Source organism: Zootoca vivipara, chromosome Z1, assembly GCF_965207765.1.
Source record: "Zootoca vivipara chromosome Z1, rZooViv2.hap1.1, whole genome shotgun sequence".
Taxonomy (NCBI): domain Eukaryota; kingdom Metazoa; phylum Chordata; class Lepidosauria; order Squamata; family Lacertidae; genus Zootoca; species Zootoca vivipara.
Genome location: NC_142583.1, coordinates 62,422,745 through 62,711,102, shown reverse-complemented (window position 1 = coordinate 62,711,102; position 288,358 = coordinate 62,422,745). Strand labels below are relative to the sequence as shown.

The window sequence follows — 288,358 nt, the reverse complement described above, 5'->3', positions numbered from 1 at the left end:
TTTAGGTGGAATCTTCTTTCTTGAAGTTTGAAGAAAGCCATAACCCATTTTAGAAACGGTTGCTTATTTTCACACACAGCATGGTTATGCTGCAGCCCTGATACTTAGCAGCAGCGAGGCGAGCAGCCAGCAAGGAGCACTGTAGGCAAGGCACACCCACCGCTGCAGAGAAACAAGGCCGTGCAAAGTGTGGCAGGTTTGCGACGGAAAGAGCTCCTTCAGCTCCACCAGACCTGCCTGCCTATGTCTCATGTCAGATCAGCTGTCAAGAGAATCAGGCCAAGGCAACAGCCAGCTATTACGCCGGGATTACTACGGATTAGCGTCGATGGCAGAGCTCACTTGGCAGCCCCAAGCCACAGATCAAGCTTTCAGCTTAATTGTAAATATTCCAAAATATTCCGTTTGACAAACAAGCCCACACGGGTAGTATTAACCACTGAAGTGCTCTGAAGCAACAGTAGTCGTGCAGAGGGCTGGGCAATTTGCAGGCCATTGGCTGGATGAATGTGGGCCACAATGGCGCATCTGGGGTATGTCCGGGCTCTGGGTGCTTTGCTCTTGAAAGTGAGGAGCAGATCCTAGAACAGGTTTATTCTGCTCTGATGAAACTCTGGAGCAGATTGCAGAAGGCAGAAATGGTTCCCAAATCCTCTTGAAGAGCTCAGGTGTGGGCATATCTCTAGACCAGTGTTTCTCAACCAGTGTGCCTCCAGATGTTTTGGGACTACAACTCCCATCATCCCTAGCTAGCAAGACCAGTGGTCAGGAATGATGGGAGTTGTAGTCCCAAAACATCTGGAGGCACACTGGTTGAGAAACACTACTCTAGACTGCACTAAGTTCTTCAACGGGGTAGCTGGTGCCCATTGAGTATGGTAGGGCAGAAGGCAGGGAGCCCACCAGTAGATGGCGCCAGAGATAATAACAGGCAAAGCCAACTAATTCTAGTTTTGTCCCCATCCTCCTCCCTGTTCTGCAAGAGCAAACTGAATCCAAGGGGGGAAATGGATGCTGTGCCGTGCCACACCCTGAACCACTCTGAAAGGAAAGCAGATGAAGGGGGCAGGCTGAGAGCAAAGTGAGGTTGGTGGGGCAGTGCCCCATTTCTCCTAATGGGCCCACTGCAGTGGGTATACTTGCACTGCAGAGGGATGGATTAGATCAGGGGTTCAGCAAACTTTTTCAGCAGGGGGCCGGTCCACTGTCCCTCAGACCTTGTGGGGGGCCGGACTATATTTTGAAAAAAAAATATGAATGAATTCTTATGCCCCACAAATAACCCAGATATGCATTTTTAATAAAAGAACACATTCTATTCGTGTAAAAACACCAGGCAAGCCCCACAAATAACCCAGAGATGCATTTTAAATAAAAGGACACAATCTACTAATGTAAAAACATGCTGATTTCCGGACCTTCCACGGGCCGGATTTAGAAGGTGATTGGGCCGCATCCGGCCCCTGGGCCTTAGTTTGGGGACCCCTGGATTAGATGCCACTCGGGGTCCTTTCCAACTCTACAATTCTGTGTGATTCTGTGCCTCAAACCCCTTCTCTGATTGGGACAGACTGGACTTACACAGAGATTACTCTACCCAGCCAAGAACCTGGCTTCCAGACTCAATTCAAGCTGGGCTGGATTTCACCTCCATCCCCTGCCCACTGCGTCCTAAGGGCTACCAGTGCATACTAGGCAGAAATGGAAAGTATACTGTACTTCCAAGTTAGGAAAAGGCACGTCTATCAGTCCTATGTCTCTCAGCTGATCCTAGGTGTGAACCCAATTAGGCAGTTGACACAAGAGAGGTCCCGCCCCATTGACACAAGAGAGGTCCCAGCCTCAGCTTCTGTATCTCGCCCACCTGAGCTGCACACAAGCAGGCGAAGACTCCCCCTGCATGTAACCAATTTCTGCTTCTCCCTCTTACCTGGTCCTGGGAGACAGTGGAGCAGGAGGTGGGGGCAGAAGGAGGAAGAGGTTTGGGAGCCCTTCACTCTGCACCAACCTGACCCCTCTCTCTCCTCCTGCACCTCTAATTCACTCTCCGACAGCTTCTCCTGCCTCTGAATCTCGTCTCCTGGCTGTAACAGGCTCCCCCAGATCACCAGTCCCTAAGTCAGACTCCAACCCCCCTTCTTCCCGGTGCCCACTCTTCCGTCTCGCTCAGTGTCCAAGCCAATACCTGACAAGGAGTCTTGCATGACCAAAGTCAGCCTCTTGACCACGTAACCATGACAATAGACTACTCTTTTGCAGCCTGCAATTTAAAGGACCTGGGGTCTATGGCTGGGTGCTCTTTTTATCAGGCAAAACGCAGAAGTTCAAAGAAGTGCAGCGCTTACGCAACCTCATGGCCTCTCTAACCTTTCCTTTGAAGAATTTATCCATTATCGTATAAAGCTTTGAAAGGGAAATGCTGGCTCAAATTTCCCTGGAAATTTAAACTTCTCATCTAGAAGCGCTTTGCCCGAATCCCTGATGTGTCTGTTACTCATTGGTGTAGGGAAATGCATTCTGCGCCTGCTCAGGAGCACTTTTACTTCTTCTTTCATACATTCTAGGAAAGAACCCTGGCCCCGAAAGCAGATTAAATAGTAGTGTCACAGAAATTGTCCTCAATAAGTAAGTGTTTTAATTACAGGTAGGTAGCCGTGTTGGTCTGAGTCGAAGCAAAATAAAAAAATTCCTTCAGTAGCACCTTAAAGACCAACTAAGTTTATATTTTGGTATGAGCTTTCGTGTGCATGCACACTTCTTCAGATGTATCTGAAGAAGGAATTTTTTTATTTTGCTAAGTGTTTTAATGTTAGATTCTGCGGGGAAGTGATATTTCACTGCCTCTGCACTTGAACCATCTGAATAGCTGTGCTTTGCACATCTACAAACTGACTCAAGATTGGGGTGTCTGGTTCCACCAGGTAAGTTTGGAGATTCTTAGAGTCATAGAGTGGTTTAACTCCCTGTTAATCACCCATTGTCAGGAGTCCAGATTCCCTTCTTGATAACACAGTAGGCATAGGTAATTAAAAAAGAGGATTTATTGCAAAAACAAACAGATAGCTCCGGACGGCTCTGACAAAGCCTCCAGCATCATTACTCAAGATGACCCTTCTGAAGACTCCTTCTGGCCACGACAGAAGATATTGAACTTATGGCTCTTACATTTCTTGTTTTACTTCCTATCTAGCAGCCCTCCCATTTGCTGGCTCTTCAGACTTAGTGGATCGGCTCCAACCTCTTACTGGTCTGAGAGGCTGAGTCTATTCGTGCCTATTTGTGCTTCCTGTGAGCTTTGGCTGTGTTCTAGCCTGCTCTCAGCTACTGCCTTATCAGCCGGCCCATCAAGGTCAGGAAGAGCCAAAGTCTGCAGCTGCCAGCTCTCCCCTGCCTGACTAACATCAAAGCCTCTCTATTCCTGGCTGCTCTCTGCAGTTGGCTGTAAACCTTCACTTGGAGCTGGCTCATTCCTGACTCCCATTTACACAGAGACAATCTGTAAGGGAGCCTTATTTTATTTTATTTTATTTTATTTTGCTTTGCTGTTACTTGGGCTGGATCTAGACACATCAAAGAAGTGTTTCAGTGAAACGTGTTGTAAACTTTGTATGAGAAATAGGGTTGGCAAAAATGGAACTCCACAGCGCCATCTGGTGCCACAGTGCTATAATGCATTTACAACGCATGTAAAGCACTTTTTCTTTGCTAATGTAGCTGAGTCCTTGGAGAACCAACATGGCACAGAATCCCATTCCTGCATGGACATCACCAAGAATAGCAACTGGAATCTGAGCATCACTTACTCAGATCAATGGTAATGATAAACCACTGATGGTCAATAATAAAAATTATAATAAATTATTATTTATACCCTGCCCATCTGGCTGCAAAAGTTTTTGATCCTGACACATTTTCATATTCATCCAACCAAATATGAATGGATAATCCAGTCTAGAAGCTGGTGCCATGACACTTATTTCTGCCCCCCAACCAGCCCCAAAAGGTGGGCAGAAGATGTTGCGGATGTCAACTCTGTTCATAGCTACAGCCAGGAGGTCTTCATCTCTCCATCAAAAGGGCCCAAACACTTTGCTGATAAAAACCACATTTTGAATTCTGCAAATCTGGCAGACCATCAACTTGTCCGGCATTAGTATGCTTTATTCCGACTGTAAAACATGCCTGTTTCAGAATCCATTGCAGTGTGGTAAAGCTTAAAAAACCATACATAGTACAATGAAAGAAACAGGCCTTCGGACCCAGCTCGTTTAAAGTGAGTCATTGCCAAGCCCCATTGAAAGCAGTGGGACTAAAAAGAGAATCGCAACAAGCATGTTGCATAGGTTTAAACGTGTTTTGTTCAGGGTTAACTTTAGTTGGATTGGTGCCTATAGAGCCTGCAGATAGCAGGGCAGGGCAGTAAACATTTGGTCCTGTAGCAACTCAAAACCAAAGATCCATTCCATCAATCACATACATCGGGGAAAGGGGACCTGCAACCCTCTGCCTATTTTATTGATTGATTGATGAAAGTTTTCAAACCACTTAATATAAAGATATATATTTACTGGATCACATAAAAGCAATAAAGAAAATACACCCCATAAGGAACCCGTATTTGGAGGATAGGAATGGGAAGAAAGTAATGTTGGTTTGGGGGATTGTTAATTTCATTTTATTTTGAAAAATCGATAAATTATATTTTTTTAAAAAAGAAAGAAAGAAAAGAAAAGCAGTGACATTCAGAAAGCAGTAAAGACTATTTTTAAAAACACAACATTCAATAAAGATTCCTAAAAGCAAGATAAAAACAAAACACTAGAATATTGTAATAGTTTAAGCACATGGGCCACCAACTTAGTCTATTTTTTAAATTATATTTTATTAAGTTTCAACATTTTTAACACATGCAATCAAAACACAGTTTCCTCTTTTCTCTTATTTTTGTCAACTTCCCACCCCATTTTCCATGGAGTTGTTGTTTCTCCCTTTCTGCTGTACCCTATCTGTTAAATCATAACCACATTATAATCTAATTACTTCTGTTGCTCATTGCTCAAATCCTGCTCGCGAGTTCATCATATTATAATATTTCTTTAAGTAGTATGAAAAAGACATCCATTCTTCCATAAAACACTCATCATTAGATTCTCTTAAGGTCACCAGCTTTGTCTAAAAGCTCTGCCTGCTTCACAAAATTCACCTACTGATTATGACAACTTTGGGCTCTAATCCTGCCCAATTTGGTTCCGGACCCTGAGAGATTAACCCTGAGAAAATGGAGCCCTCAAGAGGAAAGAAGTTTCCCTGTGGTATATCCAAGGGCGTAGCCAGGATCAAAACTAGGGGGGGGGGGGCAAGCCATGATCATTCAGGGGCGGGGCCACAAAGTGGGAACGTGGGCGGGGCTACAGGGCCAGCTGGCCTGACGACATCGTGGTGGCGGCAGCGGCGGCAGCGGCCACCTTGTGCTTCTGGGGCTGGCAACGGCAGCGGCTACCCTGCTTGGCTGGAGAGGACGGGAGGGTCGGGCAGGCAAGAGGGGGTGACAGGGTGGGCGAGGGCAAGGCAAGGCACGGCCGCAGTCACGACGGCTCCGAGTCGTTGCTGCATATCAGCATAATATTTCAACCATGTTGTGGGTTCAAGCCCCACCTTAGGAAAAAATTCCTGCATTGCAGGGGGTTGGACTAGATGACCCTTGTGGTCCCTTCCGACTACAATTCTATGATTCTATTGATATATTGCCATAGCATATGCATCATTCTGCTTTCTTGAATTGTCCTACTCCTAGGCATAGCAGCCAACTCCTAGAGGCCTAGGTGCCTCCCCCCCCCAATTACTAGTAAATACCATATTTGAAAGAGTCATTCCCCCCATGTTGATGGGCTTTCTATGTGGGGCTTATCTGCCCCCCCCCCCAGTATTTTATTAAGGATGGAAGAGGGAGGGAAGGAAGGAATAATAGAGAGAGGGATACCTCATATTTGTGGGTGCCTCTGGGTGATGCTGTGAAGCTGGAACTCTGCAGCAAGATGATGGGAGGGTTGGGCAGGGGAGAGGGGGTGGCAGGGCGGGCGAGGGCGAGGGAAGGCACGGCCGCAGTCACGACAGCTCCGAGGCGTTGCTGCATATCAGCATAATATTTCAACCATGTTGTGGGTTCAAGCCCCACCTTGGGGGAAAAATCCTGCATTGCAGGGGGTTGGACTAGATGACCCTTGTGGTCCCTTCCGACTACAATTCTATGATTCCATTGATATATTACCATAGCATATGCATCATTCTGCTTTCTTGAATTGTCCTACTCCTAGGCATAGCAGCCAAATCCTAGAGGCCTAGGTGCCTCCCCCCCCCCAAATTACTGGTAAATACCGTATTTGAAAGAGTCACCCCCCCATTTTGATGGGCTTTCTATGTGGGGCTTATCTGCCCCCCCCCCAGTATTTTATTAAGGATGGAAGAAGGAGGGAAGGAAGGAATAATAGAGAGAGGGATACCTCATATTTGTGGGTGCCTCTGGGTGATGCTGTGAAGCTGGAACTCTGCAGCAAGATGATGGGAGGGTTGGGCAGGGGAGAGGGGGTGGCAGGGCGGGCGAGGGCGAGGCAAGACAAGGCCGCAGTCTCGATGGCTCCGAGGCGTTGCTGCATATCAGCATTATATTTCAACCATGTTGTGGGTTCAAGCCCCACATTGGGGAAAAATTCCTGCATTGCAGGGGGTTGGACTAGATGACCCTTGTGGTCCCTTCCGACTACAATTCCATGATTCTATTGATATATTACCATAGCATATGCATGATTCTGCTTTCTTGAATTGTCCTAGGCATAGCAGCCAACTCCTAGAGGCCTAGGTGCCTCCCCCCCCAAAAGAAATTACTGGTAAATACTGTATTTTAAAGAGTCATTCCCCCCCCCATGTTGATGGGCTTTCTATGTGGGGCTTATCTGCCCCCCCCGTATTTTATTGAGGATGGAAGAGGGAGGAAAGGAAGGAATAGAGAGAGGGATAACTCACATTTATGGGTGCCTCTGGGTGACGCTGTTATGCTAGAACTCTGCAGCAAGAGGAAGATACCGGTACACCTGTACAGGAGCCTTGTAAGCAGCTTTCTCTCTGCTTGATTTACAGCATGCACGTCCAACAGGTAGATTGTGATCTACCAGTAGATCACTGGATGTCTGTGGTAGATCACTGCTAGATCACTGGCACCCCTAAAAAAGCTCACCCAAAATTTTCCTCCTCCCTAAAAAAAGCTGAACTATGACCTGAAGCCCTAAACAAAAATGGGCCTCCCTCCCTCCTAAAAGAAGCTCAACAAGTTTGACCTAAACCCCCCAAAACAGGGCTTCCCTTCCTTAAAAAAACTCAACAGCTTTGACCTGAACCCCCCAAAAGGGGGTAGATCACTCCCAGTTTTTAACTCTGTGAGTAGATCAGAGTCTCTTGGGAGGTGGCCACCCCTGATTTACAGTATACAGATGCAGGAGGAGGGGCAGACTGGAACACCACTGCTTTTTATAAACATCACTGTGTCTATCAAAGCTACAGCCCCCCCTTCTTATTCACTTCCTTTTAGCCTTGCAGGGCCACCTTAGTCAAATTGAATCCTCTGCAACCTCATTAAATCGCCAATAGAACTGTTAATGCGATCCCTGAATGCCCATTAACAACTCCCACTGAATAACAATAGGGTGAATAGGGTGGACCTTGCCTGAAGGGATATTCTGCTCCATTGTCTTAACTGCTTAAGTACCGGTAGCCACTTTGCTTTATTTATTTGATGTGTTTTTGTTACAGCTGTGTTCCCGCCCCCAGCAAGTGGAGAGCTGCTCTTGCTAAAGCAAAGCCCTTTCCACTTCAGTTTTTGGAGGGGCAAAGTATTGGTTATGGTCTGTAAAATACAATAATTTTTTGCTTCTGGGGGGGGGCAGCTGCCCCCTCCTGCCCCCCCTGTCTACACCCATGGGTATATCAATGGGTAAGTCTAGTGTATGCATTTGGACTGTAGCCATTCACACACAGGGTTGGAGAACCTGTAGTCTTTCAAACATTGTTGGACACCAACTCCCATAATCCTTCGCCAGCGTGGACAATTGACAGGGAGGATGGGAGTTGTAGTCCAAACGCCTGAAGGGCAACAGGTTCTCCACCCTTCTATCAACAAGTTCTAAGAAGTTCAACATTTAAGAACTAAACTTACCTTGAAGCATCCAAGTGCTGAAGCATATATGGTGTTCGACGGAGGGTCACACTTTAGTCCCCACCTGCTTAAAAGAGGACAACATATATTGGATATAATACCTTAGCATCATCATCATCACATTTGCTTTACGAAATACTAAAATTCAGTATTTAAAACAGTTACAACAAACTGCCGTCGCAGGATTCATGTGGGTCCTGAAAACACACATCTCAGGTATTGAAAGACCAGGCTAAAGAATCATAGAATCATAGAGTTGGAAGAGACCACAAGGGCCATCCAGTCCAACCCCCCTGCCAAGCAGGAAACACCATCAAAGCATTCTTGACAGATGGCTGTCAAGCCTCTGCTTAAAGACCTCCAAAGAAGGAGACTCCACCACACTCCTTGGCAGCAAATTCCACTGCCGAACAGCTCTTACTGTCAGGAAGTTCTTCCTAATGTTCAGGTGGAATCTTCTTTCTTGTAAAGAAGTATGTCTTCAACATTGCTGAAAATTGTATACAGTACTCAAGATGTCAGGTGCACTCCTGTGGGATGTACATAGCTTAGGGGCTATGTGCCAAAGGATGGCAGATCCAGAAGCATCAGTGTGCAGAAAATGCTGATGCATTGATGATCGTTTTCCAAAGCAACTACTCTATTCTGAACTTTAAAATGGAAAGCGTAATGCTAGTGGTCAACAAAAGAGGTTCAAAGACTCTCTCGAGGCAAATCTTTAAAAATGTAGTATAAACACTGACAATTGGGAAACACTGGCCTGCGGGCGTTCCAGTTGGAGAACAGCCTTTACCAAAGGCGTCATGGGCTTTGAAGACGCTCGAACTCAGGACGAAAGGGAGAAACGCGCTGAGAGGAAGGCACACTTGGCAAACCCTCACCGTCATCAACTCCTGCCCAGAAACCTGTGGAAGGACGTGTGGATCCACAATGCGGGTTCACCATCATGGTGAGCACAATTTGCAGTGGGGGCTTAACAAACCACTCCTGAGTCTAAAGGTGGGGGCATGAGTGGTCACTCCTCTGTTGCTGGGCAAATTCTGATGTTGCGATTTTGTGGGTCAGCCCCCTGGGTTTAAAAGCAAAGGAAAGAGGTTTCTCTTTCTCTTTGGCTGCGTTTCGGATCCCCCCCCTCCGCTGTTTTTTAGGCCTCTGTGTTGACATTGCTGTGCCTCTCAAGGGGTCGCCTGTATTCAGGGGCCTGGTAGGAATTTTCCCATTTGGCTGATTGGCTGGTGCCATCTGGTTTTTGCCTACTGCATAGCAAATAAGTCACAACTTGTAAGGTTGGCGGTTAGGCATTGGTTATTGGTTGTATTTGGGGTCTGTTGACTTCGTTGGCCCCTTGTGTTAAAGCCTGAGTTAGGGGAAATTCCGGTCAGGAATACAGGGGCTCTATGCAGTGTCCATATCCCCGGTAGGGGACCAGCAACACGCATGAGCCCCTGGGAGCCTGAGGGGAGAGGGGAGAGCCTATTGGACCCAACTCCCTGTCTCTCCCTGTAGGGTTTCCCCTTGTTGACAAGGCGAGTTTATTTCTGTCCTTAGGTGAAGACAGTAGGAGAACCAATGCCTACGCAACCACTCACTGGTTTGATTTGTATTCAATAAAACTTGTGGCCAAAATTCATGCCAAAAACCATTAAACAAAAATTCTGTCTATGGTGTGAGTTATTTGAGGGGTGGTTTTGGGGACCTCCACATGCAATTGGCCTCCACAGTCACTGACGGGCTCACTGTTAAAACCTGTGATCTGACTCAGCAAAAAGCAACTTCCAATATTCCTATGGAGGTAGTTCTGGACCTGGATGGGACCCTGGAAATCTACTACCAGTAGGCAAATGGTCTTTTTATAAGGCTCAGTTCCTCATAGTGCCTTGTTGTTCCCCATGATCAGCAAAGCAAGTTATGCTGAATTTGCAGGGAAAGGGCCATAGCTCATTGGCAGAGCATCTGTTTCGCATGCCAAAGGTCCTGCGTTAAATCCCCGGCATCTCCAGATAGAGCTGGGGGTGTCCTCTGCCCAAACCCCTGGAGAGCCACTGCCAGTCAGACAATGCTGAGCTACATGGGGCAATGGCCTGACACAGTATAAAGCTGCTGTCTATGCCAGGCACAGATGTTTGCCAATGTTTTTTTCTTTTCTTCTAAAAATGTGGCACCAAGAAGCAGGCCCAATGTATTCCCAATGTGGCCAAACTCTGCATTCTTAGATCTGGAAACATCTTCCCAGGGAAAAACAGCAATGGGAAAATTCTAGTCCCCCGGCACCAACTGCCACATCCAGGACTTCCATGTGCAAATTGGCTGTCATATATATATATATAACATCAGAGATGCAAATTTCATCTCAGCCCACACATCACATTTTTTTAATGGCGTTCACACATTCTGTTGCTAGTCCCCAACTGCACAAAGATTGACTATGTACAGGCATGAACCAGTCCCTGGAGACTGGAAGCCACATGCATGATGAACTTACTCCAGTTGAAAATCATTGCGTTTGAGGGGCTAATTAAAGTTTCCTGTGGGCTGTTGTGACTGAGAGGTCTCGTTCACACACGGAAAGTCGACACTGGAAATCGCAGCCATAAGCCGATTAACTTGCATGTGTGAAGCCTCAGTAAAAGCTGTTCCGTCCGTGACCTTGAGGGACAAGGAAGCTTTCTCATATTGTTTCAGAATACAACCCAGCCTGATCCATTTGGATAGGATGGGATATACTAAAACGGCAACTAATTCATAGGATTCCATTTGGGAAGCTAAGCCATTTCTTTAATAACAAGCATTTCCAAACCTACCATTTGTAAGCAGGTGATGAAGTCCTAAATATATGTAGTTGGCTGGGGGGCAATTTTTTTGGGGGGGGGAATGGCCTTGATGTGGAGTGGGGTTAGGGTTGGGATGGGACACCTGTGGCGTTGGATTCTAGCTCCCATCGTACCTAAACATTAATCCTGCTGGCTGGGGCATATGGGAGTTTGGGAGTTGGAGCTGGACAATATTTAGAGGGCTACAGGTTCATGAAACCCTGGGCTAGGATGTTCAACTGCACAACATTATCATCACCATCATCATCATCAACAACAACAAACCTCTTTATATCTTTAAGGGAAAATAATATCGAAGCAATTTACATCACATAGTAAAACATCAAATAAAACAACCCACAACAAAAACATTAGTGAAGAAAGTCAAACAAAGTGTGCATTCAAAGTAACATAACTGAACAGGAAACTCTTATCTTACTGATTTCAAAAGAAAACATTTCAACGGAGAATAAGAGGGCAGCCAATACATGGCACAACATTTATTCCATGTGTTCCGATTGAAAAGAAACATAGTCATATTCAGGTAAGAAATAGGTGTGGAAGGGGGGGGGATCCTTGCCTGCATCAAATGTCTCGCAATTCGTTCATGACACAAGTGGACTGTAAGCCACATGACAAAAGGAAAGAACTGCTCCCTCCACTTTAATGTAAAGCTTTCAGCACAACACCCACCCTGTTCCCATATCCTATTGTAAGGAGGCCCAAGCATATGTTAACTACAGTAATCACATTTTCTCCCAGTTTTCACCTGCGCCCACTCCTTCTCCGTTGTCTCCCTTCTGCTGCTTTTCTACATTGTAAGCCCCCTGGGGCAAGGACCAGCTCTCCTATTCTTAAAGTGCCAATATATATATATGGGGTACATGGGCTGTTAGGGGAGGGGTAGTACCTCTGGTGGGGACACGCCATGCTCCTTCTAGGGTAGTTGGTCCACCTTTGGTCCCTACCCTGCACTCAGTTCTCACCCCAGGAAACAGCTTCAACTGGCCAGCTAAACCAGGTGAGGGTAGCCAATGCGTCTCAAAGCCTTGGTGAGTTAGGAACTTTCCCTGCATGCAAAGACAGGCACCAGTGGATCGGGTGGACAATAATGGATCCCATGATCAAGAAGGCGGTTTCTGCACATGCTGTAGAGGCAAGTGAGGGGCAGGTGGGGCTCATCAACCTGGGAAGGTAGCCCATTTAGGAGAAGAAAACTCTGATCCTAAACCTCTGCTTCCTTGTAGGACATCTTTGGAAGAAGAAAGAGCTAAGGCGTAAACCCCACACAAATCTGGAGTGGAGTTTCTAAGACAGTTGGATGGCATCTTGCACGCCGCCTCCTGGCAACTCCTGCAGCCAAGCTGGTGCCGAACGTGTTGCTTTGCGTTCCTTTGGACCGCATTGGTGAAGCCAAGAGGAGGGTCTTGTCATCTGGGCAGCCCAGGACCTCCATACACACTGGCCAGGCTTGCGCTCCGAGGAGGTCACTTCAGCGCTGCTAATGCAACAAAAACAACACGGAAGGCAGCAGCACTCACGAGTTAACGGTTTCTGCAGCCACAGCAGCTGCTGTGAACTCTCCAGCGGTTTGACTTCACCCCCAGAGGTGCTGCACTCTGTGGTCTCTCGAGACAGACAGATGCCAAGAACAACAAATATCAATATAGTTCCCAACATTCAATCACACAGATTAACCAGCGGGCAGTGTTCCAAGAGAATTTGTTGGGGTGGTGTCAATCTGGGACCCCTAAAAAATGTGCGAACCTGCCAGCTTCTGGAGTCGGCTCTATTCTTTGCAGATAGTAAGGCGCAGGGAAGGGCTCAGCAGTATGGCATCTGCTTTGCATGCAGGGTCAATCCCCAGCATCTCCTGCTATGGCTGGGAAACAGACCCTGGCTGAAACCCTAGAGAGCTGCTACCAAGCCGTGTTGACAATACTGAGTTAGATGGACCAAGAATCTGTCTTAAAAAGGTAAGGTACCCTTGACCCTAGTACAAGGCAAAATCCTATATTCCTAAGCTGAGGTCACAAGGGACATGCAGTAAATTTAGCTTATGCTCCAGTGGCAACCCCCCCAAAAAAAGATGCATACCCTATGCTTTCTATGTTATAGGACAAATGGCTGCTATTCACTCCCATGTGCAAAAGTCACAAGCCTGAACTTGGGGACAGTCTCCTGCAAGGGAAGGCAAAAATTGCCATTCTATTGGAGAAGAGCCTGACAACGCAAGGCCTCCCTCCGCAACACCCAAACCATCAGCTGTCATGGGGAATAGGCATTGCTAGCGGAAACAATAGGACTACATGGCTTTGTCTGCATCACCAGCCTGCCCACCCAGCCCCTTACAAAAACACAGCAGAAACCACATTATTTATTGTTATTATGGATCCCCTGTCGTGATCACCACCTAGGGCTGCTAGATGCAAAATAAATAAAAATTAAAAAAACAGGCGCCGCAGACTCTTCTGGTGCTTTGGGGAGTAAAAGGGACACAGACAGCCGACCTATGCACTATGAGGGCTGATACAGAGGAGCACGTCTGAAAAACAAGGAGAGCATCCCTTAAGAGGCATTCAGCAGCCCAGTTATCAAGCAAAGGGGATGGGAGCAGGTAACGGGAAATAGTGAATATGGCTGAATGGTGCTTTGTAAGCAGCATTGGTGCAGCCTGATAGAAAGATGTGGGAGTACAGAGGGAGAGGCTTGGAAGGCAGGGAAGAAGGCTTGGGAAGAGGCTACAGCGAGCCCCCTCCATACACATGCCAGCTTGCAAATTGCAGAGATGGAAACTGGACGAGCAATCGCTTGATTCAGGTGGCAGCAGGAAGGAGGAAGAATTAAAGGGAGTTTCCAAGAGCAGAAGCAGGGAGAGATAAGGCCGCCTCTCTCTCAGGTGGGCAGCCAGCAAAAAGCAACGATCCTCCCAATGAAAGCAATTAAGAAAGCATCAAACGGAGAGGCGCCCTTTCGATTGAGCATGGGGCAGCAATTCAGCAAGGCGGGAGGCGGGTGCGGGTCGCGAGCAGGAAATCCCCGGGACTTTCTCCAGCAATTGCAATTTGCAATACACACACGCACACCCATTATCACGGTTGCTGCAAAAGCGCGATGGTGATTATCAGGACCATTGATAAGGCTTATCTGGGCGGATTATGGAGGTGAGGAAGACGGGCGGAGATGGATGGAGATGGAGAGGGGAGGTAGGTGGGCTGTGCTGGAACGGGTGGGGGAGGAGATGCAGGGCTTTAAGGTGGGGGAGGCAGGCGCCGCAGGGAGGAAGAAATCCAAACCGAAAGAGACCCCAGATATACCCTCCTACCGAAAAGCTGGGAAGGAAGAGGAGCGCGGAGGCGTCTCGGCGGCGTCGGTCCCACCCGCGGGTCCCTGGTGCTGTCACACCTGCAAGAGGAGGCAGGCAGGCGGCGGGAGCGCGATCGGCGGCGGCAGGAGGACTGGGCAGGCCGGGAGGAGGGCTTCCCCTCGAGGAAGAGGTGGAGTCTGCGGCTGCCGTCCGCCTCTCGCAGCCGCCGGAGCTTCCCCGGCGCCAGAGACAAAGGGCTAGGGCGCGCCTGGCTGCCTGCTTCTCCCTCGCAGGGGGGATATGAGGAAGGGAGGGGGAGACACACACCCAAAAGGGGGCGTGGCGGGGGCGACATCCTCGCCATCCTCGGAGGCGGCGGCACCTTCCTTTGTGCCACTAGCCACCCCAGTTTTGCGCCCACACCCACCCACCCGGCCCACTTGTCATCTGGGCACGAGAGGCGCTGGGCCCCCTCGAACGGGGCATTCATTGCCCGGGGGGGGGGGGGAGACTTGGAGAGTGCCCGCTCGTGTGCGCGCGCCTGCCACACTTTCCCGATTGCGCTCTTGCGCTGACCTGCGGGCAGCCCTCTCTTTTGGTGATGACCTGAAAGCAACGAAGAGTCGTAAAGTAGTAAAGGGTTCCCCCGGGGTCATCTAGTCTGACCCCCCGCGATGCAGGAACCTAGGCTCGCAGCATGCGGAGCCTTGCGGCTGCAGAGCCTGAGCCTGAGTTACAGGTCATTGAATTGTACAGTTGGAAGGGACCACGAGGGTCATCTATTCTAGCCCAACTGTTTGCAATGCAAGAATCTTTTGCCCAACATAGAGCTCGAACCCGCCACCCTGAAATCAGCGGGGGTGATCTCAATGGTGGGTCGGATCGCCCAAGTCTGTTTTCCTGGGTCCCTGCCCCCTTAAAAACATTTGTGCTTTTTTGCCAAATGTGTAAATTTGAATGTGCACAAATTAAATGCACGGAAGTTGCAAGTTACCTGTATTATACAGAGTCACCATATACCTCATTGGTGCAAAAGTAGCCAGGCCTTTCAGCACTGCCCATGGACTTATGGGAGAAGTGGGAAGAGTGCCACACCGTTTTGAAAGTCAAAAGCAGATAAGGAAAGTGTTTCTTAAAACAAAACAGAAACAGAAAGAGGTTCCATTGGATAACCCAGTTCCTTTTTCTCCCTTTCACGAATCGCTCTCTTCTTGCATCACTTCTGTTACACTTTCAGCTTTGATAAGAATTATAGAAAGTTCAACACCATGGGCGTAGGCAGGGGGGGCAGGAGGGGGCAGCTGCCCCCCCCCAGAAGCAAAAAAATTAATGTATTTTACAGACCATAACCAGCACTTTTCCCCTCCAAAAACTGAAGTGGAAAAGGCTTTGCTTTAGCAAGAGCAGCTAAGTCTCCGCTTGCTGGGGGGGGGGGACACAGCAGTAACAAAAACACATCAAATAAATAAAGCAAAGTGGCTACCAGTAGTTAAGCAGTTAAGACAATGGAGCATATATCCCCAGGCAAGATTTGATAGCTGACCATTTCACCCTATTGTTCTTAAGTGGGACTTGTTAATGAGCATTCAGGAGCATTAAGAGTTCTATTGGCGATTTAATGAGGGTGCAGACTCAGAGGATTAAATTTGACTAAGGTGGCTCTGCAAGGCTAAAAGGAAGTGAATAAGAAAGGGGGGGCTGTAGCTTTGACAGACACAGTGATGTTTATAAAAAGCATTGGTGTTCCAGTCTGCCCCTCCTCCTGCATCTGTATACTGCAAATCAGGGGTGGCCACCTCCCAAGAGACTCTGATCTACTCAGAGTTTAAAACTGGGGGTGATCTACCCCCTTTTGGAGGGTTCAGGTCAAAGCTGTTGAGTTTTTTTTTAAAGGAAGGGAAGCCCTGTTTTTTGGGGTTTAGGTCAAACTTGTTGAGCTTCTTTTAGGAGGGAGGGAGGCCCATTTTTGTTTAGGGCTTCAGGTCATAGTTCAACTTTTTTTAGGGAGGAGGAAAATTTTGGGTGAGCTTTTTTTAGGGGTGCCAGTGACCTACCAGTGATCTACCACAGACATCCAGTGATCTACTGGTAGATCACAATCTACCTGTTGGACGTGCCTGCTGTAAATCAAGCAGAGAGAAAGCTGCTTACAAGGCTCCTGTACATGCAGAGTTCCAGAATCACAGCGTCACCCAGAGGCACCCACAAATATGAGTTATCCCTCTCTCTATTTCTTCCTTCCTTCCCTCCCTCTTCCATCCTTAATAAAATACGGGGGGGGGGGCAGATAAGCCCCACATAGAAAGCCCATCAACATGGGGGGATGACTCTTTCAAATACGGTATTTACCAGTAATTGGGGGAGGGGGGCACCTAGGCCTCTAGGAGTTGGATGCTATGCCTAGGAGTAGGACAATTCAAGAAAGCAGAATGATGCATATGCTATGGTAATATATCAATAGAATCATAGAATTGTAGTCGGAAGGGACCACAAGGGTCATCTAGTCCAACCCCCTGCAATGCAGGATTTTTTTCCTAAGGTGGGGCTTGAACCATGGTTGAAATATTATGCTGATATGCAGCAACGCCTCGGAGCCGTCGTGGCTGCGGCCGTGTCTTGCCTCGCCCTCGCCCGCCCTGCCACCCCCTCTCACCTGCCCGACCCTCCCGTCCTCTCCAGCCAAGCAGGGTAGCCGCCAACGGTACCAGCCCCAGAAGCACAAGGTGGCCGCTGCTGCCACCGCCACGATGTCATCAGGCCCGTTGGCCCTTTAGCCCCGCCCACTTTGTGGCTCCTCCCCTTCTGTGCCTTGGCCCCGCCCCTGAACGACCATGGCTTGCCCCCCCCTAGTTTTGATCCTGGCTACGCCCCTGTTCAACACAGGTCACTCTGCTTCTTTTTCTCTTTCGTATTACAAGAACTGACTTGCAGGCTTGGACCAGAGTACCCTGGATCAGCCATACCTGAGATAGCTATCCCCTGTCATTTGCCTCTTGCATAAGATAATTGTAATATTGTTATGTGTTTGTGGGTGCCTTGACTCCCCTAAATTCCTAGGTCAAGGAAGTTTAATCAATGCTTGGAGTTTAATCAATGCTTGGAGCATTGAAATAGGCTGCCAGATGCTGGATTTAACAAAGTGCTAAAATTCAGGCCGGACCAGTTTTTCCATGCTCAGGAAATTGCCTGGGAGAAGAACCACAACGCAGAACAAAGGAAGATGATGGGCGATTAGAAATGGGTGGAGCCCTGCCTTGAGCTCTGAGTAGTTAGCAGAAGACAAATGCCAGAGTTTTTTGTTAGGAGGAAGTTTAAGGATTTCAGTTGGCTGTGGCGTGATCGAGGAAAAGAAGTGTCAGTTTGTTAAATGCGGCTAGCTGGGGAGGGGCGCCAGAGCACAATGTGGGCTGCCTGTTTCGAATTGGAAGCTTCAGCAATGGGAGAAACAGGACCCACTTGGAGTATAACGCTTTGAAACCCTCCATCACAGGCTCAGGTTGTATATGTGTGTAAATAAACCATATACTGTTTCATAAAGGCACAGTCTCCACTGTGTCTCATTTCCAAAGGAAACACGAACATTGCTTAGAGACTGGGGTGGTACATAACAATATACTGCTTCTAGGTGATGAGGGCTCAATTTTTAGCCGTCGGGTCTAATATCCACACAGTTCACTATGAAGTCATCTAGTTCTCATTTATAAAACCATCTAATCTGACTGGTTGCACCACTTTTGACCACAAATCCCACGAACGGGTGAAGTGTTCAATGGAACTCCCTGCCTATTGAGATCAAGCAGGTACCTTTACTTTATTCTTTTCTGCACCTGCTAAAAACATTCTTGTTCAGGCAAGGCTACTTACTGTAGATGCTTAGAAAGTTGAAGTGATTTTAATCCGCTTTAGTATTTTAACTCTTGTCTGTTTTAAAGTAGGGTTGTGAATTTTTCTTGATTCTGTTGTCTTTCCCCTTTTTTTGTAAACCGCTTTGAGGTTCTTTACAATCTGGCTTGTATAAACTTGTATTTAAAGGTAAAGGGACCCCTGACCATTAGGTCCAGTCGTGACCGACTCTGGGGTTGCACGCTCATCTCGCATTATTGGCCGAGGGAGCCGGCGTATAGCTTCCAGTTCATGTGGCCAGCATGACAAAGCCGTTTCTGGCAAACCAGAGCAGCACATGGAAACGCCGTTTACCTTCCCACTGTAGCGGTTCCTATTTATCTACTTGCATTTTGACGTGCTTTCGAACTGCTAGGTTGGCAGGAGCTAGGACCAAGCAACGGGAGCTCACCCCGTCACAGGGATTCGAACCGCTGACCTTCTGATCAGCAAGCCCTAGGCTCAGTGGTTTAACCACAGCGCCACCTGGGTCCCTTGTATTTATGAAATACATAAATAGAGCTCGGAGCTCAGCCTACCCTACTTTCCGGGGTTCTTGTGAGGATGTAAAGTGGGGTGCTTTCATGTACAAGGATGTGAGCAGCTCGAGATGAGAGAGGCCCATAAGTATGACACACAAATAAATCTCCCCATAGAAAGCCAGCAAGCAAAAGTAAATATTTAGCAAACATCGCAAGAACTATTTCTCTGGCCTTATTTTTGATGGCAGGGTAAATGTAATCTAGTCCTTGAACTTTATCCTTTTGAAACATTCCATTTTAACGGAAAGGAGAAAAGCTCTTGGCTACAAGCCTTCAGGACGAGATGGGTTGTACACAGATAAACAAATGCTATGCTGTTCTGGATTTGTTTTCCCATCCAGTTCTGTCCTTTATTTCCCTTCTACAGCTTGCTACATGCCACCACCCATGCTATGTTGCTCTGTGGACCTCCTGTATCCCATGATGCATCGGTGCATTTGATGCCCCCAGGGACAGAGCAGTGTGCTTGGACTGACTGAGTTATTTTTGTGGGTAATGGGCTCCTTCAGATTGGTTCTCCCTGAGGCAGTACTGGCAGAATAGCAAAGGTTGGTCACAGACAAGGCACTTGGGAAGCTATTTAAGAGCGTTTCATGAGCTTTTATGCCTCAGGGAACCATTCATAGGACAGGAACCACAAGATTGAGGCTCGGTAGGTCAACTGAATCCATCTGTTGTCTCATTAAATATCTCTCTGAGATTTCTCCTTCCTTTTTAAGCAAGGGGGAAATATAACGGCTTTAAGTTCTATTATCACCATTTCCAACTGTACTTGCTGAAAGCGAGGGGGCAGGGAGAGTCTGAAGGGGAAGCGTGAAAACATGTTTGTAGCATTGCACGTTGACAAGTAGCTGTCAGTCCAAAATATTTCTAATCGCATGCATTTTTCGCATTGCAGCAAACTGAAGTGAGGACATTCGTTCCTCATCAGACTACCACAGTTTTCACCAGTGACAAAACCACAGCAGAGAAATGCATTGTATCCCACCCTGTCTCCCAGGAAGCTCATGTCCACATGCAGAGTGAGGAATTGACTCCTTGCTATCAAAAGTACACTTGCAAGTTAGGAAAAAGCATGTCCATCCATCCTATATCCATCCACCCTATGTCCTAGGTATGTACCTGATGAGACAGTTGCAGCAACAGAGAGGCCCCAACCCTGACCTCAGCTTATCTGTCTTCCCCACCTGAACTGCAGGCAAGCAGGCAAAGACCACGCCTGTGTGTAACTTGCTTCTGCTCCTCCCACTTCAGTCCTCTTCTGGTCCCGAGATACAGTGCAGCAGGAGAGGTGTGGGAAGGAGGTGTGGAAGCCCTTGATTGTACACCAGCCGGACTCATCTCTCCCTCCTCCTGCACCCGTCTTTCATTCTCCAATCCTGCAGCTTCTCCTGCCTCTGACTCTCATCTCCCAGCTTTTATAGACTCCCGTAGATCACTGATCCCTTCTTCCACGTCAGTCTCCAACCCCACTTCTCCCAGTGCCGTCTTTACCCAGGGGTGCAAAGGGTGCGGGGAACCCCAGGACTGAATTCTGGAGGGATGCCAGGCGAGTGTCAGGCAGGCGTCGCTGAAGCTGCCCATGGCGAGCATCCTGAGGTGCCGGCGTGAGGGGTGGCTGCTGGCTTGATTTTGGGGGAGCCCCCACCACCAGGAGGAGGAGGGGAAGGCTCAGCCACCTTTATTTCCCGCTGGAATCTTGGAAGGAAAGGCGGCGGCGGCAAGGGCGCCAGAGCAAGAGGTGCTGAGGGCCACTTCCCTGCCTGGACGTGCGCTGAGGCTCGGTTTGTGCACTTCCCCACCAAAGAGCATCACTTTGGCTGGGGATGGGCTTGGCAGAGGGTACTGGCGGCGGCGGCGGCGGCAGCAGCAGCGGGAGCTCCCTGGAGCCCCGGCCTGCCTGCTGTTAGCCATGGCAAATGGCGGTGGCAGCAGTGGCTCCAATAGCTACTACTTGGGAGGAGGAGGCAGCAGCAAGATGAACAGCACTAGCAGACTCCTCCTTGGCGCCCACCCAGGCGATCAACGCGGTTAATTTGGGGGCTAAACTAAATTTGGAGGCGCTGGGCAGATCTTTGCACCCCGGCGCCGCATATGCTCACTCATCAGTATCCTCAGTTGTGGGATGGAATACTGGGGCAGACAAGTCACAACAGTTCCCAGAGTGTCCACATGGAGGACCACATGGAGGACCACCTGACCAGGTCAGTTTCCTGTTCCTCCACACATGCAAATGAGATGGGAATGGTGGCAGATAAATTCACTGGCCAGTAGCCATTTCCCTCTCTTGGACTACTTACTTCAGAGAAGCAACATCTTAGCGTTAGAGTCTCTCTCGGCTTCCTGCCAAGAGAGAGACCAAATGGAGCCTTACTTTACTAAGTAGTCTCCACATGTATATAAATGTAACTTTTCTAAGCAAGCCTGCCTTTCTGAGATTATGCTGTTAACTCAGGATGTCATGTGAGTAAACTCTATCTTATTTTAAGACTATTGGGAATGCCATTCATACATGCATCACTGGGGGAGCTCGAGAAGGAGAAGTGCTGTAGCTTAATGGAAGAGCATCTAATTTGCATTCAGAAAGTCCCAAGTTCAATCTCTGGCTTCCGTACCTCCAATAAAGTTTAGAAAAGTGCCCTTGAGAAGCCACCCCGTACCCCTCCTTTGTAAGTCACTGCAGCCTTAATCCAACACTATAACCACTGCACCATGCTGTCCTTTTTAATAACATGAAAACTGGTTGAGAAGGAGTCCTGTTTCCCATAATATATGCATACATAACTTCTGCGCACTGTCAGTTCCACTTCCAAACAGCCTTCAACGGGGAATAAGTCTGGATAAGACAACCATCTCCTCCTCTGGGGTAGCAGCTTATGAGGTCAGGCTGCAAGCAGAAACAAACAAGTTTTTTTTTTTAAAAAAAAGGGGGGGACTGCTTAAAAGACTTTATTTTTAATGTTCTCTTTTTTCTGAGAAGAAGCCATGAGGTCAGCGTCTTGCTCTTATTTTCAATGTTCATGTCATGCGCTATTTATGTTAGACAATGAGCTTTTATCCATGCTGTTGTCTGGGGTCCAGAAATCAGCTGGCTTTCGCGCCAACCCATCTTCCCTTCCCCCTCACCCCCCAAAAAGGACCCATCATCAGGACACCAACAAAAGTGTTGGCTAACTCTCAAAATAAGCCTGTAAAAGCAGGGGACAGAAGCAAGCATCTGCTGATCGGGGAATCTATCAGTGGACTTTTGGCATCTTCAAAAGCAGTAACACAACACTGCTGGCTAACACAGAAGCTAATCTTAGTGGCAAAAGAAAACACTTCTTCCTCCTATTTGACACCGTTCTACAGATTACTAGCAAAATCATCACCTGCCATATGCCCTTCTTTTTCAGGTTTTAAAATATTTTGAGATAGAGATGGAAAACTACCACCAACAGACACTTTATTCAGCCTCAGCTTCCAGGTTCTTTGTAGATCTGTAGGCAGATGTCATTATGTGTTGGACTGGTCATGTTGTGCGGATGCCTGATGCTCGTCTTCCAAAGCAACTACTCTATTCTGAACTTGATAATGGAAAGCGGAATGCTGGTTGTCAACAAAAGAGGTTCAAAGACTCTCTCAAGGCAAATCTAAAAAAATGTAGCATGAACGCCGACAACTGGGAAACACTGGCCTGCGAGTGCTCCAGTTGGTTGCCAAAGGTGTCATGGGTTTTGAAGATGCTCGAACTCAGGACGAATGGGAGAAATGTGCTAAGAGGAGGGCATGCTAAGAGGGGGTTCCGGTTTCCGCCTGCAGGAATGGCGGACCTGTTTTCCATCTCTCTGACCTTCGTAAGGAATTTGGCGGTTGCTAGGGGAGTAAATGGCAACCCCCTACCCTCTCCGGGGGTTACGGAGAGGGGCCGCTGGCCCGCGATGCCCCCAGACCCACTCCGACTGTTTTTGGAGTGGGGGGAGCTTGGGCTGAGCACTTACGAGGGCCAGGACTCCCGGACGCTAATCTGCATGGCGGGGATTTCCATGGTTAAAGAAGATAATTAGGCTTAAATCTATGGACATACTTCAGAAGGAGGGGAAGAAGCGCTGTTTACTGCTGAGAAATTTATGCTGCTGAGGGAGAGGAGTCAAAGATTGTACAGCATCTGGAAGAAGGATTGATGGGGACGGAGCGATAAGGGAAGTGAGTTTTTATTTTTTTTCTTCATATTGTTGCCTCGTACCTTCCCGGACGCGATGTCCTGGCTTGTTTGGAGTGAAAGAGAAGCAAAAGACTGGGTGAGTTGAACTTTATAACTGTTGTTACTGAGCATATTTTTTAAAGATGTGGAGTTGCCGATGAGAAAAGCCCCCCCCCTAGTCGGACGGAAGGAGTTCTGGACGCGTTCGGAGGATTTATGAGCTGTGACGCACTTTAAATTGGAGCAGCGACCTGAAGCTAAGTTCAGCTATAGGGCAAGGAGATCCATTAATTTACCAAGAGTTTATGGTTTGATGTTTTGGTCTCCTGCCTGGAAAAGCTGTAAATTCTATAATGATCGTAAATCTTCATGGTTATGAGAGAAAACGAAAGTGATTTGAGCTTTTTAAGATGGCGCTGCTTCGTGCTGCTTCGACGCAACAGGGAGCTCCATTAAGAAGATTTATGGGGAGGCTGGACTGATTAACTCACACAGGAGAAAGAACATCTGTGAAACTTTGTTTGATATTTATCTCAGCAGCTGGGAAACAATCGGATGAAAGTGGAAAACATCTATGTGACTGTAAGGGGAAGATCTGGATTATTATGAACTTGGAGGACGATTTGAACTTTAGAAAAAAGACGGCAGTGGACAGTTGCGAGGAATTCCCAATTTCTTGAAGCATGGGAACCCAAATAAAAAATTCTTTAGATGATTTGGCATAACATTCGGTTTGATTGATATATATATGTGTATAATTTGAAATATTGAATGTGATATAATTGGTTTTAATTGGAAAATTAATAAAAATATTTTTTTTAAAAAAAAAAAAAGAGGAGGGCATGCTTGGCAAACCCTCACCATGATCAACTCCAGCCCAGAAACCAATGTCCCCACTGTAGAAGGACGTGTGGATCCAGAATTGGCCTCCACAGTCACTTATGGACTCATTGTTTATGGAAGACAATCTTACTTGACTACAAGTGATTGCTGAAGAAGAGGAGGAGGAGAATCATCTGTGCTGCATGCAGAAGATCCCAGGTTCAACCCCTGGCATCTCCAGGTAAGCCTGTGTGAAATCCAGAAAATCTGCTGTCAGTCAGTGTAGACAATACTGAGGTGATACACATTTGTGGTGAGTAAGTCTACGAGCCACGATGCTTGTACAGTGGTACCTCTGGTTAAGAACTCAATTCGTTCTGGAGGTCCGTTCTTAACCTGAAACTGTTCCTGTTGGGGCTAATGGGGCTTCCTGCTGCCGCCAAGCTGCCACTGCGCGATTTCTGTTCTCATCCTGAAGCAAAGTTCTTAACCCGAGGTACTATTTCTGGGTTAGCGGAGTCTGTAACCTGAAGCGTCTGTAACCTGAAGTGTCTGTAAACCGAGGTACCACTGTATTCAGTCTCCACTGTGAGATGCTGCATGCCAGTTCCATAGCCTGGCTTAGGGAGGGAGACACAATGCTCACGCTTGCAGTGTCATGATGTTGTGAAGTCATGTGCACAACAGCAGTCCCCCCCCACCCCCACCACCAATTGCCCTCGCAAGCTGTCGCCTCTGGCCCTAACTGTTCATCTACGAGAAATTTCACCGCCTGCCGCTGATTCCAGTTTCCCTACAGCAGCATGGAAGGTTCACATCAGGTTGGGCAGAAAGTAAATATCTTTAGGAGGGAGAGATTTGTTTGTCCGACCTCACAGGACGCTGCTCACACAGTCTTCTTCTGTATGCTTTCAGGGCTGGTCAACATTGCCAGTATGTGTTCAATAGCATGCAGAAGTAACCGCCACCTTGCTGCTGCATGCAAAAGGACATAGAATCATAGAATCATAGAGTTGGAAGAGACCACAAGGGCCATCCAGTCCAACCCCCTGCCAAGCAGGAAACACCATCAAAACATTCTTGACATATGCCTGTCAAGCCTCTGCTTAAAGACCTCCAAAGAAGGAGACTCCACCACACTCCTTGGTAGCAAATTCCACTGCCGAACAGCTCTTACTGTCAGGAAGTTCTTCCTAATGTTTAGGTGGAATCTTCTTTCTTGAAGTTTGAATCCATTGCTCCGTGTCCGCTTCTCTGGAGCAGCAGAAAACAATCTTTCTCCCTCCTCCATATGACATCTTTCTATTCCTTTTCTACAAACTCAAAAAAAAAAAGGACATAAGAGAATTCATCTGCTTATCCAAAGAGGAAAGGTCATTTCCTGCTTTGTGGATGAGTGTTTCTACATCAAAACTCAAAGCTTTCATCCCATGCTTGAGGGAACTGTGAATTATATGGCATTTACAATCCACTTGAGCTACTTTGATTTCTGATCCACTGCCCTGTGTTTCCCAGAGGCATTGCCAGTCGCATAAGGATGAACACTGCGAATGTTGGAGGCGAATGTTGCCTCACGTCTCATAACTCTCGTTGCAAAAATCAAGCAAGTAATAATGCTTAATTCCCTGTGGCACAAAAGTGACACATAATTACTTGGGAAATTTTTCCTGTGTCCCTTGTGGGAGGTGTCAGAGCCAACTGGTGCCAAAAATGTTTTCTGATTTGCTGGTTGCTTTTGGCAAACCACAAGGTATATTTTGTTGCAATCCCAGAATAACGCAATATTCCAGGAAAGCATTTTATTTCTGCAGTCTCGATTTGTATAACTTCCGTAGTGGGGAATACTGTGGTAAGCCTGCCATGAGTCACATTACAGGTTTGTGGGGCGGGGCCAGCCTGGGTGATACTCATGGATCCCTTCCAAATCTGTGATCATGTGTATGTAAAGTTAGAATCTTTTTAGAGGAAACCTGCAGAGCCAGTCAGATGAGTTTCTTCGTAAGATAATAGCCTGAGCTGGCCAGTTGTTGTTGTTTGGTCATTTAGTCGTGTCCGACTCTTCGTGACCCTATGGACCAGAGCACGCCAGGCACTCCTGTCTTCCACTTCCCCCCGCAGCTTGGTCAGACTCATGTTGGTAGCTTCAAGAACACTGTCCAACCATCTCATCCTCTGTCGTCCCCTTCTCCTTGTGCCCTCAATCTTTCCCAACATTAGGGTCTTTTCCAGGGAGTCTTCTCTTCTCATGAGGTGGCCAAAGTATTGGAGCCTCAACTTCACGATCTGTCCTTCCAGTGAGCACTCAGGGCTGATTTCCTTCAGAATGGATAGGTTTGATCTTCTTGCAGTCCATGGGACTCTCAAGAGTCTCCTCCAGCACCATAATTCAAAAGCATCAATTCTTCGGTACTGCTATTTGCATGTCCAAAGAGGTTGTCCTGTTGCCATAGAGACAACTCACCTCACCTGGATGGCCTTAGGAGATTCCTGGAAATTAAGGTCAATTTCTAGAGACTCATGGCCAAACATGGGGGGGGGGGTTTGGCAACCTTAAAGCTGCATGCACATTATACCAGGGGTCAGCAAACTTTTCCAGCAGGGGGCCAGTCCACTGTCCATCAGACCTTGTGGGTGGCCAGACTATATTTTGGAAGAAAAAAGAAGAATGAATTCCTATGCCCCACAAATAACCCAGAGATGCATTTTAAATAAAATGACACATTCTACTCATGTAAAAAAATAATAATGCTGATTCCCGGACCATCCGTGGGCTGGATTTAGAAGACGATTGGGCCAGATCCGGCCCCCGGGCCTTAGTTTGCCTACTCATGCATTATACCTTTAAATCACATTTGAATCACATTCTCTCAAACATTTCTGGGCACTGTAGTTTACCTCTCACAGAGTTGCAGTTCCCAGAAACATTTAACAAACTACAGTGCCCAGAATCCCTAGTGTGCTTCAGATGTGGTTTAAAGCAGGGGTCAGTAAACTTTTTCAGTAGGGGGCCGGTCCACTGTCCCTCAGACCTTGTGGGGGGGGCAGACTATATTTTGGGGGAAAATGTGAATGAATTCCTATGCCCCACAAATAACCCAGAGATGCATTTGAAATAAAAGCACACATTCTACTCATGTAAAAACATGCTGATTCCTGGACCGTCCACGGGCCGGATTTAGAAGGCGATTGGGCCACATCTGGCCCCCGGGCCTTAGTTTGGGGACCCCTGGTTTAAAGGTATAGTGTACAGCCTAACACATGCACACACACACACACACACACACACAGATCAACGGGTCACTATTCCTCTGCAATCGCTCAGTTAGCAGTTCACTTTGTGAGTTTTGCAACAAGTGTGGGAATGTGGTGGGTGGGTACTACAGGGTCAGAGCTGATTGGGGAAGAAAGCCCTAGAGATTTGACTTGCAAAACTCTGTACAAATGTTCATTTTGAGCAGACTGCAGGACCACAGCCAGCTCCTTGGCAATATGAGCTCTTTGTATTCTTCTGCATTGCTTTCTTTCTCTCTCTCTCTCTTCTCCTCCTCCTCCTCCTCCTCCTTCTGGACAAATAAGATCTGGCTCACTGGAAATCCGAGACGGTCCAACCGGCTTGGCTTCGGCAGCAGAAATGATCCACCCTCAGCCTGCGAGTTCAGGAGTTTAGCACAAAACTCTGCGAACAGCTCAGCAAACTATATGAGGCAAATATTTGCTTTGTAGTTACAGGTAGGTAGCCGTGTTGGTCTGCCGTAGTTGAAAGAAAATAAAAAGAAATCCTTCCAGTAGCACCTTAGAGACCAACTAAGTTTGTCATTGGTATGAGCTTTCGTGTGAAGTGTGCATGCACATGAAAGCTCATACCAAGGACAAACTTACCATAGTTGGTCTCTAAAGTGCTACTGGAAGGAATTTTAAAAAATTTGCTTTGTAGGTGAGTGTGACTTTTCAAAGTGGTTTTAACCGGAGTCTGTGATAAGAGAATTTAAATAACTGCTGTGGTGCATATGCATAACTCTCCTGAACAACAAACAAATGAACAAAAACCAAAAAGCTGCAGGTTTGGCATAATATTGTCGTTTGTGCCCTACAAACATTGCGGTAAAGGTAAAGGGACCCCTGACCATTAGGTCCAGTCGTGACCGACTCTGGGGTTGCGCGCTCATCTCGCATTATTGGCCGAGGGAGCCGGCGTATAGCTTCCAGGTCATGTGGCCAGCATGACAAAGCCGCTTCTGGCAAACCAGAGCAGCACATGGAAACGCCGTTTACCTTCCCACTGTAGCGGTACCTATTTATCTACTTGCACTTTGACGTGCTTTGGAACTGCTAGGTGGGCAGGAGCTGGGACCGAGCAATGGGAGCTCGCCCCGTCGCAGGGATTCGAACCGCCGACCTTCTGATCAGCAAGCCCTAGGCTCAGTGGTTTAACCCACAGCGCCACCTAAACATTGCATGGTTAGTGCCAATACAACTAGCCTCCAGAATGCCAGTATTTTGTGGGAGAATGTCAAGTGCACATCAGAAATTTGAGTTTGTGCAGTTTAAATTGAATAAGCTCCCTGTCCCTCTGGCACACAAAAGATATATTTTGTGCCTTTTAAAAAAAGATATTTTGTGATTAGGAAAATGACAGGGACATTATTGGAAGACTGAGAGCCCAATTACCAGTCAGAGCTCTTTGACAGAGAGAGAGAGAGATGCTTGTAGAGTAAGAAAATAAAGTACTGTATTTCTAGGAAATACATAACTTGGCTATAAAAAGTTTCTAGTTCTAACCTAACTAATCTAGAAACGCCAAAGGCAACTGTGTTTGCTCCCTCGTTCTCAGGGGAAAGATCCAAGGTGACCATTGTTGAAGATTGAGAGAGAAGTGTGAGGAGGAGGAGGAAGTTGCAAGCAGGATACAACCTAAGATGTATCAGTAAAAACATCAGTGAGATAGGGAAGTCAGCGAAGAAGTCAAAGGTACAGGGGCAGTCCAGGAATCTGGAGGTCCCTTGCTTTATCTGCTTTAACCCCATGCAAACTCCTCTTCTTCAAGCCGATTTGCACCCAAATGTCCAACAGAAATGCCCTGAAAAGTCTGGGATAAACAAATAGCGAATGGGAAGACCTACCAACACAGAACAACCGAACGAGGACGAATGTTCCTTCTTTAATAGCTTACGGTAAGCAAATCAGAAAGGATGGTCAAGGAAGTCTGGGCATTATTATCTCACTTGCACCTAAGCTTCATGCAAGCAAATCAGGATGAACATTCAATAAATAGGGTGTCTGGAGGAGCCCATAGATGTAAAGTACGCCGAAGCAGGGCAAGCTTTGCGAAGGAAAGGAGCAAGTGAGCATCCTAATCACCAATCCACTGTAATTTGAACTGGAATGTTTCATTGGCAATGAGACATTTGAGTCGTAAGAATTTTTTGTTGTCCTCAAATTTCCTTTGGCTTCTCACAAACAGATACAACATTATCCGTTTTAAAATGTGCGTGATCTGTGGTGATGGCCGGGTCTGTCCATTTCTCCCTGCTTCTTGGTTTTCCAAGCTTCATTCAGTTCTCCACATTTCTGCGGGAATTAGCTTTTTGTTGTTGTTTTCAAATCCTCATGAAAATTCATCAGCCGAGTTTCTTCTAATACACAGACACACACAGACACACACACACACAAAGTTACATGCCGTTTTATTATACGGCATGGCATTTTTTGCAAACAATTTCCCTAATATAATGCATTTTGTATGCCGTCTTTGCTAACATATGCATTATATTTACGAATTTTTGTATGCACAGGTTGAAGCACTGCTTCACAAAATTCAGAGATGTGAGAACTTTGAAGGGTAATTGCGCTTCATTTTGCATATTGGCTTGAGAAGTGGGAATCAGGGAGCTTCTCATAAAAATGCAAAGTCAACATTTCCCCCTGTCTCTAATGAGCTGTGATTAAACTGTTTACAGCTTGATGCAGTGCTTACATATCCCATAAACCTCCATCCCTACTGGGTACCACCATGAATGTTGTATGAGGTGTTAACGTCTTAGATTACAATTTACGGGAAGATTCAATACATGCTTGAAAAATATTCCCAGACACCTTGCCTTTTGAAAATGAGTGTATTGTTTAGAGTTTTAAAAAACCCACCTCAAAACCATAACTCTGTATAAAAAAAAACCCAACAATCTTCCTGCCCAGAATGTTAAGAAAGGAAACAGGCTGTAATCTAAGCACACTTACTTGGGAGTAAATCCCTTTAAGTCCATTACACCCAACAAACCAGAAATAGAACTGGTAGAATTAGAATCATTTGGGTATTTATAATCAATCTTGCCAACCTATTTTGTGCTGCTGTCTTTTTAAGGTCAAGTTCTATGGGAACAGTTGTCAAGGAAACCTGTGATACCTGACTTTTCTAACAAGCAGCTCATTCTCTCAGTTTCCCCCATATGGGCAGCTTAGCTTTTCATAGATTCTCATCCCCTCCCTCTCTATTTATTAAATCAGGGACCTCTTGCAAAAGAGGAACGCACATTTTCTGAAGTGACAACTGCATCCTCACAGGCATTTCATTCCCCAAGGAAATATTTGCAAAGTAGTATGCTGCACTGTAGGGACGCGGGTGGCGCTGTGGGTTAAACCACTGAGCCTCTAGGGCTTGCCGATCAGAAGGTCGGTGGTTCGAATCCCCATGACGGGGTGAGCTCCCGTTGCTCGGTGCCTGCTCCTGCCAATTTCCGTGCACTGCTCTGATTTTGCCAGAAGCGGCTTTGTCATGCTGGCCACATGACCTGGAAGCTGTACGCCGGCTTCCTCGGCCAATAACGCGAGATGAGCGCCGCAATCCAAGAGTCGGTCAGGACTGGATCTAATGGTCAGGGGTCCCTTTACCTTTACCTTATGTTGCATTGTTGGTTTTCTTCCAGAGCCTCCACCTATGGTTCCTCACACACACACACCCCCACCCCTGGTAATACTTCTAGTTTAATGCCAAAATGTTGGATTCGGAGCCTGGGAAGTGGATGTGCAGATTATCCCAAATCCATATTCAATGCTCTCCGATCACAGGTACCATGAAACAACCGACTGGGAATATAGGAATGTGGTTAAGAGAACTTTGGTTAAAAATTTGGGCTTAAGAGGCTACATATTTGTATTTCTTTGTGTTCAATGGGCCTTATGCTCTGTTAAATGTGTTTAGGTTTGCAGCCTTAGCTTGCAAAATCCAAGACTTGAGGTGGAGGGAGAGGGCCTTCAGAAATACATGGAAGCTGGAATGAGCCTGGTCAGAAAAGAACTAACTACTGAAATTATGATACAGAGCTAGTAAATGTACCCCAAGGAATGGACATGCCTGTTTTGTGAATTTTGTGACTACAGTGGTACCTCAGGTTACGAACCTAATTTGTTCTGGAGATCCGTTCTTAACCCAAAACCGTTCTTAACCTGAGGTGCGCTTTCGCTAATAGGGCCTCCCGCTGCCACCCTGCCGCCAATGTGTGATTTCTGTTCTCATCCTGGGGCAAAGTTTGTAACCTGAGGTACTATTTCCAGGTTAGTGGAGTTTGTAACCCGAAGTGTTTGTAACCTGAGGTGTTTGTAACCCGAGGTACCACTATAACTGCAAATAAGCCCGGATCAGAGTAATTAGGTAGCTGGAACAAATAAATTATAGGTGCTGTGGCTGTCTCTGTGGCTATTTTTATATATTTTTTTAAAAAAACTGAAACAAAAATGATTCTTTGGGCTTATATTAGTCATCACGGATTCTCTTTTCCCCAGGGAAAATCAGTCCTGGGAAGGAAGCTGGCTACTTGTTACAGAAAATTCCCACCGCTGTTCCCCAAACTCCAACTTCTACAGCATCCGTGACATCAGAAGCACCACGGAGATTGTAAGGGTGACTCGCTACAGGGAGCCAGCCCCCGTCATCCTAACGTCCACCTCGCCAAGCACAGGGACCAGCAGTGGCTCTGAAGCAGCCAGGGGAGAGGAGAGAGACTCGGAGGGAGAGAGAAGCCAGCGTGCAAAATGATGGGAAAGCTCAGGGGAGGAGAGATGTAGGCAAGGGCTCAAGGATGCTGGAGAGCCCTTCCACTGCCCTGACAGGGAGGAGACTGAGAGGGCATCGCTCCTTCCGGCGCAAGAGTTAAGGAGAGCTCCGCGACGCAGGTCAAGGGGGAGGCGTTTTGGGGTGCCCTGACTACTTTGCTGGCATAAGAACAGACGTACGCCATTGCCGGATTCTGATTCGGAATGAGAGGTCATGTTTTAAGCTGTCTCTGCAGTGTAAATTGCACAATAAAAGTCTTTAAAGACAAACTGGACTCAAGCGGAGTTACTCTATAGTAGCCACGACGACCCTCTGACAGAGATGAAGAATTTACTTCAGATATGGGTTAATCGCCACTTTGTTTTTTTAATGAGCAAAACCATGGTCTCCTGATGGGTTTTGCCTTTACAAGATAAGAGCAGGTATTCAAGATCTAGTCACACTTAAGGCAACGGACCACAGTGGCGTAGGGTGAGGAGGGGCTATGGGTGCTGTTGCCCCGGGCACACAACGGGGTGGGGCACAAAGCAGGCGCCTTGCCTCCTCTACCCACACCTCAGAGTCCTACCTGTTCCCAAGACAAGTAGTGGCTGAATATTTCCTAACCACTCTGCCTCTTCTGCCATGCCCCTTCCAACTGATGCTGTTGTAGGCCAGAAAAATGCAAAAAAACCACCCCAAAACCCAGTGGTCCAGGTGGTGGTATTTATAATATTTCAAACAAAGCATTTCAATTTCCACAAATCATATACATCATTACCTCATTTCATGTTTAATACACATATGCAATAAGCAATAGCAATTTCTGCTGATTAGGTTCTGATTTCCACGGTGTTCTGTTACATAGTGGGAACCTGTGTTATGTGTAGCCATTTGCACCATGTGGCACCTTGTGTTCTAGCTTTCAGCTGTATCTTTGTGATTCACATATTATTTCTGCCCCAAATTTTTTTTGGGGGAGGGGCAACTTGCAAAATCACCAGTTTCGTAAAGTAACATAACTTCTCTGTTAGAAGCACACTCAAGGATTTACAGGGCACATTATCACATTTATTGTCGCCCTTTGGGCCACTGCCACATTGCGACACACTCGGCCTCCCCCTTTTCCTGCTCCTAGCTCCTCATCTTCCTTTAATTTGATATGCAGCCACACGACTTGGTATCGCCCGCAGATTATTACTCCAGTGGCATGGAAATGGAGAACACTATGCAAATTGCTCTGGGGGGGGGGAGCGTTTAAGATAAGTATTTAACAATGCATGTTAGAAGCCGCCTAAGAGCTCCTAAGATTGGTGTGCCAAAGCTGAAAACTGAACCCACAGGCGCCTAACCAGCTTCCCGATTATTTATGCAATGTAAGGTTGCCAAGACCACATTTACAGTGTGGCAATAACCATCCCATGGTGCCAAATTGTTCTTTTTCTCATATTTTTAATACTTAAAACACACACACCAAAACCCTGTAATTCTGTACCCTGGGAATAAGTGTCGCTGAATGCCTTGGGGCTCGTTTCTGAGCAGACATAGGTAAGGTTGCTCTGCTAATCTTTTTTTCGTTAAGGCTGCTGTCGTATACACCTGTGGTTCACCAATGTGGCACCCACGGGTGCCCACCTGACCACAGAGGTTCCCTCTCCCTGCTGAAACTAGGCTTGAAGTCAGCATTCGTTTGTAGCCAGCAGAATAGGTTCCAGGGTGTGTGATGCCCACAACATTTTCTCTGGTTTACAGATGTGCCCACTTAGCCCCAAAGACATGGCAGGTCACTTACCCGATAAATGCAGAAGAAATACTTTCTCTGCTCACTCCCTCCTCAGCTCTCAGTGAATTAGGCACATGAGCATGAGGTAAGGAAGATAGAAATGGGAGAGAGGGGGGTGGGCAAGAGGAGTGGAAAAGAACATTTTTTCACATGCACCTAACAAAGAACAAAGAAAATCTCCAGAAAAGGAAATGTGGGGAGGGCGAGACAGAGAGAGAGAGAGAGAAGGGGAACTCAAATCCCAGCCAAGTCCAGTCTTGACAATGAAAGGAAAAGGAGTAAAGGGATTTTGACGACTTTTCAAGAAGCTTCCCTGCAGGAGTGGAGAGAAGATCCTGTGTTGTTTTAGGCTGAATTCCGAGGCGTTTGTTGCTCCTTCCATCCTTTCATTGTCGGCGTTTTTGAAATGGGAGCAAGCTATTCAGTTGGCCACGTCTAGAGGAGAGGTATGCGGAGATGCTGGTGCTCTTGAAACAGAAGCGTATGGTATTTAACACCAGTAAAATTGGCTAAGATGTTTAGGATGAGTAGTAAAAAATGCTGGAAATGTAAAGAGAAGGATGGTGAATTTTATCATATGTGGTGGACGTGCGAAAAAATTAAAAGATTTTGGGAAATGATATATAACGAATTGAAAAAGATTCTTAAATATACCTTTCCCCAAAAACCTGAAGCTTTTCTATTAGGACTTATAGGACAGGAGATTGTGAAAGAAGATCAAGTATTATTTATGTATGCGACAACCGCGGCTAGGACTTTATTAGCCTAAAAATGGAAAACTCAGGAGTTACAGACGATTGAAGAGTGGCAGAAAAAAATGATGGACTATGCGGAACTAGCAAGACTGACTAGCAGGGTCCGAAACCAGGAAGAGTCAAAGTTCCAAAAGGACTGGAGTAAATTTGTGGATTATATGGAGAAGAACTGAATAAGTTTAAAGACACTTGCAGGACTGAAATAAATCCTACGAATTGACTCTAGATAGAAGGAATAAAGAAACTGCAAGACAGGAATAAAAAAAAACCGACTGCAAAGAAAATTGTAATAATTGATAAGATGTTTAGAAGAAAAACTCTGTGTTTATTATGTTTATGTGATGTTGTGTTGTGTTGTTTGTTTTGTTATTGTTTAAATATGTTTAATTGGAAAATTTAATAAAATGTCTTTTTTTAAAAAAGAAACAGAAGCGTAGTCGCTGCCTGGCAAGTTACCCAGTATCTGGGCCGGCTCACCCACGAGGCAAGGTGAGGCGACCGCTTCGGCCAGCAGGATCTGCAGGGGCGGCAGATCCAGCTTCCAAGGGATACATCACCACCTTGGAGGCCAGATCTGACACCACCTCAGCAGCAGACCTGCCCGCCCCCCAAAGCTGCCTGTGCAGCAGCTTCTCAATGAATAGGAGGAGGGGTCCCCTTCCCCCCACAATGGCCTTTGATTCCCATTTCATCCATGTCACGGTCCGGTCGGCGGGCGGTTGAAGCCCTGGCTGAGGACATCAGGACCAGAGGCAAGATGGTGGTGTAGAAGGAGGAACGGGTGCAGGGCTGAGGGTCCAGCAGCAGGCAGTCGCAGGGTCAAGGAGCAAGGCAGAGGCGAAGGTCTGGGAGTCAAGGAGCAAGGCGTCGGCAAGGCAAAGGTCCAAGGGTCGAGGATCAAGGCATCGGCAAGGCAAGGCTCCAAGGAGCAAGAGGCCAGACGCAACCAGGCAGGGATAGCGCTGCTGTGGCAAAGAACTGAAGGGAAATGCTGAGCTTTTATCCCTTTCAGCTCCTGCCACCAGGTGCAGTGAGATATCAAGTGGTCTCACCTGAGTGGTCACTCCTTGCCTCTCCAGCACAAGCTGAGGCAGGCCCCAGTCCTGCAAAGCACTACAGGCCCCAGAGCCTGACTCCTGCCCATACCCCTGACAATCCATCAGCTAAGGTTGATTTGATTCCCCCTCTTATTCCTGATGTAGATCTTTATTCTCCCCTTGAAGCTGGTGTAGATATTCAGTGCCACCTTCTTCCCTGGCTGGGAGAGAGGGGCACCATTTTTGTGGTTTGCCTCAGGTGCCAAAATGTCTTGGGCCAGTCCTGCCCAGTACACATTGCATGTTGGGTAATTTTATGCCAGGCAACCCCTTTCCCTTGGAGCCAAGCCGCTCCTATTCAAGAGCGGCAACCGCAGTAGCACCGCTGCATGCTTTGCCGTGCAAATTTGCGGCCCAGGAGGAAGGCGACTAGTGAGTAGTAGCAACACTGTGGCTCAGCAGGGATGGGGGCCCTGTGAGCTCCTGAACCCAACCTGGTGCACCTCTGTCATCAGTCCTGTGAAGAATTTTCCATGCGGAAATGTGCTATTATAAATGCCAGCCACTGCTATCTGTGTCCATCTCACAAAGCCAAGACCTTGGTTTCGACCCAGCCTAATTTTTTTTAGTGTGGTATAGCTCTGTCTAAAGCGTCCTCTTAAATTCTGCCACACAGACTGAACATTGACTCAGAATGATGAATGCCACCTAGTGATTCTTTTGGGGAAAAGTGGTCCAAGATCATCATACAAGTGTTAATCGCTACACAAAGAGGCTGAATTGAAATACAGTGCTACCTCGCAAGATGAATGCCCTGCAAGACAATTTTTTCAGAAGACGAATGCGTCTTGCGATCTGATGGTGACTTGCAAGACAAATTCATTTTGTGAAAAATTCATCTTGCGAATCGTGGTTTCCCATAGGAATGCATTGAAATTTAATTAATGCGTTCCTATGGGCAAAAAAAAAGAAATTTCAATGCATTCCTATGGGAAACTGTGATTTGTAAGACGATTTTTTCGCAAAACAAATTGACTCGTGGAACGAATTAAATTCGTCTTGCGAGGCACCACTGTAGCTGAATTATACTGCTTAGTTGCCAAAATGGCTTCTAAGCGGTTTACTAGGGCACATCTAATTGCAATCTAGTGATATAGCCACATGCAATTAAAATACACAACACAACAAATTCCCGACACCCAAAATTAAAGTGTAGAATGTAAATTGAGAAATAACCCAGAAAGAGTAGATTGAGAAACTTAGAAGTTGAAAAGAAATGGCTGCTATGAACAATGACCAACACAAACTCCACAGTCTAGTAGTGACCTCAGAGCAGGCAGCTCTGCTTCAGATAGGCAAATCCTGCTCTGCTTCTATAGATATTTATGTATCTCCAGACCTACCTTTGTTGACCGTTTTGATTTTCAGGAAATCCTGTGCACTGCTGGCCAACCAAAACATACCGTAAGATCCCAGGAGGCTGTTCCTCCCACAATGAGTTCAACACTGGCTTGGTTTTCCTGTTACTTTGCAGCCTAATAAGTGTCAAAAGCAATGGCCCAAATTATTATAAGAAGTAGTCTGTTTGTGTTACGATTGGATAAAACATTGCCCCACTTAGAGGGGTTTAATTACTCAGGGAAGTTTAATGTGGTGTAGGGCAAAAGAACAACCAACCCAGGCAGGTTTTGAAGATCAACTTGTCGGGACAGAGAGTTTTATTCAATAGCCTCTAGTGGCAGGAATGAAAGTTCCAGGGTAAAATTCAGTGGTGTCTCTGTGTGACCATTATAGATGGTCACATGACTGGATTTCATCTTCTGCCCACTGCATCCCCCACCTCCCCCTGCCCCACATGCACCTAGAAGTTTTGGGGGGAGCTCCTCCAGAGCAGATTTTGAGAACCATGGGAGGAGAGAAAAGAGAAGTCCTGTTGTGTGCTCCTGTGACGCTGGATTTTGCCCTGGGGCAATGGCCTGAATCATGCAGTAGAGGGAATGGTCCCAGATCTCTAATAATCTAATAGACAGGTTGCCACCCAAAACATGTCTTTTTTTAAAAAAAAGTTTGTCTCCTCCTTGGCTGAAATGCTATATCCAATTACCTGGGTGTAAGCTCTTTCGGACTCAGAGGCTTTTACTTCTGAGTGGATTTCACTATTAGGATCTTTCCAAAACTTATGGAATATGCAGAAATGGTGAAACTTCCCAGAAGAAGAAGAAATGAAGATAACAAACTTTTTTTAAATAAAAGAATGGAAAGGGTTCGTGGAATATTTACAGATAAATTTCAAACAGACAAAAAAAATTAGCAGGGTTATTGTAATAACCTGCAGTCTTATAAGAGTATATATTTACAGTAGATAACTAAATGAGCAAGTTAAATGAATTTGCATATGCCGATTATATTAAAAAATGAATTTAAGGAACCACAGAAAGAGGGGGAAGGAAGAGGGGGAAGGGATGATGACAATTGGAAGTCGGTTTATAGGAGAGTTCTTGTGAAGTCAAAAGAATTTATTTTACAGTATTTGATAAATACATATATATGATTTATTCAATTTAGGTTATGATTTAGACATTTATTACGGTAGTAGGTTTTTTAATTTGTATATCTTGGATATTAAGTATGTTTTGTTTCGTTTATATTATTTTTGTTTTATTTGTATAATTTTGATTTGAATTTCAATAAAGGTATTTTAAAAAAAATAAGGAATCACAGAAAGAGAGGGAAAGAAGTTAAATTTTGAAATGTGAACTTGATTGTAAAATTAACAAAATGTATAAATTTGAAAAGTATAAAAAAAACCTTTTAAAAAAACCTTTTAGGATCTTTCCAGGGGGCGGGGCTTAATCTGCAAAGAAGTCATTGAGATGACGCAAACAGGACATTGGCAGCCGGTGAGTTTTGAAATACTTATCAGGGGTATGACCATCGAGGAAGCAGATCAGCAGGACAGCATGAGTCACATGGTATTCCTTGGTCCTGATAATGACTTTCAGTTTAGGTTGGCCTGAGCATTTCGGAGACTGTCTTTCTTGGCTGCAAATCACCTTTTCCTTGTCATGCTGTCAACTGGAGCTTAGTCCAGCATGCCCTTAGTTGCATCTGGTCTTTCTATTTCATGCTCCAAAGAATTAAAATAAAGCACATATAGCTTTGACTGAGGGCAAGGAAGGGAGAAGTGGCACTGGGGGGTTCAGGAAATTGGAAAGAACAGCAGCCTTCAGCAGGAGAGGTTTCCAGAGCAGTTGTCTAAGTCCATATGCCCAAGTACTGGAAACGCTCAGTAAGTTTTTATCTATTCATGAGCTTTTGGCAGGCAATTCGCAGCCATCAACCCAACCACTGCTTTATGCTGATGAGGACTAGGCACTTATTTGGAACAAAGTCTGGAATTCTCCTAAGACGCATTTCAGATTCATGGTTTATTTAGCGCATCAAACATCCCCCCCCGGGGGGGGGACATCTTCCTGGAATAAATGATTGCTTAGGATGCATGAGACCAAGTACTTATTTGCAAAACATAATTGCTCTTAGGTTGTATAGTACTTTTATCTTGCAATGTGATTTACGAACTTTATTGTGTCTAAGCCCAGAAGACATCCTTATAGCATACTAGTGCCATTCAGCCCGTTTAATAAACGGGCGCTAGAACATTCGGCCTTTTTCGGTGGCAGCAGTGCGTGGGGGGCTTTTATTCCTTGTCTAATTGATTGTTCCTCCCCCCTCCCTTTGATCCTTAATTTATCCCTAATTTTCTCCCCCCCGTTCCCAAACCCCAGGCCAAAGTCCCCCCCTTTTACCTTTACAGCCCGGGCTCGGCTGGAGTGTGTGGGGGGTATTTCTTCCTTTACCTCCTCCGAAGATTGTGTTTGGAGTGCGGATCCCTCCCCACCCTGTTTTCGCGCGCTTTTTGCCGTTTGTTTTTTTTTTGAATAATTTTTATTAATTTTTAGAAAAAGAAAACACATACAAAGTATACAACATAAACTCTGTCCCTTCATTTTCCCTCCACCCACAAGCCCACCTCTGCCACCAGTGAGCCCCATGGGTATTGGGGAACAAAGGGGTCCATTTTAAGCTGGGTTTGACCTCCCCCCTCCTTCCTCCCCCCTCATCCCCCCCCCTGCCACTGAGAGGACAAAGGCGGAGGATCTCTGGGGATTGGCTAACCCCCCAGCTATTTCTTCACTGTACTGGAAAAAAGAAAAACAAAGAAAAAAGGAGATTAAAAAAAAAGCAAAAATATGAAAAGGGGAAAAAAAGGGAAGGAAAAAAAAAGGAAAAAGGAAAAATATTAATGGCTTCCACGACTCTCCTCCTCCTGGATTTCCCAACCTCTTTACATAGTTATGGCGGGTTTTCTAATCCAATTCAGAATCTTATTCTTATAATATTAACACAATCCTCCTCCTTCTTCATGCTGTCCCCCTCTGGGCCCCCCCCCCCTGCCACTGGGGTAGCCCGAGGAGTCCAGCAGTCAAAAGGTTCCATTTTTGTGTCTGGGTTTCCCTCCACCCTTCCCTCTCCCCTCAAGGCACCCCCTGCCACTGGGTACCAAGAGTAAGAAGGGGGAGACAGGCAGTTTTCCACCCAAACACCTGATCACCAAAATTATTCAAAAACAAACTCTAAGCCTATTTCCTCAGCCATTCTTTTTACTCCCTCCAGAAAGCTCTTAACCTTAAACTATAAAAATCTCTCCTCCCCCCCCCCAATGTCCCTCCTCCCAATTGGATCAGCATATCCTTTAACAGGCCAAGATTCCGACACCGTTGTTCATAGACCAAAAACAGTACCTTAAACTAAAAATTTTACCCCACACCAATTCTTTCCCACATCCACTTCCAGACCTCTGCTCCTCCCTCTTTCTGCCTTTCCCTCTCTTCACTAACACCATTCAACATTTCAGTCTCTCCAGGATTTTCACTTCCATCAATCTTCTCTTCACTTTGCTTCTCCTTGTCGGCCTCATCTCTTTGTTCTGATCTTTGTTTTTCATCATCCAACACATATTTTTTATAGTCTGAATCAGTCTCCAAATTGTCCTCAAATTGTTGCTCCTCACACACAATCTCATAATCAAAATTGTCCTCTAAATCTTGCTCTTGCACCTCATTCTCCTTTTCTGTTGGATTGAAGCATTGCCTTTCCTTGTTTTGTAGATAGCCCAGCACAGCCTCCTGGAAAGCTCGAGAGAATTTTGTTTTCATAGTTCACTTGACCACAGGCAGACCAGAGATAAGGGCAGAAGGGTACTGGAAAATTCCTCTCTACCACGTTGTCGGCTCCATCTTGGCTGTTCTTATCCTTTGTCTTTAACCTCATCAGATTTCAAATTTACAGTCCGCTTAAATCCTTTTAAAACCTTTTGAATCAATTTTTCCAATTCACAGGAATAAAATCGTCTTTCTTAGCCCTTTAACAATTTGACAGCTTTTGGCAGCTGTCAAAACGTCCTCCCCCTTGTTGCTGCTGAACCTCAAGGGGCAACGACACCGGGGGGCTGGGGAGGTTTGGAAAAGTCTTTCTTTCTCTCGGGTCCGCAATCTTGAAAGAAGTTTTCCCTTTTCGGCTTGGGAATATTTAATGCGCCTCCCGATTGTCCATTTGGAAGAGATCGGCTTCCGTTACTTTAGAATCTCTTCCTATCTTCAAATTTAAAATTTTTAAGATCCGAATAGAGATTTGACTTACTTTGAAGAAGTCTTTTATTGCCTTCTTTTATTGCCTTTTATTGCCTTGGAAGAATCCGCCGCTTGCAGGCTGAGGACTCGGAGCTTCACTTCAAGGAGGTAAGATGAAACCCAAAAATGGCTCCCGCGACTCCACTCCGCTGGCTCTCGATTGCTCTACTGAGCTCTCGGGCAGCAGAGGATTCACGTTCGGAGCAAACAGCTGGGCACTATGTCACCAGGACTCTCTACCCGGTGTTTTTTCGGGGAGTCCGCTCGCTCTGCGGACTTCCCCCCCCCTCCACGAAGCCAGGGACTTCAGAGCACGAAGTCCCTGCGTCCAACTTCACCAGCGCGACGAATCGGAAGCCTGCCGTTTGGTCCCTAATTTTTCCCCGTCAATAGCGCTGCTGCTGCCAGGGCCCAGTGGCCGAATTCTGGCTCCTGGACGGCCCGGGCAGCTGCTCCGGGGTGTACGCCCAGTTTTTCGGGGGGTGTGGGTGGCTCCCGCTACTTTTGTTGGCCTCCGCGGCTGTTTTTCAGTTGCCTGCTGCGTCCGGGAGGGAGCTTTGCCGTCCAGGGGGCTTGCGCCAGCCCCGGCACTTTCTGAGGGTCCCACGGTTGGCGCTGAGCATTCAGTGGCCTCCCCGCGCCTTTACTGGCTGTTCCGGCCCAGCGGGGGTCTCCTGGTTGCTTGCGCTGTTTGGGCCTCAATTTCGGGCCTGTTAGTGAGGAGAAGCCGGGGCCTCGATTTTTTGGTCGTCCCGGCTTCCTCCTCAGGCCCTTGGGCACATTGAGAGAGGGCCTGCCCTGCTTAGGGGCCTTGCTGCCTGCTCCTGCCTTCCACCTGGTGGCCTCTGTTTTAACTGCTTAGTGAGCCAGTGCAGGGCAGAGGGGTGGGGGTGGGTGAGGAGAGTGTGTGTGTGTGTGTGTGTGTGTGTGTGTGCAGTCTCTGCGTCCAATCCCTGTGTCCCTGGGGCACATGCTCAGTAGCGCGGAAAACGGGACACAGGGAATCTGGATGCAGAGACACTTGCATATTATTATATAGGATAATTCCCCCCACTTTACAGATGTCAGAGAGTCCTGCCCAAGGCTACAAAACGAGTCAATTTCAGAAATAGCAACCCGGCTGAAACTTGACTAGGTTCCTTGAGGGCTGTTGGTCAACCACTCTCAGGCTAGCCTACCTCCCGGTGGTGTTGTGAGGATAAAATGGGAAGGAAGAGTCGTGTACACAGCTCTGACCTTCTTTGGGAAAGGCGGGTGTTTTTTTTTAAAAAATAACACAATTAAATATACACACATTTCAGCAAGACTTAATCCATGCAGCCCACTTTCAAACAAACAAACCCTTCCAAGTCAGATTTCAAATGTGTTCCCTTCCACAAATTCAAGGAAGACAAGAGTTTGAATCAGGGCCGGCTCTAAGGCAAGGCTGTGTGGCGCAAGGCGCCAGGGCGCCTGGCTGCCAGGGGGCGCCGCGCTGCACATGGTGCCCACCAGACAGCCACACTGGGAAACAGGGTGGGGTGGGGCGTCGGAGGGATCTTCGCGCCACGGCGCCATGGCGCCAGATATGCTTAAGACGGCCCTGGTTTGAATCCTCACTCAGCCATCAAGCTGAGTTCCTGACTTTCAGCCTATAATTTACCTAATGTGACTTTACAGAAGCTGGTAGAAAGTGAGATTACATCCCCACCCCCAATTTTATGTGTTTTTCTGAACCACCCTTGCTCAAATAAGAAACAGGAGGGAGGCAGGGCAAACATGTTAATAACTGTTTATTATAAATCACTCAAGCATTTACATGTCTTTCATAACATATTAACACTGATAAATGCCTGCTGGGTGAAAAACAGGAGGAAATGTTTTTGTTCGTTTTGTTTATAGTCATCGTTTAACAAAGCATTAGAAATACATTAACAAACCAGACTGGATTTTTTTTCCCCCCAAATCAAAATCAGTCATGAGAAATCTGGCTTTCATTCTCATTTACATTACAACTAAGTCTCCACACAATCCCAGACAAGGGAGACTTTAAAGTCGTGATTCAAGAGAAAGCACGTTCCACTGACACTAGACGTGTTGATGCAAACTCGTTTTTTGTTACTTAGAAAAGGCAGGCACTGGCCCCAATCCATCCACATGCACGAAACAGGGATTGCTCCTGCTGTCTGTCAAAGGAGATGCAATATGTGGGTGGAGGGCTCATTACATTCAGCAGTAAAACATACCACACTCTCTAATACAAAGAACATAGGAATGAAGGAAGGTGCCTTAGAAACTGAATCAGGCCACCCATCACTCTATGGTTCAGTATTGTCTACACTGACTGGAAGCAGCCCTCTGGGGTTTCAAGCAGGGGACATATTCATTCCTACCCCAAAATGCTGGCGATTGAAGGAAGGACCTTCTGTATGATCTACCCCTGAGATACAGAGAGTTGGGAACGTAGCGTTTTGCTCCTATTGCCTTCTGTTGCTCTGTGGACCCCTCCTCCTCATCTTCCCACTTCTGAGGTGGAGTGCCCAGTGCAGAAACATTTCCACGCCACGCTACCCCGCTGCTGCTGCTGCTGATGATGATGATTAGATACATTCGTGAAGGGATGCAGAAGATCCACATTAACTACTCATAAGTCTGAATATGTTAGCAGCCATATGCATAAAATTCAAGTCCCATTTGATGCCATGGGATTTGGAGGGCTTCAGAGTCTCCACAATGACCTTCCCCACCAATCCCCAGCTTGCCCCGTTGATTCTGAGGGGGGGCTGTTGGCAAGTTTTGTGATGCACGGCTCACCACCTCAAATTCTGCACACCAATGAATTTGGTGTCGGATAACCAGCAGAAGCGGCTTTGTCATGCTGGCCACATGACCTGGAAGCTGTACGCCGGCTCCCTTGGCCAATAACGCGAGATGAGCGCCGCAAACCCAGAGTCGGTCACGACTGGACCTAATGGTCAGGGGTCCCTTTACCTTTACCTTTTAACCAGCAAGGCCAATGGGAACCCATCGAAGAATCCAAGATGGCCATGTTCTGCATCTACTTGCTTCTTCCTTGAATTCTTCAGTATGAGCAAAAGTCACCTTACTACACCAGGAAACCGGGCATCCCTGCCAAAATCACTGTCAGAAGCGTTACAGCATCTTTTGACTTGTTCCTATATATCAGAAGCCCAAAGGCTGCATCCTGTTAGGATTTTGAGTACCTGATGCTGGGTAGTGTGATTGGTATAAATCACATGAGATGTCTGAGAAGAGTATGGGAACGGAAGACTGTTTTATCTCTTCCGTCTGAGCGTGTTATTGTTATATTACTTTCAGTTTTGCAGTATGCAACAGTCTTGTTCTGTCTGAGCTGGAGAACACAGGCGTGATTATGGATCCTCTGTATATAGTGTGAATAAAACGTAGTTTAGACCTACGGATGTCTTCTTCTTCTTCTTGCTACATGCCTTCCCAGATACACTCAGAGGTCCTGGCATAGCTGTCAAGTTCTCCCTTTTTTAAAGGGAAATTCCCTTATGCTGAATAGGCTTCCTTGCGAGAAAAGGGAAAGCTTGACAGCTATGGGTACTGGGCGTCTGCCGTCCCTCCCAGGAGCGCATTCCGACACATCATGCCTGCCCCCAATTTTTTGTGTCTCCTTAACCTCCTCCCCCCAAAATTTGTAGTATACGGTGTATATAAATAGAGTACACTCTAAATGAAATGTAAGTTATGCTTACAGCCATCACAAGATCCTTCCTGTGCTGCGTTTATTGGAAGCCTCTAGCCAAAATGGACACCATCTTTCTGTAAACAAAACACCACCACCCTAGTATAACAGAATTATGAATGGAAGGAGTTTTGAGGTTTTCACAGCCTCTGACACAGTAGAAGGCTTCAGAAGGCCTAAACAGCTCCTGAGAGAAAGAGAGATAGCAAGGTCTTTAATCTAGAACTGACATGGCTTTTCAAATGGGGAGAAAAACCATTGTCAAGCATCATTTTTTTTTATAGCAATTGTGTAATTGTGTGTATGTGTGTCTTTATTCCGAATCAGGCTGCAATGCTATACCCAGGAAAAAGATTTACTGAAATCTATGGGACTTTTGAGTAGACCGTGCTGTAAGTGTCAAGATGTGTGGGTACACAGCTTCAAATTTTTGTGACCAATTCCGCTCCCGCCCCGATGCAAAACATGGTTTTTGAAATGCAGTTGCTTTTAAAACTCATGCATTGTTTCCTTAAAGACCAAGTAAGGGAAAATAGGAGACCTCTTAACAACTTTCAGGCCCCCTTCATTCCCCAGGATTGCAGCCTTATATTCTTATCTGGGTTCTTCTTATCACTGATAATAAATCATGTGTAGTTTTCTTTTCTTTTTTGCCATAATTTTGTTCCATACTCTAATATCGCAATTATGGTTGAAATGAATATGGGAAGAGTGAGGGGGATTCTTGCCGGGATCTACAAATGTTCATTTAAAACATAGTTATCTCTGTCTTTTACAAACTATAAAACTTTGTGTTTAGAAATCAGAACGTATTTTTTGTTATAAGGATAATTACTCTAAGATTTATTTCTAATGTTCAGTTTTTCAACATTCCAGCTGATGAGGAATTGTCGAAACAGGGCCTTGTCCTGGGATTTTTTCCACTGGAATTTATTTTTATTTGCCTCACCATCATACTGGAATGGATTCCTATTTGAATTCATCTTACATATATAAAACCTTTTGAAGACTTACTTGAAATTCATATTCCTCCTGGCCTGAGTTCTTGCAATTTACTGTTTATTTCGGGATCTACAAATGGCCACATTACACAATCTGTGTTTCCAAATTCCAGAAATCTGACAGGGTTGTCAATTCCATTTCAATTCATTTATCCGTCAGCAGCTGTCACTGGCCACAAAGGCTACTGTAGGCCTTTTTACCCTAACATGCGCTGTATACAAGGAGTATTAGTCAATCCCCAAAGCTACATAAACTGCCTTTTAAAACATATTTTGCTTGGAAATCCATATGTACATCACATGCAGCAGAAGAATTGGCATAACTTACAATCAGCTCTTATGTTTCAATGGTCAAAAAGCTGTGTGTTGTGCGTTTGTGAGTTGTTCTTTCTTAAGGGGCGGATTAAAATATCTACTAAATACAGATTTTTTAAATAAAAAAAATTATTCACGTCTCATTAGCCTTGATGAGTTAGAATAGAAATGAAGTATCCAAACATTTAAAATGAAGCTTTATTTGGTTTTAAGACATCATTTAGCTGTACACATTTACAAATGACAATGCAGGTGTGACAACAGAATTAATCATTTAAACATACCGATTTTATTTTTTTGGCTCACAAAGCATATCGATGTTAATACAAGTAACCTGCTCTTCAATAAATTAACTGCATATTCAACAACGAAACAAAGCCAAAAAAGAAGAAGTAAAAAATAAAAGCAGAGGAGCATTTGTCTTGCAACAAAGGGCAATTTCCTTGTTTCTTTGAATAATGACAATTTTTCACTCCTCGGCTTCAGAACTGTTTAGAAATCCTTTTGTGTGTGCCAAGTGCTTGTCATTACAGATCACACTGCACCTGTGAACCCCTATATATTAGACAAAAAGCAGGGAAGGGAAGGAGGAAGTTTAAGTGTGGTCAAGAGGAAATGATGAGACCCCACAGCAACCAGGGAGATGAGAAGGTCATCCATCTTCTCCTTCCCAGCTTGCCCAACCCAATATCCCGAGGCAGAACCAACATGGCAACCTCCGGATGTCATTAGACTACAGCTCCCACTATTCCCGAAAGTTGCCCATTCTGGTTAGGACTCATGGGAGCTGTAGTTCAAGAACATCTGGAGGACGCTACATTGGCTTCCCAGTTGAGGAAAACTCTCTCCATACCAGAACATTGGCAGTCACATCTTCAGCGGTATAGAACTTTGAGCAAATCAGAGACTGCTCTGTTCTTCATGCCAGAGGCCAAGTGGGGCTCACATCCCTAGCAAATATCTCCAGATGCTCAGAGAACTTGGGGTCAAAATACCCTGCGAGGCATGCTTCTGTGTGTGTAGCCTCTTCTCTCCACACCTTGAATGTGGGCACACATACCACAATTTTATATAAATTGGTTGCAACCTCCCCACACACCCCAGTTCTCCTTTATATGGAGAAACAAGCATGAACCACCATTGTGTATTCCCGGATACAGTGGTACCTGCTAAATGAATTGTTCGCTAGACGAATGGGTTTTGCGATCGGAGGTTGCCTCGCAAGACGAATTCGTTTTGTGAAAAATTCATCTAGTGAATCGCGGTTTCCCATAGGAATGCATTGAAATTCAATTTTGCCTATGGGCAAAAAATAAAAAAATAAAAAAAATTCAATGCATTCCTTTGGGATTCGCTAGACGATTTTTTCGCAAAACGAATTGACTCACAGAACGAATTAAATTCGTCTTGCGAGGCACCACTGTACTAGGAATACAAATGGTGACAACTAGTCCGCTGGTATGTCTCTGAGGAATTTTGAATTTTCCACAAAGGAGAGAGGAAATGTTGATATCATGGTTAATTCCCTTTCTTTATATGATTGAGTTGACTGTGCATTCAATCCTTCTCCTTTCTTATCTGATACAGTACACAAGACTTCAGTGTAGGACCCCCTTCCAGAAATCTGCATTATCAATGTGAACAGGTTTGCCCACTCATGTTAGACCTCCTTTCCTTCAACTGTTACATGGGGTAACCATTCCATCAGACTTCCTCAGTAGGAGAGCTAGGAAGTGGGGTTCGTTCCACCAGCTCTGCCAAAACACTAGCTCTCCCAGGCACCTCCTAACCCCGAGCTATGCCAGCTGGTCATTATAACTGTTTAAGAATTGGTGCCTGAATTAGATTTTTTCCTCTTCCCTCCCGGTTCGCATTCCCTTATGTGTCATGTGTTTTTTAGATTGTAAATCTGTGGGGCAGGGTCTGCCTTGTTTTGATTTGATTGTATGCAATCCACTCTGAGAGCCTTTGTGCCCAAAATATGTGGCACAAATGCTCTAAAGAAATAAATGCATTAGGGACTGGCCAATCTTCAGCCCACACCAATTTTGCATGTGTATTTTAATGAGTCTGTCCCATTCAGTTTCCTCATTTAGCTGTGATTTTTTTAATGTGGAAATTCATATTTAAATACATACTTAAATGCCCTTTTATCACAAAATATGTATTTTATTTTAATATAGATATATATTTTAAAATGTGTTTAATTGAGCCAAATTCCATTTGATTGAGTCAATTGGTCTAGATCTCCTAGACTGTTTCTGGATTTCTAAAATGGATTTTTTAAAAATACTCTTATATTAAAAGGCACTGTTTGTGTGTTTCGTTGTTGTGTTTTGCTATAGTAGTCTTGATAAACCTATACTGTATTTGATGCTTATGGTTTGTAGACCAATAAACTGAACTTGAAGAAAATGCGTTTTAAAAGTGCATTTTGGTATTGTTTTTTTAGCTGAGAATTGTACAGCAATATTCAGAGAAGTGTGGAATCTGAAGGCTAATTATGCTCTGATGCTATATTGTTCTGAATACAGGCCACACTTTTCAGCTATATCTGGCTTGTATAAAACCTGAGTGTGAACCAGAAGCAGACTCTATAACCCATAATTTAAGAAATCTCATTTTAGGGGTTTGGCCTATATATGGGCGACAGCTTATATTTGAACCAATACGGTTTACGTTTGGCGGGGGTGCAAATTGAGTCAGTTTGCTTTAAACATGTGAATCAAGGGAAATATCCCTCCATTTTTATTTCACATCCACATTTCTTTGCACACACGGAGCTATCTATCCCTTTTCAGAATTGAGGGGGAAAGCTCTCCTCAGTGGGCTATTACCACATGTGCCTTTAAGCCCCTGTGCCAACAAGAAATGCTAGAAAAGGAAAAAAAAGCGTTGACAGAATTACTTCAAATAGAACAATTCACTTGCGCAAACTATGCTTTTAAAGAGCAACCAGTTCCTTCATTCCACTAGAGATTACAATCTGCAGCCATATTTATTGGGCATAGTCATGAGGACTCAGTCAAGTCAAAAGATCTACTACATTTAACTAGAATATTAAATAATATGTAAATTTTCGAAACACCGTACTTAAGACAGCTAAGAGTTTAGGCTATATCCATCCATGATTTAATTCCACTAAAGCAGTAGTTTTCAAACTGTGCTCTGCTGGGAAACCTTGAAGCCCCTCTAGGAGCTACCAAGGGTTGTTCAATGTGAAGGCCAACGTTGGTGGACAAGCTACCTTCAGAGGCCCTTTCTTCACTCTACATTTAAAACCGTATCATAATGCTTTAAACAGGTGTGGCTTCCCTTGAAAGAACCTTGGGGAATGTTGTTTAATGAGGGTGCTGAGTGTTGCTAAAGGTAAAGGGACCCCTGACCGTTAAGTCCAGTCGCAGACTGTGGCGATCACACAAGGTCCCCGGATGTTTCACCGTCTATTGATCCCTGTGCCACCAATGAATTATCCTGCGCCACCAACCAGTCTCTAACTGGTACAATACTGAGTCCAGTCAGGGTTAAAATTGGAAAACAAAATGTTGTTTATTAGTTTGCAGTTTAACAAGCTTGTGGTTGCAATAAAGGTCTTCGGTTTCAAATACAATTGTTTCCTATACCGGCCTATACCTTCCTACTTCTATACCGGCCTATACCTTCCTAGCAATTAGCTGTTCCAAACTCCCCTTATTTCTCCTCACTAACTCAGCCTACCCACAGACTCTCTAACTCCCTCACTCTCCTCTCTCAACAACAACCCCCTCAACTCAACTCAACTCTTACTACCCCTCAGGGCTGGTTTTTGTAGTCCCTCTGACTCCACCCCCTTGGGTTCTGATTGGACCACCCAGTTAACTCTTTCCCCACCGGCACTATACATAGGTAACCGTCACACAGACAACTCTGGGGCTGCAGCGCTCATCTCGCTATACTGGCCGAAGGAGCCAGCGTTTGTCCGCAGACAGCTTCCGGGTCATGTGGCCAGCATGACTAAGCCGCTTCTGGTGAAACCAGAGCAGTGCACGGAAACGCAGTTTACCTTCCCGCCGAAGTGGTACCTATTTATCTACTTGAACTTTGACACGCTTTCGAACTGCTAGTTGGGCAGGAGTTGGGACTGAACAACGGGCGCTCACCCTATCACAGGGACTCGAACCGCCGACATTCTGATCGGCAACCCCTGGTTTAGACCACAACACCACCTACATCCCACCATTGTTAGGGGACCCTTATTCTGCTCTCAGAGCTACAATTGCCAGAGCTCCCTTGGATGTGGGACTGATTGCTGGAGCTCTGGGAAGGGAACAGGAGTTGCCCAGGATTCTTTGGGGGAAGCCACAGCTGTTAAAAGTAGAACAATACTTTGAATGGAAAGTGAAGATGAGGACAAAGAAAGCCTACTTACCAGTACTGATCTTCTGCTGCAATGCACAGCTATAGGGGAGTGTTAGCAGCCAACCTCCTGTCAACTGCTGTTGCCACAGCTTATAAGGCTGGGGAGGAGTGGGGTGGTTGCGAGTTTGAGGCTGCACGGATGCATCACCCTTAATCTCACTTCACCCCACCCTTGTCCAGATAAGCTATAGCATCATCCGTGACTTACCTGAGGGCAGCTGTGCAGCTCTGACCCACTGGACAAGCCGCGAACGGATGTGTCCATATTTGGGCATCTTTTCAATCCACAAAGAGCTACGTGGAAGCTCAGAAGGCCAGAGACCTGTTTCAGCTGAAAGCATACTTAAATGAAGATCTACTGGTTAGATCTCTGGGTGATACGCAATAACATATCCAAGGATTTCTGACTCCCAGTCATTCGACAAATAGCGACAACTAAAACAATTACGTGCAAAGATCCATCAGCAAGTTGTGCGTCTTGGAGCTTTGGTGTTGCCCAACCAAAGAGACTTTATGCTTAAGAGTGCAAGCACAACTTCTGGTTTCTTCAGGCTGCAAGTAAAGGCAGGGGTTCACTGTGACTGGCCTTGCGCTAATAGCTTACCTCTTCCTTGCCTGTAAAATATGAGTATGCATTGGTTGCCTTTAATCATGTCCACTGGCCAGTTTTAGAGTTTATGTAAGAAACTGATCTGTTCAGTAAATCAGTAAATCAGATGCACTTGTGGGCTTGTGGAACCTGGACTATAACGCTGCAGTGTGGATTCCAGCCACTCCACTCCATTTCTCACCCCAATTCATATGCTCCGTCACTCAAAGGGCATTCCAAGGCCACTGAGCATGCTCAGTCGCCAGCGGGCTGCATGGGGAAGCTTCTCCCTTAAATAAAATGCTGCAGACCTCAGGATTCCTTCAAATCTACCTCCTTCTTTTGCAAGGGAGGTGCTGTTTTGGGTACATAAACAGCAGCATTCACAGCCGGGGCATTTGAAATGCAGGAAACAAGCTAAATTTGCAAATCAAGATCTGAAAGTCTGCTTGCCCTAGAATCCTCTGCAGCATTCAAGATTTTCATGGAAGATGATGTGTTAATGTGTAAAGTGTTACCTTACAATAGAAAGTTTAAAAACCACTGCATTGAAGTAAAATGGAATTAACCCAGGATTTTAATTTGGCCTATGATCAATGAAAAATACTACTTCCATCCTAAGGGGAAGATTGGGGGTAAGCAGACCCTCCACTCCAATGAAGAAACATACAAACAACACATACAGCAGCATCAATGTTCAGAGACATGTTTTGTTTCTCAAAAACTGCCATCTCCAGCCCTCTCTTTGCAAGCTTGAATCATCTCCCTCGGAGCCTGCTTCCTGTCGGTGACCAAGCCCAACCAAAACATGAAGTCAATGAACCACGTGGTTGGGTTGAAGTTCAAGCCAAGCTCGCTAGCTGAATAATCAAACGGAAAGGTGTGGTGGTAGTTGTGGAAGCCTTCGCCTGGAAAACAGAACCCAGAAGGAACAGAGAGTGGGGTCAAAAGGTAGAGAAGAAAAAGAAGTGGATGGTCACCCCAATGATCAGAAGCAAAAGAAACGAGGACCTTCAATGTGTGCTAGAAAACAGTTCATTGCAGAAACATCCATGGTTTTCAACATTTCAAAAATAGTTAGTAGACATTGCTGGTTTCATAATAATTAGAAAGGAACTACTCCATCTTAAAATGCAGTATCTACTACATCCTGGACCCACCTAGTAGGTCCCCCATCCCCAGGTAGCTCTTACAAGCCACAATGGTTAAGGGCCAAGCCTACACACAGTAGGATGAATATCTTCATCTTGTTCACATTGTTGGGTTTGTTGGCATCCGTCTGTCTCGAGAGACAATGGAGTCTGCCTCCGAGGGTGAATTCAAACTGCTGTGTTAGCAGCACGGAAGTGACCCCCTGAGGCACAAGCCTGGGCAGTGTGTATTGAGGTCCTGGGCTGCCCAGACAACAAGACACTCTCAGCCTCATGTTTGGCAACAACTTGGCTACAACAACTGACATTGATCCCAAACCAACCGACTCAAAAGTGCTTTGGACGCCTACTCCAGAACAATATTAGCACGGTATTAAGTTCAGCAGGAAAACCTTCAAAATGCCCTACAACGTGTCACAGCAGAAGGGTTCCGAAATCTCGCTTTTAACAGCCCATTCACCACAACCCATTGGAAAAGCACTGCTAGATAGCTACTTGGCAGAGGTGGTGGAGAAGTAAGCTTTATTTGCTGTCTTCAGTGTCCTCTCACCTGTGACTGGTTGTCTTCTTCATGAAATTTGCATCTTTTTCACTTTAGCTGTTGTCTCATCTGCATCATTCCCCAGAGGTCCCCTGAGAACTAGGGGACCATCTGGGATCTGCAGCACCAGAGAGGGAAATCAGGAGTGATCATGCTGATGTCCTTTTCCATCTCACCATTTCACAGTGAGACCAGGGAGTCCATATGCCAACTGAAAAGTCCTTGGGACATTCAAGAATCCCTTGAATTCCATAAGCTTCGTATGGGTCCTCCATCCCTGCAAGGGATGTCAAACTGAACTCCACTAGGAAATGTTTGGTCCATGACAGCAAGCCGACAGAAACCTCTCCCAACACCAACTCATCTAACACCCTGTTGTAAAAACCAGACTGAGGTTACGTCTTGTCACAGCTCAGTGATGTGCTACGTCAGACCCAGCTCCACCTGGTATGCCTTCTGAGACCCTACCTGCCTGCACACTGTCTCTCCAGAGTGGTACATGCTCTGGTTATCTCTCGCTTGGACTACTGCAATGTGCTCTATGTGGGGCTACCTTTGAAGGTGACTTGGAAACTACAACTAATCCAGAATCTGGCAGCTAGACTGGTGACTGGGAGCAGCCACCAGGACTGAATAACACTGGTTCTGAAGGATCTACCGTGTTTCTCATATTATAAGACACATTTTATATTTATTTTTTCCTGAAAAAAACACACCATGGCTTATTTTCAAGGGATGTCTTATTTTTTAATTAAGTACCGGTATCTGTACAGACCACAGACCTGCTCCCACCGGGTCTTCGCGCGCGGCAGGCAAAGGCTGCAGCCGGGTCCCGGGGCTGCGCGCGCGGCAAGCAAAGGCTGCAGCCGGGTCCCGGGGCTGCGCGCGCGGCAAGCAAAGGCTGCAGCCGGGTCCTGGGGCTGCGCGTGCGGCAGGCAAAGGCTGCAGCCGGGTCCTGGGGCTGCGCGCGCGGCAAGCAAAGGCTGCAGCCGGGTCCTGGGGCTGCGCGCGCGGCAAGCAAAGGCTGCAGCCGGGTCCTGGGGCTGCACGCGCGGCAAGCAAAGGCTGCAGCCAGGTCCCAGGGGTTAACGCGGCAGCAGCAACCCTTCTTTGCCACAGACCTGCTCCCACCACCCGGCACGGCTTATTTTCGAGGTATGCCTTATATTTTTCCACCTCAGGAAAATCCTGCCATGCCTTATTTTGTAGGGATGCCTTAAAATATGAGAAACACGGTACACTGGCTCCCAGTACGTTTCTGAGCACAGCCTCTGTTGTAAATCTATACCATTTTCCGCTTCCTCCATGGAAGGGTCAGGATGGGGAGGCAGTCTCCACCATTCCTCTTCCTCTGCCAGGTCCCTGACAGTCTCCCTATATCTCGCTTGCCCCATGACAGCTCCAGCCTGTGTTGATGCCATACCTGAGGGACAAAACTAGGTCAGACCACATGACCCACCCAGCTCATCCACCCAATTCTCGGTGATAAATGCCAGGCCGGCCCCCTCAGCCACCATCACATTGTAAGCGAGTGATTCCTTATTCTGGACTGACCTTATAAGAGCGGTGTCTTTTTATGGACCGAGGATAGCAGGGAAAGGAAGATAATAGCACCGTATGTGGCTTAAATGAATGCACAGCTAATTGCTGTTTTTAATCAGCGTCTTGCCAAGGGGGCCGAATGAACTCAGACAAAGGGGAGGAAGTATGAGACGTGATCAGTAATTGAGAGCAAGGGTAGATCTATTATGAGAAGCGGTACCTGACATTTCAAAACAATTTGAGCTGTGTCAGGGGCAGTAGCAAAAATGGGTGCTGCCAGAAAGGCGGTCAGCCCAGTGAGGCAAAACTCGGATGAGTGGAGACCCAGATCACCTGTAAAGCAGGAAGAGGGTGGGATGGACAAAGGGCACCTTTATTTGAAGAAAATAAGTGCTGGGCAAGAAAAGAGTGCTTAGCTCTTCTCCTGGCCATTCCTTGCCCCCTGCAAGCTACCTCCAACCTTCCTGCCTACTCTTCCCCAGATCCAAATTGTACCCGCCTCACTTTTACTTTTCAGCTCTTCGGTTGAGACCCAGCCTGTCAGCAGGTCAGGATCCTCACCCCAAAACTAGCTCCGTCCTTAATCACTCTTGGGTCATGCAGCGGAGGAGCTTCATTGATCCATTCTCCTTATAAATCATTCCCAAGACGGGAAGATCAACAGCAGCAGTCACATTCGCTTCCCTCCACTGCCTCCTTCCTTTGCTTTTTATTATATTGTGGGGTGGAGAGAGACCATTACAACCGCCGTGAGTCTTTATTTTAGTCCAAGTGAAATGAAAGCTTACGCCGCAATCGTCTTTTAAGGCGCCGCGGATCTTTGTTGCTGTTCATGGTCGCAAGCCGTCAATTCCAGTCACCTTCCCGTTGCATCTGTGACCTCGAGATCCGAGACAGAGTATGCACGAAGACAGTGTTGCATTCCCAGTGGCTTCTGGATGCTGCCATTTTGCATTTCTGATTTATATCCCTTCATTCTCTTAATGTAGGGCCTGGCCTACACAAATGCCAGCAAGGGTATTCGTTGGCTGGTGGTGGCATATTTGGCCCAATAGAATGTGCAGCTAAATGAACCACTGGGAGGACTGCTGGTACTATTGAGTCTAGTAGCACTGCAAGAATAAATTAAGGGGCGTAACGGGCACCAGGGTGCATTTGCATTTGTTGGCATCCATCATAGCTGCCAAGTCTCCCGTATTCCCCGGGAAACCCCCGTTTTTCCAGCCATTCCCAGCTGGAAAAACGGATTTTTTTATTTTTCCCCGGTTTACTTACCGGCCAGGGGAGGCTCCTTCTGTGCATGTCTGGAGTCTCTGGACATGCACAGAAGCGATTTCTGGCGTGGCGACCATTTTGGAACTGGGCGGAGCATGCTCAGAAGCGACTTTCGATACTGCTCTGCCCAGTTCCAAAATGGCGGCAGCGCTACTTCCGGTCTGCTGATCCCTTATTTTTCCGGCAGGAACTTGGCAGGTATGGCATCCATCTGTATCGAAGGACAATGGAGATGGTGAAGCCAAACTGCTGGAGAATCACAATAACTCGTAGCTGCTGCCTCATATGTTGTTTTTGCTGCGTTAGTGGTGCCAAAGTGACCTCTCTGGGGTGCAAGCCTGGGCAGTGTGTCTGGAAGACCTGGGATGCCCAGATGACAAGACTCACAGATGTGACCCAAAGGAAAGCAGATCAATATGTTTGGCTGCAGGAGTTGCCAGAAGGAGGCGGGCAAGGCGCCATCCAACTGTCTCTAAGCATGGAGGCTGCAGAATGCCAGTTTGGTTAAGATGGGGCTCTACGGGCTGGCTGGATTACTGCAGTGCTAAACCATTGCACGATACCACTATCTAATGCTAGATTAATTGCTGAGTCTCTAAATCTAGCATTAGACAGTGGTGCCGTGCAATGGTTTAGCACTGCAGTAATCCAGCCAGCCCGTAGAGCCCCGCCTTAAGCAAACGGGCATTCTGCATTCTCCATGCTCCAGCCATTAGGGTAATATTTGAAGGCAGTTGTATTTCATCCACCTCCTGAAATTGTTGTGGAGCCAGTACTAACAGGGACAGAGCTCCCCATTGCCTTTGCAATTCCCAGTAAGCCATGAAACACTGCAAAAACAGTCAGGTCTGGAACCTGAATCTCTGAAGGCCCTCAAACAAAACCACCCGAAAAACTGTCTTGGGATAAGGAAACAAGTTCATCATGAAGTAAGGTGTTCATTGTTGTTGTTGTTTAGTCATTTAGTCGTGTCCGACTCTTTGTGACCCCATGGACCATAGCACGCCAGGCACTCCTGTCTTCCACTGCCTCCCGCAGTTTGGTCAAACTCATGTTCGTAGCTTCGAGAACACTGTCCAACCATCTTGTCCTCTGTCGTCCCCTTCTCCTAGTGCCCTCCATCTTTCCCAAAATCAGGGTCTTTTCCAAGGATTCTTCTCTTCTCATGAGGTGGCCAAAGTATTGGAGCTTCAGCTTCAGGATCTGTCCTTCCAGTGAGCACTCAGGGCTGATTTCCTTCAGAATGGATAGGTTTGATCTTCTAGCAGTCCATGGGACTCTCAAGAGTCTCCTCCAGCACCATAATTCAAAAGCATCCATTCTTCGGCGATCAGCCTTCTTTATGGTGCAGCTCTCACTTCCATACATCACTACTGGGAAAACCATAGGTGTTCATATAGTTGCTTAATCAACTTAACAGTAACTTCTAGAGAAGTTTGGAAGAAAACAAACCAAATGCCATCATTACAAATAAGGGATGAGGCTTTCCAGATGTTGTTGGAGGACAATTGTCACCATCCCTGACCACTAGGAATCCTTGCTGGGGCTGATGGAGTCCCGCAACATCTGGAGGGCTACAGGTTCCCCATCCCTGTTCCAGATGTCTCTGGAGAATGTTTTTGGTACTCACCAATAGCTCCTATAGTGACAAAGGAGTTCTGCCGAGGATTGATGTTCTTGTTGTACGGCCGATTGCCATACATGTGAGCAGCGCTATTGACCAGCCAAGAAACATTGAGAGAGATGGTGTAACGCAGAACTGAAGCAAGGAAGTACGAATTCCACAAGCTCTCCCCCCAGAAGTACCAAGGCACAATGGTAGGAACGACGAAACACATCAGCACGACCGAAGCCTTATAGTGCCTGCGGAGAAAGGAAAGCAGTGACGGGTCTATGGCTGCATCACACGAGGGGGAAAGGTCTACACTGCTGAAGGCCAAGTCAAACAAATGAGAACAGAAAGTAACAGAAGCCAAATTAGTAAACCATAGACCAGGGGTTCCCAACAAAATTTTCTCGAGGACCCCTCATCGAGCCGCTATTGTGACAAGGACCCCCATTAATTCCTAATCCTAAAATTAAAAAGTGAGAGCCAAATTAAGAGTCTTTTTATATTTTATATTTATACGTTTTTTTACAGTTACAACAGAGTACTCCATCAGTATACAGTTAGTTTTAATTTTCAGTTCTTAATGATATGAACCACTTTTTAACCAACGGTCCATTTTTAAGTACGCGAACTGTAGCTTCCGCGAAAAACAACGCTTTGTTTACAAACACTACTGTTTTGCAAAGAGGCAGCACGCGCCAGGGAGGAGGGAGGGGAATGGAGAAGACAGGGTACCTGCGCAGTAGCGCACAAATGAAGCCGACGCGCGCAAAGCATCTTGGGGAGGTGAGCGTTAGTAGAATGCGCGCGCTGCCTCTTTGCAAAACAGTAGTGTTTGTAAAGCGCCACCTAACGGCATACAGCAAAACTACTGCCTCTATCTAATTCTAGTTTTGCGCTAGACTCCGCTCATGTAGGAAGCGGCCAAAACAAAAAATCTGTTATCATACAAAATATATTTAATATATTTTTTATTCTAATAGCATCTTGCGGACCCCTCTGGCATAGCTCGCGGACCCCTGGGGGTCCGCGGGCCACCTGTTGGGAACCACTGCCATAGACTGCAGTACAGAGGTACCTCGGGTTACAGACACTTCAGGTTACAAACTCCACTAACCCAGAAGTAGTACCTTGGGTTGAGAACTTTACCTCAGGATGAGAACGGAAATCATGTGCCAGCGGCCCGGTGGCAGCAGGAGGCCCCGTTGGCTAAAGTGGTACCTCAGGTTAAGAACAGTTTCAGGTTAAGAACGGAGCTCCAGAACAAATTAAGTTCTTAACCCAAGGTACCACTGTATATATTTAGTGTAAAGCCAAAGAATGGGAGACAAACTTACTTTTCGTCTTAAGAGAAGCCTGCACAAAAATCCTGGGAAATGCTGTCAAATATTATTTTATTCTTTATTATTCCTGCATTGCAGGGGGTTGGCCCAGCTGTTCCTTGGGAATCCCGTCCAACTGTACAATTCTATGATTCTATATGGCAACAAATTTTCAGCTTCTGGAAATTCTGATTCCAATTGCCCTTCAGATTCCTACCCTCCTGCATAAAAACCACAGGAGTTTATAAATTCCAGTGGTGAAGTGGGCAGGAAAATGTTTATATTCTACCCTTGCTCTCTGGAGAGTTTACAGTGGTTTGCCCAGTTGGATTCGAGATGTTCTCACTTTTAATACCCAGTTCACATCCATTCATTTGCTTCATATTGCTTCATACGGTATTTGCTTCATATTATGACCGCTATTATTTATTGAATCTGTATCACCCTTCATCCAAAGATCACAGGGTGTTTCACAACATAAAAATACAAACTGAGACCACAAAATACATCGTAAAAACAAGAACAAAAACAGACTCCGGGATTGGAGTGAAGTAGCAGTGGAAGAAGATTGGAAGAAATTTAAAATTTATTTAAAGAATAAACGTATAATAGATTAGAATTAGTGGAAGTGAGGGAGATAAAATAGAGGTTGTAGATAATACAATGGTGTGAAATAAGTATTGATAGAAGTTAAGGACAATTTAATTAAGAAGTAAGATCTAGATAGAATATAAAAGGATAAGATATAAAAGATTAAAGAAGGTATAGTTAAAGTAACAATTAGTATTTATATAAGATTTAGAGTTTACTACGGAGGATATGTAAAGAACCGCAGAAGGAGGTGGAATGAGGAAGTCAATAGATTGGAAATAAGGGTTATAGTTAGAATTTTTGTTTTTGCATTTTTGTATTTTTTTGTATTTTTTGTATTCTTGTTTTTTCTTTTTTATGTTTTGTAATTTTTTGTGTGTGTTTTGTATTTTTGTATGTTTTGTTGTTTGAGAAAATCTTTAATAAATACATTAAAACAAAAACAAACCTAGAACCCCCACAAACACAATTAAAATGACATAGAATGTTAACCAGCCAAAGGACTAGTTAAAGAGAAACGTTTTCGTATGGTGCCTAATCCTGTTGAATCCCTTGGTGGTTCTGCCATCTTGTTCCTCCCACCATTACCTCTGTGTCCAACCAGTCCATGACAGCTAAAGACTGGCTCAGCCCATATAAAACCTTTGCCAGAAGGGATTTGGACTACAAATCCCATCAGTGCCAGCCAGCAGGTTGGTCGGCAAAGGCTGTATTAGGAGATGTCCAACATCAAACTTCACTTCCCATGCATGTTCCCCCCCACCAACCCCACTCCCTGCAACCCAAACAACTGGAGAACCTTTGCTTCTCTCCAAAATGCTGCTTGCTGCACACAACCATTTGGAATGGGATTCGTCGCAGTCCCAGAAATTCTGCTGATTTGTGCCGAGCAACATCACTCGGAGCAATTGTCGTTTGCCAGAATTAGTGTCAATGAGGGCAGATTCCTTCCTCATTAATGCAAATGCTTAGAGTGCATTGCCAGAAAAAGAAAAGGAAAGGGAATTCTGCAGTGGAAAGTCTTACAAGCACCCAACTCCCCAGTGATTATTATTTTTAAGCTGTTCCAGAGCAGATATTAGGGCAATCTCCTCCAGCCTGCTCATAGTGCTTTTCATAGGAACACAGGAAGATGCCTTATACTGAGTCAGACTCTTGTGCTGAGCGTGGTGGTTCCCAAAGTGGGTGGTGCTGCCTCCTGGGGGCTGGTGGGACTACTTACAGGAGGAGCTAAAAGAAAAGGGGGGCTGGAGGGGTAAATGCCTATCAGACTTCGAAAAGCTGGTATCAATGGATCAAGTTCATCAGTTTTGCTGAATTAATTATATAGTTTTAATTGAATTTTGAATAAATGTGCAATGAATTTTCATTTCTCAATTAAATTTATGTACCACCCTTCACCTGCGGATCACAGGGTGGTTTGCAGTATAAAATTGTTACTGTTTTGAATTTTATTGTGTTATTGTCTTCCTTACTGGAAACTGCTGTTCTGAAGAATGTTTTTTTTTGTCTGAGCGTCCCCAAATTTGGGAAGTACTGTTTACAGAGACTGGCAGTGGCTCTCAGGGGTTTCAGACAAGGGAGATTTCCAGACCCACCTGGAGATGTTGGGAATTGAACCCTGGGACCTTCTGTATGCAAAGCAGATACTCTGCTGGTGAGCTCCAACCCCTTCTCCTGAAAGATTTGTGCATCCTGGTTTGACATGCAACATCTCTTGAAGTTAGGGTTGGGCTGTCAGCTCTCCAGCCAAATGCTCCATGTAAAACCCACAGCAGTACAAGCCCTTAGCGAAGCACAGGTGGTTGTATTGGTTTTGTCAAGGCTATTAAATGCTAAGGGTTGTAGCCAATGCTATTGGCCTACACGACGCAGACCCACTGAAATCAACAGACATTATTTCAGTGAGTTAATCTGAGTAAAACTTAACCGGAAACAACATTGAACAGTTTCAGTGTCTGGGTTGTAGCTAACTAAGTTTCACTCATAGATAGGGTTGCCATATTTCAAAAAGTGAAATTCCGTTGAGCCTTTTTGGGACACTATTTTCGGGAAATTCTGGACATATGGCAGCCCTTCTCATAGACCGCCTAAAATTAATGAACTGATCTACTGGTCTACTACCCCTAGTATTGCAAGATTTGTCATGAGAGCACTTGGGTATGTTTAGCCTGGAGAAGAGAAGGTTAAGGGGTGATATGATAGCCATGTTCAAATATATAAAAGGATGCCATATAGAGGAGGGTGAAAGGTTGTTTTCTGCTGCTCCAGAGAAGCGGACACGGAGCAATGGATTCAAACTACAAGAAAGAAGATTCCACCTAAACATTAGGAAGAACTTCCTGACAGTAAGAGCTGTTTGACAGTGGAATTTGCTGCCAAGAAGTGTGGTGGAGTCTCCTTCTTTGGAGGTCTTTAAGCAGAGGCTTGACAGACATATGTCAAGAATGCTTTGATGGTGTTTCCTGCTTGGCAGGGGGTTGGACTGGATGGCCCTTGTGGTCTCTTCCAACTCTATGATTCTATGAACTGAAATTGTCAACCAAAATCTTTACTTTTCTGGTTTATCACCACCACAGTTATTAACACTGGGCTTCAGTAAAACAAATAAATTAATTAGACAGCGCCTATATGATATCGAGCGACAGAATGACTTGGCCACCATAAGGAAATTTTGTCTGTGGTATGATTCTTTTCCACCTGGTCATTTTGACACTTTGGCACCCTATTTTCAAAATTTAACAATTCCAAAATACAGATGCGCTTTCACTTTTGCAAGATTGAATATACTGTCCTTGGCTGTGCTTGATGGTCAATTTCAATAAATTCCACTGGAAAAAATGGTTATGTCCCTGTGAAGATGGCAGTATTGTGTCAGTGGGCCATGTGCTTACACTCTTTATGAAGATTTGAGGTTGTTACCCCTCTTTTATTGTCCCTGCCGGGTCGCTCAACCATTGCTACTGTGGCCTTCCTTTTAGCAGATCAAGATGATCAGGTGACAGCAAAAACTGCAAGGTTTTTAGCCGGGGCAATTAGAATAAGATCTATTATTTGATTATTGATGTAAACCCCCAACTGTATTTTGTATAGTTAAGTTTTTACCTCTATCTTCAGTACATTTTATTTTATTTTGCTGCTGTGGCTAGTGGCTAATGCAAATAAAGATTCTTGTAAAGAACTTCTGGGAAAAGATTTATAATGAAATGAAAAAGGTGTTGAAAAACACCTTTGTTAAGAAACCAGAAGCATTTTTACTTGGAATAGTCAGAGAGGAATTACAAAAAAAAGATATTACGTTTTTTCTGTATGCCACAACAGCAGCGAGGATTTTATTGGCTAAGAATTGGAAGAGTGAAAACCTACTTACAGTGGACGAATGGCAGATGAAGATGATTGAATTTATGGAACTGGCTGAATTGACCGGGAGACTTCCTGACCAGAGAAAATAATCGGTGGAAGAAGATTGGAAGAAATTCAAAGTTTATTTAAGAAATAATTGCAATATTGGAAATTTTTAATAAAAGATGTGGAAGTACAGGGAGGTTGTGGAGGACGATTTGTAGAGGTATTGTAGTATATTAAGATTTAGATATAAGTGTTAAATAAGAATTGAAATGTTGTTAAGGAATTAATAAGAGGTGAAATTTGTTAGTTAAGGTAAAATAAGATGATTGAAGTATGATATAGAAATTACTAAGGATGATATGCAATGATACGCAGCAAGGAGGGACATGAGGAAGTCAGGACACATGAATGATAAATATGACTGTTTTCTTTTTTCTCTCTTTTCTTTTTGTAATTTGTATTTTTGTGTTTTATGTGATTTTTTGTATTGTTGTATTTTTGTGTTTTATATGGGTTTTTTCCAGTTTTATAAAACCAATAAACATATTTTGGGGGGAAAGAGAAAGAGAACTAAATTTTGCAGTGTCTGTTAACTTCAGTGTGTGTACAGTCGTACCTTGGAAGCTGAACAGAATCCATTCCGGAAGTCCGTTCGACTTCTAAAACGTTCGGAAAACCAAGGCGCAGCTTCCGATTGGCTGCAGGAAGCTCCTGCAGCCAATCGGAAGCCGTGGAAGCCCCGCCGGACATTTGGGTTCCAAAGAATGTTTGCAAACAGGAACACTCACTTCTGGGTTTGCGGCGGTCGGGAGCCAAAATGTCCGAGTACCGAGGCGTCTGGGATCCAAGGTATGACTGTATTCTGAGTAGGATTAGCCGGGGATACAACCCTCTGCCTTCTCCTCTTGCTAAGGTCTTTCCCCCTGTCCTTCTGTTTCACTCACTTTCTTTGAAACATGACAACAGGGTCGTCCAACAGGTCACTGAAGTCCAGCTTCCTTCCTTTCTCTATGACATCTCGATGCTTCCGGACAAAGAGCCAGCCAACGTGGGCGAAGAAAAAGCCGCGCTTGGCATTGTGGGGGTCGGCATCCGTCTCCGAGTACTTGTGGTGGACTCGGTGGTCTCGGGCCCATTCGAAAATGTCGTTCTGCATGGAGGGTGGCAGGAGGGTTTAAGCGATTAGAGTTTGACATCACAGGGACATAGTTCCAAACACAAGCACAGTTCACCATAGCATGGAAAAAACAACAACTGTTTGCGTCAAATGATTTTTTTTCTTGCATTGTTGTATTTTCTGTTTTTTGTATTCTCTTTTTGTGTTTTGAATTTTTGTATGTTTTGCTGTTTGAGAAAAATCTTAATAAATACAGTGGAACCTCGGTTTATGAATACCTCGGTTTACGAATTTTCGGTTTACAAACGCCGCGGACCCATCTGGAACAGATTAATCCACTTTCCATTACTTTCAATGGGAAAGTTCGCTTCAGTTTATGAACGCTTCAGTTTATGAACAGACTTCCGGAACCAATTACACCCATGCTTCGGGTTAAGTACGCTTCAGGTTGAGTACTCCGCGGACCCGGCTGGAACGGATTAATCCACTTTCCATTACTTTCAATGGGAAAGTTTGCTTCAGTTTATGAACGCTTCAGTTTATGAACAGACTTCCGGAACCAATTGTGTTCATAAACCGAGGTACCACTGTATATATAAAAAATAAATAAATAGAAATTATGTACAGTGGTACCTTGGTTTAAGTACACAATTGGTTCCGGAAGTCTGTTCATAAACTGAAGCGTTCATAAACTGAAGCGAACTTTCCCATTGAAAGTAATGGAAAGTGGATTAATCCGTTCCAGACGGGTCCGCGGAGAACTTAAACTGAAAGTACTCAAACCGAGGCATACTTAAACCGAGGTGTGACTGTATTGTAATTATTTAAGAGTGAACTTCTGTTTAATTATTATTTGCTGGCATTTTATTTTATTGTGTATAGTCGTACCTCAGAAGTCAAATGGTATTCGTTCCGGAAGTCCATTTGACTTCCAAAATGTTCGGAAACCAAGGTGCGTCTTCCTATTGGCTGCAGGAAGCTCCTACAGCCAATCAGAAGTCGCAGAACCTGTACCAGACATTCAGGTCCCCAAGAACGTTTGCAAACCGGAACACTCACTTCCGGGTTTGCAGCGTTCGGGAGCCAAAACGTTCGACTCGCAAGGTGTCCGGCATCCAAGGTACAACTGTACTATTGTAATGGATTGTTGAACATTGCTTTATCTGATACAAGTTGCTTATTTTAAAGCTATGTTTATTATTACATTTTTGTATTGGATCAAATTGCTATAAGGTGTGCAATCTTTATTGTTCCTTCAGTTTGTAAACTGCCTTGTGTATAACAATTCGGAAAGGCAGTATACCAACTAAAAGTGAAATTAAAAAATGTAATGAAATTGGTGGGGAAGAGAGATTTTCAGGAGAAATGTGGTAAGTGTAGGGCCCCCTCCATCATCGCTCCATTTCAAACAACCCCTTCCCTTTGGCATACCTTCCAAGTGCCCCAATTTAACTGAGACAGCCACACTTTTCTTAAAAGGTGTCCCAGGCTCTGCCTTTGTCCTGGGATGCCCTGATTTCATGCCGCCTGCGGACAGGGGCCATGGAAGCAGTTCCTGCAGCAGCAGCAGCAGCATTATGTCAGGGACTGAACTGAGGAGGAATGGTGGGAGCCCCCCTTTTTTCTGAACCTTCCCTAGGGCAGTTGGACAGTATTGATGTAGAACAGTGGTTTGCAGAGGGGCATAGTCCAGAGGGAGGAAAGCTGGGTGAGGAGCAGCTGGAAGAGGAAACACGAAGAGAGATTCAGCGTCCTTGGACAGCATTCCTGACACTCCCCCTTCGCCCAAGACTAGAAGGGCTTGGAAAGTGTTAGAACAGAAAGCGCAACGGCAACAAGCTCAGATTACCCAACATAGGAGTGACACAGTTTAATGGGGACCGAGGGGGTAAACCTTTTACTGGGAGCAACACCATTTTTTTTTTAGAGAGAGATGCATTCCTTTGTCTCTTACTGTGATCATTAAAGAACTTATCCTGGTAAGAATGCTCCTTTCATTTGATCTGCTTATTTATTGCCACCAGGGGAGGGATCCGATTCCTCGAAGTCTGACACATTGTGAAGGAGAGCATCCCAACCTTTGGGAAGGAGGCGCAGGGCTCTGGCAAGATCCTGGAGCCCTCCTGCCTCCTTCCCAAACCTGGCAAACACTTGCCCAGCTTTCCCTCCCTGTCAGAGCATTGTGCCTCTTTCCCTAAGCTGGACAGAAGCTTCCCAGGCTTTGGAAAGGAGCCCATGTCCTGATTTTTATCAGAAGAATGCTGGAACGTATGTTATGGGGAAGGGCTGTGGCTCAGGGACAGAGCATCTGTCCTGCATGAAGAAGGTTCAATCCCCACCATCTCCAGGTAGGGCAGGAAGAGATCCCTGTCTGAAAACCTGGAGAGTGGAGTGCCAGTCAGTGGAGACAATGTTGAACTAGATGGATCACTGGCCTGGTGTGATAAAATCCCCTCTGCTTTGCACCAACTGTTTTGCTTCCATCACACAAGCGTCTGCATGCAGAGCTTCGTTCATCCCGAGGAGCGGAAATGCTCCTCTTGCAAAGGGAGCTTCACCCATTGAGCAGCCTGTCATCAGTGGAGAAATGAAAATGCAGGCATGGATGGGCAGCAGTTAGAGCCCAGTTGCTCACCTGAAAGGCCATTGAATTTGCTACAGCCAGGAATATCCGCAAAGGTAGCTTGGCTTTGTAAGATCTGTGACTCCACAGGCGATGGGCCCCTGCTGTCACTCCCAGGGCGGTCACAAAGAAACACAGGTATGCTGTGCAAAAGATAAAGGAGAAATGGGGGGGGGGGAGAAATAAATAAAGTGTAAATACCAAGCAATTGCATCCGTTATTGTTCCTTGTTAAAATATAGCTCAGACTCTCATAGGTGTTGCTGTTGGTGAACTATTTTCTAATTGCATACCTTCCAAGTATCCTGATTTTTCAGGGACAGTCCCAGAATTACAAAAGGCACCCCAGCTTCTGATTTTATCCTGGAATTCCCTATTTCCCCACCAGTGCTACTGCCGAGCTCGGGGAGGATGAGCCAGCATTTGTCCTGAGCAACGACGATGGTGGTGGCATCATCCTGTTGCCTCTCCATGGCCACTGCTCCTTGGGCCCCTCTTAGCAGCTGTTGGAGAAGAAGCAAGGAGGAAAGGCTAGGAAAGTGGTACACATGTACAGCGGCCAGGGTGCTACTGGCGCAAAGATGGAAAAGAACAGAGGTTCCAACTGTGGAGGAGTGGAGGGTCAAAATGGTAGAATATGTGGAATTGGCTAGACTGACTGGAAAAGTAAGAGAACAAAAAGATCAGAAAGCCCAAAAAGAATGGAGAAAATTTACAGAATATCTAAAAAAAATATGATAAACCAACAATAACACTAATTGGCATGAGTTAACATCTACAACTGTAATAATGGAATATAACCGAGATTTTGATAAAAGAGAAAACATATAGAAATGAAGGATGAAGAGCAGGTAATAGATAAAAGAGGATAGAAAACCAAATGTGAAAGAAGGTGGAAGTCTGGTTCGGCGGAACTAAAGGAGAAAGACAATAGGAAAAGATGTTAAGATAATAAAGGGGAGGGGGAAAGGTTTTTTTTTTAAATTATTATTGTATTTTGTGAAATAACTGTTATTGGCACTGTAATTGATTCTAGTCTTGAATATACATTGATATTATTTTGGTATGGATATTTACTTTGAACAAGAATATATAAGCCTGTATTAGGAATTATGTACGAAAATTAATAAAAAGTATTTTTAAAAAAGAAAAGAAAGTGGTACACTTTGGAATTCGCTGGAAAGGCACATGTGAAAGGTTTGACAACCTATAAATTGATGCTTTTCTTTGCTGCATGGTTTGCCATGTTAAACCTCCACTGGGATTCCCTCACCAAAGAGTCCTAAATTTTGGGCTTTCAAGATTCCAACACGATATACCTGCTGTACCTTGACCTCCCACTCTGACTGTGTACTGTATTGATTAGAACACTAAAGGTTTCGGGCAAAAACCATAATCCAGGTTTGTGTCCTTTATCACTCTAATGCACGGGTGTCAAACACAAGGCCTGGGGGCCAAATCCGGCCCGCCAGACCTCGTCATGTGGCCCGCCGAGCGCCCCAGCCAGTAGGACCCAGCAGCGGGACCTTGCTGCTGAAGCGCCACGCCGACAAAGCGCTGACAAACAGCTGGGGCCGGGGGGGGATAGAAAGGCGGTCGGAGCAGCGCTGCGTGGAGCGCCCCGAGACACAGCAGGAGAAGGAGGAGGCAGCTTGCCGGGTCAGCGCCCGGCAACGCCGCACGGAGAGTCCCGAGCCTCTGCAACGCAGCAGTGCTCTGTAGCACTTTGAATCCTCCTCCTCCTGCCACGGCTCGGCGCCTGGAAACGGCTGCTGCTGCTGAAGCACAGACAAAGCACCCAGCAGCGCTGCGTGGAGGAGGAGGAGGATTCAAAGTGCTACAGAGCACTGCTGCGTCCCAGAGGCTCGGGACTCTCCGCACGGCGCTGCCAGGCACTGACCCGGGTAGCCTCCTCCTCCTCTTGCCTCACCTCCTTCTCCTCCTGCCGCGGCTCAGCCTCATGAACGTGAGCTCAGCAGCGGCTCAGCCTCACGAACGCGCAACTCTGAGGCTTTACGCACTTCTCCTAAAACGGACACCCACTGCCTCACGCTGCACGGGAAATGCTTTTTGCCCCTGAGTCCCTTTGCGCTCTTTTCTGGCGCTGAATCAAGGCGGCCACCCCCCCTTCCCTTTCTTTCTTCCTCTCTCTCGTTCTTATTCTTTCTTTCCCTCTCTTTCCTTCCTTCTTTGTCTTCTCTCCCTCTTTCTTTTTCTTTCATTCTTTATTCCTTCTTTCCTACTCTTCTTTCTCTCACCTCTTTCCTTCCTCTCTCCCTCCTGCTCCCTCTTTTCTTTCTTCCTTCCTTCCATCCTTCCCATCTTTCTTCCTCTCCCTCATTCTTATTCTTTCTTTCCCTCTACTTCCTTCCTTCTTTCTCCCTTTCCGTCTTCCCTCCCTCTTTCTTTTTCTTTCCTTCTTTATTCCCTTCCTTATTTCCTACTCTTCTTTCTCTCCCCTCTTTCTTTCCTTCCTCTCTCCCTCTCTTTTTTCTTCCTTCCTTCCTTCCTCCCTCCCCTCCCCCTCCCCCTCCTCAGAAACATAGGATGCTGTTTTATACTTCTGGCCCTTAAACCCTGGAACCAGGAGAGCAGCTCCAGTGAGTCAACCTCAGCTAGTCCCTTTGGTGAAGGGTGGTGGCTCACTGGCAGAACATCTGTCCTGCATGTAGAAGGACCCCAGCATCTCCAGGTACTAGTAGCTCTGCAAAGGTCCTGCATGAAACCCTAGCGAGCCTCCACCACCCAGTGCAGTTACCAAAAATCATTTTTCAATAAATTGTACAATAATTGTACATTTAAATATCTACTTGCCATTATTCTGACTATGTTTCTGCTTTCAGAGCTAGTTATTACTTACATTATTACAAAAAACAGTAATAATTGAATGTAGTGACAATAATTTATGATAATAAAGAGTGGACACAGTCCTACAGATACAACCGGCCCTTTGAGGGTGACCAAACTGCTGATGCGGCCCCCGATGAATTTGAGTTTGACACCCCTGCTCTAATGTAACCCTCCAAATGCAATATGTGTGCATGGAAGCACAATTCTGGCCCGTTTCCCCATCATCCCATTCCCAAGTGACTGGCAGGCGACAGTACTAAAGTCCGCCTGTTCCCAAAGACCCTCTCTGCCTTTGATGGACCATAATCTCTTCTCTCTATGTCTCATCTGACTGAAACGTACAAGGAACACTTTCTGTTCTGCCCTGGATCGTCCAGAACTCCAAAAGACTCATTTGAAGATACCGGAATCTTTTGAAGATGAAGCTGTCTCCAGCTTCTTATTCCCCATGTCTCTTCAGGGGGCCTTATCTTCTCCCCCCACTAAGATAACCACATCCCTCCTGTTGCTTTTATATCACTTTGAGCATAGCAGCACTAATACTGCCAAGAGGAAGCCAGCTGTTCCTCCACAACATCCTGGGTGGCAACAGAAAGGCTTTCATCCGTGCTCCGTTTTGAAAAATGTCAATTTTGCTCATCATGTGTGGAAGCGGGAACAAGGCAGCATCATCCAAACAGATTGCGGTCCCTGAAGGAGTCTCTGCCTTGAAGATTGCACCAAACGCTTCTCTGATGAGGTGCATCGTTCTCAAAGGCTGTAAACATAAACAGCGACAGTCGAAGGAATCCTTTGCCAACCTGGTGCCTGCGAGATGTTTTGGACCACAACTCCCATTCGGCACCAGCCAGGACAACTTGATGGGAGCACCAGGTTGGCAACAACAGCTGGTTTTAAACTGTGCCTCCAACCCCTTGTGTAATTGCCAGTAGAATTTCTTGTGAAGGATTGCTAGCACAGATGAAGACACAACTGAAATCAAAACATAATTTTGGGTTTTGGAACTTGGGTACCAAAATCTAAGTTTAAAAGGGGAGAGAGGGAGAGAGAGAGAGAGAGGAAGGGAGAGGGAGGGAGAGGGGGGAGAGAGAGAGAGGGAGGGAGGGAGGGAGAGGGAGGGAGAGGGGGGAGAGAGAGAGAGGGAGGGAGGGAGGGAGAGGGAGAGAGGGGGGGAGGGAGAGGGAGAGAGAGAGAATGAGAGGGAGAGGGAGAGAAAGCTGTCAATTGTGAATGGCAAGTATTTAAATGGAATTTAAAACGATATAGATATAGATACTGTATAGATATAGATATAGATAGATATACAGTGGTACCTCTACTTACGAATTTAATGCGTTCTGAACGCACATTCTTAAGTTGAAAAAAATTGTAAGTCGAATCCCATAGGAATGCATTGGGAGAAAAAATCCGTAAGTCGAAGCAACCCTATCTAAAAATTCGTAAGTAGAAAAAATCCTATCTAAACCGCATCCAAGATGGCAGATGGAGCTCCATTCGTAAGTAGAAACATTCGTAAGTAGAGTTATTCGTAAGTAGAGGTACCACTGTATATAGATATATATTTCTGGCTGCTTTTTCCCTAATTTACCCCCTTGTTTTATGGAGCTTAATTTGGAGAGCTGTTTTGGAATGCAGCTACTTTTCTAAACTGGTCCATGTTTTAACATGTTTTCTGTAGGGCTGCCATATAAATATTCTCATTTTAAAAACTGTTTGGAATTGTTTTACATAAGCTGCCTTACATACAAAAGAGAGAGAGAGAGAGCAATTTACAAGTAAGTTTATCAGAAGGGGCCACCTTTCAACGGTAGACACAGGTTTTCTCCCTAGTGTCTCCAGCTAAAAAGATCAGGTAGCACATGAAATAAAAGGCCTTGTATCGTATGACTGGAGAGTCACAGCCATATCATATTACTGGAAGGGTCATAGCTCAAAGGTAGATCACATTCTGTGTTGAGTCTCCAACACCTCCAGCTGGGCTTGGAAGAGGATCCTGTCTGAATTCCTGAAGAACTACTGAACAATACTGCGCTAGATGGATCCATCTTCTGATTCAGTGTAAGACAGCTTCCTATTTTCTTTCTTTTCTTTTTTTTAAAATCAATTTTTATTAAATTTTCACTTACAAATCAATCATATCAAACCAATTATTCCAAATTATACAAATATATATCTATTAAACCAAATATTATGCCAAATTATAAAAAAATTGCTTCCCCATGCTTCAAATTCTGAGGGTTCTGAATATCGATAATTGCTGCCATTCTAATCAAAGTTCCAAGTTCTTTCCAATCATTTTGATCCAACATAGTCCAGATCTTTTCCAACAGTTCTAATAATATTATTCTCTTCAGCAGCTTCCTATTTTCACTGCCAGTCAGAGCAGGCAATACTGAGCTAGATCAGCGGTGGAGAACTTGTCATCTTCCAGATGTCACTGGTTGGTATTCCCATCGGCTTTGACCCTTGGCCATACTGGATGGGGCTGGTGGTGTTGAACAGCATCTGGGAGGTGGCCAGTTCTGGATGGGGTTGCCATGTTTTTGCTAAGAAAGAGCTAACTCCAACTTCAAACTGTGTGATTTACTGACCAACTCACTCTGTGACACCTTACCAGTTACAAATCAAGACTGTTGCTATTTGCATAGCTCCACCTTGTTTTCAGGGTCACACTAGAATACAATGACAGCTCAGAGAATAGTGTGAAGGCACAATCTAGCAAGCTTACTGAAGCTAAGTTGATCCAGTCTGGTCATTGCCTAGATGGGTATGTGTATGCTGAAGAGTTTGCCAACACAGATGTTTTGATTACACTGTTGTAAGTAGCTCACCACAGGTCTGAAAACCCGGAGTCCAGAGAAGGGTACAGAGTTTGTCCTCAAGAGACAGTGAACCATGCCCAAAGGCTGTATGGGTAAAGACCATTTTTTCCTTGGAGAAGGAAGCTGGACCACGTCCAAATGGCCGTGTGTACCAACAAAGCCAACTGTGCAATTTCCTGATAGTCAAAGAGCTATGACGCCATGACTTATCAGAAGTGCAACATGGTATGGCCAATGCCAATACGCGCGCGCTGCATCTGTATGGAGTGTGCATGTGCAGCATCCCGTACGGACTGCGCACGCGTGGCAGCACATACAGACGCCCGTATGGACGGCGCATGAGAGCAGCAGCCTGTACAGCCGCCGTGCGAGTGGGGCCATACTGACTGCGCGGACCCTCGGCCACTCTACAGCTGAGGGAGGCAGGGGCCATCTTGTCACCCCCCCGCCAGAATGGCACCCAGGGTGACCCTCCTCCACCCCCCCACCCCTGCCGCCAGATGACCAGTTTATTGAGAATTCATCTTGACTTGCTCACACAAAGCCTATGCAGAGGTTAGACTATGTCTGGTCTTAAAACACTTGTTCTGCTTTGTTTGTGGGGAGGTTATGTGACATCCTGCATCCTGATTTGCTTACGCAGTGTTTATATACCCTGCTGTTAATCATTCATTTGCCCCAAACATTCCAGTACATTTCCTCCATAACGTTACTAACCACATAACATCTGTGTGCTTCATTTTTTAAAAAAAGCGGGTTGGTTGTGCTAGTGTGACAGAGCCCTTTCATCAATTTTAATTGCACAAACCAAAATTTCCAGTAAGCGCTTGATTTCCTCCCACAAAATAGTGACAGCTGGGTGTGTGTGTGTGTGTGCCCTTAAATAAACTGCATTTCTTGGGTTGCCAACTGACCGCCCAAATGGTCTGGTCAGCTCCAGCGGTTGCTGAATCTGCAGGCAAAACCTTCCCCCAGCAGGCAAATAAGCATCACCAGCGAATGTAAGCCAGCCAAGATCTTAAAGGCAGAGCTACTGAGGCTAGCAGAAATGTTGGCAACCCTCCAAAATGCATAAATATCAGGACATGGTGGAATATTGAGAAATGGGCCTTTTCACAGAGATTACCCTGCAATTACATTGTAGGCACAGACAACAGCAGCACACAAGGACCCACCTGAATCAAGTGAGGAAGGAGGCAGTGGAAGGAAGGAAGGAAGGACTACAAAATCTCAACTGCGATGATGAAGCGACTCTCAATGTGACTTTGTGAAGCCCGCCAGGGTGTCGCTAGCACTTAACTCGGTGTCTGATGAGCCACATTATAAGCAACGGGGGATGCGGCGATACCTTCCCTTTCCGCAATCAATAGCGCCCGAGGTCTTGCTGCTGAACATAAAAAGCCTTTTACACCCCACCTCACTGCCTGTTTGCTTGTGGATGGAATCCCCATGAGTGGTACAAATTAGGAGGGCTTCAGGGCTCGATTCGCAGGTTTGCAGAGATCAGCTTGTCTGCAAGAAAAACACAGAAGCCAACAGAAGCATCGGTATGCTTCCATTAGCGGGAGGTCACGGCTTCAGCTAAATATATGTCGGATAATGCTCAGCCTCCTCTTCTCCTTCACGCTTTAACAGCAGGGCATTTGCTATGGCAATTTTTTATGAGAACCAAAACCAAAAACACCTACAACCCTTAAAAGAAGATGTAAAAATTCATGGTTCTGAAAGCCACAGGGGACGTCTTCCAAATCAAGATCGTAATCAGGGCCTTAAACCACCCCCACGGCAGGCAACCTGTATATTTATTTATTTTTACCTTTGCAAATGCAGAATTTTACACAGATGAGCACTGGAATTTCATTTTTCCAGCCCACCTCTCTTCCGACAAGTTTACGCTTGTATCCAGAGATATCACATTTGCCCAACACTCAAAAGCATCAAATTTTTGCACCTGGGAAAAACGTGATACTTGCCCAAGGTAGCAGAATCATCAGTGTTGTTGTGATAGCTCAGCAGCATGTGGAAATGGTGGAAAGATAATGACAGAGGAAGGAGAAAGTACTATACACTATCCGCTGGAAAACAAGCTTTAATATCCCACCAAATCCCATTAACGCTCTCTCAGATTTCTCAGATGGGCTATAAAAACGATAAGAAAACATCTTAATCTGATTCAGAGATCGTAAACATTAGTATCCTCTCAATTGTGTTGTATCTATAGCTCTGCATGTCAAAGAAACCATACGAACACAGAAGGGCAGCCACCCGTCTCTGAATTTTTCAATTCAGATAATGGGTTCTAAAATGCTTCTGCTCAGGCAGAATGCCCACAAAATTCAGGTGTTAGCAAAGATAACACAGGTGCATTATTTTAGAGGTAATTGCTTTGCCAAAATGTATATATTAGGCTAAATTGCACACAAGGATGTGCCTAGTGAGAGGAACTCACACTAAAATGCTGGTGAATTTCCGTAGGTTCTTCTAACAAGTTTGCAAACTGATGCGGAACAGTGGAGAATTCAACTTCCGATTGGAAAAATGAGGAAAAGAGAGAAAACAAAATCCAGATCTAGCCTCCTCGTGGCGTGTCAATGCAAGCGTTAAGCCACACTCTGCACCACTTTTCATATACAGTAGCAATTTCCCATCACTTTTCTTATAGCAAACAGTCCAATATTAGAGGAAGTGACTTTTTGTTGGTCAAAGGCCTCCCAATCAGCTTTAATTGTGCAGCCTGAATTTGCTGGCATATCAGTGAATCCCACCTGAAAATAGCAACAGTTTGTAAGACCCCTTAATGCATCCTCAACTAGGTCTCAACTAAAATAAAAAAAATTCCTTCAGTAGCACCTTAAAGACCAACTAAGTTTTTATTTTGGTATGAGCTTTCGTGTGCATGCACACTTCTTCAGATACAGTGAAATGTAAGTGTGCATGCACACGAAAGCTCATACCAAAATAAAAACTTAGTTGGTCTTTAAGGTGCTACTGAAGGAATTTTTTTTATTTTACTTCGATCCAGACCAACACAGCTACCTACCTGTAACTAGGTCTCAACTAAACAGGGCGTAAATCAGAGGGAAGCCCAGTCTTTGTACAGAAAGACCAACAGTGCTGCTTTTCTGATTATAATTGTGCTCAGGAGCCAAAAGCTTGGCTCCTGAGCTTTAAAAGTTTAGTACAGTACATACTCAGTGTTCTGAATGTTTAATGTGCTGACACAGACTCTGCAAAAAGAGGCAATTCCCCCGACGCCCGCACTTGAGCCCAAATTTTCTATCACCCTAAAGCCACTTATTTACGGGCACTGAGCAATCAGTCCAAACGAAAACACGTCCCAGGGGCACAGAGTATTTTAAACAATGAATTCAACGACACCGACCTATATTTTCAGCTAAATGTACTGATGGTAAGTGGAACAAGTCATCGGCTGGTGTTGTTGGGGTGTCAATGAATGTGATCTGGGAGCCAGAAATCCTCAGTTCAAATCTTGGCTCTGCCTCGATTTCACTGATTAGTTTTAGGAACATTCCCAGATTGCATGGTGGCAAAGGCTTGTTTTGCCAAAGTAAGTGGGTCCTTGTGATGGGGGAACCGTGGCCCATCCTGGGTCTGTAGCACCCATACTACACCCTGAAGCACCCTGAAGAACCTGTGGCTCTTCAGGGATTGTTGGACTCCAACTCCCATCAATCCCAGCTGCATGGCCTGTGGCCCAGGGATGATGGGTGTTGTAATTTCACAGCCCTGTTGTAGTGGCTGTTTTATGGGCTCTATATCAGGAGAGAAGGCTTTTGTCCACTGCAAAGGGAAATCCACTTTTGAAGGGATGGCCTTGGACCAGGCAGCCTCAGTTTCTCATCGGTAAACTGGGGGCAAGAGCGATCGCTCGCTAGGGCAAGGTTTCATTATGGGCTTTGTTATAAGAATTCTAAGATGTCATAAATAAAAAGAATGTTCATAAGGTAAACACACACCCGTAAGTATATAAACTGCATGTCTGAATACTTTGGCCACCTCATGAGAAGAGAAGACTCCCTGGAAAAGACCCTGATGTTGGGAAAGATTGAGGGCACTAGGAGAAGGGGGCGACAGAGGACGAGATGGTTGGACAGTGTTCTCGAAGCTACGAACATGAGTTTGACCAAACTGCGGGAGGCAGTGGAAGACAGGAGTGCCTGGCGTGCTCTGGTCCATGGGGTCACGAAGAGTCGGACACAACTAAACGACTAAACAACAACAACAACAACAACTGAAAGAGTACAGGAGAAAATCCTGAAGCCATCTTCACCCTTACGGACCAGAAATATTTCTCTGTAGAGGGAAGTATCTTGGAAGAAATCTTTCCCTATACAGTCAAACCTCGGTTTACGCCTACCTCGGCGAGTGACCGCTTCAGCGAGCGACCGCCATGGACCCAGAAGTGCTTACATCCGGGTTCCGCAGCGTCGGATATGCAGACACGATCTGCGCAGCTTGCGCATGCGCAGAAGCGTGCTTTCAGCAAGCGACCACTTCGGCGAGCAACCGCCTCCGCGGAACGGATTGCGGTCGCAAACCGAGGTACCACTGTAGTTCTTTCCACAAATCTTGTTTTGTGGGCATATTTTGTGTATGACTAGCGTGGGCCTGTGAACTGGAGTCAAGAACTAAAGTATTTACCATCTCCACAAATAGCCCAGACTGACCAGGTACAGCAATCAGTGAACATTATCAGGTATCTTGACGGACAGGAGACAAGCCACACTTTCACATTTCTGTCATAGACTGCCTGTTTCTGTGACACCTGTAGGATGCTTTTTAAGTTCTTGCACTCTTTCTTCTGAGTCCTCACCTCCTTGCAAGAGGGGCAGGGACTCTGCTGCAACAGAAAAATAAGGCAGCCCTATTTAGGGAAGTTTTTAATGACTGATGTTTTAATGTATTTTTAATCTTTTGTTGGAAGCCGCCCAGAGTGGCTGGGGAAACCCAACCAGATGGGCGGGGCATAAATATGTTGTTGTTTGTTATGTACTGAGCTGAATCATAGAACAATAGGATCCAGAATCAGCAGTCTGATTGGTCCGCAGGAGCCACCCAATCCAACTCCAGGTGGAAGTGAATCCGCAACCTGATTGGCCTGCAGGAGCAGCCAATCAGGCTGCTGGCAGAAGTCAATCTACAAACTGATTGGCCCACAGGTGTAGCCCTGAAGTAGCCAATCACGCAAAGCCCATTGTGTAAATAATGTATATAAGCAGATGGTTTTGGGAAAAGAGCATTCTTCTCTTCTTCTCCTTGATGACTATAAGCTGAATAAAGAGCATGAAATTCACTCTCGACTCCGAGTATATTTCGTTGTTGTTGTTGTTGTTGTTGTTGTTGTTGTTGTTGTTGTTGTTGTTGTCTGCCTTGCTTTGACTGGGTGTTGCCTCCATCCATCCTACTCTGACTTACAATGGACTTAGGGGATCCTGAATCACTTGAAGGAGAGTTGGGCTGCAAAAGCCAACCCCAGATTTTTTGGTATAATAACTTCGTTAAGGAAGCAGCAGTCTGATAATTTGTTACTCTGCTGTTTCTCTCTGCCAGAGTCAAAAAGGCACTTTATCCTCCTTAAGGGAAAGGTTGCAGCTACAGAGACATTCTCAAGGACAGCAAACCTTACATGCTGAAATATACTCGGAGTTGAGAGTGAATTTCATGCTTTTTATTCAGCTCGTAGTCATCAAGGAGAAGAGAAGAAGAATGCCCTTTTCCCAAAATCATCTGCTTATATACATTATTTACACAATGGGCTTTGTGTGATTGGCTACTTCAGGGCTACACCTGTGGGCCAATCAGTTTGTGGATTCACTTCTACCAGCCGCCTGATTGGCTGCTCCTGCAGGCCAATCAGTTTGCAGATTCACTTCCACCTGGAGTTGGATTGGGTGGCTCCTGCGGACCAATCAGACTGCTGATTCTGGATCCTATTGTTCTATGATTCAGCTCAGTACATAACACATGCCTTGTCACTCCCATTGCCAATTATACCTCTATATATGAAAGAAAACAGGAATGTCATCTGCCTCTAATTCCTCTCCACCAAACACGTTCATTCCTCTTTCAAGGCTTCCCTATTTTGCTTTTGCTTTGGGCAGATCCACACCCTAAATTTAAAGCACATTAAAAGTACATGACTTGGCACAAAGAATCTTGGGGACCATAGTTTCCACCTCACAGAGCTACAGTTCCCAGCACCTGTAACAAACTACAGCTCCCAGGATTCTCGGGGGGGGGGGAGGCAGGTGCTTTAAATGTGGGCTGAATGTGTTTTAAGTTTATGGTGTATATGCTGTATTTTGGAAGTCACAGGGCTCACCACTGTGGGGCATGTGGCATTGGGGTCCCTGCCAGCACCCCCTGTGGCATTGGTGAATGGTCTTAATAAATATCCCCTCAAAGACCACAAAGCACAAGAGCCTGCTCTTCCTTTTCTGTTCCTCTTACATCGAGCAATTTAACAATGTCCACCTTTCATCTAATGCCAGGAGTGGGCACACACCCTCCCATGTGTTCTGAACAGAGGTGAGGTGCAAGATCTTCTCCCTGTGAGATGGCTGGCGCAGGTGCCTTTTTTTACGACAAAATGGGGCAGCTGGCAGGGTGAGGCATGCCCACACTGCTTCTGGGCCCTCTATTTTCTCCTCTTCTAGATGTGGCAGCCATTTTGGTTTACGCCACCCTGCCTAGCAGCTATTTTGTGTTACACCCTTTGGCAGCCATTTTGTGATGGGCATCCGCAGAACTTTCTGGAAATTCCAAATGTGCCCATTGGGCCCCAAAAAGTTGGGTACCCCTGGATCATATGTACCACATGATGACTGAGCATTAGGGTGATGACTTTTTCATTTTTTCCCCTCAAAATTATTTCCTGTAGCACAAATGGATGAACGTTTGCCTATTAATGACTAAAATGAGGTATATTCCATTGAAATATTTAAAAAATATTTTTTTTTTTTGTATGCCATTTCATAAAATTGTATTAACAATTCTATATATATTTCGGGGGTTCCGGTTTCCGCCGGCAGGAATGGCGGACCTGTTTTCCATCCCTCTGACCTTCGTAAGGAATTTGGCGGTTGCTAGGGGAGTAAATGGCAACCCCCTACCCTCTCCGGGGGTTACGGAGAGGGGCCGCTGGCCCGCGATGCCCCCAGACCCACTCCGACTGTTTATGGAGTGGGGGGAGCTTGGGATGAAAAGCACTTACGAGGGCCAGGACTCCCGGACGCTAATCTGCATGGCGGGGATTTCCATGGTTAAAGAAGATAATTAGGCTTAAATCTATGGACATACTTCAGAAGGAGGGGAAGAAGCGCTGTTTACTGCTGAGAAATTTATGCTGCTGAGGGAGAGGAGTCAAAGGCTGTATATCATCTGGAAGAAGGATTGATGGGGACGGAGCGATAAGGGAATTGAGTTTTTTTTTATTTTTCTTCATATGAGTTACTTCGTATCTTCCCAGACGCGATGTCCTGGCTTGTTTGGAGTGAAAGAGAAGCAAAAGACTGTGTGAGTTGAACTTTATAAACTGTTGTTACTGAGCATATTTTTTAAAGATGTGGAGTTGCCGATGAGAAAAGCCCCCCCCCCAGTCGGACGGAAGGAGTCCTGGACGCGTTCGGAGGATTTATGAGCTGTGACGCACTTTGAATTGGAGCAGCGACCTGAAGCTAAGTTCAGCTATAGGGCAAGGAGATCCATTAATTTACCAAGAGTTTATGGTTTGATGTTTGGGTCTTCTGCCTGGAAAAGCTGTAAATTTTATAAAGATCGTTAATCTTCATGGCTATGAGAGAAAACGAAAGTGATTTGAGCTTTTTAAGATGGCGCTGCTTCGACGCAACAGGGAGCTCCAGACTAAGAAGATTTATGGGGAGGCTGGACTGATTAACCCACACAGGAGAAAGAACATTTGTGAAACCTTGTTTGATATTTATCTCAGCAGCTGGGAAACAATCGGTTGAAAGTGGAAAACATCTATGTGACTGTAAGGGGAAGATCTGGATTATTATGAACTTGGAGGACGATTTGAACTTTAGAAAAAAGACGGCAGTGGACGGTTGCGAGGAATCCCCAATTTCTTGAAGCATGGGAACCCAAATAAAAAATTCTCTAGACGATTTGGCATAACATTCGGTTTGATTGATATATATATGTGTATAATTTGAAATAATGAATGTGATATAATTGGTTTTAATTGGAAAATTAATAAAAATATATTTTTTAAAAAAACAATTCTATATATATTTCGTATCAAATTTGGACACAACACCACATTCCATAATGGGGAGTGTTCTTAGCAACATAGGGTATACAAATGTCACACCTGCGCAAGGTAAAAAACCCTTTTTGGGACCTCTAAACTCAGCCAGCAGACCCTGCCGGGCATGCTGGGAAAAGAACCTACAGGAGAGGTAGCAAAACATCGTCCTCTAGCGGCATCTATACTGTTACTGCAGCTAAAAAAAGCTTCCTTGTGTGTTTGATGACCCTATATAATGTTGTATATATGTGACTCTAAAGCTTGGGTTCAATTTTATATCTGCTTACAGTGACTTCAAAAATGGTCAAAAAACTGATAAATAATTTTTTTAAAATCATTTCCTGTGTAAGGTTTTTTTAATCAAATCTCTTTGAAAGTAAGATTTTATCTAATCTTTAATGAAAGCTCATCAAATTATGATACAGGGAAAAGAGGTTGTAAAAAAGTCATCATCCTACTGGGCATCTAAGTAACCCAGCGATCTAGTCCACTCACTCAAGATAGGGTTCCCTCTAGGGTGGTAGAAATGTGCTTTAAGCCCATCCTACTGGCTTTCCTGAAGCAAGCAGATGCGGAAAGGGTAGGATCTGAGAAGCTGGGGAAGTGAGAGAGAGAGAAAGACAGACACCACCCACCCAAGGAAGAATAGCTTCAAGTTCTCATAGAAAATTCAGGGTGAAATTACCAGCTCTGGAACTGATCCCAGAAAGCTTAACCCGGCTACCGTTACAAGAAACTCGACAGATCTTTAATCAAAACACTTGACTAAGGTCAAGCCCTTAGTTTTACATCTCATACGATAGACACCAATTCTGATTAATACCTGGGATAGAGCAGAACTTGGCAACAAATTGTATTTTGTGAGAAGCAACCAGCAAGATGAGGAGCTCAGGGAATCACAACGGGCCATTGGCCTGATCCTGCTCTTCTTGAGCTCTTATGCTCTCTTTCTTTGTTTTGTTTTGTTTTATGGACTGAAACCGTCGCAACTAGAACACAAATTCTAAAAACAAATTGTCCGGAAATGCTATGAACAGTTTCCAAAGCACTCTGTGTTGGTTTTATTTTACCATAATTTATATTCTTCACCTTCAGCATCAGCAAATGTTCCCTTCGGTTTCAGCAACTGCTTCATTGGGGGGGGGGCAAGAACTACCCGAGTTGAGCTGATATGTTCATCATGTTTCTTTCGAATAAAGAGTTAACTCTTTATTCGAAGGGGTGGCTAATACCCCAGAGGACAGGATCACACTTCAAAATGACCTTAACAGATTAGACAACTGGGCCAAAGCAAACAAGATGAATTTTAACAAGGAGAAATGTAAAGTACGACACTTGGGGGAAAAAAATATGAAAGGCACAAATACAGGATGGGAGACACCTGGCTTGAGAGCAGTACATGTGAAAAGGATTGGTAGACCACAAACTTGACATGAGTCAACAGTGTGATGCAGCAGCTAAAAAAGCCAATGCAATTCTGGGCTGCATCAATAGGAGTATAGCATCTAGATCAAGAGAAGTAATAGTACCACTGTATTCTGCTCTGGTCAGACCTCACCTGGAGTACTGTGTCCAGTTCTGGGCACCACAGTTCAAGAAGGATACTGCCAAGCTGGAACGTGTCCAGAGGAGGGCAACCAAAATGGTCAAAGGCCTGAAAACAATGCCTTATGAGGAACAGCTTAGGGAGTTGGGTATGTTTAGCCTGGAGAAGAGAAGGTTAAGGGGTGATATGATAGCCATGTTCAAATATATAAAAGGATGTCATATAGAGGAGGGAGAAAGGTTGTTTTCTGCTGCTTCAGAGAAGCGGACACGGAGCAATGGATTCAAACTACAAGAAAGAAGATTCCACCTAAACATTAGGAAGACTTTCCTGTTCAACAGTGGAATTTGCTGCCAAGGAGTGTGGTGGAGTCTCCTTCTTTGGAGGTCTTTAAGCAGAGGCTTGACAGGCATATGTCAAGAATGCTTTGATGGTGTTTCCTGCTTGGCAGGGGGTTGGACTGGATGGCCCTTGTGGTCTCTTTCAACTCTATGATTCTATGAACTCGACTTCCTTCATGTGATTTACTACTGGTTTGCTCCTGGTGGTAGCTCTGGCTCAGGTCTTGTCTACAAGTAGATGGATGTCTACCTGGGAACCACAGCTATACTACCTGGGGATGGGTTCCACGATGAAAGAAAAGTTGGTGCATTAGGGGAAATGGGGGCACAACCCCACCACTCTCAGTCAGCCATCAGCAAGCCCCCTCCTCCTAAGTTTCAGCGTTGCCCCTTGTTCAGGAGGGAAGAGGAGGATGGAGACGAAACCAGAATGAGTCGGTTCTGCCTGTGGCTTCACTTTCTACTTGGATCCCTGCAGTCCCCAGTGGGTGAGAGAATGATAGAATTTGTATTTATTTTTTAAGAAAATAAAAATCCCCCCCAAAAAAATACCATACTCCTTGCTGGCCGTAACAAGAAGCAAAAGGGGAGTGAAATGATAGCTGCGGTCTAGGGAAAGGTACCCCTTTTTAATTATTGAAGGGAAGATATGGTTCTTGGCACCATCGAAACAAATGGTATTTACTCCTGAGCAAGCATGGTCAGCACTCTCTAGCTGTTAGCCTACTACTTTCTGAGCTTGCTGCAGCGAGGAGACACAGTGCTTGTCCCCTCTCACTTGGCAGGAGAATAATCTGGCGGCATGAATGCTCTTTGCCAAGAGGTTTGCGACTGTTACTGATGGGGAGCCTGCCAAAATTAATTACAGGGGCACAGGAGGGAGAGAGAGAGAGAGAGAGAGAGAGAGAGAGAGAGAGAGAGAGAGAGAGAGAGAGAGAGAGAGAGAGAGAGAGAGAGAGAGAGAGAGAGAGAGAAAGGCAGGTCGTGGCTAATTAGATCTCCAGTTTGCAGAGGAAGCCGAGGCTTTATGCCCCACAGCTTACATTTCAAAGTGATCTCCTGTCCTCCACCTCCTAACCCTGCAAACTTTAGCTGAAGCTCCTGCAACGTTTCCACCACCTCCTGATCTCAGCCTGTGGCTTTCCTTTTCCTAGTGGAGCCTGGAAGAGAAAAGGGCTTATATCCAATATTAGTCATGCTCAGCTTACCGTTCAAATTCCTGGGACAAATATACATTCTGTCATGGCGGCCATAACCTAGGCTTAATGTGTCCAGATAATATATCTGAGTTCTTCTAACACGGATCCTTCCTTAAGGGCCGTTATAGCCTACCCCGCAGGGCTGTTGTGGGAGAGACTAAAAGGTGCGGGAAGCAGGCCCAAACCTAAATAAATAAAAATTCCTCAGCAAGACTAAAAGTTGCTGTAGAGGAGGGAGGAATGTTCAGCAGGAAAACAGTACATGTCGGAAAAGCTTTAAAAGCGGTTCTTTTGCAAAACTCACCTTCCCTTTCAAATTGGATCTTCCATGACTGTATTGTGTAAGGTGTGAGTGGCGGGGGTCGGGAGAGAGAGACCCCATAAAAAAGAATAATGGAAAGAACGATGGATAATGTGTAATTACACCCTTGGCTTGCAGAACCAATTTTCTGGGCAGAGGTATACACACACACACACACACACACACACACACACACAGGTGCAACGCATGAAACATACAGTAATTACATCTGGTCTAAAGCTGGCTCTTTTAATGCTTTATTTATCTCCAGCTCCCCTGTTTTGGGGTTTTTTTTATTATTATTTAAAAAAAATGTTCTGTGTTTGACTTCCATCAAAGCAAGCTTCCCAACCAAAATGGACCTTTCTCTCGCCGCCTCTCACCGCTCCCCCCCCCAGCCGCTCAGACTAAAAATGTGGCGAATCAAATCTCATTAAAGGAAAAGTGGAAGCTACAGCCTTTCATATGGAGGCTCAAACAGCTACCAAAATCAGGGAGAGAAGATAAATTACAGAGAGTGAAAGAGAGTCATCATCTGTGAGGGGATCAAAGAACACAGGGGCCATTGTCTTCCTGCATAAAAGACACACACACACACGAAGTTGATACCACAAAGCGCTTGAGACCTGCCTGCTGACTATCAGTTTCGGGGAGAGTTACATTTTTTGTTGGCTTTTGGGAAATACAGTATATGTTTTAGGGTTGCCACATTTCATAAAGTAAAATTTCTGACACCCACAAAGCTATTAAGCTGTTTTTTTGGGGGGTGGGGAACAAACCCAAATCGTTCAGCTTTTTTGGGGGAAATCTTCCATACATATGGATTTTTGTGTGGCAATGTCCCTCCCTCCTCAGGAAATAAGACGCAAGACACAGTGAATTGATTTTAAGTGGGTGAAAAGGCCACAACTTTATTGGTTTCGGATGTTGAGCGGTATTGGCTTAGGCATTGGAACCTAACCGGCTATATCCGACTGTAACCTGTGTGTTACAGTCTGGGAGAAATTAACCACCAGAAAGGAGCCCAATGATGTACATCTACTGGGACACCTCCTGTGGCCACCGTTGGGGGGTGCCATAAGGCCCTGACCTCCGCAGGCTCAGGACAAAGCTACCGCCCCCGGAACCCCTTTAACGGGATTAAATCTCCAATTTTGGGCAGAGGATGATGTAATCTGCCCCCCTTCTTTATTTATGCAAATTTCCAATGCCTAACCGCCAAACCCAGTTGTGACGAATTGCTATGCGGTAGGCGAAAAAACCAGTTTGGCTAGTCCAAGTGGAAAAAGTCCTACCAGGCCCCCCTGACATTTTGCCGATTCAGTCAAATAATTCTCCCCCTTAGGCCATTTTTACACCCGAAAACCAGGACATGTCAGGAATTTTCCTGACGTATGACAAGCCTAATAATATGTTTAGGGGCTTTCAAATATATTTTTTTCTTTATTTGTGTGTAAAAAATATTCATATATTACTATTCCTTTTTTAAAAAATCAGAGCAACTGGCAACCAATTATGCCTAAAATTATACAGCGGAAGCCATGTAAAAATGTTAAAATCGGAAACTGTTATGAAAGTATGTATTCTTAATTGCCTGCATCAGCCTGACGGAAAAGAAACAGGCATTTAAAAGTTGGCACAGACTCTCTGTTGGCAGAGTATTCCAGAAGACTGGGCCGATGATATTGAAGGATCGGTTTCTTGTTGTTGTCTAAAGGAGCCTCACACCAACCTGGCAATCACCCAGCGATGCTCCTGCAGATGATCTCCAAGATGGAGATGGGAAAGGGCTGGCCCACCCATGAGGCAAGCAAGGTGAGGTGACTGCCTCGGGTGGCCGAATCCACAGGGGCAGCAGGGGTAGCTTCCAAGGAATGCATCGCCTCCTGCTGCCGCCTGCAGGAGTATGGGCAGGAGTCAGGCTCTGGGGCCTGTAGTGCTTTGCAGGACTGGGGCCTGCCTCAGCTTGTGCTGGAGAAGCAAGGAGTGGCCACTCAGGTGAGGCCACTTGATACCTCACTGCACCTGGGGGCAGGAGCTGGGAGGGATAAAAGCTCAGCATTTCCCTCCAGCTCTTCGCAACAGCAACGCTGTCCCTGTCTGGTTGCATCTGGCCTCTTGCTCCTTGGACCCTTGCCTTGCCGACGCCTTGATCCTTGGACCCTCGCCTTTGCCGACGCCTTGCTCCTTGACTCCCAGACCTTCGCCTCTGCCTTGCTCCTTGACCCTGCGACGGCCTGCTGCTGGACCCTCAACCCTGCACCTGTTCCTGCTTCTACACCACCATCTTGCCTCTGGTCCTGACGTCCTCAGCCAGGGCTTCAACCGCCCGCCGACCGGACCGTGACACCGCCATAGTGGCTGTGACAGCTGCCAGGATCTGCTTCCTCCTTGGCATCCCCCAATCCCATTCCACCTCTCCTCCCACCTCTGTTCGCCATGTAGATCACTATTTCTCCCCACACACACACACACACACACTTTGTTCCCCTTGTAAATCTTCACCCACCCCTTCTTCCCTGATGGAAGGCGCCATTTTGTGGTTCGCCTCAGGTGCCAAATATGTCGTGGGCCAGCCCTGAGCTGGGATATATAGTCATACCTCAGTTTAAGTATGCTTCGGTTTGAGTACTTTCAGTTTAAGTACTTCACGGACACATCTGGAACGGATTAATCCACTTTCCATTACTTTCAATGGGAAAGTTCGCTTCAGGTTAAGTACGCTTCCGTTCAAGTACTCTGCGGACCGTCTGGAATGGATTAATCCACTTTCCATTATTTTCAATGGGAAAGTTTGCTTCAGGTTAAGTACGTTTCAGGTTAAGTACAGACTTCCGGAACCAATTACACTCATACTTCGGGTTAAGTACGCTTCAGGTTGAGTACTCTGCGGACCCATCTGGAATGGATTAATCCACTTTCCATTATTTTCAATGGGAAAGTTTGCTTCAGGTTAAGTACGCTTCAGTTTAAGTACTTTGCGGACCGTCTGGAACGGATCAATCCACTTTCCATTACTTTCAATGGGAAAGTTTGCTTCAGGTTAAGTACGCTTCAAATTAAGTACAGACTTCCGGAACCAATTGTGTACTTAAACCGAGGTACCACTGTATATATTTTGACAGTAAACACAACCCAACACACGCATACTAGCCCCACTGCAGTTGTAGCTGTGCACCAACAATGCCAGAACTGAACCATGTGGGCAAACACTGAATGGAGCCAAGAATGCAGGTCAAGACAGGAGCCCAAGTTAGGGGAAGTCAGAGAACCAGAAAACATGCCTGGAGCCGGAGACAGTGAGCGAAGAATATTCTTGCCCCAGTACAGTCCCAGTCTGAACCAGAAGCCTTTATAGTAAGGATGGAGAACCTGTGGCCTCCAGATGTTGTAGTACAACTCCTATCACCCTGGTTATTGACCAACATGACCGGTGCTGATGGGACTTGAAGTCCAACATCATCTAGAGGACCACTCTAGATGGTGTCATCCTTGAGTGACACCAGCCATGCTGATGGCAACCTAACCTAGTTCCCAAGCTTCTGTGCCGTTTTTGTGACTGCATTGCTGTGAGCGGAAGGGTTTGGGAGAGAGGCTCTGGGTAAGCTGAATTTGTGGGGACTAATAATAATAATAGGGACCCAGGTGGCGCTGTAGTTAAACCACTGAGCCTAGGGCTTGCTGCTCAGAAGGTCAGCGGTTCGAATCCCTGTGACGGGGTGAGCTCCCGTTGCTTGGTCCCAGCTCCTGCCAACCTAGCAGTTTGAAAGCATGTCAAAATGCAAGTAGATAAATAGGAACCGCTACAGCGGGAAGGTAAACGGCGTTTCCATGTGCTGCTCTGGTTTGCCAGAAGCGGCTTTGTCATGCTGGCCACATGACCTGGAAGCTATACGCCGGCTCCCTCGGCCAATAATGCGAGATGAGCGCGCAACCCCAGAGTCGGTCATGACTGGACCTAATGGTCAGGGGTCCCTTTACCTTTACATAATAATAATAATAATAATAATAATAATAATAATAATAATAATCTATTATTGATATCCCGTCCATCTGGCTGGGTTTCCCCAGGCACTCTGGGCAGCTCCCAACAGAATATTAAAAACACGATAAAACATCAAACATTAAAAACTTCTCTAAAGAGGGCAGATCTTTGGTAAAAATGGCGGCCTTTGTGCACAGAAACAAGAACACCCACATACACATTGTGGGGATGTTCAGGAATGTGGACGAGGAGATATTGTTTAATATATCCTATCCCAGCTTGTGTTAACAAGTTCAAAACTTAGCAGAGTTACATTCCCCTTTAATGCACAGCAGAAACGGTTGCTCAGGCTTGTTGAAGCCTCTAGAATAATATGTATATTTCCTGGTATTTCCCCTTTATCCCTCTTAAAAGAAAATACACGACGCAATGCTCTTTAAAAATAAAAAGAGTTTACTTACAAGACATCCTGAGTTAACAGCCTAATCTCAGAAAGGCAGGCTAGCTTAGATAAATGTATTTACAGGTAGAGTCCATGCCTCATGGGCCATGGATCCCTTTTGTTCTCTCTAGGCTGGAAGCCATAGCTGCCAAGTTATCCCTTTTTTAAAGGGATTTCCCCTTATGCTGAATAGGCTTCCTCGCGAGAAAAGGGAAAACTTGGCAGCTATGCTGGAAGCCTTGAGGGAACATTGCTCACTAGAGATGTTGCTTCTCTGAAGTCGAAATCCAAAAAGAGGGTGAAATGGCCACTGGCCAGTGAATTTACCTGGCAGCTTACCCATCTCATTTGCATGTTGGGGAAGTCCATCCCAGAAATAACAGGAAACTGACCTGGTCAGGTGTTCCTCCATGTGGTCACTCTAGGAACTGTTGTGACTTGACTGCACCTAGTTTTACATCCTACACACATCAAGTACTGTAGTTCTTATTAAACTTAAGGCATGTTGGGGGTTTGCCACTGAAATGGAAACCAACACACTTTACATAGCTGCCAAGTTATCCCTTTTTTAAAGGGATTTTCCCTTATGCTGAATAGGCTTCCTCGCGAGAAAAGGGAAAACTTGGCAGCTATGACACTTTAAAAAGCAGATCCCTAACTAACTGTGCTTTACTGCCTTGTTTCTGGCAAGAAGGCTTTGTTAGCACCAAGAGAAGACATTGAGGTGGCGTTTGTGCACCATTGCTGACTTCAGGATGTGACCAAGAAAGACCTTAAGCTAGACAAGATTACAGCTGCTTTCACTCAGCATTCTTCACGGTAGGAGAATCAGCAGAGTTCGGTGGTGTTCCAGCATCAAGGTTAAAAAAGACGTGGGTTGCTTTTGTCCAATGAGGATCTCAGACCAGAAGCGATGGATTGGCCCTTATTTTGTACCTTCTCCCAAGTACATCTAAGATCCAGTTCACCATATGGCATTGGCTGTAGTAAGTCCTGGGTAGGCGTTAACTGCTGCAGTATTGTCCCCAAGGGCGGAAGTGGGTCATTTATGTCAATATTAGAAATGATTAAGTCACAGGAGTTTTTTCACCATTGACATTGGGCTGTTATGAATACCAGCCTCCAATGGTAAATGGTAGAGCAAGGATGAAATTTTCTCATTCCATTGACATTAACAGAAAATGTTAAGAAATAACATACCCTCCAATATCTCTTTGATGAAAATAGGGATGTCCTTAAAAATAACAATAATAACAATAATTTTATATCCCACACATCTGACTGAGTTGTCCCAGCCGCTCTGAGCAGCTTCCAACATATATAAATACATAATTAAACATTAAACAACTTTTCTATACACGTCTGCCTTCAGATGTCTTCTAAAGGTTGTATAGTTATGTACTTAGAATCAAAGAATCATAGAGTTGGAAGAGACCACAAGGGTCATCCAGTCCAACCCCCTGCCAAGCAGGAAACACCATCAAAGCATTCTTGACATATGCCTGTCAAGCCTCTGCTTAAAGACCTCCAAAGAAGGAGACTCCACCACACTCCTTGGTAGCAAATTCCACTGCCGAACAGCTCTTACTGTCAGGAAGTTCTTCCTAATGTTTAGGTGGAGTCTTCTTTCTTGTAGTTTGAATCCATTGCTTTCCTTGGCTCGGGGTGTGTGTTTGCGTCACATAACTCCACACCCTCCAACATTTCTCTGATGAAAATAGGGACACCGTAAGGAAAAGTGGGACATAAAACCAGGATAGAATCAATGCTTCTGTAAATCCGGGGCTGTCCCTGAAAAATAGGGACACTTGGCGAGTCTGAAATAATTGCACCTCAGTCCTTGTTTTGAACATTAACAGAGAAATCGTAAGGTGGTGGTGAAATTCTGTGACAGAGATGCTCCCACTTCCTAAGCCTACTGGCTTGCACCAGGCAGGGCAGAAACACCCCCCTCCAACACCTCAGTTTTCTAATTCTTTCCATTCAACCTTATTTTCAGTCCCCCTCCCACTGACACTAAGAGGAGGGGAGATAACTGCACAGCTCCAGGTGTGTCACATACTAGTTCGGCCTTTGTGTGGGTGTGTCAGGGGAATGGATGGAATCTGGGTCTGGTGGGTCCAGTTTTTAGGCGTTGACGCATTGCAATATGGATGGTTTAGGTTAGAGGATTCCAAACATAAGATGCCCCTTTTCACAGCTGTTGCACACAGTGGGTGGCCATTTCCACGGTTATCCACCACAATCCCAAGAACTCTTTCGTAATCAGTCACTTCCACTTCAGACCACATTAACGTATATTTGAGGTCAGGACATATACACGCTTGGGATGCTTCCCCCTATGGATTTTCTTTTTTAAATAAACTTTATTAATTTCTCTCTTTAAAAACATAAACACTCAACATACGTGCACATTTTTACAGACAAAAAGAACAATACATAACCAAAAATACAACCACAAAACAATAACAAAAAACAAAAACAAGAATAAAAACCAACAAGAAAAACAAAAACAAAAACAAAAATTATAAAAAATAAAATCATTCCTTTATATCTTCTTTTAACTGACTGCCAATTATTCTCTCTGTAATCTATATATTTGTCTTATTGCATCGTATCGCACAACTTTTATCTTCCATTTATTATAATCTTCCCTTAAATTCAATTTAGCTTCAATCTTAGTCTGCCATTAGGATTTATATATACTATTATTCTTTATGTACTCATCAAATATCCTCCATTCCTTTTTTATTTTTTTGTTTTGTTTGTCCTCTACTTCTTCCGGTACCCCCTATGGATTTTCTGTGGCGACCTTTTCTTTAATTGTCTGGGGAACTTTTCCAAGAAGCCATATATATCCTTGAGTGGAAGAAAGTCCTGCCAAGATTGAAGTGGGGATAGGAGGAGGAATAGCTTGTCCGTCTGACCTGCAAATTTTGTACCAATTTATGACCTAAACTGGCAGGCTGGGTGATCAGAGATGGGTGAAAATAGGGCACCTTTCCAGACTGGACGTCATCCCAGAGGACATACTAGAGCCAGTGTCTGCAGGAGGGAGAGCACACAACATAAAATTTCTGAGGGAACTGAAAAACTATAGAGCAGAGGTGGGGAATTTCAGGCCCAGAAGACAAATGCGGCAGCCCTCCACGCCTTTCTATATGGACCTTGGAACCCTCCCCAGGCCACACCCCTTCCTCAGCCACACCCACTCTTCCCAAGCCACACCCTTCATACCATTATTCAGTATTTTCACCTGGCTGGAATGCTTCCTTGAACTCTGACAACACCTGTTGGTTGGCCGAAGGCAGGCTAGTGAAGGGGTGTGTGAGATAATGTAAAGATCTGCATTCATGCGCTGCCAATCATTTTTTAGCTAACAATCAATTCTTTTATAGATAAAACAGCCGTCAGAACCTCCCAGGAAAGAATCTTCCCAAAATAAAAGAAAAGTGTGGGCGTGGACACAGCAACAAGAGCGCAAGTGGGTGGAGGAGATTAGCAAATATTTTTCCTCCTGGGAGGAAAACAAGTTTCTATTTCAGGGGGAAAGGAGAAGACGTCATGACTTGACCGGGGGGGGGGGGATAAGGAGCCTGTGGCATTTCAGGTGCTGTTAGACTCCAGTTCCCCTCACCCCCAGCCTGCACAGGAGTTTGAATTCAGCAATGTCTGAAGGGTCGTAGGTTTCCTGACTCCAGCCTTGAGAAAACAACCCCCATGTCCAATTATTTTGTTGTTGCTTAAGAATAATGCAGTGAAGACTAGGGTAGGATAATTGAGCTGCCTCTACCCTGGTGTAACAATATGAGGCACTTTTCCAGAGGAACAAATAAACGTTTTTATTATCTAATATAAGAAACGAATGAGTGAAGTAACCATTCATGGGGATGGTTCCTACACAGGAAAAGTGAACGGCAGTTACTATAAAACTTTGGTACAGAAAGATAAGAGGCTCTCTCACCACTGATAAACAGGTGATGAAAGTGATGGGTAGCTCAATCCCCTCCTCACAGCAAGAATCTTGTAAGTACAGCATCCTCGGAGGAGGCCACTCAACTTAAAATGCCTCCCACAGAGGAGGTCCGACCACTTGCTGTCAAGTTTCCCCTTTTCTCGCGAGGAAACCTATTCAGCATAAGGGAATTTCCCTTTAAAAAAAGGGAGAACTTGACAGCTATGCTCCGTTCCAGATGTTTATTTTGCTACCTGCGGTCTACTTTTGACAAATGCAAATACAGTACACTTGAATGCAGCTCTGCGTGATAAATATGCAGATTAATATGCAAATTATTGCATATTAATGCTTTGCCACTTGCTTTACAATGCATTGTGATCCTACTTTGACTTCATAAATCCGATGTAACTTTCATTTGTTTGTTCTATGGTTTATCTTCTTTTTTTTAAGGGTAACGTAAATTAATTGTGACTTTCCCTTTAGCCTAAGGAAATAATACCAAGCCTCCGCTTTTAAAAAAATTGCAGAAATAAATGTTTCTTCCTCTTATCGTAATCTTTGAATTCCCTTTTGCCTAATGATGAAGCTGTAGGTTCAGGTTTCAAAATGACCAGGAAAAAAACGAAAACATTTTCCCCCCATAATTAAGAATTAATTTATGGAATATCTAAAGTTGATTTAATTGGCCTCCTAGACTTCCATCCTCCAAATTAAAAAATAAATAAATAAATGAAGAAAAATATACTCATCCCTGGAATTACTACAGGTTAGATTTGTGGAATAGGCGCAGAATGCCACTCATTCTGCATTTGTAAGAAACCAGCCTTTGGAACTCCCTGCCTAGCCAACTGGCATCAATCTGGAGCATTCACTATTCTTTATTGTGGCACCTGTTAAAACATTTTTTTGTGTTTAGGCAAGCCATGGTGATGGCCTCTAAGCTTAGACAAATTCATGGAGGACAAGTCTCTCCATGGCTTCTCACCCGGCTGCCTCCAAAGAAGAAGTTAGTTGAACTTAGAAAGTCACCTTCATAGCTTATTTGAAAGCCTCTTCCTAAGGTCAGCTCCAAATGGTGGCAAGGTTGGTCATTTGCCAGAGTCCAATCTCCCTAACAATGCTCCCACTTGGTTCAGTCTTCCTGGTCTAGCCAGGCTGCCATGTCCAAATCTTGCTGTCAACTTTGCATCTGGCTGATTAATCTTGGAAATAAAATGGTCTGATTCAGCAAGGCAACTCTTAATGTTCTCCGTTAGCAGAACAAAAGAAGAGGCTTTAGGGGAACTGATTTTCCTTTTTCTCTGCACTTTGTAATGCTTCTGAATGTGATGCTGCTGGAAACTATGTGTGTGGGGGTCCTCTTTTCCCTGGACACGTCCTCTCCATTTTCGGGGGTAAAATGTCTGTCCGGGTGGATCTTTTAAATTTGCCAAAGTGTCTCTGGCTATATTTTCTGGCTGAGAAAATAGCTCAGCAATATATCACAGCTTCTATAGCCTACAGGGAGGTCCATACCAGCATTTCTGCAGTTTTCATGGGGGAGCGCAGAAGCCCACTGGGGCAGAAAGGGTGAGGGAGTAGCGACGTTCATTTTTGTGCCACAAGATGCCCGCTGGTGTGAATGAAATTTAGCGCAATGTGCCGCCGCTGTATCAGTCAAAAAGCCACAGTTCCATAATGCAGAAGGTGCCGCAGTATGAAAGGAATATTAGAAAATGGAACAGAAATGTTGGCATAATGTACGTCTAGTCAGCAACCCAGGAGCAGCCATGGTTCAGACCAACCCAAGTTTCTGAGATGTTCTCAAAGGCGGCTGCTCTACAAAAATGCATTGCAACACTCAAATCTGGAGGCTACCAGAATATGGGAAACTTTGGACAGGCTGTCTCTGTCTACGAATGCTGCATGCACACGAATTTATGCTCTACGTGGGGTCTACGGCCTATTTTATGCCCCTGCAAAGTGCTTTTCTCAATTTTCTCAATTTCACATTCTGAAAACAAAAGCTCAATGCAGATTGATTCCGTGTTACACCCCACAGTGTCCCCATTTGAAAAGATATGGAGGCAGTACTAGGAACGGGGACGTATCCACAGCTGCCCAAGGACATTGTGGGTGGGAGAATAACAAAGTGGCAATGACTACCTCCCACTTCATTCAGCTGGGGCATGTGCAGGGAGGGAAATGCGCGAATAGCTTAATTTAGGGGAGGGTTTTTCAAATACGTCTCGAGTAGCCACACCCACCTTGTGGATGGGAAGTTCTAGAATTGCTCTGGATCGAAAGCAGCGCGTTGAGGACGAGCAAGAAAGTTTTCCCTATTGAGAAACACTACTTTGTGCCACGAATGGGGAGGTCTGCACAGAGCTGTAGAGACGGGTGTAGCAGCCTTAACTGCTGAAAAGTGCTGTACATCACAGAGACCCTCTTCCTAAGGCTGGCCCTAGTATTAGGCAGAGTGAGACAACTGCCTCAGGTGGCAGATTCTTGGGGGGGGGGAAGCAGTGGTAGCCACTCCCTTCGCTCCCGCTGTCCCCTCAGTTAGAGGACAGCTCTGTGTGCCACATCACTTGTCCTGCACTCAGTAAGTGTCAGGAGTCAGGCATAAGTCAGCAATAAATCACCTGGGGCCAGCGAAGTTAACGCTTTATTCAAAGAAACCAAAACAGTGCAGGCCTTTCCCCATAGATCTTGCCCCAGTGAGGCAATTGCAAGGACTGAAGGTCCCTGCCTTCCCACTGCTCTCTAAAGCTCCTCCTCTCCCAGGTCCTTCCCAAGCAATCTCAGGCTCCTTCGCCTATTCTCTCGTTGCTCCGCCCTCTTCATTCCTCTCTGTGTTCTGGGAGACCAGGAGAGAGGGGATCTGGTCGCAGCAGGAGGGGGAGCCTCCTTGGATTCTTCAGCAGCCTGCCTCGTCTCTGTATCCTGGCCCCCCTCCTCTCCTGCCTCTGGTTCTGGACTACTCTCTGTCCTAGCCTCTTTCTGCTCACTAAAGCCTGTTGCCTCTCTGGCTTCTGATACCTCCTCCTCCCGGTCTGCCCCCTCTTCTCCCTCTGACCATGCATTGTCATCACAACACCAATCCCTGGCTCTGAGCCTTCTTCTCCAGCTGGTGCCCCCCCTCCTCTGCTTCCATCCAGTCCATCTAGCCCTTGAATGTTACTGCCAGAGCTGAAGTCAAATTCAGCTGCCAATCTAGTTGGCTTCCATACTTGGGATTGTGGTGGGCATGTTTTCATTTGCCTCAAGCAGTATTGTGCTGGGTCCTGCCTTTTGCTTGACAAAACTGAACTACCTGCGCTCCCTGGCTACCAGCTTGGTCCTTTAGGGTCCCTGAACAAGCTGAGCATCACTCTCCTGGTTAGACAAAAACAAGCACCAAATAATGCATCTGTCTTGTCAGGACTGAGCTGCTGCTTATCGCCTCTCATCCAATCTATTTCTGATCCCAGACGCTGATTCAATACTCCCACTTCCCTCATCTAACTCAGATGAAAAAGAGAGACAGAGCTGGGTGTTGTCACCATGCCAGTGACACCTTATGCCAGATCTGGAGTTCAAATTCCTATTTAGCTAGAATATTGATGGATGTTCCTTGAGCGAGTGATTCACCAAACAGACTCAGCTTCTTCTATCTGTAAAATGGAGGGTACTGAGGCTTTTTGTTGTGAGCAGTTCCTCTAGGACTGATTCAGAGGCATTCCTCTAGGACTGATTCGGAGGCAATAACGGCGCTGTGGGTTAAACCACAGAGCCTAGGGCTTGCTGATCAGAAGGTCAGCGGTTCGAATCCCTGTGACGGGGTAAGCTCCCGTTGCTCGGTCCCAGCTCCTGCCAACCTAGCAGTTTGAAAGCACGTCAAAATGCAAGTAGATAAATAGGAACCGCTACAGCGGGAAGGTAAACGGCGTTTCCGTGTGCTGCTCTGGTTCACCAGAAGCGGCTTTGTAATGCTGGCCACATGACCTGGAAGCTATACGCTGGCTCCCTCGGCCAATAATGCGAGATGAGCGTGCAACCCCAGAGTCAGTCACGACTGGACCTAACGGTCAGGGGTCCCTTTACCTTTATATCTAGCCCACACAATAGATTTGGTGGAAGTAGTTTTGCAGCAAGCCAAACAGCTGTTTCTCTCTCACCACCACCACCTTAAAAAAAATACAGCGAGTTTGCAGGGCACTTCACTACTGGAGAGGGGGAATGTGCAACTTTCTGTTCACCAATTAAATTAATCAACTACCAATAGAATAGAATAGAAGCAAAAGGTCTCTCAAATGACATGACATTGATTTGCAGAGAGAGTATAGCTGTCATACTGACTATCACTCTTTCCTTTTAAAAAAGCACTGTTCCTGACTTGAGGTGAACATAGCCTCTCAGGCATTCAGCGTGAAGATGGAACGTCAGTCTTTGCATTTGGAAACACTGGAGTATAAGAGACTTTTTCTAGGCTACACCATTTCTGCACGTGATAGCGGAAGGGGGCGGGTGAGGGACGTCTATTCAGAAGAAACAAAGAGGGCTTGGAAATTAAACTGGGCAGCCTCTGGTGTCGCAGCTCTGGAGCCGCTGTGCTCGAGAAAAGCTCCCAGGTGAATGTTGCACTATCAAGCAACACAGCTGAGAATGGGAGGAGAGGGGGAAAGGCAAGTAAGATGAGGCTCACAGTGTCATTGCGCCAGAGGGCATTGCAAGGGGAACTGTTTGCAGGCATAAGGAAATGACATTGGGCTGTGCTTAGTTTTCCAGGAGCAAAGCCACTGGGGAAAGGACCTTACTCACCTGGAAGTTCTGTCCCTTTCATTTTTCTCCATAAAACCCACCATTGCTGTTAGGTTTTCACCTGGACCCTCTTAAGTCTCATCCTTAACTATAACTAAACCTGATGCATGCACCTGAGTTTTCTTTCCTTCATCCTTCTCCAATGTTTTGGACCACAGCCCTGTTATGTGGCTGTTTTATTCCCTCCATCTCTCTCCCTTTTGATGCTTTCCCTAGTGCAGAAGTATTGACTGTAATCTCCTCGGGGCAGGAACTGATTTGTGCTTATATCCATCTATAAAGCACCGTCTGAATAAGAAATAATAATAATCCTAGATGCATGAGAACTGTTTGCAGGAATCCAGTGGCAAGGGGTAAAAGCACACTGCTTATGCACAGAGAAACTGTTTTCTTTCTGCAGCTTGCTAGTGTTGGGGCGGGGGGCGGGGAGAGTCAGCTCTATAAGGATGAGAGTGCTGTTGGTGAACATGGCTTCCGCGGTTAGCTGAAACCAAATCCTCACTTTAAGCTCTAGCAGAAGCAGGCAAACCGTATCTCTGTGCAAGATACATTAGAAGCAAGACTATGCGAACACACCAGGCAGAGCATGAGTCACAAGGCAGTGGGAGAATAATCTTTTGTCGCTGCAGGGAATGCATCTATTTGGGACCACTATGGCCTGATCCTGTGCGATGCTAAGCCCTAACAATTCTCAATCGTTGCACTGGCCCAGCACCTTGGTTAGACAGCGCTTCTCTCTTTCTCCAGCCCTGCTCGTGATTTTTTTGTGTGTGTTTTTTTTCATGCAGAGGATAACAGAAGTGACCCTATAAAGTAAGCTGGATCCAGGTTGGTGGGTCAAAAATATGGGACAACTTAAACACGCTGGTCCTAAATGCAAATTACTTTTAAATTCCTTGAATCGATAGGATCAGCACACCGCCCACCATTCCTTGCACTGTGAAGAATCCTTTGCATTTTGAACCTTGCATCAAGAACAGTAGAAGGATGTCTTTAGTGACAGACTTGCTGTGGGCCTCCGGTTTCTGGCATGGTGATTTTAATGCTGTTTTCCTATTGAGTTTCCTCTGCGTCCCACGGACACACAAACACATTGAGTCCCCTCCCTCGTAAACACACGCAGAACCCCGCTCACTCACATGCTTGTAGGAGAAGCTATATACATATAAGTTACCATTGCTTTACCCCAGGGCTACTCAGCTGCTACTACAGCCTGTATCTCACCCAGCAGAGACCGTGAAATCTCTAAGTGGGCGTTCACAAGACCAGCTATTGCACAGGGCTTACCTACAAGCCGCTCTTTTGTCTAAACAAGCAAGGTGCTTAATGGATGGGCTGCCTTCCATTTCTGTGCTCCTACCCACCTAGTAGCAAAATCGGGAGCACATTTGACATTAGGAAATGCGTTCAAAGGACAAAAGCAGGGGGTGGCAATTGGATGCATCAACAGAGTTTGATCTTGCAAAAAAACAACAACAGCAACCCAAAGCTAGGATGGTGTAGCGGATGCAGAACTTTCAAAACCACCGAACGGGGCGAGAAATGGATCATTTTTTAAAGAGAAAAATTGAAAACACCCACACAACTGGGGGTGGGGAACCCAGACAGGGCAAAAAAGGAGGCCTGCATTATGAATTAATCCCCTGGGGAACAGGCAGGCAAAACAACAACATCGCTTGTATAAAGGGAAAAACACTGAAATCTCCGGTGATGGGGGGGGGGGAGAGGTGGCAGTGAGAGGGGGAGACACACTTACCCCACATCAGGGTGAAGAGATGCGCTCTGGGGATGAGGACGAGGGAATACGCCGCCCCGACGTGCAGCAGGGCCATGAGAATGACATTCCTCCAGACGATCTCCTGCTTGTGCCCAACTTTCCCGGGGCTCCTCCCGGGCGCCGAGTCCGCGGAGCTGCCATCTCTCCCCTCGCCGGAGGAGGAGGAAGAAGAGGGGGGCATGTTGACCTCTCCCTCGACGGCGGCGCCGGCTCCGGGCTTGGACATGGCCGAAGGGCAGACGGAGGCTCTGCGCGGAGAGATGCTCTTTCCTTTTACTTTGGCTCTTGTTTCTCTCCCCACCCCCTTTTTTATTTTGCTTTTAGGGTCAGGTTTCTCTCCCTTCCTTTACTTCTGAGTTTGCTTTTTTTAAATAATAATAATAATAATAATAATAATAAAGGTCCCCCTTCCCAGCACTTTGCTCTGGGGCTACGGTCTACCGGCGGGAGCCTGGTCGCTGGGCAGCGGCAACATCTGTTGCTGGCATCTCGTCCATGCTGCTCCTCCGGAGCCAAATTCCGCACAGCAACAGAGGATGGGGGGGAGAGAGGGAGGGAGGGAGGGAGGGAGGGAGAGAAGGAGAGGAAAAGACCTGCATAGCTACAGCCAATCAGAATCAGATGCGGCGCACTTAAAGGGGGGGGGGGAGAGATGCACAGCATCCCTGTCTACTATTGTCACACATTGGCCAGACTGAATAGAGAGATATAGTCTTCATTCCAACAAAGAAAGGTGCGTTTGATATATAGCATGTTCAAAGGCAACCTATTGCAGAAAAGGCCCCCCCTTAGGACTTTGTGTGGTAGCTGTGGGATATATATATAATCTGTTAAATTGCTAAGTGGGTATCTAAAACCCCTCAGCACAGGCAGCAACAACAAAAGGACTTTTCCTTTGGCCATGGGTTCAAAGAGATGTTGACCCCAGTTTCATAGCTGCCAAGTTCTCCCTTTTTTAAAGGGAAATTCCCTTATGCTGAATAGGCTTCCTCGCGAGAAAAGGGAAAACTTGGCAGCTATGCCCAGTTTAGTCACTGTTTTAAATTGTGCATTTTAGCGTTGCTGCTTTTAGTTGACGGGCCATTGTTAGGGGGTAGAGTCATGGAGGTGAAGTCCAGGATCTTTAGTGCGAAGCTCCAGATTTCCTTCCTCTCCTTTGGAAAAAACAAAACAAAACCCCATACATACAACACACACACACACACACACACACACACACACACACACACAGAACTTGCTTACATGGTTCCTGGGACCCCAATCACCCGCCAGCTTAAATTTGCTCAGAGGCCTATATTTGCATCTCTAGGAGTGGTATATATTTCTAAGTAGGCATTAGCATATGACAGGAACATTTTCAGCCAATGAGTGCCATGTGCTGAAGACCTGAGTCTTTTAAGAACACAGCTACACCCTCTCTGTAGCCACCCATCAATAATTATTCCCTGGGCGGCTTACAAACAAACCTGTGCTTAAACAAATATAATATATCATGACTGAAACCAGCAGCAAGGAATAGGAGACAGCAAAAATAAAATAAATAAAATAAAATAAAATAAGATCATTATGACACAGCATGAAACAGTTTGGGTTTAAAACACAGTTTAAAAAGCCTGAGGGTGGAGAAGGTATTTAGCATCATTTGACAAGCGTTCCAATTTATTATTGAAAATAAGGAGGGCGGACACACACACACACACACACACACAGAGAGAGAGAGAGCTATATAGGAATGGTGCCAGTGTTGGGAGCCGAACAGCTATATCAACCACATTTTTTTGTTTTTTGTTTTGCTTCAGTCAGTATCATATCCATGCCATATGCTTGGGATGTATAAAGCATATGCAGAAGGAATATGCAGATTATGAAGAACTGATGCAGTTAGTTGTGACAAGAGATGAAGCTCTAGGGCCGATTGACAAAATAAAAACTGACAAATCTACAATTCTACGCCTCTGTGAAGTCATCCACCCAAGAGTTCTCAAAAGAGCTCAAATGTGAAATTGCTGATCTTTTAGCAAAAAGAATATGTAACTTGTCCCTTAGATTGGCCTCTGTACGTGAAGACCGGAAGGTCGCCATTAGGACACAATTTTTACAAAAACGTTCCCAAGGGGATCCTGGAAATTGTAGGCTGGTTAGCATAGCGTCTGCCTCGGGAAAACTGGTGGAAAGCATTGCTAAAGATAAAATGGAACGCAGAAGAACAAGTCTTTCTGCAGCAGCTGGAAAGATGCAACATTTATTTTGGGTTGCAGTTGGTAGGTGAAATTCCCCCTCTAAGCGTTCTCTGAAGGTGCTGTTATGTTTGGCAAAAGGCACATAGCTATGGTAGTTCAGGATCCCCAAACTGCGGCCCTCCACATGTTTTGGCCTACAACTCCCATGATCCCTAGCTAACAGGACCAGTGGTCGGGGATGATGGGAATTGTAGTCCAAAACATCTGGAGGGCTGAAGTTTGGGGATGCCTGATCTAGTTGCTAGGCTGGATGAGGCTGTACTTCTGATGACCTGCAGAATACCGTGGTTTTGTGTGTTCATCAGTGTTAACTGTGGTGGTCCACTTACGCATCACCCAAAAATGAACAGAGACATGGATTTGCTTCTGACCATGGCTATCGGCTGCTTTCAGTCTCACTTAGCAAGTCAACCTGCTTTCTCAGTGCTCCACAGCATCCCACAGCTGAAGGATTACCTCCTTCTGCCTCACCTCCATGTGGAAGGAAACCAACCAGTATGGAAGGACCAAGCTGTTGGCCACTGTTCTCCTTGGAAAGGAAGAAGTTTTTAGCCTTGGCTTACCCCGTTAGCACACCTTCATATATCCACTCAGGTGCCATGTGCTTTTTCAAATTAGCTTTTATTCAAGTTTTTGTGTGTGTTACAAAACAGAGAAACAGGGAAAGGTACTGTACATGTCTCATACCTGCCATGTTCCTGCCTGAAAAATAAGGGATCGGACCGGAAGTAGCGCTGCTGCCATTTTGGAACTGGGTGGAGCATGCTCAGAAGTGACTTTTGATGCTGCTCTGCCCAGTTCCAAAATGGCCACCGCACCAGAAGTCACGCTGCAGCCATTTGGGAACTGGGCAGAGCAGCATCAAAAGTCGCTTCTGAGCATGCTCCGCCCAGTTCCAAAATGGCCGTCGTGCCAGAATTAACTGGGAAAAAACAAAAAAAAATCCATTTTTTCGGCTGGGAACAGGTGGAAAAACAGGGGTTTCCTGGGGAATACGGGAGACTTGGCAGCTATGACATGTCTCCACTTTCAAACAAACACTAAATGTTCGTTTACATTCAGTGGGAGGCACTTTTGTCATTGATCTCTTATGGTTGGGGGAAGATAGGGGGAGAGAGTTGGGGGTATTTTTTTGTTCTATTGCCTATTGTTAGTGTAGGGTGTGTGTGTCAGCATCACGTGGTTAGGCCCTTTGTTTAGGTATGTATTTATTTTTATTGATAACGTGAGCGATTATCTTGGCTGGTTGCATTCAGTTGATTTCCGTGTGGCTTCTTTGTGTGTGGAGTGGGGGGGGGGGGGTAGGTTGTTGGGTCAGGTTAGCCATATTAATTGCCATGTGCTTTTGTGACATCACAGGTCATCGACTCCACAGCCAATGGCAGCAGTTGGAGGAGCATCATCATCACCACCTCTTTTCAACTCACAATGGTGGGCGCAGCTCTGCAGTGATTGGTTCCGTTGCTTGTTTATTATGAGAAAGATGTATGGCCCACCCCTTATCTGCATCTACCAGGGAAAGGCAGGGACTGTGTAGCTTATAACCATATAGGACCTGGGATACCAGGGTTCAAATTCCCATTCAATCATGAACCATGCTGGCTGAGGATAAAATGGGGAGAGGAAGAACTAGGTCCACTGCCTTCGTGCCCTTGGAGGAAAGGGCACGAGGATATTAATGTAATGACAAAATAAATCAACACATAAATAAAACAATGTTCGTCTGGAAAGCTCCAGTTCCTCTCAAGCCAGTTTCTCTTGCAGTCAACATTCTATTATTATTGGGACAATAATGAATCAGCTTGACTCAGAAGCCCAGATAACATTTATGCCTCTCCTCCCCTTCAAGCCTGCCCCTTCTATAAAACGATGTTATCCACCACTGTTTGCCGGCCTGGCCTCATTTATTTTATCCCCTCTATCACATTACAGAGCTATCCTGAAAGAAAAAAGACAGCGCCTCTCCCGCTCTATATCCCAGCTGCGGGATTTGTTAATACACAAGTTCATGAGTGTCAGATCAGAAGGATGACCCAGATTCGCGGAGGGGAGAAAATAGTTCACTGGAACTAGAGGACAGCTTCATCTGGGGCTAGCTAAGAAGCAAGATGGAGAAGGCCGTTTTAACGGAATCGGTTTCCTTTCGTGCCTTATTGTTGGCGACAGTTTTAAGATAACACTGATTCTGTGGCCCACGTGTTGAACAATGACTAGGGAGCCTGGGTTTCAAATCCCCACTCAGCCAGAATGTTTCCTGGAAGTGGGGGCGGGAAGGAAACCTGTGGCCTTCTGAGATGAGGATATACCCCAACTCCTACCAGCCCCATCCAGGATTGCCAATGGACACAGATGATGGGAGTTGTGATCCAGCAACATCTGAAGGGCAACTGGTTTCTGGCTTTTAATTTACTGGGTGACCCTGGGCTTGTTCTTAACTCTCAGCCCACCTCACTTCCGCAGGATTTTTGAGAGGATAAAACAATACTAGGGGCAGATGAGGACATGTGAGACTCATATATGCTCCCTTGAGCTCCTTGAAAGAAAGGGGGGGGGGAGATGATCAACGTAATGATCAATACTAATATTCCTGGTATTTGGAAATTAGGTGCAACAGCTATACTGTAGGTGGTTGCTATTAATTTGCAATTTTATAGCTGGCTACTGAAGTGCTGTAGACATTTAGTCCTCCTCTGATGGGGCATAATAATAATAATCAAACCATGCATGTAAAATGCTATGATACCACTGTAAATAGTTATGATTTTCCACAAAGAATTCTGGGAGGTGTAGTTTATTCAGAGATACCATTTCCAGAGTTCCCTGTGAAGAGGGATCGGCCATAAAGCCACCCTGGGAATTGTAGCTCTTGGAAGGGGAATAGAGGTCTCTGAAGCACCTAACAAACCACAGCTCCCAGAATTATTTGGCAGAACTCATGCAAGTTGCATCACAGTGCTTTAAATCTATAGATGTGGCCGGCAACTGAAGCGAAGGCGCTATTGCCCCAGTATTCCCCAGATATTTTCGACTGAACCTTCCATCAGCCCCAATCCAGCACAGCCAACCATTAGGCAGGATGGAAGGTGTACTCCAAAATATCTGGGTGGCACTAGATTGGGAAACCCATTATTAACCTATTAAAACTTGGGAGCTTCAATAGCCTTTATTTTCACTATGGATTAAGTAGCAAGAAGACAGGCCAAGATTGGGAAGGTGGTGGTAGACAAGAGCTTGTCTTGGGGTGGGCACCTTTTTCAACCAAGGGCCACACTTACTTTTGAGCAATTCTCCCAGGGCCACATGTGCGTGGTGGGCGGGACCAGTGGCAAAAGTGGGTGGAGCAACGCAATACAAATTTTGCCTCTGTTCGGTAGGCTAGTTTTGACATGCACTCCACAACCGCCCCCCTTTATCCTTCACCTGGGCAAGTAAGAAGTATGAGCAGAGTTCAAGGACACATTCTAGCTGGGGGGGGGGCTCAAGGGCATGGATAGCTCAATTGTTTAGTGTGGTGCTGATAACGCCACGGTTGCAGGTTCAATCCCCGTATGGGACAGCTGTGGTCTAAACCATTGAGCCTCTTGGGCTTGCTGATCAGGTCGGCGGTTCGAATCCCCGTGAAGGGGTGAGCTCCCGTTGCTCTGTCCCAGCTCCTGCCAACCTAGCAGTTCGAAAGTACGCTAGTGCAAGTAGATAAATAGGTACTGCTGCGGTGGGAAGGTAAATGGCGTTTCTGCGCGCTTTGGTTTCTGTCACGGTGTTCTGTTGCACCAGAAGTGGTTTAGTCATGTTGGCCACATGGCCTGGAAAGCTGTGGACAAACACCAGCTCCCTCAGCCTGAAAGTGAGATGAGCGCCGCAACCCCATAGTCGCCTTTGTCTGGACTTAACCATCCAGGGGTCCTTTACCTTTAACCTTATATTCCTGCATTGCAGGTGGTTGGACAAGGCCCCTTCCAACTCTACAATTCTATGGGTGGGTGTGTCCCAAGGGTCAGACAGACAGGTTTGGAGGGCTGAATTTGGCCACCAGTGTTGAAGATTCCCACCCCTGGCCTCCCCCCTTTATGAAATGTAGCTCTGCAGCTGCGATTTCAGCCTAGAGACAACTCTCCTGATGTAGAATGGCTTGGGAATGTGAAAACTACAATTCCCCACCTTCTCTTTTTATAGAGTGCAGCATGTGGTTTGCCCATTTATTGCCCAGCTTTACTGTATAGTGTTGGGCGGCAAGCCAGGAATAGGGAGGCCTTTTAATGAAACATACCATGGGGAAGGAGGGGGAAAAGAACATTATATGAATGAGCTAATTATGAGGTAGGTCCCTGGAGGCAACTGCACAAGCAAAGAGAACACAGAGTTTTAAAAAAGAAAGAAATATTTTTAGGCTTGTCAAAGACCCTTCCAGAATATTCTGCCAGAGGAAAGCAAAGGGGAAGGGAAACACCTGGCATTAAAAAAAATGCAGAAAGGCCTGTCCATGAATGAGCAACACCCAGGGGGGGAGGAGAAACAGGAGCCTATGGCATGAGCTGACCAAGCAAGTACATGGGTTCCTGGACTAGCATCCACAGACGCCTTATCTAGCACCCCCTCACCCAGGTGAAATTAGGCTTGAAAGAGACCTTGTATTGCAGCCAACAGAATAGCACTGTGTACGGAGATTTAAATCCTATCCCCTCTCCACTCCCCCCAAAAAGAATTATTGGGAGCTGTGGCTTGTTAAGGTTGCCGGAATCGTAGCTCAGTGCAGGGTAATCTACAAGTCTTGTGCAGAAAACCAGGATTTCCTCAGATTTATGTGCTGATTCGAGAAGTTTATTCGAGAAGTATCAACATGAAACAGGAATCTCCCGCTAGAGACTTAAGAGGTGCAGTGCATGGCTCTCCACATTAAAGCACAAGAGGCTCTGATCAGCGCAAAGCATTCCTGGGGGCTTTGCGTTTGCTAGTAATTGGGTCTTTTTGAGTTTTTGGCAAGCTCACATATGGAATTTTAATTTGCAACGTGGAAACTGACTTGTGCAGCATCAGCTAGGATGAAAGCTGCTGTAAGGATCTGGGAAAGTCTGTCCCATTTCTGGCTATGTCAAAAGTTAAGAGAAATGCAGTAAAAGGCCTGAACCACACCCAGGAAACTTTCACTGAAACTTTTCTCTCTCCTTTAGGCTTTTAAATGCAGAATTTGGAGCACCCATATATCCCTGGAGGCTCCTGGAAACTGACAAATAGTTGGTAACAAGAGAAAGGACTTTTTAAAAGGAGTGGTCCCTCATTTATAGCATATACAGTGGTGCCTCGCTTAACGAATGCCCTGCTTAACGAAATTTCCGCTTAACGAAAGGATTTTTCGAGCGGAGGTTGCCTTGCTAGACGAATTCGTTTTACGAAAAATTCGTCTAGCGAATCGCGGTTTCCCATAGGAATGCATTGAAATTCAATTACAGTAATGCGTTCCTATGGGCAAATTTTTTTAAAAAAAAAATTCAATGCATTCCTATGGGATTCGCTAGACGAATTTTTCCCTATAAGAAAAGACCCGTGGAACGAATTAAATTCGTCTAGCAAGGCACCACTATAGTCCCAAGACTCACCCGATGCTTTCAATAAAGGTTTTCAGCTGCAGGCAAACATCTTTATACTCTTATAAGCTTTTAAAAATCAGATTCTTTTACCTTTCTCACTCTCTGCAAGCTGGGTAGTTTTGCTCTTTGATGCCTTTTACAATTGTAAAAGCAGCATTAAAACAACACGAGACAGAAAGAGACGTAACTCTTTCTGTCTTAGGTTGTTTTAATGCTGCTTTTACAATTATACGTTTGTCTTGTATAGTTCTGTTATAAGCTGAGCAATGTTCAGGGAATGTTAAGCTATTGATTGGTTAATACAATAAGCAAAGATGTAAGGTAAAGGTAAAGGGACCCCTGACCATTAGGTCCAGTCGTGACCGACTCTGGGGTTGCGCGCTCATCTCGCATTATTGGCCGAGGGAGCCGGCGTATAGCTTCCAGGTCATGTGGCCAGCATGACAAAGCTGCTTCTGGAGAACCAGAGCAGCACATGGAAACGCCGTTTACCTTCCCGCTGTAGCGGTTCCTATTTATCTACTTGCACTTTGACATGCTTTCGAACTGCTAGGTTGGCAGGAGAAGCAAAGATGTAGATGGCTTCAAACCCTTTTGTTATTCTGCCTCAGTCTACTTGAAGGCTGGGAGACACATGCCTGCAACAACCAGGAGCCTCCCAGACAGGCTTCCAGACTATCGCTATTTTTGACTGGGATCCCACAAAATACTGGCAAATTGCACAACTGTAGCTGACTAGAAGGTCTGGCACCACAAAACCGCCTCCCCAAAATATCAGACTTTCTGTGTAAGCTAAGTGGCCAGAAAACGTACTGCAAAGTGTGGCAAAACAGTTGCTTCGACGCAACTTCATCGAACCTGCCCAGAAACAAATGAGAATGAACACTCAATAAACAGGTTGCTTTGGAAGCACACAGAATCTACTGGAGGCAAGGAGAACGGGCAGGCTTTTACAGCATGCATAAATACAGGTTGCGTCAGGTAAACGTCAAATAAGGGGAGGAATAGTTTTGTGGTAGGAGCAGCTTGCCTGATGGAGGAGAGCAGCAGAAATTGGCTTCCAGGCCAATCAATAAATAAAACTCACCTCTCCACTTCCCATCTTCCCTTCTAATGTGTAGATATCGGAGAATACAGAGTTTGTGATCACATTTTTTTTCCATTTGAGGCAACGGTAAGGCCTCAGAGGCTGGGCCAGTGCCCCAGATGAACTTTGCATATGCCTGAAGATGCTTCAAAATCCTTTGCAACACAAAAGGGCAGCTTGACAGACAAGCCATTGTGTGTTCCCTGAAGGCAGAGAGCTTGGAAATCATTGTTCTGAAAGCTGACACGCACAAGGTGTTCGAAAGATGCCATCATTCCAACTGACTCACAGACATGGAAACTTTGCTGTCTGATCTATCAAAGCCAACCTTAGTACCATTTCGATGAGGTTCCTCCGGCACTGATCTAACCTCTGTTACAGAAGGAATCAGCGTGGGAAGGAGGTATCTGTATATATATATGTGCATAACTTCATGACGACGGGTTTAAATAAATAGCCATGCGGCCTAATGAAAGCAAAGGCATTAAACTATTAAGCAAGCTAAAAATTAATTAAGCTAAATCCCACTGACACTGCGGAAGCCTTAAGGAGGAGGAATAATAACTCAGTGCACACAGAAAATAGAATCAAACATTTTACTTGCTTGTTGATGCAGAGGAATGTGGGGGAAAATTGCTTTCTGAGGTCAGCCTTACATACAACCCCCCCTCTCTTTGCTGTATTTAAAAGCCACTTTCAAAGCAGCAGGTAACATGCATTTAAAATGGGGTATATGACGTGGCGCAATTAAATACACTTATCTGCAGATAAGGGTAATAAAAGATGGAGAGAAAGAAAAAGCACCAGGACTTGCTGGCCCTTCTAAAACGAAGCTCATCTGCGGCAAGGGGGGGGGAGGGAGAGGGAGAGAGAGAGAGAGTGACTTTGTCATGACCAGCTTTCTATATCGCATCATGCTCTAAGGGCCGGGGTCCATCTCGCAGCATGCCCCTTCGAAAGCAGCATGCTTCTTCTCTGCACAAGCCCACTTCACACGGCCAGCTTGTTGGCCTGGGTGAGGACCACTTTGAGCACCGGCATGAAGGCAGACGTCTCGCTGAAGTTGCTAGTGCTGACTATGTGGGTGTGGATGTTCAGCCCCTCCGTGTAGTTCCGTGTTTCGATGCTCCTGGCGATGTTGTGCAAACCGTTGATTATCGTCGGGGAGAGCTGGAGGGAGGCAGAGAGAAAACAACATGGAGAAGGTACCCTTTTCACATAGATATCCGGGCACCCCAACCTGACCTCACCCCAGCATTCTTGGCTCCAAGCACTCTACTCATGAGTGGAGTGGCTAAATGGCCACTGGAGAAATCTGACCTAATCAATGGTTGCGGTATTATTATTTTACATGACTTCACAAAGGCAGGTGCAACTGGGGCAAGCAAGCAACTTCTTCCAAGGACAGCTGCGAGCGACAATGGCAACTGGTTGGTGCAAGGCAGTAGTAGCCCCTCCTCCCTTTCCTCTAGCGGAATTCCCATCATCCTTGACCACTGCAAGCCAGGGATGATGGGAGTTGTAGTCCAACAACAGCTGGAGACCCAAGTTTGGGAAACCCTGCTCCAGGGCACGTGGAACAGTATGTCTGCCTCTCCTGCCCTGCCCAGCCAAGACCTCAGAATGTTGCCTCCTGCACCACTAAAGGACTTCACCAACCCACAGGGTGGAAGGATAAGTTATGGAGAGAGAGCATTTCTGGTACAGAATGAAATGCCACCAGCTGGAGATTGGAAGCAAAGACTTTTTACAAGAGTTGGGCTTTTTTGTGCTGTGACACCACCAGCATCTGCACAAGTGGGGCAGCCGCTGTGTGCAATTTGTCTATTCAGGGTCAGCATGACTCCCAATAATGACAGGTGCTGTAGGCCAGGGATGGGGAAGCTGTGGCCCTACAGATGTTGCTGGACTCCAATGGGACCATGTTGGCTGGGGCTGGTGGAGGTTGGTGGCCCAGGTTCCCCAATACACACAAGTCATCCCCTGTGCTCCGTCTTATTCTGCTCGGCCACTGTAGGGACAGAACGCTGAAGTAGATATATGGACTTCTTACACCTGATCTGGCTTGTGGATTTCTGGTGCTATTTAAAGGGGGCTTACGGTTTTAAGCATTGTCTTGGGATTCCCAGGAGCCCAACACAATGTTCAACCTGATCTTACCACATGCTCGATTTGTCAGATCGTTTAAACAGCCAGCTGCCACATACAAAGCTGCCTTCTGGTGACATTGCTTCAAAAACGGATTCCCAAATCCCACCCAGGAAGTGCATTTACTTATTCTGCGAAACACTGCAGACCCATCTTATAGCACAGGAATTATTTCTAGCTAACAAATAGTTTTTAAAAAGCGGGAAAACATTGCAAAAATAAATAAGAAGGTTGGAGAATGATCTAGGAAGCAGTTCAGTTGCTGAAGTTTAGAATGCCTGGCTTGGAGGTGAAATGTAAGGAAGCTATCCTGAGCAGGGCAAAGCGAAATGCACAATGATAAATAAAGCTTACTGTCTGATCTCTGAGTTTATCATACAGAAACTCCAGGCGTTTGTTGGCATCGTCAAGTTTCCTCTTGGTTTGCTACAGAAGAGACCAGAACATAGGAAGTCATTAAATAACCTTATCAAATTTTATCAATGCTCAACCAGCACACACACATATGCATACATACAAATTAATATGTACTTTGATGTGCCTCCTAAGCATGGGGGAAGTTCCTCCCCAAGTAGGATTTAACTCCCCACACATCAGCTGATGCACATGTGGGGGGTGTCAATCCTGCTTTAGGCAAGGCTTTGGTGCACCAGCTGGTTCCAGCAGTTGGCTGGCACACCTGAACAAAGCAGGACTGAACCTGCCCAGGCATCAACTGATAATGGGTTCAGTCCTTCTTTCTGTGGCCAAGTATCTTACCTGCCCCATATCCCAAGTCACATATGACATAGGGTGTGGGGCAGGTGGGCATCGTTTCATGAAAATGACCAGGCAGGCCAATTTTGCCGCAGAGCCTGGAGGGTCCCAACCCTCAGTCCAGGAGGTTCAGAGCAGTGGGTTGCACAAGCGAAGTTGCTTATGTGGGACTGCACAGAGGGCACAGAGAACTGCTGGCTTTGAGGTAGAAAGGAAGGCGCTCCTCAGTCGAGTCTGAATCACAATATCTTCCTGAGAGAACTGCGTCCTTGAAGGTGAAAGTAAGCACCCAGCACTTAGCTTATGGAAGGTGGTTTTGCTGCTGTCAACCTACAGGACACGCTCCTGCGTCTTCCCTACAATCCTGTGTTGAATCAAAGGCGAGCTGTTCCAGAAGCTCTGCAAACACCATCTTGGTAGTCAAGATAAGCCCACAATTAATTGGTAGTTGCAGCAATGAGCTCATATACGTTTATATTCGCTTGCTAATTGGCTTGCTTTGATGTCATCATCTGTGGGCTTTGGGTGCTGGGCTCTGGGCCCAGTAAGGGGAACTATCTGTAAGGTTTGGTATTTGCCACCGACACCCTCATCTGGTCAGGTGAAGTGATGGGAAGTCCTGGCAAAGTGGTGTATGTCGCTTTGTCTATAAAAAACATATGCACATTTGCTTGGGTGCAGACAAGCCATCTCCTTGCTGCAGAGTCCACCCCGTGTCTGTAAAGGCTGGGAGACCTGGCAGGCTGGTCTGCTGCAAGTCTACACCTTTCCTTTTAATAAAACACTAGAACTGGTTGCTCTAGCCTCTTTGACATCCTTCTTTGGTATCCCTGCACCCAACCACTCCCACAAGCCCTCCTTTGGGCCTGCGGTTCAGAACGCTCCCCCACACCAACATGACAATATAAACTTGCATTCCACAGAGTCAGGTCACAAGCCCATCCGTAGCTCCCTACCACTGTTCATTTGCAGCTCTCCAAGGTGCTGAATCCCATTTCGGCCGTGTCTGCAAAATGTTTGTTTTTGCTGCTGTCCTCTGTGTTTGCAAGGTCTTCTTGAACCATTTGGATTTGGGAAGAAGCACTTATCTTAATTCGAGTCGCCCGCAAGGGAAGACAGCCTAAGATTATGCTCTCCCATTGTGTAAATCACACGGTAGCTGCAATTTTTCTGATAGCCTGAATATCCGAAGCACTTGGCGAGAGCCTGGCTGCTGGTGATAAATCGTTTCTGATGACTCACCACACAGTGATGGATGCCACCAGCTCTGAATGTGTGATTACACTACATAAAATGCATTTATATATATATATATATAAACAAAAAACACCACCACCAAAACACAGAAACACATGAAGCACATACCGGATCGGTAGCTGAAGAGAGACATCTCTGGATCAGAGCTTCAAATGTATTCTTTAGGATAAGGTGTTCCTCAGGTATGGGCTTTTTCATTATCTTCTCTGTTGGCAAGGATTGCACATGCTAGATAGAGGGGAAGGAAGGGTAATTTGGAATATCACTTTGTCATCATTTGCTCCCAGGCTTTTTACTCCAGGGGAACCGCATGTTAGTAAAGTCACTTAAATAACACAGGTGGAATGCAGAGGGAAGGTCTTGATACTGAGGAAGCCAAATAAAAAGAGCGTATGAATTGAGGAGAAAGGGACAGAGAGGATTTCACTTCCAGTACAGGCCTTGTTTGGGGCATGGAGACATTCAATCAAAAACATACAAAGGGAAAACTCCCGCAGAACTGCACAGCCAATCAGAGCACGTGCTACTCCACTAGAAATCATGCTATTCTGCCTGATTGCTAAGCAACATTTCCACACTTCTTACTAGTAACACAATTAGCCCTTAAGTTACAAACTGAGCGATCCTTTCTCTTGCACTTCCAAAACCACAATCAACATTTTCCTGGCAACTTACTTCCCATATATTATTTTCTATCCCCCTCTTTATATTTTTCAGGTGCTCTCTGATCCAGGCACTGAGCAGACTCACGAGCTGCTTAGCTTCAGCCAATAACCTCTCTTTAATATCCACTCTGGGCCAACTGTCCAGTGACAAAGAAAGTCCCAGGCCAAAAGACTCTGTTTCTATACACCTACCAATGTGCTGCCCTTTAATGGTATCTGCCAGATTTGCCGTTTAATGCTGAAGCAGCCCTGCTAATCGTGCCTTAGCATAAAATCCATTCATGCTGGATTCCCTCTTACCACAGGATAATCAGGTGTTTATAGAGTCCAGATTTCAGCACCCTTGAATGATTTTGGGACAAGTCCCCCAATACGGGGAAAGCAAATGCTAACCTCTGCCTAAACACCAGTAAGATCTAAATCAAATGAAACGAGCAAATCCTGCCTGCCTGCCTGCCTGCAACAATGTGGCTCCAAATGAGCCAACATCTCTCACCGCTTAGCAACCCACCCACAAGGCTCTCACAATCATTTGCCAGTCATTTGCTTTCAAAGACAACCCCCCAAGTCAAAAGGGTGATTGTTTCTTTAGGCAGGACCCCGCAGACCTCCCACTGAGCAAGTGGGAGGGAGAAGAAACAAGCAGCCGTTCAGAAATTCAACAGCTGCCTTGCCCAGGCTACATGGCTGCTACCACATCAGGCATAGAGGGGATCCAACCAGAATTCAGGGGTCAGCAAAGTTTTTGTGGCTTGGGCCGGTTCACAGTCCCGCAGACGCCATGGTGGGCCGTGCACAAACACTATTTCCGGCGCGCCTTCCGGCGCGGAGGAGGCGTGTGCAGCTTCCTATTGGCTGCAGAAGCCAGCCAGCCTCGCAGAAGGTGGTCCCTGCTCTGCTCCGCATGGGAGCCGACCGAGCGGGTGGCAGGGGTCCATGGGCCGGTTAAATGATCCCCATGGGCCTTAGCTTGCAGACCCCTGAACCAGATAATAGCCTCCCTGTCCGTGAAGTGAGGTGTTGGTGAGAGCCAGTGTGGTGTAGTGGTTAAGAGCAGTGGACTTGTAATCTGGTGAACCGGGTTTGTGTCCCCGCTCCTCCACATGCAGCTGTTGGGTGACCTTGGGCCGGTCACACTTCTCTGAAGTCTCTCAGCCTCACTCACCTCACAGAGTGTTTGTTGTGGGGAAGGAGGGGAAAGGAGAATGTGAGCCGCTTTGAGACTCCTTAGGGTAGTGATAAAGCGGGATATCAAACCCAAAAAATCCATAATCCATAAATGCTGAGACAGACCCCATGTCTTGTAGCAAGGGATGGCGCAACCTAACAGGACATGTGTGAAGAACCTCTTGCCCTCCAGATGTGGCTGAACTATGACTCCCATCAACCCCTGCAAGCATGGCCAATGGTCAGGCAGGACAGGAGCTGTAGTTCATCAACACCTGGAGGGCCAAAGGTTCCCCACATCTGTGCCAGGTGGCAAAATGTAAGGGATGCTGGCCTGGTGAGGGAATCTTCTCAGGAGTGAACATTCCACCTCAGACAACCGTTTCAGGGCCAAAGGTAACCCCCTACTCCCCACTCTCAGGCTGCACTCTTTCCCTCTCACTGCACTGTCAATCTCAATGAAGATATAAGAACAGATGGTCCTGCTCAATTAGATCAAAGGCCTGACTTCTGATTATTCTGGTCATTTTAGCCATTTCGGGATAATCCAACAACTTGATCTCTGCCATTCTTCTCTGGTAGGAAGAATCAGGAAGACCAATTTTTTAATAAGGAACGGGGAAATTTTTTATAACTTATCTTAAAAACCATTGTGAAGAGTTAAAATTGTTAGCTGGATTGGAATAACGCTTGTAATTAAATGGTGAATTTTGGATACAATGGAGAGGTAAAAGATTTGGATTCTTATAAAAGATGCAGGAGGAGATGATTAATGATAGGACCCACAAAGGGGAGAAGTCAAGTCCAGGAGATTCTCTGGAATCTTGTTTCTATGTTGGCTATGTGACTGTAAAACATTAATCTGAAAACCAAATAAATAAATTTATACAATTGGATCAAAGGTCTCTCTACAGCCCAACATCCTGGTTTCACAATGACCACGGGAAGCCTCCGAGCAGGACACGAGTGCAACGGCACTCTACGTTGCCTAGCAACCACCTCTGATACTGGAGGGAATGTGGTTACTGCAACTAGCGACCATCGATAACCTTCCCCTCTACAAATTGGTCTAATCCTGTTTTAAAGCACCCATCTCTAAATGTTGTGGCAACCGCCATCATTCAACTCTGCCTCTTGGCCGCTCTCCCATCCAGCCTCCACTTCAGCCTCAGAGTCTGAACTGCTCTCTGCCCTAGCCTCTTCCTGCTCACTAAAGTCTGTCACCTCTTCAGCTTCTGACACCTCCTCCTCCCAGTCTTGTCCCTCTTCTCCCTCTGACCGCTCATTATCGTCCCACCACCAATTCCCTGGCCCTGAGCCTCCTTCCCCTGGGGAGTTCCCCTAGGGGGTTCTCCCGCTGGTGCCTCCCACCACTCCTTGGCATCCAGCCAGCCCAAGACACCTGGCCACCGGCTCTTACCTGCATGGTGTTGCCAATTGGCGCTCCAGGCGCCCCTTCCATGCTGGGCATGGACGCGGCAGGAGTCATGATGGTCTGGCCGCCAGGTTGTGGGACGTTCTGGTAAGGGCTTGGCATGCTAGGTTGGCCTGGAGGAAGATGCGAGGGCTGGAACGGAACCTGGGCGGGAGGCATTGCTGGCGGCTGCTGCTGCTGCTGCTGCTGCTGCTGGGCTTGAGGGTCCGACATGGGGTTCATTATCGGGGCTGTGATGGGAACCGGAGGCATGAAGTTCTCAGGCACCTAAGGCAGAGGAAGGAAAAGAAGAGCTCACTCGAGTTCTTATGGCAACAGGTGTGTGATAAAATTATGCAAGAGCAGGCAATGATATTTGCTACCACTGTTGATAGGGCTGTTCACCTATCAAAAGGTTATTTCAGTTTCTTGTTCATTGGGCATTCAAACATTAAATCAGTCTCTGCTAGCCTGACGTTTTAGACTCCAATTCCTATCAGCCCTAGCCAGCAATTTAGCTAAGTTTAAAGGAGTTCTTCATTCATGTAAAACTTGCTGTTGATTTTTCCATGCTCCAGTCTTTCATAAACTGAAATGCATTTGCAACCCTCTGATGATAGATTTAAAACAAATCCAAGAGATATATATATATATTTTTAAAAAAACATTATTTATGCTTTTCAGGTTTATACATTTCACAGATTTTACAATCATTTTAACATTTCCTTAAATTTATTTTAAATATCTTCTGCATATCCTATTTAAATTATTTTGCTCATTCATTCATCTACTTTAAATATAAACTCTTATAAAACTGCAGGTTATTACAACAATCCTGCCAATGTTCTTATCTGTTTACAATTTATCTGTAAATATTCAATAAACCATTTCCATTCTTTTATAAAAAGTTTGTTATTTTGATTTCCTATTCCTCCGGTAAGTTTGCCATTTCTGCATATTCCATAAGCTTATTAATAGATTCTTGTATTTATCACATACTCTATACAATTTTTTCCTAATTATATGATTTCTAAATCCTTTATGGAACTTTCACCTTTTAATACCATATGTAAGCGTGCCAACCAAAAATATTGGCATGACCTTCTAAGTCTAGAATATGTGAATTCTCTAATGTTATCCATTCCTTCAACCAGCAAAGACAGGGTGCCTCATAATATAGTCTCATATTCGGAAGGAAAAAACCTCCTCTTTCTAAATCCAAGAGATCTTAACCTCGAGTCCTGTCTTGCCTACTGGGGCAATTAAAAACCTCGTTTTGGGGATTGGGGAGGACACCACCACACAGGCTAAGATAACCCTCTCTCTGGCTGCTACCTTTGATCACAGGAACACCTGGGGAAGGGCCTTTAAAGTCACTCTTGGCAAGTCAGAAGTTCCTTTTAACCTACCTTCTTTTTCTTTGCAATTCTGCTCAAAGCAGGAGGGTCGTTCCAGCCATTCTGAGGTCCTGCAACAAGACCAAACAATATCAATGGAATGTAAAGCGTCCCAGATAATCAGGAGGGGCAAATTTTGCCACATTCTAACTAGAGGCTAGCATTTCATCGGAATCTAGAAATTTCAGAGCGGGGATGAGCATGTTCTGTATTTGAAACAGGAATGCAAATAACACAAAAACCCACCTTCTGCCTTCATAGCTTTTGGCCCAATTCCCTTGCTCCTCCTGCCCAACGGGAACCAAACTCAACTAGTTGCTCCTATATTTGTGCACGTTCTGCCTCCACTACCAGAATGCAGATTGCAAGCCCCATGTGGGTTTATACTACCTGAAAAGCTTTATGTAAATTGACGGCATAATATTCCAGTTACGATTAACATTCATTACAGTGCTCTTTGTCAATCTGGCATGGATTTGCAAGTACAATTAGCGTAATCACATATATTTGTTATTTATTGGTACATATTTAATACGGTCATTGACATTTCTATCATTGGGCTACCAAAGAAAACCTGAAATTTCAGAGATTTGTTTCGGGCGTTGTTAGCAACAGACACCACTTTGCAATACCGTGTTGCTGTTCAGAGGAATGCAGCCTTTTGGCGCTTCTTAAATGCTGGTTGATGCCCCAAAACGTTTCTAACTGAGAACGATGTGCTGGCCACTGTTTGTCAAAATATATGCCTCTACTGGTTCGCCCTGGAAGGCTGGGCTCCAGAGCCTTCACGGTGATGAAACTAGGAAGCTGCTTTGTATCGATCTGGATGATGGGCCCATCTAAGCACAGTTGCTTAGGCTGGGAAGCTTCCCTACACCAGGGGTGGGGAAAATTCCCAGCCCGAGGGAGTCATTCCTTTCCGGGGAAGCTTCCAGGGGCAACATAACAGTGGCGGTCAAGGCCAGAGGCAAACGTGGGCAAAGCAGTAGATGTCAATTTACCTTTGGACAGGAGGCCAGTTCCCACAAGCGCTCACTCACACAACCCTCTACCCTCCATTAATGCAAGCAAGAGGCATGATCAGAGTTGAAGGACGCATTCCAGCCATGCAAAAACACTGGAGGAGGATGTGAAGCAAGGCTGGTGAGGGTTGTGGCCTGGGTGGTGCCAAGGGCCAGACAAAGCCCTGGAGGGCCACATTTGTTTGACCCACGGGCTGGAGGTTCCCTGCCTCTGATCTACCACTGACTGGCAGTGTCTCTCCATGGCTTCAGGCAGGAGTCCTTGACCACCTGGAGGTGCGAAGGACTGACTTTCTCCATACGAACTTTACCACTGGGCACTGCCCTTCCCAAAGGATTTCGCACTGGGAGGAGGATTAAATCTGGGGGCACACCTGTGCTATTTGCATTAATAAAAAGTCTAAGGACACATATTCAGATACGCAGTGAATCTTTACGAGGCTAGGTTCCCGCCTAGCTGTAGTTTTGCTACACTTTTGCTAATGTTAGGATTAAATCAGCAACTGGTAGCAGAGAGACAGCAGGTTTAGATCTTCACTGCCTATCCTTCCCAGCGCAGACCACTGAAAAAGGCAACCAGCTTTTGCAGCACAGATATCAGGAGAGAATCAGTAACTCCTGGCAACCCATAAATCCACAGCAGCGTCAACTTTTAATATATTTTTTTTAATGGTTCGGATCAAACTGGTAAAAATCGGAAAGAACAAAGCTGCTGTGAACATGCTCATTTTAGTCACTTAATTAAGTTTTGCTGCTGCTTGGCAGGAAGCCTGTCTTGCAGAGCGAGAGAGCGCTGCCATAGATCTTACCGCTTGAATTCATAATCACCAACTGGGGAGTAGAGTAACAACGGCTGACCCGCTACCGAGCCCCCTGCATTTGCAGTGCCAATTACTGTGCTTCCCTGGAAAGAGCAGCTTCGCTCATGAAAGCGCTCCGCCCAGGAAACTGAGGTTGGTGCTGATAATGCCAAGGTTGCAGGTTTGATCCCCGTATGGGAAAGTGGCATATTCCTGCATTGCAGGGTAGATGATCCTCAGGGATGAAATTCATTACAATGTATTTGCTGCATCCTGGTCTCTAACTGCAATATTTTAATCGCACTTACACTACTGGATTTTTTTATTTTAAATTCTACGGTATCAGTAAACCGCTCAGAGATTTTATTTTTGCCAAAAAAAGGAGGAAAAGGCTAAGCGGCAAATAAATCATCTAAATAAAGAAATAAGCTATGAACCTGTCCGGACGAAAGTGGCCGTCTGGGCTGAACACACATGGATGTCATTGTTTATTGGCAAGGGCTCCCGAATAAGCCTCATTGAAAATGAATGAAAGTAATACTGAATGTGAATTCGGAATCAGTAGCTGCAGATGTTCCTGGTGGAAATTTGTTCTGGCTCAGGAGTACACAGGGACCTCTCCTGCCCCAACAAACATGCTTAGGGGGGCAGCTTAAGTTGGGATCTTCTGAACTAATCTGAACTCAAGGGCCACTCAAGTAAAATTAAAAAGTAATGCAGGTTTGTTACACAACACTGATAGTTAATCAAAAATAATCACAGCTGGAGTTTTTAACCACAGTGCTATAATTTTCTTTTTACAAAATTGCAACTCCCAATCTCTTAAAATCTAGGATTAACTCAGTTTCCTTGAGAAATTTGGATTCCCATGGTTCTGCAGCACATTTGCAACTAAGGGCAAGAAGGTAAGTGTGTACTGGGCACAGGATTTCATTTTTTGTGAATTCCAGCGTTGTTTCTTTTCCAAAGATTCTAGTCCTCATGACTATAGAAAATATACATTGAGAGTGTGGGGATAATAATTGCTCAAATCTCGGAAGCTAGCAGGGTTTCCGATTAAGATTTCTAGCAATCAAGGCTAGGCAGGAAGGACTTCAGTGTTCTTCACAGCTCTTTCTCCCTCCCCAGGACTAACTAAATCATATTTTTTTAAAGGCTGAAAGTTGAAGGATAAATTAGGCAAAATAAGAAAAACAAAGGAGAAGAGAAATATTTGCTGTTAGCATTTCAACTTTTTCTCTTCCTCGGCCTCCTTCCTTCTATTAACCAAAACCTATTTCCTGTGCTGAAAGGAAGAACTGCAGGTAGACATCTTCACAACCCCTGCAATTCGTCACCTTTTCCATCAGCGCAAGCAGGAGGCAGTTTACAAATAGCTTATGCAAATCTGTTCAATCCGCACAAGTTAAGCAAATGATTCTGGATTTATTTTGGACACAGAACTTGGATTGATTAGGTGCAATTTCTTTTAACGTTCTATTGGAAAGTGCAGAATACACACACCCTGATTTTAAGGATAGTTGCAAATATTTGGAAGATTGTATTCTCAGCTTTTCTGAACACGAAAGGCAGCTGTCCTGATCGTGCAAATGACTGCTTCAAAAATTATAGTGCAGACCATGGAAATTAACATTTCAGAGCATTACTCCTCCCCCTATGAATGCAACAAACATCTGTTTTAGAAGTTGATCACATCTGTGGTTATAAATCCCAGCTCTGCTATTTGAGTCAAACCATTTGTCTCCATTAAAATGTTACCGAGTGTTAAATTTCATTGGATTTAACAAGTATTATTAGCACAAAGTATTGAATTTGCGGTCACATGCACTGCTAGAGTCCAATTTGTTAGATGTTCGTGCTGTGCCTTAATGATTTCCATTTTATAAAAGGTAGCTAAGTCACCTTGCAGGATACTGGCTGGGTCTTGTATGGATTGATAGTCTGCAGACAAAACGCAAAAAAACCTCAGGAGGCATTAAAAAGAAAAAAAAGATACACTACTTTCCCATTACCAGCTTTTTCCAAGCTTTGCATGTGCTGGAAAATACCTTCTAAGATTTCAAGAACAGATTTCAAGCGCCCGCTCTTACCAATTTTCACTCCCAGTTTAGCCATGCAGCCCCAGAGTTTGCCTAAGCAGCAAAGAACAAGCTACCTTCTCCAAGGAAATGGACTCAGTATCCACAACCTCCTCACTAAGAAAACCTAGAGGTGTTTCCCAGGAACTGTGGGATTCTTAGAGAACTCCATTTGAATAGCTGCTGGTGCTGGGCTGGGCTGAAGGCCTGGTTCCAATTCTTGGTTCCAAAGTCCTGTTTAGTGAGGTGAGGTGAGAATATTCTCCGGAGAATATTCTGCTAGAAAATTCACCACAAACTGTAAGTTCTAATGTAAGAACCAGTTTTATAACCCACATTTTAAAAACGCTAGTAAATAATACGTCAAGCTGTGATATTGCCAGTGTAAGTAATGAATAATGATTTTTTTGGATCCAGCTACATTACTAGGCATTGTGTCATTCACCATTCGCAGTTCTGAAATGTGAGCTACAGAAAACAATTTTTATTTTATTTTTAGAATGCTATTCATTTAATTTGATGAACATTTAAACTCCTATGTATTTCAACTATATGCAATAGGCTTGGTGATTATCGTGAGTCATTCATGTTGAATTTTCAGTTTCAAGTTTGGTGCAAAAAAACCCAAAGAATGTGAATTCACTGCATTGCCCCATTGAATAAAAGTATCTTTACAGTTTTTGGTTGCCATCTGAACATGTTAACCCATGAATAAACATGTATATTAACTAATTATATAATTTTCAATGCATTAAAATGAATATTCTCCTATTTTAAATGAAAAATCGCTAATATTCTCATTAATTGAGAATATTCTTGAGGATTTAACATCACTAGTCCTGTTCATCAACGAAGCATTGCAAAGTGAAAATGGGATAACCCTGCAAAAACAGGGTTGGGGTAGGCATGGTCCTCTACTTGTCTGGACTCCAACATGCCAACAGTCAGGGATGATGGGAGCTGAAGCTCAACATCTAGAGGTCTACGGGCTCACCACACCTGTTTTAAGAGTTCGGCTGTGAACTGAACATGGAAGCTACTCCCATTAGAAAACTTTAGTCCACAGCACTCTTTGCAAGGCACCTTGGGACACGCTGTATTTCTTGAAGTGAACTCAAAAGTACTCTAACCCATTTTTCTACCAGGAAAGGGGAACGGTCTTAAAAGTCTGTAAAAGGCAGCTGCTGTGTATCTAATGTCATTTCATCCAAAACTGTAAGCTGTAATAGCCTTGCTCCCTTCATACCCTGGCCATAATAATAATAATAATAATAATAATAATAATAATAATAATAATACAAAGTTTTGGTCCCTGACAAAAGCTTTGTGTCTTCCTGTTATGCTTATTTGCATTTTATTTGCAAGGAAAGGAAAGCTAAAGAAAGAGTTGAATGACACCGATAAAGAAACAGGTCTGTTGTCATGCACCGGTAGCTGCTCAGGACAAAAAACATTAACAAAAGCAAGTTACCAGTTCTCTCATTTTGGGCCACAAGCTTTTGTGTCATGCTAACACACATGCAGAAGCAATTGTTCCAGACATGCTTGTTTAGTTCATGCGAGAAGAAAAACATACCTTTAAAGGGTTTCTAAATTGCTTCATCGATATTGAGTCTCACCTTTAGTGAACAACTCTCTCTCCCCCCCCCCCCAACTTACTGGTGCCAACTCCAATGGAAAAACTTCAGCGAACAATGAATATAAAGGGCTGGAGTATTGATATAATAGGTCAGCGGCCAATTTGTTCTGATTGGAATTACGGTGTCATGTTTATAAGGTATGCTCTGATTAAGTTTCCATAATTACTGTCATTATTTTTTTAAAGGGACAGGTCGGACTGCCCTGCCCCCACAATGTCCCCAACCTTGGGTTTAAAACAAGAACCCTGGTCCGTGCTCTCCTGAAACCATCTCAAAGCTTGCTAACGGAATAATCTTTGTTAAGAAGTGAGAAAGAGAGCACCAAGAGGCTCCTTCCTACATCATGGCTACCTGCCTGAAAGGGATTCTTGTTCCCATGCCACTTCAGAGAAGTATAAGGCTTCCCGTACTTACACGCTTCCATAAATACAAATGTTTGGTCTGTGCGGTGCGGCTGTAGCTTTGCAGGTTTTCCGGAGTGGCATGGCGGGTGCAACAGCAGTGGTAAGCAGGTAAAGTGACCGTACCTTAGGAGAGTCAGTGTGGTGTAGGGGTTTAAGTGCTGGACTCTTGGGCTGCAAAGGCCTGGGTTCAAATCCCCAGTCCGTTCTGAAGTTCACTGGGTGAATGTGGGCCAGCCACCATCTCTCAGCCTAGAGCATTTCACGGGGCACTTGCAAGGGTAAAAAAGGCAGGGGGGTGGCCCTGATCTCCCTGGCAGGCTAAAAAAATCTAGCAAACTGATAGCGGGTAACACACTTTTCTGCAGGAGGCTTGTGAATGCAAATTGGCTAGGCACATGGAAACAAACAAGAGCCAGGTCCCATTCCAAAGCCCTGTTCTTACAAGTCGCTGACTGAAAGCTGCCAGCTTGATGTCTTGATTTCCTTTTGGTCTTGTTTTTGGTTAAAACAAGAACGTTCAGCTAAGCCAGGGAGGATGTCAAGCCCCTTCTACAGTTTGCGAGCCTCTATGCCAGGCACCCCCAAACTTCGGCCCTCCAGATGTTTTGGACTACAATTCCCATCATCCCTGACCACTGGTCCTGTTAGCTAGGGATCATGGGAGTTGTAGGCCAAAACATCTGGAGGGCCGCAGTTTGGGGATGCCTGCTCTATGCTATGCAGCAAATGACTCCTGGGACTATCTCTGGACACTCTTTGACTCACGGCAGGAGTGTTTGGTCACTCACACTGCCCTGGATAGAGCAAGCTGCTGGCCCTATACGGCAGGCAAAAGATGGCGATGCTTTTCAGAAGCACGCAACCCGAGCGCCACCAGTTTTGTGCGGAACCATGTCAGCATACACATGCAAAACAACAATGACAATAAATGAAACGTGCGCCCGCCCCCCCCAATGCATAACAAAGGCCCCTTTGCAAGCGCAGACCTGTTCTTTGGGATGCAGCGAGCTCACTGGTTGCCGGCTCTGTACCTGAGGGTCCAGGAGGCAGCGCATACGGCAGAGAAGATGCTGGGGCTCCTGGCCGGCCATGCTGGAAGGAGGCACCAGAAGGAGGGGGAGGAGGAAGAGAAGAGCTGGGGTTCAAGCTGGTCGGGGAGGGCTGGGGCTGGGCTGGGTACAGCGGGGAGGGCATGGAGGTGGGCGGGTTAGAGGGCATGTAAGGAGGGTTGGGGTTAGCGTAAGAGGCCGAGGCAGGAGGGGGCGGGGGAGGTTGCTGCTGGTGGGGCTGATAGAGCGACGGTCCCCCCGTTCCGAAAGAATACTGCTGTGTTGGCTGGCAAGCTACATTGGAGAGGGTGGGGGGAAAGGAGAAGGTTAGGTTAGTAAAATGAGGCCCAGCTGAAAAAGGGAGAAAACACAGCCCTCCTAAGAGGGGCTGCAGGTTAAGCATTCCACATAAAGGTTCCTGCTTTAATACTGAAGATAAAAATGGAAAATTATTATTAATTAAATTTGCATGCAGCCCAACACATGAAGATCCCGCACTACATAAAAATACATAATGAGAACACAGAATGCGTAATAAAACGAGAACAAAAGCAAAACAAAGCAATAACCCCCCTCCCACAGACACATTTAGAATCGTGGGGTAGGAGAGCTGGGGCGGGGGAATCACATCTGGCAACCTATGCTCCCCTTTGGTCTCAGATAGTACATGGGTAGAGGAGCCCAGGACACAAATTTTCACAGCCGTCTAGCTGCTTATGGTGGCACATTTACCAGAAGTAATGTATTTAGTGTTCACTCTGGAAGTGCATATCCTGTTTGACCAAACTAAGCCTCCTAGACATGGGTAAATAAGGCAGCTTGCCCTGAATAATTTAGAAGACACATTGTTCAGCCAAGTGCCATCTCTTCCTCAGAAATCACAACCCTTTGACTCGTCTGTTCAAAAGCTCTCCCTGCACCCCGCCACGTTGCCCGGCAGAAATTGCTTGGATGTTAAGTGCTGTTACCAGATGAGTTATTAAGGGGCGATGGGGAGAGAAGAAATCAAATGAATATCACAAGGTTGCAGCTATTTCACTGCAAAATCCATAGCTCATTTATTTAATGCCTCTATGATGCCTGAAGAGAAATTTGTCAATCCCAAAGGGAACCTGAGCAGCATGGTGGGCCGAGAACTGAGCTACAGGGAGGGAGGGAAGGAAGGAAGGGAGGAAGGGAGGGAAGGTTTAAGTTCCTTCACAGTCATAAAAGATACAAGCCATTCTGGGCTCTTGGGATACATGTTCCCATGTTATTCACAACATTAGTCTGGATTCAGCTAACCGGATGTTCTAGCAGAAGCCAGTGCAAGGCCCCTTACCATCCAATCTGCCTTGCCAGGGTGGGTGTATGATACTACTACTACAAGTAGTAGTAGTAGTATCAGTAGTAGTAGTAGACCACCCGTCATCTGCAGATCTCAGGGAGCTGACGGAATGAGCGTATTCTCACAACTTCCTCCTTCAGCTCTATGTACTTTTCAAGGGAGAAAGATGTGATCACTTTTACCCCCTTGTGACTAAGGCAGTGGTGTTGGGGAGGGGGTGGTTCAAAGGCTTCGTGGGCACCAGGGGAAGATCTCAAGGGTTGCCACAACAAACAACCTAGGTTTATAGCACACTAAGCTCACTGTAAGAAGAACAAATGGGGGGATACTAGGAAGATTGCGCTACTTACGTTGTGGATACGCTTGTTGTGCTGCAACCTGAGTGTACATATTGTAAGTGGGAGGCGCCGGCTGATGTGGTGGTGCGCTGGGATTAACAGCCCCTGGCATAAACCCTGGAGGAGGAGGGTTTTCCCCCTGGGAAACAAATGGGGAAGAGAAGAAGGGTTTGGTTTGGTTAGGTGCATATGAAGCAAAGGCTTGGCCCAGAATGACAGTTCCCAAAGTTTAAAAGTCCTGCTCTCAAAGCACTCATTAGCTCACACACAATTCTTTTCCACTTCCCACCTTACTTTGGATGTAAAGACAGAACATGCAACAGGGTGCCCAAGAAACTGGCAATATCCACCTGCAATCCTTAAAAATGGAGAAAACCTAAAATGTGTTGAATTCATTACGGGGAATGGGGCAGAGACGGTCAACTCAAGGTGCTTTTAAGGGCTAAATCATTTATTCAATTTGTTAGGGAGGGAGAAATGTGGCGGGGAGGAATTAAGCCCACCTGTTCCCCCAGTGGAAACTATGGGGGCCTCATTGATTGAACTCGAAATCTGATTCACAGGCCAGAAGACATCTTGAAATACAGCAAGGCCAGCTGGGAAATCTGATTGAACTGAAACCTGTGCCTACTTCCCAGATGGCCAGTAATGCACTGAGAATGGCAAAGTGTGTTTTAAAAAAAAGGTGATGGAGCGGGGAGGGAGCATAGGAATGGCACAGAAAGGGATATGTGTGCAAGTGTCCAATTTTTATTTGAAAAATAATAATAACAAGGAGAGCAGATCCTGCTCAAAGAGGAATAATTAATGTTATACCTGTGTCTCAGAGGGAGAGGCTGCAGGAGGATGGCTGGGAAGGGCAGTGGGGTTTTTGTTACTCCAGGTAGTGACAGTAGGGGCAACTCTAACCTGAATTGAACAGAGAGATACCAATCATGGAAAAATAAAACGAAATGAAAAAAGAAGAAGAAAAAGTCCGAAAGGGTGTCAAACAGCCAGAATGCTCAAAAAATGCCCCCCAAACATACCAAACAATGCCAACCCCCTATTTGCCATGCTACGTAACAGTTATGATTGTTTGAGACCTTCATCACTGTATTCTTAGGAGCCAAGCAGCCAAGACAAGGCAGCAAGGGGAAAGAGAAGAAGCGCAGGGGAAGAAGGCAGCCAACGTTAGATTTCACCTGGTTAGTGCTGTTGGATTGACTAGGGCGCTTTCCTTTTGTCGTGTTTTGCATCCCTAACAAGGTGCAGTCTCAGTGCCAAGTGCTGCTTATCTAATACTCGTTTGCCTGGGTTGTTTTAAAACGCAGGAACAGACAGAGAGCCCTGTGGAAGGCACCATGAACTCCCAGAGCATACAAGTGAAGAACACAGGCTGAGGGTGGGGGAGACACAAACCTACACAGCACACCTGGCAATACAAAACTCAGCGTGGGCACCAGACTGCTCTGAGACTATTGCAGCTGCTGGGTTGGGATTATGCCATGCAGTGCTTTTATGTTTTTGTAAAAAACAAACAATGGGGTGCCCGTGCTTATACTGATGAGTGCCATGGGTGCCAGCACAAAATGGCTGGTATGGGCAGCAAAAAAAGAGGTGCTGGAACTCTGTAGCAATGAGTGCTGTCGCACAAACAAAAGGCCTGATGATATTACAACATCAAGATGGGAGTAAGACACATTATGTTATTTGCAAAATCAATACATGGTATTATGTTATTAAGATACACAAAGGAAAGGAGCAAGACCCAAACAGCACAGTGGCTTCTGCTTGTATTTAAGACTCAGCCACATACAGAGATTGATCTGTGCTTTGCCTTTCACACCAGAAACAGGGTAGAATCAGCACTTCCCATTTACCAATATACAATATACCATTCCGCTTTCCTTTGGACCACACCAGCAAGGCTGAGAGGAGGGTCTTGTCGTCTGGGCAGCCCAGGACGTCCAGACACACTGTCCAGGCAGTATGTCCAGGGAGGTCACTTCGGTGCTGCTAGCACAGCGGTTTGACTTCACCCCTGGGGGCACACTCCATTCTCTCTCGAGACAGATGTGTGCCGACAACTTGTGTGCTTAAAGAAGAGACGAATGTGCACATCCCAAAGACAACTGCCAGGGGACACACAGCCTCTCCTGGTGTATTAGAGGCAACAGAACAACGAGGTGCAAGTTTCACACCCTCTATCCATAAGAACAGCCTTGCAAATAGGCTCACAGAAGTTTCTAACATTTATACTTGTCAATTGTTGCGTCAAATAATTTTTTTTTCCTTTTAGCTTATAAACACTTCTAGGCTTGGTCACCTGGAGAAGATGCTTGCTCACCACAGCCCTAACTGTGTTTTAAGTCTGCTATCATGGCTGTCTGGCAAACATATCGGAAGCCTGAGGAGCCATAAGCCTTGGAGCAAAATATCCAGCTTATTTCAAGCTGAAAGGGTAGTGGCAAAACATGCACAGGGAATTAGAGCAACACAAAGGGTGGTGGAGGGCCCGGAGAGAGAAAGCAGGAGAAAATATCCCAAGCAGTATTTAAGGCTACAACATTCGGCATTTAAAAGAGCATTCCACATCAGCAAAAGCTTGTGTGGCATCAAAACCAACACTCAGGCAGGCAGGCAGGTTCGCAAGATTTCTATGATCACTTTTCAGAAAAGCATGTGTACAAACTGCATAAAGCACACGCAGAGGCTGCTGCTGGAAAGACTTGCAAGAGGTGCTTCATACAGACGCTGTGGGCACGGAATGCTCAGAACATTAGGCAGAACGATGCTGCAGCAAAGCTGGGTGTCCACATAAGCTGAAGTGTGGCTGCTGAAGGTGTCCGTTACCTGATGATAGTATTGCTGGGCTGGGACTTGTGGCATCTGCGCCTGGCTAGCCGCAGGTCCAATTCTCCCCCTGGGTGCAACAGGCTGTCTTTCGTAAGGAACCTTTGGTGCTTCTGGGCCCCGGGAAAGCTCTCCTTGAGCTCTACAAATCCTTTCCCGCAGCAAGATGATGTTTGGCTGCAAAGCAGAAAGAAACCACAAGGAATTGCACACATACACCCCACAAGCAAGCAGGATCCCATCAAGAGAACTGGCGCATTTGTTATTTGACACAGAAGGTGGCAGAAGAATAGAGTCGTGAAAAGGCACAAGGACTCGAGTTACTGAAGTAGAATAATTTTTCGCCTATGCTGAAGCAGGGACCCAAGGAGACACACAAATATATCTAATCTTTGCAAGATGAGGGGTGTTCCACAGTTGAGCCTCCAACACAGCTCTTCTTCATAGCTCCTGCTCCAAAGCCAGAAGAACTGATCCAACAAGGAATTCCCACTCAGTCATTCCCTGTCCTGGCCTAACTGGGCCCTGCAATGTTCAACCATTCATTTATCCATTTTCCATCACTGTCCTTATATTTCTTACGCACCCTTGTTCACCATGTGGCCCCAGGGTGGGTTACAAGTACTTAAAAATACAAGACTGAAAACAGATGGCAATCAAGAGAATAGGGCAGGTCCCAATGTATATACAAATCTCTCTTCAGTGTCAAATGCCAGGGTAAAGAGGCGTGTCTTCAGAATCAGTGTGTGGTGTAATGGTTAGAGCGGGCATCCCCGAACTTGGCCCTCCAGATGTTTTGGGACTACAATTCCCATCATCCCTGTCCACTGGTCCTGTTAGCTAGGGATGATGGGAGTTGTAGTCCCAAAACGTCTGGAGGGCCGAGTTTGGGGGTGCCTGTGTTGGACTGAGACCTATGGGACCAGGGTTCAAATCCCCACTCAGCCATGACGCTCGCTGGGTGACCTCGGGCCAGACACTCACTGACCCACCTCGTAGGGTTGTTGTGTGGGTAAAACAGGAAGGCGAACCATGTATGCCTCCTTGAGCTCATTGGAGGAAAAGTGGGATATAGATGAAAAAAATTAAGAATCAGATGGAAACTACATAATGAAGATGCCAAATGAACCTCTGCGAGGAGGGAATTCCACAGCTTGGGAGCTGCCACAGAGAGCACCCTCTCCCAGAAGACCCTTAAACTTTTGAGGGTAGTGGAACTACCAAGAAGCTCCCCCCCTTCCAGGAAGTAGTCTTTCAGATATTTGGGGTGCAAGCTGTTTAGGGTTTTAACCCAGGGGTCCCCAGACTACGGCCCGAGGGCCGGATGCGGCCCAATTGGCCTGCCAATCCGGCCCGAGACGACCCCCGCCGCCCGCTCTTACTGCGCGCAGCGCGGCAGCGCTCTTCCGGGTCGGGAAAAAAGCGCCGAAAATCCTTTGTGCGCATGCGTATGGGCCTCTCCCGACCCGGAAGAGGTCATTTCTGGTGCACTTCCGGGTCGGGGGAGGCCCATACGCATGCGCACAACGGATTTTCGGCGCTTTTTCCACCCTGGAAGCGCGCCGCCGCACCAGTAAGCGCCCATGCGCATGCGCACGGGCGTGCACTCCCCCGCCTGCCGGCCCGCACTCCTCTGTCCTCCGGCCTGCCGCGCGATCGGCGCGGTGGGAACCGGCCCAAACGCCGGTAAGTCTGGGGACCCCTGGTTTTAACCTAATGTGAGCATCTTGAATCAGACATGGAAATGAACTGGAAACCAACGCAGCTGTTTAAAAACAGGGTTACCTAGATGGTAAGTGAAAGCCCAGCTGCATTTTGGACCAGCTGAAGTTCCTCAGTTGCCTTCAAGGTCTGGGGCTGATGCGTAGCTGCGCTCCACAATATCTGGAGGGCACTAGGTTAGCAAAGGCGAATCTAGTGTAAGGCAAGGGAGGGAAACAAAAGCCGAGCCCATTTACCTGGTTGGTGTTCTCGGGAAGGAAAGCTAAAGCTGCAGTGGTGCTGCCCTGTGAAGCCAGGAGGTTGGCATACTGGCTCATCTTGTCGGCCAAGAGAGCCCCGACTGTGCTGGCATCTGCCACCTGCGTCTGCTGCACCGCCTTGCGCAGGATAACCACTTTCTCAATGAGGTCCTAGAGGGAGAAAGAAAAAGGAAATAGATAAGCGGCAAGCAGGCCAGTTTGGATTAAAGAGTTTCTATTTGCATGTGGGTCCCTTTCTTTTACCCGTAGGAGCCACAAGAGCACAGAAAAATTGCAGGTAGCCAAGTTATACAAGCCCATAGCTGGCTGGCATTCACAAGCCAAAATGGCAAGCTATACTTCTGTAGCTGAGCAACCTTTTTCTTCTTCTTTACATACAGTCTACAGGGGAAAACAAAAACAAAACAGAGCAGAGTTTATTCATTAACTTTGCAACCCGCTCTTCCTCCAGTGGACTCAAGAGTGGAGGTCTCATTCAAGCAGAGCTGTGGCCTGTGCCTTCAGACCATTTTGGGAGGGCCAAACCGAAGCAAGTAGGCAAGGACTCTTTCTCAATCCCATGAACCATACCCAACAGCCCAAGGGAACGAGCAGAAGAATCCTATCGCTGATCATCACCCAACAACAGGAGTGGACTGGTGCTCTGCTTGCGGGGTCCCCACAGGCATCTAGTTGGCCATTGTAAGAGAACAGGGTGCTGGACTAGATGCTGGGTGTTGGGTTTGAGCCAGCAGGGCTCTCCTTACATCTTGGGGGGGGGACCCTGAACAGAACAGCTATGTGACATTCCAGAATCAATGGTGAGGGCTGGTGACTGTGCAGGGTTCCCCATATTTCTGTTGCTAGCAGTCTTTGGACTACCACTCCCACCACCTCTAGCTAGCAGGGCCAGTGGCCGGGGATGATGGGAATTGTAGTCCCAAAATAGCTGGAGACCCAAGTTTGGGAAACCCTGGTCTAACGGGTGGGGATTTAAGGGCTGCTGGGGAAGCTCTGACTTCATGCCTCTGTTTGAGGCACTTGGGGCAAATTCACTTGCAAGTGTCACGCTTTGGAGTGGGCTACTAAGGGCCTACCATTGTGTTTGCTCCAAAATTCTATTAAGTTAATTGCCAGAAGGAGCAATTGTGTGGCAAGCGCTGCCCCGTCCTTCTGGCCTGGAAATTTGTGACCTGCTCTGCTCCTCAATATATTTCTCTCTCTCCTGTCCCACCCCCCAATATTTTGTTGTAAGCTGCCCAGAGTGGCTGGGGTAACCAGGGACATTTTTCAACTTCCAGGGACATTTTTCAACTTCCTACTAAATAGATGGGTAACCCAGTTGGATGGGCGGGATATAAGTAATAAGGTAAAGGTAAAGGGACCCCTGACCATTAGGTCCAGTCGTGACCGACTCTGGGGTTGCGCGCTCATCTCGCATTATTGACCAAGGGAGCCGGCATATAGCTTCCAGGTCATGTGGCCAGCATGACAAAGCCGCTTCTGGCAAACCAGAGCAGCACATGGAAACGCCGTTTACCTTCCTGCTGTAGCGGTTCCTATTTATCTACTTGCATTTTGACGTGCTTTCAAACTGCTAGGTTGGCAGGAGCTGGGACCAAGCAACGGGAGCTCACCCCGTCACAGGGATTCGAACCGCCGACCTTCTGATCAGCAAGCCCTAGGCTCAGTGGTTTAACTACAGCACCATAATAATAATAATTTGTTCAGGAAGGGGCTGCTCTTTATCAAGGGCTGGACAGCCAGAACTGCCACTGATGTTGGCTGCAACTTTCAAAACTTTTGCCTGAGCTTCCTCCCTGTGAGCTCACAAAGGGCTGGGACCTTCTTAGAAATGATTTTTGTTCATTGTTCTGAATAAATGAATACAATGCAAATGAATAAATACGCACAACTTTTGAGGTGCCAGTTAGCAGATTGCATCCAAAACGGAAATGGAAAGGTACTTTCCAAAACCCACCAAATTTCATGTAAAGTTTAAAGGCGTCGTGTTACCTCACAGGGGACCAGACCCAAAACGGAACTAGTTAACAAAGAGCTACCTGAAGGGAAAGCGGAGTGCTTCCATCTTGAGCTTTAGTCCAGCAGGCAACCAGCTTTTCTACATTTCCAGCACAAATGTAACATAGGCAAGCCTGAGTCTGCAGATGGCTGTCACCTTCGCTCTCAAGTCTAGAGCCCAACAAATCTAAGAATTAGAAGGAAAAGAGTGCATATTTGAATCCTTGCAATTAAAACCTGCACTGTTAAAAATGCACCAATGTCTAGTTCAGATGTCGCATTCCATATGACCAGAATGTGCCGAGGGCTCAAGTGTTCCCTCTTCCATTTGCTAGTAATCTCTAGCCACCATTTGTTACGACATTCAAATTTGGCAAAGTTATGGTTGGTGCTAATCTCAGCTGCCCATTCTAGACATCATGAAAAACCTATGATTATAGGAAATGGTGGTTACAAGAACTTTGTCTGTAAGAATTAGTGCTCCAGTTCGCTTCCCTGCCTCATCCCTCCAAATCCCTTTTTCCTTTTGTGCTGTGCCTTTTAAGACTGTAAGCCTGCAAGTTGGATCAGTATTTTCATTGACATTTTAGGAGCCGCTACGGAAACCTTTTTCAGCTGAAAGGTAAGGTAAAAATGCTTTAAATAATCATAATAATCTTGTGTGCTTAATTGCTTACTAAATGAGATGTGAAGGAAAATGCAAGCTCTAAAAAAGATGTTGCATTTTAATTAAAGAGTAACCCAACACCTTCATCTGTGTCTCGTTTCCTCACCACAGAGAGCAGCAAATTCATCTGGCCTTGCATAAGTCAACACGGCAGCTAAAGCTTCCCTCCAGTTTTGCAGGTCGCAAGACTGGACAATCTCCTTCCAGTTCTTGGTCACAACTGCAGTGATGAGCTGAGAAGAAAAGGCAGAGAACAAATAAGTGTATTAAGACTGCCCTGTTCTAATGCTGTGCATTTACCGACTGAGCATCCTAGCCAAGAGAGTAAAGCGGTTCTGCAAAAACTTGCTTTAAAAACAGGACCTAAAGACATGCACACTGTTCACTAGTTACTGCTACACTACAGTAATCTTGTGTCATGGTTTTGTACAAGTGAAATCTGTAGTTGCCTAATCTACACATGCAGCAGGATGTGGTGGTAAAATAGAAAATATTACTTCATACTGCAGGGGGTGGGAATCACATTTTTGGAATGTCTCTCCTATTTTTTAAAAAAGCCTTGCAAGTAGAAAACTAGCACATAAGGGAGAAAGATCTTAGTCCAGCCACTTCAGTTGTGCTAGTTTCCCCCTACCTACAGGGAATTGTTTTTTGTTTGATTCACATATAGGAACAATAAAATGTGATTATTCCAACTTGGGGTGCAAGACCATACACTCCAAATTCCTCCCTACCCAATAACTACATCATCCCTAACCACCACAGAATGCAGGTGGAGGCTTGCTTGACTGAATGTTTCTTCCACACTGAAAAGTAGATTATCAGGTAAGGAAAGTCACAGACTAGTCAGATGACTCATCTACAACCCCCTGCCTGATAATCACATTTAACCAGCATTCAAAACTCCCATTGTTCTAGGTGCGTTTTGCGACAAGGAATTTCATTAGCTTGAGTAGTTTCTGAGCTCTGGGTGCAGTACTGCGCTGAAGATTTCAGATTCAAACTGCAGAGTGGAAGGAAAGGAGGACCTTTTCCTGCCTCCCCACTTCCAGCTACTCTCTGACGACTGGGGAAGAGACCCTCTGAAGAATATTAGGGGGGCAGGCAGGGGGAGAATGGCTTTGCTCTTTTTTGCAGTCTTCAGATGAGGACTAGACCATGCAAATAAAAAATGAATGTAAGATTTTAGCTAAAATTCATTCATTTTCAGCTTTATATTCTTGCTATTAAAAAGGCGCGCTTAGGCATTCCGCTGTTGTGCCCATAACCTAGGTTTAAGGTGCTATTTAGCTCCTAGCTTTCCTGTCTCAGTTTGTAACACTGCATCCAGCGCTTGAGAAATAAAATAAATAAATATGTTCTCCCCCATTTCCTGCCTGTGTTTCCTTCCACGGATCTTAATCTCCCTACAGCTCTTCTCCCTTACTACATCCTCACTTACAATTTAACATCACGATCGCTTCCTTCTGCTCCCAGCAGCTCTGGACACGGTGAAGGTGCAATGAGCACAGGACATTGGTTTGTGTGCACTGCACTTCCTCCTCCTGTGTTGCTTCACCGCATCCACAAACATTTAAGCCCCCAGGATTTCATAGCGTAGACCATGAGTCAGCAAACTAAGGCTCGGGGGCCGGATCCGGCAATCACCGCGTGGAGATTCTGATCGTTCAGGCTGCGCCATTCCTCCCCCTCCCTCACACACACCGCGGCGGCGGCGCCTCGTCCCTCCCTCCTCCTGGCTTCTCCCCACCCTGTCTAGAGGAGGAAGGGGCCTGGGCCTTGTTGAGCTGTGGTTGGCTGAGTGCCATTTTAAACAGCCCCTCTCTGGAGCCAGCCCTTTTGTGCTGCTCGTTGTCCCTCCACTGCCAGCCCCTGCCGCTTGCAAGGCACAGGAGCCGCAGTTGGCTGAGCGCCATTTAAAGCAGACCAGCCCCTCTCTGGAGCCAGCCCTTTCGCAACACTCATCGTCTCGCCGCCACCGCCGCCAGCCCCTACCACTCGTAAGGCACAGGAAAGCAGCCACCGGGGCTCGTCCGGGGCTGTGCAGAAGGGAGGGGAGAGTCGGTGAGGGAAATCCCCCCCCCAAAAAAAATATAGTCCGGCCTTCCACAAGGTCTGAGGGACAGTGCACCGGCCCCCTGCGGAAAATTTGCTGACCCCTGTGTAGACATTTAAGCGCCATCAGACACACCCTAAACAAGACCCCCAACAACAGTGGCATTTGACAGGTTGGAAGATGGCACATCTAACATTGGAGGGGGCGGGGACCGAGAGGAAGAACTAGATCAATGAAATAACAGGAGTATGAGAAGAAGCACTGTGTTTCTCCTAAAATAAGACGGTCCTCAAAAATAAGCCATGTCAGGCTTTTAATTAGTAGAATAAATATAAGACATCCCCCGAAAATAAGCCGGGGGTGGGAGCCGCTTCGGGGAGTGCAGCGCAGCGCGAAGAGCCTGGTGAGAGGCAGCTGCGGCTGCAGGTGAAGCCCGGGATCTGCGTGGGCGACTGGGGGCGAACGCACTGAGCGCTGCGGCGGTGGTGAAGAGACCATTACAACCGCCGTGAGTCTTTATTTTAGTCCAAGTGAAATGAAAGCTTACGCCGCAATCGTCTTTTAAGGTGCCGCGGATCTTTGTTGCTGTTCATGGTCGCAAGCCGTCAATTCCAGTCACCTTCCCGTTGCATCTGTGACCTCGAGATCCGAGACAGAGTATGCACGAAGACAGTGTTGCATCCCCAGTGGCTTCTGGATGCTGCCATTTTGCATTTCTGATTTATATCCCTTCATTCTCTTAATGCAGGGCCTGGCCTACACAAACGCCAGCAAGGGTATTCGTTGGCTGGTGGTGGCATATTTGGCCCAATAGAATGTGCCGCTAAATGAACCACTGGGAGGACTGCTGGTGCTATTGAGTCTAGTAGCACTGCAAGAATAAATTAAGGGGCGTAACGGGCACCAGGGTGCATTTGCATTTGTTGGCATCCATCATAGCTGCCAAGTCTCCCGTATTCCCTGGGAAACCCCCGTTTTTCCAGCTGTTCCCAGCTGGAAAAACGGATTTTTTTGTTTTTCCCTGGTTTACTTACCGGCCAAGGGAGGCTCCTTCTGTGCATGTCTGGAGTCTCTGGACATGCACAGAAGCGATTTCTGGTGCGGCGGCTATTTTGGAACTGGGCGGAGCATGCTCAGAAGCGACTTTCGATGCTGCTCTGCCCAGTTCCAAAATGGCGGCAGCGCTACTTCCGGTCTGCTGATCCCTGGGCAGTGTGTCTGGAAGACCTGGGATGCCCAGATGACAAGACTCACAGATGTGACCCAAAGGAAAGCAGAGCAATATGTTTGGCTGCAGGAGTTGCCAGAAGGAGGCGGGCAAGACGCCATCCAACTGTCTCTAAGCATGGAGGCTGCAGAATGCCAGTTTGGTTAAGATGGGGCTCTACTGGCTGGCTGGATTACTGCAGTGCTAAACCATTGCACGATACCACTATCTAATGCTAGATTAATTGCTGAGTCTCTAAATCTAGCATTAGACAGTGGTGCCGTGCAATGGTTTAGCACTGCAGTAATCCAGCCAGCCAGTAGAGCCCCGCCTTAAGCAAACGGGCATTCTGCATTCTCCATGCTCCAGCCATTAGGGTAATATTTGAAGGCAGTTGTATTTCATCCACCTCCTGAAATTGTTGTGGAGCCGTACTAACAGGGACAGAGCTCCCCATTGCCTTTGCAATTCCCAGTAAGCCATGAAACACTGCAAAAACAGTCAGGTCTGGAACCTGAATCTCTGAAGGCCCTCAAACAAAACCACCCGAAAAACTGTCTTGGGAGAAGGAAACAAGTTCATCATGAAGTAAGGTGTTCATTGTTGTTGTTGTTTAGTCGTTTAGTCGTGTCCGACTCTTTGTGACCCCATGGACCATAGCACGCCAGGCACTCCTGTCTTGCACTGCCTCCCGCAGTTTGGTCAAACTCATGTTCGTAGCTTCGAGAACACTGTCCAACCATCTTGTCCTCTGTCGTCCCCTTCTCCTAGTGCCCTCCATCTTTCCCAACATCAGGGTCTTTTCCAAGGATTCTTCTCTTCTCATGAGGTGGCCAAAGTATTGGAGCCCCAGCTTCACGATCTGTCCTTCCAGCGAGCACTCAGGGCTGATTTCCTTCAGAATGGATAGGTTTGATCTTCTTGCAGTCCATGGGACTCTCAAGAGTCTCCTCCAGCACCATCATTCAAAAGCATCCATTCTTCGGCAACCAGCCTTCTTTATGGTCCAGCTCTCACTTCCATACATCACTACTGGGAAAACCATAGGTGTTCATATAGTTGCTTAATCAACTTAACAGTAACTTCTAGAGAAGTTTGGAAGAAAACAAACCAAATGCCATCATTACAAATAAGGGATGAGGCTTTCCAGATGTTGTTGGAGGACAATGGCCACCATCCCTGACCACTAGGAATGCTTCCTGGGGCTGATGGAGTCCTGCAACATCTGGAGGGCTACAGGCTCCCCATCCCTATTCCAGATGTCTCTGGAGACTGTTTTTGGTACTCACCAATAGCTCCTATAGTGACAAAGGAGTTCTGCCGAGGATTGATGTTCTTGTTGTACGGCCGATTGCCATACATGTGAGCAGCGCTATTGACCAGCCAAGAAACATTGAGAGAGATGGTGTAACGCAGAATTGAAGCAAGGAAGTACGAATTCCACAAGCTCTCCCCCCAGAAGTACCAAGGCACAATGGTAGGAACGACGAAACACATCAGCACGACCGAAACCTTATAGTGCCTGCGGAGAAAGGAAAGCAGTGACGGGTCTATGGCTGCATCACACGAGGGGGAAAGGTCTACACTGCTGAAGGCCAAGTCAAACAAATGAGGACAGAAGGTAACAGAAGCCAAATTAGTAAACCATAGACCAGGGGTTCCCAACAAAATTTTCTCGAGGACCCCTCATTGAGCCGCTATTGTGACAAGGACCCCCATTAATTCCTAATCCTAAAATTAAAAAGTGAGAGCCAAATTAAGAGTCTTTTTATATTTTATATTTATACGTTTTTTTTACAGTTACAACAGAGTACTCCATCAGTATACAGTTAGTTTTAATTTTCAGTTCTTAATGAGATGAACCACTTTTTAACCAACGGTCCATTTTTAAGTACGCGAACTGTAGCTTCCGCGAAAAACAACGCTTTGTTTACAAACACTACTGTTTTGCAAAGAGGCAGCGCGCGCCAGGGAGGAGGGAGGGGAATGGAGAAGACAGGGTACCTGCGCAGTAGCGCACAAATGAAGCCGACGCGCGCAAAGCATCTTGGGGAGGTGAGCGTTAGTAGAATGCACGCGCTGCCTCTTTGCAAAACAGTAATGTTTGTAAAGCGCCACCTAACGGCATACAGCAGAACTACTGCCTCTATCTAATTCTAGTTTTGCGCTAGACTCTGCTCGTGCAGGAAGCGGCCAAAACAAAAAATCTGTTATCATACAAAATATATTTAATATTTTTTTTTATTCTAATAGCATCTTGCGGACCCCTCTGGCATAGCTCGCGGACCCCTGGGGGTCCGCGAGCCACCTGTTGGGAACCACTGCCATAGACTGCAGTACAGAGGTACCTCGGGTTACAGACGCTTCAGGTTACAAACTCCACTAACCCAGAAGTAGTACATTGGGTTGAGAACTTTACCTCAGGATGAGAACGGAAATCACGCGCCAGCAGCCCGGTGGCAGCAGGAGGCCCCATTGGCTAAAGCAGTACCTCAGGTTAAGAACAGTTTCAGGTTAAGAACGGAGCTCCAGAACAAATTAAGTTCTTAACCCAAGGTACCACTGTATATATTTAGTGCAAAGCCAAAGAATGGGAGACAAACTTACTTTTCGTCTTAAGAGAAACCTGCACGAAAATCCTGGGAAATGCTGTCAAATATTATTTTATTTTTATTATTCCTCCATTGCAGGGGGTTGGCCCAGCTGTTCCTTGGGATCCCGTCCAACTCTACAATTCTATGATTCTATATGGCAACAAATTTTCAGCTTCTGGAAATTCTGATTCCAATTGCCCTTCAGATTCCTACCCTCCTGCATAAAAACCACGGGAGTTTATAAATCCCAGTGGTGAAGTGGGCAGGAAAATGTTTATATTCTACCCATCAGCCAAGTTCTCTGGAGAGTTTACAGCGGTTTGCCCAGTTGGATTCGAGATGTTCTCACTTTTAATACCCAGTTCACATCCATTCATTTGCTTCATATTGCTTCATATTTGCTTCATATTATGATTGTTATTATTTATTGAATCTGTATCACCCTTCGTCCAAAGATCACAGGGTGATTCACAACATAAAAATACAAACTGAGATCACAAAATACATTGTAAAAAAAAGAACAAGAACAAACCTAGAATCCCCACAAACACATTTAAAATGACATTGAATGTTAACCAGCCAAAGGACTAGTTAAAGAGAAACGTTTTTGTATGGTGCCTAATCCTGTTGAATCCCTTGGTGGTTCTGCCATCTGGTTCCTCCCACCATTACCTCTGTGTCCAACCAGTCCATGACAGCTAAAGACTGGCTCAACCCATATAGAACCTTTGACAGAAGTCTTGGACTACAAATCCCATCATTGCCAGCCAGCCAGCAAAGGCTGTATTAGGAGATGTCCAACATCAAACTTCACTTCCCATGCATGTTCCCCCCCCCACTGACCCCACTCCCTGCAACCCAAACAACTGGAGAACCTTTGCTTCTCTCCAAAATGCTGCTTGCTGCACACAACCATTTGGAATGGGATTCGTCGCAGTCCCAGAATTTCTGCTGATTTGTGCCGAGCAACATCACTCGGAGCAATTGTCGTTTGCCAGAATTAGTGTCAATGAGGGCATATTCCTTCCTCATTAATGCAGATGCTTAGAGTGCATTGCCAAAAAAAGGAAAGGAAAGGGAATTCTGCAGTGGAAAGTCTCACAAGCACCCAACTCCCCAATGATTTATTTTTTTTAAGCCGTTCCAGAGCAGATATTATGGCAATCTCCTCCAGCCTGCTCATAGTGCTTTTCATAGGAACACAGGAAGATGCCTTGGGCCAAGCGTGGTGGTTCCCAAAGTGGGTGGTGCTGCCCCCTGGGGGCTGGTGGGACTACTTACAGGAGGAGCTAAAAGAAAAGGGGGGCTGGAGGGGTAAATGCCTATCAGACTTCAAAAAGCTGGTATCAATGGATCAGTTTAGCTGAATTAATTAGATAATTTTAATTGAATTTTGAATAAATGTGCAATGAATTTTCATTTCTCAATTAAATTTATGTACCACCCTTCACCTGCGGATCACAGGGTGGTTTGCAGTATAAAATAGTTACTGCTTTGAATTTTATTGTGTTATTGTCTTCCTTACTGGAAACTGCTGTTCTGAAGAATGTTTTTTTTGTCTGTCCGTCCCCAAATTTGGGAAGTACTGTTTACTGGCAGTGGCTCTCAGGGTTTTCAGACAAGGGAGATTTCCAGACCCACCTGGAGATGTTGGGAATTGAACCCTGGGACCTTCTGCATGCAAAGCAGATGCTCTGCTGGTGAGCTCCAACCTCTTCTCCTGAAAGATTTGTGCATCCTGGTTTGGCATGCGACATTGCGACATCTCTTGAAGTTAGGGTTGGGCTGTCAGCTCTCCAGCCAAATGCTCCATGTAAAACCCACAGTAGTGCGTCATAATCATCACACAAATCACATTTGAAGGCTCAGGTCACATAATTCCTTGCCCTTGCAGATCTGCATTTTTTTTGGGGGGGGGGGAACCCACAATAATCTGTACAACCGTACAAGCCCTTAGCGAAGGACAGGTTTTGTCAAGGCTATTAAATGCTAAGGGTTGTAGCCAATGCTATTGGCCTACTCGACGCAGACCCACTGAAATCAACAGACATTATTTCAGTGAGTTAATCTGAGTAAAACTTAACCGGAAACAACATTGAACAGTTTCAGTGTCTGGGTTGTAGCTAACTAAGTTTCACTCATAGATAGGGTTGCCATATTTCAAAAAGTGAAATTCCGTTGAGCCTTTTTGGGACACTATTTTCGGGAAATTCTGGACATATGGCAGCCCTTCTCATAGACCGCCTAAAATTAATGAAATGATCTACTGGTCTACTACCCCTAGTATTGCAAGATTTGTCATGAGAGCACTTGGGTATGTTTAGCCTGGAGAAGAGAAGGTTAAGGGGTGGTATGATAGCCATGTTCAAATATATAAAATGATGCCATATAGAGGAGGGTGAAAGGTTGTTTTCTGCTGCTCCAGAGAAGCGGACACGGAGCAATGGATTCAAACTACAAGAAAGAAGATTCCACCTAAACATTAGGAAGAACTTCCTGACAGTAAGAGCTGTTCGGCAGTGGAATTTGCTGCCAAGAAGTGTGGTGGAGTCTCCTTCTTTGGAGGTCTTTAAGCAGAGGCTTGACAGACATATGTCAAGAATGCTTTGATGGTGTTTCCTGCTTGGCAGGGGGTTGGACTGGATGGCCCTTGTGGTCTCTTCCAACTCTATGATTCTATGAACTGAAATTGTCAACCAAAATCTTTACTTTTCTGGTTTATCACCACCACAGTTATTAACACTGGGTTTCAGTAAAACAAATAATTTAATTAGACAGCGCCTATATGATATCGAGCGACAGAATGATTTGGCCACCATAAGGAAATTTTGTCTGTGGTATGATTCTTTTCCACCTGGTCATTTTGACACTTTGGCACCCTATTTTCAAAATTTAACAATTCCAAAATACAGATGCGCTTTCACTTTCGCAAGATTGAATATACTGTCCTCGGCTGTGCTTGATGGTCAATTTCAATAAATTCCACTGGAAAAAATGGTTATGTCCCTGTGAAGATGGCAGTATTGTGTCAGTGGGTCATGTGCTTCTGGCTTGCACTCTTTATAAAGATTTGAGGTTGTTACCCCTCTATTATTGTCCCTGCCGGGTCACTCAACCATTGCTACTGTGGCCTTCCTTTTAGCAGATCAAGATGATCAGGTGACAGCAAAAACGGCAAGGTTTTTAGCCGGGGCAATTAGAATAAGATCTATTATTTGATTATTGATGTAAACCCCCAACTGTATTTTGTATAGTTAAGTTTTTACCTCTATCTTCAGTACATTTTATTTTATTTTACTGCTATGGCTAGTGGCTAATGCAAATGAAGATTCTTGTAAAGAACTTCTGGGAAAAGATTTATAATGAAATGAAAAAGGTGTTAAAAACACCTTTATTATGAAACCAGAAGCGTTTTTACTTGGAATAGTCAGAGAGGAATTACAAAAAAAAGATATTATGTTTTTTCTGTATGCCACAACAGCAGTGAGGATTTTATTGGCTAAGAATTGGAAGAGTGAAGACCTACTTACAGTGGACGAATGGCAGCTGAAGATGATTGAATTTATGGAACTGGCTGAATTGACCGGGAGACTTCGTGACCAGAGAAAAGAATCGGTGGAAGAAGATTGGAATAAATTCAAAGTTTATTTAAGAAATAATTGCAATATTGGAAATGTTTAATATAAGATTTGGAAGTACAGGGAGGTTGTAGAGGAGGATTTGTAGAGGTATTGTAGTATATTAAGATTTAGATATAAGTGTTGTTAAGGAATTAATAAGAGGTGAAATTTGTTAGTTAAGGTAAAATAAGATGATTGAAGTATGATATAGAAATTACTAAGGATGATATGCAATGATACGCAGCAAGGAGGGACATGAGGAAGTCAGGACACATGAATGATAAATATGGCTGTTTTCTTTTTTTCTCTTTTCTTTTTGTAATTTGTATTTTTGTGTTTTATGTGATTTTTTGTATTTTTGTGTTTTATATGGTTTTTTCCCAGTTTTATAAAACCAATAAACATATTTTGGGGGGAAAGAGAAAGAGAACTAAATTTTGCAGTGTCTGTTAACTTCAGTGTGTGTACAGTCGTACCTTGGAAGCTGAACAGAATCCATTCCGGAAGTCCGTTCGACTTCTAAAACGTTCGGAAAACCAAGGCGCAGCTTCCGATTGGCTGCAGGAAGCTCCTGCAGCCAATCGGAAGCCGTGGAAGCCCCGCCGGACATTTGGGTTCCAAAGAATGTTTGCAAACAGGAACACTCACTTCTGGGTTTGCGGCGGTCGGGAGCCAAAATGTCCGAGTACCGAGGCGTCTGGGATCCAAGGTATGACTGTATTCTGAGTAGGATTAGCCGGGGATACAACCCTCTGCCTTCTCCTCTTGCTAAGGTCTTTCCCCCTGTCCTTCTGTTTCACTCACTTTCTTTGAAACATGACAACAGGGTCGTCCAACAGGTCACTGAAGTCCAGCTTCCTTCCTTTCTCTATGACATCTCGATGCTTCCGGACAAAGAGCCAGCCAACGTGGGCGAAGAAAAAGCCGCGCTTGGCATTGTGGGGGTCGGCATCCGTCTCCGAGTACTTGTGGTGGACTCGGTGGTCTCGGGCCCATTCGAAAATGTCGTTCTGCATGGAGGGTGGCAGGAGGGTTTAAGCGATTAGAGTTTGACATCACAGGGACATAGTTCCAAACACAAGCACAGTTCACCATAGCATGGAAAAAACAACAACTGTTTGCGTCAAATGATTTTTTTTCTTGCATTGTTGTATTTTCTGTTTTTTGTATTCTCTTTTTGTGTTTTGAATTTTTGTATGTTTTGCTGTTTGAGAAAAATCTTAATAAATACAGTGGAACCTCGGTTTATGAATACCTCGGTTTACGAATTTTCGGTTTACAAACGCCGCGGACCCATCTGGAACAGATTAATCCACTTTCCATTACTTTCAATGGGAAAGTTCGCTTCAGTTTATGAACGCTTCAGTTTATGAACAGACTTCCGGAACCAATTACACCCATGCTTCGGGTTAAGTACGCTTCAGGTTGAGTACTCCGCGGACCCGGCTGGAACGGATTAATCCACTTTCCATTACTTTCAATGGGAAAGTTTGCTTCAGTTTATGAACGCTTCAGTTTATGAACAGACTTCCGGAACCAATTGTGTTCATAAACCGAGGTACCACTGTATATATAAAAAATAAATAAATAGAAATTATGTACAGTGGTACCTTGGTTTAAGTACACAATTGGTTCCGGAAGTCTGTTCATAAACTGAAGCGTTCATAAACTGAAGCGAACTTTCCCATTGAAAGTAATGGAAAGTGGATTAATCCGTTCCAGACGGGTCCGCGGAGAACTTAAACTGAAAGTACTCAAACCGAGGCATACTTAAACCGAGGTGTGACTGTATTGTAATTATTTAAGAGTGAACTTCTGTTTAATTATTATTTGCTGGCATTTTATTTTATTGTGTATAGTCGTACCTCAGAAGTCAAATGGTATTCGTTCCGGAAGTCCATTTGACTTCCAAAATGTTCGGAAACCAAGGTGCGTCTTCCTATTGGCTGCAGGAAGCTCCTGCAGCCAATCAGAAGTCGCAGAACCTGTACCAGACATTCAGGTCCCCAAGAACGTTTGCAAACCGGAACACTCACTTCCGGGTTTGCAGCGTTCGGGAGCCAAAACGTTCGACTCGCAAGGTGTCCGGCATCCAAGGTACAACTGTACTATTGTAATGGATTGTTGAACATTGCTTTATCTGATACAAGTTGCTTATTTTAAAGCTATGTTTATTATTACATTTTTGTATTGGATCAAATTGCTATAAGGTGTGCAATCTTTATTGTTTCTTCAGTTTGTAAACTGCCTTGTGTATAACAATTCGGAAAGGCAGTATACCAACTAAAAGTGAAATTAAAAAATGTAATGAAATTGGTGGGGAAGAGAGATTTTCAGGAGAAATGTGGTAAGTGTAGGGCCCCCTCCATCATCGCTCCATTTCAAACAACCCCTTCCCTTTGGCATACCTTCCAAGTGCCCCAATTTAACTGAGACAGCCACACTTTTCTTAAAAGGTGTCCCAGGCTCTGCCTTTGTCCTGGGATGCCCTGATTTCATGCCGCCTGCGGACAGGGGCCATGGAAGCAGTTCCTGCAGCAGCAGCAGCAGCATTATGTCAGGGACTGAACTGAGGAGGAATGGTGGGAGCCCCCCTTTTTTCTGAACCTTCCCTAGGGCAGTTGGACAGTATTGATGTAGAACAGTGGTTTGCAGAGGGGCATAGTCCAGAGGGAGGAAAGCTGGGTGAGGAGCAGCTGGAAGAGGAAACACGAAGAGAGATTCAGCGTCCTTGGACAGCATTCCTGACACTCCCCCTTCGCCCAAGACTAGAAGGGCTTGGAAAGTGTTAGAACAGAAAGCGCAACGGCAACAAGCTCAGATTACCCAACATAGGAGTGACACAGTTTAATGGGGACCGAGGGGGTAAACCTTTTACTGGGAGCAACACCATTTTTTTTTTAGAGAGAGATGCATTCCTTTGTCTCTTACTGTGATCATTAAAGAACTTATCCTGGTAAGAATGCTCCTTTCATTTGATCTGCTTATTTATTGCCACCAGGGGAGGGATCCGATTCCTCGAAGTCTGACACATTGTGAAGGAGAGCATCCCAACCTTTGGGAAGGAGGCGCAGGGCTCTGGCAAGATCCTGGAGCCCTCCTGCCTCCTTCCCAAACCTGGCAAACACTTGCCCAGCTTTCCCTCCCTGTCAGAGCATTGTGCCTCTTTCCCTAAGCTGGACAGAAGCTTCCCAGGCTTTGGAAAGGAGCCCATGTCCTGATTTTTATCAGAAGAATGCTGGAACGTATGTTATGGGGAAGGGCTGTGGCTCAGGGACAGAGCATCTGTCCTGCATGAAGAAGGTTCAATCCCCACCATCTCCAGGTAGGGCAGGAAGAGATCCCTGTCTGAAAACCTGGAGAGTGGAGTGCCAGTCAGTGGAGACAATGTTGAACTAGATGGATCACTGGCCTGGTGTGATAAAATCCCCTCTGCTTTGCACCAACTGTTTTGCTTCCATCACACAAGCGTCTGCATGCAGAGCTTCGTTCATCCCGAGGAGCGGAAATGCTCCTCTTGCAAAGGGAGCTTCACCCATTGAGCAGCCTGTCATCAGTGGAGAAATGAAAATGCAGGCATGGATGGGCAGCAGTTAGAGCCCAGTTGCTCACCTGAAAGGCCATTGAATTTGCTACAGCCAGGAATATCCGCAAAGGTAGCTTGGCTTTGTAAGATCTGTGACTCCACAGGCGATGGGCCCCTGCTGTCACTCCCAGGGCGGTCACAAAGAAACACAGGTATGCTGTGCAAAAGATAAAGGAGAAATGGGGGGGGGGGGAGAAATAAATAAAGTGTAAATACCAAGCAATTGCATCCGTTATTGTTCCTTGTTAAAATATAGCTCAGACTCTCATAGGTGTTGCTGTTGGTGAACTATTTTCTAATTGCATACCTTCCAAGTATCCTGATTTTTCAGGGACAGTCCCAGAATTACAAAAGGCACCCCAGCTTCTGATTTTATCCTGGAATTCCCTATTTCCCCACCAGTGCTACTGCCGAGCTCGGGGAGGATGAGCCAGCATTTGTCCTGAGCAACGACGATGGTGGTGGCATCATCCTGTTGCCTCTCCATGGCCACTGCTCCTTGGGCCCCTCTTAGCAGCTGTTGGAGAAGAAGCAAGGAGGAAAGGCTAGGAAAGTGGTACACATGTACAGCGGCCAGGGTGCTACTGGCGCAAAGATGGAAAAGAACAGAGGTTCCAACTGTGGAGGAGTGGAGGGTCAAAATGGTAGAATATGTGGAATTGGCTAGACTGACTGGAAAAGTAAGAGAACAAAAAGATCAGAAAGCCCAAAAAGAATGGAGAAAATTTACAGAATATCTAAAAAAAATATGATAAACCAACAATAACACTAATTGGCATGAGTTAACATCTACAACTGTAATAATGGAATATAACCGAGATTTTGATAAAAGAGAAAACATATAGAAATGAAGGATGAAGAGCAGGTAATAGATAAAAGAGGATAGAAAACCAAATGTGAAAGAAGGTGGAAGTCTGGTTCGGCGGAACTAAAGGAGAAAGACAATAGGAAAAGATGTTAAGATAATAAAGGGGAGGGGGAAAGGTTTTTTTTTAAATTATTATTGTATTTTGTGAAATAACTGTTATTGGCACTGTAATTGATTCTAGTCTTGAATATACATTGATATTATTTTGGTATGGATATTTACTTTGAACAAGAATATATAAGCCTGTATTAGGAATTATGTACGAAAATTAATAAAAAGTATTTTTAAAAAAGAAAAGAAAGTGGTACACTTTGGAATTCGCTGGAAAGGCACATGTGAAAGGTTTGACAACCTATAAATTGATGCTTTTCTTTGCTGCATGGTTTGCCATGTTAAACCTCCACTGGGATTCCCTCACCAAAGAGTCCTAAATTTTGGGCTTTCAAGATTCCAACACGATATACCTGCTGTACCTTGACCTCCCACTCTGACTGTGTACTGTATTGATTAGAACACTAAAGGTTTCGGGCAAAAACCATAATCCAGGTTTGTGTCCTTTATCACTCTAATGCACGGGTGTCAAACACAAGGCCTGGGGGCCAAATCCGGCCCGCCAGACCTCGTCATGTGGCCCGCCGAGCGCCCCAGCCAGTAGGACCCAGCAGCGGGACCTTGCTGCTGAAGCGCCACGCCGACAAAGCGCTGACAAACAGCTGGGGCCGGGGGGGGATAGAAAGGCGGTCGGAGCAGCGCTGCGTGGAGCGCCCCGAGACACAGCAGGAGAAGGAGGAGGCAGCTTGCCGGGTCAGCGCCCGGCAACGCCGCACGGAGAGTCCCGAGCCTCTGCAACGCAGCAGTGCTCTGTAGCACTTTGAATCCTCCTCCTCCTGCCACGGCTCGGCGCCTGGAAACGGCTGCTGCTGCTGAAGCACAGACAAAGCACCCAGCAGCGCTGCGTGGAGGAGGAGGAGGATTCAAAGTGCTACAGAGCACTGCTGCGTCCCAGAGGCTCGGGACTCTCCGCACGGCGCTGCCAGGCACTGACCCGGGTAGCCTCCTCCTCCTCTTGCCTCACCTCCTTCTCCTCCTGCCGCGGCTCAGCCTCATGAACGTGAGCTCAGCAGCGGCTCAGCCTCACGAACGCGCAACTCTGAGGCTTTACGCACTTCTCCTAAAACGGACACCCACTGCCTCACGCTGCACGGGAAATGCTTTTTGCCCCTGAGTCCCTTTGCGCTCTTTTCTGGCGCTGAATCAAGGCGGCCACCCCCCCTTCCCTTTCTTTCTTCCTCTCTCTCGTTCTTATTCTTTCTTTCCCTCTCTTTCCTTCCTTCTTTGTCTTCTCTCCCTCTTTCTTTTTCTTTCATTCTTTATTCCTTCTTTCCTACTCTTCTTTCTCTCACCTCTTTCCTTCCTCTCTCCCTCCTGCTCCCTCTTTTCTTTCTTCCTTCCTTCCATCCTTCCCATCTTTCTTCCTCTCCCTCATTCTTATTCTTTCTTTCCCTCTACTTCCTTCCTTCTTTCTCCCTTTCCGTCTTCCCTCCCTCTTTCTTTTTCTTTCCTTCTTTATTCCCTTCCTTATTTCCTACTCTTCTTTCTCTCCCCTCTTTCTTTCCTTCCTCTCTCCCTCTCTTTTTTCTTCCTTCCTTCCTTCCTCCCTCCCCTCCCCCTCCCCCTCCTCAGAAACATAGGATGCTGTTTTATACTTCTGGCCCTTAAACCCTGGAACCAGGAGAGCAGCTCCAGTGAGTCAACCTCAGCTAGTCCCTTTGGTGAAGGGTGGTGGCTCACTGGCAGAACATCTGTCCTGCATGTAGAAGGACCCCAGCATCTCCAGGTACTAGTAGCTCTGCAAAGGTCCTGCATGAAACCCTAGCGAGCCTCCACCACCCAGTGCAGTTACCAAAAATCATTTTTCAATAAATTGTACAATAATTGTACATTTAAATATCTACTTGCCATTATTCTGACTATGTTTCTGCTTTCAGAGCTAGTTATTACTTACATTATTACAAAAAACAGTAATAATTGAATGTAGTGACAATAATTTATGATAATAAAGAGTGGACACAGTCCTACAGATACAACCGGCCCTTTGAGGGTGACCAAACTGCTGATGCGGCCCCCGATGAATTTGAGTTTGACACCCCTGCTCTAATGTAACCCTCCAAATGCAATATGTGTGCATGGAAGCACAATTCTGGCCCGTTTCCCCATCATCCCATTCCCAAGTGACTGGCAGGCGACAGTACTAAAGTCTGCCTGTTCCCAAAGACCCTCTCTGCCTTTGATGGACCATAATCTCTTCTCTCTATGTCTCATCTGACTGAAACGTACAAGGAACACTTTCTGTTCTGCCCTGGATCGTCCAGAACTCCAAAAGACTCATTTGAAGATACCGGAATCTTTTGAAGATGAAGCTGTCTCCAGCTTCTTATTCCCCATGTCTCTTCAGGGGGCCTTATCTTCTCCCCCCACTAAGATAACCACATCCCTCCTGTTGCTTTTATATCACTTTGAGCATAGCAGCACTAATACTGCCAAGAGGAAGCCAGCTGTTCCTCCACAACATCCTGGGTGGCAACAGAAAGGCTTTCATCCGTGCTCCGTTTTGAAAAATGTCAATTTTGCTCATCATGTGTGGAAGCGGGAACAAGGCAGCATCATCCAAACAGATTGCGGTCCCTGAAGGAGTCTCTGCCTTGAAGATTGCACCAAACGCTTCTCTGATGAGGTGCATCGTTCTCAAAGGCTGTAAACATAAACAGCGACAGTCGAAGGAATCCTTTGCCAACCTGGTGCCTGCGAGATGTTTTGGACCACAACTCCCATTCGGCACCAGCCAGGACAACTTGATGGGAGCACCAGGTTGGCAACAACAGCTGGTTTTAAACTGTGCCTCCAACCCCTTGTGTAATTGCCAGTAGAATTTCTTGTGAAGGATTGCTAGCACAGATGAAGACACAACTGAAATCAAAACATAATTTTGGGTTTTGGAACTTGGGTACCAAAATCTAAGTTTAAAAGGGGAGAGAGGGAGAGAGAGAGAGAGAGGAAGGGAGAGGGAGGGAGAGGGGGGAGAGAGAGAGAGGGAGGGAGGGAGGGAGAGGGAGGGAGAGGGGGGAGAGAGAGAGAGGGAGGGAGGGGGGGAGAGGGAGAGAGGGGGGGAGGGAGAGGGAGAGAGAGAGAATGAGAGGGAGAGGGAGAGAAAGCTGTCAATTGTGAATGGCAAGTATTTAAATGGAATTTAAAACGATATAGATATAGATACTGTATAGATATAGATATAGATAGATATACAGTGGTACCTCTACTTACGAATTTAATGCGTTCTGAACGCACATTCTTAAGTTGAAAAAAATTGTAAGTCGAATCCCATAGGAATGCATTGGGAGAAAAAATCCGTAAGTCGAAGCAACCCTATCTAAAAATTCGTAAGTAGAAAAAATCCTATCTAAACCGCATCCAAGATGGCAGATGGAGCTCCATTCGTAAGTAGAAACATTCGTAAGTAGAGTTATTCGTAAGTAGAGGTACCACTGTATATAGATATATATTTCTGGCTGCTTTTTCCCTAATTTACCCCCTTGTTTTATGGAGCTTAATTTGGAGAGCTGTTTTGGAATGCAGCTACTTTTCTAAACTGGTCCATGTTTTAACATGTTTTCTGTAGGGCTGCCATATAAATATTCTCATTTTAAAAACTGTTTGGAATTGTTTTACATAAGCTGCCTTACATACAAAAGAGAGAGAGAGAGAGCAATTTACAAGTAAGTTTATCAGAAGGGGCCACCTTTCAACGGTAGACACAGGTTTTCTCCCTAGTGTCTCCAGCTAAAAAGATCAGGTAGCACATGAAATAAAAGGCCTTGTATCGTATGACTGGAGAGTCACAGCCATATCATATTACTGGAAGGGTCATAGCTCAAAGGTAGATCACATTCTGTGTTGAGTCTCCAACACCTCCAGCTGGGCTTGGAAGAGGATCCTGTCTGAATTCCTGAAGAACTACTGAACAATACTGCGCTAGATGGATCCATCTTCTGATTCAGTGTAAGACAGCTTCCTATTTTCTTTCTTTTCTTTTTTTTAAAATCAATTTTTATTAAATTTTCACTTACAAATCAATCATATCAAACCAATTATTCCAAATTATACAAATATATATCTATTAAACCAAATATTATGCCAAATTATAAAAAAATTGCTTCCCCATGCTTCAAATTCTGAGGGTTCTGAATATCGATAATTGCTGCCATTCTAATCAAAGTTCCAAGTTCTTTCCAATCATTTTGATCCAACATAGTCCAGATCTTTTCCAACAGTTCTAATAATATTATTCTCTTCAGCAGCTTCCTATTTTCACTGCCAGTCAGAGCAGGCAATACTGAGCTAGATCAGCGGTGGAGAACTTGTCATCTTCCAGATGTCACTGGTTGGTATTCCCATCGGCTTTGACCCTTGGCCATACTGGATGGGGCTGGTGGTGTTGAACAGCATCTGGGAGGTGGCCAGTTCTGGATGGGGTTGCCATGTTTTTGCTAAGAAAGAGCTAACTCCAACTTCAAACTGTGTGATTTACTGACCAACTCACTCTGTGACACCTTACCAGTTACAAATCAAGACTGTTGCTATTTGCATAGCTCCACCTTGTTTTCAGGGTCACACTAGAATACAATGACAGCTCAGAGAATAGTGTGAAGGCACAATCTAGCAAGCTTACTGAAGCTAAGTTGATCCAGTCTGGTCATTGCCTAGATGGGTATGTGTATGCTGAAGAGTTTGCCAACACAGATGTTTTGATTACACTGTTGTAAGTAGCTCACCACAGGTCTGAAAACCCGGAGTCCAGAGAAGGGTACAGAGTTTGTCCTCAAGAGACAGTGAACCATGCCCAAAGGCTGTATGGGTAAAGACCATTTTTTCCTTGGAGAAGGAAGCTGGACCACGTCCAAATGGCCGTGTGTACCAACAAAGCCAACTGTGCAATTTCCTGATAGTCAAAGAGCTATGACGCCATGACTTATCAGAAGTGCAACATGGTATGGCCAATGCCAATACGCGCGCGCTGCATCTGTATGGAGTGTGCATGTGCAGCATCCCGTACGGACTGCGCACGCGTGGCAGCACATACAGACGCCCGTATGGACGGCGCATGAGAGCAGCAGCCTGTACAGCCGCCGTGCGAGTGGGGCCATACTGACTGCGCGGACCCTCGGCCACTCTACAGCTGAGGGAGGCAGGGGCCATCTTGTCACCCCCCCGCCAGAATGGCACCCAGGGTGACCCTCCTCCACCCCCCCACCCCTGCCGCCAGATGACCAGTTTATTGAGAATTCATCTTGACTTGCTCACACAAAGCCTATGCAGAGGTTAGACTATGTCTGGTCTTAAAACACTTGTTCTGCTTTGTTTGTGGGGAGGTTATGTGACATCCTGCATCCTGATTTGCTTACGCAGTGTTTATATACCCTGCTGTTAATCATTCATTTGCCCCAAACATTCCAGTACATTTCCTCCATAACGTTACTAACCACATAACATCTGTGTGCTTCATTTTTTAAAAAAAGCGGGTTGGTTGTGCTAGTGTGACAGAGCCCTTTCATCAATTTTAATTGCACAAACCAAAATTTCCAGTAAGCGCTTGATTTCCTCCCACAAAATAGTGACAGCTGGGTGTGTGTGTGTGTGTGCCCTTAAATAAACTGCATTTCTTGGGTTGCCAACTGACCGCCCAAATGGTCTGGTCAGCTCCAGCGGTTGCTGAATCTGCAGGCAAAACCTTCCCCCAGCAGGCAAATAAGCATCACCAGCGAATGTAAGCCAGCCAAGATCTTAAAGGCAGAGCTACTGAGGCTAGCAGAAATGTTGGCAACCCTCCAAAATGCATAAATATCAGGACATGGTGGAATATTGAGAAATGGGCCTTTTCACAGAGATTACCCTGCAATTACATTGTAGGCACAGACAACAGCAGCACACAAGGACCCACCTGAATCAAGTGAGGAAGGAGGCAGTGGAAGGAAGGAAGGAAGGACTACAAAATCTCAACTGCGATGATGAAGCGACTCTCAATGTGACTTTGTGAAGCCCGCCAGGGTGTCGCTAGCACTTAACTCGGTGTCTGATGAGCCACATTATAAGCAACGGGGGATGCGGCGATACCTTCCCTTTCCGCAATCAATAGCGCCCGAGGTCTTGCTGCTGAACATAAAAAGCCTTTTACACCCCACCTCACTGCCTGTTTGCTTGTGGATGGAATCCCCATGAGTGGTACAAATTAGGAGGGCTTCAGGGCTCGATTCGCAGGTTTGCAGAGATCAGCTTGTCTGCAAGAAAAACACAGAAGCCAACAGAAGCATCGGTATGCTTCCATTAGCGGGAGGTCACGGCTTCAGCTAAATATATGTCGGATAATGCTCAGCCTCCTCTTCTCCTTCACGCTTTAACAGCAGGGCATTTGCTATGGCAATTTTTTATGAGAACCAAAACCAAAAACACCTACAACCCTTAAAAGAAGATGTAAAAATTCATGGTTCTGAAAGCCACAGGGGACGTCTTCCAAATCAAGATCGTAATCAGGGCCTTAAACCACCCCCACGGCAGGCAACCTGTATATTTATTTATTTTTACCTTTGCAAATGCAGAATTTTACACAGATGAGCACTGGAATTTCATTTTTCCAGCCCACCTCTCTTCCGACAAGTTTACGCTTGTATCCAGAGATATCACATTTGCCCAACACTCAAAAGCATCAAATTTTTGCACCTGGGAAAAACGTGATACTTGCCCAAGGTAGCAGAATCATCAGTGTTGTTGTGATAGCTCAGCAGCATGTGGAAATGGTGGAAAGATAATGACAGAGGAAGGAGAAAGTACTATACACTATCCGCTGGAAAACAAGCTTTAATATCCCACCAAATCCCATTAACGCTCTCTCAGATTTCTCAGATGGGCTATAAAAACGATAAGAAAACATCTTAATCTGATTCAGAGATCGTAAACATTAGTATCCTCTCAATTGTGTTGTATCTATAGCTCTGCATGTCAAAGAAACCATACGAACACAGAAGGGCAGCCACCCGTCTCTGAATTTTTCAATTCAGATAATGGGTTCTAAAATGCTTCTGCTCAGGCAGAATGCCCACAAAATTCAGGTGTTAGCAAAGATAACACAGGTGCATTATTTTAGAGGTAATTGCTTTGCCAAAATGTATATATTAGGCTAAATTGCACACAAGGATGTGCCTAGTGAGAGGAACTCACACTAAAATGCTGGTGAATTTCCGTAGGTTCTTCTAACAAGTTTGCAAACTGATGCGGAACAGTGGAGAATTCAACTTCCGATTGGAAAAATGAGGAAAAGAGAGAAAACAAAATCCAGATCTAGCCTCCTCGTGGCGTGTCAATGCAAGCGTTAAGCCACACTCTGCACCACTTTTCATATACAGTAGCAATTTCCCATCACTTTTCTTATAGCAAACAGTCCAATATTAGAGGAAGTGACTTTTTGTTGGTCAAAGGCCTCCCAATCAGCTTTAATTGTGCAGCCTGAATTTGCTGGCATATCAGTGAATCCCACCTGAAAATAGCAACAGTTTGTAAGACCCCTTAATGCATCCTCAACTAGGTCTCAACTAAAATAAAAAAAATTCCTTCAGTAGCACCTTAAAGACCAACTAAGTTTTTATTTTGGTATGAGCTTTCGTGTGCATGCACACTTCTTCAGATACAGTGAAATGTAAGTGTGCATGCACACGAAAGCTCATACCAAAATAAAAACTTAGTTGGTCTTTAAGGTGCTACTGAAGGAATTTTTTTTATTTTACTTCGATCCAGACCAACACAGCTACCTACCTGTAACTAGGTCTCAACTAAACAGGGCGTAAATCAGAGGGAAGCCCAGTCTTTGTACAGAAAGACCAACAGTGCTGCTTTTCTGATTATAATTGTGCTCAGGAGCCAAAAGCTTGGCTCCTGAGCTTTAAAAGTTTAGTACAGTACATACTCAGTGTTCTGAATGTTTAATGTGCTGACACAGACTCTGCAAAAAGAGGCAATTCCCCCGACGCCCGCACTTGAGCCCAAATTTTCTATCACCCTAAAGCCACTTATTTACGGGCACTGAGCAATCAGTCCAAACGAAAACACGTCCCAGGGGCACAGAGTATTTTAAACAATGAATTCAACGACACCGACCTATATTTTCAGCTAAATGTACTGATGGTAAGTGGAACAAGTCATCGGCTGGTGTTGTTGGGGTGTCAATGAATGTGATCTGGGAGCCAGAAATCCTCAGTTCAAATCTTGGCTCTGCCTCGATTTCACTGATTAGTTTTAGGAACATTCCCAGATTGCATGGTGGCAAAGGCTTGTTTTGCCAAAGTAAGTGGGTCCTTGTGATGGGGGAACCGTGGCCCATCCTGGGTCTGTAGCACCCATACTACACCCTGAAGCACCCTGAAGAACCTGTGGCTCTTCAGGGATTGTTGGACTCCAACTCCCATCAATCCCAGCTGCATGGCCTGTGGCCCAGGGATGATGGGTGTTGTAATTTCACAGCCCTGTTGTAGTGGCTGTTTTATGGGCTCTATATCAGGAGAGAAGGCTTTTGTCCACTGCAAAGGGAAATCCACTTTTGAAGGGATGGCCTTGGACCAGGCAGCCTCAGTTTCTCATCGGTAAACTGGGGGCAAGAGCGATCGCTCGCTAGGGCAAGGTTTCATTATGGGCTTTGTTATAAGAATTCTAAGATGTCATAAATAAAAAGAATGTTCATAAGGTAAACACACACCCGTAAGTATATAAACTGCATGTCTGAATACTTTGGCCACCTCATGAGAAGAGAAGACTCCCTGGAAAAGACCCTGATGTTGGGAAAGATTGAGGGCACTAGGAGAAGGGGGCGACAGAGGACGAGATGGTTGGACAGTGTTCTCGAAGCTACGAACATGAGTTTGACCAAACTGCGGGAGGCAGTGGAAGACAGGAGTGCCTGGCGTGCTCTGGTCCATGGGGTCACGAAGAGTCGGACACGACTAAACGACTAAACAACAACAACAACAACAACTGAAAGAGTACAGGAGAAAATCCTGAAGCCATCTTCACCCTTACGGACCAGAAATATTTCTCTGTAGAGGGAAGTATCTTGGAAGAAATCTTTCCCTATACAGTCAAACCTCGGTTTACGCCTACCTCGGCGAGTGACCGCTTCAGCGAGCGACCGCCATGGACCCAGAAGTGCTTACATCCGGGTTCCGCAGCGTCGGATATGCAGACACGATCTGCGCAGCTTGCGCATGCGCAGAAGCGTGCTTTCAGCAAGCGACCACTTCGGCGAGCAACCGCCTCCGCGGAACGGATTGCGGTCGCAAACCGAGGTACCACTGTAGTTCTTTCCACAAATCTTGTTTTGTGGGCATATTTTGTGTATGACTAGCGTGGGCCTGTGAACTGGAGTCAAGAACTAAAGTATTTACCATCTCCACAAATAGCCCAGACTGACCAGGTACAGCAATCAGTGAACATTATCAGGTATCTTGACGGACAGGAGACAAGCCACACTTTCACATTTCTGTCATAGACTGCCTGTTTCTGTGACACCTGTAGGATGCTTTTTAAGTTCTTGCACTCTTTCTTCTGAGTCCTCACCTCCTTGCAAGAGGGGCAGGGACTCTGCTGCAACAGAAAAATAAGGCAGCCCTATTTAGGGAAGTTTGTAATGACTGATGTTTTAATGTATTTTTAATCTTTTGTTGGAAGCCGCCCAGAGTGGCTGGGGAAACCCAACCAGATGGGCGGGGCATAAATATGTTGTTGTTTGTTATGTACTGAGCTGAATCATAGAACAATAGGATCCAGAATCAGCAGTCTGATTGGTCCGCAGGAGCCACCCAATCCAACTCCAGGTGGAAGTGAATCCGCAACCTGATTGGCCTGCAGGAGCAGCCAATCAGGCGGCTGGCAGAAGTCAATCTACAAACTGATTGGCCCACAGGTGTAGCCCTGAAGTAGCCAATCACGCAAAGCCCATTGTGTAAATAATGTATATAAGCAGATGGTTTTGGGAAAAGAGCATTCTTCTCTTCTTCTCCTTGATGACTATAAGCTGAATAAAGAGCATGAAATTCACTCTCGACTCCGAGTATATTTCGTTGTTGTTGTTGTTGTTGTTGTTGTTGTTGTTGTTGTTGTTGTTGTTGTTGTTGTTGTTGTTGTTGTTGTTGTCTGCCTTGCTTTGACTGGGTGTTGCCTCCATCCATCCTACTCTGACTTACAATGGACTTAGGGGATCCTGAATCACTTGAAGGAGAGTTGGGCTGCAAAAGCCAACCCCAGATTTTTTGGTATAATAACTTCGTTAAGGAAGCAGCAGTCTGATAATTTGTTACTCTGCTGTTTCTCTCTGCCAGAGTCAAAAAGGCACTTTATCCTCCTTAAGGGAAAGGTTGCAGCTACAGAGACATTCTCAAGGACAGCAAACCTTACATGCTGAAATATACTCGGAGTTGAGAGTGAATTTCATGCTTTTTATTCAGCTCGTAGTCATCAAGGAGAAGAGAAGAAGAATGCCCTTTTCCCAAAATCATCTGCTTATATACATTATTTACACAATGGGCTTTGTGTGATTGGCTACTTCAGGGCTACACCTGTGGGCCAATCAGTTTGTGGATTCACTTCTACCAGCCGCCTGATTGGCTGCTCCTGCAGGCCAATCAGTTTGCAGATTCACTTCCACCTGGAGTTGGATTGGGTGGCTCCTGCGGACCAATCAGACTGCTGATTCTGGATCCTATTGTTCTATGATTCAGCTCAGTACATAACACATGCCTTGTCACTCCCATTGCCAATTATACCTCTATATATGAAAGAAAACAGGAATGTCATCTGCCTCTAATTCCTCTCCACCAAACACGTTCATTCCTCTTTCAAGGCTTCCCTATTTTGCTTTTGCTTTGGGCAGATCCACACCCTAAATTTAAAGCACATTAAAAGTACATGACTTGGCACAAAGAATCTTGGGGACCATAGTTTCCACCTCACAGAGCTACAGTTCCCAGCACCTGTAACAAACTACAGCTCCCAGGATTCTCGGGGGGGGGGAGGCAGGTGCTTTAAATGTGGGCTGAATGTGTTTTAAGTTTATGGTGTATATGCTGTATTTTGGAAGTCACAGGGCTCACCACTGTGGGGCATGTGGCATTGGGGTCCCTGCCAGCACCCCCTGTGGCATTGGTGAATGGTCTTAATAAATATCCCCTCAAAGACCACAAAGCACAAGAGCCTGCTCTTCCTTTTCTGTTCCTCTTACATCGAGCAATTTAACAATGTCCACCTTTCATCTAATGCCAGGAGTGGGCACACACCCTCCCATGTGTTCTGAACAGAGGTGAGGTGCAAGATCTTCTCCCTGTGAGATGGCTGGCGCAGGTGCCTTTTTTTACGACAAAATGGGGCAGCTGGCAGGGTGAGGCATGCCCACACTGCTTCTGGGCCCTCTATTTTCTCCTCTTCTAGATGTGGCAGCCATTTTGGTTTACGCCACCCTGCCTAGCAGCTATTTTGTGTTACACCCTTTGGCAGCCATTTTGTGATGGGCATCCGCAGAACTTTCTGGAAATTCCAAATGTGCCCATTGGGCCCCAAAAAGTTGGGTACCCCTGGATCATATGTACCACATGATGACTGAGCATTAGGGTGATGACTTTTTCATTTTTTCCCCTCAAAAATTATTTCCTGTAGCACAAATGGATGAACGTTTGCCTATTAATGACTAAAATGAGGTATATTCCATTGAAATATTTAAAAAATATTTTTTTTTTTGTATGCCATTTCATAAAATTGTATTAACAATTCTATATATATTTCGGGGGTTCCGGTTTCCGCCGGCAGGAATGGCGGACCTGTTTTCCATCCCTCTGACCTTCGTAAGGAATTTGGCGGTTGCTAGGGGAGTAAATGGCAACCCCCTACCCTCTCCGGGGGTTACGGAGAGGGGCCGCTGGCCCGCGATGCCCCCAGACCCACTCCGACTGTTTATGGAGTGGGGGGAGCTTGGGATGAAAAGCACTTACGAGGGCCAGGACTCCCGGACGCTAATCTGCATGGCGGGGATTTCCATGGTTAAAGAAGATAATTAGGCTTAAATCTATGGACATACTTCAGAAGGAGGGGAAGAAGCGCTGTTTACTGCTGAGAAATTTATGCTGCTGAGGGAGAGGAGTCAAAGGCTGTATATCATCTGGAAGAAGGATTGATGGGGACGGAGCGATAAGGGAATTGAGTTTTTTTTTATTTTTCTTCATATGAGTTACTTCGTATCTTCCCAGACGCGATGTCCTGGCTTGTTTGGAGTGAAAGAGAAGCAAAAGACTGTGTGAGTTGAACTTTATAAACTGTTGTTACTGAGCATATTTTTTAAAGATGTGGAGTTGCCGATGAGAAAAGCCCCCCCCCAGTCGGACGGAAGGAGTCCTGGACGCGTTCGGAGGATTTATGAGCTGTGACGCACTTTGAATTGGAGCAGCGACCTGAAGCTAAGTTCAGCTATAGGGCAAGGAGATCCATTAATTTACCAAGAGTTTATGGTTTGATGTTTGGGTCTTCTGCCTGGAAAAGCTGTAAATTTTATAAAGATCGTTAATCTTCATGGCTATGAGAGAAAACGAAAGTGATTTGAGCTTTTTAAGATGGCGCTGCTTCGACGCAACAGGGAGCTCCAGACTAAGAAGATTTATGGGGAGGCTGGACTGATTAACCCACACAGGAGAAAGAACATTTGTGAAACCTTGTTTGATATTTATCTCAGCAGCTGGGAAACAATCGGTTGAAAGTGGAAAACATCTATGTGACTGTAAGGGGAAGATCTGGATTATTATGAACTTGGAGGACGATTTGAACTTTAGAAAAAAGACGGCAGTGGACGGTTGCGAGGAATCCCCAATTTCTTGAAGCATGGGAACCCAAATAAAAAATTCTCTAGACGATTTGGCATAACATTCGGTTTGATTGATATATATATGTGTATAATTTGAAATAATGAATGTGATATAATTGGTTTTAATTGGAAAATTAATAAAAATATATTTTTTAAAAAAACAATTCTATATATATTTCGTATCAAATTTGGACACAACACCACATTCCATAATGGGGAGTGTTCTTAGCAACATAGGGTATACAAATGTCACACCTGCGCAAGGTAAAAAACCCTTTTTGGGACCTCTAAACTCAGCCAGCAGACCCTGCCGGGCATGCTGGGAAAAGAACCTACAGGAGAGGTAGCAAAACATCGTCCTCTAGCGGCATCTATACTGTTACTGCAGCTAAAAAAAGCTTCCTTGTGTGTTTGATGACCCTATATAATGTTGTATATATGTGACTCTAAAGCTTGGGTTCAATTTTATATCTGCTTACAGTGACTTCAAAAATGGTCAAAAAACTGATAAATAATTTTTTTAAAATCATTTCCTGTGTAAGGTTTTTTTAATCAAATCTCTTTGAAAGTAAGATTTTATCTAATCTTTAATGAAAGCTCATCAAATTATGATACAGGGAAAAGAGGTTGTAAAAAAGTCATCATCCTACTGGGCATCTAAGTAACCCAGCGATCTAGTCCACTCACTCAAGATAGGGTTCCCTCTAGGGTGGTAGAAATGTGCTTTAAGCCCATCCTACTGGCTTTCCTGAAGCAAGCAGATGCGGAAAGGGTAGGATCTGAGAAGCTGGGGAAGTGAGAGAGAGAGAAAGACAGACACCACCCACCCAAGGAAGAATAGCTTCAAGTTCTCATAGAAAATTCAGGGTGAAATTACCAGCTCTGGAACTGATCCCAGAAAGCTTAACCCGGCTACCGTTACAAGAAACTCGACAGATCTTTAATCAAAACACTTGACTAAGGTCAAGCCCTTAGTTTTACATCTCATACGATAGACACCAATTCTGATTAATACCTGGGATAGAGCAGAACTTGGCAACAAATTGTATTTTGTGAGAAGCAACCAGCAAGATGAGGAGCTCAGGGAATCACAACGGGCCATTGGCCTGATCCTGCTCTTCTTGAGCTCTTATGCTCTCTTTCTTTGTTTTGTTTTGTTTTATGGACTGAAACCGTCGCAACTAGAACACAAATTCTAAAAACAAATTGTCCGGAAATGCTATGAACAGTTTCCAAAGCACTCTGTGTTGGTTTTATTTTACCATAATTTATATTCTTCACCTTCAGCATCAGCAAATGTTCCCTTCGGTTTCAGCAACTGCTTCATTGGGGGGGGGGGCAAGAACTACCCGAGTTGAGCTGATATGTTCATCATGTTTCTTTCGAATAAAGAGTTAACTCTTTATTCGAAGGGGTGGCTAATACCCCAGAGGACAGGATCACACTTCAAAATGACCTTAACAGATTAGACAACTGGGCCAAAGCAAACAAGATGAATTTTAACAAGGAGAAATGTAAAGTACGACACTTGGGGGAAAAAAATATGAAAGGCACAAATACAGGATGGGAGACACCTGGCTTGAGAGCAGTACATGTGAAAAGGATTGGTAGACCACAAACTTGACATGAGTCAACAGTGTGATGCAGCAGCTAAAAAAGCCAATGCAATTCTGGGCTGCATCAATAGGAGTATAGCATCTAGATCAAGAGAAGTAATAGTACCACTGTATTCTGCTCTGGTCAGACCTCACCTGGAGTACTGTGTCCAGTTCTGGGCACCACAGTTCAAGAAGGATACTGCCAAGCTGGAACGTGTCCAGAGGAGGGCAACCAAAATGGTCAAAGGCCTGAAAACAATGCCTTATGAGGAACAGCTTAGGGAGTTGGGTATGTTTAGCCTGGAGAAGAGAAGGTTAAGGGGTGATATGATAGCCATGTTCAAATATATAAAAGGATGTCATATAGAGGAGGGAGAAAGGTTGTTTTCTGCTGCTTCAGAGAAGCGGACACGGAGCAATGGATTCAAACTACAAGAAAGAAGATTCCACCTAAACATTAGGAAGACTTTCCTGTTCAACAGTGGAATTTGCTGCCAAGGAGTGTGGTGGAGTCTCCTTCTTTGGAGGTCTTTAAGCAGAGGCTTGACAGGCATATGTCAAGAATGCTTTGATGGTGTTTCCTGCTTGGCAGGGGGTTGGACTGGATGGCCCTTGTGGTCTCTTTCAACTCTATGATTCTATGAACTCGACTTCCTTCATGTGATTTACTACTGGTTTGCTCCTGGTGGTAGCTCTGGCTCAGGTCTTGTCTACAAGTAGATGGATGTCTACCTGGGAACCACAGCTATACTACCTGGGGATGGGTTCCACGATGAAAGAAAAGTTGGTGCATTAGGGGAAATGGGGGCACAACCCCACCACTCTCAGTCAGCCATCAGCAAGCCCCCTCCTCCTAAGTTTCAGCGTTGCCCCTTGTTCAGGAGGGAAGAGGAGGATGGAGACGAAACCAGAATGAGTCGGTTCTGCCTGTGGCTTCACTTTCTACTTGGATCCCTGCAGTCCCCAGTGGGTGAGAGAATGATAGAATTTGTATTTATTTTTTAAGAAAATAAAAATCCCCCCCCAAAAAATACCATACTCCTTGCTGGCCGTAACAAGAAGCAAAAGGGGAGTGAAATGATAGCTGCGGTCTAGGGAAAGGTACCCCTTTTTAATTATTGAAGGGAAGATATGGTTCTTGGCACCATCGAAACAAATGGTATTTACTCCTGAGCAAGCATGGTCAGCACTCTCTAGCTGTTAGCCTACTACTTTCTGAGCTTGCTGCAGCGAGGAGACACAGTGCTTGTCCCCTCTCACTTGGCAGGAGAATAATCTGGCGGCATGAATGCTCTTTGCCAAGAGGTTTGCGACTGTTACTGATGGGGAGCCTGCCAAAATTAATTACAGGGGCACAGGAGGGAGAGAGAGAGAGAGAGAGAGAGAGAGAGAGAGAGAGAGAGAGAGAGAGAGAGAGAGAGAGAGAGAGAGAGAGAGAGAGAAAGGCAGGTCGTGGCTAATTAGATCTCCAGTTTGCAGAGGAAGCCGAGGCTTTATGCCCCACAGCTTACATTTCAAAGTGATCTCCTGTCCTCCACCTCCTAACCCTGCAAACTTTAGCTGAAGCTCCTGCAACGTTTCCACCACCTCCTGATCTCAGCCTGTGGCTTTCCTTTTCCTAGTGGAGCCTGGAAGAGAAAAGGGCTTATATCCAATATTAGTCATGCTCAGCTTACCGTTCAAATTCCTGGGACAAATATACATTCTGTCATGGCGGCCATAACCTAGGCTTAATGTGTCCAGATAATATATCTGAGTTCTTCTAACACGGATCCTTCCTTAAGGGCCGTTATAGCCTACCCCGCAGGGCTGTTGTGGGAGAGACTAAAAGGTGCGGGAAGCAGGCCCAAACCTAAATAAATAAAAATTCCTCAGCAAGACTAAAAGTTGCTGTAGAGGAGGGAGGAATGTTCAGCAGGAAAACAGTACATGTCGGAAAAGCTTTAAAAGCGGTTCTTTTGCAAAACTCACCTTCCCTTTCAAATTGGATCTTCCATGACTGTATTGTGTAAGGTGTGAGTGGCGGGGGTCGGGAGAGAGAGACCCCATAAAAAAGAATAATGGAAAGAACGATGGATAATGTGTAATTACACCCTTGGCTTGCAGAACCAATTTTCTGGGCAGAGGTATACACACACACACACACACACACACACACACACACACAGGTGCAACGCATGAAACATACAGTAATTACATCTGGTCTAAAGCTGGCTCTTTTAATGCTTTATTTATCTCCAGCTCCCCTGTTTTGGGGTTTTTTTTTATTATTATTTAAAAAAAATGTTCTGTGTTTGACTTCCATCAAAGCAAGCTTCCCAACCAAAATGGACCTTTCTCTCGCCGCCTCTCACCGCTCCCCCCCCAGCCGCTCAGACTAAAAATGTGGCGAATCAAATCTCATTAAAGGAAAAGTGGAAGCTACAGCCTTTCATATGGAGGCTCAAACAGCTACCAAAATCAGGGAGAGAAGATAAATTACAGAGAGTGAAAGAGAGTCATCATCTGTGAGGGGATCAAAGAACACAGGGGCCATTGTCTTCCTGCATAAAAGACACACACACACACGAAGTTGATACCACAAAGCGCTTGAGACCTGCCTGCTGACTATCAGTTTCGGGGAGAGTTACATTTTTTGTTGGCTTTTGGGAAATACAGTATATGTTTTAGGGTTGCCACATTTCATAAAGTAAAATTTCTGACACCCACAAAGCTATTAAGCTGTTTTTTTGGGGGGTGGGGAACAAACCCAAATCGTTCAGCTTTTTTGGGGGAAATCTTCCATACATATGGATTTTTGTGTGGCAATGTCCCTCCCTCCTCAGGAAATAAGACGCAAGACACAGTGAATTGATTTTAAGTGGGTGAAAAGGCCACAACTTTATTGGTTTCGGATGTTGAGCGGTATTGGCTTAGGCATTGGAACCTAACCGGCTATATCCGACTGTAACCTGTGTGTTACAGTCTGGGAGAAATTAACCACCAGAAAGGAGCCCAATGATGTACATCTACTGGGACACCTCCTGTGGCCACCGTTGGGGGGTGCCATAAGGCCCTGACCTCCGCAGGCTCAGGACAAAGCTACCGCCCCCGGAACCCCTTTAACGGGATTAAATCTCCAATTTTGGGCAGAGGATGATGTAATCTGCCCCCCTTCTTTATTTATGCAAATTTCCAATGCCTAACCGCCAAACCCAGTTGTGACGAATTGCTATGCGGTAGGCGAAAAAACCAGTTTGGCTAGTCCAAGTGGAAAAAGTCCTACCAGGCCCCCCTGACATTTTGCCGATTCAGTCAAATAATTCTCCCCCTTAGGCCATTTTTACACCCGAAAACCAGGACATGTCAGGAATTTTCCTGACGTATGACAAGCCTAATAATATGTTTAGGGGCTTTCAAATATATTTTTTTCTTTATTTGTGTGTAAAAAATATTCATATATTACTATTCCTTTTTTAAAAAATCAGAGCAACTGGCAACCAATTATGCCTAAAATTATACAGCGGAAGCCATGTAAAAATGTTAAAATCGGAAACTGTTATGAAAGTATGTATTCTTAATTGCCTGCATCAGCCTGACGGAAAAGAAACAGGCATTTAAAAGTTGGCACAGACTCTCTGTTGGCAGAGTATTCCAGAAGACTGGGCCGATGATATTGAAGGATCGGTTTCTTGTTGTTGTCTAAAGGAGCCTCACACCAACCTGGCAATCACCCAGCGATGCTCCTGCAGATGATCTCCAAGATGGAGATGGGAAAGGGCTGGCCCACCCATGAGGCAAGCAAGGTGAGGTGACTGCCTCGGGTGGCCGAATCCACAGGGGCAGCAGGGGTAGCTTCCAAGGAATGCATCGCCTCCTGCTGCCGCCTGCAGGAGTATGGGCAGGAGTCAGGCTCTGGGGCCTGTAGTGCTTTGCAGGACTGGGGCCTGCCTCAGCTTGTGCTGGAGAAGCAAGGAGTGGCCACTCAGGTGAGGCCACTTGATACCTCACTGCACCTGGGGGCAGGAGCTGGGAGGGATAAAAGCTCAGCATTTCCCTCCAGCTCTTCGCAACAGCAACGCTGTCCCTGTCTGGTTGCATCTGGCCTCTTGCTCCTTGGACCCTTGCCTTGCCGACGCCTTGATCCTTGGACCCTCGCCTTTGCCGACGCCTTGCTCCTTGACTCCCAGACCTTCGCCTCTGCCTTGCTCCTTGACCCTGCGACGGCCTGCTGCTGGACCCTCAACCCTGCACCTGTTCCTGCTTCTACACCACCATCTTGCCTCTGGTCCTGACGTCCTCAGCCAGGGCTTCAACCGCCCGCCGACCGGACCGTGACACCGCCATAGTGGCTGTGACAGCTGCCAGGATCTGCTTCCTCCTTGGCATCCCCCAATCCCATTCCACCTCTCCTCCCACCTCTGTTCGCCATGTAGATCACTATTTCTCCCCACACACACACACACACACACTTTGTTCCCCTTGTAAATCTTCACCCACCCCTTCTTCCCTGATGGAAGGCGCCATTTTGTGGTTCGCCTCAGGTGCCAAATATGTCGTGGGCCAGCCCTGAGCTGGGATATATAGTCATACCTCAGTTTAAGTATGCTTCGGTTTGAGTACTTTCAGTTTAAGTACTTCACGGACACATCTGGAACGGATTAATCCACTTTCCATTACTTTCAATGGGAAAGTTCGCTTCAGGTTAAGTACGCTTCCGTTCAAGTACTCTGCGGACCGTCTGGAATGGATTAATCCACTTTCCATTATTTTCAATGGGAAAGTTTGCTTCAGGTTAAGTACGTTTCAGGTTAAGTACAGACTTCCGGAACCAATTACACTCATACTTCGGGTTAAGTACGCTTCAGGTTGAGTACTCTGCGGACCCATCTGGAATGGATTAATCCACTTTCCATTATTTTCAATGGGAAAGTTTGCTTCAGGTTAAGTACGCTTCAGTTTAAGTACTTTGCGGACCGTCTGGAACGGATCAATCCACTTTCCATTACTTTCAATGGGAAAGTTTGCTTCAGGTTAAGTACGCTTCAAATTAAGTACAGACTTCCGGAACCAATTGTGTACTTAAACCGAGGTACCACTGTATATATTTTGACAGTAAACACAACCCAACACACGCATACTAGCCCCACTGCAGTTGTAGCTGTGCACCAACAATGCCAGAACTGAACCATGTGGGCAAACACTGAATGGAGCCAAGAATGCAGGTCAAGACAGGAGCCCAAGTTAGGGGAAGTCAGAGAACCAGAAAACATGCCTGGAGCCGGAGACAGTGAGCGAAGAATATTCTTGCCCCAGTACAGTCCCAGTCTGAACCAGAAGCCTTTATAGTAAGGATGGAGAACCTGTGGCCTCCAGATGTTGTAGTACAACTCCTATCACCCTGGTTATTGACCAACATGACCGGTGCTGATGGGACTTGAAGTCCAACATCATCTAGAGGACCACTCTAGATGGTGTCATCCTTGAGTGACACCAGCCATGCTGATGGCAACCTAACCTAGTTCCCAAGCTTCTGTGCCGTTTTTGTGACTGCATTGCTGTGAGCGGAAGGGTTTGGGAGAGAGGCTCTGGGTAAGCTGAATTTGTGGGGACTAATAATAATAATAGGGACCCAGGTGGCGCTGTAGTTAAACCACTGAGCCTAGGGCTTGCTGCTCAGAAGGTCAGCGGTTCGAATCCCTGTGACGGGGTGAGCTCCCGTTGCTTGGTCCCAGCTCCTGCCAACCTAGCAGTTTGAAAGCATGTCAAAATGCAAGTAGATAAATAGGAACCGCTACAGCGGGAAGGTAAACGGCGTTTCCATGTGCTGCTCTGGTTTGCCAGAAGCGGCTTTGTCATGCTGGCCACATGACCTGGAAGCTATACGCCGGCTCCCTCGGCCAATAATGCGAGATGAGCGCGCAACCCCAGAGTCGGTCATGACTGGACCTAATGGTCAGGGGTCCCTTTACCTTTACATAATAATAATAATAATAATAATAATAATAATAATAATAATAATCTATTATTGATATCCCGTCCATCTGGCTGGGTTTCCCCAGGCACTCTGGGCAGCTCCCAACAGAATATTAAAAACACGATAAAACATCAAACATTAAAAACTTCTCTAAAGAGGGCAGATCTTTGGTAAAAATGGCGGCCTTTGTGCACAGAAACAAGAACACCCACATACACATTGTGGGGATGTTCAGGAATGTGGACGAGGAGATATTGTTTAATATATCCTATCCCAGCTTGTGTTAACAAGTTCAAAACTTAGCAGAGTTACATTCCCCTTTAATGCACAGCAGAAACGGTTGCTCAGGCTTGTTGAAGCCTCTAGAATAATATGTATATTTCCTGGTATTTCCCCTTTATCCCTCTTAAAAGAAAATACACGACGCAATGCTCTTTAAAAATAAAAAGAGTTTACTTACAAGACATCCTGAGTTAACAGCCTAATCTCAGAAAGGCAGGCTAGCTTAGATAAATGTATTTACAGGTAGAGTCCATGCCTCATGGGCCATGGATCCCTTTTGTTCTCTCTAGGCTGGAAGCCATAGCTGCCAAGTTATCCCTTTTTTAAAGGGATTTCCCCTTATGCTGAATAGGCTTCCTCGCGAGAAAAGGGAAAACTTGGCAGCTATGCTGGAAGCCTTGAGGGAACATTGCTCACTAGAGATGTTGCTTCTCTGAAGTCGAAATCCAAAAAGAGGGTGAAATGGCCACTGGCCAGTGAATTTACCTGGCAGCTTACCCATCTCATTTGCATGTTGGGGAAGTCCATCCCAGAAATAACAGGAAACTGACCTGGTCAGGTGTTCCTCCATGTGGTCACTCTAGGAACTGTTGTGACTTGACTGCACCTAGTTTTACATCCTACACACATCAAGTACTGTAGTTCTTATTAAACTTAAGGCATGTTGGGGGTTTGCCACTGAAATGGAAACCAACACACTTTACATAGCTGCCAAGTTATCCCTTTTTTAAAGGGATTTTCCCTTATGCTGAATAGGCTTCCTCGCGAGAAAAGGGAAAACTTGGCAGCTATGACACTTTAAAAAGCAGATCCCTAACTAACTGTGCTTTACTGCCTTGTTTCTGGCAAGAAGGCTTTGTTAGCACCAAGAGAAGACATTGAGGTGGCGTTTGTGCACCATTGCTGACTTCAGGATGTGACCAAGAAAGACCTTAAGCTAGACAAGATTACAGCTGCTTTCACTCAGCATTCTTCACGGTAGGAGAATCAGCAGAGTTCGGTGGTGTTCCAGCATCAAGGTTAAAAAAGACGTGGGTTGCTTTTGTCCAATGAGGATCTCAGACCAGAAGCGATGGATTGGCCCTTATTTTGTACCTTCTCCCAAGTACATCTAAGATCCAGTTCACCATATGGCATTGGCTGTAGTAAGTCCTGGGTAGGCGTTAACTGCTGCAGTATTGTCCCCAAGGGCGGAAGTGGGTCATTTATGTCAATATTAGAAATGATTAAGTCACAGGAGTTTTTTCACCATTGACATTGGGCTGTTATGAATACCAGCCTCCAATGGTAAATGGTAGAGCAAGGATGAAATTTTCTCATTCCATTGACATTAACAGAAAATGTTAAGAAATAACATACCCTCCAATATCTCTTTGATGAAAATAGGGATGTCCTTAAAAATAACAATAATAACAATAATTTTATATCCCACACATCTGACTGAGTTGTCCCAGCCGCTCTGAGCAGCTTCCAACATATATAAATACATAATTAAACATTAAACAACTTTTCTATACACGTCTGCCTTCAGATGTCTTCTAAAGGTTGTATAGTTATGTACTTAGAATCAAAGAATCATAGAGTTGGAAGAGACCACAAGGGTCATCCAGTCCAACCCCCTGCCAAGCAGGAAACACCATCAAAGCATTCTTGACATATGCCTGTCAAGCCTCTGCTTAAAGACCTCCAAAGAAGGAGACTCCACCACACTCCTTGGTAGCAAATTCCACTGCCGAACAGCTCTTACTGTCAGGAAGTTCTTCCTAATGTTTAGGTGGAGTCTTCTTTCTTGTAGTTTGAATCCATTGCTTTCCTTGGCTCGGGGTGTGTGTTTGCGTCACATAACTCCACACCCTCCAACATTTCTCTGATGAAAATAGGGACACCGTAAGGAAAAGTGGGACATAAAACCAGGATAGAATCAATGCTTCTGTAAATCCGGGGCTGTCCCTGAAAAATAGGGACACTTGGCGAGTCTGAAATAATTGCACCTCAGTCCTTGTTTTGAACATTAACAGAGAAATCGTAAGGTGGTGGTGAAATTCTGTGACAGAGATGCTCCCACTTCCTAAGCCTACTGGCTTGCACCAGGCAGGGCAGAAACACCCCCCTCCAACACCTCAGTTTTCTAATTCTTTCCATTCAACCTTATTTTCAGTCCCCCTCCCACTGACACTAAGAGGAGGGGAGATAACTGCACAGCTCCAGGTGTGTCACATACTAGTTCGGCCTTTGTGTGGGTGTGTCAGGGGAATGGATGGAATCTGGGTCTGGTGGGTCCAGTTTTTAGGCGTTGACGCATTGCAATATGGATGGTTTAGGTTAGAGGATTCCAAACATAAGATGCCCCTTTTCACAGCTGTTGCACACAGTGGGTGGCCATTTCCACGGTTATCCACCACAATCCCAAGAACTCTTTCGTAATCAGTCACTTCCACTTCAGACCACATTAACGTATATTTGAGGTCAGGACATATACACGCTTGGGATGCTTCCCCCTATGGATTTTCTTTTTTAAATAAACTTTATTAATTTCTCTCTTTAAAAACATAAACACTCAACATACGTGCACATTTTTACAGACAAAAAGAACAATACATAACCAAAAATACAACCACAAAACAATAACAAAAAACAAAAACAAGAATAAAAACCAACAAGAAAAACAAAAACAAAAACAAAAATTATAAAAAATAAAATCATTCCTTTATATCTTCTTTTAACTGACTGCCAATTATTCTCTCTGTAATCTATATATTTGTCTTATTGCATCGTATCGCACAACTTTTATCTTCCATTTATTATAATCTTCCCTTAAATTCAATTTAGCTTCAATCTTAGTCTGCCATTAGGATTTATATATACTATTATTCTTTATGTACTCATCAAATATCCTCCATTCCTTTTTTATTTTTTTGTTTTGTTTGTCCTCTACTTCTTCCGGTACCCCCTATGGATTTTCTGTGGCGACCTTTTCTTTAATTGTCTGGGGAACTTTTCCAAGAAGCCATATATATCCTTGAGTGGAAGAAAGTCCTGCCAAGATTGAAGTGGGGATAGGAGGAGGAATAGCTTGTCCGTCTGACCTGCAAATTTTGTACCAATTTATGACCTAAACTGGCAGGCTGGGTGATCAGAGATGGGTGAAAATAGGGCACCTTTCCAGACTGGACGTCATCCCAGAGGACATACTAGAGCCAGTGTCTGCAGGAGGGAGAGCACACAACATAAAATTTCTGAGGGAACTGAAAAACTATAGAGCAGAGGTGGGGAATTTCAGGCCCAGAAGACAAATGCGGCAGCCCTCCACGCCTTTCTATATGGACCTTGGAACCCTCCCCAGGCCACACCCCTTCCTCAGCCACACCCACTCTTCCCAAGCCACACCCTTCATACCATTATTCAGTATTTTCACCTGGCTGGAATGCTTCCTTGAACTCTGACAACACCTGTTGGTTGGCCGAAGGCAGGCTAGTGAAGGGGTGTGTGAGATAATGTAAAGATCTGCATTCATGCGCTGCCAATCATTTTTTAGCTAACAATCAATTCTTTTATAGATAAAACAGCCGTCAGAACCTCCCAGGAAAGAATCTTCCCAAAATAAAAGAAAAGTGTGGGCGTGGACACAGCAACAAGAGCGCAAGTGGGTGGAGGAGATTAGCAAATATTTTTCCTCCTGGGAGGAAAACAAGTTTCTATTTCAGGGGGAAAGGAGAAGACGTCATGACTTGACCGGGGGGGGGGGGATAAGGAGCCTGTGGCATTTCAGGTGCTGTTAGACTCCAGTTCCCCTCACCCCCAGCCTGCACAGGAGTTTGAATTCAGCAATGTCTGAAGGGTCGTAGGTTTCCTGACTCCAGCCTTGAGAAAACAACCCCCATGTCCAATTATTTTGTTGTTGCTTAAGAATAATGCAGTGAAGACTAGGGTAGGATAATTGAGCTGCCTCTACCCTGGTGTAACAATATGAGGCACTTTTCCAGAGGAACAAATAAACGTTTTTATTATCTAATATAAGAAACGAATGAGTGAAGTAACCATTCATGGGGATGGTTCCTACACAGGAAAAGTGAACGGCAGTTACTATAAAACTTTGGTACAGAAAGATAAGAGGCTCTCTCACCACTGATAAACAGGTGATGAAAGTGATGGGTAGCTCAATCCCCTCCTCACAGCAAGAATCTTGTAAGTACAGCATCCTCGGAGGAGGCCACTCAACTTAAAATGCCTCCCACAGAGGAGGTCCGACCACTTGCTGTCAAGTTTCCCCTTTTCTCGCGAGGAAACCTATTCAGCATAAGGGAATTTCCCTTTAAAAAAAGGGAGAACTTGACAGCTATGCTCCGTTCCAGATGTTTATTTTGCTACCTGCGGTCTACTTTTGACAAATGCAAATACAGTACACTTGAATGCAGCTCTGCGTGATAAATATGCAGATTAATATGCAAATTATTGCATATTAATGCTTTGCCACTTGCTTTACAATGCATTGTGATCCTACTTTGACTTCATAAATCCGATGTAACTTTCATTTGTTTGTTCTATGGTTTATCTTCTTTTTTTTAAGGGTAACGTAAATTAATTGTGACTTTCCCTTTAGCCTAAGGAAATAATACCAAGCCTCCGCTTTTAAAAAAATTGCAGAAATAAATGTTTCTTCCTCTTATCGTAATCTTTGAATTCCCTTTTGCCTAATGATGAAGCTGTAGGTTCAGGTTTCAAAATGACCAGGAAAAAAACGAAAACATTTTCCCCCCATAATTAAGAATTAATTTATGGAATATCTAAAGTTGATTTAATTGGCCTCCTAGACTTCCATCCTCCAAATTAAAAAATAAATAAATAAATGAAGAAAAATATACTCATCCCTGGAATTACTACAGGTTAGATTTGTGGAATAGGCGCAGAATGCCACTCATTCTGCATTTGTAAGAAACCAGCCTTTGGAACTCCCTGCCTAGCCAACTGGCATCAATCTGGAGCATTCACTATTCTTTATTGTGGCACCTGTTAAAACATTTTTTTGTGTTTAGGCAAGCCATGGTGATGGCCTCTAAGCTTAGACAAATTCATGGAGGACAAGTCTCTCCATGGCTTCTCACCCGGCTGCCTCCAAAGAAGAAGTTAGTTGAACTTAGAAAGTCACCTTCATAGCTTATTTGAAAGCCTCTTCCTAAGGTCAGCTCCAAATGGTGGCAAGGTTGGTCATTTGCCAGAGTCCAATCTCCCTAACAATGCTCCCACTTGGTTCAGTCTTCCTGGTCTAGCCAGGCTGCCATGTCCAAATCTTGCTGTCAACTTTGCATCTGGCTGATTAATCTTGGAAATAAAATGGTCTGATTCAGCAAGGCAACTCTTAATGTTCTCCGTTAGCAGAACAAAAGAAGAGGCTTTAGGGGAACTGATTTTCCTTTTTCTCTGCACTTTGTAATGCTTCTGAATGTGATGCTGCTGGAAACTATGTGTGTGGGGGTCCTCTTTTCCCTGGACACGTCCTCTCCATTTTCGGGGGTAAAATGTCTGTCCGGGTGGATCTTTTAAATTTGCCAAAGTGTCTCTGGCTATATTTTCTGGCTGAGAAAATAGCTCAGCAATATATCACAGCTTCTATAGCCTACAGGGAGGTCCATACCAGCATTTCTGCAGTTTTCATGGGGGAGCAGAAGCCCACTGGGGCAGAAAGGGTGAGGGAGTAGCGACGTTCATTTTTGTGCCACAAGATGCCCGCTGGTGTGAATGAAATTTAGCGCAATGTGCCGCCGCTGTATCAGTCAAAAAGCCACAGTTCCATAATGCAGAAGGTGCCGCAGTATGAAAGGAATATTAGAAAATGGAACAGAAATGTTGGCATAATGTACGTCTAGTCAGCAACCCAGGAGCAGCCATGGTTCAGACCAACCCAAGTTTCTGAGATGTTCTCAAAGGCGGCTGCTCTACAAAAATGCATTGCAACACTCAAATCTGGAGGCTACCAGAATATGGGAAACTTTGGACAGGCTGTCTCTGTCTACGAATGCTGCATGCACACGAATTTATGCTCTACGTGGGGTCTACGGCCTATTTTATGCCCCTGCAAAGTGCTTTTCTCAATTTTCTCAATTTCACATTCTGAAAACAAAAGCTCAATGCAGATTGATTCCGTGTTACACCCCACAGTGTCCCCATTTGAAAAGATATGGAGGCAGTACTAGGAACGGGGACGTATCCACAGCTGCCCAAGGACATTGTGGGTGGGAGAATAACAAAGTGGCAATGACTACCTCCCACTTCATTCAGCTGGGGCATGTGCAGGGAGGGAAATGCGCGAATAGCTTAATTTAGGGGAGGGTTTTTCAAATACGTCTCGAGTAGCCACACCCACCTTGTGGATGGGAAGTTCTAGAATTGCTCTGGATCGAAAGCAGCACGTTGAGGACGAGCAAGAAAGTTTTCCCTATTGAGAAACACTACTTTGTGCCACGAATGGGGAGGTCTGCACAGAGCTGTAGAGACGGGTGTAGCAGCCTTAACTGCTGAAAAGTGCTGTACATCACAGAGACCCTCTTCCTAAGGCTGGCCCTAGTATTAGGCAGAGTGAGACAACTGCCTCAGGTGGCAGATTCTTGGGGGGGGGGAAGCAGTGGTAGCCACTCCCTTCGCTCCCGCTGTCCCCTCAGTTAGAGGACAGCTCTGTGTGCCACATCACTTGTCCTGCACTCAGTAAGTGTCAGGAGTCAGGCATAAGTCAGCAATAAATCACCTGGGGCCAGCGAAGTTAACGCTTTATTCAAAGAAACCAAAACAGTGCAGGCCTTTCCCCATAGATCTTGCCCCAGTGAGGCAATTGCAAGGACTGAAGGTCCCTGCCTTCCCACTGCTCTCTAAAGCTCCTCCTCTCCCAGGTCCTTCCCAAGCAATCTCAGGCTCCTTCGCCTATTCTCTCGTTGCTCCGCCCTCTTCATTCCTCTCTGTGTTCTGGGAGACCAGGAGAGAGGGGATCTGGTCGCAGCAGGAGGGGGAGCCTCCTTGGATTCTTCAGCAGCCTGCCTCGTCTCTGTATCCTGGCCCCCCTCCTCTCCTGCCTCTGGTTCTGGACTACTCTCTGTCCTAGCCTCTTTCTGCTCACTAAAGCCTGTTGCCTCTCTGGCTTCTGATACCTCCTCCTCCCGGTCTGCCCCCTCTTCTCCCTCTGACCATGCATTGTCATCACAACACCAATCCCTGGCTCTGAGCCTTCTTCTCCAGCTGGTGCCCCCCCTCCTCTGCTTCCATCCAGTCCATCTAGCCCTTGAATGTTACTGCCAGAGCTGAAGTCAAATTCAGCTGCCAATCTAGTTGGCTTCCATACTTGGGATTGTGGTGGGCATGTTTTCATTTGCCTCAAGCAGTATTGTGCTGGGTCCTGCCTTTTGCTTGACAAAACTGAACTACCTGCGCTCCCTGGCTACCAGCTTGGTCCTTTAGGGTCCCTGAACAAGCTGAGCATCACTCTCCTGGTTAGACAAAAACAAGCACCAAATAATGCATCTGTCTTGTCAGGACTGAGCTGCTGCTTATCGCCTCTCATCCAATCTATTTCTGATCCCAGACGCTGATTCAATACTCCCACTTCCCTCATCTAACTCAGATGAAAAAGAGAGACAGAGCTGGGTGTTGTCACCATGCCAGTGACACCTTATGCCAGATCTGGAGTTCAAATTCCTATTTAGCTAGAATATTGATGGATGTTCCTTGAGCGAGTGATTCACCAAACAGACTCAGCTTCTTCTATCTGTAAAATGGAGGGTACTGAGGCTTTTTGTTGTGAGCAGTTCCTCTAGGACTGATTCAGAGGCATTCCTCTAGGACTGATTCGGAGGCAATAACGGCGCTGTGGGTTAAACCACAGAGCCTAGGGCTTGCTGATCAGAAGGTCAGCGGTTCGAATCCCTGTGACGGGGTGAGCTCCCGTTGCTCGGTCCCAGCTCCTGCCAACCTAGCAGTTTGAAAGCACGTCAAAATGCAAGTAGATAAATAGGAACCGCTACAGCGGGAAGGTAAACGGCGTTTCCGTGTGCTGCTCTGGTTCACCAGAAGCGGCTTTGTAATGCTGGCCACATGACCTGGAAGCTATACGCTGGCTCCCTCGGCCAATAATGCGAGATGAGCGTGCAACCCCAGAGTCAGTCACGACTGGACCTAACGGTCAGGGGTCCCTTTACCTTTATATCTAGCCCACACAATAGATTTGGTGGAAGTAGTTTTGCAGCAAGCCAAACAGCTGTTTCTCTCTCACCACCACCACCTTAAAAAAAATACAGCGAGTTTGCAGGGCACTTCACTACTGGAGAGGGGGAATGTGCAACTTTCTGTTCACCAATTAAATTAATCAACTACCAATAGAATAGAATAGAAGCAAAAGGTCTCTCAAATGACATGACATTGATTTGCAGAGAGAGTATAGCTGTCATACTGACTATCACTCTTTCCTTTTAAAAAAGCACTGTTCCTGACTTGAGGTGAACATAGCCTCTCAGGCATTCAGCGTGAAGATGGAACGTCAGTCTTTGCATTTGGAAACACTGGAGTATAAGAGACTTTTTCTAGGCTACACCATTTCTGCACGTGATAGCGGAAGGGGGCGGGTGAGGGACGTCTATTCAGAAGAAACAAAGAGGGCTTGGAAATTAAACTGGGCAGCCTCTGGTGTCGCAGCTCTGGAGCCGCTGTGCTCGAGAAAAGCTCCCAGGTGAATGTTGCACTATCAAGCAACACAGCTGAGAATGGGAGGAGAGGGGGAAAGGCAAGTAAGATGAGGCTCACAGTGTCATTGCGCCAGAGGGCATTGCAAGGGGAACTGTTTGCAGGCATAAGGAAATGACATTGGGCTGTGCTTAGTTTTCCAGGAGCAAAGCCACTGGGGAAAGGACCTTACTCACCTGGAAGTTCTGTCCCTTTCATTTTTCTCCATAAAACCCACCATTGCTGTTAGGTTTTCACCTGGACCCTCTTAAGTCTCATCCTTAACTATAACTAAACCTGATGCATGCACCTGAGTTTTCTTTCCTTCATCCTTCTCCAATGTTTTGGACCACAGCCCTGTTATGTGGCTGTTTTATTCCCTCCATCTCTCTCCCTTTTGATGCTTTCCCTAGTGCAGAAGTATTGACTGTAATCTCCTCGGGGCAGGAACTGATTTGTGCTTATATCCATCTATAAAGCACCGTCTGAATAAGAAATAATAATAATCCTAGATGCATGAGAACTGTTTGCAGGAATCCAGTGGCAAGGGGTAAAAGCACACTGCTTATGCACAGAGAAACTGTTTTCTTTCTGCAGCTTGCTAGTGTTGGGGCGGGGGGCGGGGAGAGTCAGCTCTATAAGGATGAGAGTGCTGTTGGTGAACATGGCTTCCGCGGTTAGCTGAAACCAAATCCTCACTTTAAGCTCTAGCAGAAGCAGGCAAACCGTATCTCTGTGCAAGATACATTAGAAGCAAGACTATGCGAACACACCAGGCAGAGCATGAGTCACAAGGCAGTGGGAGAATAATCTTTTGTCGCTGCAGGGAATGCATCTATTTGGGACCACTATGGCCTGATCCTGTGCGATGCTAAGCCCTAACAATTCTCAATCGTTGCACTGGCCCAGCACCTTGGTTAGACAGCGCTTCTCTCTTTCTCCAGCCCTGCTCGTGATTTTTTTGTGTGTGTTTTTTTTCATGCAGAGGATAACAGAAGTGACCCTATAAAGTAAGCTGGATCCAGGTTGGTGGGTCAAAAATATGGGACAACTTAAACACGCTGGTCCTAAATGCAAATTACTTTTAAATTCCTTGAATCGATAGGATCAGCACACCGCCCACCATTCCTTGCACTGTGAAGAATCCTTTGCATTTTGAACCTTGCATCAAGAACAGTAGAAGGATGTCTTTAGTGACAGACTTGCTGTGGGCCTCCGGTTTCTGGCATGGTGATTTTAATGCTGTTTTCCTATTGAGTTTCCTCTGCGTCCCACGGACACACAAACACATTGAGTCCCCTCCCTCGTAAACACACGCAGAACCCCGCTCACTCACATGCTTGTAGGAGAAGCTATATACATATAAGTTACCATTGCTTTACCCCAGGGCTACTCAGCTGCTACTACAGCCTGTATCTCACCCAGCAGAGACCGTGAAATCTCTAAGTGGGCGTTCACAAGACCAGCTATTGCACAGGGCTTACCTACAAGCCGCTCTTTTGTCTAAACAAGCAAGGTGCTTAATGGATGGGCTGCCTTCCATTTCTGTGCTCCTACCCACCTAGTAGCAAAATCGGGAGCACATTTGACATTAGGAAATGCGTTCAAAGGACAAAAGCAGGGGGTGGCAATTGGATGCATCAACAGAGTTTGATCTTGCAAAAAAACAACAACAGCAACCCAAAGCTAGGATGGTGTAGCGGATGCAGAACTTTCAAAACCACCGAACGGGGCGAGAAATGGATCATTTTTTAAAGAGAAAAATTGAAAACACCCACACAACTGGGGGTGGGGAACCCAGACAGGGCAAAAAAGGAGGCCTGCATTATGAATTAATCCCCTGGGGAACAGGCAGGCAAAACAACAACATCGCTTGTATAAAGGGAAAAACACTGAAATCTCCGGTGATGGGGGGGGGGGGGAGAGGTGGCAGTGAGAGGGGGAGACACACTTACCCCACATCAGGGTGAAGAGATGCGCTCTGGGGATGAGGACGAGGGAATACGCCGCCCCGACGTGCAGCAGGGCCATGAGAATGACATTCCTCCAGACGATCTCCTGCTTGTGCCCAACTTTCCCGGGGCTCCTCCCGGGCGCCGAGTCCGCGGAGCTGCCATCTCTCCCCTCGCCGGAGGAGGAGGAAGAAGAAGAGGGGGGCATGTTGACCTCTCCCTCGACGGCGGCGCCGGCTCCGGGCTTGGACATGGCCGAAGGGCAGACGGAGGCTCTGCGCGGAGAGATGCTCTTTCCTTTTACTTTGGCTCTTGTTTCTCTCCCCACCCCCTTTTTTATTTTGCTTTTAGGGTCAGGTTTCTCTCCCTTCCTTTACTTCTGAGTTTGCTTTTTTAAAATAATAATAATAATAATAATAATAATAATAATAATAATAATAATAAAGGTCCCCCTTCCCAGCACTTTGCTCTGGGGCTACGGTCTACCGGCGGGAGCCTGGTCGCTGGGCAGCGGCAACATCTGTTGCTGGCATCTCGTCCATGCTGCTCCTCCGGAGCCAAATTCCGCACAGCAACAGAGGATGGGGGGGGAGAGAGGGAGGGAGGGAGGGAGGGAGGGAGAGAAGGAGAGGAAAAGACCTGCATAGCTACAGCCAATCAGAATCAGATGCGGCGCTCTTAAAGGGGGGGGGGGGAGAGATGCACAGCATCCCTGTCTACTATTGTCACACATTGGCCAGACTGAATAGAGAGATATAGTCTTCATTCCAACAAAGAAAGGTGCGTTTGATATATAGCATGTTCAAAGGCAACCTATTGCAGAAAAGGCCCCCCCTTAGGACTTTGTGTGGTAGCTGTGGGATATATATATAATCTGTTAAATTGCTAAGTGGGTATCTAAAACCCCTCAGCACAGGCAGCAACAACAAAAGGACTTTTCCTTTGGCCATGGGTTCAAAGAGATGTTGACCCCAGTTTCATAGCTGCCAAGTTCTCCCTTTTTTAAAGGGAAATTCCCTTATGCTGAATAGGCTTCCTCGCGAGAAAAGGGAAAACTTGGCAGCTATGCCCAGTTTAGTCACTGTTTTAAATTGTGCATTTTAGCGTTGCTGCTTTTAGTTGACGGGCCATTGTTAGGGGGTAGAGTCATGGAGGTGAAGTCCAGGATCTTTAGTGCGAAGCTCCAGATTTCCTTCCTCTCCTTTGGAAAAAACAAAACAAAACCCCATACATACAACACACACACACACACACACACACACACACACACACACACAGAACTTGCTTACATGGTTCCTGGGACCCCAATCACCCGCCAGCTTAAATTTGCTCAGAGGCCTATATTTGCATCTCTAGGAGTGGTATATATTTCTAAGTAGGCATTAGCATATGACAGGAACATTTTCAGCCAATGAGTGCCATGTGCTGAAGACCTGAGTCTTTTAAGAACACAGCTACACCCTCTCTGTAGCCACCCATCAATAATTATTCCCTGGGCGGCTTACAAACAAACCTGTGCTTAAACAAATATAATATATCATGACTGAAACCAGCAGCAAGGAATAGGAGACAGCAAAAATAAAATAAAATAAAATAAGATCATTATGACACAGCATGAAACAGTTTGGGTTTAAAACACAGTTTAAAAAGCCTGAGGGTGGAGAAGGTATTTAGCATCATTTGACAAGCGTTCCAATTTATTATTGAAAATAAGGAGGGCGGACACACACACACACACACACAGAGAGAGAGAGAGAGAGCTATATAGGAATGGTGCCAGTGTTGGGAGCCGAACAGCTATATCAACCACATTTTTTTGTTTTTTGTTTTGCTTCAGTCAGTATCATATCCATGCCATATGCTTGGGATGTATAAAGCATATGCAGAAGGAATATGCAGATTATGAAGAACTGATGCAGTTAGTTGTGACAAGAGATGAAGCTCTAGGGCCGATTGACAAAATAAAAACTGACAAATCTACAATTCTACGCCTCTGTGAAGTCATCCACCCAAGAGTTCTCAAAAGAGCTCAAATGTGAAATTGCTGATCTTTTAGCAAAAAGAATATGTAACTTGTCCCTTAGATTGGCCTCTGTACGTGAAGACCGGAAGGTCGCCATTAGGACACAATTTTTACAAAAACGTTCCCAAGGGGATCCTGGAAATTGTAGGCTGGTTAGCATAGCGTCTGCCTCGGGAAAACTGGTGGAAAGCATTGCTAAAGATAAAATGGAACGCAGAAGAACAAGTCTTTCTGCAGCAGCTGGAAAGATGCAACATTTATTTTGGGTTGCAGTTGGTAGGTGAAATTCCCCCTCTAAGCGTTCTCTGAAGGTGCTGTTATGTTTGGCAAAAGGCACATAGCTACGGTAGTTCAGGATCCCCAAACTGCGGCCCTCCACATGTTTTGGCCTACAACTCCCATGATCCCTAGCTAACAGGACCAGTGGTCGGGGATGATGGGAATTGTAGTCCAAAACATCTGGAGGGCTGAAGTTTGGGGATGCCTGATCTAGTTGCTAGGCTGGATGAGGCTGTACTTCTGATGACCTGCAGAATACCGTGGTTTTGTGTGTTCATCAGTGTTAACTGTGGTGGTCCACTTACGCATCACCCAAAAATGAACAGAGACATGGATTTGCTTCTGACCATGGCTATCGGCTGCTTTCAGTCTCACTTAGCAAGTCAACCTGCTTTCTCAGTGCTCCACAGCATCCCACAGCTGAAGGATTACCTCCTTCTGCCTCACCTCCATGTGGAAGGAAACCAACCAGTATGGAAGGACCAAGCTGTTGGCCACTGTTCTCCTTGGAAAGGAAGAAGTTTTTAGCCTTGGCTTACCCCGTTAGCACACCTTCATATATCCACTCAGGTGCCATGTGCTTTTTCAAATTAGCTTTTATTCAAGTTTTTGTGTGTGTTACAAAACAGAGAAACAGGGAAAGGTACTGTACATGTCTCATACCTGCCATGTTCCTGCCTGAAAAATAAGGGATCGGACCGGAAGTAGCGCTGCTGCCATTTTGGAACTGGGTGGAGCATGCTCAGAAGTGACTTTTGATGCTGCTCTGCCCAGTTCCAAAATGGCCACCGCACCAGAAGTCACGCTGCAGCCATTTGGGAACTGGGCAGAGCAGCATCAAAAGTCGCTTCTGAGCATGCTCCGCCCAGTTCCAAAATGGCCGTCGTGCCAGAATTAACTGGGAAAAAACAAAAAAAAATCCATTTTTTCGGCTGGGAACAGGTGGAAAAACAGGGGTTTCCTGGGGAATACGGGAGACTTGGCAGCTATGACATGTCTCCACTTTCAAACAAACACTAAATGTTCGTTTACATTCAGTGGGAGGCACTTTTGTCATTGATCTCTTATGGTTGGGGGAAGATAGGGGGAGAGAGTTGGGGGTATTTTTTTGTTCTATTGCCTATTGTTAGTGTAGGGTGTGTGTGTCAGCATCACGTGGTTAGGCCCTTTGTTTAGGTATGTATTTATTTTTATTGATAACGTGAGCGATTATCTTGGCTGGTTGCATTCAGTTGATTTCCGTGTGGCTTCTTTGTGTGTGGAGTGGGGGGGGGGTAGGTTGTTGGGTCAGGTTAGCCATATTAATTGCCATGTGCTTTTGTGACATCACAGGTCATCGACTCCACAGCCAATGGCAGCAGTTGGAGGAGCATCATCATCACCACCTCTTTTCAACTCACAATGGTGGGCGCAGCTCTGCAGTGATTGGTTCCGTTGCTTGTTTATTATGAGAAAGATGTATGGCCCACCCCTTATCTGCATCTACCAGGGAAAGGCAGGGACTGTGTAGCTTATAACCATATAGGACCTGGGATACCAGGGTTCAAATTCCCATTCAATCATGAACCATGCTGGCTGAGGATAAAATGGGGAGAGGAAGAACTAGGTCCACTGCCTTCGTGCCCTTGGAGGAAAGGGCACGAGGATATTAATGTAATGACAAAATAAATCAACACATAAATAAAACAATGTTCGTCTGGAAAGCTCCAGTTCCTCTCAAGCCAGTTTCTCTTGCAGTCAACATTCTATTATTATTGGGACAATAATGAATCAGCTTGACTCAGAAGCCCAGATAACATTTATGCCTCTCCTCCCCTTCAAGCCTGCCCCTTCTATAAAACGATGTTATCCACCACTGTTTGCCGGCCTGGCCTCATTTATTTTATCCCCTCTATCACATTACAGAGCTATCCTGAAAGAAAAAAGACAGCGCCTCTCCCGCTCTATATCCCAGCTGCGGGATTTGTTAATACACAAGTTCATGAGTGTCAGATCAGAAGGATGACCCAGATTCGCGGAGGGGAGAAAATAGTTCACTGGAACTAGAGGACAGCTTCATCTGGGGCTAGCTAAGAAGCAAGATGGAGAAGGCCGTTTTAACGGAATCGGTTTCCTTTCGTGCCTTATTGTTGGCGACAGTTTTAAGATAACACTGATTCTGTGGCCCACGTGTTGAACAATGACTAGGGAGCCTGGGTTTCAAATCCCCACTCAGCCAGAAAGTTTCCTGGAAGTGGGGGCGGGAAGGAAACCTGTGGCCTTCTGAGATGAGGATATACCCCAACTCCTACCAGCCCCATCCAGGATTGCCAATGGACACAGATGATGGGAGTTGTGATCCAGCAACATCTGAAGGGCAACTGGTTTCTGGCTTTTAATTTACTGGGTGACCCTGGGCTTGTTCTTAACTCTCAGCCCACCTCACTTCCGCAGGATTTTTGAGAGGATAAAACAATACTAGGGGCAGATGAGGACATGTGAGACTCATATATGCTCCCTTGAGCTCCTTGAAAGAAAGGGGGGGGGAGATGATCAACGTAATGATCAATACTAATATTCCTGGTATTTGGAAATTAGGTGCAACAGCTATACTGTAGGTGGTTGCTATTAATTTGCAATTTTATAGCTGGCTACTGAAGTGCTGTAGACATTTAGTCCTCCTCTGATGGGGCATAATAATAATAATCAAACCATGCATGTAAAATGCTATGATACCACTGTAAATAGTTATGATTTTCCACAAAGAATTCTGGGAGGTGTAGTTTATTCAGAGATACCATTTCCAGAGTTCCCTGTGAAGAGGGATCGGCCATAAAGCCACCCTGGGAATTGTAGCTCTTGGAAGGGGAATAGAGGTCTCTGAAGCACCTAACAAACCACAGCTCCCAGAATTATTTGGCAGAACTCATGCAAGTTGCATCACAGTGCTTTAAATCTATAGATGTGGCCGGCAACTGAAGCGAAGGCGCTATTGCCCCAGTATTCCCCAGATATTTTCGACTGAACCTTCCATCAGCCCCAATCCAGCACAGCCAACCATTAGGCAGGATGGAAGGTGTACTCCAAAATATCTGGGTGGCACTAGATTGGGAAACCCATTATTAACCTATTAAAACTTGGGAGCTTCAATAGCCTTTATTTTCACTATGGATTAAGTAGCAAGAAGACAGGCCAAGATTGGGAAGGTGGTGGTAGACAAGAGCTTGTCTTGGGGTGGGCACCTTTTTCAACCAAGGGCCACACTTACTTTTGAGCAATTCTCCCAGGGCCACATGTGCGTGGTGGGCGGGACCAGTGGCAAAAGTGGGTGGAGCAACGCAATACAAATTTTGCCTCTGTTCGGTAGGCTAGTTTTGACATGCACTCCACAACCGCCCCCCTTTATCCTTCACCTGGGCAAGTAAGAAGTATGAGCAGAGTTCAAGGACACATTCTAGCTGGGGGGGGGCTCAAGGGCATGGATAGCTCAATTGTTTAGTGTGGTGCTGATAACGCCACGGTTGCAGGTTCAATCCCCGTATGGGACAGCTGTGGTCTAAACCATTGAGCCTCTTGGGCTTGCTGATCAGGTCGGCGGTTCGAATCCCCGTGAAGGGGTGAGCTCCCGTTGCTCTGTCCCAGCTCCTGCCAACCTAGCAGTTCGAAAGTACGCTAGTGCAAGTAGATAAATAGGTACTGCTGCGGTGGGAAGGTAAATGGCGTTTCTGCGCGCTTTGGTTTCTGTCACGGTGTTCTGTTGCACCAGAAGTGGTTTAGTCATGTTGGCCACATGGCCTGGAAAGCTGTGGACAAACACCAGCTCCCTCAGCCTGAAAGTGAGATGAGCGCCGCAACCCCATAGTCGCCTTTGTCTGGACTTAACCATCCAGGGGTCCTTTACCTTTAACCTTATATTCCTGCATTGCAGGTGGTTGGACAAGGCCCCTTCCAACTCTACAATTCTATGGGTGGGTGTGTCCCAAGGGTCAGACAGACAGGTTTGGAGGGCTGAATTTGGCCACCAGTGTTGAAGATTCCCACCCCTGGCCTCCCCCCTTTATGAAATGTAGCTCTGCAGCTGCGATTTCAGCCTAGAGACAACTCTCCTGATGTAGAATGGCTTGGGAATGTGAAAACTACAATTCCCCACCTTCTCTTTTTATAGAGTGCAGCATGTGGTTTGCCCATTTATTGCCCAGCTTTACTGTATAGTGTTGGGCGGCAAGCCAGGAATAGGGAGGCCTTTTAATGAAACATACCATGGGGAAGGAGGGGGAAAAGAACATTATATGAATGAGCTAATTATGAGGTAGGTCCCTGGAGGCAACTGCACAAGCAAAGAGAACACAGAGTTTTAAAAAAGAAAGAAATATTTTTAGGCTTGTCAAAGACCCTTCCAGAATATTCTGCCAGAGGAAAGCAAAGGGGAAGGGAAACACCTGGCATTAAAAAAAATGCAGAAAGGCCTGTCCATGAATGAGCAACACCCAGGGGGGGAGGAGAAACAGGAGCCTATGGCATGAGCTGACCAAGCAAGTACATGGGTTCCTGGACTAGCATCCACAGACGCCTTATCTAGCACCCCCTCACCCAGGTGAAATTAGGCTTGAAAGAGACCTTGTATTGCAGCCAACAGAATAGCACTGTGTACGGAGATTTAAATCCTATCCCCTCTCCACTCCCCCCAAAAAGAATTATTGGGAGCTGTGGCTTGTTAAGGTTGCCGGAATCGTAGCTCAGTGCAGGGTAATCTACAAGTCTTGTGCAGAAAACCAGGATTTCCTCAGATTTATGTGCTGATTCGAGAAGTTTATTCGAGAAGTATCAACATGAAACAGGAATCTCCCGCTAGAGACTTAAGAGGTGCAGTGCATGGCTCTCCACATTAAAGCACAAGAGGCTCTGATCAGCGCAAAGCATTCCTGGGGGCTTTGCGTTTGCTAGTAATTGGGTCTTTTTGAGTTTTTGGCAAGCTCACATATGGAATTTTAATTTGCAACGTGGAAACTGACTTGTGCAGCATCAGCTAGGATGAAAGCTGCTGTAAGGATCTGGGAAAGTCTGTCCCATTTCTGGCTATGTCAAAAGTTAAGAGAAATGCAGTAAAAGGCCTGAACCACACCCAGGAAACTTTCACTGAAACTTTTCTCTCTCCTTTAGGCTTTTAAATGCAGAATTTGGAGCACCCATATATCCCTGGAGGCTCCTGGAAACTGACAAATAGTTGGTAACAAGAGAAAGGACTTTTTAAAAGGAGTGGTCCCTCATTTATAGCATATACAGTGGTGCCTCGCTTAACGAATGCCCTGCTTAACGAAATTTCCGCTTAACGAAAGGATTTTTCGAGCGGAGGTTGCCTTGCTAGACGAATTCGTTTTACGAAAAATTCGTCTAGCGAATCGCGGTTTCCCATAGGAATGCATTGAAATTCAATTACAGTAATGCGTTCCTATGGGCAAAATTTTTTTAAAAAAAAATTCAATGCATTCCTATGGGATTCGCTAGACGAATTTTTCCCTATAAGAAAAGACCCGTGGAACGAATTAAATTCGTCTAGCAAGGCACCACTATAGTCCCAAGACTCACCCGATGCTTTCAATAAAGGTTTTCAGCTGCAGGCAAACATCTTTATACTCTTATAAGCTTTTAAAAATCAGATTCTTTTACCTTTCTCACTCTCTGCAAGCTGGGTAGTTTTGCTCTTTGATGCCTTTTACAATTGTAAAAGCAGCATTAAAACAACACGAGACAGAAAGAGACGTAACTCTTTCTGTCTTAGGTTGTTTTAATGCTGCTTTTACAATTATACGTTTGTCTTGTATAGTTCTGTTATAAGCTGAGCAATGTTCAGGGAATGTTAAGCTATTGATTGGTTAATACAATAAGCAAAGATGTAAGGTAAAGGTAAAGGGACCCCTGACCATTAGGTCCAGTCGTGACCGACTCTGGGGTTGCGCGCTCATCTCGCATTATTGGCCGAGGGAGCCGGCGTATAGCTTCCAGGTCATGTGGCCAGCATGACAAAGCTGCTTCTGGAGAACCAGAGCAGCACATGGAAACGCCGTTTACCTTCCCGCTGTAGCGGTTCCTATTTATCTACTTGCACTTTGACATGCTTTCGAACTGCTAGGTTGGCAGGAGAAGCAAAGATGTAGATGGCTTCAAACCCTTTTGTTATTCTGCCTCAGTCTACTTGAAGGCTGGGAGACACATGCCTGCAACAACCAGGAGCCTCCCAGACAGGCTTCCAGACTATCGCTATTTTTGACTGGGATCCCACAAAATACTGGCAAATTGCACAACTGTAGCTGACTAGAAGGTCTGGCACCACAAAACCGCCTCCCCAAAATATCAGACTTTCTGTGTAAGCTAAGTGGCCAGAAAACGTACTGCAAAGTGTGGCAAAACAGTTGCTTCGACGCAACTTCATCGAACCTGCCCAGAAACAAATCAGAATGAACACTCAATAAATAGGTTGCTTTGGAAGCACACAGAATCTACTGGAGGCAAGGAGAACGGGCAGGCTTTTACAGCATGCATAAATACAGGTTGCGTCAGGTAAACGTCAAATAAGGGGAGGAATAGTTTTGTGGTAGGAGCAGCTTGCCTGATGGAGGAGAGCAGCAGAAATTGGCTTCCAGGCCAATCAATAAATAAAACTCACCTCTCCACTTCCCATCTTCCCTTCTAATGTGTAGATATCGGAGAATACAGAGTTTGTGATCACATTTTTTTTCCATTTGAGGCAACGGTAAGGCCTCAGAGGCTGGGCCAGTGCCCCAGATGAACTTTGCATATGCCTGAAGATGCTTCAAAATCCTTTGCAACACAAAAGGGCAGCTTGACAGACAAGCCATTGTGTGTTCCCTGAAGGCAGAGAGCTTGGAAATCATTGTTCTGAAAGCTGACACGCACAAGGTGTTCGAAAGATGCCATCATTCCAACTGACTCACAGACATGGAAACTTTGCTGTCTGATCTATCAAAGCCAACCTTAGTACCATTTCGATGAGGTTCCTCCGGCACTGATCTAACCTCTGTTACAGAAGGAATCAGCGTGGGAAGGAGGTATCTGTATATATATATGTGCATAACTTCATGACGACGGGTTTAAATAAATAGCCATGCGGCCTAATGAAAGCAAAGGCATTAAACTATTAAGCAAGCTAAAAATTAATTAAGCTAAATCCCACTGACACTGCGGAAGCCTTAAGGAGGAGGAATAATAACTCAGTGCACACAGAAAATAGAATCAAACATTTTACTTGCTTGTTGATGCAGAGGAATGTGGGGGAAAATTGCTTTCTGAGGTCAGCCTTACATACAACCCCCCCTCTCTTTGCTGTATTTAAAAGCCACTTTCAAAGCAGCAGGTAACATGCATTTAAAATGGGGTATATGACGTGGCGCAATTAAATACACTTATCTGCAGATAAGGGTAATAAAAGATGGAGAGAAAGAAAAAGCACCAGGACTTGCTGGCCCTTCTAAAACGAAGCTCATCTGCGGCAAGGGGGGGGGGAGGGAGAGGGAGAGAGAGAGAGAGTGACTTTGTCATGACCAGCTTTCTATATCGCATCATGCTCTAAGGGCCGGGGTCCATCTCGCAGCATGCCCCTTCGAAAGCAGCATGCTTCTTCTCTGCACAAGCCCACTTCACACGGCCAGCTTGTTGGCCTGGGTGAGGACCACTTTGAGCACCGGCATGAAGGCAGACGTCTCGCTGAAGTTGCTAGTGCTGACTATGTGGGTGTGGATGTTCAGCCCCTCCGTGTAGTTCCGTGTTTCGATGCTCCTGGCGATGTTGTGCAAACCGTTGATTATCGTCGGGGAGAGCTGGAGGGAGGCAGAGAGAAAACAACATGGAGAAGGTACCCTTTTCACATAGATATCCGGGCACCCCAACCTGACCTCACCCCAGCATTCTTGGCTCCAAGCACTCTACTCATGAGTGGAGTGGCTAAATGGCCACTGGAGAAATCTGACCTAATCAATGGTTGCGGTATTATTATTTTACATGACTTCACAAAGGCAGGTGCAACTGGGGCAAGCAAGCAACTTCTTCCAAGGACAGCTGCGAGCGACAATGGCAACTGGTTGGTGCAAGGCAGTAGTAGCCCCTCCTCCCTTTCCTCTAGCGGAATTCCCATCATCCTTGACCACTGCAAGCCAGGGATGATGGGAGTTGTAGTCCAACAACAGCTGGAGACCCAAGTTTGGGAAACCCTGCTCCAGGGCACGTGGAACAGTATGTCTGCCTCTCCTGCCCTGCCCAGCCAAGACCTCAGAATGTTGCCTCCTGCACCACTAAAGGACTTCACCAACCCACAGGGTGGAAGGATAAGTTATGGAGAGAGAGCATTTCTGGTACAGAATGAAATGCCACCAGCTGGAGATTGGAAGCAAAGACTTTTTACAAGAGTTGGGCTTTTTTGTGCTGTGACACCACCAGCATCTGCACAAGTGGGGCAGCCGCTGTGTGCAATTTGTCTATTCAGGGTCAGCATGACTCCCAATAATGACAGGTGCTGTAGGCCAGGGATGGGGAAGCTGTGGCCCTACAGATGTTGCTGGACTCCAATGGGACCATGTTGGCTGGGGCTGGTGGAGGTTGGTGGCCCAGGTTCCCCAATACACACAAGTCATCCCCTGTGCTCCGTCTTATTCTGCTCGGCCACTGTAGGGACAGAACGCTGAAGTAGATATATGGACTTCTTACACCTGATCTGGCTTGTGGATTTCTGGTGCTATTTAAAGGGGGCTTACGGTTTTAAGCATTGTCTTGGGATTCCCAGGAGCCCAACACAATGTTCAACCTGATCTTACCACATGCTCGATTTGTCAGATCGTTTAAACAGCCAGCTGCCACATACAAAGCTGCCTTCTGGTGACATTGCTTCAAAAACGGATTCCCAAATCCCACCCAGGAAGTGCATTTACTTATTCTGCGAAACACTGCAGACCCATCTTATAGCACAGGAATTATTTCTAGCTAACAAATAGTTTTTAAAAAGCGGGAAAACATTGCAAAAATAAATAAGAAGGTTGGAGAATGATCTAGGAAGCAGTTCAGTTGCTGAAGTTTAGAATGCCTGGCTTGGAGGTGAAATGTAAGGAAGCTATCCTGAGCAGGGCAAAGCGAAATGCACAATGATAAATAAAGCTTACTGTCTGATCTCTGAGTTTATCATACAGAAACTCCAGGCGTTTGTTGGCATCGTCAAGTTTCCTCTTGGTTTGCTACAGAAGAGACCAGAACATAGGAAGTCATTAAATAACCTTATCAAATTTTATCAATGCTCAACCAGCACACACACATATGCATACATACAAATTAATATGTACTTTGATGTGCCTCCTAAGCATGGGGGAAGTTCCTCCCCAAGTAGGATTTAACTCCCCACACATCAGCTGATGCACATGTGGGGGGTGTCAATCCTGCTTTAGGCAAGGCTTTGGTGCACCAGCTGGTTCCAGCAGTTGGCTGGCACACCTGAACAAAGCAGGACTGAACCTGCCCAGGCATCAACTGATAATGGGTTCAGTCCTTCTTTCTGTGGCCAAGTATCTTACCTGCCCCATATCCCAAGTCACATATGACATAGGGTGTGGGGCAGGTGGGCATCGTTTCATGAAAATGACCAGGCAGGCCAATTTTGCCGCAGAGCCTGGAGGGTCCCAACCCTCAGTCCAGGAGGTTCAGAGCAGTGGGTTGCACAAGCGAAGTTGCTTATGTGGGACTGCACAGAGGGCACAGAGAACTGCTGGCTTTGAGGTAGAAAGGAAGGCGCTCCTCAGTCGAGTCTGAATCACAATATCTTCCTGAGAGAACTGCGTCCTTGAAGGTGAAAGTAAGCACCCAGCACTTAGCTTATGGAAGGTGGTTTTGCTGCTGTCAACCTACAGGACACGCTCCTGCGTCTTCCCTACAATCCTGTGTTGAATCAAAGGCGAGCTGTTCCAGAAGCTCTGCAAACACCATCTTGGTAGTCAAGATAAGCCCACAATTAATTGGTAGTTGCAGCAATGAGCTCATATACGTTTATATTCGCTTGCTAATTGGCTTGCTTTGATGTCATCATCTGTGGGCTTTGGGTGCTGGGCTCTGGGCCCAGTAAGGGGAACTATCTGTAAGGTTTGGTATTTGCCACCGACACCCTCATCTGGTCAGGTGAAGTGATGGGAAGTCCTGGCAAAGTGGTGTATGTCGCTTTGTCTATAAAAAACATATGCACATTTGCTTGGGTGCAGACAAGCCATCTCCTTGCTGCAGAGTCCACCCCGTGTCTGTAAAGGCTGGGAGACCTGGCAGGCTGGTCTGCTGCAAGTCTACACCTTTCCTTTTAATAAAACACTAGAACTGGTTGCTCTAGCCTCTTTGACATCCTTCTTTGGTATCCCTGCACCCAACCACTCCCACAAGCCCTCCTTTGGGCCTGCGGTTCAGAACGCTCCCCCACACCAACATGACAATATAAACTTGCATTCCACAGAGTCAGGTCACAAGCCCATCCGTAGCTCCCTACCACTGTTCATTTGCAGCTCTCCAAGGTGCTGAATCCCATTTCGGCCGTGTCTGCAAAATGTTTGTTTTTGCTGCTGTCCTCTGTGTTTGCAAGGTCTTCTTGAACCATTTGGATTTGGGAAGAAGCACTTATCTTAATTCGAGTCGCCCGCAAGGGAAGACAGCCTAAGATTATGCTCTCCCATTGTGTAAATCACACGGTAGCTGCAATTTTTCTGATAGCCTGAATATCCGAAGCACTTGGCGAGAGCCTGGCTGCTGGTGATAAATCGTTTCTGATGACTCACCACACAGTGATGGATGCCACCAGCTCTGAATGTGTGATTACACTACATAAAATGCATTTATATATATATATATATAAACAAAAAACACCACCACCAAAACACAGAAACACATGAAGCACATACCGGATCGGTAGCTGAAGAGAGACATCTCTGGATCAGAGCTTCAAATGTATTCTTTAGGATAAGGTGTTCCTCAGGTATGGGCTTTTTCATTATCTTCTCTGTTGGCAAGGATTGCACATGCTAGATAGAGGGGAAGGAAGGGTAATTTGGAATATCACTTTGTCATCATTTGCTCCCAGGCTTTTTACTCCAGGGGAACCGCATGTTAGTAAAGTCACTTAAATAACACAGGTGGAATGCAGAGGGAAGGTCTTGATACTGAGGAAGCCAAATAAAAAGAGCGTATGAATTGAGGAGAAAGGGACAGAGAGGATTTCACTTCCAGTACAGGCCTTGTTTGGGGCATGGAGACATTCAATCAAAAACATACAAAGGGAAAACTCCCGCAGAACTGCACAGCCAATCAGAGCACGTGCTACTCCACTAGAAATCATGCTATTCTGCCTGATTGCTAAGCAACATTTCCACACTTCTTACTAGTAACACAATTAGCCCTTAAGTTACAAACTGAGCGATCCTTTCTCTTGCACTTCCAAAACCACAATCAACATTTTCCTGGCAACTTACTTCCCATATATTATTTTCTATCCCCCTCTTTATATTTTTCAGGTGCTCTCTGATCCAGGCACTGAGCAGACTCACGAGCTGCTTAGCTTCAGCCAATAACCTCTCTTTAATATCCACTCTGGGCCAACTGTCCAGTGACAAAGAAAGTCCCAGGCCAAAAGACTCTGTTTCTATACACCTACCAATGTGCTGCCCTTTAATGGTATCTGCCAGATTTGCCGTTTAATGCTGAAGCAGCCCTGCTAATCGTGCCTTAGCATAAAATCCATTCATGCTGGATTCCCTCTTACCACAGGATAATCAGGTGTTTATAGAGTCCAGATTTCAGCACCCTTGAATGATTTTGGGACAAGTCCCCCAATACGGGGAAAGCAAATGCTAACCTCTGCCTAAACACCAGTAAGATCTAAATCAAATGAAACGAGCAAATCCTGCCTGCCTGCCTGCCTGCAACAATGTGGCTCCAAATGAGCCAACATCTCTCACCGCTTAGCAACCCACCCACAAGGCTCTCACAATCATTTGCCAGTCATTTGCTTTCAAAGACAACCCCCCAAGTCAAAAGGGTGATTGTTTCTTTAGGCAGGACCCCGCAGACCTCCCACTGAGCAAGTGGGAGGGAGAAGAAACAAGCAGCCGTTCAGAAATTCAACAGCTGCCTTGCCCAGGCTACATGGCTGCTACCACATCAGGCATAGAGGGGATCCAACCAGAATTCAGGGGTCAGCAAAGTTTTTGTGGCTTGGGCCGGTTCACAGTCCCGCAGACGCCATGGTGGGCCGTGCACAAACACTATTTCCGGCGCGCCTTCCGGCGCGGAGGAGGCGTGTGCAGCTTCCTATTGGCTGCAGAAGCCAGCCAGCCTCGCAGAAGGTGGTCCCTGCTCTGCTCCGCATGGGAGCCGACCGAGCGGGTGGCAGGGGTCCATGGGCCGGTTAAATGATCCCCATGGGCCTTAGCTTGCAGACCCCTGAACCAGATAATAGCCTCCCTGTCCGTGAAGTGAGGTGTTGGTGAGAGCCAGTGTGGTGTAGTGGTTAAGAGCAGTGGACTTGTAATCTGGTGAACCGGGTTTGTGTCCCCGCTCCTCCACATGCAGCTGTTGGGTGACCTTGGGCCGGTCACACTTCTCTGAAGTCTCTCAGCCTCACTCACCTCACAGAGTGTTTGTTGTGGGGAAGGAGGGGAAAGGAGAATGTGAGCCGCTTTGAGACTCCTTAGGGTAGTGATAAAGCGGGATATCAAACCCAAAAAATCCATAATCCATAAATGCTGAGACAGACCCCATGTCTTGTAGCAAGGGATGGCGCAACCTAACAGGACATGTGTGAAGAACCTCTTGCCCTCCAGATGTGGCTGAACTATGACTCCCATCAACCCCTGCAAGCATGGCCAATGGTCAGGCAGGACAGGAGCTGTAGTTCATCAACACCTGGAGGGCCAAAGGTTCCCCACATCTGTGCCAGGTGGCAAAATGTAAGGGATGCTGGCCTGGTGAGGGAATCTTCTCAGGAGTGAACATTCCACCTCAGACAACCGTTTCAGGGCCAAAGGTAACCCCCTACTCCCCACTCTCAGGCTGCACTCTTTCCCTCTCACTGCACTGTCAATCTCAATGAAGATATAAGAACAGATGGTCCTGCTCAATTAGATCAAAGGCCTGACTTCTGATTATTCTGGTCATTTTAGCCATTTCGGGATAATCCAACAACTTGATCTCTGCCATTCTTCTCTGGTAGGAAGAATCAGGAAGACCAATTTTTTAATAAGGAACGGGGAAATTTTTTATAACTTATCTTAAAAACCATTGTGAAGAGTTAAAATTGTTAGCTGGATTGGAATAACGCTTGTAATTAAATGGTGAATTTTGGATACAATGGAGAGGTAAAAGATTTGGATTCTTATAAAAGATGCAGGAGGAGATGATTAATGATAGGACCCACAAAGGGGAGAAGTCAAGTCCAGGAGATTCTCTGGAATCTTGTTTCTATGTTGGCTATGTGACTGTAAAACATTAATCTGAAAACCAAATAAATAAATTTATACAATTGGATCAAAGGTCTCTCTACAGCCCAACATCCTGGTTTCACAATGACCACGGGAAGCCTCCGAGCAGGACACGAGTGCAACGGCACTCTACGTTGCCTAGCAACCACCTCTGATACTGGAGGGAATGTGGTTACTGCAACTAGCGACCATCGATAACCTTCCCCTCTACAAATTGGTCTAATCCTGTTTTAAAGCACCCATCTCTAAATGTTGTGGCAACCGCCATCATTCAACTCTGCCTCTTGGCCGCTCTCCCATCCAGCCTCCACTTCAGCCTCAGAGTCTGAACTGCTCTCTGCCCTAGCCTCTTCCTGCTCACTAAAGTCTGTCACCTCTTCAGCTTCTGACACCTCCTCCTCCCAGTCTTGTCCCTCTTCTCCCTCTGACCGCTCATTATCGTCCCACCACCAATTCCCTGGCCCTGAGCCTCCTTCCCCTGGGGAGTTCCCCTAGGGGGTTCTCCCGCTGGTGCCTCCCACCACTCCTTGGCATCCAGCCAGCCCAAGACACCTGGCCACCGGCTCTTACCTGCATGGTGTTGCCAATTGGCGCTCCAGGCGCCCCTTCCATGCTGGGCATGGACGCGGCAGGAGTCATGATGGTCTGGCCGCCAGGTTGTGGGACGTTCTGGTAAGGGCTTGGCATGCTAGGTTGGCCTGGAGGAAGATGCGAGGGCTGGAACGGAACCTGGGCGGGAGGCATTGCTGGCGGCTGCTGCTGCTGCTGCTGCTGCTGGGCTTGAGGGTCCGACATGGGGTTCATTATCGGAGCTGTGATGGGAACCGGAGGCATGAAGTTCTCAGGCACCTAAGGCAGAGGAAGGAAAAGAAGAGCTCACTCGAGTTCTTATGGCAACAGGTGTGTGATAAAATTATGCAAGAGCAGGCAATGATATTTGCTACCACTGTTGATAGGGCTGTTCACCTATCAAAAGGTTATTTCAGTTTCTTGTTCATTGGGCATTCAAACATTAAATCAGTCTCTGCTAGCCTGACGTTTTAGACTCCAATTCCTATCAGCCCTAGCCAGCAATTTAGCTAAGTTTAAAGGAGTTCTTCATTCATGTAAAACTTGCTGTTGATTTTTCCATGCTCCAGTCTTTCATAAACTGAAATGCATTTGCAACCCTCTGATGATAGATTTAAAACAAATCCAAGAGATATATATATATATTTTAAAAAAAACATTATTTATGCTTTTCAGGTTTATACATTTCACAGATTTTACAATCATTTTAACATTTCCTTAAATTTATTTTAAATATCTTCTGCATATCCTATTTAAATTATTTTGCTCATTCATTCATCTACTTTAAATATAAACTCTTATAAAACTGCAGGTTATTACAACAATCCTGCCAATGTTCTTATCTGTTTACAATTTATCTGTAAATATTCAATAAACCATTTCCATTCTTTTATAAAAAGTTTGTTATTTTGATTTCCTATTCCTCCGGTAAGTTTGCCATTTCTGCATATTCCATAAGCTTATTAATAGATTCTTGTATTTATCACATACTCTATACAATTTTTTCCTAATTATATGATTTCTAAATCCTTTATGGAACTTTCACCTTTTAATACCATATGTAAGCGTGCCAACCAAAAATATTGGCATGACCTTCTAAGTCTAGAATATGTGAATTCTCTAATGTTATCCATTCCTTCAACCAGCAAAGACAGGGTGCCTCATAATATAGTCTCATATTCGGAAGGAAAAAACCTCCTCTTTCTAAATCCAAGAGATCTTAACCTCGAGTCCTGTCTTGCCTACTGGGGCAATTAAAAACCTCGTTTTGGGGATTGGGGAGGACACCACCACACAGGCTAAGATAACCCTCTCTCTGGCTGCTACCTTTGATCACAGGAACACCTGGGGAAGGGCCTTTAAAGTCACTCTTGGCAAGTCAGAAGTTCCTTTTAACCTACCTTCTTTTTCTTTGCAATTCTGCTCAAAGCAGGAGGGTCGTTCCAGCCATTCTGAGGTCCTGCAACAAGACCAAACAATATCAATGGAATGTAAAGCGTCCCAGATAATCAGGAGGGGCAAATTTTGCCACATTCTAACTAGAGGCTAGCATTTCATCGGAATCTAGAAATTTCAGAGCGGGGATGAGCATGTTCTGTATTTGAAACAGGAATGCAAATAACACAAAAACCCACCTTCTGCCTTCATAGCTTTTGGCCCAATTCCCTTGCTCCTCCTGCCCAACGGGAACCAAACTCAACTAGTTGCTCCTATATTTGTGCACGTTCTGCCTCCACTACCAGAATGCAGATTGCAAGCCCCATGTGGGTTTATACTACCTGAAAAGCTTTATGTAAATTGACGGCATAATATTCCAGTTACGATTAACATTCATTACAGTGCTCTTTGTCAATCTGGCATGGATTTGCAAGTACAATTAGCGTAATCACATATATTTGTTATTTATTGGTACATATTTAATACGGTCATTGACATTTCTATCATTGGGCTACCAAAGAAAACCTGAAATTTCAGAGATTTGTTTCGGGCGTTGTTAGCAACAGACACCACTTTGCAATACCGTGTTGCTGTTCAGAGGAATGCAGCCTTTTGGCGCTTCTTAAATGCTGGTTGATGCCCCAAAACGTTTCTAACTGAGAACGATGTGCTGGCCACTGTTTGTCAAAATATATGCCTCTACTGGTTCGCCCTGGAAGGCTGGGCTCCAGAGCCTTCACGGTGATGAAACTAGGAAGCTGCTTTGTATCGATCTGGATGATGGGCCCATCTAAGCACAGTTGCTTAGGCTGGGAAGCTTCCCTACACCAGGGGTGGGGAAAATTCCCAGCCCGAGGGAGTCATTCCTTTCCGGGGAAGCTTCCAGGGGCAACATAACAGTGGCGGTCAAGGCCAGAGGCAAACGTGGGCAAAGCAGTAGATGTCAATTTACCTTTGGACAGGAGGCCAGTTCCCACAAGCGCTCACTCACACAACCCTCTACCCTCCATTAATGCAAGCAAGAGGCATGATCAGAGTTGAAGGACGCATTCCAGCCATGCAAAAACACTGGAGGAGGATGTGAAGCAAGGCTGGTGAGGGTTGTGGCCTGGGTGGTGCCAAGGGCCAGACAAAGCCCTGGAGGGCCACATTTGTTTGACCCACGGGCTGGAGGTTCCCTGCCTCTGATCTACCACTGACTGGCAGTGTCTCTCCATGGCTTCAGGCAGGAGTCCTTGACCACCTGGAGGTGCGAAGGACTGACTTTCTCCATACGAACTTTACCACTGGGCACTGCCCTTCCCAAAGGATTTCGCACTGGGAGGAGGATTAAATCTGGGGGCACACCTGTGCTATTTGCATTAATAAAAAGTCTAAGGACACATATTCAGATACGCAGTGAATCTTTACGAGGCTAGGTTCCCGCCTAGCTGTAGTTTTGCTACACTTTTGCTAATGTTAGGATTAAATCAGCAACTGGTAGCAGAGAGACAGCAGGTTTAGATCTTCACTGCCTATCCTTCCCAGCGCAGACCACTGAAAAAGGCAACCAGCTTTTGCAGCACAGATATCAGGAGAGAATCAGTAACTCCTGGCAACCCATAAATCCACAGCAGCGTCAACTTTTAATATATTTTTTTTAATGGTTCGGATCAAACTGGTAAAAATCGGAAAGAACAAAGCTGCTGTGAACATGCTCATTTTAGTCACTTAATTAAGTTTTGCTGCTGCTTGGCAGGAAGCCTGTCTTGCAGAGCGAGAGAGCGCTGCCATAGATCTTACCGCTTGAATTCATAATCACCAACTGGGGAGTAGAGTAACAACGGCTGACCCGCTACCGAGCCCCCTGCATTTGCAGTGCCAATTACTGTGCTTCCCTGGAAAGAGCAGCTTCGCTCATGAAAGCGCTCCGCCCAGGAAACTGAGGTTGGTGCTGATAATGCCAAGGTTGCAGGTTTGATCCCCGTATGGGAAAGTGGCATATTCCTGCATTGCAGGGTAGATGATCCTCAGGGATGAAATTCATTACAATGTATTTGCTGCATCCTGGTCTCTAACTGCAATATTTTAATCGCACTTACACTACTGGATTTTTTTATTTTAAATTCTACGGTATCAGTAAACCGCTCAGAGATTTTATTTTTGCCAAAAAAAGGAGGAAAAGGCTAAGCGGCAAATAAATCATCTAAATAAAGAAATAAGCTATGAACCTGTCCGGACGAAAGTGGCCGTCTGGGCTGAACACACATGGATGTCATTGTTTATTGGCAAGGGCTCCCGAATAAGCCTCATTGAAAATGAATGAAAGTAATACTGAATGTGAATTCGGAATCAGTAGCTGCAGATGTTCCTGGTGGAAATTTGTTCTGGCTCAGGAGTACACAGGGACCTCTCCTGCCCCAACAAACATGCTTAGGGGGGCAGCTTAAGTTGGGATCTTCTGAACTAATCTGAACTCAAGGGCCACTCAAGTAAAATTAAAAAGTAATGCAGGTTTGTTACACAACACTGATAGTTAATCAAAAATAATCACAGCTGGAGTTTTTAACCACAGTGCTATAATTTTCTTTTTACAAAATTGCAACTCCCAATCTCTTAAAATCTAGGATTAACTCAGTTTCCTTGAGAAATTTGGATTCCCATGGTTCTGCAGCACATTTGCAACTAAGGGCAAGAAGGTAAGTGTGTACTGGGCACAGGATTTCATTTTTTGTGAATTCCAGCGTTGTTTCTTTTCCAAAGATTCTAGTCCTCATGACTATAGAAAATATACATTGAGAGTGTGGGGATAATAATTGCTCAAATCTCGGAAGCTAGCAGGGTTTCCGATTAAGATTTCTAGCAATCAAGGCTAGGCAGGAAGGACTTCAGTGTTCTTCACAGCTCTTTCTCCCTCCCCAGGACTAACTAAATCATATTTTTTTAAAGGCTGAAAGTTGAAGGATAAATTAGGCAAAATAAGAAAAACAAAGGAGAAGAGAAATATTTGCTGTTAGCATTTCAACTTTTTCTCTTCCTCGGCCTCCTTCCTTCTATTAACCAAAACCTATTTCCTGTGCTGAAAGGAAGAACTGCAGGTAGACATCTTCACAACCCCTGCAATTCGTCACCTTTTCCATCAGCGCAAGCAGGAGGCAGTTTACAAATAGCTTATGCAAATCTGTTCAATCCGCACAAGTTAAGCAAATGATTCTGGATTTATTTTGGACACAGAACTTGGATTGATTAGGTGCAATTTCTTTTAACGTTCTATTGGAAAGTGCAGAATACACACACCCTGATTTTAAGGATAGTTGCAAATATTTGGAAGATTGTATTCTCAGCTTTTCTGAACACGAAAGGCAGCTGTCCTGATCGTGCAAATGACTGCTTCAAAAATTATAGTGCAGACCATGGAAATTAACATTTCAGAGCATTACTCCTCCCCCTATGAATGCAACAAACATCTGTTTTAGAAGTTGATCACATCTGTGGTTATAAATCCCAGCTCTGCTATTTGAGTCAAACCATTTGTCTCCATTAAAATGTTACCGAGTGTTAAATTTCATTGGATTTAACAAGTATTATTAGCACAAAGTATTGAATTTGCGGTCACATGCACTGCTAGAGTCCAATTTGTTAGATGTTCGTGCTGTGCCTTAATGATTTCCATTTTATAAAAGGTAGCTAAGTCACCTTGCAGGATACTGGCTGGGTCTTGTATGGATTGATAGTCTGCAGACAAAACGCAAAAAAACCTCAGGAGGCATTAAAAAGAAAAAAAAGATACACTACTTTCCCATTACCAGCTTTTTCCAAGCTTTGCATGTGCTGGAAAATACCTTCTAAGATTTCAAGAACAGATTTCAAGCGCCCGCTCTTACCAATTTTCACTCCCAGTTTAGCCATGCAGCCCCAGAGTTTGCCTAAGCAGCAAAGAACAAGCTACCTTCTCCAAGGAAATGGACTCAGTATCCACAACCTCCTCACTAAGAAAACCTAGAGGTGTTTCCCAGGAACTGTGGGATTCTTAGAGAACTCCATTTGAATAGCTGCTGGTGCTGGGCTGGGCTGAAGGCCTGGTTCCAATTCTTGGTTCCAAAGTCCTGTTTAGTGAGGTGAGGTGAGAATATTCTCCGGAGAATATTCTGCTAGAAAATTCACCACAAACTGTAAGTTCTAATGTAAGAACCAGTTTTATAACCCACATTTTAAAAACGCTAGTAAATAATACGTCAAGCTGTGATATTGCCAGTGTAAGTAATGAATAATGATTTTTTTGGATCCAGCTACATTACTAGGCATTGTGTCATTCACCATTCGCAGTTCTGAAATGTGAGCTACAGAAAACAATTTTTATTTTATTTTTAGAATGCTATTCATTTAATTTGATGAACATTTAAACTCCTATGTATTTCAACTATATGCAATAGGCTTGGTGATTATCGTGAGTCATTCATGTTGAATTTTCAGTTTCAAGTTTGGTGCAAAAAAACCCAAAGAATGTGAATTCACTGCATTGCCCCATTGAATAAAAGTATCTTTACAGTTTTTGGTTGCCATCTGAACATGTTAACCCATGAATAAACATGTATATTAACTAATTATATAATTTTCAATGCATTAAAATGAATATTCTCCTATTTTAAATGAAAAATCGCTAATATTCTCATTAATTGAGAATATTCTTGAGGATTTAACATCACTAGTCCTGTTCATCAACGAAGCATTGCAAAGTGAAAATGGGATAACCCTGCAAAAACAGGGTTGGGGTAGGCATGGTCCTCTACTTGTCTGGACTCCAACATGCCAACAGTCAGGGATGATGGGAGCTGAAGCTCAACATCTAGAGGTCTACGGGCTCACCACACCTGTTTTAAGAGTTCGGCTGTGAACTGAACATGGAAGCTACTCCCATTAGAAAACTTTAGTCCACAGCACTCTTTGCAAGGCACCTTGGGACACGCTGTATTTCTTGAAGTGAACTCAAAAGTACTCTAACCCATTTTTCTACCAGGAAAGGGGAACGGTCTTAAAAGTCTGTAAAAGGCAGCTGCTGTGTATCTAATGTCATTTCATCCAAAACTGTAAGCTGTAATAGCCTTGCTCCCTTCATACCCTGGCCATAATAATAATAATAATAATAATAATAATAATAATAATAATAATACAAAGTTTTGGTCCCTGACAAAAGCTTTGTGTCTTCCTGTTATGCTTATTTGCATTTTATTTGCAAGGAAAGGAAAGCTAAAGAAAGAGTTGAATGACACCGATAAAGAAACAGGTCTGTTGTCATGCACCGGTAGCTGCTCAGGACAAAAAACATTAACAAAAGCAAGTTACCAGTTCTCTCATTTTGGGCCACAAGCTTTTGTGTCATGCTAACACACATGCAGAAGCAATTGTTCCAGACATGCTTGTTTAGTTCATGCGAGAAGAAAAACATACCTTTAAAGGGTTTCTAAATTGCTTCATCGATATTGAGTCTCACCTTTAGTGAACAACTCTCTCTCCCCCCCCCCCCCCAACTTACTGGTGCCAACTCCAATGGAAAAACTTCAGCGAACAATGAATATAAAGGGCTGGAGTATTGATATAATAGGTCAGCGGCCAATTTGTTCTGATTGGAATTACGGTGTCATGTTTATAAGGTATGCTCTGATTAAATTTCCATAATTACTGTCATTATTTTTTTAAAGGGACAGGTCGGACTGCCCTGCCCCCACAATGTCCCCAACCTTGGGTTTAAAACAAGAACCCTGGTCCGTGCTCTCCTGAAACCATCTCAAAGCTTGCTAACGGAATAATCTTTGTTAAGAAGTGAGAAAGAGAGCACCAAGAGGCTCCTTCCTACATCATGGCTACCTGCCTGAAAGGGATTCTTGTTCCCATGCCACTTCAGAGAAGTATAAGGCTTCCCGTACTTACACGCTTCCATAAATACAAATGTTTGGTCTGTGCGGTGCGGCTGTAGCTTTGCAGGTTTTCCGGAGTGGCATGGCGGGTGCAACAGCAGTGGTAAGCAGGTAAAGTGACCGTACCTTAGGAGAGTCAGTGTGGTGTAGGGGTTTAAGTGCTGGACTCTTGGGCTGCAAAGGCCTGGGTTCAAATCCCCAGTCCGTTCTGAAGTTCACTGGGTGAATGTGGGCCAGCCACCATCTCTCAGCCTAGAGCATTTCACGGGGCACTTGCAAGGGTAAAAAAGGCAGGGGGGTGGCCCTGATCTCCCTGGCAGGCTAAAAAAATCTAGCAAACTGATAGCGGGTAACACACTTTTCTGCAGGAGGCTTGTGAATGCAAATTGGCTAGGCACATGGAAACAAACAAGAGCCAGGTCCCATTCCAAAGCCCTGTTCTTACAAGTCGCTGACTGAAAGCTGCCAGCTTGATGTCTTGATTTCCTTTTGGTCTTGTTTTTGGTTAAAACAAGAACGTTCAGCTAAGCCAGGGAGGATGTCAAGCCCCTTCTACAGTTTGCGAGCCTCTATGCCAGGCACCCCCAAACTTCGGCCCTCCAGATGTTTTGGACTACAATTCCCATCATCCCTGACCACTGGTCCTGTTAGCTAGGGATCATGGGAGTTGTAGGCCAAAACATCTGGAGGGCCGCAGTTTGGGGATGCCTGCTCTATGCTATGCAGCAAATGACTCCTGGGACTATCTCTGGACACTCTTTGACTCACGGCAGGAGTGTTTGGTCACTCACACTGCCCTGGATAGAGCAAGCTGCTGGCCCTATACGGCAGGCAAAAGATGGCGATGCTTTTCAGAAGCACGCAACCCGAGCGCCACCAGTTTTGTGCGGAACCATGTCAGCATACACATGCAAAACAACAATGACAATAAATGAAACGTGCGCCCGCCCCCCCCAATGCATAACAAAGGCCCCTTTGCAAGCGCAGACCTGTTCTTTGGGATGCAGCGAGCTCACTGGTTGCCGGCTCTGTACCTGAGGGTCCAGGAGGCAGCGCATACGGCAGAGAAGATGCTGGGGCTCCTGGCCGGCCATGCTGGAAGGAGGCACCAGAAGGAGGGGGAGGAGGAAGAGAAGAGCTGGGGTTCAAGCTGGTCGGGGAGGGCTGGGGCTGGGCTGGGTACAGCGGGGAGGGCATGGAGGTGGGCGGGTTAGAGGGCATGTAAGGAGGGTTGGGGTTAGCGTAAGAGGCCGAGGCAGGAGGGGGCGGGGGAGGTTGCTGCTGGTGGGGCTGATAGAGCGACGGTCCCCCCGTTCCGAAAGAATACTGCTGTGTTGGCTGGCAAGCTACATTGGAGAGGGTGGGGGGAAAGGAGAAGGTTAGGTTAGTAAAATGAGGCCCAGCTGAAAAAGGGAGAAAACACAGCCCTCCTAAGAGGGGCTGCAGGTTAAGCATTCCACATAAAGGTTCCTGCTTTAATACTGAAGATAAAAATGGAAAATTATTATTAATTAAATTTGCATGCAGCCCAACACATGAAGATCCCGCACTACATAAAAATACATAATGAGAACACAGAATGCGTAATAAAACGAGAACAAAAGCAAAACAAAGCAATAACCCCCCTCCCACAGACACATTTAGAATCGTGGGGTAGGAGAGCTGGGGCGGGGGAATCACATCTGGCAACCTATGCTCCCCTTTGGTCTCAGATAGTACATGGGTAGAGGAGCCCAGGACACAAATTTTCACAGCCGTCTAGCTGCTTATGGTGGCACATTTACCAGAAGTAATGTATTTAGTGTTCACTCTGGAAGTGCATATCCTGTTTGACCAAACTAAGCCTCCTAGACATGGGTAAATAAGGCAGCTTGCCCTGAATAATTTAGAAGACACATTGTTCAGCCAAGTGCCATCTCTTCCTCAGAAATCACAACCCTTTGACTCGTCTGTTCAAAAGCTCTCCCTGCACCCCGCCACGTTGCCCGGCAGAAATTGCTTGGATGTTAAGTGCTGTTACCAGATGAGTTATTAAGGGGCGATGGGGAGAGAAGAAATCAAATGAATATCACAAGGTTGCAGCTATTTCACTGCAAAATCCATAGCTCATTTATTTAATGCCTCTATGATGCCTGAAGAGAAATTTGTCAATCCCAAAGGGAACCTGAGCAGCATGGTGGGCCGAGAACTGAGCTACAGGGAGGGAGGGAAGGAAGGAAGGGAGGGAGGGAAGGTTTAAGTTCCTTCACAGTCATAAAAGATACAAGCCATTCTGGGCTCTTGGGATACATGTTCCCATGTTATTCACAACATTAGTCTGGATTCAGCTAACCGGATGTTCTAGCAGAAGCCAGTGCAAGGCCCCTTACCATCCAATCTGCCTTGCCAGGGTGGGTGTATGATACTACTACTACAAGTAGTAGTAGTAGTATCAGTAGTAGTAGTAGACCACCCGTCATCTGCAGATCTCAGGGAGCTGACGGAATGAGCGTATTCTCACAACTTCCTCCTTCAGCTCTATGTACTTTTCAAGGGAGAAAGATGTGATCACTTTTACCCCCTTGTGACTAAGGCAGTGGTGTTGGGGAGGGGGTGGTTCAAAGGCTTCGTGGGCACCAGGGGAAGATCTCAAGGGTTGCCACAACAAACAACCTAGGTTTATAGCACACTAAGCTCACTGTAAGAAGAACAAATGGGGGGATACTAGGAAGATTGCGCTACTTACGTTGTGGATACGCTTGTTGTGCTGCAACCTGAGTGTACATATTGTAAGTGGGAGGCGCCGGCTGATGTGGTGGTGCGCTGGGATTAACAGCCCCTGGCATAAACCCTGGAGGAGGAGGGTTTTCCCCCTGGGAAACAAATGGGGAAGAGAAGAAGGGTTTGGTTTGGTTAGGTGCATATGAAGCAAAGGCTTGGCCCAGAATGACAGTTCCCAAAGTTTAAAAGTCCTGCTCTCAAAGCACTCATTAGCTCACACACAATTCTTTTCCACTTCCCACCTTACTTTGGATGTAAAGACAGAACATGCAACAGGGTGCCCAAGAAACTGGCAATATCCACCTGCAATCCTTAAAAATGGAGAAAACCTAAAATGTGTTGAATTCATTACGGGGAATGGGGCAGAGACGGTCAACTCAAGGTGCTTTTAAGGGCTAAATCATTTATTCAATTTGTTAGGGAGGGAGAAATGTGGCGGGGAGGAATTAAGCCCACCTGTTCCCCCAGTGGAAACTATGGGGGCCTCATTGATTGAACTCGAAATCTGATTCACAGGCCAGAAGACATCTTGAAATACAGCAAGGCCAGCTGGGAAATCTGATTGAACTGAAACCTGTGCCTACTTCCCAGATGGCCAGTAATGCACTGAGAATGGCAAAGTGTGTTTTAAAAAAAAGGTGATGGAGCGGGGAGGGAGCATAGGAATGGCACAGAAAGGGATATGTGTGCAAGTGTCCAATTTTTATTTGAAAAATAATAATAACAAGGAGAGCAGATCCTGCTCAAAGAGGAATAATTAATGTTATACCTGTGTCTCAGAGGGAGAGGCTGCAGGAGGATGGCTGGGAAGGGCAGTGGGGTTTTTGTTACTCCAGGTAGTGACAGTAGGGGCAACTCTAACCTGAATTGAACAGAGAGATACCAATCATGGAAAAATAAAACGAAATGAAAAAAGAAGAAGAAAAAGTCCGAAAGGGTGTCAAACAGCCAGAATGCTCAAAAAATGCCCCCCAAACATACCAAACAATGCCAACCCCCTATTTGCCATGCTACGTAACAGTTATGATTGTTTGAGACCTTCATCACTGTATTCTTAGGAGCCAAGCAGCCAAGACAAGGCAGCAAGGGGAAAGAGAAGAAGCGCAGGGGAAGAAGGCAGCCAACGTTAGATTTCACCTGGTTAGTGCTGTTGGATTGACTAGGGCGCTTTCCTTTTGTCGTGTTTTGCATCCCTAACAAGGTGCAGTCTCAGTGCCAAGTGCTGCTTATCTAATACTCGTTTGCCTGGGTTGTTTTAAAACGCAGGAACAGACAGAGAGCCCTGTGGAAGGCACCATGAACTCCCAGAGCATACAAGTGAAGAACACAGGCTGAGGGTGGGGGAGACACAAACCTACACAGCACACCTGGCAATACAAAACTCAGCGTGGGCACCAGACTGCTCTGAGACTATTGCAGCTGCTGGGTTGGGATTATGCCATGCAGTGCTTTTATGTTTTTGTAAAAAACAAACAATGGGGTGCCCGTGCTTATACTGATGAGTGCCATGGGTGCCAGCACAAAATGGCTGGTATGGGCAGCAAAAAAAGAGGTGCTGGAACTCTGTAGCAATGAGTGCTGTCGCACAAACAAAAGGCCTGATGATATTACAACATCAAGATGGGAGTAAGACACATTATGTTATTTGCAAAATCAATACATGGTATTATGTTATTAAGATACACAAAGGAAAGGAGCAAGACCCAAACAGCACAGTGGCTTCTGCTTGTATTTAAGACTCAGCCACATACAGAGATTGATCTGTGCTTTGCCTTTCACACCAGAAACAGGGTAGAATCAGCACTTCCCATTTACCAATATACAATATACCATTCCGCTTTCCTTTGGACCACACCAGCAAGGCTGAGAGGAGGGTCTTGTCGTCTGGGCAGCCCAGGACGTCCAGACACACTGTCCAGGCAGTATGTCCAGGGAGGTCACTTCGGTGCTGCTAGCACAGCGGTTTGACTTCACCCCTGGGGGCACACTCCATTCTCTCTCGAGACAGATGTGTGCCGACAACTTGTGTGCTTAAAGAAGAGACGAATGTGCACATCCCAAAGACAACTGCCAGGGGACACACAGCCTCTCCTGGTGTATTAGAGGCAACAGAACAACGAGGTGCAAGTTTCACGCCCTCTATCCATAAGAACAGCCTTGCAAATAGGCTCACAGAAGTTTCTAACATTTATACTTGTCAATTGTTGCGTCAAATAATTTTTTTTTCCTTTTAGCTTATAAACACTTCTAGGCTTGGTCACCTGGAGAAGATGCTTGCTCACCACAGCCCTAACTGTGTTTTAAGTCTGCTATCATGGCTGTCTGGCAAACATATCGGAAGCCTGAGGAGCCATAAGCCTTGGAGCAAAATATCCAGCTTATTTCAAGCTGAAAGGGTAGTGGCAAAACATGCACAGGGAATTAGAGCAACACAAAGGGTGGTGGAGGGCCCGGAGAGAGAAAGCAGGAGAAAATATCCCAAGCAGTATTTAAGGCTACAACATTCGGCATTTAAAAGAGCATTCCACATCAGCAAAAGCTTGTGTGGCATCAAAACCAACACTCAGGCAGGCAGGCAGGTTCGCAAGATTTCTATGATCACTTTTCAGAAAAGCATGTGTACAAACTGCATAAAGCACACGCAGAGGCTGCTGCTGGAAAGACTTGCAAGAGGTGCTTCATACAGACGCTGTGGGCACGGAATGCTCAGAACATTAGGCAGAACGATGCTGCAGCAAAGCTGGGTGTCCACATAAGCTGAAGTGTGGCTGCTGAAGGTGTCCGTTACCTGATGATAGTATTGCTGGGCTGGGACTTGTGGCATCTGCGCCTGGCTAGCCGCAGGTCCAATTCTCCCCCTGGGTGCAACAGGCTGTCTTTCGTAAGGAACCTTTGGTGCTTCTGGGCCCCGGGAAAGCTCTCCTTGAGCTCTACAAATCCTTTCCCGCAGCAAGATGATGTTTGGCTGCAAAGCAGAAAGAAACCACAAGGAATTGCACACATACACCCCACAAGCAAGCAGGATCCCATCAAGAGAACTGGCGCATTTGTTATTTGACACAGAAGGTGGCAGAAGAATAGAGTCGTGAAAAGGCACAAGGACTCGAGTTACTGAAGTAGAATAATTTTTCGCCTATGCTGAAGCAGGGACCCAAGGAGACACACAAATATATCTAATCTTTGCAAGATGAGGGGTGTTCCACAGTTGAGCCTCCAACACAGCTCTTCTTCATAGCTCCTGCTCCAAAGCCAGAAGAACTGATCCAACAAGGAATTCCCACTCAGTCATTCCCTGTCCTGGCCTAACTGGGCCCTGCAATGTTCAACCATTCATTTATCCATTTTCCATCACTGTCCTTATATTTCTTACGCACCCTTGTTCACCATGTGGCCCCAGGGTGGGTTACAAGTACTTAAAAATACAAGACTGAAAACAGATGGCAATCAAGAGAATAGGGCAGGTCCCAATGTATATACAAATCTCTCTTCAGTGTCAAATGCCAGGGTAAAGAGGCGTGTCTTCAGAATCAGTGTGTGGTGTAATGGTTAGAGCGGGCATCCCCGAACTTGGCCCTCCAGATGTTTTGGGACTACAATTCCCATCATCCCTGTCCACTGGTCCTGTTAGCTAGGGATGATGGGAGTTGTAGTCCCAAAACGTCTGGAGGGCCGAGTTTGGGGGTGCCTGTGTTGGACTGAGACCTATGGGACCAGGGTTCAAATCCCCACTCAGCCATGACGCTCGCTGGGTGACCTCGGGCCAGACACTCACTGACCCACCTCGTAGGGTTGTTGTGTGGGTAAAACAGGAAGGCGAACCATGTATGCCTCCTTGAGCTCATTGGAGGAAAAGTGGGATATAGATGAAAAAAATTAAGAATCAGATGGAAACTACATAATGAAGATGCCAAATGAACCTCTGCGAGGAGGGAATTCCACAGCTTGGGAGCTGCCACAGAGAGCACCCTCTCCCAGAAGACCCTTAAACTTTTGAGGGTAGTGGAACTACCAAGAAGCTCCCCCCCTTCCAGGAAGTAGTCTTTCAGATATTTGGGGTGCAAGCTGTTTAGGGTTTTAACCCAGGGGTCCCCAGACTACGGCCCGAGGGCCGGATGCGGCCCAATTGGCCTGCCAATCTGGCCCGAGACGACCCCCGCCGCCCGCTCTTACTGCGCGCAGCGCGGCAGCGCTCTTCCGGGTCGGGAAAAAAGCGCCGAAAATCCTTTGTGCGCATGCGTATGGGCCTCTCCCGACCCGGAAGAGGTCATTTCTGGTGCACTTCCGGGTCGGGGGAGGCCCATACGCATGCGCACAACGGATTTTCGGCGCTTTTTCCACCCTGGAAGCGCGCCGCCGCACCAGTAAGCGCCCATGCGCATGCGCACGGGCGTGCACTCCCCTGCCTGCCGGCCCGCACTCCTCTGTCCTCCGGCCTGCCGCGCGATCGGCGCGGTGGGAACCGGCCCAAACGCCGGTAAGTCTGGGGACCCCTGGTTTTAACCTAATGTGAGCATCTTGAATCAGACATGGAAATGAACTGGAAACCAACGCAGCTGTTTAAAAACAGGGTTACCTAGATGGTAAGTGAAAGCCCAGCTGCATTTTGGACCAGCTGAAGTTCCTCAGTTGCCTTCAAGGTCTGGGGCTGATGCGTAGCTGCGCTCCACAATATCTGGAGGGCACTAGGTTAGCAAAGGCGAATCTAGTGTAAGGCAAGGGAGGGAAACAAAAGCCGAGCCCATTTACCTGGTTGGTGTTCTCGGGAAGGAAAGCTAAAGCTGCAGTGGTGCTGCCCTGTGAAGCCAGGAGGTTGGCATACTGGCTCATCTTGTCGGCCAAGAGAGCCCCGACTGTGCTGGCATCTGCCACCTGCGTCTGCTGCACCGCCTTGCGCAGGATAACCACTTTCTCAATGAGGTCCTAGAGGGAGAAAGAAAAAGGAAATAGATAAGCGGCAAGCAGGCCAGTTTGGATTAAAGAGTTTCTATTTGCATGTGGGTCCCTTTCTTTTACCCGTAGGAGCCACAAGAGCACAGAAAAATTGCAGGTAGCCAAGTTATACAAGCCCATAGCTGGCTGGCATTCACAAGCCAAAATGGCAAGCTATACTTCTGTAGCTGAGCAACCTTTTTCTTCTTCTTTACATACAGTCTACAGGGGAAAACAAAAACAAAACAGAGCAGAGTTTATTCATTAACTTTGCAACCCGCTCTTCCTCCAGTGGACTCAAGAGTGGAGGTCTCATTCAAGCAGAGCTGTGGCCTGTGCCTTCAGACCATTTTGGGAGGGCCAAACCGAAGCAAGTAGGCAAGGACTCTTTCTCAATCCCATGAACCATACCCAACAGCCCAAGGGAACGAGCAGAAGAATCCTATCGCTGATCATCACCCAACAACAGGAGTGGACTGGTGCTCTGCTTGCGGGGTCCCCACAGGCATCTAGTTGGCCATTGTAAGAGAACAGGGTGCTGGACTAGATGCTGGGTGTTGGGTTTGAGCCAGCAGGGCTCTCCTTACATCTTGGGGGGGGGGGACCCTGAACAGAACAGCTATGTGACATTCCAGAATCAATGGTGAGGGCTGGTGACTGTGCAGGGTTCCCCATATTTCTGTTGCTAGCAGTCTTTGGACTACCACTCCCACCACCTCTAGCTAGCAGGGCCAGTGGCCGGGGATGATGGGAATTGTAGTCCCAAAATAGCTGGAGACCCAAGTTTGGGAAACCCTGGTCTAACGGGTGGGGATTTAAGGGCTGCTGGGGAAGCTCTGACTTCATGCCTCTGTTTGAGGCACTTGGGGCAAATTCACTTGCAAGTGTCACGCTTTGGAGTGGGCTACTAAGGGCCTACCATTGTGTTTGCTCCAAAATTCTATTAAGTTAATTGCCAGAAGGAGCAATTGTGTGGCAAGCGCTGCCCCGTCCTTCTGGCCTGGAAATTTGTGACCTGCTCTGCTCCTCAATATATTTCTCTCTCTCCTGTCCCACCCCCCAATATTTTGTTGTAAGCTGCCCAGAGTGGCTGGGGTAACCAGGGACATTTTTCAACTTCCAGGGACATTTTTCAACTTCCTACTAAATAGATGGGTAACCCAGTTGGATGGGCGGGATATAAGTAATAAGGTAAAGGTAAAGGGACCCCTGACCATTAGGTCCAGTCGTGACCGACTCTGGGGTTGCGCGCTCATCTCGCATTATTGACCAAGGGAGCCGGCATATAGCTTCCAGGTCATGTGGCCAGCATGACAAAGCCGCTTCTGGCAAACCAGAGCAGCACATGGAAACGCCGTTTACCTTCCTGCTGTAGCGGTTCCTATTTATCTACTTGCATTTTGACGTGCTTTCAAACTGCTAGGTTGGCAGGAGCTGGGACCAAGCAACGGGAGCTCACCCCGTCACAGGGATTCGAACCGCCGACCTTCTGATCAGCAAGCCCTAGGCTCAGTGGTTTAACTACAGCACCATAATAATAATAATTTGTTCAGGAAGGGGCTGCTCTTTATCAAGGGCTGGACAGCCAGAACTGCCACTGATGTTGGCTGCAACTTTCAAAACTTTTGCCTGAGCTTCCTCCCTGTGAGCTCACAAAGGGCTGGGACCTTCTTAGAAATGATTTTTGTTCATTGTTCTGAATAAATGAATACAATGCAAATGAATAAATACGCACAACTTTTGAGGTGCCAGTTAGCAGATTGCATCCAAAACGGAAATGGAAAGGTACTTTCCAAAACCCACCAAATTTCATGTAAAGTTTAAAGGCGTCGTGTTACCTCACAGGGGACCAGACCCAAAACGGAACTAGTTAACAAAGAGCTACCTGAAGGGAAAGCGGAGTGCTTCCATCTTGAGCTTTAGTCCAGCAGGCAACCAGCTTTTCTACATTTCCAGCACAAATGTAACATAGGCAAGCCTGAGTCTGCAGATGGCTGTCACCTTCGCTCTCAAGTCTAGAGCCCAACAAATCTAAGAATTAGAAGGAAAAGAGTGCATATTTGAATCCTTGCAATTAAAACCTGCACTGTTAAAAATGCACCAATGTCTAGTTCAGATGTCGCATTCCATATGACCAGAATGTGCCGAGGGCTCAAGTGTTCCCTCTTCCATTTGCTAGTAATCTCTAGCCACCATTTGTTACGACATTCAAATTTGGCAAAGTTATGGTTGGTGCTAATCTCAGCTGCCCATTCTAGACATCATGAAAAACCTATGATTATAGGAAATGGTGGTTACAAGAACTTTGTCTGTAAGAATTAGTGCTCCAGTTCGCTTCCCTGCCTCATCCCTCCAAATCCCTTTTTCCTTTTGTGCTGTGCCTTTTAAGACTGTAAGCCTGCAAGTTGGATCAGTATTTTCATTGACATTTTAGGAGCCGCTACAGAAACCTTTTTCAGCTGAAAGGTAAGGTAAAAATGCTTTAAATAATCATAATAATCTTGTGTGCTTAATTGCTTACTAAATGAGATGTGAAGGAAAATGCAAGCTCTAAAAAAGATGTTGCATTTTAATTAAAGAGTAACCCAACACCTTCATCTGTGTCTCGTTTCCTCACCACAGAGAGCAGCAAATTCATCTGGCCTTGCATAAGTCAACACGGCAGCTAAAGCTTCCCTCCAGTTTTGCAGGTCGCAAGACTGGACAATCTCCTTCCAGTTCTTGGTCACAACTGCAGTGATGAGCTGAGAAGAAAAGGCAGAGAACAAATAAGTGTATTAAGACTGCCCTGTTCTAATGCTGTGCATTTACCGACTGAGCATCCTAGCCAAGAGAGTAAAGCGGTTCTGCAAAAACTTGCTTTAAAAACAGGACCTAAAGACATGCACACTGTTCACTAGTTACTGCTACACTACAGTAATCTTGTGTCATGGTTTTGTACAAGTGAAATCTGTAGTTGCCTAATCTACACATGCAGCAGGATGTGGTGGTAAAATAGAAAATATTACTTCATACTGCAGGGGGTGGGAATCACATTTTTGGAATGTCTCTCCTATTTTTTAAAAAAGCCTTGCAAGTAGAAAACTAGCACATAAGGGAGAAAGATCTTAGTCCAGCCACTTCAGTTGTGCTAGTTTCCCCCTACCTACAGGGAATTGTTTTTTGTTTGATTCACATATAGGAACAATAAAATGTGATTATTCCAACTTGGGGTGCAAGACCATACACTCCAAATTCCTCCCTACCCAATAACTACATCATCCCTAACCACCACAGAATGCAGGTGGAGGCTTGCTTGACTGAATGTTTCTTCCACACTGAAAAGTAGATTATCAGGTAAGGAAAGTCACAGACTAGTCAGATGACTCATCTACAACCCCCTGCCTGATAATCACATTTAACCAGCATTCAAAACTCCCATTGTTCTAGGTGCGTTTTGCGACAAGGAATTTCATTAGCTTGAGTAGTTTCTGAGCTCTGGGTGCAGTACTGCGCTGAAGATTTCAGATTCAAACTGCAGAGTGGAAGGAAAGGAGGACCTTTTCCTGCCTCCCCACTTCCAGCTACTCTCTGACGACTGGGGAAGAGACCCTCTGAAGAATATTAGGGGGGCAGGCAGGGGGAGAATGGCTTTGCTCTTTTTTGCAGTCTTCAGATGAGGACTAGACCATGCAAATAAAAAATGAATGTAAGATTTTAGCTAAAATTCATTCATTTTCAGCTTTATATTCTTGCTATTAAAAAGGCGCGCTTAGGCATTCCGCTGTTGTGCCCATAACCTAGGTTTAAGGTGCTATTTAGCTCCTAGCTTTCCTGTCTCAGTTTGTAACACTGCATCCAGCGCTTGAGAAACAAACAAACAAACAACAAACAAACAAACAAACAAACAAACAAACATGTTCTCCCCCATTTCCTGCCTGTGTTTCCTTCCACGGATCTTAATCTCCCTACAGCTCTTCTCCCTTACTACATCCTCACTTACAATTTAACATCACGATCTCTTCCTTCTGCTCCCAGCAGCTTTGGACACGGTGAAGGTGCAATGAGCACAGGACATTGGTTCGTGTGCACTGCACTTCCTTCTCCTGTGTTGCTTCACCGCATCCACAAACATTTAAGCCCCCAGGATTTTATAGCGTAGACCATGAGTCAGCAAACTAAGGCCCCGGGGGCCGGATCCGGCTCAATCACCTTCTGGATCCGGCCCGCAGACGGTCCGGGAATCGCCGCGTGGAGATTCTGATGAAGGGGGAGGAATGGCTGTGCCATTCCTCCCCCTCCCTCACACACACCGCGGCGGCGGCGCCTCCTCCCTCCCTCCCTCCTCCTGGCTTCTCCCCGCCCTGTCTAGAGGAGGAAGGGGCCTGGGCCTTGTTGAGCTGCGGTTGGCTGAGTGCCATTTTAAACAGCCCCTCTCTGGAGCCAGCCCTTTCGCGCTGCTCATTGTCCCTCCACCGCCAGCCCCTGCCGCTTGCAAGGCACAGGAGCCACAGTTGGCTGAGCGCCATTTAAAGCAGAGCAGCCCCTCTCTGGAGCTAGCCCTTTCACAACACTCATCGTCTCTCCGCCGCCGCCAGCCCCTACCACTCGTAAGGCACAGGAAAGCAGCCACCGGGGCTCGTCCGGTGCTGTGCAGAAGGGAGGGGAGAGTCAGTGAGGGGAATTCCCCCCCCAAAAAAAATATAGTCCGGCCTTCCACAAGGTCTGAGGGACAGTGCACCGGCCCCCTGTGGAAAGTTTGCTGACTCCTGGCGTAGACATTTAAGCGCCACCAGACACACCCTAAACAAGACCCCAACAACAGAGGCATTTGACAGGTTGGAAGACGGCACATCTAACATTGGAGGGGGCAGGGACCGAGAAGAAGAACTCGATCTATGAAATAACAGGAGTATGAGAAGAAGTAGGGAGAATTCCAGAAGTGTAGTACTGTATACTGTTGTGGCTTACAGATAACTGCCTAGTCGGCACCATCGAATGTTTTATTCATCAACCTATCTGCTTCCAGAAACCAAGGGGTGCACAAAAACTGCCACAATTAACTGCACCATTTGTCTTATCACTAGAAGTTTCAGGATCTTGGTAATCTAATTCAGGAACTTGATTGCCTAAAGCTGTGCCTAAATTGCTTATCATCGTCTCCCGGAGGACTGATTTTCTGAGTTACAGCCAAAGAAACCTGGCTATAACTCCCTTGTTTGTAGGGACAAACAAGGGAGACTTCAATCACGAGGAGGTGTGAACAGCTGTCAAGTGGGACAGATTGATAGAAAGTAAACAATTGAAAAAAGAAGCTCGTTTAGGAGGGGAGCTTGGCTCCATCTGAAAAGGACAAAAGCAGGTCTGCATGATAGTGTTTGGGGAAATCTCACTTTGCACAGTTACATGAAAGACTGACCCCAAGGTCCATTTCTAAAACGCACAGCCCACCTCTGGGTCTGGCAGATCCACATGCCTTTGCAGCTGCAGAGGTGGATGGAGATTTAAGCCCTGGGCCAGTAAAAACGGAGCAAAACAGTTTCTGCCAAGAGTTCTTGGCTACTGCTGTTGCCCTCTCAAAAATGTCCACAGTATAGGACAAACAACAGAAGCATGGGCGCACCCCACCCCCAAACACACATTCTTGCCAGAACGTCAGCATTGTCAGTGCATGTGCAGATCTCGGTTTTAATAAAACGTACAGCGAGAATTGGGCCAACACAGAACAGTCTGGAATTGTCTTTCTGTGTGCACCAGGGGATTTTTCTTGGCTGACTGTACCATTAGCTTGCTGGTCACTAACGTCCACAAGAATATTTTAACCCAGCAGCAGTCAATCTTATCAGCAAGGGTGCCACAAGTCAAGTGTTAAGTGCTTATACAGCCTTTTTAACACAGAAGTTGTAGGAAAACTAAATGGAATGTTTTCCATGGCTTTTTTAAGGCCCTGCCTCATTTGCTGCTCCAGTTGCCTGACAGCCTCAAGGAAAATGAAGGACGAGGCGAAGAAGGGACGAGGCGAAGAAGCTCTGCTGGCAACGGAGAATGTCGAGTACAAACCAGCAGAAGCCTATGGCAGAAATCGGGCCATTAGAAAAGCACAACTCCTGCTAACCTCAGGAAAGTAACCTGTGAACATATGAACACAAATCCCCACACATCTCTGCTTTGGCTGATATCTCTGCTCTGGTTATACTGAAATCAATGTTAATTTGTATTTAAGGGGAATGGCCACGGATGGGACCTGCCACCCAACAGTCCCCTTGCAATCAGCCCTGTTATATAAGCAACAGCTTCTAATTCACTACTGATTCCCCCCCCCCATTGCTCTCACGTTACTATGTATCTATTATACCTGTTTACTTGATGCATGGATTATCTGATACTTCCAGAAGCCTGCCTGGTCTTCTAAATAAAGGAGGAGGTTGTGAGCCCATATTTTACACACGTTTCCAACTCAAAAGCCTGCATACCCTGGTAATTTTGCCTCGTGTCTTTGCAAAGTACTTCTCCTGGGTTCTCGACAGCAGCTCCTGGCCACCGGCTATAGCTAATATAATGGCATCAGCCATGCGATTGTCATGGAGGCAGAGGTCAACGGCGCTTTCAAAGTTCCCCGTCAGCAAAGCCTGAGTGATCAAGCCGTCTATATCTGCAACAAGGAAAACAAAGAAACTCACTTATCATCATCACAGCAGCCTAACAAAGAACTGAGAAAGGTTCATGTTTAGCCAGGTTTAAAAACCAGGATGTTCTGTACAAAATGTGGGCATTTTTTTCCTTACCTCCAGTGACGGAAATGTTAAATGTTTCATCTGCAGGTGGCGGAGTGGCAGTCTCATCTTTTCTACTCTAATAGGCAGAAATGAATGTGATTTTAGGGTGGATTTGATAATGTATTTACATTAATCCAGATGTGAACGCACATAACTGAGAAAACAAGATAAACTGATATGCTTTCATACCGTCATTTTCCTAAAAGGCTGCTACCTTGTTAAAGAAGAGCATTATTATGGCTGCACATATATCACAAAGTGTCGTGTCAGCGGAATTTATTTTATCCTGCCGCAACCTGATGGTTGGGGGGAAGAATCCCAGCCTGGTGACAAAACTGTCCGTATTTAGGACTGCAGCCCTAGGGACCCTTTATTGGGAGTAAGATCCGCTGAACTCAACAGGTCTTACTTGCAAGTCAACAGACACAGGATTGGGCGCTATGTCATTCAGATGAAATGCCCAAATAACAAACCACTGTGGTTGAGAAATCTATCGAGCTGTCCATTTCTATTGCAATTGGCAAAATGCCCGGTGACTTCGAAAGGTGACTCTTGAAGCACAGCATGTACAACTTAGTAATACAATTTGTATATTCCAGCGTTATAACGTGCATCAGAACACTCCAAAGCCCAGAGGGCAAAATGGAAAGGAAGTCTGCATTTGGCTTGGGGGGGGGGGGCGGGGCGGGTAGCATCCTTGTAGAGGGGATGAAGCTAATCTGAGTAAAATCTTTCAGTGTATTTAATGTAGCCTATGCATTCCTGGTTATGCTAATGGCAGACAAAGTGAAACCCAAATCTATTGCTCTTCTACTCTGTAGGGAAAGCCCATGTATTATGTATGTGGTTTGTATATCCAAAGCCACTGGCCTCCTTCCCGAGACTGAGCAGCTTGGGGAAATTTATGCTTCTTCCCCAGGCACCTCCATCCTCCCCAATAGCAATGGGGAGTTAAGAAGGGAATGTCCTATAAAAAGGTTTCCAGGCATTACTGCCCCCTGGTGCATGTCAGTTCTCAACGCCCATCAAAAGAAAGCTAAGAAGCTGTACTGTGCAACAGGGGGAAGAACCAGTGCCTAGCATTCACAGGAAAAACATATAACCTGGGTTAATGGTTGCATTTACTCAAGCTGCACATTTTGACTCTTTCTTTCTTTTTAGTGCAGGAAATGCACAGCTTTGCACTCACATCCTTCTACAGACATGGTGGACCCTTTTCAGCCTATGGCACCAACCCTTCCTGGGGGGCAGAGGCAAGAGTATGCAGATTAAGTGCTGGGCATGGCGAGAGGCAAAAGTGGGCAGGGCAATTAATGCAAATTTTACACATGTATACTGGTTTCTACACAAAGACATCTCTCCTCCACTCTAATGCAAGCAAGAGGTGTTCTCAGAGTTCAGGGACACATTCCAGCATGGCAAAAACACTCAAGGAGGGTGTGACTGGGGAAGAGGTATAGCCTAGAGGGAGTTCCAACCAGGTCTAGAAGGTCACATTCAGCCGTACAGGGCCTGAGATTCCCCATCCCTGCCCCACTCAGTCTTCTGTCTATGAGTGTACATGATATGCACTTTGCAGAACAAACAGAATAGTTGGGAGTCAGTGACCAAGCACCCACATGTTTAGTGCAGAAGAGAATGAATACCTCTCCCAAGAGCTGATCCTGAGCAGCCACACCTTCTTCGCCATCGCTCTGTACTGGCTGGTCAGATTCCTCTAAAGTCTTCCCCACAGAAGAGGGAAAGATGTTTTCAAAGGTTTTAGGCAGAGAGAAAGACACCAAAGCAGTTAGAGCCAGCACCAAACAGTTCCCAATGTTAGTAAACCTATGCTTCCAATTAATGACAAAAAGGTGACTTCTTTCTCCGCTTCCCTTTCCAAATCACCTCACGCCCTGTGAATGTTTGTCAAAATATACAACTGTATTACATTTATTTCTTCATTTATACTAAGGTTACCATATCTTTTTCAACGAATCCAGGGACATTTTTCAACTTCCTACTAAATAGATGGATTTTGTCAGGACACTGATTTATAAATCTGGGAACTGTCCTTAAATTAACCTTAATTTATACCCCACCTTTTCTCTAAGGACCTCTAAGCAGTGCAAAAGGTTCTTCCCTTCTCCATTTTCTTTTCACAACAGCCCTGCATGGAGGCTGGGCTGCAAGCCGTGACTGGCCCAAGGTCACATAGTGAGCTTTGTGGCTGAATCCTGGTCTCCCAGACCCTGTTCCAGCACTCTAACCACTAGACAACACTGATTCTCAGACACACACACAGACAAAGGAATGAGTGGAAGGCAACCTCACAGAAGCAACAGTCAGGGATAAAAAAAATACTTTGCGACTCTATATCCCCAAAGGACAACTGCGTTCAAGATAAGGAGGGTAGCTTAGTGGCAGAATGTATGTTATTTCCTTATGGGAAACCCTGTGCTATGAACCAGCAAGTTCAGCAGAAACTACGGTACATGACTACAGTGGTGCCTCGCTTAACAAACGCCCCGTAAGACAAAATTTTCGCTTAAAGAAAGGATTTTTCTAGCGGAGGTTGCCTCGCTAGACAAATTCGTTTTACGAAAAATTCGTCTAGCAAATCGTGGTTTCCCATAGGAATGCATTGAAATTCAATTAATGCGTTCCTATGGGCAATTTTTTTAAAAAAAAAAAATATTCAATGCATTCCTATGGGATTCGCTAGACAAATTTTTCGTTATAAGAATAGACCCGTGGAACGAATTAAATTCGTCTAGTGAGGCACCACTGTATTAGTAGCTGGCAAGATACTCTCCCTTGCTATCTGGAGAGAGAAATATTTGCAGGCTTGCTTGAGGAAGCCTGCCATCACAGCAAACATCAACTGTGCTGACACTTTCCCTCAATGTTGAAAGTGTCAATGTCATGAAAACTGTGATCAGAACAAAACTATGTGGGTCTGCCTACGATCCCCTAGATGCTGATTCTTATTTCTTGATGCAGGCTGGACGTGTGTTTCATTAACCCAACATTATTCCGCCTGACTGTTAAGATCGTCAGCAGAGGCCCTGCTCCACATCCCTTACCATCTGAAGTTCGGCGGTACGCAATGCAGGGCCTTCTCAGTGGTGGCCCCTTGGCAGGTCCAAAACTTCCCTGCTGCTCCCTCTTGGTGTTGATGGCCTGTAAAGACCATCTCATTTCCACGGGCTTTCTGCAACTGATTTTCTTCGCCTGTATTGGTTTGTGAGTGCTTCCTCCTATTACGATTTTACAAGCCTTTATGGCTCACTTTCACTTATTTATCTTGCTGCGTTTTAGCTACATTTAGTTTTCAAAATAACTTTCTAATGAGCTGCTCCGGGTGCCTTTAGGCACAAGAGAGACACAGAGAAATGAATAAATAACGTACGGCTGCAGAAATGAGGTGCTACAGATGCTTTAAAAGGGAGGCAAATTAGAACATTGAACTGGAAGGGGAGAGAGTGGACTAGAGAAGGGAAAGAGAGGAGGAGGAAAGCAATGCAGGAAAACAGAGGACTGGGATTAAGATTGAGGAGCAAATGGACTCAAGGCATAAGGAAAAGAAACACCAGGAAGTCATTAGTAAGCAAAGCTCTTAGTGAAAGAACACACAGCTCCCTATTCAGCCTATGTTTGGGTCATGTGGAGGTGCTGCAGCAATGAAACATTTAGATAAAGATTTTCAAGGGTTTGAGGCTGTTTACAAATGCTGGGAAAGCTGGTTATATTAGGCACTACGTGGCTTGCCCAAGTCTAAAGTGATTTCCTTGATTATACTCTGATCTACTGCCTGCTTCTAACCCTGCTGGAGAAAGTAGTTCCTGAATTTACAAAGCTTAGCTATCCCCCTTTCTTCAGTAGCACAAAACTGCAGCAGTACTGCAGTTCCTGTTCCTCTCAAGCCAGGATATCGGAGAGATCTATGGCCTTCATTTTTCAAAGATTTCCAGCAACCTTTTAAACATTATAGATTAAGAACTCAGGGGGGGGGGAAGCACTGGCTCTGTGGGGACTACGTGCAATAACTCTTTCCAAAGAAAGTGGGGAAGGTTAGCAAGGTGTATTATTACACTGTCAAGACACCCAACAAAAACATAAAATGCTGCCGCAGAGGCCACATCAGAATTGTAAAGATCATTAATGGGGAGAAGGAGGAAGGGAGGCAAACCATAAAGACTTGGCTCAAGGTGGATTTATCTCCTGTGAACTGGGTTAATTAGAGTAATGAAAATAGCAAATAACTTTTGCACAGTCTTTTTTTAAAAAGGCTGAAGTTTTATTCTGCAATTAATGTGAACCTTTACTGCCCAAAGTGCAACTTGTAAAATTCAGGTTAACGTGATGGCAAGCTTGGCTTTTTCATGCATTTTTGAGCAGATACTAGGCTGCCAAAGAAATGATGTTGCAGAAAAAGTGAGCTAAGTTCCAAACTCCATCCCATTTGCATAATAAAACCCTTGCATTTGTTTCCTTACCTCATCTGGTTCTCTACCATGAAGACTCTCTTTATGGAGAGCTAAAGAAACCTGAAGGGAAGGAAAAATAATTATAGATTATCTTGGGAGGGAACCCCTGAAACCTTCAATGTTCCCAACTGCCAGCTCTTTTTTTCTGCAACACTTTCCTCTGCTTATTGAAGGACCTATTCTATCACATGCCAATCTTGTATTTAAAAAAGCTGTTTAAAAGATTGGCACACATATTTTTAAAGGCTATTTCTATTTAGTGTGTCAATCTGGGCTTTACTTGTCAAGAGAAAGCAAATGATATGAATGAGCAGGGTATTAAGGTACATTCGAGACCAAACCACCTCTGTATAATGAAAACCTTTTAGTTCATTTCTATTTATTTTTTTAAAAAAACAATACCTACATTAAAACCCCCAAGGCTGTTTACAACACATAAATATCAACACAATAAACAAATTCTATTAAAAGCCCATGAGGTGCCAGCCATTCAGTTCTATACACTGAATTATTGATGACGGACCATGACAACAGCTTCATTTAAAAAAATGTGCCTGGGGTGGTGTACAATTATTATTATTATTATTATTATTATTAGCATTAACCTTTTTCCGTAGGTCATCTTTCTTGAAGCCCAGGAGTTCCAAGCATTTGCTACGTGAATCCTCTTCGAAATGCACCTTTTTAGAAAAAAAATGTTAGGAAAAAGGAAGCATTGTAGAAAACAGAGATTTCATTTTTATTCCCCTTCCCACAATGTCTACCATCCTGCACCTCCCATTCTGTACAATTAACAGTTGCAAAGCAAACCTGATGAATTTGCAGCAAGATGCTAAGGAAACCCCGAAGCCCTTTGTTTCTCTGCGAGGAGGAAGGACTGCAATGGAACATTAAGCAGAGCGGTACAAAGAATCATGTGTTTTAACGGCAGTCCATGCTAAAAAGTCAACACTGTGCCTTCCAGATGTGGGTGGACTACACCTCCCATCATCTCTCATGTTGCCAAGCAAGAACATGGCAGAAGAACAGCCCTGCCGGATCAGGCCAAAGGCCAGCATCTAGTCTAGCATCCTGTTCTCACAGTGGCCAACCAGAAACCCAGAAGCAGGACTTGAGCGCAAGAGCACTCCCTTGACTTGAGATCCCCAGAAACTGGCATTAAGAGGCATACTGCCTGCGATAGTAGAGGTGGAACATAGCCATTTTGGCTTGCAGCCACTGATAGCCTTATCGTGCACAAATTTGTCTAGTCCTCTTTTAAAGGCATCCAAGTTTGTGGCCATTACTAGCGAAACACTGGTTTTCAAGGTGACTGGGAGCTGCTAATGCACAGTCAAAAAATCTAAGATTACCTTTAAGAAAGACCACACGTTCTTCTCAAAGTCATTCTTGGCAGCATCGATTTTCCTCTGGCAATAGTTGACAAATGCTTCCGCCTGCACAGCCTCCTGCAGCTGATCGGAGCGGCTCAAGAATTCCTTCTCGGTGACAACTTGGCTGACATAGACGTGGTAGTGATGCTGAGGATGCTCTGGTCCTTGCTGCTGGGGCTTGCTGTTCTCAAAGGTAACTAGCTTTCCCCCAAACTGGAATTCAAGGGCAGTGCAGATACGGTTTAGGCAAGAGTTTCAAATCCATTACCATCAAGATCCATGCTTATTTTTAATATGCATGCTCAAAAGAAAGAACATTCTGAAGATCTGAGGTTTGCTTTAAAGCAGATGTTTGATAGGGGTGGGTGAGTTGCAAACTAGTGTAGACTTGTGAAGATGCTGTGCCAGGGACGGGGAGCCACTTTTGGCTCAAGGGAAAGAATCCAGGGGCCACATGCCCTGTGGTAGACTGAGCCAAAGGTAAAAGTAGGCAGAGCAACAGGTATAAGTTTTACTTGGTTTCTACATATACTAAACCAAGAAACTACTACTTGGTTTCTACATATACCTCTCCTTATCCTCAATCCAGACAAGAAGCATGACCAAAATTCAAGGACACATTCTAGTTGGCAAAAACACTCAAGGAGGATGGAAAGCAGGATTGGTGAAAGGTGTGTCCTGGGAAGAATTTGGAGGGGCAGGCAGAGAAGCCTTGGGCCTGAGGTTCCCCACCCTTTAGTTTTTGCTGAAACAGGCAGAGTTTGCATGGGAAAAAGTGCACACACCTGTAAGGGGCTCCTGGTCTCTTAACTAGGGGACGGAAAGCAGGGGACTGTCCATTGGAGCAAGGTCACAATTTTGAGTACATAGCTTAACACACACAGACACACACACACACACTCTCCACCATGAGAAAGTATTTTGGGGCTTAGTTAATCGATATATTTACCCCATTCTCTTAATAGATGTAAAACTAATAATAAAAGCATTAACAACACCTCATCAGTTATAGAAGGTGTGACCTTTTTCTGAACCAAGAGACAGATGAAAGCAGACGCTCTACCTATAATTGTTTGTCCCTATCAAGATCTAATTTCACGGCAGTATTTTGAAAATGGCTTAACACCACCGACACATTATACTGAGTGCTGGTTGTGTGATTACTTCATCACAAGGGGAACGTGATATACCGCATATCCTCAATTTTAAAAGGCCTAGAACTTCACAAAGGAGCAGAACAACACATTCATACAACAGGCAACTCAGAGCACAGAGATTCTTGCTAGCTGCTTTAGTAACCTTTTACTATAACAAAAATGGACAGCAACAGCCAACTTCTCCACAACAGCTTAATGACCTGCAACTTTGCTTGAGCTGTGTGCTCCACAATGTAAACAGTAAGTTGCACCCAACAAAACCATCCCAATTGTGAAAGGATTTCCACTTGGGCAGCAGAACTTCCCCTCCCTCTCCCATCTGCACCTTAAACCTGTTATAGGTTTCCCCCACAAACCTCTAGAGCAGGGTTTCCCAAGCGTGGGTCTCCAGCTGCTTCTGGGCTACAATTCCCATCATCCCCGGCCACTGGCCCTGCTAGCTAGGGGTGGTGGGAGTTGTAGTCCAAAAACAGCTGGAGGCCCACATTTGGGAAACCCTGCCCTGGAGCATACTTTTCCCTATTTAATGGGCGTGCAGAGAGACAAGAGGGAGGGGAACTTCCATTGTGCAAGTGGAAAACTTCCTTGGATTCTCCCCAAAGGATTTACAAGAAAGTGTGCATACAAGGAGGGCAGCAGACAGCAGCCTTTCCCAACCTGTGGTCTACAACCTCCCATCAGCCCCAGTCAACATGACAGTGCTGGCTGGGACTGATGGGAGCTGGAGTCCAACCACCTCTGAAGTGATACAGGTTTCTCACGTCTGATCGTGGATGTCAATACCTGCCAGGTATCAAGTCAGGTCAATGATCTATATAGCCCAGCCCTCTATATGTTGGCAGACTGCAGCTGTCTGTGGTCCTAAGCAAAGATCCTTCGCAGGAAGGCTACCAAAGATCTCTTTGCAGAGGACACCTGGAACTGAACTACAGACAAAGCACTTGTTCTAACTGGAATTATAAAGCTGGAGAGGGCAACAGGAACTGGCTAACAGAAAAGAAGAAAGCTTCATTGTTGTATCCCACAAAGAAGACAAAGATCAGCTCCTAGATAAATACGTAAACCACAAAGCCTCACAGTAATGAAAATCCCAGAACACAAAGCTGTGGGTCCGGCGAAAGAACGATGCTGCCTGGTGACAACAGTCTATGAGTTATCCAAAAGTAGATGAGCAGCACACAAACGTATCACTTCATATTTTAAGGGGCAAGATTGTACAACCAACAGAACATCATACAACTGTAGCGGAAACACTAGAATAAAGCTGTAGGGTAGAAGCTTACAGCCCCGAGATCCGTGCCCCCGCGAAGCATTATTATTCCTTAAACCTCTTAGGGAGCAATCCAACCCTCTACCTCAACCTGCTCAGACCATCGCTGCATCTGTAGCGTGAAGCAGACAGACTGGTGTGCCAGCCTGGCACAGCTACTGGATTCCAGACTGGCTCAGCCCTGCCCCAGAAAGTCATGATTCAGGACCCTTTGCTGGCAGCTGCCCCTAGGAACCTGCCAGGAGCACCTGTGCCTGCCTGCCTGTGCATTTGGCAGGTGGAAGGGGGAGCTCTGTGCTGGCTGGAGTGGCAGCTGGCTAGCGGGGGGGCACTGCCACCCAATCCAAGAAACTCTCTATGCATTCAGCCAATGCAAACAAATCACTCTGCCAGATGCTTTTCTTGAAAATGACCCAAGCCAACTTACAGATAGAGTACAGCTGAAGCATTGCACCCATATAATGTTATAGAAGGAGGAACCCCACAAAAAGTAACAGAACCTGAACAAGCAGAAGGGTTAAACAGCCCACCCCATTAGGGTGCAATTAAGATTCCACTTACTGAAAAAGATGCACCGACAGGTCGGCGAATCCACTTGGGTGGCTTCTTCAAGGGCAGGATTCTGCTCTGTGGAGTGGTCTGCTGTGGGAGCTGCAAGGGAGGAAGTGTCTGCCCTGTTCCAAATGGATCGAGATTACCAAAGGAGGACGAGAGCTTTCAAAAAGGAGAAAGAGAAAGACAGATGGGTCTAAAACTCACGCGCATTATCACCACTCCTGTTTACCCAACCAGTTATCAATTCTTGGGTTTGCTTTTTGGAGTTTAATTTGTTTGTACAGTGGACGCTCGGGCTGCGAACGTGATCCATGCGGGAGGCACATTTGCAACCCGCAGCGCCGCATCTGCGCATGCGTGGGTCGCAATTCGGCGCTTCTGCGCAATTTAGTGCTTCTGCGCATGCGCGAGCACCAAAACCTGGAAGTAACCCGTTCTGGGACTTCCAGGTTCGGCGCGGTGCGCAACCCGAAAATGCACAACCTGAAGTGCCCGTAACCCAAGGTATGACTGTATATTCAAGGGGTGGATTAGAAGCCCATCTAAGCTGCAGAGTCAATATCTCAACTGTCTATACAAAAAAGAACATGATTGTTCTCTTTGGCAAGCAGGATGCACAGCATCGTATCAAAACAGTGAAACACCACCCCACCTATTTATAAGAAAAACCTTCTAAAAAGTTAGCTCCAAGGTGCCACCAAACAATTTTTTTTCTCTCTCTCTCTCTAACCCTACAAATGGGACTCCTCCTCTCAGGATAACAGTCTTTGCCTGTGTAGACACTCCAACAGTAACAGTCAAAGCAATTTAAAAAAACTATTTCATTATGCACTGCAACCATCTGTTTTCCATCAATATGATGAAGTGTGCATGCACACGAAAGCTCATACCAAAATAAAAACTTAGTTGGTCTTTAAGGTGCTACTGAAGGAATTTTTTTATTTTGTTTTTCGACTCAGACCAACACGGCTACCTACCTGTAACTTTGATATGCAGTGTTTGTTTTAAATACCTTGTCTGCTTGCTTCTGTCGCAAGCTGTCAGTGCTTCCCCCCATGATCGAGTAAACGCTGATCCTCCCATCGAAAGAAGCAGCAGAGAGAAGAGCGGGGTTCCTGGGGCACCACTGGACGTCAAAGCACCATTGGGAACTTGTCGGAAGCTCATACAACACCTGTATCCAAAACCAAACATATTACAATAACAATGGCGGACACCTAAATGGCTTAAGAAGGATCACCCAGCCATATCCAGAAAGTTAGTTTGGAGACAAAAGCTAATCCTGCCTCGTTCTGCTGCTCCGAGTGCAAAGTTAGTGTGCTCTTTTTGCAATACCCAAACAAGAAGTGTATTTCCATTTCAAAAGCTTGCAAGTAAGTGTTCAATCAGTACCTCTCCTGTGTTTGGGTTGGAGCAAAGAATTTTAGCATCCTTTCCACAGCTCAGCAACAGTTCGGGATCCGCCATACTCCAAGCTATTGTCAAAATGCCCCTGTGGAAAAAGAGGCAACCAATGAAGCCTTTGTAAAAGTTAAAAACAAACTCAGAAATGTCTGTAGTATTAATCCACATAGCGAACTGCTGCTAGCAGTAAAGGAGGATGTTGTTAGCCAACCAGCTAGCCAGTCAGATCTGCAAGAAACCAAAAATATGCATATACCTTGCATGGCTTTCTAGAACACGAAGCGGAGAAGATGCAAATCGGAGGTCCCACACCTGGATGACAGGCAGCCTGTCGTCTTCCGAAGCCAGAACCATTTGTGTAGCGACATCAGGATGCCAGGCCAGCCCTGAGCAGTGCATCTGAAATTGTACACCAGTGAATAGCAACAACAAGCAGGCCTAAAAGAAACCAGACCGCTGCCTTCTATCCAAGACCTCCTTTGCACAGCCCTACAGTGGGTCCTACTTCCCTTACCCTGATTTTGCAAGTACAGCCAATGGCCCATCTAGTCAGCATCCTGTTCTCACTGGGGCCAACCAGATCCCTTTGGAGACCTGCAAGCAGGACCTTCGACTAATCCATACTGTATTTATGAATGGGCCAGCTAACAACCTGAACAGGCCAAAGATGGAGAGAACAGGCATGCAAACCCCCTCTCCATGCATGTAACAAAACTCAGACAATTCACACCCCCTGCCACATGTGAACAGGCCCAATTTACAGTATTTTTCCCTGTTCAAAAGGTGGGGGAGCAGAAATATTGTGCACTGCACACAACAAGTAGAGCGCTTCATTAACTTTTATCGTTTTCAATCTTTTTGTGCTGACCTTCAGGGTTACTCCTCCCAAGGGGAACATACAACGATAAAAGCATTTACATGTTGTTACTCTATGTCAGGTGTGAGGAATCTTTTTGCAGCTCATTATTTTCTGAGCAACCTAGGAAGGCGGAAGGGGGAAAGACATGCCAGTGGTGGGAGGGTCCAGAGGCAGAAGTGGGTGGGGGCAAGGAATCTGAAATTTAACAGGGCACTAAGCTAGTTTTGATACACTCTATCCTCCATTCAGACAAGCAAGAGGCACTGTAGGAGTTCCAGGACAAATTCAATCAAAGCAAAAAAAAAAACTCAGAAGAAGCAGGGCCTGGGGCGGGACAGTAGCTGTGGCTTGGAGAAACCCCCAAGGGCCAGGTAGAGAGGCTTGGGGGCACATGTAGCCTCTGGCCCCAAGGCTCCCTACACTTCCTCTACAAATATGGGGAAGGAAGGCAGATGCCCACACCTCAGAAGGGAATTTTCAACCAGCCTTAATAAATACTTGACTGGCGTGTCAACAACAAACTGGCTGAATAGTTACCCGGTTACTGTGGTCGCTGACTTTGATGATAGGTTCATTCTTCCTGAGATCCCACACTGTAGCACGGCCACTAGGGCTTGCAGAAGCCAAGATATGCTGGACTTGTCTGTTCCAAGCAATGCAGCTTATGTCTTCAGGAGGCTGTTGGAAACAGAACCCATAATCAGTTTCTCATTCTACGTCACTAAAATATGCAATGTCTGGTAGACCTTTCTTATTGTTAAGCTCTTCAGAAACTTGGCAGGCCTCTATTGACAATGACAATAAAACTGTTCCCCAACCTTGGGTCTCCAGCTGTTTTTGGACTACAACTCCCATCATCCCTAGCTGGCAAGACCAGTGGTCAGGGATGATGGTAACTGTAGCCCCAAAACAGCTGGAGATCCAAGGCTGGGAAACATTAGTTTAGATAATAAAACCTATTATCCTTAGTTCTCACTTTAAATGAGTTGTACCTGAGGCTCAACTCTAGTTTACACACACATCAATCAGTAATAATTTTAGCCTATCATTTACTCAATAAAGCAGCCAGCTACCCTAAGTTTCACGGTTAATCAGTTCATCTCTACAATGTCCAAGCACTTTTCAGAAGGATGTATCATCACACAATTACAGGTTTCTCAAAAAGCTTTAAAGGATTCTAAGATGCTCCCTTCCACCAAAAGTATCATAAGTAGGGGAGGAGAACCTGTAAATCTCCAAGTGTAACTGGACACCCAACCTCCATCACCTGACCATTGGCCCTACTAGCAGGTGTTGATGGGAGTTTGAGTTGAGTATGCCTGGGGGACCACAGGCTCCCCACCCCGAATCATAAACAGTCTGTAAGATGACAATCGCCTCATTCTCTCGCCAACCAATCAAATGGTTTTAAGAGCTGGGCAAAATATGTGTCTTGTACCTGAGTCTTGGCTCCTGGAGTCATAGGCGTTGCAAAATTGTTCAAGTCCCATATGTAGATCTCAGACTCATTTGCACCAGAGGCAACTAGGTTTGTCTATAAAACAGAGAACACAAACTCAGGTGCATGCAGCAATAAGGACTGAATATCATCTCAAGTGCTGCTATATTAGGCACTATGATTAATGTGCAGAAAGAAAGATCTAACCTGGAAGAGGTTGACATCCAGAGCTCTAACAGGCCCTGTGTGCTTGTCTTTCTGCGCAATCACAACTTCATCTTCACCTGCCAATATTTTAGCTGGGTCATACAAGATGATGTTTCCGTTTTCGCCGCCAGCAATGAGTACCCCTGAAAGATCCCCATCAGATGCCATTCTGTCAGGACCCCAGATCAGTTTGTGATACCTGCAAAACGATGTAAGAACGTGAGAAGAAGCCTGCTGGATCAGGCCAAAGACAAAGTAATTCAATACAACGGTCTTAAGTAACCAAACCTCCAACCACAAAACAAGCAGCTGAGAGAAGCAGTGTTTTTGCTGTTTGACATTAAATTGGCCATGAAAGATTCATGGACTCTGTTCAAAATCAACACAAAGTTTTTTGACTCCTCAGGAGGAGGAGCATGGTCTTTTGCATCTATGGACACCACCTGAGAAGCAGCCATTATTAGTTCAGCACAAGTGCCACTCAAGGGGTCAGGTAGAATTATTCCCATTAGCTGAATGTACACTCAGGACAATTGTAGTTCTAGGTGAAGGAAATGCAATAGCAGCAAGGAAGGAATTCAGGGCTTTTCTGTGGGGCCAAGAGCCTTGGCACATCATAGGAACATATGATCTACAGCCCAGGGAGAAGGAAATTGGCCTTCCAGGTCTTGCAGCACTACAACCAAAGGGGGTTTGAATCCAAAAATTATGATCCCTGTTGCTTAGGGGGCCAGGGAGCTGAGAGGGAGGGTGGAGCCAGCCAGAGCAGTACAGTCAAGCTACTCCTAACCTAACTGTTAATATGCCTAAGCATGTTGCTTTTGCTAACATCTTCTCTCTCCCTCTCACTTCCAGGGAACAGCAAGTACAGGAGACACAGCAAGGACAGTAAGGCCCAGCTCTGTGTAGGGCTTTCTCTCTCTGCTGCAGCATGGAGGGTCAGCCATTGCTGAGTTATGCCCAAATGCACAGTGGCATGACAATGAAGCCAGTGGGCATAGGGCCTTGAGGCTGGATGTAAGCCACTAACAAACTTGGATAAGCAAGACTGATGGGAACTGCAGTCCAAAACATTTAGAGGGCACCAGTTTGGCGAGAGCTGGTTTATCATGGCATAAACTATCAGGAGAGAAAACCTCCAGATCTTGAAAGCTATGCCCCTTTGATTGCTAATTCTTACATCCTGAGCTTTTCATTTACATAAGCAGATAGACAGTTTTTGAAGTCTGCACATACCTATGAGTGGATGAGAAAGTGGCACAGGACTTCATATCCAGCGATGGGTCAGTCAGGTCAAGTTCAAATATTTCCAGGGAAGCACTGGTACTGAAGCTTGCATCTAACTGCTGAGCAGATGTACCTGCAGAGACATGTGAAATGCCTTACTACTGATGTACGGTAAACATAACACTTGGGAAGCCCAAAGCAACCTTGCACACTTAAGGGAAGAGATAAAACTGAATACTGTTTTTAAAAAACCTATTTTTAAAACACACAAACACATCCTCATCAGATTATGAGGATTATTTTTGCTGTTTGTGACATTACAAAACTTCCCTTTTTATATACCAGTTGCGGAATTTCTCTTGCCCTTAATAACGTTAGGAATTGTGAAGGAAAAGAAAGTATTTTAGTGCACCACAGTATAGTGTGGTGCTGAAGCCCTGCACAAACCCACTGACTCTATTAATTCTGCAATCCTGTGCACACTTAACGGGCTTTGAGCCACATAGAACACAGTTCAATGAACTAAACAGGTTTACATATCTAGGAGTCTGATTCAACAGCTATGAAAGATAATTGGGTTTGAAATGTACAGTGCAATGTACCTTTAAATACCAGCTGCTAGGGCTAAACTAGAAATAAGGCTGTTGCCTTCATGACGAGCTTATGAATACACAGAGATACCAGCTGCTGTTGAGAAAATGAACACAGATGGATGCTGGTCTCATCCAGCAAAGCAAATCTTAATTTCACATTTAGTGCAAGTTCAAGTTAAGTGTTGTAAGTCATTTGGAGACCTTTGGGTAACCAACAACTAACAAGTCTAATAAGTAACAACTACAACAACTTGAAAAAGCCAGAACAAAAGCCCCAAACAAATACAGGTAAGGGCTTTGATTTACTGGTAAACTTTTTCTTCTTTGGACTGTGATTTTTATTTTTTTCCCTACATGCTATTCTCACCATCTTTCAGCATTCAGAAGAGCAATATTTTAATCAGGGCTCAAAAAGCACTCAAAATCCCTAAATGGATGGCATAAGAACTAAATTGCCATGTCTGCAGATGTCTGAATTAATATTTCAAATCTAAGCATGCTAGTATCAGATTTTTTAAATGACCAGGTGACTGAGATTTTCCTCAACTGGGAGCTTCAACTGAAGCTGAAAGGCTGGCTCTAGAGTGCCCCCCATCCATGAAGGGCAGGGGTCCTATCACTTGCAGAGGAGAGTTCTGCTCATGGGACCTCTGGATCCAACACATGATATTTTCACATTGCAATGAAATAATAACTCACCAGTAGCCAAGTAGATGGGGTGATGGTGAGATGGACTCCATGCCTGCATGGCAGTACGGTCTATCTCTTTTAGCTTCATCCTGCTGAGAGAGTGCAATACATGGACAGAATCACTACATGAGGTGAGAAACTGGACAAAAATGAAGGCTTGACACACACTGCTCTTAACCCAAAACTGTTCGTAGGAGGGGGCGATATTTAAATCCTTCTGATTGTAAGAATAAAGTCCAATTTTTGTGTCAAAGTAGTCTTCAGAATATTCACCAATATTAAGAAAAGAAATCCTAACAGAGTTTAAATCAGTAGACCACAGTGGTAGCTCCTCGCTTGTGGAATGCTCTTCCCAGGGAGTTCATATTCTGTTCCAACTGCTCTGGCCCAAAGTCAGGTTGGGTTTGGAGTAAGCAAAGACTCAGAAAACTGTCTAAGCTGAGAGCTATAATGCAGCTCACAAACAAACAAACAAACAAAACAAACACACCTAATCCTCACATGGCACTCTGGTATGAATGATATTTCTTCGCTGTCCTCCTCACAAACAGCTTCATTCAAAACCAGGAGTTCTTGCATGGCTCAATACCAACAGGGCATGTGGCTCTGAAGCTCTATACAGTGGTACCTCTACTTACGAATTTAATGCGTTCCGAACGCACATTCGTAAGTCAAAAAAAATTGTAAGTCGAATCCCATAGGAATGCATTGGGAGAAAAAATAAGTCGAAGCAACCCTATCTAAAAATTCGTAAGTAGAAAAAATCCTATCTAAACCACATCCAAGATGGCGGGCGGAGCTCCGTTTGTAAGTAGAAACATTCGTAAGTAGAGTTATTCGTAAGTAGAGGTACCACTGTATATGAAACTGACAGTGACGTTTTCCTGTTCATTTTTGATTAGCAGCAAGCTGCCAAACAAATTGTGGTTGGTTATGGCTTCTTTGAAACAAGTTGAGTAGAAACCATGGTTTATGAAGCTAGCTTCTTTTAACAAACCATAGTTCATATTAACCACAGTTTAAGGTTCAGATAGAATGCTAAACTGTGGTTAAGCAAAGCTTGCACATTCCTTCCAGTGGCCATGCCAGGTGACACAATGCAACAGCAAAGTTTTTTGTTATTGTAACCTGTTCTGTGCACGTAACCCCTGTATAAGTGGGGAGACACCTGTGAAAGAAAGGGGATTTTGACTAAACTTCAGGAAGAACTTCCTGACAGTTAAGACCTGTTTGATAGAGGAACGGACTCCCTTGGGAGGTTGTGGACTCTCCCTTTGCTGGACATTTTTAAAGAGGTTGGGTAGCCACCAGAGATGGATGCTTTAGTTGAGATTTCTGCACTGAAGGGGGTTGGATTAAGATGACCCTCACTGTCCCTTTCAACGCTATGATTCTATAGAATGCTGGCATGCATTCATTTATTAGAAGAAACTGCAAGCAAGTTCTGGAATACCGTTTTCCAAAATTCTACCTCCAGATTTCCACCTAAGTGCCAGCGAAAAGGACAACGTGGCCATCACTCTGATGGCCAACTGCCCAGAATTTTGTTCCAACCACAGCTTCCTCTTAAAACGCTTTAACTAAAACCTTAAACTGGAACTGTGTGATCATGCCACAAAGCTTTAATTAGAACTAGAAACAAGAAGAAAGAAGAAAGTGTAAAACAGAAAGTACCGCAAAACTTTCAGATAAGCATCTCTCAGAAAGTACTTTCGAGGATTATTTGCCAACTGCTCAAACTGATATCATCAATGTTGAGTCTCTCTACTCCCTTTTTGCTGTCTCCTAACCAGAAACCCTGTCATTCTTATAGGAGCACAGCATTGAAGGAAAGGATTAATATTTTTTAAAAACTATGTCTTGTGTGAATGTAGTCTCAGCAACAGCCTTTTTCCATAGCAAGGAAACTGAAGTGACTGTACCCCAACTGTGGAATGCTGTAACCACAGAGGCTCATCTAGTGCCCATGTTGTGGTCTTCTTGGTACCTGGTGAACAAACTTTTGATTTTCCCTTGCTTTTCACTACTGGTGCATTTTCAATACCAATGCTGTTCTCTGTGATTGTTTTTTAAAAACAACACAGGCTAATCTCTCGCTCAGTGTTAGATATTCCCTGGGCACAAAGTTGGCGACTGACATCTCCATCGAGTCAGTTTAAAAACCTCTGTCTCAGTCCATAGTTAATTCCATTTCCATTTCTACTGTATGAGTTTATCCTTCTTGCACAAAGGGACAAGTGAACTGTTGCAAGAGCAAGCTAAAGTCAAGCAATGTAGTTGAGATCATAGAATTGTAGCACTGTCTTATATATCTGTATCTGACAAAGTGTGCATGCACACGAAAGCTCATACCAAAATAAAAACTTAGTTGGTCTTTAAGGTGCTACTGAAGGAATTTTTTTATTTTGTTTCGACTCAGACCAACACGGCTACCTTCCTGTACTTATATATCTGTGGTTTTGACATTGTTCTAGCTCATTTGTCCAGCTTCTGGTTTCAACATCTTACACGTTGTGCGGAATCTATCAAAATCCTGTGTGCTATTATGCTAAGAAAAGTTGAGGCAATACAATATGTTGTTATGTGTATATTGTACTGTATGTGTTCTCTGGTACCAATCCTGCAACAGCTAACCACACCACTTCTTCATGTCAAGTACCGTACAGCTTTTAAAGTCACACTTCCTGAAATGAAGAATTTTATACAAATCATGCAATAGGAATCTAGGTGTGAGCTGCAGCCCTAGTCTAAACAGTGAAAATGGAAGCTGATCTGGAACCAATGAAGAAATATCATTTGGAAGCAACCATAGCATCTTCAATATTCACTTTTCTTGAATAGTGACTGTTCCTAATTCTGCACATGCCTACTTCCTCTTCAACTTGGGCATGGACAGCCAGCATGGTGCCTTTATTTGGGTGTTAGATTATGACAGGCCAAGGCTCAAATCCTCATTCAATCATGAAGCTCACTGGGTGACCAGCCTAACCTACCTCACAGGCTTGTTGTTAGGATAAAGTGGGGAAGGCGAGAACCATGCCCACTACCTTGAGCTCCTTGGAGGAAGGATGGGGTATAAAGACACTAAATAAATAAAATATTACCTTTGTCCGCTTAGTGCTGGACAAATTGCAAGTCCTCCAAAGAATTCAGAAAAATAATACTGTGCAGTACTGGACAGATATTTCCATTACTGAACTTTCAAAGTATCACTGCAGCCCTGTCTCCTGCTAGTCCTAGAGATACAGAGTTCACAACCTTCCACGGTGTCCAGCTACACAGAAAGCTATTACTTTGCACTGTAACCTTTGATACTAACACAGCAACAAAGGAAGTGCTGCCTCTCATTACGAGAGATTAATAAGCAAAAGGGACCCAAGGTTACTGTATCCTAACTGGTATCTCTTGAAATCTGTAGACATCAAACTTTGCAGACTTGGGACCTCACTTTAATCCAAACATGCATTTGGGAACCCATTTGTTAATTTTTAATCATCAATTTGTATAGCGGTAACGCTGCTGATGTGCATAGCTGCCAAGTTCTCCCTTTTTTTAAAGGGAAATTCCCTTATGCTGAATAGGCTTCCTCGTGAGAAAAGGGAAAACTTGGCAGCTATGCTGATGTGACCCAACCTAGCTCAGGCTTGCAACTCAGTAATGGATCCCAATTTACCGTTGAAGATCACTGATAAGCCACCATGGTTAAGAAGCAGATCTCTCCTAAGAATATACAAGTCTGCATGCAAACCCTCTTGCTACCAACTACAAATACAACATCAATGCCACATACACACGATTACACTCTTCTTGTCCCATGGTAATTAATCCAAAACTAACAAACTCCTAATTTTTGTATTAACATACATTACAGTCTGCCATTCAACAACTTACACTGAAATGTGTGTTTATCTGTGATATTACTAGCAACCTGATATCCAAAAAACTGCAGCTTTGAAAGGTTCAGCCCACCATCTTGATTCAAAATGGTATCCTACTGTATCCAAACACAGATGAAAACCTGCTGCTTGACCCGGGAACCACTGTGCAAAATTTGATTACAGTATCGTAAAAGATGTACAAACTCATACCGAAAAACAACTTTCCTTTTTTTTAAAAAAAAATACATTTTATTCCAATTTTCCAAATTCAACAAATTAACAAAACCAATCTTTTATACAAAATCTTATATTCACATCTTTTACCTTGCTCCGCCGAGCTATGACTTCCCCCCCTCCCTTCCACATATTTACTCCAGTCTTTTTGAAACCTTGTCTCCCCCTGGTCACGAATCTTGCATGTCAATCTAGCAAGTTCAGCATAGTCCATCATTTTTGTCTGCCACTCCACAATTGTAGGTAATTCCTGTAATTTCCATTTTTGGGCTAACAAAGTCCTAGCCGCGGTTGTTGCATACATAAACAGTGTTTGATCTTCTTTTCTAATCTCTCCTACCATTATTCCTAACAAAAATGCTTCTGGTTTTTTTGGAAAAGTATATCTAAACATCTTTTTCAATTCGTTATATAAACTTTCCCAAAATCTTTTAACTTTTTCGCATGTCCACCACATATGATAAAATTCACCATCTTTCTCTTTACATTTCCAGCAACTTTTGTCACTCATTCTATACATTTTAGCTAATTTAACTGGAGTTAAATACCATCTGTACATCATCTTATATACATTTTCTTTCAAGGCAGTACATGCTGTAAATCTTAAAGTTTGATTCCATAATTTCAACCACGCATCATATTCAATATTATGCCCCAAATCTTTTGCCCACGAAAAACAACTTTCCAAAATACACTGCAGGGAGCAATTAACATTTTGCCATTTGATCACTAGCCTTATCTTTGCTGTGCCCTCCAAGGGTGGTAGGTACAGTCTAAATTAAGTGGTCCTGAATAAAAGTGCCACTTTGTGTACAAACCGTAGGAAACTCTTCTGAGGCCTTGCAGAAAATATCAGCGGCACACTCAAGATCGCCCAGAGATTTTAAACACTGTAATCAACTGACTCTACAGCTTCCAGTATGTATTTCAAGACAATCGGAGAATAGGCTAAAACTTAAATCTGAAGGCCTTGTCATGGTACACTGGCTGTAGAAGAGGGCAATTTATGCAGTATTTCCATGCGTGCTTAAGTTGTTGAAGCCAGGATCCTAATTTTCAAGTATGGAACTAGGGAAGGGAGCAGCAGCTCCTTCAGGTGTACGAACGCAAAAAATATTGATGCAACAGTATGATTTTGCTGATATGCTGTTTCTCCAACCCAAAACTTGTGCTTGCCTAGAAAGGGGAAAGGCGTGGAAAGGCTAAACTCAGGTCGATCCCCGAGGGGTTTGGAAAACCCGCTGCTCCCTCGAGGGGGGAGCGAAGGTGCTCAGCCAGGCGCGCCCCCCCCCCCGACCCGAGGCAACAAAAGGGGCCGCAGTGCTAAAAATGCAGGGAGCCACATCCAGCTCGCACGAAATCCCATTATGTATTTGCATCTCCGAAAAAGTGGGGAGGGAGAAGCCTCTTGTTAAAACCACCACGCCTAAACCGGGAGCCCCCGCTTTTTGCAAAAAATAAAAAATAAACGAGGAGGGTGGGCGATGTGGATCCCTCGCCTCCTTTTCTCGGCCGCCTCACAATGCCAAGTTATGGCTGCAATCCTATGAAAGGCGAGTCGCCAGGATGCGGCGCAAAACGAGAACTGGGCCGAGTTTAAAGGGAAGCCGGTGGGCTGGGGGACCCCCAACCCGCCGCCGCCGCCCTCCCTTGGGTCTCCCAAGCTCTTCTCACCTGCTCGCCGGTCTCCCTCGGCCAGGAAAGTCAAGGCTGGGCTGCGGCCTCCTCCTCCTCCTCCGCCCGTAGAGCCCCAAGCTCCAAACCGCTCGGGCTTCAACGTGGCAGCCGGAGCACCGCCTCCATGCCGCCGGCTTCCGGGACGAAGTGGCACCCGCCCGCCGCTGGGGCTGGGCCTGCCTGGGAGGAGGAAGAGGAAGAAGCCGACGAAGGGCCGCTCGCCACGCCGACGCCTCTGAGGGGAGAAGCCGCCACGGGCGACGCGCGCCGAGCGTCCTCTGGGCCGGAGGGGCTCCAAGTTTCTCTACTGGCTTTCGGAATACAGTAAAGATTTGCTCACGGCAAGCCGAGGGTGTTTATATATATATGTACTCTGAGGGGGTATATGTGTGTATGGCTATATATATATATATGGATATAGATAGATAAACACCCTCAGAGTATATATGTAAAAAAACACCCTCGAGCAAATCTGGTTGAGAAACACTGCTCTAGGTGATGGGTGTGTTATATGTGTTCATGGGTGTTTTATATTTATGTATATACTGTATATCATAACCTCTGCACATGTGCAGAGTGCATTTACTTCCCCACTGCAGCTAGTTCAGAAAAGCACTGCTGAATGGGGCAAAGGCTTAGCCCAACACTGTTTTTGAAGGTCAGTGCCTCAGGGAACCCCACAAGCAGACCATTAAGGCAGCCAGGCACAGCTAAATGATTTTAAGACCCTGGACTTTAATGTTTATTTAGAATCACGGTATCTGATGTACTAGGCTGACTGGTTTAGCCACTCGGGGTCCGCCCAAGCAGGAGTTTGAACTTCAGTCCAACACTGCAGTGGGTGTACGTTGGAGTCTGCACATAATTTGCACGTTAGTTATCTTTCAGGAGGCAGCATGTTATGTGGGGTTGGAGGAGAGGCTGCTCTTCTGACAGATAAGTACTGTAAGGTTTGTGTGCAGGTCTAACTGCAGACTAGTGTTCTTTTGTTTTAAGTAGTTTGCCACTGATACACTTCCAGATATAGGCAGGTAGCCGTGTTGGTCTGCTGTAGTCGAAACAAAATAAAAGGAATTTTTTATTTTATTTTGTTGATACACTTCCGACACACTTGTGGCTGAAATCCTATGAATCCCCTAAGTTGCATTGAACTTCTGTTTAAACATGACTAGTACGGGAGAGAGTCTCACTCTTACCCTTTTCCGAAGGCTGCATGCATAATCTTGAGCATGAACAGACAAGTGACACTTGCATTTTTCCATTTACATGAAATGTTGGTAGTTCCGAGGAACCCATGCTAGAATAGACTTCTGAAATAGCTACTCCATGATTCATATAAAAGGCAACACAAGGTGTTCTCATTTACTAGGATCTTTGGCATCAATTTTGCTAACAACCTGATCATAAGAATCTAGCACCCCATTTTCCACAGTAACCAAGAGGAACCCCACAAACCAGATACAAAGCTTACCAATCTGTGAGACCTGCCCTCTTATCCAATCACTAAATTTACAGTACTCAGAATCCATTTTCAATGCAGAATAAGCAGCCATTTCTTTACTTACACAAATGTACCGTATGCGTTTCAAATACAGTGGTGCCTCGCTTAACGAATGCCCTGCTTAACGAAATTTCCGCTTAACGAAAGGTTTTTTCTAGTGGAGGTTGCCTCGCTAGACGAATTCGTTTTATGAAAAATTCGTCTAGCGAATCGTGGTTTCCCATAGGAATGCATTGGAATTCAATTAATGCGTTCCTATGGGCAAAAAAAAATATTCAAAAAAATTTCAATGCATTCCTATGGGATTCGCTAGACGAATTTTTCGTTATAAGAAAAGACCCGTGGAACGAATTACATTCGTCTAGTGAGGCACCACTGTACAGTACTATGAATTACAAAGATTAAGCCAACACACATGTTCAGTTCTGTGCTGAAACATTGTTTCAGCAAGCTTACTCAGTCCCATAATTTAGTTATACAGATATTTGTATGATTGTAACTGTGATTATGGTTTTATGTATATTTGTTTTTCAATATACATTGTGGATTTTAGCTACCTTTTAGCTACAATACTTTGTATATCATGTGGAAAGCTCTCTGAACAGGCAGTCTTTAAATCTGCTAAACAACAGACACACAAATAAATAAATATTTATAGAAAGTAAAAGTACAAAAAATATCCAAAACCCACAGCTGGGCAAAGCACTGCATCCTGACTAATTCTGTCCTTGTTTTTTCCTTTCCTCCTGTCCTTGTGTACCATCATACCACACTTTAATGACATTTTGTTTTATACCACCAAACTGTACATATTATTTCAGATTCTCCCAAGTACTTTGAATACACCATCTAACATATCTGCCAGTTCCACAGCTGGGATATTAGTAAAATATATTTAATAAAGTTTAGAATGCTAGTTCTGCTTCCTAGGCACAAACTAGAAATCAAGCCACAAGACTTCATTGAAGGTCAAAGTATTTATTTATATTAATACAAAAGGAAGATCAGCACAGTATACAAAATGTGTCTTAACAAGAGATTGGTCAAAAGTTATACTTTTATAATGATTTCCCCTTTTCCTTTTTTCCATTTGGTCCAGATATTATTCTGTTCATTCCACGCTTTCTGAGAGGCTCTTCTTTTATTTTTAGAATTTATTTTAGCATTTTCAATTTTACATACAATAAGCAAAAGAAAAATAAACACAATATAAACATAAAATCCCCTTTGAGTTCCCTCCCCGCCCCTCGTTGTGGATCCTCATCTAATGATTTTCTCTCTGCATCTCTTCTGTAACTCTATTATTATAAATCCTTTGCCAATCCATAGTACAAATTTTTACAAGTTTTCTGTCAAACCTACTAATGAATGTAATTGTTTACAATAGTTTTTCAAGTAAACTATAAACTTTTCCCATCATTTATTAAAGCCAGCCTCTTCCTGGTTTCTAATTATTCTTGTAAGTTTTGTCATTTCAGCAGAATTCATCAATTTTACCTGCCACTCTTCCTTAGTCAGAATAGTGACTTCTTTCCATCTCTGGGGATTTCCCCTTTTTTTGCTTGGTCATTTATCCACTCGATCCTCCACACAAGTGAATCAATTCACAGAAATCAAGACAGCAAATATCCAAACCACCCAAAAATCCAGCAGGAAATCATAATTTTCTCAAGACACTTGAAACGCGCAGGAAATGGCTTTTAATTAGTAACCTCTATTTCAAGAGCTCAGGATTAATTTTGCACACAACCGTTAAAAATGAACTTTCCTCTCTAGCATGCACACTGTGGTAGTGGTACACCTCTACCGATCTTTTAAAAAATACTGGTTGGTGGGAAAATAAATAAAGCACATTATGCTACTGCTGAAGCTAAAGCTGCTTATATGGGAAAACTATATGGGAACTATTACATACTGTACACTGTTCCAAATACCTAAGAGAGCAGGGTACAAATGTTATATAACATGCACATATCTAAAAAAAACTTTATGTGCGTCAACTATGCACAATACTTTCTACCCATCTGGGCAAACCCAATAGTACATGTTCATATGGACACCATGTTTTAATAGGAAAACATGAATACAGTATGATAACAGCAGTACTTTTTTCAGCTACCCAAGACCACAGGATTGTAGAATGACAAACCATGCCCCCCTGCAACTCAGATCTACTTGCATGGACAAGAGGTTCATGAGTATTAGCTCTTAATTTCGCCATTTTTACAAATGCTTTAAATGTTACCTGATTATCCTGGAAGATTCTTTATGCCTGAAAGCAGGAAAATGAATCATAATTAAGTAAATATCAAAAGATAGCTAGAGATATAATAAATACAATGTTCAAGAATCTGATATGTTACTTTAAATCCTGTGTCCTCATCTTCATGAATAGTAATCACAGCAAATCATGATGTGAACAGCAAAAAAAGGTTTAATCACCGGACACCAGGCAAGTACCAGCAGAAATGAAAAATAAACCTACAATACTGATGTTGAAGTCTACATGCAATCATGTTCAATTTGGGAGCTTTTTAAAAAAGTAGATTCCACACATTTTAAGGATACTACTTTGTACTAAAACTTGCATAAACCAGCAAGGAAAATGAACACTTTTTATGACACTGGTGAGTCTTCAAAATATAAAAGTACAAAACCTATGCCAAATGATGTTCAGAGCAAGTCATACCTCAATAAGTTTGGGACTCCTTGTTGTCATTAAGTCCCCATCTATGGAAAAAGCAATTCTCCTTTCCCTCTGCAAACAAAAAAAGGGAACATAAAACACATATTACGACTACCTGTGAGTCTTATCATAAGTGGGGGTGCATCTTCAAGCAACATTACAGAGGTCTCACTGCTGCCTCCAATGTACTGAGTAACCAGGAGCACTAATATTCCAAGCTTGAAGAACCAGTATTGAGTTCTGTCTTAGGAAGTTATGCCTTCTTGGCTATGAATGTTGCCAGGCAATTTTTACCAAGTACTGTAATTTCTTCCAGCCAGATGGGCAGGGTTTAAATAATAACTTATAAATAAATGACAAATTATGATGTTGATTATTCCTAACGTCTCCTGTTGCTACAAAGGCAAAATTTGAAGGATTGGGGTGGTGGGGAGTTAGGAGTTATGACGAGAAAGTCAACCACAGTACCGGTACGTACTAAGACTCTCCCTTAACCAGAAGAAATGGACCCACCTCATCACAGTGAAAAGTTCCTCTCAAGGTCTGGAAAGGAATACAGAAAACGGAGTGGGGGTCCCCAGCTTCCCCCAATAAATTGGAAAAAAATGTTTTGGGTATTCCCCCCCCCCCCGGCAATTTTTCAAGTGCCTCTCACTAGACTCCAAATTAGTAGCAATTAAATACATTTAAATTAGGGGGAAGAGGAAAATAACAACAGTAGTCATAATAATCGTCCGCCCACCCCGTTAAATGAGCCTACTAGTACAAAGCTACTGCAAACCCGCCATATTCTACAGAGAGACCCGCACTCCACCAAAGACGAAACCCGAAAGGAATTCAATTGCCGAAACACGCGGCTATAGCCAACCTCGTGCCTAGCGCGGCCGTGCTCTCATTGGCTCTTAGCCGTACGCTGCTTTTGATTGGGTCCTGATATCCTCTTTCGCTTCCGGTACGTTTTTAGAATGATAGAAAGGGAAAACAACCAATCGGAAGTACGGAGCCTTAAAGGAGAACTCACCAATGAGAAGATCTTTTTTATATATACAGTATGTATATGGAGAGGGAGTGCGAGCCAATCAGAAAGGGCTTCTTACAAGGAAGGGGAGCCAATAAGGAAAACGGAATCCGCGAGGGCGGCGGTTTGAAGGCCTTTCAACGAACGGTGGCGAGCACGTAGAACTACGAACCATGTAGACTTGTGTGCACGATCCTCCTTGACGCGGGGGGTTTCCGAAACCCACTCGTGCTTTCCGTTCGATAGGGCTCTCACCACAAAGATGCCGAGCCCTAGAGCGACGCCTCTCTGAGCCCAACGTGAGGGAGCAGGGGAAAATATTATTACAGTATAAGATGTCTGTGACGTCCAGGAAGGAAGCAGTGTGGCCTTGTGGCTACGGGGTCGGACTCTGACCCTGGGAGACCAGGAGGTGGCGCCAGTCACTGCTTATCTCGGCCTGTCCTCCTACATCACAAGGCTGTTGTGAGGAATCAAATGAGATGCCTTGTTTACACAGGACTCCTTTCATGTCCGTGTAGTATTTGGGACAGGCCTCCTTATTAGGGCTTGCTTCCGCATGATGGTGCAACGAAAATCCGTGATAAGTTAGAATGACTTCTCTCTAAAAAGTTTCCACTCCTGGAAATTCGAGCCAATGTTTACAAAGCACTGGGAGCTGCTGCACGTAAAACTTTGGCTGTGCAGTCGAGTTGTGGACTTAATAAACTGGAGAGGACGTTGATGGGTCTTCCCATTGGGAAGAGGCCAAATTCAGAGAGGAAATGCAATTAGAATAAATGTGTGCCCTTTCCTAACATACGGCCTTCTTTCTCCTGTTACCCTGCGGCATGGCTGTTTGTTATAAAGTGCATGAAGTTATGAAGCTATTGCAGCATGTTTACCTCTGAGGACTGCACAAAACAGCCTAGTTTTAATGATATTGTCCATTCCTATTTTATATCCTCAGCCCTATAGTAACATCAGTTTTCATTGACAGAAGAAAGTGGGATCTTCATTCACCTTCAGCAGAGTTGAGGCCTGTGCCAAAGCACACCAGTATTGCCCAATGATGATGGCGAGTGTGGCTCTCAAGAACCACCCAGCGTGGGTAACTAACTAAATAACTAACTAAATAAATAAATAAATAAATAAAGATTTACTACTTGTATCCTGCCCATGTGAATAGGTTGTCCAAGCCACTCTGGGTGGCTTCCAACAGAATATATAAAACACAACAAAACAACACACAATAAAAGCTGCTTGATCTAGAGCTGCCTTCAGATGTCTATGGAAAGTCATGTAATTGTTTATCTACTTGACATCTGATGGGAGGGCCAAGCGAAATGCCATGGTTTTGCAATGTAAAGCGAGAAGGAACATGACTTGCCAGTGAATTATGGGGAACAAATGATGAACCAAATGATAAAACCAAGGCTACGTCCTGTTCAACAGGGAAAATGGGAAAGTGTACGGGAAGATGACAGCTGGGGAGGAAAGAAGAAATTCTGCATTTAACATATTGAGGATTTAAGATAATAAAGCATTTTAAGCTTGGATAAATTCCTCTCAAGGAAATTGCCTCATTTTGGTCCTCATAATTCTAATAAAACCTGGTAGTAATGAGGAATTTGTAAAGGTTCTTATCAAAGAAAAAAGTGCAAACATTCAGTTGTACAGAATAGTATAAACTTTTTATTTTTTTCTTTGTGATTTATCCGACATTTGTTTTTACAATATAGAAAAGTGTATTCTTTGAATAGGTCTAGTAAATATAAATTTCAATCTATTTTAGATGTAAACCAGAACTAGAAAATTAATCCCCAACACCCTCCCCTCTCAAAATCTGCTGACAATGGGTATGATACAAGAGCATTCCAGCTGGGCACTTTCCAATCATGCCAGAAATGCAGGAGAAACTCCACTAATTTGGAGACGTTGTACTGCACGAGTGTTTCGTAGATTGCTCCCAGTATCTTGAGGTTAATTTTAACTAACTTGTTCAGCAGTTTCATGCAGGGAACCATGTTCAAAAACACAAAAGGAGGAGTAAGAAGACGGGAAGAACCAAGCTAAATACTGTACAGGAAAGAGCTTGTTCTAAAGGGGGGGGGGAGGCAGAAAAAGTACATCTTTGATTGCACCTTCTTCATATCTTTTACACGCAATTCCATCATACATAATCTACAACCGGAATCCAAACTTCACAAAAGGTTTTTCTGCACACTTATAAATACACATCACAAAAGGTGCAAGTTAGAATAAGACACAGAGTATGTACAAAATTAAACACATATTTAGCTCTAGATCAAAGTATGCATGTTCAAAAAAATAACTTGATCAAGTATTATTTTATCCACTTACACTAATTTACATTTATACATCTCTTATCGTATGGACACTTATGGAATTAGTAAAAAGGTGAGCTTCACCATCTACTCTGAAAAGGTAACACACTCACTTTCGACTCCAAGTCAAGAGTTCTACTCATAAAACAATTCTGGTAAAAGGAACAACAGCTTCCCTTTCAGGGTTGAGTGTACGTATATGCAAGCCTGCTATGTGTATACATACACAGTTACAAAACAAAATATATATGTACAGTTCTATGCTGTTCCTTTGGGGGTAAAGAACTGAAGTATTACAGAGCAACTAAGATAATAGCAAGTGCTTGCTAATTCAAGCATGAGATTTATATCCATTCATGAAACTTAGAATGATTGAATCATCTGCATTAGAAAACCATGCAAGTGTGTTTAGCAATTTAATATTTGTTACAAAGGCTTTCGCTTTGAAGCATCTTCACCCAAAATAATGCTATTTCATGGGGGGGGGGGAGTGGGGGTTCTGTTCCACCAAGGAATTATGAGGTTTAGCTTGGTCTTACTAGGACATATCAGCCACTGCACTGCTAAAACACACTTTTTAATAAGCAAGCTAAAACTTGAGGTGCATACAAAAACAGAAACAAAAACAAAATGACAGTTAGTGGCAAGGCAGATGCAGTTTACTACAGATAAATTTCTGAATGGAAAGCTCCATTGTCTGATGCACTTGCACCCACAATTTAAATACACAGGTGTATTTAAATCTGTCGAACTCAATAGGATTAAGTGAACCCAGTGTTGTGCCGTGGCCATAGAGTGCAGCCTCCTCAAATCTGCAGGTGACCACCACATTGTTAAAACACAATAAAACACCACATCTTTAGAAGTTTTGCCCTCAACACCTCACTGATCACATTTAAAATAAAACCCGAGTAGGTCATTTGAAGACACCCTTGAACCATTAAGTACCTGTATTCCCATTGACTAGCTGGGATCCAAAGAGCCATTTTAGCTGCCCTTAAGGGGATTATTTTTTTACACCCTCCCCCCTCCAAGCCAACTGCAAAATCATTTTCAAAATCCCCCTTCGAAACAATTTGCTATGGAGTCTGAGGGAAGGGGAAACTGCTGTTTGAAAAACTCAAGAGGTACACGAGTACTCGTGTGCTTTTGGGATCCTGGCTGGTATCTGGATATTGGGAAAATGGTTTGGGGCTATTCAGTGAGCAAAAAGATGTAACCTTTTATATAGACTAAGAGTTATGCTCCCCTTACACCCATGTATCAATTTAAAAGGTGTGGCACATTGCAAAGTACTCTTTAGAGGGTACGTAGCATCATCAAGCATTGCTTACATCTTCCATCATTAACCCAATAAATGACACCCCCCCAACTTTATGCACTGGAAGGATACAAAGCTTAAATGATCTGGGGGAGTTGTAAGGTATCAATGAATATAAGTGGTATTAATGCTACCAGAAGATCCTTTGGCAATTATAGTCGCATATCTCAAAGAGCACACTCTTTAAATATCAGGAGGTTACGGGGAAACTTGATTACTGCCTTATAAGGATAGCTAGATTCAAGACAGAGAGAGATATTTGCCTTCAATCCTTCAGAGGGGCTTGGCTAACATTTGGGACCTAGCAGAAATGTTTTAAAAAATCCCTAGCTACATTAAAATTTGTCAAACAACATATTGATAATCTCTTTGAAATCGAATGAAAACAGTTTATTAAAATTTGGAATATGTATTACAGTGATACATTATTTTTTTAAAAAAACTTACCATAAATGTTGTTTTATGCTGTTTGAGGCTATGATATAAATTTTCACCTTGATTTTTTGTATATCATAGTTAGATATTTCTGGGTCCAGCTCTGATAATGTGTTATTCTTAATATATACTAATAGTAAGATCTGCACAATAAACTTCCCCACTGAAGCCAGGACTGTGGCTAACAAGGCAACTACTGCTTTCCAGCAAATATTTATCTTAACTGACTTCCTTTCAACATTGCCTTATCCAAGGATGTACTGCTATTAGCTTTTGCAACAAAATCTGTGTTGTGATGGTGGCCAAATGTCATTTCAACTGGGTTTGCAGAGAGATGTTCCTGAAAGCCTGTCTGTCGGATATCTTCCCACCCACCTGCATACAAAATATAACACTATACATTGCAAATAATAATAATAATTTAAAAAGAATTGCCAGAAGAAACGTTTTTTAAGAGAGAAATTTGGGGGGGGGAGGGGAAGAATCTCAACTCTGTGCAGTCCCATAAAGCTGAGAGGTCAAAGATACACGCCATATGCATGAAGTTAAAGTGTTAAGCTAAAAGGTACACGTCATTACAAAGCTTCAATATTAACATACACCAATGAAAACTAAGCAGCACCAAATTAAGAATGGACTAAAACTACATCTGATGTGAACTAAAAAGTGTCCCTGTGCCTTTTAGTGTCCCGTTCAGACCACAGCTCATTTTCAAGAGTCAGCAGTTCATGGCACAAGGGTCGCTTTTGGACTTTCCTGCTGAATTAATGATTCTCATCAGACAACGTCCAAATTCCTCTAGAATCATCCGTTCTGCTACTGCTTTCGACTTTCCTGCCTTCTCGGCCTTCTCGGCCTGCTCAAGTAAGCAGTCACACGTCGCTTCGGCAACTTCCTTCGTTACAAATGTAAATGGCAACCTAGAAGTAAACAAGAACAAGCCTTAGCGCATTATAACTGACAATCAGACTCCTTTCCCCCCCTAAATTAAGTATCAAGTTATCTACCTGTAAAAGCAAGGAAGATCAGATGCACTTCCTCAAACACACTTACGTGTACTTTTCTTTTTCTCCACAATCTTTATAAATCCAGGCTGACAATGACTTTCATTCATCATTTCCACATATCCCTCCCTCCAGGTTTAAAGCCCTTAAAAGCTAAAGGGAAAAGGCAGGGGAACAGCATGTACAGACACCCATTAAAGTGTAGTACTATGTACTTGTTCCATGTCTAGCAATTGCAGGAGCAACAGAATAAAATTTGAGCCCAGGCAAGTGAGGCAGGAGGAGGCACTCTGCTCCCCAAAAGTTATTTCCATGCCCTCCCTCTATTTCTCTCAACCTACAGCACTAATTTTTTAACCGCACAGAAGAGACTGCATGACATCAACAAAATGGAAGTAAGCACACCTTCCCCCTCCGCTGGTCAACACCGGGGCTGGCCTTGTCAGCAGGTCTGAAATCTGCGAGGACAACTTCGTCTTTGCGGCAGTTTGTTGCTGGACTCGCACTTCAGCAGCGTCAGCCAAGTGCATCAATGTCTTCCGCTCTGGGCTTTCTTCAAAGTTCTTGCAGCCGATACATTTGCAAATTGAAGAACACATGATCTTTGCCTGAACAGGAGAAAAACAAAAGCCTATTCATTCATTTATTTAATTTGTATAGCACCCTTCATCCGAAGTTCACAGCACAGTTCGCAACATAAAAATACAAAATGAGAACACAAAATACATAATAAAAGAAAAGCACAACAAACCCTTTCTAGAAACATGTTTGAAAGGCCATAGAATGTTGAAGAGCCAAAAGACTGGTTATAGGGGAATTTTTTTGCCAGGCACTAAAGATATGTAACACAGGCGCCAGGCGAGCCTCCCTGGGGAAAGCATTCCACAAATCGGGGGCCACTGCATAAAAGGCCCGTTCTCATTTTGCCACCCTCTGGGCCTCTTGTGGAGGAGGCATAGGAAGAAGGGCCTCAGATGATTTTCACAGGGTCCAGATCAGTTCATATGGGGAGAGGCGGTCTTTAAGGTATTGTTTTGCTCTGTGTTGTAAAATCAGAGATTTATTTGTGTATTCAAAATGATTATTGTTTAGCACTCACCTTTAATTGCAACTTCAGCAGGATAAATATGACTGCCTAATCTGCAATAGTGCATCACTGATCTTTCATTATGTTGCAAAATTAGGGGATATAATCCTTCAACTATTGGAGATTTTCGTTCTCCCACTCTCATAGGAAGAAGTCAAGTCTGCAAGGGGCTCTTGAAGTTATATGGATGTGACACAGTAAGCAGAAACATGGCAGAACGGTTTTGTTAAGCTACTTCCTGGCTCTGAACTCCTTCCCCTGTGGAGGTTGGCCAAAGTCAGAGCCTGGGTCTTTTCCAGGAGCACTGAAGGAATTTTTATTTAAGAGGTTTCCTGTGGCTGAACATAGCCTTGGATTTAAAAAAGAGATACAGTGGTACCTTGGGTTAAGAACTTAATTCGTTCTGGAGGTCCGTTCTTAACCTGAAACTGTTCTTAACCTGAGGTACCACTTTAGCTAATGGGGCCTCCTGCTGCTGCTGCTGCTGCCGCCACCGCACAATTTCTGGTCTCATCCTGAAGCAAAGTTCTTAACCCGAGGTACTATTTCTGGGTTAGTGGAGTCTGTAACCTGAAGCGTCTGTAACCTGAGGTACCACTGCAGAGGTATTAGTATTTCACATAACATTTGTGAGCCTAAAATAAGTGTGTTTAAAAAAACAACAACAGAACCACCATGGAGATGCTGAAAGACTGAACCAGGAAGCGCAGTGACAAAAAAGTACTGAGAGAGAAGAGAAATACAGCAGACTTTGGGTCTTACCTCGTAGCATTCACAGTAGTTTTTGAGACATCCAGACCGCTTGCAGTTGCAACCTTTGCTGTGCCGCCTATCTGACTCGCCTTCCTTCCCCTTCCCTATTTTAGGCTTGAAGGCTTCTGGGTTTCTGTCAAGGCAGGCCTAGCAAGGCAGATGCAAAGAAATCCATCATCACATGCAAGTGTTGGACATACAATCCCAGTCTTTCGCAGGAGGAACTGGCAGACACCATTTCATTCGGTCACAAAAGACAAGAGTCTTTTTGTCAAGGTTTGGTTTTGCTTTAGAAAGAGAAGAGCTTTACCTTGATTGCTTTCTGTCTGTCATTTTCACGGTCCAGATTGTTATAGCAGTTTGTGCAGTTGCAATTGTTGCAGAACTCGCCATTGGCAAAGCAATCGCAGTACCTGAAAGGGAAATCTCGCATGAAGCTTGAACACAAAACACCCACAAGGACTGCACAACGAGCGTGGATTGCAAGGGGTTGCATGACTCCTCCAACCACACTCACGGCAGCCTTCCAAGTGGGTTTAACAGCAACTCTCAAACTTTGTTGTCACGAGTCTCGCGGAGAAAAACAATATCCCAAGGCCAGAACCACAGCGGCTTTGCAACTCTGGAGAGAAAGGGTTCCGACACTCCACCCACAAGGAAGAAAGCTAGTGTGGCTTGGCCCTGAAGGAAAAGGAATGGGCAGGCCTTTTCCCCCTTCCACTTAGTAGCCATTAAATTAGAACTGGGAGAAGCTTGCATTCAGCAGACTGAAAAGTTGCCAACCAGGATGTGTTGCAGGCACATCCAACCAGGATGCGTTGCAGGCAACATGGTTTAGCCTCTTTGCCCACTCACATATCTCAATCTCAAGAACACATCACTACACAAGGAGGCCTCATCCTATCATGGCACATGGAGCTCAGCAGCAGTGCGCAGGTTTTATCCAAGTCTAAAATGCAAAAGATAGTATCTACCGCAGAGTGAGATTAAGAAAACCACCTTAAATACAAAATCTCTGGGAAATGTGACCTTTACTTGATCTTCCTCTAACACAAGATTTTATCTGTAACGGGCTGCTGGACCAAAACCCCAACATCCCTGACCAGTGGCTATGCTGAGAGCCCAGTAAGATTTTAGCTACCTCTGGTGTAATGCATGCACTTTATTGCTGATGGAAAAACGGGGTTTTACTTTTAACATTTCAAGATGGCAAGAAGTAAAACTGTTATACTTACAGCTTAAGACACAGTGATTTTGTACAGTTGCATGGCTTTCTGGGGCGATTTGCCGATTCAGAGGAAATTACTCTGTAAAACAGTTTTAATGACTTCAGTTTTTTGGCCAAAGGACAAAATGTTGATTAGCTATTGCGTCATCAGAGATGTACAGTAACAATAATGAGACCATTGACCCATCTGTTCCCCACAGTTCAGACTACACAACCTAGCCCACCCTGTGCCAAGGTCAGAGAGCAGGAGAATCTTAGGTGCCTCCAGATCAAATGGTTCCACCAAATGACTTATCAGAAAAGGAAATCCCAAACTGTGGTGGCAGAAGGAAAATCCTATTGCATCAGGATAAAAAACATTAATCAGTTGAACTGTCCTACAAGTCTGTTGTATCAATGCATAACAGAGGTTATCTACTGCTTCTCTGAATGATCGCCTGCTCTGGCGTTGCTTTCTTCTGCTTAGTTTCTGTCAGGGACTAGTAATTCTGCTTTGCATGAGCATCAGCTGTAAGTGGATCATTCAGTCACTCCAAAAGTAAAGACTCAGCAAATTCACCTGGCGTCATGAGGCTGTTTCCTGTTGTGTCTCCCTAAAAGTTGCTTCTTTGGGGCTGTGACCTTTCAGTTAAGCAGGCACGCCCATATCAGTGACTCGTGCATGGGGGGGAAAGGTATTGGGTTCTTCAGAAAGCAGTCGTAAGGCCTACTCTTCCACATTCTAAAAATTAATTTTTTCAGGTGTAACGACGAGGTGTGCCCAGATATTTGGGATCTACTGCATATAAACAAACCACCAGAAAAATACGCTTGACCAAGATTGTTCAGTCTCTTCATTAGGAATAAAAATATGTGCAGAGAGGTGTTCGGTGTACCTGCCCTACTCTTGTGGGATTACTTTTCCTTTTGGAACCTGGGTAGGATTTAAATAATTTTAGCTAGTTTCTATGGGTAGAGAGAATTGTTTTTACATCTGTAAGATCTTTATCTATTTTAAGACTCTGGTTTCATATAAAGCAAAATGTAACTGGGTAGGCCCATAAGAAAAAAAGCCTGCAAAAATTCACAGTTGGGCAGTATCTTTTTTTAGGACCAAGCAAAACATCAACCCTACTTGGAGATTCTGAGACCAGAGACCTCCTACATGCAAGGCAGATGCCCTACTACTTCAGCAGCTGAACACCAAACAACTCCAAATATTTCTCCCGATCCTCTGTCTTTCCATGCTGTGCAATGATTATTATTACTCATCTACACAATACACACCCATTGAATGGCAGGCGGGCTTGGGTCTGGATACTAGATGTCCCACTAAGATTGGCATTGCTTGCTATTGATACGTAGGATGACTGCTGTAGCTAAAAATAAATTCACAAAGTCAGAACATGAAGTCAGTACATGACATACCGTTTGCAGATTAGTACTTGCACAAATAGCTGGCCAAACACTTTTTATTCCGTCATTAGGAGTCAGAAGAAGATGTTCACTGCTATTTTTAGACTGGAGGGCTTTTGTCCTGGAAACTGGATTATAACCTCATGTTTAATCTGTACCAAATTTTCTAGTACTAATGGAAGCCTCCCACCTCTCATGATACACTGTTCTAAGAGGACTGTTGTAACTAGATTAAAAACCTGTCTAAACATAAAAATAACAATAATGTCTCATAGCACCACACTTTTTTGTGTCAGGATAAAAAAATTCAGGAACCCCAACACTCCCTTTGACAAAAACTCTGTTGAGAATTAAATTAAAATATTACACCTGGTTAGCAGTTTATGTTGTCTAAGCTCCTTCAATTTCTCATGCCTAAATTTCATGGTCAGATAAAAAATTAGCAGGAAAAAAACTTTATTTGGAAAATACATAGAGCAGTTTTTCCATTTATAATCCCATTAGAATTCCTCCACAGCTGCACTATTATATAGCCCAAAGAGCCTGTCAAACCAGCATACGATTTGCTTTGGATCTTTTTGTTGTTGCTAAACTATTAGGAGATTTTCACACACCTGAAAGAGGACTGCTACAACTCATTTTGTGGTATCAGCAGAAAATATCTATGGAAAACCAGGGATTATGGAAAACTAGGGACTTACTCCAAGTATCCTATGTTGATTCAGTGAAGCTGGAAAAGTGGCGAAGGGGGTGTCAGTTGACATAGCTTTTCCCTGTACCTTTTCCAGTAACAAAACCATTAACGTGCTACATATTGGCCATAAGAAATCACCTTCTTATGCAATCAGCTCTCTGCTTTTCACCCTCTCTCCACTTTAGGGACAGGAACCACCTGCAGACGAGCTTCTGCTAGGACTGCATTAGCTAGGAAAGCTGTCTGCAAGCTGAAAAATCCTTCATGCCTGCTTCCTTTGGAGAAGCAGAGAAATTTTCAAAGAGGAAGACAGCTGAGGTCCTACGTCTCCCCGACAACACCCTTTTGTTAACCATATGAATTTCTGTTGACCTTCATGGCCTTGAGGCATAGTGATGGTGGGTTAACACCTAAAATAAATTTCATCAGTTGCCCTTGCTTTTCCAACCGTTTTAATAGGATCATTCTTGTTTTTAGATTCAGAATCCCACATTCTCATTTCCCCATAAAGGTATTTAAAGGGAGTTTACTCTTTGTCATTAAAATTATTTTCTGCTTATCTCTATGCAGTTCACAATCTTCTATTATTTAGTTCTTAGAATGCACTTGAACCTTACACTCCAGAGAGAAGTCTGATTTTCCAGCAAAAAGATCTTCCGTTTTCAGCTTTATTTGGGAACAGTTGGAACTCGACTTTATTTCAAAGCACTCCTCCAAGCTGGCTGGAATGAGATTGTGCATTTACAAAACCAGAGTATCATCATTTTGGCAACAATCTCTTCTCAGCTGTCATGATGGCTAACAATGGTCCTTCCTCTTTCCACCCATGTTGAAGGGCTCCTTCTTTCTTGCCTGCTTTGTATTTTAATTGCTGGTGGGGTAAGATCTTCCTAATCTCTCTTTCTTGCAAAAGATACATCATCTGCTTGGTCCGTGCACCAAATGAATTCCACCTGGCCATCTACTCCATTGAAGCTCTCATTTCTTTCATCTCTGCCAGACTATCTGGCCACAAGGGAAAGTGTGGGGGATGTTGCTGCTTTCCATGGGAGGGCTACTCTCAATGATTTGGACCAATAAGCTGCTCTACATGCCATTTTCTATCCCATGTTTTCCAAAGGAAGACAGCAGCGACCCACAGGTGTTCCTCAGTCTAGCCTGTCTAACACACGTTCCAAGCATATGCAGCATCTTGTGCTAGTGCTACTATCAGTAAGTTTCATCAGGATAGCAGTTCCTGAACTGTGCTGGGTTACACTAGTGTGATGAGAGAAGGGCTGAAGTGAAATGTAATCAAGTCCTTCAAGCAGGAAGGCCCTGTGCAGGACTGATTATTTCCCCCCCTGCCAACATATGGGCGCCGACATCTCCCCATGTGGAAAGGTGCCCTGATACAGTCTGCAGCACATCTGGCAGCCTGGGAAAATTCCAGGGGGGGGGACATCCTGGGAGAGGGAATGTGTGTGTCCACTTCAGTACAACGGTGTGATTCCACAGTTAGTCCAAAAGCGGGAGGAAAAAGCCCAACATCTTGGGTATCAAAGATTAGGAAACGGTGGATTAGGCCTACCTTATTTCTAGCACTTATTTTGTGTCCACAAACATTGGAAACTGAGAAATTCTTCTGGCCTTAACTCCCAAGTGGGTCATTTTTGTTAAAAGAATCTATACACTATAAAGAAGACACACTCATTAAATATTTTGGTCAATTTCATCTCCACATCAATGCCATACCTGTGTGACATACTGAGCCGGGAGAACCGCATAGCCGACATTCCCTGCACCAGGGGCTGGAGCCAGCACTGTGCCCGGGGGGAGGTTGGTGAGGTTTGGCTGGATCTGTGGCAGTGGTGTGGCAGGCATTATTAGCCTCTGCTGTGGCTGGCTTGTAGTAACTATCTGCGAAGTTGTGCTAATTGGTTTGGGCGCCACCTGCAAGGAAAGGAAATCGCCATGATGCCTTCATTGCATATGAGATCTTATTCTTTGCAAATCAACAGGAGAAGTTACTTTGGAAATGCCAACTGTGCAAAACCAGAAATACGTATTAAGTATGTAGGCGGACGCAAAACTCACTTGTTTGACCGCCTGCGTGGCTGGAACAATTGGGACAGACATCCTCACGGGGGTTGCATTCACCACCATTGGCTTAGCTGCTCAAAAGAAACAACATGAGACACAACATGCAACTTTCTGTGCAAAGATGTTTACCGGATGCAGCTTCTCTGGTTGTTACTCTTGTATACTAAAGGTAAGGCCACTTTGGTTTTCTTGTTATTTTGTATGTATTGCCTGAATTGAACACCAGCTTCTGGGTTAGGGTAGGATATTTCATTATCTATTTGTATGGCATTGTTACATGTTGAAATCATTTAATAGAAAAAAATGTTTTTAACGAGTTATTCCAGAATTTTGGATAGAACAACAACATACACCTCAAACTTTTGCTGTTTACCATTTACTTAATCAAATCCTAGACAAGTCATGGTGAAACAAAGCAACACACACAAAAAGACCATACATCTGCAACGTGTCCTAAAATTAAGCCTGGGGCAAAGAAGCAATATTTCCAATTTGACACTTTTCATGGCTAAGGAATGTATATCACCCCCTAAGTAGCAACTACAACTTTAAAAATAGTTTGCATTTTCACTGCTGGAAGCTGTTCTTTAAAAAAAACCCTAATTACTGCAATGGAGGTGAGACTGAGAAGGGGAGAGTGCCTGACAGATGGGGACACCCCAATCTTGGTCAAAGATTCACAATGAACATTCACGGCTAAACCGTTAGTCCAACAAGTATTAGGAAATCTTTCCTACTTGGGAGTGGGCATACAACCAGCACAAACCAACGGTGCAGAACACGGAATGTTAAACAAATGCTTACTTAATGCCCTTTGTATTTCTGTTAAGCACTTCCAAAACTGTCATGAAAACATTCAACTATGGTGACTACTAACCTTGCTGAAGAGATGCTGTGCTGATGCTGGGATTCTGAGTGGCTGGCTGTGCTGAGCTGTTGGCTGTTGTGGCAGTTACAAGCCGGACATAATGGAATTTGCTTCCAGGTACCTGAATTTGTTGAACATTGGGCGCTGTTGCCAAGGGAATGATAGTCTTAAACTGAGATGTGCTCACTCCCCCCATAGTAAGGGTCTGTACTGCAGATTTCACAGCCTGTTAAAATATTTGTAAAGTTATTTATGTGATGTCAATATATCAGCCTCTCTTTTATTTTTGGCAAAGAAGTAGTTTCTAGTGAGTCTGCATTATTCCCCCTTGTGCTTCATTTTAAAACACAGATCAATAAACTCTTGAAATGCTTTATAACTTTGTAATAATAATAATGTCAGATACAGTAAGCACCTGTTTGTGACCAAATTTGCTTTAAGGTATTTCTCCTAATAGCATATCATTTCAACTCATCAGAAAAGCAAAAGTTCTCTGGATAAACAGTTAACAGTGTCTGAAACTATGCAGAGATGTGAGTCAGACTCCAATGGTGAGGCTTTCAGAACAAGAGCCAGAATGCTGCATACCTGAGTTGTATTGTTAGCTACAGCCTTTCCTGGGGAAGATGGTGTTGAATGCTGCACCGTGAGAATCTGCTGTCCCAGGGCTACGTTTAGAGGAACACCAACTGCTTTCTGGGGTGAGCTTGGAGGCTGCGAGGCGATAGACACCACTGTTAGCTGCTTAACAAACCAAAGATCTTAGGCTAAAACATTCTGTAATACAGTTCCACACAACTACAGCTCATTCAGCTTCAAAATCAGAACAGAAAACAAATGCACAAGGCTTCATGCTGTTGGGGGTTATGAGTGAACCTATTTTGGCTGGTACTCAAAGCAGCTACAGGGCACCAGGTTGGTAAACAAGTTACAACATTTTAGGCACCAGAAGCTGCCGGCAAGAAGGAAGTGCCCCCCCCCCCCGATAATTTTGCTCAGCTGGTAGATGTTTGGTAATCTGGGAATTCCAATTTCATTAAAAGAAACAGAGGCAGTACATTTACAGGTTTTGTTGCTGTGGATCATTTGAAACGTGATTAAAATAAATCATAAAATTGTAGAGTTGGAAGGGACCACGAGGGTCATCTAGTCCAACCCCTTCCCATGCAGGAATCTGCTGCTCAATGTTGGGCTCGAACCTGCAACCCTGAGATGGAAGAGCCTCATGCTCTACCGACTGTGATAGCCCAGGTTGAAATAGGCAGCTTGAAGCTCGGGTTCCTTGTTCTTCACTTGGAAGCTCAGGTACCATTTTAAGTAAATACAGATTAACAGAATTTAACTCACACTTTCCACATTTATGAACCACCACTTTTGAATAAGTGAAATATGTTTAAATGGAATATATCCTACTACTTCGGATCATTTTCAGAGCAACACCAAAATTATTGTAAACTTGAATAGACTTTTTACCTTGTTGGGGGACTTCAAGGGAGAAATGGCTATCTTATTTGGTGTCTGCTGTATAGCAGAACTTAAAGAAGTCCCAATGACACCGCTTTCTGAGATAGTCATCGTCTTTGGAGGTGTCCCTGGAGTGGCCTGAGAAAGAACTCGACCTGTAGAAAAAAGAGAGAACAGAAACAAACTGATGATTATAGCTGGTGTCATGGAAAGAAACAGCATGTCAATTCACTGTTCTACACTGTTGCAGAAGAAGTGCTGCCTTCATTTCATGCTTCTCCCCAGGTAGCAGACTAGAAATGTCTCACATTTTCTGACAGTGTTTTCTTTCTTGTAATAAAATAACTGAAGACCATCAAGAACAAAAAGAAAACAGAAAAAGAGAGACAAAATTGACTCCAATACGCTACCAAAAATCAAAACTTCCAGATCAAAAGATTAACAATTAGCCGAGGCATCCCTCCAGATGTTTTGGCTTACAACTCCCATGATCCCTAGCTAACATGATCAGTGGTCGGGGAAGATGGGAATTGTAGTCCAAAACATCTGGAGGGCCGACGTTTGGGGATGCCTGAATTAGCCATTTTTCTCTTGTGTTAGCAACTTCCAGATAAAGATATACCAGAAATACAGCTGATTCAATTCTCACCACTTGTATTACCGTACTAACAAAAATAGAAACCTGTTATGAAGCAGGACAAAATGCAAAGAAAAAGATGACAACAGCTGGTTACAACTAATAATCTTGCGGGAGAAGTTCTACCAACCCCATTCAGCACCCCACTCTTTTAGAACTTTCTGCCAGCAATAAATCATGAGTGGAAACCACAGGGGTGCATTTACACCCTGAGATGAGACTGTGTGCATTGTAGCATTGTAGTACTGCACACAGGCAAGGGGAAGCAGCACACTTTTTTTTATGGTTGTGTATATGCAAGCATGTAATCTCTCTCATGGTCCTGGTTTATCCCGTCCGAAGTCTCTGCGCTCCAAGTCCCAACGGCTGCGCAATCCCACGGACACAGGGACTGGACGCAGAGACACTTGCACTTTATTATATAGGATATCGAATCCCAATTTTCTAATACTATGAGGGCAATTAAAAACAAATTTAGTCTAAATTAAACCAAACCGTCTAACTGAACAGGGATAGTTACTGGTCCATTAGCTAAGCAGACACCTTGAACAGTAGCCCACAATGTTGTTTCAAGTAGCTGGAGAAAAGAAATCCATGTTATTTTCAGAGAATGCAATTGTGCTGCATCACACTATTCTTTTAAACAAGCAGAATCAGCTATTCATTTTACATTCCAGCATTTTGATTGCAAGAGATTCATTACACTCCCAAACCACTGGTAAAAGTATTGACTAGTTTTGGCCTTGAATTTTCACAGGACACTGCAGTGAATACACACGAAGCAGTGCCTGGCCTGGTTTGTACAAAATGTTAAGCCATGGCTTATTAAACTATGGTTTATTAAACCACAGCTTAGCATTATGTGTGAAGCCTGCCAACCACTCAATTATGGCTTGTTTACTACCAAAAAAATCATTCACTGTCTGAAACCATGGTTTGTTGTTGGCTTATAGTTCTTGATTCTTTGTTTTAACTATGACCTGGCATTTCCTGCAAGCCCACCACTTTTCCTTAAGCGTGACTTTCCTGATCACCCCACTCCAGCCATTCACCAAGCTACAAAGGCAAGAGTAGCTGAAAAACAGAAAACCTTGGAGAAACAATCCAAGGTTTATCTATCTGTGAGACATCTCGTGGTTTGTTAAACCACAGTAGCATTACATGCAAACTAGGCCACTGTGTACAACTCCTGCTTAGTAACAAAAGTGTTAAAAATATAAAAATAAGAAAGGCACTTTAATACTGGCTCTGTTGTTATGGAAAAATCAAAAGAAAGTGCTTGTTTACAGCACTGTATGTTACAAGCTTCGTCATTAACAATGCAATCTTATACACGTACTCAAAATTAAGTCTGAATTAGTTCAATGGAGCTTACTCCCAAGTGAGTTTATTTATTTATTTTAACAATTTATATACCACTTAACAACAACAATCTCTAAGCGGTTCACAAAGATACAATACAAAAATAAAAATTGTAAAATCAAGCTACAATTAAAATACCTGCTGGATTTTTTTTTTTAAGTCTTCAGTAGCAGCCAAAAGTTTAGTAGGGAAGGGGCCTATCTGACCTCAACTGGAAAGACGTTCCATAAAATTGGCCCTACAATACATATGCCTATTTAAGGGTAGCAGGCACCACTGTCATGTAAAGATGCATTCAACACACCCTGGATACAACTGATCAACCCCTCCCTAGTGGTTTTCACCAGCCAGGATGGGCAGGGCTTAAGAGAACAAGAAGCCAGTCAGATCATTGCAAGAGTCATTCCCACATTATCAGGCTGCATAAACTGAAATTAATCTGACAGGGGAGACACTGCATTGGACACTTTCAATGGGAGTCACAACAGTAGTTGTATCTAAGGCAACTGTGGAAGTGAATGGAGCTGTACATAATTTCCTCCCAAATGATAAAGGACTAATAAAGCAAACAACGTATCACATGGTGAAAGTTTTCTACACCATGCATGCTTGGCTGCCTGTATTAATACAAATGTGGTGATTTCCACCACTGCCATACATTATAATATGTTTTAAAGAGGATGGAACAAGTGGTAAGATGACTGAATAGAAAAGGCATCTCCTCGAGTAATGGAGTTTCATGGAAAGAAGTCTGAATAAATTCCTCTCTCCATGGGTTACTGATCTTTAGTCTGAATTTATATTCCAAGTGTTTAAAAATGTATAAACATAAAAATATTAGCAGATACTGTGTGGTTTCCCTTTACCTATTCAGTTTTTTTTGTAATTGAAAAACTAGTCACATTTCTGTCATTTTGGTTCTCTGTGTGTTTGTGATGAGGGGGAAGAGTAGTATTGTCCATTTGCATCACTACTCTTGATTTATAAAGTGTAAAGTGAATATTTTAGTTTTCCACTTTTATAAAATTCCTAAAACCCTGTCCACTTTATCCTTTAAGACCGACAGAGCACTCTGCAGCTTAAAAGTAGTACTGGGTTTTAAAAACCCAGAAGTTGGAACAGTTTAAACCATCTTATTTCCCCCAACAAAGAGCCACGAAGTAGTGATAAAACACTGCAGCAATGCATAGGGGGATGAGTAGAAGAAACATCTTGACTCCGTAGCAACAGAACTAGTCAGTAGCCAGGAGTGGAGTAACAGCAACCAAAGAATGCTTCAGAGCAAGTCAGTTGCACATAACACTACACTTTTAATGCACATTTATGAAGCGTGCAAGCTTTTCCACATTTACTACATGGTTAAGTTGGTTGACACTATGCACAAAATCTGAACATTTGAGAGAGACATAAAATAACAATGCTGCTGTTAGGTTTTGAAAGCGCTATTTTACATGACCCATGTAATCTGTAAATTCTTTAGGACTCTGAACTTTGACTCACTTTTCATCTTCCCTGAGAAGTTATGAGATGAAGAGCAGCAAGATTCATTCTGTGGCTGGGACCCAAAGAGCCCTGTGCATGCTCATAAAGGGCTTCTGTGAACACGCAAGTGCAGAATTATCAGATTCCCCTGATAATCACTCCTAAATGTCACTTTGGAGGATCCCCTGGCTTTTTTTTGATGGAATTCAGAAGTCAGGGGTGTAAAAGAGAAAGGAGATTTTTAAAAGCCCTCCATGAAAATCTGACCAATTGGATCCCAGCCTGTATCTGACTCAATTTGCATTTCACCCCCTTAGGAATGGCACCACGCATGAAGCCACAAATATATAACCTGCAATGACCGGTGACACTTGTGTTGTTTGTCCTGTAACAGCTTTGCTGTTGATTGGTTTTGTGAAGATCAGCTTAGTTATCACTGGGGCTGAGGTGGGTGTCCTGGCTTTCTTAGCAATCTGAAAAGCAAAAGAAGAATCATCCCCACAGTTAGAGGAATTATTGTTTGTATGCAATAACAACCAAAATCCACACATTCTCACCTTCTGCAGTGTCTTCACTCCACTGCCCTCAAACAGATTACCTTGGAAGCAGTCCCCCCCAACTTCTCCCTCCTGCTTCCACCCATCACCAGCTATGGGTATCTTCTCACCACCCCCAAGAAGTGTCCTCTAACTGGTTTTGTGCTACTACACATCTCTCTCTATAGGCAAGAAGTCTATTTTTAAAAAAATAATCAATCATCACCTCCATTGCACTTTAACTCTTCTTTACATTTTGCTTGTCTTATTGATTCACCTTCCCCGCCTTACTCTGCCCCACTTACGTTACTGCCAACAAAAGGGAATCATGAATGGGAGCAATTTTATCACAAAAGATAATGAGAAATGGTTTGCCTTACCTGTACTGCTTTTAATTGCTGGGTCTGCAATACAGAGGATTGGGTGGTAGCATTTACCAACTGGCTCCCTGGAGTCAAGGCTGAAACTCCAATGACAGGTTTCACCTCTGACCTTCCTCCAATAGTTACCACCTTGAACTGCTGCGCTGGCAGCTTGGAGTCGCCTGCTTGCACCTGCGATGTGGCCTTCTGCGACTGAGACAGCTGGTTGTGGGGTAATGTTAGGACAATGGGCTGTCCAGGTTTCCCCAGTGTTGTTACAATGAGCTTTTGCCCTTCGGGTTTTATAGTCTGGTTGCCAATTTTCAAGTCAGTTGCCTTGTTTAGAATTATCTGGTTGGCCGATATAGTGACAGGAGTCTGAGTACCAAGTTTCTGGAGGCCACTCTGAAAGGAAGGTTGCGCAGTCACACTAGTACTGGCTTTTGTAGTGGCAGCATTGGCTATGACGTGGCTTACGCAATTGCTGGACACCATGACGGTCTCTGTGGTGATGGAAGACGTGCCAGAAGTAACAGAATCCCTGCCTGAGCTTACGTTTGCCATTCCTTCGAGTTCCATCTCCATAGTGTCACCCACAATTACAGCCTCTATGTTCTCATCTTCCTCCAGCGTTGAACCTGTGTCCATGATCTCTTCAGGTAGCAAGCTGTTCACTTCCGCCGACACCACCTCCATATTGCAAATGCGGGTGACAGGCCGAAGGCGAGGCACTGCAGTGATATTTCAAAGAAAGGAAATTGGTTTCTCAGCACCACAACAATGTGCAAGTTGCAGTGTTGGACTTATTATTGTGGGAGCCTACAAAACTGTGAAATGAACATCTACATGGTATCGGCTGGGGCTAAAAATTTGCAGACAGATTAGCCACTGCTGTGGCTAACAAGCATGTCTAAGACAATCGTCTTTCCAACCTCCTTGAGTGGCGGGAATATGCCCTTAAATTGTTAGTTGCCTCTTGCTTGGTTTTTCAACTTTAAAAAGAAGTATCTTTGAGCAATTATGAAAAGCTATTGATGGGGGTTAAGGAGAGTACGAAACCCTGCATGTTCTCAACCAGGAGGGAAGCTTCTTAGGACATTTCTGACACTGGAACTGTCCATAGATTGGACATTTGACTTCTATAGTGATTGCATGAAATACTGAAATATAGAAAACCAAGAGTTGTGTTCAGTTACCTCAATTTCTTTTAAATCTTGTTCCACATCAGACGACCTCCAGAAGCATTATAGTGTAGCACCATCTGTTAGGGCTGAAGATGACAGGAAGATTTCAGATGTTATAAGCAAGCTGCTCCTTATAAATCCAGTCCCAATCTGCCAAAATTCCAATGTTTAAGTACTATTTCAAGTCTCTCCACCTCTAGGCTTTCTCTCAAGCACCTTCTCATAGCACATGTGGAAATCCCTTTCATAAATCTGATTTTCAACCACCGCACACATCAAAACTCTTTATCGAAACTGATTTTCAAGGTTACTGAAAACACACACACACACACACACCATATTTTCAAGAACAGGTAAATGTTCCATGGAAAGAACACACCTCCAGAATAGCTGAGCGTAAAATCCGCAATATCAACTATAATGAGATAATTGCACAGACGAGCAAATTTAAATTGACCATCCAAGGTACTGAACATCTTCAACAAGCTATTTAATAACAAACCAGGTTAAGAGTTTTTCAAGCAGCTAATGTTATTTTTGTATTGCTGAAAATGTCACAGGGAGAAGAGCTGAGAAAATAGCCTACTTCTTCAATAATTGGTAGGAAGAATGCTAATGAAATTGTAAAACCTGCAAAATTCAGCTAATTTGGGATTCAGTGTGGAAAGGAGAGTTTACATGAAGTGGCAGAAGAAAAACTCAGATGTACAGAGCCGTCTTAAGCATATCTGGCGCCGTGGTGCGAGGATCTCTCCGGCGGCCCCCCCCCCCGGTTTCCCAGCGCGGCTGTCTGGCAGGCGCAGTGTGGCGCCCCCTGGCGGCCCGGCGCGCGCCACCCAGCCTTGCCTTAGGGCCGGCCCTGTAGATGTACAACATCCACCCACTACAAATTAGTTAGCCAGAGAAGGAAAAAATAAAATTGAGAATAATGTTCCAAAATGCACAATAACCAAGGCACACTGGTGGATGCACAGTCTTAAACCACAAAATGTTTACATTTACAGTGTCTAAAAATGCAATTTAGCATTCATTGACAGGAACTGTGCCTATAGACCATACCTCTTCCCTACTCTTTGCCTTATTCCTTGAGCTGTTTTCTGTCATATGGGACTGCCCCTGTACCCTCCCCACTAGTTTATTCATTCTTTCAACATTTTTACACTCTGCCTTCCTACAGCACAGAGTGCTGAACAACTACAGTAGTAAAAAAACCAAAACCTATACATCAGTAAACATTCATTAAAACCACTGAATCAAATCAAGTACAATAAGGAGCAATAACAGTTTCCATACGGCCAAAATATACTTTATGGTCACAATGTCTGGCCAAATAATTTTTTTCCCCCTTTGTGCATAATACTAATGTCAGGATGGAGCAACAGCAGGACTTACTAACCTGAACAGGCCACAATGAGGGCATTTATATAAAATCTCCATGCATAATTAAAAGATTAGCACTTTAGAAGGTATTCAAATGAATTAATAACATGCTGGATGTTTTCTTCATTGATTACAAAGCTGCTTTATGGCTCGATTTGTATAATTTTATGACTAACAGCCAAAACAGAGTACAGAACAAGTACAGTGTATTCATGCATGCAACACAAAGGAAGGGGGAGGTGAATTTTCCATTGATTATACCCAAATGAGCTGAAAATTACAACAACTTGCAGGTTCAGGAGATGGAGGCGAGACTGAAATAAATGCTTTTATGAAGCAGTGTTAACTTTAATTCAGATAACTGAGGTTCTCTTGCAATGAACCCCCACCTACCTCTCCAAAAGCAGCTGCTTTTGTTTTATAAAATTGGGACATATCCAAGGTCCACTCTAGCTCTAGCTTTCAGATCCAGCTCTAGGATGACAGAACATACAGTACAAGAGTCTGAGATACAGTTTCATGATGTGCTTATTTCAGAATAGACGTCACAACTTCAGTAAATTTTCATATTCATGTAAGCAAGATACCAGAGGACAGGATTCGAACTGATCTGAGGTCTACCAGCCACAGGAAACTTTTTAACCTCACCATTCACTTGCAGTGGGAATACTGTATAGCCAAATAAAATAACACCAAGCAGTGATGACTCTCAGGCAGGCAAGTGCTTTTTAGAACAATTGCGAATACTATTCTGTGATTGACTTATTTTAGAAAATAAGCACATATTACTACCTTAGCTGGACATGGAACAAGACAGGTAAGCACAAGAAATTTCACTATGGTCATTCCAAAGGAAGTTATCAATATATTAGCATAAGCACTGTTTCTGCTAGTCAAAGCAAATAAACAAGGTGGATTTCAAAAGGCATGATCCAGCTTTTACATTACCACAAAAGAACACCTTCCTTTAAAAGTGAAGAGCCCGTAGTTTCAGTTAACTCATTAATCAGGTCTTTTTGACCCCCCTGAAGACATTATAGTTCCAATTTGACAAAGGCTTAGAATCATAGAATTGTTCAGTTGGAAGGGACCACGAGGATCATCTAGTCCCAACCATGGAGCTCAAACCCATAATCCTGAGATTAAGTCTCATGCTCTACTGACTGAGCTAAAAGTAGTGGTTTGGAACCAAGTATCCTAAAGAAGAGAGGTGTTGACCAATGAGAATTAATTAGCCCTTAATTCCTAAAGATTAACAGCAAAATTATTGTTTGTGGAATCTATGTAGTATACATTTTGTCAGTTTTTTCTATATAAAAATGCAAGTACCATAAAAATCTAAGATATACCGATAAAGTAAAATCACTGACTACCTTAACCATTTGTCTGTGGGATGTGCAAATTCCAGTTGTGCAGGCAGGCTAAAAGTCTCATAAATCTTTATCTTTCAACATAATCCTGAAATGATTAAGATTCCCTTGTACCCAGGAGAGCTGGTGCTGTACGATTTCAGCTTGGCACAGGGTTTCCCAGAGATAACAGCTGGTAGACCCTTAGGGCTCATAAAAGGGTATTTTAATTCAGCATGAAAGTCCTATACAAAAGCACTATTTATAACTGCCTAGGCAGAGGGAAACATACTGATGTATTGAGCATAGTACCAAAGCAACCCTTATAGAAGTATGAACTCGAATTCTAACATACTCCCTCAAAGGCAGAGCAAGAGCCCTTTCAAGAGCTGTATTTTGGTTAACAATTACACTACCCTATCGCTGATCAGAGATAGTAATTACACTACCCTATCTCTGATCTCTGATCCCCTATCTCCTTGCCAACAAAGGTCCGTATAGTTAAAGCTATGGTTTTCCCAGTAGTGATGTATGGAAGTGAGAGCTGGACCATAAAGAAGGCTGATCACCGAAGAATTGATGCTTTTGAATTTTGGTGCTGGAGGAGACTCTTGAGAGTCCCATGGACTGCAAGAAGATCAAACCTATCCATTCTGAAGGAAATCAGTCCTGAGTGCTCACTGGAAGGACAGATCCTAAAGCTGAGGCCCCAAGACTTTGGCCACCTCATGAGAAGAGAAGGCTCCCTGGAAAAGACCCTGATGTTGGGAAAGATGGAGGGCACAAGGAGAAGGGGACGACAGAGGATGAGATGGCTGGACAGTGTTCTTGAAGCTACAAACATGAGTCTGACCAAACTGCAGGAGGCAGTGGAAGACAGGAGTGCCTGGCGTGCTATCGTCCATGGGGTCACGAAGAGTCGGACACGACTAAACAATCTCTGATCAGAAAGTTTCAAATTATTTCCTATGCCAACAGCAATATAAGAAGTACAATCTGGGAGTACAAATCCTAAAATGAAAACCAAGTCTGGACCATTTCATAAGCAATATAGATTTAAAAGAGTGAGATAATATTGAAGGTCACAGCCATTAGAAAGCCCACCCTTCACTAAAAGAACCCCAGAGCAGGATAAAATATAATAAACATAATGAAATCTCAATAAAATGTTACATCATCAACTAATTTTTAACTGGCACCAAAAATCCACAAGGGTCGGCATAAGTCATACATGAGATGGGAAGGCATTCTATAATCAGGCACCAATCAAGTTCCTCTTACATGTTGCCGTGCAGCAAATTTGTGGTAAATGTGGCTCAGTTAAGAGGGAATACCCAGAAGGTTGTAACCAACAGGCAGGTGTATGTAGGAGCGGAGCGGCTGTGTAGAGCTTTATATGACAGAACAAGCACCTTGAACATGGTTCAGTGTCAAACCAGCAGCCAGTGCAGATCCTTCAGAGCCAATATGTTTTTTGCAGGCTCTCCTGATTAACATCCTACATGCAATGCCTCCTAGTCTCATAAATATGGTGAAAAGAACTGAGTGTCCTATGTGCTTCTTCCACGAAGCAGTTAGCTTTAACTAAGGGCTCATTCAGTTACCTTTGAGCCGCTTTTGTAGGCACAGGTCTGTATCTGAGTGGTGTTGTGGGTTTTTTAGGGTGTGTGTGTCAAGATGCTTTCCCCAGGAAAACACACATTTTACTGCTGAATCAAAGGAAATGGTAATTGAGTTTTCTTAGGGTTGCTGCTTGCTCCAATTCAGTGGTAAAAAGCAGGTTTTTCTGAGGAAGGCTCCAAGACAAAAAAATATTCTACCAATATTCTTATGCTTACCTGCTTAAGACAGCTAGAGGGGCCAGCCAGATGGATATGTCAGTCAACAACCTGGCATCCAGAGATTGCCACGAGGTCGCAATTGGACCCACGCCAGTCACAAAATGTGTCTGACATTTGGCTAATTTCATTTTTAAAAAATATGTTTATTGAAAATTTATAACAAAAAAAAACATACAAAATACAAACTACAAAAAAAAAACTACACAATACAAAATATCAAAATACAAAAACACAAAACAAAAATTCTTACAATTAAATCTTACTTCTAATCTAATTTCTAATGGCTTCCTCATTCCTCCTCATACTGCGTTTCATTATAATACATTTGGCTAATTTCAAAGGAAGCAGCTAGAGTAAGAAAAAGCGTTGTGGGAGTAATACTATCAAAGATATATTTGCATTCATTCCATTGGGTGTACCCACAAAGATAAAATATGGGAACAGCAATACTCATTTACAGGAAATGAGTATAAAGTCAATGACAGGAATTTAGTGTGAAATGGCTATTTTGGCTAAAAAAAATCTATTAAAGGCTACCATTTTTCAGTAGTACTCATGGAGTTGTATGGCTAGCTTCCTGAGCAATGAAGCTCTTTGGAAGTAAAAAATTTTTCAAACTGCTAGCAGGCCCTGCAGCAGGAAAGCAAGTAATTCTGCAGATGACATGCTGTGAATAGGATATTAAGGGATGGGATATAGAGTTTTAGAAGAAAATAAGCCTCTAGTACTCCATAATTCTCAAAGTTATTACAAAGAGAAGGTCCAGAGTATTACTAATCTTGGCCCACAAAATATGTCTACCATCTGATAAACCTTGCCTGATAAATCTTAATGCATATCTGCAAAATACTGGACAGCTTAAAATGTTCTAGCGTCCTCAATATATGCAATACATTGGGGCTTCTCTAATGCATAAACACCCTATGAGGGGCAGCAACAGAAAGCATGAAAAGCTACAAATCCAACAGGTGCACAAGCCAAATCAATACTGTACATGTATTGTCTAAGATTGTCCCCTGATGAGCTACGCATTTGTTTGTCACAACTATCAAGATCCAATGTGTGCTATGGAAGTGAAATTCACAGTCTAACATCCCAGATCGAATCACATTTACTTGAAAGCAATAAGTTCCAAGTTGGAAGCAGTTCGTTTCAATTTGTCTTCATGTAGGTTTGTTTGGGCTGAAGTGCAAGAATGCTAAAAGCTTTTTGACATGTGATGGCTCCTCGCACAAGCTGTTTTATCTCCATGGGAATACAGTGGTACCTTGGTACTCAAACAACTTGGAACCCAAACACTGCAAACCCAGAAGTGTTCCGGATTGCGAACTTTTTCAGAAGTCGAACATGCTCCGCTTTGAGGGTTATGCTTCCAATTTGAGTGCCACACTTCAGTTTTGAGTGTTACGCTGAGGTCTGTCTGTTTTTGCTATTTAATTTGTGTTTTTGTTTTTGCAGCTCTTTTTGTTTTGTTTTTGTGACTGTGTGGAACCCAGTTCAGCTACTGATTGATTGTGTGACTGCAGTACTTGTTTATTGCTTTCATTTTATGGATCAGTGGTCTTGTTAGATAGTAAAATTCATGTTAAATTGCTGTTTTAGGGGTTGTTTTTAAAAGTCTGGAACGGATTAATCCATTTTTGCTATGGGAAAGCATGTCTTGGTTTTGGAACGCTTTGGTTTTGGAACAGACCTCCAGAACAGATTAAGTTTGAGAACCAAGGTACCACTGTAGGCACTTTCTCTAAACTTATGAGTGTCATGGTAGTGGACTATGTCAAATCAAACAGACAAACAATGCTACTTGTAACAAATGAAAAGCTACCCTAAATTTTATTTGGGGCTGTAAAGTTTTTGCACTTAAACAGCAAGGCTACTTTGTATATGACTTGCTCAATTTGTTGTGTACTGAAAACGGAATCAGAAATCAAGTCTGAAAGCTGAAGCTTGTACATCCAGTTACAAATTAAGATCTTAGTAAGCTTCACTGATGCCAAACAATGGCTGGTGAAACGTTGTACTCACCGTATCGTACCATAAGAAATATAAATACTTGCAATATCACAAGGTGTCCAGAAATGAAAGTTGGAAAATTATGAAAATACAAATTTCCAATCCTCTACAGCAGTCTTTCCCCACCAGAGGCCGTTCAGACGTTTTGAAGTACAACTGCCATTAGCTCTAGCCAGCTTGTCCAATGGTCAGAGATTAGGGAAGTTGTAGTCCAAAGCACATGGAGCATTCCAAATTGGGGGAGTCTGCTTTTGACATTTCAGAACCAAGAGAATAGAATCATAGAGTTGGAAGAGACCACAAGGGCCATCCAGTCCAACCGCTGCCAAGCAGGAAACACCATCAAAGCATTCTTGACAGATGGCTGTCAAGCCTCTGCTTAAAGACCTCCAAAGGAGGAGACTCTACCACACTCCTTGAATAAACACAAATCCCAAGAGGAAAATGGCTTACTTTTTAAATAAAGTTGTTTATTTATTCAAATAATTTTAAAAGTTTTAATTTTAATTATTTTTGCAAGAACCTCCAGTATTCAACCAATAAATCAAACACCTTTGCACATCCTACTGCGTTGAATTCTATTTTATAGCTTATACAGTGATCTAAATATCAAGAATTCTACCAGCCCCCCCCCCCATAAAATATAGGAAAGTATGTAACATACGAAGCATAAAAAAAGAAAACAGGTGGAATATCCAGAATTCTAAATATTTTCTATAGATATGCTTCATATTTGTTAACTATATTTTTTAACTACCATATTTTTCCGTCTATAAGATGCCCCCATGTATAAGACGACCCCTATTTTTGAGCCCAAAATTAAGAAATAAATATTTTAAACATTTTGTGTATAAGACCACCCCCCAATTTTAAACTTTAAAAATTGGGGGAAGATATTGTCTTATACATGGAAAAATACGGTATATCTCTGTTATTTTGTTGCAAGCTCCAAATATGATTGCAGAGAAGTAAAATATAAATAATAACTTACATTCCATTTCATACATCAGGGTAAACTACAGTTAATGGTTTGCCATAAACACGGATAACTCTTGATTTACTCCTTCCTAGTGTGAGCAACTAACCATGATTCCTGACTTATGTTTGGACCAGGAATCATGAGGGTTTTTTTGTTCAAACACACCACTGGTAAGGTAAGAGCAAATTTTGGTTTAACTTCATGATTTATGGGGGGTGGGGGTGGTGAGACAACAAATCCTGCTTTGGATGTAACTCTAAACCAGGGGTGGTGGCTTGTTGCCCCTTTTTACACTAGAGGAGAAGCAAAGTAGGTCCACCTGTACATTTAACTAATTATTTCCTGATACAAAGCTATCCCACACTAACAGTTAACACATTTTTAAATTCACATGGAATATCTTTAATTAAAATGATACTCTCACAAGATATAAACCCACCTAGAAATAAGATGGTTGGTATATTTAATAGTATATGAATTTCATATTTCAGAACCTATAGTTTAGAAAATACCATTTTAAATACTTATTTAACACATTTATATGTCACTTTTCAATCAACAAAAATGATCAGGTCACTCACAGAGAGTTACTCAGTTTCATAGATAGGGGAGTGGAGAGGGATATCACACATGCATATGTAGAACTTGAAAGTGGACCTAGCCCTCAGAAAAAAGAGTCACGTTTATTGTGTACATTTTAGAGCTGTCACTGGGTAAATAACACTGACACTGGCATCTAATTCATAGTCAAGAGCAGGCCCACTGAAATCAATCCACTTAATCATTACTTAGCCCACTGATTTCAGTGGGTGTACTCAGTGTATAATCTAGTCAGATACCACCCAGTGTAATTAAACAAAAACATATTTTCAGACTATGTTCCTTGACACCAATTATCATTTGCCTTATTTTGCTAGAAATTCCAACTACCCTAAGGTAATCAGTTTACACATCTAGATTGTACTTACAAAATATATTGCTTTACACCTTTTCATAACAAAATTTGGAATTGAAACCAAAACCAAACATTCATTTCCTGTCTGAATCATTACTGCTGCATTGACCTTTTCCACCTTTCAAAGGTTAAGGGGGATACATTTTTAAATTCCCAGCTTTAATTGTCTAACATGCTGTGAAGTTATTATTTTCTGCCCATTGTAACACTTCGAGTTAATTTTATATATATATTTGAAAGTGACCACGACTAAAGCACACCTATGATGTATGCAACTACACTCCTCTGAAAGCAAGCAGCTCATTTTGAAAATCATTAGTGTCCCACAAGCAGCTTAGCATACTAACATTCTTCACTACACTCCTAAGAGTAGGCACAATCAATCCAGTAATTTGTTCTGCAGATATTTCTCCTTGACTACCATATGAACATCACTTGCACTACCCGAACTCTCAAGCAATGCACTTCAGACAGAAACAGAACAAACGAGACCTTGAAAGGCGAGTTAGGCCTCGGCAGCTCCAAATACTCCCTTATTTTCCAACCAGGCTAACTATTTATGTTACATTTGAAAACACCTTAATTTCCTTTACAGCAAGCCACCCTACCCAGCGTCGCAGACTCCACTTATCCCCCCAATCTCCTGCCCAGGCCTTGCTTGGTGCGTCTCTCACCCCTCTCCAGGGCGCAGCCACCGACTCCTTCCAGGAGGGTTAAGTTCCAGCCCGAGGGGAGGAGGGAGCTTCCCCCAGAAGTGTCTGAATAGCTGCAAAGCAGCTACCCGGGAGTTGGGACGAAAAGACGAGGAGAGGAAGGTTTCTGGCAGCAGCGAGCAGAGGAGATGGGGGGAGCCTCTCAAGGCTGTTTAGGTGCTGTCGCTGGTATGTCAGGGGCCGGGATAGTATTTCGAAAGATCCGCCATTTTCACTTCGTCATCACCATCACAGCCCAGCTCAGCAACAACCTCAGCCTCCTCCCTCCGCCCCGATCCCTTTGCTGAGCCACTCCCACCGGAGGGGAGGGGAAGCCCGGTCCCTACAGTCACTGCACTCCCCGCCGAGAAAAGTAGGAACGACGCGGGCGCTGACCTACAAGAAACGCGCTCTGCGCTCTCCGGCCAGGGCAGAACTCCCTGTCCACGCAAACGCGCGGAGAGAGAGGGGGGGTTTTGCGCCCCTTCTCCAGGAAACGAGGGCAAATTCCAGCTCCGAGACGGAATTCAGAAGGGAAGCCGGGCTAACAAGCTGCACTTCTAAGGCACCTCAAAAGCCTGACCGTGCAATCCTATACTCAGAAGTAAGTTCCGCTGAGTTCAATGGGGCTTACTCCCAGGTAAATGAGTATAGGATTGCAGACCAAATGGTTTATTAGTCGATTAAGAATCAGGAGAGATAAAAGTTGCCATGTGTGGACAGGATGAATAAGTAGTAACTGTGCATCTGATGTATATAGACTTTTCATCAACAAAAGCTCTCTCGTCCTTTTATTACCGGCCCTTAGAAAGTAAATACCATTGTATTATGACTATGAACAATGTACATTGATTAACATTGACATAGGAAGGCTTTTTAAGGGGGAAGGAGGAAAGCTTCCAGCAATTCTCCTCCTAGTAAAACCAAAAGAAAACTTTGCCCATCTCATGGCTAATAAAGAAATCAGCGTGAAAATGCTTTAATACACTATTCTAGACTAAAATGATTGAGAAAAACTTGGTTTTTCCACCTAAAATCATTTATGCTTGCTTTTTCCCTTAAAAAAGAGCAAACAAACCCAAACTCACATAGAAGAACATCACATTGAATATGGGAATCTGCTTCCATGAGTGTGTGAGAAGTGGAACTACTCTGAGATTCCCACTTCAAAGAGTTTTCATTCCATACATTCTACACAACACAATTTATAACCACAGTATCCCCTCAACTGCCAAGATATAGTACAAGTTACAGGTAGGTAGCCGTGTTGGTCTGAGTCGAAGCAAAATAAAAAAAAATTGCTACTGAAGGAATTTTTTTATTTTGCCAAGATACAAGTGACTGTTAATGACAGATCAGATCTTACAGTACACTACTTAAGAACTAACTCCATTACTCATAGTTAGAGGTAGGTAGCCGTGTTGGTCTGAGTTGAAACTAAATAAAATTTTTTTAAAAATTCCTTCAGTAGCACCTTAAAGACCAACTAAGTTTTTATTTTGGTATGAGCTTTCATGTGCACGCACACTTCGTCAGATACACCACCAGACCCTTATGTATATTCAGAGGGTGGGGGTGATGGGAATGGGTGATGGGCTGATAGGAGTGGTAAACCTGTTGATGACTGTCAACGACTGTTAATGACTGCAATTGGTCTTGTGGGGGGGGGAGCAAGGGCTGAGGTGCTAAGGAAAGCTTGATCATGTATAATGAGATAAGAATCCTATGTCTTTGTTCATTCCAGGTGGCTCCATGGTTTTATGCTTGCTAATGAGTTGCAATTCAGCAACTTCTCTTTCCAGTCTGTTCCTGAAATTTTTCTGTAATAAAACAGCTGCTTTGAGATCTTGCATAGAATGTCCTGGGAGATTGAAGTATTCTCCTACTCATTACTCATGTCTCAGTTTTGACTCACTGTTCAGGTCATTGGCAAAACTCTCAAGCGTGGCACTCAAGCCAATTCAGCATAGCAAATAGTTTAAGAATAAATTCCTGTATCAACAATTCATTGGTGAAAGCTGTAATGCCTCTTGCAATTAAATGAAAAATACGCTAGTGAAGAAATTATGCACATAGATTTATGTAGGTATTTGATGTTGTATAGTTGTTGAACCATACTGGGAAACTTGAATAGAGCCAACACATCATGCCACTATGAGATCCATTTTCCATATAAAAATGATATATTTATCAAAGTACTTCTGCAAGTCATTCCCATGAGGCAGACAGCTATTTTAAAGTTTCCACAAAAATATCCTGGCAAACCTGTCCATGAACTGTGAACTGGAAAGCAGTCAGTTTAAAAGCTGCTTTTTGGTGTTCAACTACCAACAGTCTGGTCCAACCCTGGTTCAGTGTGGCCCATCCCTTTTATACATGCTCAGCTATAATGTCCTATAATGTTCCCTGGTGCCTAACAAATCCAGTCGCCACCTCCTCCTCCTGACGCCATCACCTCACCCACACAGAGACTACCAAGCTGTATCTGTCTAGCTTGGGTGGCCCATGTGGTTATAGGAACAGGAGTGTACTCACATATCATCCTCATAGGTTGCTAATTGTTTCTTGAGCCCAATTTTAGGTGCTTATGCTAACACTTAAAGCCCCAAACAGCCCGGGAAACAAATATTTTATGGAATCAGAGTTGGAAAGGACCCCAACCCCCTGCAAAGCAGGAATATCAAGTAAATATATGAAAGAATACCTTCTCCCATGCCAACCTGTCTAGTCTTTAAGACCTGCCAATGAGGCCCTCCTGGTGGTTCCCATATAAGGGACAAGGTTAACAGGGCTCATAATAAGGCTTTTTCAGTGGCAGCTCCAAAACTTTGGAACTATCTCTCCATTAAGTTGTATTTCCCCGCAGTAGGATACTCTTTTAGGAGGATAGTGAAAGACTTATTTCACCAAGCTTTTAGAGGTGAGGCGATATAATTTGTTTGAGGTCAGTTTTGTATTGCACTCCTAATTATTTAATAGGAGTATTTTTTGTTTTCATTTCTCCTATGCTTACATTGTATTGCTTTAATTGGTTTCAGAAATATGTAGTGTGGCTTGTCCACAAATCAATAGACTTAAATCCTTTAATTTCAATATGTCTACTGAAAGTATGACTAATATTGGATATAATTTAATAGAATTAATTTATTGGTATTTCATCATTCATTGAGCACCACTGTCAATAGATTCACCTTTCCCTCCCAATTGCATTTTTGTTGATTTTTCAGAATCAACATAGTTGGAAAGCAATTGTTATAATATTGGACCACTGATAAGTGTTGAAATATAGCTTCCTTGTTTATACTTGGGAATATACACTGCTAAAAGTTATTGCTCCATTGAAGGCAACCCCAAACTTTGGCCCTCCAGATGTTTTGGACTACAATTCCCATCTTCCCCAACCACTGGTCCTGTTAGCTAGGGATCATGGGAGTTGTAGGCCAAAAATCTGGAGGGCCGCAGTTTGGGGATGCCTGCTCCATTGGCTCATTTGCCCTCTGCTAGTAAATGGATCATAATGAACAACTTACAAAGGTATTGTTAGTTCTACCAATCTGATTTCAAGTGTGTAAGTACTTGTAAGTTTAGAGTTATCTGTACTGGGTTTTGACAGGAGAAATGCATTTTAAATAACAGCTGCTTAATTTGTGGCTTCTCTACAAATAATGGATTTAATTGGATTTTTGTATATTTTGATCAGAGGGAAAACAAAATATGTCTTTAACATTTCTTTCTAATATCTACATTATAAAAATCAAAGTACTACTGCCATCAAGATATGCACTAGCTGTTGAGACAAGAGAAACGGAACAAACAGACAGAAGATAGTCCATTTTCTTTCCAATCAAATAGAAAAGCTACTTTGGAATATTGTACATCTACAATCAAGCCACACTCCAGCAATCTTTGACAGTTCACCAATAACAGCTTGCTAATTACACCATTCAAGGCCCAGGTCTGATAAGATTGTAAGGCAAGAGAAGAGTCCATCGACTTCCCATACAATAAACACAGGGAACTCAGCTGACTGCCATAAAGATTAAAGTTACAGGTAGGTAGCCATGTTGGTCTTCCTAGTCGAAACAAAATAAAAAAATCCTTCCAGTAGCGCCTTAGTATCTGAAGAAGTGTGCATGCACACGAAAGCTCATACCAATGACAAACTTAGTTGGTCTCTTAAGGCGCTACTGGAAGGATTTTTTTTATTGTTTTTTCTGTGAGAAAGAGAGAGGTGCTTTTAATGAGACCAGCTATTCTGCTCCTGTTTAAGCAACAGAGCAAAACTTCCACCTGCGTTAAATTCTGGACAAATAAATATCCGTGATTGGGAATTGTAATTCTAAAGTTTTTGCCCTGCCCTACGATAAGCTAGAAGCAGACCTCCTTGAGCAGCAGTCATCAGACTGAAGAATGAGATCGAACTATATTTCAAAACGAGATTCTTCTTTCCCTTTCTTGCTCTTATTTATTGAATTTGTTAGTCGCTTCTGCCCAGTCTTTACCCAGGACTTACAACTCACAGCCTCAGCCCACGCCACCATCCTCCCCCCCCCCCCGCTCCCCAAATCCCTGCTCCCCAAGGCCTTCATTGACAGAAGAATTAAAAGCAATTTGAAAATAAAACAATGAAGCCTCCTCCCTCGTTCCTGGCGGCACCGGCTCGCCGCGGCTCCGAGCCTAAAATATTACCCCGGGCTTCCGCGCAGCTCCTGCCGGGCCTAAAACCTCCTGCCTCCGCCGAGGGGTCCCGAAGCCCTTCGTCACCGACAGACAGAAAGATGACAATAAAAATAATAATAATCCTGAGGGGAGGCGGACGAGGAGGGAGAAGGGCCGGTACTGAGCCTCCCTTCCCGACAGGCGCCCACCCCACAAGCTGGCCAGGCTCGTCCTGTCAACGAAGGGAGAAGGAGGCGGCCGGTCGGTCCCCCGCCTTAAGGCTGCGCCGGCATCGCCGCCGCTTCTCCCTTCCTTCCCCTCAGGCGACCCACCCCCCGCTCGGCCCGCCTAGCGCTCACCTGCGCCCGCCGCAGCCCCGGCGCTTCACATCGGTCTCTCCCCCCCGCCGGCCCCACGGTAATGACAACGTCGCCCGCGCGCTCCCGGGCTCGCTCCCGCGCGCGGCCGGCTCGCAGCGGTAACAGCGGCGGCTGCTTGCGGCGACGGCAACAGCAGCAGCAGCTGCGGCAGGTTCCGCGTTTGTTCAAAATCACGCGCCCAGCGCCATTCCGCCGCCGCCGCATCCCATAATAGCTCGGGCAGCGGCACCCTGGCAACCGGCGCCGCGTCACCTGCGCCAAACAGCCAACCAACCCGCGAGCCCGCCCTCTCTCTCTCTTTCTCGCGCCGCGCTGGTTTCTCCCGCCTTCCCTCCTCAAAGCGCGCTCCACTTCCGCTCAGGCTAACTCCTCCCTCCCTCCCCTTTCGGCGCTTCCGGGGTCCGTGACGTCACGCCGCAACCGTGTGGTTACGCGACCGCGTCGTCGTCTCTTCTTGAGCGTAGCGTCTCGCGCCCGAGGAGGCGTAGCTGTGTTTCCCCTCACAGGTTGTGGGCGGGAAGGGGGAGGTTCCAAGATGGCGGCGGCTGTGAGGCAGGAGCTGACCCAGCTCATGAGCTCGAGCGGCTCCCACAAGGACCTGGCGGGGAAGTGAGCGGCTCCTCTCTTTTTTTTTCTCCCTCCCCTTCTCCCGTAGCAGCCAGCGCCGAGTCCGACCGGGGTTGCGGGGTGGAGAGCAGGCAGGAGCATCTCTTGGCTAAGAGAGGCCTGCCCTCCTCTCAGGTCTTGTCCTGGATCTCCATGGCGCTGGTTCGGTTCCCTCCGTCTTCTGATGGACCTTGTGAATCTAGGGCAGGCACCCCCAAACTGCGGCCCTCCAGATGTTTTCACCTGCAACTCCCATGATCCCTAGCTAACAGGACCACTGGTCAGGGATGATGGGAATTGTCCAAAAATCTGGAGGGTCAAAGTTTGGGGGTGCCTGCCCTAGATTCACAAGGTCCAACAGAAGACGGAGGGAACCGAAACAGCGCCATGAAGATGAAGATGAAGAAGTGTGGGTTAAGAAAATAAATGGGTAGTTGTCAACATTAATTTAGTAACAGCAACAGCAGTGGTTCCTCACACCAGTTCTTGGGATTTTAGCAGAAATTCATTTCAACCCGTAGATACGAGCCAGCGGTGCTTCCCCATCTATTTCGAGTCTATTGTTTATTTATTCAGTGTGTTTCTATGCAGCTTTTCAGGTGGACGTTATAGAGCAGTTTATGTAAGATTATTACAGTTCTATGGGGTGTTTGGAGACGGGTTCCTTCTGGGGTTGTTTGTCCATCTTTGGTCCCCAACCATGCACTCAGTTCTCACCTGTGGCTCCTAGATGGGTCCTAGTCTTGTTGTCTGAGTAGCCCAGGACCTCCAAACACACTGCCCAGGCTTACACCCTGGGAGGTTACTTTGGAGCTGCTAAAGCAGTGGTTTGTCTCTATTGTCTCTCAACAACACAGACTTCCAGGAACTGGCCTCCCTTGCAGCTGTAGTTGAAGCTTCCCTCCTCTGTCTTCAATTTAGTACCGTAAACCACAGGAGATTGCACTCACAGAGTTGGAAAGGCAGGATAATATGGGATTAGTGATGTCAAGTATACCCAACTTTTGCCTGATGCTGTTTGGCTGTTGTTGTTGTTGTTGTTGTTGTTTGACTGCTCATTGTTTCTCAGCATAATGATGTGCATTCACACTCCCTTTGGGAGGACTAAAAAGTAGTCCCTTGTTTAACATTGTACTCTTGTGTTTGGTTAGAGTTAATGCAAGAAAAGGTAAAAGGGGATGATAATCTTCTCTTTCTGCAAAAGGAACTATCAAATTGTGTCTTCATTTCTATGACTAGCCATTTCATTGCAGTGGGAAGGCACCAGAGCTGTTGGATCTCAGGATTTCCACTGACATTGAAAGTATGTCATGTGCATACTCTAAAACGGTTTAGAGAAGAATGGCATTCTAAAATATCATGTACATTGTTCTTATATGCACAAGATGTAAAGCTAATTTTGAAAATACACCATTTTTTAGCAACATAGGAAGCTATAATAAGTTAGACTGCTTGTCCATCTAGCTTAGTATTAGCTCTGTATTCGATGATACTTAAAAGTTAACTTTTTTTTACTGCATTCTGGCAGGTATCGTCAGATATTGGAAAAAGCGATTCAGCTCTCAGGAGTGGAACAGTTAGAGGCATTAAAAGCTTTTGTAGAAGCAAGTGAGTTTAATTATCAGTTTTCATGAATTGTTGAATGACAGCTTTGTAAGTAATTGCAATCAGAAAAAATGAATGGTCTTAGAAATCTTTGTACATTGAAACAGGCGTCAATATAACATTGGGGACTTGGTAGGAAAAAGTTTGTGGTGTCATTTTTAAGCATGAATACTTTGACATAATTCCATCAAAATCAGTAGGATATTCTGAATAAACATATCTAGGCTGTAGGAGGGTTCTAACCTCATAATCCTGTTATCCAAAGTTATACTCTCTGCAAAATGTTAATATTAGTATAATTATTTTGGCATCCGATCATAAAACTGCTGTGGTGAAACAATGAATGGATTGTGCCAGTGCAGGGGCAGCAGTCCCCACCCCCCTGCTTCTGTGCCATGCAACTCATATTCCACATTTCACATTGGTGATTCCTGCTAAGCTGGAAACACTGTCACTGCATCCTGAGCCTTTTCATTATGATAGCACAGCAACTGAGTTGCAAACAGATGCTATGTCAGTGTAACAGTTTTATGCCCAGGCTCTTATGAGCTGGTACAGCTGCCTAAAAGTTTGAGTTGGAAACAGGGGCGTTAACAGTGGTTATAGACTTGCTGTTAGGCCTGTCATTTTAACGAGCATTTAATGTATAGCCTGACTTTCTTTCCGCCTTGTGTCTCTTAAACCAGTGGTCAATGAAAACGTCAGTTTAGTGATTTCACGCCAGTTGTTGACAGACTTCTGTACCCATCTTCCAAGCCTTCCTGATGGCACAGCCAAAGAAATCTACCATTTCACCTTGGAAAAGATCCAACCTCGTGTAATTTCATTTGAGGAGCAGGTAAGAGCAAGATGGTGATCAAATTTCTATCCCAACCTTCCTCCCAAAGGAGCCAGGGCAGGAAACATCAAAGTGATTTTAAAATACAATTAAAAATAAAATAAAAACATTTTAAAACATGTGAAACAGACGCATGCCCTCCACTAATAAGGTTGTCAAAAACAGTATGTTTTGGCCATCAAATGTGTGGGTAAACAACTATTTAAATTCCTCCAAAAGGAAACATAATGAAAAAGACAGAAACACCTCACCAGGAAGGATATCCCAAAGTCGAGTAATTGTCTCCAAGAAGGCTCTGGCAAGCCAGTCAGATAAAGAGAATGTATAGTGAAATATTTTCAGTACAGTGGTACCTCAGTTTACGAACTTAATCCGTTCCGGAAGTCCGTTCTTAAACCAGAACCGTTCTTAAAACGAGGCACGCTTTCTCTAATGAGGCCTCCTGCTGCCAGTGCCCTTCCACAGTTTGGATTCCGTTCTTAGACTGAGGTAAAGTTCACAAACCGGGACACTACTTCCGGTTTTGCGGAGTCCGTAAACCGAATCGTTCTTAAACAGGACTGTTCTTAAACCGAGGTACCACTCACTGTACTGTACAGTACTCTAAAATATAATAGATATCACTGACATATGATAAGCCTTGCAAAAAGGACAGCAAGGAAAAGATGCCCCGACTCAATTTGTTCCAATAATGAATACAGACTATTCAGTTTTGTTCATTCTGGCATACTTTGCTAACTTTATTAAAACAGTCATTAATTGAACGTAGCTTTGTTTGCCCTGTAGTCTGCTGCCAAATTCTATTGTACCAAATTCTACAACACAAATTTTGCTTCTACCCTTCAATAACTCAAAACAAAAATCACTACGCTTCTTGGCAGTTTTGTATCCTAATACATTCCTCATATGCATTTGATTGATAAGTATATTTAAATATATTGTGGATCATGTAAAATCAGATTATCCATTGTCAAATGGGCAATAGGAAGCAGATAATACGAAGGATATTAGAAAGTGGATCAATTTGATAACTTGATTGCATTATAATTTTATGTCCTCATTCTTCCCAGGTTGCTTCTATAAGACAACATCTTGCATCAATTTATGAGAAAGAAGAAGACTGGCGGAATGCAGCACAAGTATTGGTGGGAATTCCTTTGGAAACAGGACAGAAGTAAATAGTTGTTAGAAAACCTGACATTTTTTTCTTCATACATTGTATATCCTTTTGTAGTACAAATGCTTTATTTGGGTATATTCTGGATCTGTTTCCTTGACTTTTCAATATCTTTGGCTTCTCTGATTGTTCTGTGACAGTTGCACATACTATTTTGACAGATCAGTGATCCACCTGGAAACTTTTTCTGTGGGGAACTCATAACCATTTAGTGCTGCTCATGTTGCAGTTATAATCTTTAGAGCACAGTCCTATTTTTGGTTTCAGCAACCTCTACTTTTTTGCACTTTTATTTTTTATTTAGGTCCAAGTGTCTTCTGTGGAACAGTGCATAGAGTTGAGCTGATTTCTGCTTACAAAAGACTGCCATGGACCTTGTTGCTAGCTTCCATCAAATAGTGTATTGCATTACGATGAGTAGCCAACGTGCCCTATAGGCTTTAGGACTACAAGTCCCATAATCCCTGAGGGTTGATTGGAATTGTCGTCCACAGCATATAGAAGGGCACCACATTGAATGCATTTGCATTAAGACAGTGGGTGGTATTAAAGTAGACCTATTGACATTAATGGACCTAAATTAGTTGTGCCCATTTTAATAGTCTACTGTGAGTAAAACCTTATGACTATTGCCATTCAAAATTAACTGATAAATTACATTTTGATACCCTCTTGTGGGGGGGGGGGGTTTGCCATTGTGTGTCCTGCTTCTCCATTCCTCCGGGGAGACACAACCCATCCTTCCTTTCAGACAGAGTTGGCTGGTGGCAAACATTATTATACAGCGTGTAGTATTACTGTAAATTTATGCAGACCACATAAGTATGTTTGCAAAATTCTTATGATTTGAAAAACTCAAATGAATAAACTGAGGTTTCAATACTGTATTTCCCCCCTTTCTATTCAAGGCAATACAATGTAGATTATAAATTGGAGACTTATCTAAAAATTGCCCGACTGTACCTGGAGGATGACGATCCCGTTCAGGCTGAGGCTTACATCAACAGAGCATCTCTTCTTCAGAATGAATCAACCAATGAACAGTTACAAATTCATTATAAGGTGAGATAATAGCATTCTTGTTTTGAGTGAAATGAAATAACATATCGTGTAAAAGTTTTATCATTATAGTTTTGCATGTACATCCGTTTCTCATTTGCTGACCTCAGGTTCCTACCCTTGTAGTTGCAAATCAGGATAAATAAAAAGTGAGGCCGTCTGTTAACTAGAGGTCATCTTCAAACTCTGCAATTTTCACCATTTTATTATGTGAATAATAAAAGGGTCTCCAAGATTGCTTTTTTGAGTTATCAGCTTAAATGATGAGGAAGGCATTTAGATTCCAAACTATGCCCACATCATATTTGGATGGGAAATAGAATCACTGTGGCTAGGGAGTGGTGGAAAGCATTGTTCATTACATACTTTATTGCTCCCTGTATAATTCTCCTAGGGCTACATTTCTCAGAGGAATTCTTCAGAGAATTCCCTTCCTGAATAGTAGGGAGGACATTCATCATTTGTGGATGGATGGGGATAAACAGACTACCTGAATGGCTCCCATGTTTGCCTTAGCAGCCCATTGGATTAGAGAGAATTTCATTATGTAACATGGGATCCAGAACTTACATTAAAATGTACTCCAGTACTATTCATATTACTGCATTTTTGTGATGACCAGTGGTGTTTAACACCTGACTGGAAGGCCAGACAGTTGAAAGCACACGATAACCTCATTTTTGTGTGACATTTCTATTATTTGAACATGTAACTCCTAGATTGCAAGTCATTCCATGCTCTGTACCCCTCCAGCCTTTAGCTAGTTTTTCCAAGGGCCACTTTGGTGGTGAGCTTGATGCACCCAACTCCCCAAAGTGTCCTGTTTCAAAGTCCCAGCACCACAACCTCTATCTACTCTTTTTACACCCCTCTTGAACTGACAGGTTATTTGGGGTAGGGGCTGTGGTCCTGCTACTTCCCAAGATACAGATTTGGCCTACTAGTTGCTATCCTCTCATCCTGACCTGTGGTATGCTAATTGATGGAACCAGATCAGTTGCATGAAAAGCCGCCAGTTGGATCCCTCAAATATTATTACTGGATTTAATAGGTAACATAGTGAGTAACTGTACAGATGTTTTTTCCTGTTTCAGGTGTGCTACGCTCGCGTTCTTGACTACCGAAGGAAGTTCATTGAAGCTGCCCAGAGGTATAATGAGCTTTCTTACAAGAGCATAGTCCACGAAAGTGAGAGACTTGAGGCACTGAAGCATGCCTTGCATTGCACAATCTTGGCATCAGCAGGTAAAGCACACTTAATAAAATAATTATTTATTTATTTATTTATTTATACCCCGCCCTTTCCAGTCAAGACCGGGCTCAGAGCGGCTGACACCACTAAAATTACAATAAAATGTAAAAGAAAGAAAACCAATAAATTAAAACACGAATTAAGATACAGTTTAAAATTTAAAAATTTAAAATGCAGCCTCGTTTTAAAGTAGCCCATGAATCAAAACCATAAGGGGGGGAAACATAGGGGTCAGACTGAGTCCAATCCAAAGGCCAGGTGGAACAGCTCCGTCTTGCAGGCCCTGCGGAAAGATGTCAAATCCCGCAGGGCCCTAGTCTCCTATGACATAGCATTCCACCAAGTCGGGGCTAGTACTGAAAGGGCCCTGGCCCTAGTTGAGACCAACCTAACCATCTTATGGCTCAGGATCTCCAAAGTGTTATTATTTGTGGACCTTAAGGCCCTCCGCGGGGCATACCAGGAGAGGCGGTCTGACTTCTTGATGACTGACTTCTATATATACAATTTTCATTTTAGTCTTTGGGATTATATATATGATCCTGTTCTGCAAGGGGTGGGGGAGCTCTACTCTAAAGCAGTAAGCATGCTATGCTTCCATAAAAGAAAACATCTGTATAAGCTGCCACAGGTTGTCTGCCTTGTGTCACTGGAATGTTTCATGTACAGTTTCATGTTAATGATTATGATTACTGAAACCAAATCATCTTGGTGGTGTAGCATTCTAGAGGCAAAAATTGCAGTTTGTTTCCCCAGAAAGGATCTAGCTGCTAAAGCAATTTGCACCTAGCAGGTATAATGTGAAAAGTCATCAAGTATTAACAGTTGCAGGGCCGTCTCAAGCAGGACGGGGCGCCGGGGCGCAGAGATTGCTCTGGCGCCCCCGTCCTGGTGGGCGGGCGCAGCACCCGCCTGCCAGCCCGGCGCCCTGGCGCCCCGCGCCACCAAGACTACCCTTAGAGCCGGGCCTGAACAGTTGAGTACTTTGCTGTGGACAGGCAGGAAGAAATTGGCAATTTGCTACTGGCTCGCAAAAAGACAGCTAAGAAAATGCATTGAAATAGAAGTGAACTACTGAATTGAGATGCCCCAGTTCACAGTATATTCTTACTATTTTTCAGGACAGCAGCGTTCCCGTATGTTAGCTACTCTATTCAAGGATGAAAGATGCCAGCAGCTTGCGGCCTATGGGATACTGGAGAAAATGTATCTAGACAGAATTATCAGAGGGAACCAATTGCAAGAATTTGCTGCAATGCTCATGCCACACCAAAAAGCAACAACAGCTGATGGTACTTGGGTCTCTTAAAGTGCGGGTGTACCCTGTTCTGAGGGGCACTTGGACATTGTTCCCTTCTGTATATACCCTTTCAAAATGAGCACTGCTGCACTTTGGGTCAACTTTAGTAATCATTTACATTGGGTCTTTGTAACCTTTTATACTCTAGTGTTTGGCACAAATAACCTAGTTCCATGAAAATTCTAATCCATTGCTTCCTAAAGTATGGTACTGTATGTGTATCCCTGGTCATACATGAAAGGTTTCAAAATGTACACAGTAGAATTTTTAAATTTTACTTCATGTTTTCTGCAGTTAAAAAAAAAAACTAATTCAAAGATAAAATAGTATTATTTTCACCCAAGAAGGGGGTACCCCAGTAAGATAGAAGACCCAAAAGGGGCATGCAATTACAGTGGAACCTCGGTTTATGAATTTTCGGTTTACGAACGCCGCGGACCCATCTGGAACGGATTAATTCACTTTCCATTACTTTCAGTGGGAAAGTTCGCTTCAGTTTATGAACGCTTCAGTTTATGAACAGACTTCCGGAACCAATTGTCTTCATAAACCAAGGTATCACTGTATTGTAAGTTTGGGAAACGCTGCTCTAATCTCCTTAGCCATCATGCAGTACTTGGGCTTCCATCAACATTCAGACTGAAATTTCCTTTCTGTGAGTTTGATAAAGATGCAAAAAAGATTACTCTTAGTTAAGCAGGTTTCTATCCTGTTCAGCACAAATGCTCTGAATGATTTAAAACCAATAAATCATATTATGAAAGTTATGATAATATAATAATGTAAGCCAATTTCTTTCTACCTTTATTACGGAGCAGTATTGATGGAACAGAAATTGAGGACTGCATATGCTACATACAGGTTTTTTAAATTATATTTGACTTGTAGCCAAATACATGCTGAATTTCAAATTCCTAATACATTGTCAGTTTCTATTTCAGGTTCTAGTATTTTGGACAGAGCTGTCATTGAACATAATTTGTTATCTGCAAGCAAACTGTATAATAATATTACCTTTGAAGAACTTGGAGCATTATTAGAAATTCCTGCAGCCAAGGTATATAGAGTTGTGTACTGTGTGCTTTTGTTTTGTTCAAACTATGCTAGTTTTAATAATGTCTTGTTTGATGAAGAACTAGTCCGCTCTTCTGCTTAAAGCTGATGCGTTCAAAAAGAAAGGAACAAAAATGATTGCTGCTGGTACAAGATGATGATGATTTATTAAATTTCTATACTATCTATATGGGGGTGTGTGTGTTGAGTATAAAAGCATGAAAATACATACCATAATATAGGTGGTGACCATGTTCCTGGCCCCCTCATGCAATGGTGAGTGCACATAAGCACACCCCATTCCACCTCCGTCCTGCCCTCTTCCAGGCCCAAAACAATCTGTGTATCAGCGGTTGCACATCTATTGGATGTGTGTAAAATTGTCGCCACCTATAAAACACGAAACAACCTCTACGCACACACAGTTTAAAAGGCCACAGATTACTTAATTAGCCACAGGCCTGGGAGAAGTGGAATGTTTTTGCATGGTTCTTAAAGGTACTTGTGGCCATATGAATTTGGGGTGTGGCTGAAACAGAAATGCCATGTCCCTATAAATGTGCTACTCTTTTGGGAAGGAATTTGATGGCCGCACTTTCCAGCCTCACATACCCTTTCTAAGAGGTCATGACTGCGACAAGCCTGTTCACCTACACTACACTTTTGAATCTTGCAGTCCTTTTGACCTTGAAATTAAATCGTGCTGGAGGTCACCTGTAAGGTGGGGATCATATAAACTCATCTCACAGTTAATTTAGGGACTGACTGGTATAATCAACAGTTGCAAAGGTCTCCTGCAGAATACATTGACCTATATAACTTTTCTCTACCACCGACACTCCTATGTACACATACATGTGGTAAAAAACCTTATCAGGAGTGGGCTTCTGTTTACTAAAAGTAGTTGCGGTCCTTTTGGGTTGTTTTTCAGGCAGAAAAGATAGCATCCCAGATGATAACAGAGGGTCGCATGAATGGATTCATTGATCAGATAGATGGAATTGTTCACTTTGAAAGTAAGTTAAGCTCTAGCTTGTTGTTGCTCTAGGTGCGGTTGAAGCACGTGTAATGCAAAAGCGAAATATTTTAGCCTGGTGTACAATCAACATGGGACCCAGGTGGCGCTGTGGTTAAACCACTGAGCCTAGGGCTTGCTGATCAGAAGGTCGGCAGTTCGAATCCCTGTGACGGGGTGAGCTCCCGTTGCTCGGTCCCAGCTCCTGCCAACCTAGCAGTTCGAAAGCACGTCAAAATGCAAGTAGATAAATAGGAACCGCTACAGCGGGAAGGTAAACGGCGTTTCCATGTGCTGCTCTGGTTTGCCAGAAGCGGCTTTGTCATGCTGGCCACATGACCTGGAAGCTATACGCCGGCTCCCTCGGCCAATAATGCGAGATGAGCGCGCAACCCCAGAGTCGGTCACGACTGGACCTAATGGTCAGGGGTCCCTTTACCTTTACCTTACAATCAACATATGACAAAGTGGTGATTCTTGCTGTAACCACCAGATGGCAGTAGTGTCCATACAATGGTTTGCTATGGATTCTTGTACTGTATTCCAAAATCTGCAGACCTGTTAACAGAAAATTTGCTTATGCAGCAAACGAATAATGGCAAGAAATTTAACAGAAACAAGCAATGAATGCAAGAATGAATTATTCTGTTGTCTTTTAGCTCGTGAAGCCTTGCCGACGTGGGACAAACAGATTCAATCTCTCTGCTTCCAAGTTAACAACCTTTTGGAGAAGATTAGTCAGACTGCCCCGGAATGGACTGCACAGGCAATGGAAGCTCAGATGGCTCAGTAGACTTTCATTTCCCCCCTGTTCTGTAGAGATTGTTTGTTTATTTTCATCTAAAAATGTGAAGCTAGCATAAGAACATACGGCTTTGGCTCAACTTCTGCTAGAACCCTAACTAGACAAAGGTGTAGATGTGTGTATATTATGTTTAAAAACCCCGAGGTTTATCTTAAAGGTATGGTAGCACAACATAAAGATGTTTAAAAAAAGAACTGAATGGAATACAAGATGTTTTTTTAAGTTTTGCATTAAAATTTCAGTTTTTTCGTGGCCTTGTGAATATTTGTGTTTGTGTGTTGAAAACTGAAGTGCCATATTCTGTTTAGCTGTAGTTATTCCAATAAAGGCAGGCTAGAAGTTAATCAGATTCACTACCTTAAGTTCATTTGCTGCATCCTACCCTCCCCACAGAACTTCCATCGTGATAATTGATTTCATGTGTTGAATTTACAGTCTGTGGAGCTGTTTGTTAAACCTTTGAAGGCTTTCATCCTTTGTTTATTATATGTATATGTAGCCTCTCCATATACAGAGCAAAGAGAAAACTAGTACAAGGAAGTTGCCATCCACTCTAGCCAAATATGTGTGGATGGGAGTGGATCTGGCCCCTAAATCTGTATGGGCAATGTCTAGTGAAACTAAGGGACAAGGGGAGAGGAATAGTTATAGTGGGAAAACATTTATTGACATCAGTTATGCGAAAACCATGTAAATCAATATAGTTCATGTGAATCTTAGAACTTGGCTACCCCAATGCATAATTTTGATTTTGAATACCATTTGGGTATTCAGGTATGATCAGGGTATTCAGCTTTATATGAGAACAAACCCTCTACTACCCCTTCTCAGGTGTCTACTTAGTTTACTATAAGGAAAAGGAGAGTTAATTCTCTCTCTTCTCGCCATCTAAATTTATAATGGTAGTTTTATGTTCTTGGGGTGTAACCAGAGACAGGAAGTGCAGATGAGAATCTCACAGATGTAGAAATAACTGAGGCGACATGGGAGTCGGGATGCAAATAAGCTGTGCAGGAGCGAGCTGCCGGCTAGCTTTGCAGAGTCCTCTTCTTATGAGCAGAAGTCAACAATTAGAAAACAGTAGTGAAACCACCCTGAACTTTAATATATTTCCATCAAGGGCAC

General features: G+C 44.8%; 7 protein-coding genes and 2 long non-coding RNA genes across 34 annotated transcripts in view; 2 read left to right on the top strand and 7 right to left on the bottom strand.

Moving 5' to 3' along the window:
• TMEM150C (transmembrane protein 150C) overlaps positions 1-33,645 on the bottom strand; it is a 54,783-nt gene extending 21,138 nt beyond the window's left edge. The window contains exons 1-2 of one of the 3 annotated variants that reach the window (XM_088660601.1): positions 33,571-33,645; positions 8,207-8,270 (exon numbers count right to left, since the gene is read on the bottom strand). In XM_088660601.1, coding sequence (XP_088516727.1) covers positions 8,207-8,216 — 10 coding nt within the window. In that variant the 5' untranslated portion in view covers positions 8,217-8,270; positions 33,571-33,645. Of the gene's footprint in view, positions 1-8,206; positions 8,274-14,341; positions 14,569-33,570 lie in introns of those variants that run through there. The other 2 variants (XM_035111757.3, XM_088660600.1) reach the window with 2 other exon arrangements.
• Positions 27,286-32,068, top strand: LOC148687398 (uncharacterized). Its single transcript, XR_015947914.1, has 2 exons — positions 27,286-27,481; positions 31,529-32,068. It is a non-coding gene; the product is annotated as an uncharacterized LOC148687398 (long non-coding RNA).
• Positions 33,646-46,251: 12,606 nt separating the features above from the next.
• LOC118083809 (stearoyl-CoA desaturase 5) lies at positions 46,252-98,823 on the bottom strand. Its single transcript, XM_035112705.3, has 5 exons — positions 98,449-98,823; positions 66,190-66,320; positions 63,382-63,587; positions 57,198-57,430; positions 46,252-51,966 (listed from the first exon to the last, which is right to left on the bottom strand). Exons 1-5 carry the CDS (start codon positions 98,693-98,695, stop codon positions 51,776-51,778), a joined length of 1,008 nt encoding a protein of 335 aa, XP_034968596.2. The 5' UTR covers positions 98,696-98,823; the 3' UTR covers positions 46,252-51,775.
• Positions 98,824-107,963: 9,140 nt separating this feature from the next.
• On the bottom strand, positions 107,964-132,585 carry LOC148687397 (protein transport protein Sec31A-like; the record flags this gene model as incomplete). Its single annotated transcript, XM_088657097.1, has 13 exons — positions 107,964-108,551; positions 109,884-109,955; positions 111,651-111,770; positions 114,795-115,076; positions 116,198-116,256; positions 119,910-119,948; positions 123,116-123,472; positions 124,856-124,982; positions 125,660-125,752; positions 127,679-127,855; positions 129,637-129,810; positions 131,703-131,848; positions 132,435-132,585. Coding segments are annotated over 13 exons (1,977 nt in total), but the record flags the coding sequence as incomplete, so codon positions are not given.
• A 4,239-nt stretch (positions 132,586-136,824) lies between these two features.
• On the bottom strand, positions 136,825-178,066 carry SCD5 (stearoyl-CoA desaturase 5). Its single transcript, XM_088657091.1, has 4 exons — positions 177,688-178,066; positions 145,418-145,548; positions 142,610-142,815; positions 136,825-137,113 (listed from the first exon to the last, which is right to left on the bottom strand). The coding sequence occupies exons 1-4, from the start codon at positions 177,935-177,937 to the stop codon at positions 136,825-136,827; spliced, it is 876 nt and encodes a 291-aa protein (XP_088513217.1). The 5' UTR covers positions 177,938-178,066.
• A 9,145-nt stretch (positions 178,067-187,211) lies between these two features.
• On the bottom strand, positions 187,212-237,219 carry SEC31A (SEC31 homolog A, COPII component). 17 transcript variants are annotated; one of them, XM_060278396.2, is made up of 29 exons: positions 236,847-237,106; positions 231,070-231,152; positions 229,787-229,910; positions 228,551-228,749; positions 228,344-228,439; positions 227,443-227,583; positions 226,303-226,445; positions 226,035-226,134; positions 225,655-225,816; positions 224,649-224,801; positions 221,640-221,873; positions 220,893-220,967; positions 220,297-220,347; positions 217,465-217,542; positions 215,828-215,894; positions 215,516-215,694; positions 211,681-211,807; positions 210,949-211,094; positions 208,881-209,054; positions 206,923-207,099; positions 204,904-204,996; positions 204,100-204,226; positions 202,364-202,720; positions 199,156-199,194; positions 195,444-195,502; positions 194,044-194,322; positions 190,900-191,019; positions 189,133-189,204; positions 187,212-187,800 (listed from the first exon to the last, which is right to left on the bottom strand). In XM_060278396.2, exons 2-29 carry the CDS (start codon positions 231,146-231,148, stop codon positions 187,621-187,623), a joined length of 3,831 nt encoding a protein of 1,276 aa, XP_060134379.2. In that variant the 5' UTR covers positions 231,149-231,152; positions 236,847-237,106; the 3' UTR covers positions 187,212-187,620. The 17 variants fall into 17 exon arrangements, with proteins under 17 accessions (XP_060134379.2, XP_060134382.2, XP_060134380.2 ...); XM_060278399.2 differs by having other exon boundaries at positions 202,409-202,720; positions 236,847-237,105; XM_060278397.2 differs by having other exon boundaries at positions 231,070-231,149; positions 236,847-236,973.
• Positions 237,220-239,910: 2,691 nt separating this feature from the next.
• Positions 239,911-241,870, bottom strand: LOC118084550 (uncharacterized). The gene is made up of 3 exons (XR_004692502.3): positions 241,550-241,870; positions 241,040-241,108; positions 239,911-240,622 (listed from the first exon to the last, which is right to left on the bottom strand). It is a non-coding gene; the product is annotated as an uncharacterized LOC118084550 (long non-coding RNA).
• A 1,835-nt stretch (positions 241,871-243,705) lies between these two features.
• LIN54 (lin-54 DREAM MuvB core complex component) lies at positions 243,706-276,882 on the bottom strand. Of its 5 annotated transcripts, none has more exons than XM_088660587.1 (16): positions 276,503-276,744; positions 264,049-264,129; positions 262,288-262,361; positions 261,110-261,822; positions 260,546-260,666; positions 256,722-256,867; positions 255,837-255,962; positions 255,258-255,474; positions 254,375-254,451; positions 254,033-254,230; positions 251,476-251,567; positions 250,217-250,288; positions 249,292-249,394; positions 248,991-249,128; positions 247,547-247,749; positions 243,706-247,057 (listed from the first exon to the last, which is right to left on the bottom strand). In XM_088660587.1, exons 4-16 carry the CDS (start codon positions 261,785-261,787, stop codon positions 246,856-246,858), a joined length of 2,373 nt encoding a protein of 790 aa, XP_088516713.1. In that variant the 5' UTR covers positions 261,788-261,822; positions 262,288-262,361; positions 264,049-264,129; positions 276,503-276,744; the 3' UTR covers positions 243,706-246,855. The 5 variants fall into 5 exon arrangements, with proteins under 5 accessions (XP_088516713.1, XP_088516714.1, XP_088516712.1 ...); XM_088660588.1 differs by lacking the exon at positions 276,503-276,744 and adding an exon at positions 271,467-271,589; XM_088660586.1 differs by lacking the exon at positions 264,049-264,129 and having other exon boundaries at positions 276,503-276,882.
• A 152-nt stretch (positions 276,883-277,034) lies between these two features.
• COPS4 (COP9 signalosome subunit 4) lies at positions 277,035-287,485 on the top strand. Of its 4 annotated transcripts, none has more exons than XM_035111979.3 (10): positions 277,035-277,132; positions 278,658-278,737; positions 279,421-279,572; positions 280,643-280,746; positions 281,658-281,811; positions 282,903-283,053; positions 284,182-284,352; positions 285,302-285,417; positions 286,345-286,429; positions 287,088-287,485. In XM_035111979.3, exons 1-10 carry the CDS (start codon positions 277,059-277,061, stop codon positions 287,219-287,221), a joined length of 1,221 nt encoding a protein of 406 aa, XP_034967870.1. In that variant the 5' UTR covers positions 277,035-277,058; the 3' UTR covers positions 287,222-287,485. The 4 variants fall into 4 exon arrangements, with proteins under 4 accessions (XP_034967870.1, XP_034967869.1, XP_088516716.1 ...); XM_035111978.3 differs by having other exon boundaries at positions 285,290-285,417; XM_088660590.1 differs by lacking the exon at positions 278,658-278,737.
• Positions 287,486-288,358: the final 873 nt, after the last annotated feature.

Coding starts and splice junctions, on each gene's coding strand:
- LIN54 (XM_088660586.1), bottom strand. CDS start 261,787: ATGGAGGTGGTGTCGGCGGAAGTGAACAGCTTGCTACCTGAAGAGATC. Junction 255,475..255,836: donor TAGCTAACAATACAACTCAG/GTATGCAGCATT, acceptor ATATTTTAACAG/GCTGTGAAATCTGCAGTACA. Junction 247,058..247,546: donor TTGACCAGCGGAGGGGGAAG/GTGTGCTTACTT, acceptor GTTTACTTCTAG/GTTGCCATTTACATTTGTAA.
- SEC31A (XM_060278396.2), bottom strand. CDS start 231,148: ATGAAGCTAAAAGAGATAGACCGTACTGCCATGCAGGCATGGAGTCCA. Junction 195,503..199,155: donor CCCAGCCAGTATCCTGCAAG/GTGACTTAGCTA, acceptor GTCTTGTTGCAG/GACCTCAGAATGGCTGGAAC. Junction 194,323..195,443: donor GAATTGCAAAGAAAAAGAAG/GTAGGTTAAAAG, acceptor CCTCTGCCTTAG/GTGCCTGAGAACTTCATGCC.
- COPS4 (XM_035111978.3), top strand. CDS start 277,059: ATGGCGGCGGCTGTGAGGCAGGAGCTGACCCAGCTCATGAGCTCGAGC. Junction 278,738..279,420: donor AAAAGCTTTTGTAGAAGCAA/GTGAGTTTAATT, acceptor CTCTTAAACCAG/TGGTCAATGAAAACGTCAGT. Junction 286,430..287,087: donor TGGAATTGTTCACTTTGAAA/GTAAGTTAAGCT, acceptor GTTGTCTTTTAG/CTCGTGAAGCCTTGCCGACG.
- LOC118083809 (XM_035112705.3), bottom strand. CDS start 98,695: ATGTCCAAGCCCGGAGCCGGCGCCGCCGTCGAGGGAGAGGTCAACATG. Junction 63,588..66,189: donor CAAATTCAATGGCCTTTCAG/GTGAGCAACTGG, acceptor CCCTCCATGCAG/AACGACATTTTCGAATGGGC. Junction 51,967..57,197: donor TGTCACTATAGGAGCTATTG/GTGAGTACCAAA, acceptor TCTGTTTTCCAG/GCGAAGGCTTCCACAACTAC.
- SCD5 (XM_088657091.1), bottom strand. CDS start 177,937: ATGTCCAAGCCCGGAGCCGGCGCCGCCGTCGAGGGAGAGGTCAACATG. Junction 145,549..177,687: donor TCTCTTCACCCTGATGTGGG/GTAAGTGTGTCT, acceptor TCTTTTGCACAG/CATACCTGTGTTTCTTTGTG. Junction 137,114..142,609: donor GTTGTCATGTTTCAAAGAAA/GTGAGTGAAACA, acceptor CTTTCTCCGCAG/GCACTATAAGGTTTCGGTCG.